Source organism: Panthera leo, chromosome B1 (assembly GCF_018350215.1).
Source record: "Panthera leo isolate Ple1 chromosome B1, P.leo_Ple1_pat1.1, whole genome shotgun sequence".
NCBI classification, from domain to species: domain Eukaryota; kingdom Metazoa; phylum Chordata; class Mammalia; order Carnivora; family Felidae; genus Panthera; species Panthera leo.
The window spans coordinates 121,491,009-121,779,366 of record NC_056682.1 but is presented as its reverse complement, the minus strand read 5'-3'; the positions used below and the strand labels follow the sequence as shown (position 1 = coordinate 121,779,366).

Genomic DNA, 288,358 nt, shown 5'->3' with positions numbered 1-288,358 from the left:
ACGATTTTCCATAAGGTTACCAAAACAGTCTCACATCTGTAACATGATTCTTTTCAGGGCCATTGTCTTTGGAATTCATAAAAAACAAAACAAAACAAAACAAAACAAAACAAAACAAAAAACTACTGAGGAAAGAGCCAATGTCAATATCCTTGCTACTCTGAGAGCTACAATGAATATAAAGAGGGCTAGAGCAATTTTAGGACCTTCTGAGTTCTATCTTTTTTTCTCTATATATTTCGTCAAGAAGGGTGAGGATCGAAAAGAATCAAATCAATCTTTGCTTTACATGCTTATTTCTGTGACCATGAAATTTCCTCAGGGGTGTTTGCTTAGTATTATAGATAGATAGATAGATAGATATAGATATAGATATAGATATAGATATAGATATAGATATATGAGTGACACCTGAAAGGGGCTTAGCATTTTAGGATTTGAGCATGATTCATCTTAATGTTTTAAGGCCTCATTCAACAAATACATACAATTTACTATTTGCCAGGCACAGTGCTAGATGCTGGGATTGTAGCAATCACTGCTGGTTCCTACCCCAATCCAATTCCTGCCCACCCCCACCCCCACCCCCAAATTCCTTATTAATTTTGATCAAGATGAGAATATACCTGGCTAAAAATCTCAGGCTCCCCAGACTGTCAGAATTGGGTGTGGCAAAGCAACACCGTTGCAGATAAGAAGACATAAACCAAGGGCTTCCAGGAAATCATTCTTATAAATTTAAACCATTCTGGGGCTCTCTGTTACTTGCTGCTGAGTAAATTTTTCGCAATGCAGCAAGGCAAACCCAAGGACTGTTGTGGTGTGGCACTTATCTGCCAGAGGAATGATAGGGCTTAAATGTTGACGTCTCATATCCTGAGGCTTTTATTTCTAGACCAATCTGAAATTGTCTCAGTGGGTGGATGAATGAGAAGAATTGAGGAAACACACCTTCCCCTGTTTTAGGGAAGGAAGTGGATTACAGGCCCATATTATTACCACTAGGCCTAAGATACAGTGTGGGTGTTTGTTGTAAGGCAGCATCATGCTAATGAATCCAGCTGGAGTTTGTATTCTGTGGATGGGTGAAGCAATAAAGCTGTAAGCGAAGGATCCGTTCCCACAGTGCTATGCAACACCTCTGGGCAACAATCTGGCCCTTCCAAGGGAGGCAACATGATCATTATAGGAAGACTCGGAGGCATTCTCTATTCTTCTAAATCCAGATTTCCCTACCGACACTGCCGCTTAATGTCCTTGAAGAGAAGGCAGTCCAGGACAAGAGTTTCCTTATTAGCAAACAAATTATGACTAGAAGCCAAAAACAACCAGCAGAGGAGTATCTGGTTTGGGGAGAGGAGGCGATGCTAAATGAATTTAAATAGAGATATATTATTGCATTTCCTGCCTCTCTTTTGAGGTCACCTCAGTCCTTAGATCATCTTTTGTAATAATCATTCACCTCTGACTGGAAAAGCAAAGTCACTCCCACTGGTCATGGGTAAATATAGTAAGACACTTGCAAAGCAATGCCTTTGAGGAGCCAGCATCCTCTATAGGGAGCAACCTCATCTCAATAACAAAGAGATAGTGAGGGACCTCCAGCTGGCCTGCTGGGTGTTCTTGGACTCAAACAGCTGCTTCCGGATGTGTCATTCCCACCTTTCACTGCCTTTCGGCGGAAATATTTACTGGCTCACGCATGGAATAGAAAATCTTTCCAATTAAGCAAGTTGGTATAAAGGCCCAAGGTGAGAGTTGGCGAAGTTTCCTGGAGGGATCCACTTCATGTGGCAACCTGAGTCCCAGCAGAAAGCCAAGGGGGTTCCGGGCATGTCAGATGCCTTGGTCACAGATCTGGGACCGGGTGCCGAGGATGACGTCCTTCTCATGTTTTTCCTTTATTATCTCATTGCTGCTGTTGAAGCTTTTAGTTTTTCCAAGGCATAATCACAAATGCCCTGCTCCCCTGACAGCTGTGTGTGTGTGTGTGTGTGTGCACGCGTGTGTGCAAAAATGCCCATATGTTTGTAGAGAAGGAAAAATGGGTGGGAAGAAAGAGCCTCCTGCCCCCTGGAGACTGAGGTATTTGCAATTACTCGAGACATTTGTAAATAACTATACTTATAGTACTGTCTGAATAGCTAAAATATAACAAACACGGAAAAGAAGGGAGTGGACTAAAATAAAGAGGTGAGTCTTAGGAAGGGGCCTTGCTGCGTGGTTTAAAGAGCAAGGTTTTTTTTTTTTCGCCCTCTATCACCTGCCTACCAGGTCCCGGCCAGCTTGTCTTGCCAAGGCCAGTGACTCAGCAGAGCATGCCTCCACAGCTACTGAATGACACCCTCGGAACAGTTACTGTGGGTCTCTATACTCAGGAGCAGCATAGAGACTGATGAGGCATTGTATCCTTGTTCGTGCCGTTTTCATCTCACAATGCATGCCCACCACTGTGTACATTTTCTGCACGTCTCTACATTGCCTCAGTGCTGTAAGTAATGCAGTAAGGGGCCACGAGAGAGGCCTCCTGCAGTCTCTCCAGGCTCCAGCTTGCGATTTTCTTATCTGACTCCGCATTTAGAACAGCTGGATGGCTCCAGCCCTTGCCAAATGTTGCTTGGAGCTGTGCACCGGGGGTATCTTGCTTTGTGACATGATTAAGTGAAAGCATACGCTTTCTCTTTCGTTGACTTTCTCTGTGCCCGGAGCTGAAATCAATCCAATCAGTAAAATCCTGATGCAGCAAATGGTAAACCTCAAGGCTTACTACTGTTACTGAAAAAGGGTCAAACACAGCTCCCTTGACACAGCTGGGGGGGGGGGGGGTTGCCTTTACCTGGAGACCATGAATTTCCCTCTGTTGAAGAGCATGAAATTGCCATTAGATGGAGCTCAATGAAAGAAAAAATAGAGGATGGGCTTTTTCTGGGTTAGAAAGAGGTTTTTCCTGTGAAATCTGGAACTGTTAAAGGAACAAGTTTCATTCTGGTATGTGATTTTACAGACGAAAACTCCATATAAACTCAGCAGATGTCTCTCTGACATTAATGTTACCAGTGCAAACCCATATGCCTAACCATCAGAGAGGAAACTGGCAAGTGGGAAATATGGGGACCCAGGAAATGACACCAAAATAAAAAAGAATAGGGGTGCCTTGGAGGCTCAGCCAGTTAAGTGTCTGACTTCCACTCAGGTCGTGATCTCTCAGTTCGTAGGTTCGAGCCCCACATAGGGCTCTCTGCTGTCAGCATGGAGCCCACTTCAGATCCTCTGTCTCCCTCTCTCCCGTGTGCACTCTCTCTCTCTCTCTCTCTCCCTCTCTCTCTCTCTCTCTCAAAAATAAATGAACATTTTAAAACAATTTTAAAGAATAATCTAGTTTATATCATGTGAGAGGTAAATTATACCAGCAAACTCAGATTTCCTTATAATTTGTAAAATGAGCTCTTTTCTAGCTTGTTTCCATCTCTCTGCTCCTCAGTCATCCAGGCCACCAAGAGACTTTCTGGCATTCATACATGGAACAAGCTAGATTCAAAGAGATGGATGGGCTGGGAAGAGAAAGGCAACTCAGAGTGTATGGTGAGAAGGAAGTTTCCAGTCTGGCTTTGTGTGAGGGTTTGCAGGATGGAGTCAACTACTACGGCCAGTCACAATTGTTCTTTGCTTTATGGGGAGGGTCAACTCAGAATGTGTGCGATCCTGTGTAATAGGGAAAATGCATGTGTCATGGGAAAAACATAACCCTTCTGAGTATCACAGAAGAAAAAAAGTGTAGTTTTTTTAACACCCAGATAGTAATATTACTTAACTGTATCATCATTATGGATATTCCATTGAGTGACATTGGAAATTTGCAAAGGATGTTTCATTTCAGAGCTTCCGCACGCTGAGGTTTCAAACTACCATAGAGTTCACACGTCAAGAGAAAGAAAATAAAAATTAATCATTTCACTGAGTTTCTTCATACCCACATGAAACCACAGTACGAGATTTTTATGCTATAAGCAGTGAAGAAATTATGGATTTAAAAGGTGAATTTGATTCTATGAACTGATCTGTACCAATAGATTTTTAAAAGGAGTCATTTTCCTTCTGTTTTCTTTTTTTATATATAAATTCTTTTTAACGTTTGTTTATATTTGAGAGAGAGACAGTGCAAGAGGGGGAGGGGAAGAGAGAGAGGGAGACCCAGAATCTGAAGCAGGCTCCAGGCTCTGAGCTGTCAGCACAGAGCCTGACATAGGGCTGGAACCCAGGGACCAGACTGCGAGATCATGACCTGAACCAAAGTTGGACACTCAACAGACTGAGCCACCCAGGCATCCCTCCTTCTGTTTTCTAATTGTACCTATGCAATTCTTCCATCAATGTACAGATTGTCCATTTGTCCTTTCCTTTCCACCCTGTACACATCACTTGACATGTCAGAAGAGATGTGCCTTTAAAGTATTTGTTTGAAAATCAAAATATATTTTAAGCTTTTTTTAAACTGGTGGTTGCCAGAGGGGAGAGGGGATGGGTGAAATAGATAAAGGGGATTAAGAGGTACAAACTTCCAGTTATAAAATTAATAAGACACAAAGATGAAAAGTAGAGCATATGGAATATAGCCAATACGATTATAATAACGTTGTGTGGTGACAGATGGTGACTATACTTATCACGGTGAGCACTGAGTAATGTATAGAATTGTTGAATCGCTATGTTGTACACCTGAAATTAATATAACATTGAATGTAATTACACTTCAATTGAAAATATGTTTTAATCTCACTGAAAGAGTCTTTATTACATTATTAGGGATAATTTCAGACAAAACATCTTTTTAGAGAATGAATAATTAAACTGTTGTAAATCATTCTACATAGATAGGAGTTCACATACTAAGTATGCATAGTACAGAATACTCCATACAAAGTAGTACATTGTGGAATCCTTTGTGTAGGTGGCAGGTGCTCTCAGTTGGGTCAGCTAGTTAATGCTTTCTGAAAAGACATCCCCGAGGTCCTTAAAGATGTCAAAGATCTGAGCTCCTTCACTAGAACTCAAATGATGCTCTCCCACGCCTCCACTTACATCCTGATTTTCACCCTCAACACAACTATCCACCTGGTCTTGAGTCTGTTCACACCCGAAAACAAAGGTGGCAACGTATAGGAAACAGTAGACTTGTTACCGAGTCTCCAGGAAGATATTTTCTCCCAAAGAATAAGGGAAGAAATCTCCAGGGGCAGGAAGGCAAGACGGAAGAAGAGGAAGAGGAGAACATCGCTTAATTAAACAGTGCCAAGCCATTAGTCTATGCTTCAAAGCTAATTTCATCAATGAGTGCCTGTGTGGAATGTTAATTTGGATTTCTATTCTTGCATTTACCCCCTTTAACAAGAAAAAAAAATGTAGATTCCCCAGGACTCAGTGACTGATTGGGGAATGAGAAAAAGAAAGGATCAAGGAGGGTGTGGCGTTCGTGATTGGCAACATCAGTAGATGATGGTGTTGTTCACTGAGATCAGGGTGGGCACTTCTACAAGTTTAGTGCTAGGTTGATAAATGTAGAACATGTCTATCTGTATTCAGTAAAAGACAGTGTTGTAAAGAATGAAGGTACTATTGCATTATATTTATATAATATTTTATAGTTCTCAAAGTTTTTTCAAAAACACTATCTCTTTTGATATAACAGCCCAATAAAATATGTAGGTTAGTTATCAATAGCCTTGTTTCAGAGATAAGAAATCTGAGGCCCCAAATGCTTAAATGACTGTCCAAAGATCACTGAGGAAAGAAGTAGCAAGGTGGGGCTTGAACTTTGGTCTTCTGTTTCTGAATCCTTAGACCACTGAGTTTAGGGGCTCCTGGGAGACTCAATCGGTTGAGCCTCTGACTCTTGATTTCTGCTCAGGTCATGATCCCAGGGTCATGGCTTCGAGCCCCTCAACGAGCCCCATGTAGGGCTCCATACTGAGCATGGAGCCTGCTTAAGATTCTCTCTCTCTCTCTCTCTCTCTCTCTCTCTGCTCCTGTGCTCACTCTAGAATAATAAATAAATAAATAAATAAATAAATAAAAATAAAAAATAGACCCCTGAGTTTAGTATTTAACTATTCTTTGTAACTTCAAAATTTGTAAGTTAAGTCGTTGTTCGGAAATTAGAGCATGTAGTCTCTGAAAAAGAGAATAAGGGTGTATGTTTAGTCCCTGATTTTCTCTATCTTAGCATTCTTGACCTTTTGGGCCAGGAGTTGCCTGTGCATTGGAGGGTTTCTAGTAGCAAACCTGGCCTCTACCTGTTAAATGCCAGTACCACTTTCCAAGTTGGGACAAGTAAATATGCTTTCAGTCATTGCCAGATATTCCCTGAAGGGCAAATCACCCTTGATTGAAAGTCACTGATTTAGCATGTTATAATCCTGGGCACATAGACGTCCAGTAAATTCCTGGTGATTGAAAGCTAATATGCATTCTGATATGTTTTTAATAGAAACTGATCAAACAACGAAGTTAAATTGGAGTGTAAAGTCAAGGAGTTGGCCTTTTTAGCATTTGGCACGGTGCCTGGTAAACTGGGAACGATTGTGACGGTGACTCTCCTGTGCTGATTAGCAGAATCAGCACAATTCTGTAGGGATTAATGCAGGAAGAGAAGAGGGACACAGTTTCTTTCAAAAGCAGGGATGTGCCGTCTCACTCTGCCTCCACACTGCAGCGGGTCTGGAGGAGAGGACACAGTCATCTGCATTTCCCTTGTTTAGAAATCCCAGGCACAGGGGAGGAGCTCATTAAAGGGCGGTGAGTACGAGGAGCCGGGGACTCGAGCACCTTGGGAGTGGAGTCTATTTCTATCTCTGCTACTAACCGAGTAGTAAGACCTTTGGCAGGTCACTGCACTTCTCTGGACTCCGTGTCCTCATTCATAAAATGAGGAGGTTGGAATATATTATCTCCTAGGTACCTTCCAGCTTGAACATTTATTTATGATTCCATGATACAGGTCCCCAGTGCCCTGTTTGAAAACCTGCAGATTGCATGTATTACTGAATTCAAGCTTTCACATTCTTTCAAAGGTACTAAAGCGCATACACTATTTTTTAAATAACATTTCCAATGCGGGCTGAGGCAACATCCCCAAATCAAATACGTGAATATTTCTGCAGTAAAATGTATGCCTGTTCTTAATGAAATAAATAAAGATAATTAACAGCAATGCATCAGTTCGGGTTAGATTTTTTCGGCCACAAAAGCAAGCAAACAGGGGGCGCCTGGGTGGCTTGGTCGGTTAAGCGTCCGACTTCGGCTCAGGTCATGATCTCACCGTCCGTGAGTTCGAGCCCCGCATCGGGCTCTGTGCTGACAGCTCAGAGCCTGCAGCCTGTTTCAGATTCTGTGTCTCCCTCTCTCTCTGCCCCTCCCCTGTTCATGCTCTCTCTCTCTCTCAAAAATAAATAAACGTTAAAAAAAAATTAAAAAAAATAAAAAAAAGCAAGCCAACAGAAACCCTTCTTGATTTTCAGACCACTTTAAACTTCAGAATTGGGGATATGCCATCCTCCATGTGTCCTTAATTTTGATTATTGATAATTCATTAATAAACCTTGTTATAAATAAGTAAAGTCTGCTAAATTAGCCTAGGGTAAAGTTTTTAAAAAGATTTTGGGATATAAGAGTTTTATTTAAAAAAAATAAAAGGCTACAGGGCACCTGGGTGGCTCAGGCAGTTAAGCATCCGACTTCGGCTCAGGTCATGATCTTGCTGTTTGTGAGTTTGAGCCCCATGTCGGGCCCTGTGCTGACAGCCTGCTTCTGATTCTGTGTCTCCCTCTCTCTGCCCCTCCCCTGCTTGTGCTCTGTCTCTCAAACATAAATAAACATTAAACATTTTTTTAAATAAATAAAAGGCTTTTTCTCAATATGTATTATCTTGGTTTCCAGTTTCAAAGCTAACTCAATAGGCAGTCTCTAAGGCCTTGATTTTTATTCCACTATTTTGTTATCATGCAAAAATAATGATTATCTCAGGTAATACATGTGATGGGAAAAATATGAATGAAAATGAAAACTAGGGGTGCCTGGGTGGGTCAGTCAGTTAAGCATTCAACTCTTGGTTTCAGCTCAGGTCGTGATCTCATGGTTTCATGAGTTCAAGCCCTGCATCGGGCTCTGAGATGACAGTGTGGAGCCTGCTTGAGATTCTCTCTCTCTCTCTCTCTCTCTCTCTCTCTGTCTCCCTCTCCCTCTTTCTCTGCCCATCCCCTCCTCATGCTGTCTCTCTATCTCTCAAAATAAATAAATAAATAAATAAACTTTAAAAAGTTAAAAAAAAGAAAATGAAAACTAAACAAATTCCTTCTATGTCTTAATGTAAAAGCATATCATAAATTTCGTGAAAATGGCGATGAAATAGAAACTTATCAAAAGATACGTATCGCAAAAAATTTTAACAAATAAAATACTATTGTTTGTTCTATGTTATATTAATTAGGGTCACGTTGACTTGCAGTTTGATAAAATGAAAAAGGAAGAAACTTCAGTAAATGCTGTTTACGGGGCGACGTTACCAGAAAGCTCTGATAGTTCCTGGCCGGTCCAGACTTCAAGTTCCACCGTGGGACGTGAGTCTGACTCCAGCATGTCTCCGTTTTCCAGATTGCTATTAATAGTGCTGTCATGGATGGCACTTTCCTTCACTCACTCAACACTTTCTGTCACACACTGGTAATACTCCTCAACAGACAAACACCACTGAGCTAAATATGTCCCAAAATCTTCACCAAGCAGAAAACGCATGCTCCCTATACTGAGAGAGAAACTCAGGTGGGTAGGGAGCCAACAGTGAAAGTCATACAATCTTTCAGTCAGCAGCTAAAAGCAGAATATCATTGCTTTGCGCTTTCTGGGAGCAGCAAAGTAGAAAGCTGAGAAATCAAGGTGGGAGAGTGGTTGGGGGAAGGACAAAGGGAGGAGGAAAGAGGAGGAGGGAAGAGTTTGTGAAACGGTGCTGGTGATGGAAAGTTGCCATGAAATATCCAGCTGTCCAGTTGTCTCTTTTGCCTCTCACCCAGCATTCTGAAAAGGAGGATGTTGATGACGAATGGCAATCACAGTGCTGGGTGCTGGTAGTACAATGGCCAGCAAGACACGTGACACTTAGGGCTTAGGGGTATGAACATACAATAAACAGGTAAGGAAAAAAACCCTTATTTTCAGGTGATGATAAATGCCATGAAGGAGAGCAATCGCATACTCAGGTAACACGTAAGCCGTATGGAATGCTTCAAAGGGGTTGTCGGGAAAAGCCTTTCTGGGACGTGGGAGTTAGACTCAAAACCTGAAGGAGGGCAGTAAGCCAGCCACCGGACACGCTCCTGCTGCCAAAGCCTGAGGTCGGAATGGGCTGGGGCAAGTGCAGAAGAGAAAGGAGGCAGGGGGTGAAGTGGGAGAAGCAGCGGGATCTGGGGCTGCTGAGTCGAAGTCAGGGTAAGGAGGCTGTACTTTCTGGCGAGGACAGCGAGAAGGCCCTGAAGGGCATAGCAAAGGAGAAATGATTGTTTTATGTTTTAAAATGAGCGTGCCAGCTACCTTGTGGAGAATGGATTGGGAAGGGCATGAGGGAAGGTGAAAGCACCCGTTAGAAGGCTGGTTTGAATAAGGCTATTGCAAGAATTTAAGAATGCTCCGATACACTAAGACTAGGGGCTTGTTAAGGGGAGGATGGGCTATTGCCTGTACATGCCAGCTTCCCTGTAGCCTGTGATTTTTATAAGCTCTACATGTATCTGTTTATATATTCAACCTACAACTTCTGTACAAAAAACGTTTATTTTCTGTGTGGGTACTTTTTTTTTTTTTTTTTAATAATCCAAATATAGACAAGACATCCACAAAGGCCATATTGTTGAAGACCTATGCATTCACCCTGACCTCAGATGAACAATTCCTCTTTAACTTGTCCATATCTTGTAGGATATTAAAGACTGAAATTAAATTTCCTTTCAAACTTTAACTTCCTAGGCTGAAAAATGTCTGTCTCAAAAAAGCTGCCCCCTTATTAGTATATCTATTTTAGAACCTTCTACCACTCTTTTTTCTAAGTTGACCAGTGGATTTTCTTGAGATGTAGAATTAGCACACCCAAAAAACCCAAACATGGACACTATGTTTTATTTAGTTTCCTTTGGAGCAAAATTTTACCTTGTTTTTTTTTTTTTGTTTGTTTGTTTTTTTGTTTTTTTTTTTCATCTGTATGATGCTTAAATGGTCAGCAGTTTCTTTCAGCTAGGAACCATGGGAAGTGAGGGAGACACTTGCTTTGTGTGTGTGTGCATGCATGCTGGCTTTGATTACCATGTTTTTACACTTTTAGTCAGGTTTTTATATGTCTTTTCAACTCTTGTTATCCTGTTAAGGATGATTTCATGGTTGGCTGAGTGGTCTCACTGGTGAAATAAGGTTAAATAAGGGATTTAAGTGGTTACATACTGCTGTGTAACAAATTTCCAAACCTAGAAAATTATAACAAGAAGTGTTCATTATCTCACAGCATCTATAGATTAGGAATACAGGAGCATCTTAGCTATTTGGTTCTGCCTCAAGGTCTCTTACAAAGTTGCCATCAAGATGTCTGCCGGGGCTGCAGGCATCTGAATGCTTGAATGCAGCAAAGATTTGCTTACAAGATGGCTCACTCACATGTCAAAATTGAAGCTGGCTCTTGGCGGGCAGCCTCAGTTCCTTCACAGGGATGTGTGAGTGTCCTCATGACATGGCAGCTGGCTTCTCCCAGAGCTAAGAAGCCAAGAGCGAATGAGGCAGAAACCACGTATCTGACCTAGCCCCAGAAGTCATATTCCATCACTTATGCAACATTCTATTGGTCACACAGGTCAGCTCTATTCAGTGCACACATAGGCATGAACACCAGGAGGTGAGAATCATCAGGAGCCACCTTGGAGGCTGCCTACTGCAGGATGTAAACTGGAATGGGGAGGAGCAGATCAGGAAGAAGCAGGCCATGGAACCAGACGCCATAGCAAGATCAACCATTTTCCTTTGGGAAAGTCCCACTGGCCAAGTCAGTATCTGGAAAGCATAGCAACAAATACCACTGTTGGAATGTAGGGGACCAACCACCGTGTTACAAAGGTGTGGATCAGGCATCAGAACATGGCATTGATATCAGAGAAAGGTATTCTGATTCAGTTAGGCACTTAGAAAGACATTTATGATTCACCTGTTTTGTAAATATTTACTAACAACTGTGCACTGAGCACTAAGAATACAGTGGGTAGGTGGACCACCCCCCACCCCCCGCCCCCGTCATCATGAAGCATAGAATCTATGAGGGACAATGTCACCATAATGTGATGAGCTCTGTGATAGGAGAAGTATGGGATGGTGGAGATTTCACAGGAGGAACATTTGAGCAAGAATTGAGATGTGTGGAGGGCTCGGTGGCTCAGTCAGCTGAGCTTCTGACTTTGGCTCAGGTCATAATCTTGCAGTTTGTGAGTTTAAGTCCCAAGTCAGGCTCTCTGCTGTCAACACAGAGCCTGCTTCAGATCTTCTGTCCCCCTCTCTCTCTGCCCTTTCCCTGCTTGTGTGATCTCTCTCAAAAAGAAGTAAAACACTAAAAAAAAAAAAAAAAAAAAAAAAAAAACAATTGAGGGGTGCCTGGGTGGCTCAGTCAGTTAAGGGTCTGACTCTTGATTTCGGCTCAGGCCATGATATCACAGTTTGTGAGTTTGAGCCTCACATTGGGCTTCATGATGAGTGTGGAACCTGCTTGGGATTCTCTCTCTCTGCCTCTCTCTCTCTCTCAAAATAAATAAATAAATAATTTTTAAATGAATAAAAAAAAAGAATTGGGATGTTGATGGGGGATAAAGGAAGAAGTAATATTGGAATCAAAATTTAAAAAGGAGCTTGCAGCTGAAATACAGGGAGACAGAATATTCTAGACCAAGAGAATAGCACATGGAAAGAGAATAGCCCTGTAGTAAGAAAGAACAAGTCCTTCTATAGTAATTAAAAGTGTGGCTGGAGTTAAGCATGCAACACTTAGGAGAGCAAGATGTGAGAATAAAGTTGTAATCCAGTGGCAGGATTTTAGGTTGGGTTAGGGTACAAGACCACAACCCTGGAAGGGAGCAGAAGCCCTGAGGGAGGAAAGCAAAACCCAGCCCCTGAGACACAGGGTTTCTTGGGAGTTCCCCAGAAAGGAACTGTGAGATGGGACAGACATCTGGTGGGAGGTTTTGCCAACTCAAGCGATATCTAAGATGGGAGTTCTCTTGTGATTATTCATTTCGGAAGTGGTCACCCTCACTCCAGTGCTGGGACAGACAGGTCTGGGCATATACCAGGGAGGGGGCCTGAGGTGCAGGATGGCAGGCAAACTAAAAGGGTGAGCCAGCAGATGCACACAGGAGTCCTCAGATAAGAGTGTCAAGAAAATACTGTGCAAGTGGAGGTAAGGGGTGAACAAGGGTTAGGAGCTGAACCCTCAGACTCTAGACACTGTATGTACTGACAGCATCATGGAGTCTGCTTGGGATTCTCTCTCTCCCCTTCTGTCTTTGCCCTTCCCTCACTCACATGCATGTAGGTACTCTCTCTCTCTCTCTCTCTCTCTCTCTCTCTCTGATCTCAATAAATAAATAAACTTTAAAAAAATAAAATAGGGCGCCTGGGTGGCTCAGTCGGTTGAGCGTCCAACTTCGACTCAGGTCACCATCTCATGGTTCATGAGTTCGAGCCCCGCATCAGGCTCTGGGTTGACAGCTCAGAACCTGGAGCCTGCTTCAGATTCTGTGTCTCCCTTTCTCTCTGCCCCTCCCCTGCTCACACTCTGTCTCTCTCTCCTTCAAAAGTAAATAAACATTAACTTTTTTTAAACAAATAAATAAATAAATAAGCTTATTCTAAAGCGATAAAATAAAATGGAAATGTGAGAATTCTTTTTAAAAAAAGAAAGAAATTAATGTCTCCAGAACAAAGAAGATATGTAGATAGCCCTGGAACCTGAAGATAGAGCTGACCTAGGCAGTCAGACTGGATGCTGTTGCCTCAGTTAAGCCAGAGATCTTCAGGATTGGATTTGGAGAGTATGTAGGCTGAGATTTCAAAAATGGCTCCTCAACGGTCCTGATAGTAGGAAAAAATAGGCAGGACCCAGAATCCAACAGCACCTGACCCATGGGAAATCCAAGGCAGTTTTGTATGGTGGTTCCTAAACTTTAGTCTGCATTAGAATAATGCAAACAAAATCCTTGTGCAAATGCAGATTTCTAGGGCCCGCGTCCTGGCACTCCGATTCAGTACGTCAGGAGTGGAAACTCGGCGATCCATATTTTAAGAAGACTTGCTGGTGACTCTGAGGCTAAAAAGTTGGCAGAGCACATGCTGCAAGCAGCTATTTGGAACTTAAAATTGAAGATAGTGGTGAAAGTGTGGGCCTTGCCGCCAGGCTGCACAGATATCAATGCCAAGCTCGGTCACTTCCCACCATCTCCATGGAGGTAAGTCTGTGCCTGTGAAAAAGAGTCATAGTACCCACCTGACTGAGGTGTTATGGAATTAGACAAGTTAACATACGTAAAGTCCAGAGCCTGGTACAGTCTGAATACTCAACTAATGTAAACGATTATGGACTGCAAAAGCATACCAATATTGCCTGAAAAACAAGCTTAGCAAAATTTACATGTGAAATTCCAAGCCTTGTGGATTTTTGCAGTGCTGCAGATTTATGGTACAACCAAAAACAAGATTTACATCAACGTCGATTTCTGCCTCAACTGATCTTCAAAATACTTCAACATTACTTTCTGCCTATCCTGGAACTTTCAAACGTAGTATAATTACTTGAAAACATTAAAATAGGAAGAAGTTAGAAACAGTATTGGCAACATTGGTTGGGTGGTAGTGAAGATGATGATTGACATTTTGTTACAAGTTTTTTGCCTTTGAGCTGTTACAGGGAAGACAAGGATGATGGCTAATTCCACCTCTGTAATCCTAGGCCATTTCCTCTGTAGGGGTATAAAGCAGATCATACCGCCCCCCCATTTTTATTACAGAGGAAGCTGGAGGCACAAAGTTTTCATGACTAATAAAAAAGAAAATCAGGATTCAAACACAGCCCTTCAGATGTAATCTAGTTTTTGTTTTGTGTCTTGTGTTGTTTAAACCCACTATACGGTCCTTCTATGCAATAAAAGGAGAGTCTGTTAAAAATAACATTCTAGCTTGACACTGAAGTAGAACTCAGAGAGAAAGAGGGGAAGAAAGCAACACATTAATTTTACGCACATAAGGAATAGTTAGCTAGTGACATCCAAGTATAAATGCTTAGGTAACCACATTTGGGGGATATTTGAGTGGCACAAGAAATGTACATAAAAACCTACACGTATAAAATGTTTTGGAGCCATAAAGATATATAGAAGTAAACTTCATGGCAGTTGTTGAAGCTAACAAAGTAATGTCATATAATGGGGTTATCTGATGGTTGTAAGGAGACAGTGACAAAGGATATTTTCATATCTACTTTTGAAAACATGGAGGATAACTATACTCAGCACTATTTATTGAGCACCACCCTTTGGTAGGAATTTTAGAGAAGCTATCTCATACGGCTCTAAAAACAACCAGGAGAGGTAGGCATTGACCTGAACATTAACAGAAGAGAAATGGAGAATCAGAGTAGTTTGCCCAGGGGCACGGGACTTATAAGTGATGGGGAGAGTTGCTATTTGAACCCAGATCTGTCTAACTCCAGCCCATATGTTCTTGCCCCTACACCAGCTGCTTCAAGTCAACGGAACCAAAAGAATTCTCCGTTCTTTCTCTCTTAATTCTTTAATGCCGAGTTTGCTAAAACCTATTCTTGTTAACTGACGTCTCTCCCAAATCTGCCTCTCCTCATGTGCTTTCTCTCTGTGACTCCCTTGGCAATCATCCCAATCAGCCGGGCTTGACGCCTTTCTTCCATTCATCCTACCCATCCAATCTGTTTGCAAGTCCTGGCAATTCTAATTCCATCTTCATTTTCACACCATTCCCCTATCTAAAGCCTGACAGGAACCACCTACTGCAATGCCTCACTACTTCTAGCTTACTAGGTTGAAATAACCTCTAAAATGGCCCCCGGTGAATCCCACCTATTTATTTACACCCTTGTGTAAGGACTGGGCTTGGTAACTTGCTTTGAATGAGCAGAATAAGCACAGTGAATAGAATATGGCACATGTGATGGGATATCACTCCTGAGATTAGGTTACAAAGAGACTCTGGTTTCCATCTTGCTTGCCCTTTCTTTTTCTCCCTTCCTTTCCCTTGCCTTCCCTTCCCTTTCCTTCCCTGCTTTCTGGTTTAAAACAAAGAAATTTATGGCCTCACTGTTCTGGAGGTCAGAAGTCAAAAATCAAGGTATCAGCAGGGCCATGGTCTCTCTGAGGCACTAGGGAAGGATCTGTTGTGCATTCTTCTTTTCCAGCTGTAGATAGATGCATGACTACAATCCTGAGTTTATCTTCACATAACCTTCTTCACATGCTGTCTACTTGCCCTTTCTTGCTTTCTCACTTGCTGGCTCTGATGGAAGCTGGCTGCCATGTAATGAGCTACCCTATGGAAAGCTTCACTTGACAAGGAAGTGAGGGAGGCCTGTGGCCAAAGACCTTGGAGGAACTGAGGTTCCCAGTCTAATAGCCTGTGAATAGCTGAATGCTACAATAACTACGCCCAAATTTCTCACCTACAGAAACTGAGATAATAAATGCTTGTTGTTTTAAGCTGTTACATTTTGGGATAATTTATTATGCAGCAATAGGTAATGAATATACCTTTAATGGGTATTCCCAAACTTGGGAATAGTATTGTTAATTTGGGGACTGCCAAATCAAACGTTTAGCAATATAATTCTGATTATGTCATTCCATGTTGGAAAACCTTCAATGACCCCTCATTTAGGCCTTAAGAAAATATCTAAGCTTTTCAGCTTAGCAATGAGATGCTTTATCATTAAGTCCCAGCCTACCAGTTAATAATTAATTAAAGGCTTATTTCATAGTTGAAGGCAATAGTGTGTTATTCAGGTATCCACTGAATCCACTCTGTCCTTTAAAGCCTAAATAAGATAGGCTCCAACCATCACTACACAGTCGGTGGAAAAACCACCACCCTCCCCAAGATTTCTATCAATTCCTGGTGGGTTTATGATCTCACAATCACCTCTGGCTTCATTTTTCTCCTGCTGAATTAATTCAGTGTATGGATTTTCTCTCTGTCCCACACATTACTGTTCCACATCATGTCAACCCAGATGTAGAAATGTAGAAATTGGTCCTGTTCCTTCACACACACACACACACACACACACAACCACATCTATAAACAAGACTGTTGTATGGAGTAGACTTTGCTAAATTTTGAAAATTTGCTTCACATCTCAAATAATTTAGATTGAATTTTAGACATCACTATTAAAATATTTTGGGAAGTTAGAAAATAAAAACATAAATTAATTTTGGTCTGTATTTGCATAAACACTGGAAAGATACCCTAAAAACTAAAACAGAAATTACCTGGGGGTGGGGGACGGTGGAATGGAGTAGATGGGGGCAAAAGTTGGACTAAGGCATTTCACTGAACATATTGTTCTGATTTATGAACCATATAAATGTTTTTTCCCAGAAGATTAAAGTAAAAAAATAATAATTTAATTTAAAAAATCATTTAAACCCTGTTGGGAATTTCTCAGTGGCCACATCATCCTGCTGGATTCTGAATCCCCCCTCTTATTTCTCCTCCTTAAGCATTCCTTCAAGGACTGAATCAGTTCCTGCTCCAATTTGGATTTTTCTCACTCCCAATTCAATTCAATTATCTTTTGTCCCACTCTCAGATTCATCTCTAGGGCTACTTTTGTGCATTAAAAACTCACAAACGGGGGCACTTGGGTGGCTCAGTCGGTTAAGCATCCAACTTCTGTCCAGGTCGTGATCTCACAGTTCCTGAGTTTGAGCCCTGCGTCAGGCTCTGTGCTGACAGCTCAGAGCCTGGAGCCTGCTTTGCATTCTGTGTCTCTCTCTCTTGCTGCCATTCCCCTGCTCACGTTCTGTCTCTCTCTCAAAAATAAATAAACATTAAAAAAAAAAACAACATCACAAATGTACTGATATACACAAAGTACAAAAGAAGACCTAAGAGCAGTACTTTCCAATGCAATTCCAATGCACCTTCCCATCCAGGATACAGAATAAGATGAGGGTGATGGAGAGGAGTTGTCAATAGGGCCGTGTTACCACAGACATGTTGGAAGGTGGGAACCCAATGGGTGAGGTGAAAGGAGAGCAAAGGCAAATGGTGCTTATCACACAACTTTGCTTGGGACCAAGCAGACCACACCTCCTGGCTTCTCACGCTGTCTTTGCTGGGCATGTGTGTGCTGGGTAAGCTAACAAAACAACTGCCACTAATGACATACGTTGTTCAAGTGACTTCCAATTCAGTAGTGTGACTTTAAAACATCATAAGTTTTGTTTTTTTTTTTTTTTTTTTTAATTAAGCAGGAATTTGAACTGGCATTTCACACAAAAGAATGTACAAATGGCTAATAAACATATGAAAAGGTGCTCAATTGCACCTGGGTAAATGCAAATCAAATACATAATGAGATATACGAAGTGCTCATCAGAAAAGCTAAAATGTAGCAGACAATCCGGAGTGTTGGCAAGGTTGTAGAGGCCCGCTGGTGGAGGTGTAATTTGGTGCAACCACCTTGGAAAACTAGCAGCGTCTACTAAAGCTGAGCTTCTGCACCATATGAATATTCTGACTCAGCTAGTTCACTCTTAGGTATATTCCAAGCACATATGTGTACATATTCATGGTGATACTCTAACATTGTACCTTATGTTAAATTCAACTACATTTTTAAATATGATAGGAGATATTTAAAACCCACGGTCTTACTGCTTATTTTATTCTGCTCCTCAGTCATCTGTGTGACCTGCCCACTTCACCTCTTTGGGCCTCATTTTCCTCAGATATTGAATGAGGAAGCTGTAAATCACCAATCCCAGACCGAAGGTCTTCCAGCCCCAGATGACCGGAAGGACGGGTGAATACTTCTGGAAGTAGTGTGGCACAGCCCTGCTCAAGCTACGAGGCAGTAGGCAAGCCTAATCGTGTCCAGAACAAAGCCAGTACCAGGAGTGGAGCGTTTTGTGGTGTGCACAGGTAGGGGGATTAATTTGTAGCCAAGGGTAAAAGTAGTTCCTGACTTCTACCAACTGGAGAAACTGGGAAATTGAGAGTAGCCCAGAGTGTCCCTTCCTCCTCTTGCCTGTGCCAGGAAACTGAGACATAGCTCCACCCATTGTGGACAGCGTCTTCTGGCTCTATCCAATCAGAAGGGTTGGAGACATCTCCTGGAAGCAGTGTAACCCAGCAGCACTGGAACTGAGGTGAATAGGCAAAACTGGCAGATTGCAGAGCAAAGCCAGTGAGCCTCTTCAGGTGGGAAACTTGGAATGTGGGTTGGCTTGAGTTAAGGCAGCAAATAATGAACTTTACCAGCTTTAGAGTTACTTCTGCTGCACCCAGATAGAAAATCTAATTCATATCCCTGTTCATCATTGAATACAGCCTTCAGCCTGCTCAATCAGGGAAACTAACCATAGCACACAAAACTGTATAGCCCATTCAACAGCACTATGTACAGTGGCACTTGAACAGAGAGCACAGCCCATGGCTTTCCTATGTGCAGAGCAAAACTAGTGACCTCATCCGACCAGGGAGTTCAGTGCACACTAGGGCCTGATTTAAGCTCCCAAACAATGAGCTGTACAGGTCCTGAACTCTGTGGTCCCACGGCATGAAAGCTAATGGATAACCCCCATCTATAACTGAATATAGTACCCAGTCCCAACCATCTAGTAAGCCTGACCAGAGAATCCAGGCAACTGCAGAGCCCATCCTACAACTCACTTGGGCAGGAATCAAGCCAGCAGTCCTATCCTGTTCTCAGCCTGTGGCTCCCCCCACCCCTATCCACAGAGCTCAAATAGTTGCCTTACCCCAAAATAGCCCATAATAGCAGCTCCCACCTGTCCAAGGACATTACCAGCAAATACACCCAGAAACCCAAACTGAGCTGACTGTGAGAGAACTTTCTATGCCAAAGTGAACCTGTAAAGTTTGGGAGAGGAACCCAGTTACCCAAATGCACAGATACCAACACAAAGAATCAAGGATCACAGGGCGCCTGGGTGGCTCAGCTGGTTAAGCATCCAACTTCGGCTCAGGTCATGATCTCCTGGTTTGTGGGCCTGAGCCCCATATGGGGCTCTGTGCTGACAGCTCAGAACCTGGAGCCTACTTCGGATTCTGTGTCTCCCTCTCTCTCTGTGCCCCTCCCCCACTCACACTCTGTCTCTCCCTCTCTCAAAACCAAATAAACATTAAAAAATTTTTTTTAATTAAAAAAAAAAGAATCAGGATCACAAAAATTCAGGTAAATATGACACCACGAAGGGAAAATTATAAAGCTCAAATAACTCACCTTAAAAAAAAAGAAAATAGAGATCTACAAACTGTCAGACAAAAAATTCAGAATAACCCTCAGAGTTTGGGAATTTTCCTCAGAAAACTCCTAAAGAGGAGTTCGAAAACTCTTCTGGAGTTCCTCAGAGTTCAGAAATTTTAGTGAACTACAAGAAAACACAGATAACTAAACAAAATTAGGAAAAAAACTAAATAAAATTAGGAAAACAATGCACGAACAAAATGAGAATTTTGACAAGGAAATAGCAACCATCAAAAACAAACAAAACCACAGACATCTTAGAGTTGAATAATTCAATAACTGAAGAATTCAGTAGAGAATTGCAAAAGTAGATCAGTGATCTGGAATATAAAGTATTAGAAATTATCCAGAGGAGCAAAAAGGAAAATAATTTTTTTAAAAGTAAATAAAGCCTATGGGAATTTTAGGACACAATGAAAAGAAAAAATATTTGCATTATGGGAATTTCACAAGGAGAAAAGAAAGAAAAGGGAACAGAAAGTATATTTAAAGCAGTAATGGTTGAAAACTTCCTGAACTTGGGGAGAGAAATGAACATCCAGATCCATTATACACATTGTAATTAAATTGTCAAAAGGCAAAGACAAAGAATTTTAAGAGCAGCAAGAGAAAAGAAAGAAGTTACATACAAAGGAACCCCCATAAGACTAGTTGTAATTTTCTTAACAGAAACTTTTCAGGGCAGGAGAGAAAGGGATGACATATTTAAAATATTGAAACTGTCAACCAAGAAGTCTCTACTTGTCAAAGTTGTCCTTCAGAAATGATAAAAATTTTCCCAAACAAAAAAGCTGAGAGAGTTCATTGCCATCAGCGCTGCCTTACAAGAAATACTAAAGGAAGTTCTTTGAGCGGAAGTAAAAGAATGCTAATTAACACCGTTAAAGCATAAAGAGGTAGTGTAAATATCACTGGTAATAGTAAATATATAGTCATAGATTCAACAACATAGTAATTCATAATTACTTACATAATTCACTTACAACTCTAGTTTAAAAGTTAAAAAAAATGTAGTAAAAATAACCAAAACTATAATAGTATGTTATTAGTAACACAGTATAAAAACATGTGAATTATAACAGCAATCATTTAAAATGTGAAAGGAACGGGGTGCCTGGGTAGCTCAGTCGGTTGAGCGTATGACTCTTGATTTCGGCTCAGGTCATGATCCCAGAGTCATGGGACAGAGCCCCACATCAGGCTCCTTGCTGAGTGAGGAGCCTGATTAAGATTCTCCCTCTGCCCTTCTCCCCTGCTCACACACTCTCTCTCTCTCAAATAAGAAAGAAAGAAAGAAAATATATGAAGGAAAGAAGTAGCAATGTGAAGTTTACTAATTTTATTGAAGTTAATTGCAATCAGTTTTTAAAAAGGTGTTATATATTTAAGATTTTATGTAAGCCTCATGGTGGCTACAAAGGAAAATCCTATAGTAATTACACAAAAGAACAAGATAAAGAAATAAAAACACACTCATACTAAAAGACATCCAAAAAAACCCAAAACACAAAAAACAAGAAAAGATAGCAGGATAAGAAATGAGAAACAATGGATCTACAAAACAACCAGAAAACAATTAACAAAATGGCAATAGTAAGTTCTTACCTATAGATAATTATTTTAAACATAAAAGGATTACATTCTCCAATTAAAAGACATAGAATGGCTGAGTGGATTAAAAAAAGGAAGATACAATAATATGCTGCTTATAAGAGACTCATTTTAGCCTCAAAGACACATATACACTGAGAGTGAAGGGATGGAAAAGACATTTTGAGCAAATAGTAATCCCCATAAAGCTGTACTTATTTCAGACAAAATAGACTTTAAATTGAAAAGGATAAAAGGAGACAAAGAAAATAATTATGTAATGATAAAGGGGCAATACATCAAGAAGAGACAACAATCATAAATATTTATGCACCCAATATGAAAGCACCTACATATATAAAGCAAAAACTAACAGAACTAAAAGGACAAATAAATTACAATACAATAATAGTTAAGGACTTTACTGCTTCACCCTCACAAATGGAGAGATCATCTAGACAGAGAATCAATATGGAAACAGCGAATTTAAACAGCACTATAGACCAAATGGATCTTACAGATCTATACAGAATATTCTATCCAACAACAGCAGAATACACATTCTTCCCAAATGCACATGAAACATTTTCTAGGATAGACCATATGTTAGGCCACAAAACAAGTCTCAGCAAACTCAGGAAGATTGAAATCATACCAAGTATCTTCTCTGACCACCATGGCATAAAACCAGAAATCAACAAGAGGAAAACTGGAATATTCATGAACACATGGAAATTAAATGACAGTCTTCTGAACAACCAATGGAGCAAAGAAGAAACTCAAGAGGAAATAAAAATGTTTCTTTTTTAAAAAAAAATTTAAAAATGTTTTTATTTATTTTTGAAGGAGAGAGAGACAGAGCATGAGCCAGGGAGGAGCAGAGAGAGAGGGAGACATAGAATTTGAAGCAGGCTCCAGGCTCTGAGCTGCCAGCACAGAGCCTGATGTGGGGCTCGAACTCACAAACCGTGAGATCATGACCTGAGCCGAAGTCAGACGCTCAACCAACTGAGCCACCCAGGCGCCCCAAATGTTTCTTGAAATAAGTGAAAATGGAAACAAAACATACCGGAACTTGTGGCATGCAACAAAAACAATTCTAAGAGGGAAGTTCATAGCAATAAACACCTACATTAAGAAGCAAGAAGAATCCCGAATAAACAACCTAACTCTATATCTTAAGACACTAGAGAAAGAAAAACAAACTAAGCCCAAAGTTAGCAGAAAAAAAACAATAAAAATTAAAGCAGAAATAAATGAAATACAGAATAGAAAAAAATAGAAAAGATTAACCAAACTAAGAGTTGTTTCTTTGAAAGTATTTTTTTAATTGACAAACCCTGAGCTAGACTAACCAAGGGAAAAAGAGAAAGTTCCCAAGTCAACAAAACAAATTAAAAAGGAAACATTACAACTAATTACACAGAAATTCAACGGATCATAAGAGGCTACTATTAACAACTATATGCAACAAACTGAACAACCTTGAAAAATTCGTAGAAGTATACAACTTTCCAAGACTGAATCAGGAAGAAATAGAAAATCTGAATAACCCAATTATTAGCTGGAAGATCAAAGCAGTAATTAAAAATCACCCAATGAAGAAAAGCCCAAGACCAGACAGTTTTACTGGTGAATTTTAGCAAACATTTAAAGAAGAATTAACACCAATCTTTCTCAAATGCTTACAATAAATTAAGGAGGGAACACTCCCAAACTTATTTTACAAAGCCAGTATTATCCTGATACCAAAGTTAGAAAGGGATATTACTACAAAACAAAACTTCAGGACAATATCCTTGATGAATATGGTTGTAAAAATTCTCAATAAAATACTCCACACTGAATTGAACAGTACTTTAAAAGCATTATATACCACGATCAAGTGGGATTTATCCCTGGGATGCAAGAATGGTTCAACATATGCAAATCAATTACTATAATACATCATATTAATAGATTGGGTAAGATTGGGTGCCCACTCTCATCACTCCTATTCAACATAGTACTAGAAGTCCTAGCTAAAGCAATCAGGCAAGATAGGGAAATAAAAGGCATCAGAATTGGAAAATTGTCTCTATTTGAAGATGACATGATTTTATATATAGAAAATCTTAAAGACTCCACAAGAAAACTGCTAGATCTAATCAATAAATTTAGTGTAGTTGCAGGATACAAAATTAATATAAAAATCGGTAGTGTTTCTCTACACTAACAACAAATCTTCTGAAAAAGAAATAAAGAAATTAATTGCATTTACAATATCATCAGCACCAATAAAATGCCTAGGAATATATTTAACTAAAGAAGTGAAAGATCTCTACTCTGAAAACTATAAGATATTGATTAAATAAATTGAAGAAATAGAAAAGTACCCTATATTCATGGGTTGAAAGAATCAATACTATTAAAACATCAACACTACCAAAGCCATCTATAGATCCAGTGCAATTTATATTAAGATTTTAATGGCATTTTTTACACAAGTAGACAAACAATCCTGAAATGCATATGGAACCACAAAAAGACCTTGAAGAGCCAAAGCAATCCTGAGAAAGAAGACCAAAGCAGGAGGCATCATTCTTCCTGATTTCAAGCTATACTATAAAAGCCACAGTCATCAAAACAGTATAGTACTAGCATAAAAACAGACAAATAGCCCACTGGAGCAGAACTGAGAGCCAGGAAGAAACCCAAGCATTTTTGGTCAACTAATATTTGGCAAAGGAGCCAAGAATAATCAATGGAGAAAAGACAGTCTATTCAATAAATGGTGCTGGAATGATTGCATATTGTCATGTAAATGAATGAAACTGGACCCAGGTCTTACACCACTTACAAGAATTAACTGAAAATGGATTAAAGACTTAAATTTAAAACGTAAACTCCTAGGGGAAAAAAAATAGGAATAAAGCTCCTTGACATAGGTCTTGGTAATAATTTTTTGGATATAACACCTAAAGTACAAGCAACAAAATTAAAAGTAAACACTTAGGACCACATTAAAAAACTTCTACATGGGAAAAGAAGCCATCAACAAAATGTAAAAACAACCTACAGAGTAGGAAAAAATATTTGCAAATTATATATCTGATAAGGGGTTAATTTCCAAAATATATAAAGAACTCATACAACCCAATAGCAAAAAAAAAGCCAAGTAACCCAATTTAAAAATGGGCAAAGGATCTGAAGAGACATTTCTCTAAGGAAGATATACAATAGCCCAACAAGGATATTCAAAGATGCTCATCACTAGTCGTTAGGGAATGCAAATTAAAACCATAAAGAGGTATCACCTCACGCCTATTAGAATAGCTATCATGAAAAAAAATAAATAAATGCTGGCAGGATGTGGAGAAAAGAGAACACTTGTACACCATTGGTGGGAAGGTAAATTGGTGCAGCCACTATGGAAACAAGATGAAGTATCCTAAAAAAATTAAAGATAGAACTATCATATGATCCAGCAATTCCACTTCTGGGAATATATCCAAAGAAAATGAAACTTGAAAAGCTATCTGCAACGCCATGTTTGTAGCAGTGTTATTTACAGTAGCCAGGACATAGGAACAACTTAATTGTCCATCAGTGGATGAATAGATAAATTATGCAATGGAATATTACTCAGCCATTAAAAAAAAACAAGGAAATCCTACCACTTGTAATAACCTTGAAGGCATTGTGCTAAGGAAAATATATCAGAGAAAATAAATACCATGTGATCTCACTAACATACGGAATCTAAAACAAAACAAAACAAAAACAAAACAAAGTCAAAAACAAAAAATCAAACTCATAAAAAAGAGATTAGACTTGTGGTTGCTTGCCAGAGGGCAGGGAGTGGGGAGTGAAGAAGGTAGTCAAAAGGTAGAAACTTCTGGTTTTAAGATAAATAAGTGCTAGGGATGCAATGTACCACATGATGACTGTAGCTAACACTGCTGCATGATGTATAGGAAAGTTATTAAGAGAGTAAATCCTATGAGTTCTCATCACAAAAAGAATTTTTTCCTTTTTTCTTTTTTTCTTTCTTTTCTTTCTGTTGTATCTATATGAAAAGATGAATATGTAAGCTGAATGTATAGTGGTGATAATTTCATACTACCTGTAAATCAAACTATCAGGCTGGACACCTTAAACTTATACAGTGATATATGTCAATTATTTCTCAAAAACAAACAAACAAACCTGGAAAGGAAAAGAACTTGTTGAACTAATTAACTCATTTAAGAATGTTAATACTATCAAGTCACACCTAATACTGCAAAAGAAATCTAGTATTGAAATTTCTTTAAAACATCTCAATCAAATGACCGAGAGACCATCGTTATTTGATAGCTCAATATGTTAGCGCATTAGGGTTTGTGATAAGACAACTAAAGCGATTGAATCTGGTAATTACTGTACCATGGAGCTCTCATCTAGAGAGAATGACCATGAACATCTGAGAAAGTGTGTGTTAGTTTCTGAGGCTGAACTGAACTCCTTTCCTAAGTAGGGCAGTAGGAATGAGGCAGAAGAGCTGACTTATTTGTCTCATGTTGGTCTTCTTTCCCTCTCTGGCCTCCTGGGTGTAACAGATGCAAAAGAAAGGCTTTGCACAGTTATAGCTAAGCCAGGAGAACCGTCCCCAGGGAGGGTTCAGTTAACCTTCATTAGTTGCTAACTATCTTTTGCAGGTTGTTTCTAAATTAAGTTCTGTAGATTAGTGGCTTTCAGTCTTTCCATGCACGAAGCAGACTGTTCTTGCTCCTGTGAGTAATCCCTAAGGAAGTCATAGCCACAATGATCCATGCGGGGGTGAAAGCTAAACTCAAGACCGGAGGGGTTTTTAGGGTAATAAGATTTTATTTTATGTCATTTTCAGTTAGGAATGTAACATAATGATGTAGAATGCTAGCCAATTAAAATGCAGTTACTGTTCAAACAAGAGCCTTTACAGAATGACTTACAAAGAAAAGACAGTGTGTCTGTTTCATCTGACATTTGGCTATCAGCCACAAAGACCATGGGGGTAAATGGAGAACCTCCTTCCCTGGTTGTCTCAGATTTCACTCTATCTGGAAACATAAATGTCAGACCTCTTGTTCCAGGTGGAGTTTCTTTGATTCACAGCAGAATTTTATCTTGCCATGAATTGTAGTTGCATTGCCAAGGATGAAAAAGGATGTGAAATTGGACATGTTTTTGCTGAATTTGTTACAAGGCACCATAATTTTGAGGTCAGCCTTACTGGAAAGCAATCTGGAAATATGTATTCAAAGTTTCAAAATTGGCCTGTCCTTTAACCAAGAAACTGAACTTCTGGAAAATTAATCTAAAGAAACAGATAAAGATTTGTTTTAAATATGTACCTCCAAGAATATTTGTATGAGAACAATTTGTAGCAATGAAAAGTCAGAAATAACCTAAATGCTCAACAATAGAGGGTCGGTTAAGTCAACTTTGGTCCAGCCATATCCTTGAGTACTATTCAACTCTTCAGAGTGATGTCATACAAAAATTATGTATTGAAATAAAAAGATATTCTCTATATATTTTTTTAAAATTGTATCTTATGCCCATTTTTGTAAGAAAAACAAATGGCTAAAATGTGTTGAATATTTACTTTGCACTAACATTCATATGCATCTTCATATTTAATCCTAATGCAGTTCTATGAAGTAGATATTAACATTGCTACTACCTTCACTTTACAAATGATGAATGTTCTCAAGGTCACATGAGTAGTAAATGTCAGAGAGAGACAGAGAGAGAGAGAGAGAGAGAGAGAGAGGAGGAGGGGGAGAGTAAGGACAGAGAGAGATTGGGAGGTATAGATTAGTATATTACATTGTAAAGGATCTGCTCCAAGATGTCAAAAGCTGTTATCTATGATTATATGGGATTATGAATATTGTTGTTTCCTTCTTTTTGTGCATGTATTCTGGGGTTTTTTTTTTTCCTATAATGAGACTGATTTGGTTTCATAATTAGAATTGCTTAGTCTATCAAACATCTTTTCTTTTCCTTGATCCTTTTCAAGATAGCCTCATATGTATGGGAGAGAGCACTGGCTCCTGTGACTTCTTGGTTACAGGGCTGGTGGGGAGGACAAGAATTCATGAAGAATCCTCTAGATCTTGCCAAGCTCTGTTGCAGAGTGGCTGGTCCCAGCTGCTCCTTGGACTGGTGAATAGAGAGATAAAATGAGTCCAATTTGACTTGTGGATAAATCAGATAAGTGGATAAATATCCACTACTAATGACTACATGGTCTTTGGTCATTGGGTTGTCCATTCTCAGAGGCCTCCTTTTCCCAACACCAGACTTTGCTCACCAATGATGCTCTAAGAAACACTGTGCTCCTCTAAGTCAGCACCTGGGCACATTTGCACCCCATGAAAATTCTGTGTAAACTGAGGCTTTACCTCTTTTTTTTTTTTTAATTTTTTTTTTAACGTTTATTTATTTTTGAGACAGAGAGAGACAAAGCATGAATGGGGGAGGGTCAGAGAGAGGGAGATACAGAATCTGAAACAGGCTCCAGGCTCTGAGCTGTCAGTACAGAGCCCGATGCGGGGCTCGAACTCATGGACCATGAGATCATGACCTGAGCCGAAGTCGGCTGCTCAACCGACTGAGCCACCCAGGCGCCCCTTTACCTCTTTTTTTAATTGTGTTAAGAACAGATAACCTGGGGTGCGTGGCTGGCTCATTCAGTAGAGCATTTTGATCTCGGGGTTGTAAGTTTGAGCCCCATGTTGGGTGTAGGGATTACTTAAAAAAAATCTTAAATATATATATATATATATATATATATATATATATGTTTAATAACAGAGAACATGAGATCTATCCTTTTAGCAAATTTTTAAGTGTACAATACGGTATTGTTAACTGTAAACTCAGTGGCATACAGCAGATCTCTAGAACTTACTCATCTTGCATAACTGAAATTTTATACTTTATATAAAGTTTTATATGGACAGTAACTCTCCATCCCCCGCCCAAGCCCTTCTACTTTCTGCTCCTATGAGTTTGACTATTTTACCTTATTATTTTTTTAATTTTTTAACATTTATCCATTTTTTCCAATATATGAAATTTATTGTCAAATTGGTTTCCATACAACACCCAGTGCTCATCCCAAAAGGTGCCCTCCTCAATACCCATCACCCACCCTCCCCTCCCTCCCACCCCCCATCAGCCCTCAGTTTGTTCTCAGTTTTTAAGAGTCTCTTATGCTTTGGCTCTCTCCCACTCTAACCTCTTTTTTTTTTCCTTCCCCTCCCCCATGGGTTTCTGTTAAGTTTCTAAGGATCCACATAAGAGTGAAAACATATGGTATCTGTCTTTCTCTGCATGGTTTATTTCACTTTTGAGAGACAGAGTGTGAGTGAGGGAGGCACAGAAAGAGAGGGAGACACAGAATCTGAAGAGGCTCTAGACTGTGAGCTGTCTGAACAGAGCCTGATGTGGGGCTCGAACTCACAAACCATGAGATCATGACCTGAGCTGAAGTGGGACGTTTAACTGACTGAGCCACCCAGGCGCCCCTAAAGGTATAATCTCTCAAGCTCACTCCTGCTGGTACCTCTCCACTATCTCTCTGAATCTTCCTGGAAGATATCACAAATCTGGCTTCTCTTAGCACCTTGTACCCTTTCTCCAGCATGCTCAGGCGAGTAGGATTCCTCCAGGTGGTTCCTTCCCTGTCACCATCTGCATCTCCCTTCTTCTCTTACAGCCCATCCCCAGATGAACGAAATCTTTCCTTTATTCTTTTTTTCTGTCAGATCAGCACTTTCCTTTCATAAATCTTTATGAAGAGGTGCACCAGGCCTGATTCACGATATGCTAAAGGTGAAGACGTTGGAATGTTACAATTTTCTCTTTCTAAAATGACTACCTTCCAGAATTGTTATTGCAAAATTATGTTTAGGCGCCAGAAGAGGAATATTAACTCTTTATCTCTCTTGATATTCCTTCTGCAACAATTTGAAAACCTCCCTAATGAATCAGTCAGAGGTATCAAATGAATTTCTTCAGAAGATATAGTTCAAGAAAATTCAAAGACCTAATATTTATATTTCCCTAGTACATTGTTACAGAAAAGATTGAAATCTGGCATAACGATTATATAATTAGGGAACAGGACAAGTTATGTGGGCTTCCGGAGTTACAGAAAACATCTCAGTTAGTGAGGGTTTGAGAAAAATGATCAGATGCTTTGTCTTTCTATAAACATCTGGAAAAAATATTCTGAGAACACTCTCTGAGAATGCTAGGTAGTGGTGTTCAATGAAGGAGAGTTGGAACAGAAAGGCAAATTTGAAAATAGTCGTAAAAAAGTACTAAATGAAACACGTAGGATACTTTGAAAGAAAAGTCAAGAAGCCAACTCAGAAGTTAAGGAACTGAAAGAGATGATAGTAGAGAACCATATGCAACTACTTGCAACAAAAGTTGTCAAGTACAAGGAGCTTGATCTTTGAGGTCAAACAGAACACGAATTAAATGCAGCTTTGCTAGTTACTGACTATGTGACAACCAGAAGTGATCAATCCTGTCTCTTGCCAACCATTTATTCATCTAAAAGATGGGGCCCCTGGGTGGCTCAGTTGGTTAAGTGCCCAACTCCTGATTTCAGCTCATGTCATGTTCTCATAGTTGTGAGATTGAGCCCTGCATCAGACTCCATGATGATCATGCAGCCTGTGTAAGATTCTCTCCCTCTCTTCCTCTGCACTTCCCATGCTTACGCTCTCTCTCTCTCTCTCTCTCTCTCTCTCTCAAAATACAAGACTTCCTAAAGAAAAGAAAAGAAAAAATAAAAGATAGAGATGATAATATCTAACTCATTGAATTATACAGAGAATAAAAATCAGATAATGAGTAAATGACATATGTAAGTTCTTCAAAGTAATGTGGGGCATATAATACCTGTTCAGTAAGACTGGCTAAACACATATCATCATCATCATCATCATCATCATCATCATCATCGTCATCATCACTACCACTATCATTAGAAAAGGCACAGAATATCTGAAAAACAACTAGAAAAAAAGGTTATGGTCCAGGCTTAGGAGAAGCCATGTGAGATCATCGCAAGAATGATGAGTGAGAGCCACAAAAGAAGATAGGAGATAAGCCAGACACTTAAGAAACTCCAAGAGAAAGCACAAGGAAAATGGGGATATATATGATTTCCTTATGGATATGGAACCAGATGTGGCAGTAAATCCAGAGTCTATACAACTGAGTTTAAAAAGGTCATCTTGCTTCCTCTGCTGAGTCACACAACTCTGAAACAAGAGAGGAAGAAGAGGAAGAAGAGGGGAAAAACAGCACCCACTATAGTTGGATTTTACACTGATCACAATAAGAGCCATGAAATCCTAAATGCATCCTCCGCACATGTGGCTTCAATATCCAGAACATGAAGCCCTCTCTGAACACAGGATATGTTGCAACCTGGATGTTCTCCTGGAGCTTCGACACAGGGCCTCTTTCTCCCATCCTGGTCTTCATTTCTTTGTCTGCCTGTGCAAGAGAGTTTTAACTATTGCAAAACCTTTACGAATTGCTACGCCTGGTGCTGTGCTAGGGACATGGCTTCTGACACTCACGGGAGCAAGATGGCCTAATGTTTGGGACTGGCATGCCAAGAAAGGGGAAGGGTGCCACAGTGAGGCTTAATCTGTGAGAGCCCCCCTTCAGGCACAGTACCTAGGAGAGGTGTTCAATATTTGCCCTTTGTTTAAATCTGCTATTTTTTGATGTTTCACTGCACTTCTTCAAATTTGTGGAGCCTTGTTTCTAGCCTACAGTGTGGCAGGTCCAGGACCCCACAATGAATATGCTGACGAATTACTGCCTTCTTCCTTGGGCTCTCTTGTCTCGGAGCCTGGCATAACTATGTGACCAATTAGCAGGTGCGTCTGCTGTCTGGTTTGTTGTCTACTTCTCCACCAGGCAGGAAAGCTTTATTTGGGAACATTCTATCCTTGCATGAATAATTTTGCTTACCTCTGCCAACAGCCCAATATATATGTCTGTTCCCACACTGCATATAGGTCCACAGCTGAGCTGCTATAATTATGATTGGGAATTATTTTTGATCTAAACTAATATTACTATTTGCCTACAATGTATTTTTAGGAGAGGGGAGCTGAAATGTCTCGTCTTCATTAATGCAAACCTGTATGTAAAGAGGAGATACAGAAAAAAGCAATTTGCACATTCAGAGAACTTGGAAATGAAAGTTTGCATTATTTATACTATAAGAATGCTTTTCTCCCACAATAGAACTCCAGAAATCCTTTATTCAAATCACTTACTGTGATATAAATATTGCGGATAAAAGTACTAGCCTTTGGCTTTTTCTATCCTCCAATTCTCAAAGCTATGTGTTCATTTAATTAATGCTTCATGCCTCAAATCACATTTATTAGCATATGAAAACACAAGTCAGGTTCAAATCCCCAAACACTTCTGAAACTCAAACACAATCATGAAATCCGACGTCAGTTCAATTTATTAGTGATCAGTATTTGTTAAGAAATTGCTAGTCTCGTTCCATTCCATTCAGTTCAACAAATAGAATGTATCATGCCAGGCAGAGGGGAAACAAAGGTGTCCTCAAAGACTTGAAGGTCTCCTGGGGAGACTGGAGCATGAACGGATCATTTCAACCCGAAGGTTAAGTGCTCTCATTGGCCTTTGCACAAGTTGCTATGGAAACATGGAGAGGGAACATTTTACCAGTCGGCCATTTGGAGAAGATCTGGACAAAATGTCCACCAGAACTAAGATGTGAAAGTTGTATATGAATTGATCAGGCCAGTGGGGACGATGGGCATGTGCATTCCAGCAAAGGAATTTACCCTTATATGTGAAGTGTGAGTGAGGAAATGACAGTAGGTCAGGTCAGAGTTTTAGGTGAACCATAACACATTCCTAGAGTCAACCATTTTGACCTACAGAAATGGCAATTTCGTATGGTTCCTCCTATCAGTAAGGGTCAGTTACAGACAACTTTGTATTAATTCCAGGTTGAACAACATGTACTTTATCTTGCATGGGGTAGAAACTAATGAATTTTAATGAGGTGAGTTTCTGTCTAAAGTACAGATCTGTGTCACAGATGAGGTGACTTGTCTGTGGGTGGCCCAAGCCAGGTTACTCCTCAAGTCGTTTCTTCCTCTCATTTTTTCTCATCAGGTAATAGCCCAGATGAGAGCTAGTGGAGGCCTGAACTAAGACCGAGGTACTAATGCATAGAACAATTGGAAAAGGTAATCACAAGATAAAATCTGTCAGGTTTTCAGTGGAGTAGAAGAGAGAGAAGAAAGGCTCAGGTTTCTGGTTTGTGTCACCAGAGGGAATGTGGAGCCATTAACTCAAATGAAGAAAGAAAAGGAGCCGGACTGGGGTGAACATAATGAGTTACATTTTGGATGCATAGATTAGGAGGTGCCTGTGGAACATTCCAACAGAGATAGTTATCTGGAAGGAAAGTGAATATAGGAGGCTAATCCAGGAGGACTCTGAACTGGAACAAGAAATCTGGGGACCATCAGATCATCAGCAGGGTGGGAACGGGAGGGCCAAAGCATAAGAGCAGCTGACACTACTTAGAGGCACACAATTGTCAAGGGAACTTTAGAGAGCTGATGTTTTCTTTACATGCTTTTCAGCTGAAGAAGCTTTAGAAATAATCTTATTTGTGGGGTGCCTGGGTGGCTCAGTCGGGTGAGCATCCAACTTTCAGCTCAGGTCACGGTCTCACAGTTCGCAAGTTCGAGCCCATGTTGGGCTCTGTGCTGACAGCTCAGAGCCTGGAACCTGCTTTGGATTCTGCGTCTCCCTCTCTCTTTGCCCCTCCCCTGCTTGTGTTCTGTCTCTTTCTGTCTCAAAAGTAAACATTAAAAAAAATCTTATTTGTAAATATGAAAGAATTGCCCCAGTTGAAATGGGGGCAAGAGTCACAGAGCCCCGCTTGCTCAGACTCCCTCCTCCTCCTCCTTCTCTTAAGACAGCCCCCCAGAGATCTCTGAGGAACACTTGGGAAGTGATTGATCTGGATCAGGGGTCAGAAAACCAAGTCTCACGGGCCACATGCCTACTTTTGTAAATCAAGCTATATTGGAACACAGCTACACACATCCTATTTCTTATTGTCTGACTGCATTCATGCTTTGGTAGCAGAGTTGAGTTGTGGCAGGGACTGTGTCAACCACCAGAGCCTAAAATATTTACTATCTGGCCCTTTACAGAAAAAAGTTTACTGACCCCTGATCTAGACTAAACCCTTTAGTTCACAAATGAGAAAGCGGAAGTCCAGAGAATTTAAAAACATCTGACAAGCTGTTCAGGCTAGAACCCATCTTGGGATCAAAGCTCCCACTGTCCTAATTAAAAAAAAAAAAAAAAGGCAGAATTAGCAATTAACATGCCAAACAATGAACTGGATGCATTGCCCACCCACAATAATTCTCGTAAGAACAGCAAACGAATAGCTCTTTTACTGAACTTCCTTTCACCATCCAGCAAAATACAGTTTTTAGTATTTCTTTGTTGCTATTATCTTAGAAATGAACTCCCTTTGTCTGCATTACTGATTATTCTACTACTACTTTTTCTTGCCTAATTCGATGAACTTAATTCTTCCCTAATTTAACATTTTATGTTAAAACGTGAAGTAGGGTATCCTCTTTCCTCCAGTAAGGAGCACGGATTGAGATGTTAGTTCTCCAAGGTGGAGCCAGTATGGTGGTTCACAGAGGTGTAACACCTGCTGTTCCAGGTCACACTGCACACAACCTCATTACACCGCCCCCTGCCACGTGTAGCTCCTTCCCCTTCGTTACATCTCACTCCTTTTACACATCACTCCCATCAGCAGATGCCATGTAAGTGGGACCAGAAACGAGCTGGCGCAGAAAGGTGCCCGGAGCTGCAGAAGTGGACAGGTGGACGTGAGGTGGGAGGGGCAGGGAGGGAAGCACAGGGACCAGTCGTTCCAGCAGGTGCACGCGCCATAGTCCTGCCTCTGGGTCCTCCCCCTCGCTGGAGTCCAGCTCCCACACTTGGGCAGAGAGGAGAAACACAAGGCAGGAGGCACACATTGCAGAGTTCTAAATGTAGTTCAGACAGCACCAACTGGGAAGGGAAATTTTTCCCACGGCTCTCCAGAAGGATTTTCATGTAGTCAGAGGTCTGGCGGTGAAGAGACTTGATCTCGGTTCATCTGCTGATGACAAAGCAGTATTGAAGAGCCTCCATTTTCTCCAATCCATATCCTGTTTTTCTAGAGTGATAAAATGAATATAGAGGCATGAATAATAAACACTTATTTGTCATGTTTCTTTTAAGAACGACAAGGGAGAAGTGATCAGCCACTAATGAAAAGGAAGAGGTTATTTTTATAGATAAAAAGAACTACAGTGTTTAAGAATATCAGAATAAAGTTCCCGCTGTGTTTAGTTAAGACTTTGTCTGGACACATGAGGTGGGGAAGAGAAGTGTGAAGGAGGAGCATCGAATAAAGGAGGCCTTTGTAAGAAAATGAGACAGTTAACTCTTTTATTTACAAGCTTACCAACCCTCTTAACATACTCCACTGGTTTTGTAACTCATCAGTTCCATTTCTTATCGTTAGCCATGTTGATTTCTAATAAAATGAAGAAAAGCATATGGGGATAAATTCTTATCTTGAGGGTGGATATTTTAGTATCATGCATTTATTTTTCAAATATTTATATAGTTGCTCACTATTTTACTAGTTTCATAAATATTAACTCTTTCTTGAATAGTTATGGAGTACATCAGGGAAAGAACTGAGCACTAAGTTATAAAAGTTGGTAGAGGGAAAAAAAAAGGAAAATATTATTAGAAGCAAGATTCAGGGGAAACAATGCAAACAGTATGTTGACAACTGGTATTTTATCTTACTCTACCTTGCTTCTACAGAACATGTCCTCTCCTGAACATTTTGTTGCTTCACTTAGAGTGTTTCTGTGAGAAAAAGAATCCCATACCTAAAGGCTCAGCTGCAAGGGTGCTTTTATCTCCCCAAGGGGACACTCACATTAGTGACTGATTTTCATCACTGCTGGGATTTAAAAGAAAAAAAATTGCCTGAATTTATATAATGCTTTTGAAGTTATACTATGCACATCGTTTTACAGATTTATATGAAAAAATGTATTTAAATATGTAAATTGGAATACCAAAAATTATTTAACTACAGTATTTGTATACTTCCAGTTACCAAGAATTTTTTATGAGTATATGACAGCCATTTTCTATAACTGCAATCTCCTCATGTTTTCATTATTTTCCTTTCAACTGTTAGAATCTTCTTTTTTAAGAACGTGTCCCGTCTGTCTAATTGGCTCTTCTTCTGGATCTTTACATGTCTCTGACGTACACATTTCCACTGGATCAATATGCAAGTTTGTGAGCTTCCTTTCCTCCTTCAATTAGCCCATACCTAACCAATTTTTATTCAGAGAATTCAAAGACCCAGCATTATTATTGTCTTTCCTCCAGCCTCCTCCATCTTTGGTCAGAAGGTCGCTATTGGCCCTGACTGCTTCATTGTCTATAGCCAGCAGGGGGCTCTGTGAATTTTCCATGCGTTACTCCCATGTGTTACTGCTGTCTGAGCCCATTGATTCCCTGAGCTCATGCTTCATCCTCAGTCCACTCCTTTCTAAAGATCTTCTTTATTTCTTTATATTATATGAAACAGCTGTGTCAATTTCATTTCGTCCTTTCATCTCACATCTCACATCTCACTTGTGTGTTGAACTTCTAGTTCACACATCTCACTTGTGTGTTGAACTTCTAGTATGTGCTAGGCACAGGTGCATCATCTCTACACATCCAATGATGAACAAAACAGACATCATCCCAGTTCTCATGGAGCAATAATAAAGTAAACAAATTTGCTTCAATTGTTGGAAGTGACAGGAAGGAAATAAACAAAGATCACTGAGGAGAATAAAAGAACTAGGACTTAGGACGCCTGGTGGTTCAGTCTGTTGAGAGGCTTCGGCTGAGACTTCAGCTCAGGTCATGATCTTGAGGTTTTTGAGTTCGAGCCCCTCATCAGTCTTGCTGCTGTCGGTGCAGAGCCTGCTTCGGATCCTCTGTCCCCCTCTCTCTACCCCTTCCCTGCTTGTGCTCTCTCAAAAATAAATAAACATTAAAAAAAAAAAAAAGAGCTAGGACCACTTACAATGGTCAAGAAAGGCTTCTCTAGTGAAGTGTCACCATAGTATCCTTTTACAGAGGGGCTTTTCTCTGTTAGAAAAACTAGATTAACACACACTTCCTACAACTTTTTTGAGAACTGGGAAAACTTGTTTTTTTTTTTTCTTTTGTTGTCACCTCTTGTCTTAGAAATAAAAGAGCTCTATCTTTTGGTGGCCTGTGCATGGGAACATACACCATACTGTTTTCTACCTCAGAGTCAAAATAAGATCCCCTCCATAGATTGCCGTCCTGGTGGCCCAGCCAAACTTGGCCAACGGGAAAGAGGCTTGGCATCAGGGACCACGTGACTAATTTTATCCTGTTTTCTGAAGACTTTTTGATCCGGTCCCTTCCCTCCCCAAGATATTTTTTCCACATTTTAACTTTTATTCTGTTTATCTCCTGTTGTCCTCATCCCCTCTGAATGACAAATCAAGACTCTCTAAACCATCCTTCACTCTTACATCTCTAACAGATTGAAGCGCCTTTATTTTCTGAACTCCTAGTTTTGGGGAGGCAGTCCAGCACAGCACATAAATACCCAGCAATGCAAGAGACCCCCAATACTTGAACACCAACCTTACCACTTTCTAGTAGTGAGATCTGGTGCATGTGATGAACTTCTAGATTTCATTTTCCTTACAGGTAGGGTGAAGGACAATACATCTATATTAACTTCCTAGTTCCATGTACTGAATTACCATAAACTTTGTAGCTTGAAACAACACACACTATTGTCCGTAGCTTCTATGGGTCAGGAGTCCAAGTACAGCTTAGCCAGGTCCTCAGTCCAGGGGGTCACCAGGCCACAGTCAAGCCATCAGCTAAGCTGTATTTTCATCTGGAGGCTCAGCTGGGGAAGAATCTGCTTCTAAACATCCTTAGTTTGTTGAAAGAATTAATTTTCTTGCAGGATCAGGACTGAGGACCCCAGCTTCTTCTTGGCTGTTGGCTGGGGGCTGCCCTCGGGTACAAGAGGTCATGTGAAGTTCCTTGACACATAGCTTCTCCAGTGTGGCCACTTATTTCTTTAAGCTTGAAAGTAGAGTTTCTAGTTCCAGTGTGCCAAATGGGAGTCTTAAATAATGCAACATAATCACCTGGCCTTTGCCACATATCGTAACCTAATCAGGGGATTGGTTGGTGACATACCATCACTTCTGCCATATTCTATTGTTAGAACTCTGTCTACCCCAGTGTCAATCATAGGGCTGCTTAAATAAGTACATTAAATAAAATTACACATGCGTTCAGTGTTTTACAGGTCCTAAGTGTAAGCAGGTCCTAAATCCTCAACAATTAGCTATTGCTGCACTGCTTCTTTGTTGTACTTTTTAAAATCTACTGCCGGAGGGATGTCAGTTTTTTAAGTTATAACTGAGCACTGGTCACATCTTCTAATCACCATTTAACCTTCACAAGCTTGTCTTTTAAATAATTTTTCTGAGACCCTCATTTCTTCTCTTTTTGCTGGTCATTGGATTGGCATTCCCACCTGCTGAGGACAAGGATGAATGAAGATCATATTATCAACATCTTCTCTAGCACATTATGCCATGGATGATCTTAAGGAGAGAATTACATTCGCCTGATCAGCTTTTTTCTATAGTCCTGAACATAATAAATATTTTCCCACACTCCTCCTTTGGCACATTTGTTATTTCTCTGCTGCTTTTTTGTACCTCTGCACCATCAGTGCTGTGCCCTGTGCAATCTTTGGCAGCTTTGCAGAACGTTTACTTCAAAACCTCTTAGAACAGTGTGTAAAATGTTAGCAGCTTCCAGTGTCTAATTTCACTTTGCTTAAATGAAATTGACTGCCCCTGTCCTTATATGATTGAGCTGGGTCATGTCTGTACCCAAGGCTCTTGGCATCCCATGGGATCCTAGGCCTTGTGTGAAAGGGGACCTAAAAGTTCACTGTCCAAGAGGCAAATAAAATCTAGGGTTGAAAGAGATGCTGTAGTTACTGTTTGAATTTGTCAGAATCTGGCTTTAAAAGTGGTGCAGTACCGGAAAGGAAGGTCTAACCTTAAGGAGAGATTAAAAAGAGAGACAGACAGACAGACAGAGAGAGAAGAAGGAGGAGGAGCAGGAGGAGGAGGACAAGGAGGAGGAGAAGCACCCTAAGAAGGGACCATGATATCTACATAGTAACCAGACTGAGATTAGAGACGGAATCTTACTGTCTAGTGCTCCTGCTAAAATCAAGTGGACTGAGAGACCCAAAAGGGAATTGAAGCAAAAAGAAGAAGAACTCCTCTGTGCTTTGGCATTGATGCACATAGACCCGGGGGTAGAAACGGTGGCTGGTCAGGCAGGTGGGCCAGGAGGATAGTGAACTGGAGGGCAAAAGTATCATACCATATAAGATGATTCTTGCATCTTTAGCCTCAGGCATATCCAGTCACTTGTAGAGTGACTGTTTTTGCAAGCTGGCACATTGGCATGACCCATCCAATTTATTAGCCACTGGTTCAGCAAATGTGATTCTGAAGACTGGGGTTATCCTGGTGGCCCTGTTGCCTGGCCTGTGAGTACCATTTACAGCATTTTCCTGTGTTGACCATGGCTGACTCAGGCCATCTTCAGGTGTCAACTATTATGACACTAGCTGCTTTCATTCTTGACCGTTGATTAAAATCCAACCTGTGTTATTTCCCTTCTCTCTTTTCCTGCTTCCAAAGCAGTCCCTTGAAAAGGAAACTCCACTTTCAAAATTTTAGCTATGTAAAAAATATACATACACACAAAAATATGACTTAACATGTTAACACATGTAGTAGTTTTCTTTGGCTGTTGTAACAAGTTACCACACACAGTGACTTGAAAATACACATTCATCATCTTACAGTTCCATAGTTCAGAAGTCCAAAATGAGTCTCACTGGGCTAAAACCAAGATGTCAGAAGCTGTGTTCTTTTCTGGAGGCTTCAGAGTAGAATGCATTTCCTAGCCCTTCCCAGCTTCTAGAGACCACCAGTGGCCCTTGGCTTATAGACCCTTCCTCCGTCTTCAAAGACAGCACAAGAGGCCAGGGTCTTCTCCTACTGCCAGCCATCTCTCTGGTTTTGTCTTTAGACTTTCTCTTCTACTTTAAGGAACTTTATGATTACATTGGGCCTATAAGAATAAATGATAAGACTCTTCCTACGTCCAAGCCAGTTGATTAGCAAACTTAATTCCATCTGCACCTTTAATTCCCCTTTGCCATGTAATCTGACATAGTCACAGGTTCCAGGACTGGGATGCAGACATCTGTGGGGGCCATTAGTGTGCCTACCATACTAGGATTAGGGGTGATTTTGTTGTTGCTATTTTTATTTCACCTTATGTGTATTTTTAAATTTCTATATAATAGACATGGATTACTTACATACATTTTTAAAAATCACTTCACAAAATGACACAACTTTCTTATCCAAAATTTCCCCGTCAGTGTCCCTCCCCTAATGCCACCATGACCACTACCACTTAAGGACAAAATAAATCACTGAAATTTTCCATAGGAGACTACTCTTTCTTGACTATTTGCCTTTTTTTTTTTCTTAACAGCTCTATTATATTTCCACAGTTATCTTTGACTTGCTGTTTAGTTTTAGTTTTTTTTTTACTTCTGTGGTTGGGAGTGGAGAAAATATTTGTTTTTAGAACTTTCTCTATCAGAGTCACCATTGCCTCTTTTACTTGAGAGAATTTTGACATATTTATAACATATACCGCCAGTCTCTGATATTTAGAAAATTCAATCAGCATTTTCTCCATGGATCTTGCCTCATATAATAATAAAAGCTTACATTTATGTAGTACTTATGATGTTCCAGGCACTGTTCTAAGCACTTTACATATATTAAGCTAACTCACTTACTGTACACAACCATTTACTGAGATAGCTACTATCCTTATAACTATTTTATTTTTTTAATGTTTATTTATTGACTTATTTATTTGGAGAGCACAAGTAGGGGAGGGGCAGAGAGAGAAGGAGAGTAAGAATGCCAAGCAGGCTCTATGCTGTCAGCATAGAGCCCAATGTGGGACTCAATCTCATAACCATGAGATCGTGACCTAAAGTGAAATCAAGAGTAGGATGCTTAACCAGCTGAGCCACCCAGGCGCCCCCTTATTACCATTGTAAAGGTGGAAATAAGGTACAGAAGAAGGAAGAAACTGAAACACAGTGGAGTTAAGTCACTTGCATAAGGCCACACAGCTAATTAAGTGATGAAGCTGGTATTCCAACTCCAGAATGCAGAATCCATCCTCTGATATTTTGTTATATTGCCATTCATATTTTTGTATCTTCTTTTCCCAACATTTTTTTCTTAATTTACAATATTTTTTCATCTCTTATTCCTTTTGCCCAAATTACCATTTTTTTTTTTGAGAATATAATTTTTCCTATTAGCATACCAGGATCAGGAAAGGAAGTACAGCATCTCTCATAATCTCTAATCTTCTAAGGCAGTTAAATGCCACAAATTCTACTGGTGATTACTCTTTTTGGAAGAATATTCCTGACTGTTTACTGCTGTGCTTTTCAGTCCTGTATCCATGCAAGTTGATTCTAAGTATTTGGTGTCCTTTCACTTGTTTATTATTCCTGATCATGTTTGAATGCTTTCTGCAACATAGTTAAATCCTGTTATATCATAATCAAGACAAATATTATACCCTAAAATCAAATTCTTTTTTACATTTGTTTTAGAAGGAAAACTAATGTATATTGATTGGCTCTTGAGCCAGGAAAGAGGAGATGCTTTTTCAAATGTTTGTCTAACCTTCACAAGACAGCTGTGAGGCATGTGATGCCGTCCTTACTTTACAACTGAGAAATGAGATACTAGAGAATAATTCTATCTACAATTTACTGAAGGCTTGCCTTGGTCCACCATCTTTTTTCATGCATTATCTTAGAAACTTGGAAGGTGGTATTGTTTATCTCCATCTACAGAGGAGGAAACTGAGGCCTAAGGAGGTTAATTAATTTTCCAAAAGCTTATGGTAATGATGGTTTCTCTGACTTTAAGGACTATTGCCTTTTCTCATTACCACACAGAGATCTGGGTTCCAGCTTCTGCTGGAAAATCTGTTGTTCTTATGTTCTTCACTCTTACTCTTCAAGAGTTTTTATAAATTGAGGTAAATTCAGATGCCTGCAGGCCCCAAACAGGTAACAAAATGGAGCAAGACAAACCATGTGTCACAATGGTGTAAGCTAAATGGAAGTCACAACTGATCCTGGACCTTAATATCTCCAAAGGCACATGGATAGAGCTGATGGTGAGGCTGCGTCCATGCACAAAATAGAGGGTGGAAGCCCCACATCCAAGAGTGATTGAGACCAGCTGGCTGAGGGCTCAGGGGCTTAGAGTCCTAGTGTAACATTTTCATGGGGGAATGCCATCACATGTTCCAGATCATCAGATTTTTTAAGACACTACAGAAAGTTATATTTTTAAATTATAGTTTCTAATGTTTCAATGATGGCAATCAATATGGCCCTTTGTTCTTGGGCCTCCAGTTTGGGACCTCTCTTCTAAGGCTGTCTTGTGCCTTCTTACCCATTTTATCTTTACTTTCCTCCTCCTTTTGCAAATGTCATAGAATTTATTTTCCTTATTTCTTATACCATTTTTAAAGAAATATTTCACTTCTAACTTTTTTATTGAGATCTAGTTAACATACAATTTTATATTAGTTTCAGTTGTACACCAATATGATTTGACATTTATATACATTATGCAATGATCACCATAAGCCTAGTTACCATTGTCACTGCACAAAATTATTACAGTATTAGTGACTATATTCCCTATGCCATACTTATATCCCCATGACTTCTTTATTTTATAGGAAGTTTATACCTCCTAAACCCCCTTCACCTATTTTACCCATCCCTCCACCCCCTTCCTCTGGCAACTACCTATTGTTATTTTGTTTTGCTTGTTCATTTGGTTTTCTTTTTAGGTTTCACATATCAGTGAAATGATACTGTGTCTGTCTTTTTCTTTCTTACTTACTTCACTTAGCAATAGCCTCTAGATCAATTCATATTGTAGCAAATGGCAAGATTTTTTTGGTTGAATAATATTTCATGGTGGGTATGTATGCATATATATTACATCTTCTTTATTCATTCATCTATCCATGAAAATTAGGTTGTTTCCATATCTTGACTACTGTAAACAGTGCAATAAACATAGGGGTGCATGTATCTCCTCGAATTAATGTTTTTATTCTCTTCAGATAAGTACTCAGAAGTGGAATTATGGGTCAAAAGGTGTTTCTATTTTTATTTTTTTATTTTTTTTATTTTTTTTTCAATATATGAAATTTATTGTCAAATTGGTTTCCATACAACACCCAGTGCTCATCCCAAAAGGTGCCCTCCTCAAGGGTGTTTCTATTTTTAATTTTTTGAGGAAACTCCATACTGTTTTTCACAGTGGCTGTACCAGTTTACAGCCCCACCTACAGTACACAAGAGTTTCCTTTTCTCCACATCCTCACCAACACTTTTTATTTTTTGTCTTTTCGGTACTAGCCATTCTGACTGGGGTGAGGTGATATCTCATTGTGGGTTTGACTTGCATTTCCCTGATGTGCCAATGTCGATCATCTTCCCATGCATCTATTGGCCATGTTATGCCTTCCTTGGAAACATGTCTATTCAGGTCCTCTCCCCATTTTGTAATTGGATGTTTGCTTTTTGGTATTGAGTTGTATGCATTCTTTATATATTTTGGATATTAATTCCTTACCAGATGTATCGTTTGAAAATTTCTTCCATTCAGTAGGTTATCTTTTAGTTTTATTGATGTTCCTTTACTGTGCAAAAGCTTCTTAATTTGATGCAGTCCCAATTGTTTATTTTTACTTTTGTTGCTCTTGCCTGAGGAGACAGATCCAAAAACATTTCTAAGGTGTCCAAGAGTTCACTGCCTGTTTCCTTTGAGGAGTTTTATGCTTTTAGGTCTTACATGTCAGTCTTTAATCCATTTTGAGTTGGTTTTGTGTATGGTGTAAGAAAATGGTCTAATTTCATTCTTTTGCATGTAGCTGTCCAGTTTTCCCAGCACCGTTGCTGACTCTCTTTTCCCCATTGTATATTCTTGCCCTTTTTGTTATAGATTAATTGACCATATAAGCATGGGTTTATTTCTGGGCTCTCTGTCCTGTTTCATTGATCTATGTGTCTGTTTTTGTGCCAGTACATACTGTTTTGTACTAGATTTTGAAATCTGTGAGTATGATACATCCAGCTTTGTTCTTTCTCAAGATTGCTTTGGCTGTTCAGGGTCTTTTATGGTTCTATAAAAATTTTAGGACTATTTATTCTAGTTTTATTTTTTAAAATGCCATTGGAGGGGTGCCTGGGCGGTTCAGTTGGTTAAGTGTCTGACTTCAGCTGAGGTCATGATCTCACACTCCATGAGTCTGTGCTGACAGCTCAGAGCCTGAAGCCTGCTTCGGATTCTGTGTCTCTATCTCTCTCTGCCCCTCCCCCACTCACACACTGTCTGTCTCAAAAATAAATAAACAGTAAAAAAATAAAATTAAAAATGCCATTGGGTTGCACTGAATTTGTAGATTGCTTTGTTTGTAGATTGTAGATTGGACAATTTATAGATTATAGTGTGGACATCTTAACAATATTAATCCTTCCAATCCATGAACATGGCATATCTTTCCATTTATGTGTGTCTTCTTCAATTTCTTTCATCAGTGTCTCATAATTTTCAGAGTACAGGTCTTTCATCTAATTGGTTAGATTTATTCCTAGGTATTGTATTCTTTTTGATGCAATAGTAAATGAGATTATCTTTTTAATTTCTTTTTCTGATAGTTTGTTTTAGTGTATAGAAACCAAACAGATTTCTGTATATTAATTTTGTATCCTACAACTTTACTGAATTTATTTATTAGTTCTAATCATTTTCGGTGGACTTAAAAATTTTCTTTTTCTATATAACGTCATGCCATCTGCAAATAGTGACAGTTTTAATTCTTTCTTACCAATTTGGATGCCTTTTATTTCTTCTTCTTGTCTGGCTGGTGTGGCTGGAACTTCCAGTACTGTGGTAAATAAAAGTGGTGAGAATAGACATACTTGTCTTGTTCCTATCTTAGTGGAAAAGCTTTCAGCTTTTCAGCATTGAGTATAATGTTAGCTGTGTGTTTGTCTTATATGGCCTTTATTATGTTGAGGTGTGTTCCTTCTATACCCACTTTGTTTAGAGACTTTTTTTTTTAATCATAAATGGCTGTTGAATTTTGTCAAGTGCTTTTTCTTCATCTATTGATATGATCATATAACAATTTGTATTTTTTAATACTACCTTTAATACGAAGTAATATAACCTTTATTATACAGGGAGAAGACAACCATCTACAAAACAAAAGAGGCTTCCAACAAATTCTTTCCTCATGGCCCTCTGAAGAAACCAAACCTGCTGTCATTCTTAGTTTCAGACTTCTGGTTTCCAGAACTGAGAGAAAATACATTTCTGTTGTGTGGGCCAACCAGTGTGTGGTATTTTGTTATGGCAGCACAAGCAGACTGTTACATCCTCCTTCAGTCTATGTTCAACATAGCAGCCAGAATGAACTTAAATCAAATCATGCCTCTTCTCTGTGAAAACTCCCCAAAACCAAAGTTCTTCTACTGCCCTGAACTGATCTGTTCTCCCTGCTGCCTGCCCTACACCCTCTCCTGCGATGTTCCCCTCACTCTTGCTCTGGCCATGGCAGCCTGTTGGCTTGATGTGCCTCAGGCACTAGATTCTGGCTCTGCCCCAGGGTCTTTTCACTGCTGGCCTTCTGCCAAATGTTCTTCCCAGGATAACCACCTGGCTCTCACTCCTCACTTCCTTCAGGCCTTTCCTCAGGTACAATATTTTCAGTGAGGCCTTTCCTAGCCATTTAATGTAAAAGTGCAACCCTCCCACACCCTACTATCCCCTTGCCTGAATTCTTATTCTCCTTAGTCCCTATTACTATCTAACACAGGATATATTTTACTTATCTTTTAATATTGTCTGCCACCCTACTCAAATGTAAATTCCAATGGGGGCAAGGATTGACTGTTGTGTTCATTCCTTTAGCTATTGTGCCTGACACATCATTGATGCTCAATAAAGAGCTCTTGAATGAATAAAGGAATTAATGAATGAAGAAATTCTTTATATCAGTTAGAAGTCTTCCTTCTTCCTAAACAAAAAGCCTTGGTAATATTGTTATCAACTTACCATGCCACATTTAACCATGGTACAATACTGCTTAAAAATCCTAAACAGTCTTGAAAGAGAATGAGAGGCCTTTTTTTCTCCATAACTGCCAATGACTCTTTTTATTATACTTTTTCCCTGATAAAGTAAATCTAATAAATCTAATTTCTTTGCTGTTCCAAAGTTCCTCCCACACCCATTTACAATGGTTCCTCTCTATTACTCCTTACATCTATTCTTACTGCATAGCATTTGAATTATTCCAATAATATCCCTTCAGTTTATCTCTATGGAATTAATAACCAAATGTTCAGTGCCTTGTTACAGCAAATGTACAATGTCTGCTTTCCTAGGAAAGCTATGGATTCCTGCTTTCTACTTGAGGAAGAAATCCCGAGCAATATTAAAACCACTGTAACTTTAACAGGATGCTAAAGATAAAGAGTAATAGATTTCTTTTCTTTTTTTAATGTTTATTTATTTTTGAGAGAGAGAGAGAGAGAGAGAGAGAGAGCAGGGGAGGGAGAGGGAGAGGGAGACACAGAAATCCAAATCAGGCTCCAGGCTCTGAGCTTTCAGCACAGAATCCGAGGCTGGGGTTGAACTCATGAACCACAGGATCATGACCTGAGCCAAAGTTGGACACTCAACTGACTGAGCCACCCAGACGCCCATAGATTGCTTAATTTTCAAAAATAGAACCATAATCTAAACCTGACAAAACAGAGTTATAAACCCTGTGTTTTTCAAAATATGGCCTAGAAAAGTTTCAGAGTGATTTTAAACATCCAATGGAGCAAATTGTAGCTTCTAACCACTTCTGTCCCCAGTAAGCCCCTGAGCTAATCCTGGCCTTCTTTTGAACAGGACTGCTGTTTTCCTGCCCACCATGTGACTCACAAGATTAGAAACCAGGCCTTCCTTAAAGTCCCTTCCATCAAGATTCTGTGAATTTTGTTCATGCTGGGTAAGGCACTGACCACAAAGGACTTAAGCTGTCATTGGTGTAAGATTCCTTGTTGGAATATTTTTGGAGTTTAAGGAGATATGTTTTTAAGCAGCAATCCAGTCTGCTTTTTAGTTTCTAAAAGATTTCTAGGAATCAGGGTTATCAAGAGACTGCCCTAACCATTGAAGCTTCAATTACATCTTATTCTTCAACTTGATTTCAATGGCTTCCAAGAAGTATTCGCCAAGTGAGGCCATTTGGGAGGCAAAAGAGATGCATAGTGTCAGCCCTAAAAATGCTTGCCTTCTGGTAGAGAAAATCAAATTAACATCTTTAAAACAGTGAGAGGCCAAAAAATGCAAATTGGGTAGTGTTGATCAGGAGGGCAGGAATGGTTCAGAGAAAGGAGAGTAGTGTGGTCCGAAGAAATCAAGAAAAGCCTCAGGAAAGAAGCAGTATGTCAGACTGAAATTTAGAGGACAATAAGATTAGGGTTAGGAAGGGGGGTCACCGTAGTCAAGAGTAGGAAGGGGGGGCGCCACAGTCAAGAGAAATAACATAAGCAAAAGCATGGACATCGTTTCTGAGGAATTCTAAGTGGAGGATAAAAATCTTCATCCTCCAGCCTTTTCTTCTCTTCCTCCAAAATGCATGATTGCCTGGCCCCCACGGGGCTCTGAAAGCACCCCGAGACTGAAGTCCATGTGTACCAGGTGAGAAAGCATGTGGAAGTCTCTTCCCAGAATAATAAGTGAGTAGTCCCTTGGTTTCTCCACTACATTTTGAAGAATATAAATGAGCAAATGTCAGATTCAAATAGATCCCTCAAGAAGGATAATTTTAGTTGACTGTTTGGGACTGGAAGCCTGTCTGGGCACGTACAAGCACACAGATATCAGTTACCTTTGGTTACTGAGGAGGAGCAGGTGTCTAAACAAAGCCGCTGCTAGCCAAACTGATTTAAAATGACACTGTGCTCCTCCACAGCCCCAGGGATTAGTGAGCATGCAGCAGGCCCAAGATCACCTTCTTTACAGATGGCTTTTGAGGACACCTGTACTTAATTAACTGTCACAGTCAATGGCTACATCTGAGCCTGACATTTTGTCCTGAAAGGATCATGAAGTTATACGAGCATAACACTGCTGAGCTTAGAACCTGGAGAAAGTGACTCCAGGCTGTTTGTTCCAGGCTCAGTGGCTTCTAAAACCTCCCAAGTCTCTCTGAGCTCCCATTTAACTTTAAGTACATTAGGCAAAGGTGCAACTTATTCGTTCTTATTTCTGTGCTATTGCCTTTTCTATTTGCCTAAACATGTTTACTGAGTGCTTACTCTGTGAAAGGCTCTCTGCCAGATGTTTGAGTGAAGAAGGGAAACACAGAGATGAATGAGGCAATTTATGTCCTCAAACAGTGTGAACTCTCCTCCAGTAGTAGCTCAGTGGGGTAGAGTAAGTCTGAAGCCATCAGGGATACAGAATATGCCAAGGGGAGGCAGGGCAAGGAGCAATTAATTTTGAGGGAAAGTTTCTGAAAAGACTCCTCAGAGGTATTTTTTGACTTGTGTTTTCAAGAACAGACATATTCTAATTGGGAAAAGAAATATTCAATAACAGAGGAGTGTAAACAAAGGAAAAAAATATGAAAATGTATGATATATTTGGAAAATGATCAGGAACCCAGGGTAGTTGGAGGGATATAATGAAAAATATGTTTTAAAAGGTAGGTTGAAGCCAGATGATGGAGAAGTTCAATGGCAGGCTAGGGAGATAGGATTTTTTCTCTGTGTATGAATAATAAAGAGTTACTCAAAGTTTTGAGCAAGAGGATATAGCATGACCACATGTAATTATTAGTATGTGAAGGGTGGCAAGATATGCCACCTAAAATATATTCTTTTGGCATAAGGATTATTTTGAGTGGAAGGCAATGGAGAAGAAATTGATAGAATAGCTCCTTAGCACCACCACCGTGCCATTTGCCTAAAAGCAGGGCATAAATTTGTAAAGGTGTCCCCTTCCCTTCTGTACTAGAAAGGACAGAAGTTAACACTGGAGACAACTCTAGACCTTTATTGGCCTAGAGAAATCTACACAAAAGGAATCTATAAAACAAACCTTTTTAAAACTAGTCCTTAGGTATCATTTGTTCCCCCATATATTTGCCTTCCCACAATTTGCCACCTCTAGAGACTCAAAGTCTTTTTCCTTTGTCTTGTCACTTCTCTGAAAAAAACTGTTGTCTTTGTTAGGCTTTATAAGCCCAAGTTCTAACCACCCCTTTGAGTTACTCACCACTGGAAGCTCCCATGTGTGTGCACAATGCACTTGTTAATAAACTTGTTTGTTTTTCTCTTGTTAGTCTGTCTTTTGTCAGTCCAGTTTATAGGCCCCAGCCAATACACCTACGATGGGTGGAAAGAAAATAATTTTTCCCTCCTCTACTTGTACTATCAGGAATGTGATGGATGGACTGAAGATAAAAAAAGGCCAGTGAGGACCAGCAGTCGCCATATTTCTAGAATGAGATGACAGAGGCCTGACCTGGTCCAGAGATAGAATGACCAAACGGGGCAGATTCAGTAAGCTGGCTGAGGTACAAGGAAGAATAGAGGTTGGCTCCAACTTTAGCTGGAGTTGGTGTTCACATGTCATCTTCTACCATACTTTCTATGAACATCCCATCTCATGGAATAGGACTTGAACTTATTTCTGTTCACAAAGAAACTTAAACTTACAGACCTTTTAGATCTTCCCAGAACACAATCAGTTTGAGTAGATTAAGACTGACAAAGGATCTGACTTCAAATCCAGTAGCTGCAAGAATAGAGATACTTTCCAATGAGAAAGGAAACAGGAACCAGTTCATGATGAAAGAGACTGGGGACACATTTGATGTTCAGCTGCCTGGTGGTCATTAATGTAGAGATCGCCTCACTGTAATTAGGAATGCTCACTTGGTGTTCTCTCATAGCAGTTGACAGAGGTGATGACTGCTGTTTCAGATATTTGTGAACATTTAGGGTAATCTTTTGTTTGTTTTTTTTCATTTGTTTCTTTGTCAGTTAACTATTGGAGAAACATAAGTTTCAGTTCTATTGAGTCTTCCACGTTGAAGACAAGATAGAAAATTCTCTCAGAGATTGAATCTCTTCTAGAAAACTTCATCAGCATTGAAATAAACATTAGGGGAAATCTTGTAACAGAGCTATGAAGGCCAGAACCTTTCTTTTAAATTTTTCTTTTTTTTAATGTTTATTTATTTTTGAGAGACAGAGAGAGACATAGTATGAGTGGGGGAGGGGCAGAGACAGAGGGAGACACAGAATCTGAAGCAGGCTCCAGGCTCTGAGCTGTCAGCGCAGAGCCTGGCGCAGGGCTCGAACTCACGAGCTGTGAGATCATGACCTGAGCTGAAGTCGGATGCTCAGCCAACTGAGCCACTCAGGTGCCCCAAGAACCTTGTCTTTTGAGGGGGAGACCAGGCCTTTCGTCTGATGGTACAGAATGAGGATGATTTATTTTAATTTTATCTATTAAGTCCCTTATTTACACAAGCAATTGCTTTTGGTCTATCACAATGGCTTATGCCTTCCTGAATCCAATCCTAGAGCATCATCTTTCCCAAAGACTCTGAGGAGAAAGGACTTCATTTGTGATCTCGGGAGCTACAAAGAGGCGGCACCTCAAGAGCACACCTCTGTACTGGGCAGCCTGCCTTGCCTCAGGAACAGAGGAGGCAGCCAGGCCTTTGTCCAAAAAGCTTTTTCGTGACTAACCGACAGTGAAACTGTTAGGTGGAAAATGTGCTGCAGAGTTTCCAATTACTCTGAAAGTAAAACTAATGTCCTCATGTACTTCCAGAATAATTATTAACGTCTTTCGTGATTGAAAACTTTAAAAAGATTCAGATCATTGGAATTAATATGTTCAAGTGATCTTGCCTAGCATCTAGATCATCTTGAGTAATTTAGATCAAAACGTTTGCTTTTATGCTCTAAAGCACTTGTGAGACATAATTTTCAAAAATACATTCATGAATGGCAAAAAATATATATAAAGCAAATGTTGTGGCCCAGGGAACTTTGATATGTTCATTCATAGTTATACTTCAACAGTGTGTTGACCCAACTGACAGTTTTTGAGGATTGTTACCTGCCAAAGAGTATTCATAGCCTAGGGTTCATGAGCAATTGTGAGTTTGTGGATACACACACACACACACACACACGTGTGTGTGTGTGTGTGCGTGTGTTTGAGGTTTGCCTCTAACAGAAGAAAACTTGCATAAATTTGCCACTTAAAAGACAATCTTCATCCAAAAATAGATCTTGATTCTTGTACTATATCATCACCTTACAGTTTGAGGAAGGGGAAAGCATCATCTGGAAGGAAAAATATGCTTAGGAAATTCACTGTGACTCTCTGATTTTTAGGTGGTTTCCACAAAGCTGACATGGTTTTGTGTGTGTATGTGTGACTGTTTCTCTCACAAAAGAAATGAGCAAATATATAACAAAGAAGATGTTTTAGCAAGACCGAGTTTCACCTCTGTTTTTGGTCCTAAAACCAAATGTTTTCAAGGTAAAAACTTTCCAAGCAAGGGGAAAACAAACAATAGCGTTCTTTGTAAAAATGCCTTCTTGCCGCTAATTTGAATGATTTTAGGTAATTACAGTTGGCCACGATGCAAATTCTCATGATGCAGAGTCAGTATGGCAGTAGGAATAGAAAGTACAGACTCTTTCTCAGAGCCTTGGGCGCCATCTCAAGTTAGGTTCTCTCTGCCCCAGGCCTCCCGCTGGCTCATTCCCAACCCACGGCCTCTCACGCTAAACCTTGTCTAAATCTGACCGCTCCACCGGGTCCTACGCTCGGTGGAAAAATACCATGTGCACATGCTATTTCCCATCCTCTATGGCTGGAAGACACTGATGACATGTAGTGCTCCAGACTTCCAGAGTCATTTCCAGTAACGAGATATTTTTCATGGCAGGTGTCCACGAATCACTCCGTCCTATAGATGGTCGGGCTGAGTCTCAAGGATTGAATGACTTGCACTCTGAAAATCCCTACAGAGCAATGACAGAGCCAGTTTCATAAGGTAAGGCCTCCAAAGAAATGGGTCATCCCACATGCAAAGTCAGGAAATGAAAATGTGGCCTCGGGCTCAGTTGCAGGGGAGAAATTTTAGGAGGGCTAAATATAGTCACCCAAACTGGAAGACAGCCAGCGCTCAGGGTGCCCGCTTTAGGGGCTTACACAAGACCACTCTGGCATCCTTAATTGCCACAGGTGTGTTACGTAGTTCTTTTAATCTCTTTTAATCTCTCCTAAAAATAAATCCTTAATGAGTCTAGCTCCAAATGTTGACTGTATTATCATTTTTAAGCTAAGGATGAAAAGAAGCTGTGGTGAGGACTAGAAAGAAGAGGTGTTCCTTCTTGGGAAATCAGAGGTGTAGCCCATGAGTTGCTAAGGGATGATCCTGAAAGTTGATCTTTCTTCTTTTCAAGACAAAATTTCTTACAGAACCCTGTTTAATTTGTTCTGTACCATATTATTTTTTGTCTTGTGAAAGCCTGAGAAATGTGTCTGTCCAAGTGTGGTTCCTCGCTGCCCGGGTCTGAGGATAAGGCCACTGCTTTGTCTGCCTCACCTTCAGAGTTGTCTGTGCGCCGCCCAGAGGTGCTAGTCCCGTGGTGGGAGTAGTGAGACCATCATATGGGCCAGCAAGGTCCCTTCACTCTCCAGGGAACCCCACCTTCCCGGGTGCAGTAGGGGTGGTAGAAGAGACTGGGTGTTAGCAAGGGTTTTGGAACAACGTACGTATGGCAGTTGAATTGAGGTTTCATTTCTTACTGTCGCGTCCATGCACAAACCTCAGGTTATTTGTTTCTACCTCAGAAATAATAACACCAGGCCTTCCAACAAAGGCTGTGAGAACAGATGAGGGAATGGTGCAGGATAGTCATCAAAGGACCCGACACAGGATATCCTCAGTACACACTTAGAGGATCTTGCTTAGCATTGAAGTGATCATCCGGAACAATCAGGCAACCATAGTTGCTTTTATTGCATCCAAAACACTTCTGGAAGAGCTCCTAGCTGGCTCAATCGGTAGAGCATGCGACTCTTGATCCTAGGGTTGTGAGTTCGAGCCCCACGTTGGGTGTAGAAATTACTTAAAAATTAAATCTTTAAAAATAAATAAGTAAAATACTTTTGTAAAACATGATTTGGCATTTGATAAAGAGTATTGGGGACAGGGTTGGTTTTGCAAATGGCATTGTTTCCATGGGATAACTCACATAGATTAGCGTATGTTATCACTACCAGAAACAGAGAGGGAAGATTCTTCTTAACTGGCATTTCAGATGTCTCCAATTTTTTTTCTTTGACTCTCAATTTAAAGTCATATCAATTTGCTTCCTTGTTAGAAGGTTTGTACATGAAGGCGGCATTCCACTATGGTAGCCCAGCTATTCCAAACTGGCTGCTTATTAAGGCATTCACCAGTAGTGGTCTTCCATATTTTCCTATGTGTTTTCCCCTTCCTCAAAAACAGGGACCATATGGGCACCTCTCTCATTCCCTGCGCCCCCCGCCCCCAGTCTTGAAACTAGCTAGAGTTCAATGAACTCTTAGTGATTAACTGTTAGATGCGTGTAGAACGATTTACTGCTGAGGGATTTCTCCAAAGACACAACCTACAAGCTGAGTTTCCCGTCTCATGAAAGCCACTCTCTCCACCCAAATTTCTGTATTTAACTATAATCTTCAATGGATAAACAGGTGTTTTGGGGTTTTCATTTTGTTTTGTTTTGTTTTTTTGGGCCACTGGTTAGCTCCTTCTCTGTTTAACTGGTTTTGTCTCCATCCAAGACTACTCCTTTGTTTTTTCTTCCTACAAACTCTTTTTTAAAAAGAGGTTTCTCTCTGCAACTTTTAGTTTCCCTGAGGCTGGGCGGATAGACTTATGAGGCTTGAATTTTGTTTATGTGCTTTGAAAATTCTAATTATAACTCTTTGGGGAGTTGCTGTGCAAAGCGTTGTATAAAAGGAGAACTGGATGGGGGACTGACAGGCTGGTGGGGATTAAACGTGCATGTCACTGTGGTGCTGGGTGCAGCTGCCGCAGCAGCTAATGCTACAACAAATAACCCTGAGACAAAGGTTTGCTGCAATACATTGTTGTATCTTACTGGGCTCTTAGAGGGGGGCCTGGTTAAAGGAGGGCAACATAGCACTCTTAAATATGATGAAGTTGGCTGCCTTTCCAAGCTGACTTAGAGGAACCAAGGAGTCCCCCCAAAATGGTGCAAGCCTTTCATTCTATAGCTGAAAGGTCAAGTGTGGAATCTAAAAACTCCCTGCTAAAGCCATGGTGTGCCACTACATAAGACAGAGTCACTGACTGGTCAGGGAGTGGCAATGAGGAGAGAACTTGAGGTCAAGGCCCTTAGAAGGAGAGGCTTTGCTGGGGCGCCTGAGTGGCTCAGTCGGTTGAGCGTCGGACTTCGGCTTAGGTCATGATCTCCTGGTCTGTGAGTCGAGCCCCACATCGGCCTCTGTGCTGACAGCTCAGAGCCTGGAGCCTGCTTCAGATTCTGTGTCTCCCTCTCTCTCTGCCCCTCCCTTGCTCATTCTCTGTCTCTCTCTCTCTGTCAAAAATAAATAAACATTTAAAAAAATTTAAAAAAAAAGAAGGAGAGGCTTTGGAGTAGGGTATTTATATGTTTTGTTCCTAGGCTGGTCCAATGAGGATAAAGTAAATGTTCTTGTTAAGGATATCCATTGAGGAGTCTCAGGATAGCTACTTTACCCCCCTCCCACCCGCTTTACCACACAGTCTACAATCCACCATGCACGTCTAGCCTTGTGGGCTAAGAATTGTCTCTTCCCCTCCAAGTGTCTGTTTTTTGTCATTATTTGCAAAAGCGAGGGCAAGGAGAAAGTTAGTGGAAACATCAAGTTGTTTATACCTTTGCTTCTCAAAGTGCGGCCAATGGACCAGCAGCATCAACATCACCTACTGACATCCTACTTGTTATAAATGAAGACTCCAGCCCCTACCCTAGACCTACCGAATCAGAATCTGCATTTTAACAAGGTCCCCAGATGATGTACGTGCACATTAAAGTTTAAGAAGCACTGACTCAGATCTTAATGTAGATTTATTTAATTTTGGTTTGCACATTAGAAAGACAATGGATCATTTCTGGATGTTGAAAGAGGATACGAGGACGCAAGAAGCTGTACCCCGTTCTATTCCTTGATAGATTCACCGGAATGTCTCCGGGGCCCATCATTCTGTCAGTCCTAGGCCAAGTCACTTCACTAGTTTATTCCTGCTCCCGCTGGATCAATACACTCCACCTGTCAGTGACTAGGTCTCAGTCATCCCCCTTCTTGTGTCCGTCTAGACATTCCCAGAAGAGGAAGGGAGTAGCTCACATATGCTCACCCTGCTACAGACATCGTGTCCAACCATGCTCAGAAGAAGAGGACATCTTTCAGACCTCCACGGCCCACAGCAGCTGCACTCTGGTCTGCTGTTACCTGGAGTTCTTTGCCATCTGCTTACTAGGTTCTAATATTTATCTCTATCTCAGGTGAGAACATTTCCCTTAGAATGGCCACCTCTTTTCTGAAGAGGGGGGCAGGAACGGAAAGGATGGGAAAAGAGGGGGTCCCATGCAAGACGGTTGGAGGTAGTGGCCAGAGAGCAAAGTGGATCCCCAGGTAATGCTCTGTAGAGATATGGGAGAAGAAATTCAGCACACAGTCTGCTGTTTCGTGTGAAGTTTCTTTCTGAGCTGTGCTCTAACGCCAGCCTCCCTCCATTTCTCCAAGCAAGACTTTAGCAAAATCTGCTGTCTCTGACTTCTTGGCAAGAGAGCTGAGCTTCAGAGACCGTGTCTAGCTTGTGGTCAGGTGATGTGGTGAGTTGAGATATTACCTCACCTTTGAAGGCACACCACACCAGCTGGCTAAGTGACCTAGATTTCAGGGGAAACAAGAAGTTGAGAACAGTAACTATGGACGTGTAAGTCCCCAAAATTCTAGAAACCTTGGGGACATCATTGATTTCCCACAGAATATGGGATGAGGGAGGTTCGAACAATTACTTTTTACATTAAACACATGAGTGCTCCCAGTAGGGACTCGGAAACAATTCTGCCAGTGAGTGTAACTGTGTCCTTTCCTGCCAGGACAGAAAGGTTCTGGAAGGTTAGGGAGATTAGTTTGAGTTGAAGTCAGGAAAAGCCACTGCTGCCTGCCTGCACTATGCCCTGAGGACCCCTTTGCCGCTCTCTGAAATCCAGCTTCCATCCCTTCGCCCTCTGCCCCTTGTCTGTCAGACACGTATGTGTCTGAACCCTTTTTTTAAATTTTTTTTAACGTTTATTCATTTTTGAGAGACAGAGAGAGACAGAGCATGAGCGGGGAAGGGGCAGAGAGAGGGAGACACAGAATCTGAAACAGGCTCCAGGCTCTGAGCTGTCAGCACAGAGCCCGACACGGGGCTAGAACTCACAAACTGCAAGATCCTGACCAGAGCCGAAGTCGGACACTCAACCGACTGAGCCAACCAGGCACCCCTGAGCCCTAAGTTCTAATTCCCTCCCAGAGTCACCAGTGATATTGAGGAACCTATAACCCCCAAGAAGATTTTGTCTGTGGAGCACACTTAAAGGGTCTACACTGGGAGCCACCAAGTCCTGACATCTGCAAAGCTGAGCCTCTGCTGAGCTGTAGCTGAGAGACACAAGGACAAGAGAACTTGAGTTTACTTAGCTGCTACCATACGAGCATGAAAAGTCACCTTTCCCGTTTCTGGAAGTTCTCCTCGTTCTACCTACCCAGCCCAGTGCCTGCCAATGTACACAGATGCTTCAAAGGAATGACTGAGCCTTCTTTTATGCAGGGGTGTTGACTGGTACAAACATGTATATCTAGTTAGGTCACTAAATGCTTGGTTTTCTTCATTCAGGCTTAAAGCACTTATTCATTTAGAAGCCTGAAAATCTATCACCACACCACTCGTGGTCTGCTGGCTCTGCCACCATCTCCAATAGTCCTCAACCTTTGGAGGCCATGAGAATCACTTGGGGTGACAGTCAAAGATGCAGATTCCTTGGCCCTGAGCTCAGTTGAGACTTTGTCCTGGTGCACCATGGGCAACACTGGAGAATCCCTGCTCCAGGGTGCTAACTCCAAGTTCCCTATCCTATCCTCCAGAGTCATTAATTTCTGCCCCTCCATAGCCTTTGGATTCTTTTTTTTTTTAATGTTTACATTTATTTTATTTTTGAGGCAGAGAGAGACAAAGCATGAGCAGGGGAGGGGCAAAGAGAGAGGGAGACACAGAATCCGAAGCAGGCTCCAGGTTCCAAGCTATCAGCACAGAGCCCGATGCAGGGCTGGGACCCACGAACCATGAGATCATGACCTGAGCTGAAGTCAGATGCCTAACTGACTGAGCCACCCAGATGCCCCCATAGCCTTTGGATTCTTAAATTCCCTTCAGAGGTAGGTTCATCCTTTTTGCTTCAGGCATATTGTGGCTTTAAGAGTCGCCTATTTATTTACCAGCGTAGTCAGATTCCTCTTTTTTAGTTTCTCTGACTCCATTTTTTCCCCCTAAAACTCTCTCCTCATTCCTCATAATTCTGCCCTTCCTCCTGCTTCATCTTTCTACTTAACCTTCTGGAAAAAATTAACCTTGGTAATAGTCCCTTTTATACAGACCGCAAAACACAACAAAACACACTTACATTTTAAGGGAAACTTCTCTTTACTATCATTAAAATGTTTGAAATACCAAAGACTCCATCTTTATATGATTAACAGAAGAACCTCAGACCTGTGCGCATGGAAGGAGCAGTGACAAACTTAACCTACCTCAAAATTGTTGCTGTGGCCAAATCATGTTCCCCGTAAACAGGGAGCCACTCTCAAGCTGCTTTCACTGTGAGACAGAGGACCTAAAGCTGTCTCACTGTTCCTAGTCACCATTACAATGAAAAGATGCTACTTTAATAAGAGACTCTTAAAAAATGAGAACAAACTGAGGGCTGATGGGGGGTGGGAGGGAGGGGAGGATGGGTGATGGGTATTGAAGAGGGCACCTTTTGGGATGAGCATTGGGTGTTGTATGGAAACCAATTTGACAATAAGTTTCATATATTTAAAAAAAAAGAAAAGATGCTACTTTAGCATTTTAATAGTACCTACATTCCTTATTTTAAATGAAAAAATAAAATCCTTTGAAGATTTATATTTACTAAATGGGTGGGAAAAATAAGTGCTTCAAATATTGCAGGAACAAAAGAATCATTTTTTTTTTTAGGCATAAAATTGGAAGTTTTAGATTCAAATTACATTTTACTCATTCAAATCCTTTTGGTGAGGTCTCAAATCTTTAAAGGAAAGGACAGCTAGCTGAATTAAGAATTGAACTGCTTAAAACTTGATGAGACAGATAACGAATTATATCTAAATCATTTAATGGTTTTGTGTTTAATGTATCTTCTGTAAATGTGGTGTTGGGTAATATTGCTTAAATTCTGCTTTTTTAATAAAGAGCTAAACTTTTATAGAAAGGAGGAAGAAAAGCAATGGATTTAATCTCTACTCCAGAGAAGTCAGAGCCCCCAAACCAATGCGGTATGACTGCCACCTAGTGGCAGTATATCCTCATCACAGAAGCCGTGCCTCCTGGAAGTAGGGGAGAGGGCTATATAGCAGGTGCCCTGACTGCAGAGCTAATTTACAAACTAAATTTTGTAAATTTAGTTTAGTCACCAGGTGACTGCAGTAGAGTTTTATTTTCCACCATGTCAACTTTCATCGCTTCTAAAGCTATTTGAAGAAATATATACTTGTTAACATAGTTTCAAAGACAGTTATACAAGGACATGTAAATCATGGTTTTCACTCTCCGGGAGTTTATCCTTATTTCACTCAGGCTCCAAATGGACAAATAATATATATTTGAGGTTAAAGTTTCCTATCAATTTAATTCTATCTTAGAAAACACTTTGTGATTAAAAAAAAGCACTGAGTTTTGCTGATTTTTGTATCTTTGGCCTCAGTAAGGGAAAGAACAGTGGGGCTAAATCGGATTCACTCAGCTCCAACACTGACCAGCTGTGGTACCTTAGGCAAATATTTTATTATTTTCCAACTCATTTGTTCAACCTGTTAAACAGAAGAGTTGGAATAGATTGTCTCTAAGATGATCTCCACGAAAAGTTCCAAGACTTCGCCTGTTTCTTAATTTCTACCACACTGTGGACCAAAACATTTTTAAACTTTAGCTGAGTGGCTCCATTCACCCTGTTCCAGCCCTCCCACCCTACATGATTGTGGGCGATTTCAAGACTGACCCAATTTTCATAACCTGATTCTATCCTGGAGCCTTCTGGGAAACTGGAGTGTCTCCGAAATAGCTCAACTGAGTTGGTCAAGCAATTTTTGCTGCTTGCCATTTGCGCCTGTGGGTTAGTAAAGCAGTCTTTTCAAATGAAGTTGGCAAAGAAGGCATAAAGGATTTGAATAAAGCCCACAAGGTTCAAAAGTGTGTAACCCGACATAGTTTCATTTTGTTGAGTTAGCAGCTATTTTTGCAAACTTAAAAACAAAAGCTGGTGTGTTCGAGGTTTCATTTCAGTCCATGCTTTCATTATTCAGAAATCAGTGCCAAGACGATTAAGCATGACCTTTCCATACAGATGGTGCCTCCTTTTGCTGGCACAAACAGCACCTGTCACACTTAACCTCAAATGCAGATGTTTGCATATTTTTAAGATACAGTGTCTTAAAATGGTAAAATGAGTGCTGACGTAAAGGCTTTGCGGAAGGGCACATAATATCACTTAATCTGTTTGAATTACTTGATAAGAAAGCCATACTGCAGTTCTAGGAAATTAGGAGACATGTAAAACAAAGCACTATTCTTGAACCACATATCCATGTGCTTTCTTAAAATTATTTGAAATAATGTACAAACACTGTTGATTCACTGTGATAAGAGGTGTTTTGTTAAACGTACATGATCCCCCAACTTCAACACAAAGTATAACGTGTACTCCGCATGTGCAGAAAAGCTTCAGCAATCCTGCATCGTTGTTTCCAAAAAAGTCACAGTATCTCCAAGTTAAAAGGAAGCTTACAAGTCATTTCCTCCCCATATAAGAATCCCTTCACTAGTAGCTACAGAGGCAAGGGAGAGAAAGGGCTGGGAGCAATCTAACCCCAAGAATAGCCAATAAAATTGAAAAAAAAAAAAAAAGAATCAACTTGAGGAGAAGTCAGTCTGTTTTTATTATCACCAGCGACCAGCGGTTCCAAACAATGGCAATGATAAAATACTCATCCAGGCAGGAGCAGACCGCCTTCACTTCTCCACCCTGCCCCACCCCACCAACTCCCATGCTTTCTACAGGATCTAGCCTCTGATGTAATATTACATGACTTACAGCATACTCTTTTTTTCTAATAAATCTTCTTTATATCTCCTAACTATCAAAGTGATATTTTATAACTTAAAAGGTATAAAAACAATATAAACAAGCATTTCAAAATTTGTCCATAATTTCATTATTCAGAGCTGCTTCCAGCCTACCAAAGCGTGTCCCTCTCTTATCAATTTTTTCTTTACATGATTCAGATCATTTGTATATCCATACTAAAGACTGTCAATCACATTTTTAAAGGCTGCATAATAATTCACCATAGAGGGCTGTGCCAAACATTTTTTAACTATTCTGTTAGTGTTACGCATTTAAGCTGTTTCCTGCCTGTCACTCTTATAAGATAATGTCATGGTAAAGATTACCATAATATTATTGCATTTGTCTAAGTATAGTGGTTAATATTCCTGGAAATGGAATTACTGGATCAAAGATTAAGCACTTCTTACGAAAATCTTAGAAATTATACTGCTAAATGGCTAGTTTGCATACCAACAGCAGTGCATGAAAACGCTGATCACACTAGATCTCACTGACAGCCAGCATTATCAGGTGGTTGGGTTAGAGAGAGAGGGGGCTGTTTGTTTATTTTCATTTTTTTTGCGAATTTGATAAGCAAAAATGTATCCCATTGCTAATACAACTTATACTCCTTTGATTACAAGTAGGATTTTGCATTTGCATTTTCTCATTTCTGAATTCCTCTTCAAGCCCTTTGCTTGTACAGATAGCCAGGCTTTGGAACTTATTTTTTACTAAAAAATGCACAAAGAAGCACAATTTTTTATAAGTTTGCCTGCCTGGGCAAGTCTCATACTGAAAAGTTTTTCTGCTGCCATGTAACCTTGACCCCACCGACCAAGTGCTGCCTTTTGGAGGCACACGCACACTAAAAAGGCATCCTTTCCTTTCTACGGCCCTCTATATCCTTACAGATAACCATCACAGTCTCCTCTGTGTTTTTCTTCCCAGACTGACCAACTGTTTCATCATCCTATTTGGTCACATTTTAGTTTATTGGAGTCCACTGGAGTGGTGGACAGAAAAGAATACAGGAATCAAGCTGTGGTTTCACCAGGAGGATGGGGCAGGACTTTGACCTCCACTGACTATGGTGCTGTCTCTGTTAGTGTTGCTTAAAGCATCCTTAATTCTTTATCATCTGTCTATCATCTACCTATCTATCTATCTATCTATCTACTTTCCTGCACGATTTCATGGATGTTTCACAACAAGTAAGAAAGCTACCTAAACTCCCAATCTTTTTTTAAATGACTTTTCTCAAGCCAGGTCTCTTTATTCTGTGCTCAAAGGATTGATCTGAAGACCCTAAAAGCAGATCTTTACATTCATGAGCGTTGTGGCAGATACACTAGCAAAGCAAAAAGCAAAAACAAAAAAACAAAAAAACAACAAAAAAAAGCACTCTCCTCTATTTGGCACACAGCTAGATTTCAATTCCAGGCTCTGCTGCAGCTGGGTAGAGCCACAGGATAAGTCACCTTCAGTGGAACAGGAGAGGTTATATGTATCTGTTATTGGTCCAACCCCTAAAAACCTCCCTCAACTGCTCCTCCATGTTGACCGGATTTGGGAAACTGAGAACAACTTTGAAATCCATGTGTTAAAGACAGCACAACGACTGATGTCCTGGTATGTAAATGACTATGAGGTGGGGGAGGGGGGTTGCCCCCGCTGACTTGAATACCCTCACTGGACAGTTACGTGAATAAGAACTGAACTTCCTATGCGCCGAAGTATTAAATGTTGAGTCCACTGGAAGTAGTAATTTAGCATACCCTAACTAACACAGGAGAAAGCAAGCTACAGAGGAAAGAACACAGAACGAGAATAGCATGCGTCTCTCCCATTCCTGACCTCTGCTCCCCTTTTATCACAGGAGCTGGGAGCCCACAAACTGCATCTCATTGATTCCCTTGCCAGCTGTCTTTTAGAAAGAATCTGTCTCTTGGGAGACTAGAGAAAGGAAGAAATCTTTTTTTTTGTTTTTTAGCTTTCTGCTTTAGGCAGTACAGCCAGCAGCGGTGGTGGCATTTGCGAGCCTCAGAAGCAATAAAGCCAGTTTTCAGCTGCATCAACAGAGGTGTGTCCCCCAGGGTCCTGGAGACCAGCAGTGGCAGTCTCCCTCCCATGCTCAGCAATGCAGACTTGTGTGCCCGGATCAAAGGAAGTCACAGCTTCATGATCTCCTCTTATTCTTCCAACCTCTTTGTAGCCAGTTCCCTGCATTATATCCCTTCCTGGATGAAATATCCAGAATGTTGTCTTTTTTTCTCACCTGGACATGGACTGACAATACACACAAATTCTGTTTCTGGAGCTGTGTCCTAGAATCCATGTTCCTGGAGCATGCCCTTTGTTGTTTCTGAGCCCCAACTTTCTCATATATTAAAAAAAATAGCAAGAATGATGAAAACTGCTCTGCCTAATTAACATAACATTCATGATATCTAAAAGAAAGTGATTATGGAAACTCATTGTAATTTATACATACATAATTTTTTTTCAGTTGTCACACTTCTAATTAATTTAGGGCAAAGCTGTACAACGTAGTGAAGCCCCATTTATTACATTTTATCTCTTACAAACTTAAAAAATTTTAAGTAATAATTCCGGGCCCCAAGGTAGACCATGAACCTACTACCCATTTAAAAAAAAAATTCCACCTTCCTAAAAGAAGTGTGATGTTTTGGGCTGACAGATCAACATCTTAGATAAAATCTGTTGCCGTGAAACATAAATTCTGACCTGGTAACCTGACAGAGCGCCAAGATTCTAACACTACAGAATTCAAGGCATTCTTTTGAATTCTGTCCTTTAGTAGTTTTCAAAGGAAAATCAGGAAAAGACTTCCAGCTCAGTGAAGACCTTGATCAAAGCATGGTACAAGAGAGCAGGTGTGAAGACCTTGGGAAACGCGTGCCAAATTCAGCGGGCCATGGGAGTGCGTTTCTATGACGAGGCTCTCACCACTCACTGCTTCGGGGTCAGTTTTCCATAGACTGCTCTCCCAGCGCCCCAGTCCTGCCATTACTCATCTGGTACCTGGCCCCCAGAACAACCAGAGCCATACTGCCTGCCCTCCTTAAAGCCTGCATCCCAGTCTTTGGGAATGATCCGCTCGTCCTGATGAGTTCCGTTCATATACCTCATGGCATTTCTGCCTCTGCTCTTGAATAGTATTCCACAAAGCAGAACCCACATGCTGTCTTCTTCAGCTTATCCAGGCCCATAGTGGTTTTCTTCATGTCACTTTTGCTGAAAAGTTCACAGATTTGTTCTTCAGTTGAGTAAAAGGAAAGACTGCCAACATACAACCTACGGCTCTTCTTCGGTAATTTTTCCTGTTCTTCATTGTCACCTCGGAAGTTTTCCTGTTCTTCAACGTCACCGGTACTGGCGGGTCCCGGTACTGGCTCAGCTCCACGTAGGAGTTGCTGTGTAGCGCCTTCAGAAGGCCATGGACGCAGTGCAGAGAGGAAGACAAAGACGCCGCCACTCTGGGAACAATGAAGCCCGGCGACCCATTATTAGTATTATTATTTTAATGCAACCTGGTTAAGCTTCCTCTTGTTGGTCGCATCTTTCTCTTTCTAGAATTTTAGGAGCCTCTCGAGTATTTCTAAATCTTGATCCAGTTATAATATATTAGTTATTTCATCCTCTGAAAAAGACTAATATAACCTACTGCCATCAGGAAGAAAGCTGATCTTCTATAACCACTGAGGTGATTGTATTTCTTATTCCAGGGCAAAGCTTCAGTTGTTTCAACATTGCCTGTTGGCAAATGTCACCAATGAACCCGTGAGCCTGGCTTCCTGTATATATGCAGAACTGATTAAATGCCAGAAATGGGCTTGGGCACAGAATACATGGTAGACACAGAGGAAGGGTACCTCAGTATCCCAGGTGAATGTTCCTTGACTTCCACTCACTTTGCTTAGGCTCCTCTTAGAAGAAGCAGGACCTCAGCCCTTTATCACTCACAGCTTCCTGTTATTTCTGGGAGTTCCCAGAAACCACCTCATGTGTGCTGAAGACCAAGTCCCTCCTGTTCTCTTGCTCTATCTCTTGCTCTATCTATCGCAAAGACCATTTAGCCATGTCCTCCATGAAGCTGCCCTATGCAGTGTACATGGCTCCCCCATGCTCCCCTGGCTCTGTGGAGGCAGTTCAGTAAAGTGCACAGAAGCAGGAAAGGGCTGGCTTTTGATCCCACTACTGCCCTCCTCAGTAGGGGACTTTATATAGCTGCCTTTAATGGATTTATGACATCATCGTTTTTATGATGTTCTTGGAGTGAGAAAAAATTGTGCTTGAGGTAGACCAGGGAGAGTGACAGGATCACATTACAGGAGATCGTGTTGGGTAAGAGATACTTTCTTGCACCATGCACAAAAATAAATTCAAAGTGGATGAACGACCTAATGTGAAACAGGAAACCATCAAAATCCTAGAGGAGAACACAGGCAGCAACCTCAGTGACCTTAGCCATAGCTTCTTACTAGACCCATCACCAGAAACAAAGGAAACAAAAACAAAAATGAACTATTGGGACCTCATCAAGATTAAAAGTGTCTGCACCATGAAGGAAACAATCAACAGAACTAAAAGGCAGCCCATGAAATGGGAGAAGACATTTGCAAATGACATATCTGGTAAAGGGTTAGTAGCCAAAATCTATAAAAAACTTATCAAACTAAGCACCCAAAAACAACCCAATTAAGGAATGGGCAGAAGACACGAATAGATATTTTCCAAAGAAAACATTCAGATGCCTAACAGACACATGAAAAGATGCTCGTTCATCATCAGGGAAATGCAATCAAAACCACAATGAGATACGACCTCATACCTCTCAGAATGGCTAAAATTAACAACACAAGAAACAACAGATGTTGACAAGGAAGTGGAGAAAGGGGAACCCTCTTGCATTGTCAGTGGGAATGCAAACTGGTGCAGCTACTCTGAAAACAATATAGAGGGTCCTCAAAAAGTTAAAAATAGAACTACCCTACGACCCAGCAATTGCACTACTAGATACTTACCCAAAGGATACAAAAATAAAGATTCAAAGAGGTATGTGCACCCCTATGTTTATAAAGCATTGTCAACAATAGCCAAACTATGGGAAGAGCCCAAATATCCATTGACAGATGAATGGATAAAGAAGATGTGGTATATATATATATATATATATATATATATATATATATATATATACACACACACACACACACACACACACGCGCGCGCGCGCGTGCACACACACACACACACACAATGGAGTATTACTCGGCCATCAAAAAGAATGAAATCTTGCCATTTGCAACAACATGGATGGAGCTAGAGTGTATTACACTAAATGAAGTAAGTCGGTCAGAGAAAGACAAATACCGTATGATTTTACTCCTATGTGGAATTTAAGAAACAAAACAGATGAATATAAAGGGGGGGGAGAGAAAAAAGAGAGGGAAACCAACCATCGGAGACTCTTAATGAATAGAGAACAAACTGAGGGTTGATGGAGGGAGGTGGGTGGGGATGGGCTAGATGGATGACAGATATTAAGGAAGTCACTTGTGATGAGCACTGGGTGTTGTATGTAAGTGATGAATCACTGAATTCTACTCCTGAAACCAATATTTCCCTGTAAGTTAACTAACTAGAATTTAAATAAAAATTTGAAAAAGAGAAAAAAAATGTTGGGTAAGAGATAGAAATATATATAACATATAACTTTATAGATCATATAATTGATTTGTCACAGAAGTAAGCAAAAATTCTATGTAATCAATCAGGTAGAGCTAAACAGAAGTGGTATCCAAAATATATAGATTGCAAATGAATACAAGGAATCTTTTGGGGTGTTGAAAACATGCCAAAATTGAATTGTGATGACAGCCACGCAATTCTTTAAATTTACTAAAAATTGCTAAATTGTATTGCTAAATTGTGCTAGAACAGAGTCCCAGGGGTGCCCTTCATTTGTTGGGTGGTGGGAAGGTCTCAGGCATCTGGGAACAGGGGTGGCCAAGAGGACTGGAGGACAATCAGGGGTTCAGGGCAGTGGCTACTTATAAACTCGGATGGAAGTACTTCAGTATATTAACAACCAACATTAAGTGTTTTGACAAACAATATGGCAGAGTATGGAAATTGGAAGGACAGGCCAGGGGCAGGAGGAGAAGCATTTGAATATGGCGGCTAAGGAAGCTCCTTCTGAGAAAGTGACCTTTGAACAAAACACCTGAGTGAAGTGCAGGAGGAAACCACATGAGATCTAGAGGGAGAGAAAATCAGGAAAAGGGAAAAACTTGTATAAGGCCCTGAGGCAAAAATGAGCAGCTTCAAGGAGAAGCAAGAAGGATCGGAAAGCTAGGTTGAAGAGAGTGAGTAAAGTGCCAAATGTGTATGGTGTATAATCTGGGGGATACCCTGTCCCTGCTCTAATAACAAAGCAGCTGAAAATATGGGTAGGAATGGAGATAAAGTCCACAGCACTCATCAACTTGATACTTGGCATGCTCTTCCTATGGCCTTGATGGAGCCTGTGACTTTTGCTGTACTGTGGATTACAGTGGGTGAGGGGCACATACTGCCCTTGAGAAGTTCTGAAAGAATGGAGCTTATCCTGAATGACATATGGCAGTGTGAGACAAGGATTTCCCACCACTGCAGGGGACTCTTGATTCTCCACCTTCCCTGAGATGGGTTTTGTCAACTGCACTGCTATACTACTTCTATAGAATTTTCAAACACTGGAAGATGATATGAAGGAATTAAACCACATCACTGGCTTGGTGAAAGGAACAAATATTTCACATTAGATAAAGAAGGTTGGGAATGGAGTTCAAGATTAACTACTGAAAATGAAAAGTGAGAAAATGATAGAGAAGAGGGTAAATAAGAAAGAGGAACAGGGAAAGTTTGGGAAGGTTGAAGTAAATTTTACACCCTGAAGTTGGTGAGTTATACCCATATCCAGACAGCCTCCTTATTCAACAAAGAAGCTAGGACTGCTTATGGAGATGAGACAAAAATGAAATAAAGTCTCAATTCAAGACAACCCAGTTACCTTAGCCTTTGATACTGGATTAAGTGATCATATAATTGTGGCAGAAAACACAGAGGTGGTGGCTTCAAGCCAAACTAAACTGGCATTTTTTTAGTGTATTTATGTATTTTGAGAGAGAAAGAGAGTGCATGATTGGGGGAGGGATGGAGAGAGAGAGAGAGAGAGAGAGAGAATCCAAGCAGGCTCTACACTGTCAGCACAGAGCCCAATGTGGGGCTCAAACCCACGACCCTTAGTTCATGACCTGAGCCAAAAGTAGAGTTGGATGCTTAACCAACTGAGCCACCCAGGCGCCCCTAAATTGGCATATTTTTAAAAGCAATATGGCAGCTCGGAGCCCACCACAGAATTAAGAGGAGAGATGGAAGCCTTTCCTTTGGAGCTTTCCTTTGGAGAGCTGGCCTGCAGCTAAAAAACATGGTCAGTTCTTTCTTTCTCTGCTGTTTCTGTGCCCTAATTTACTATGAAATCATGATTCTTTTTCTTTTTCATGGGTTGGGAGAGCAGACAGTGGAAAACAAAGTTAGGCTTCCTCTACCCCAAGTTATGGTAACCTCAGTACGTGATAATCCCAAGCCATGGTTTACCTTTCCAGAATGTATCCTTTATTTCCCACCAACATAAACGATGGAGAGGAGGAGATCATGCTTATTTAATAACACACAGTTAACCAAGGAAGCTGAAAGATGGTTCTTTCTGTGAAGAGAATAAATAGAATTGCCATTTCCAGGTAACCAGGTGAAAAGCAGATATTGTGATAGTTAAGCTTCAGAAATACATTAGGAAAAGATCAAAAAGGATTTTTTAGAAGAGTCTCAAATGTTAGAAGCCCATTCTCCTAATAAGGAAATTCAACTCTGGACACAATAGCTCTCAATGATTTGGATATGGTAGTCATTCCAATAAAGGCCCAAGATTTCTTTTTTTTTTTAAGTGTTTACTTATTTTTGAGAGAAAGAGAGTGTGAGCGGGAAGGGGGAGAGAAAGGGGGACAGAGGATTTGAAGCAGGATCTGCACTGACAGCACTGAGCCAGATGTGGGGCTCGAACTCACATACTGTGAGATCATTACCTGAGCCAAAGTCAGACAGGCGCTCAACTGACTGAGGCACCAAGGTGCCCCAAAGGCTCAAAATGTCTTGATAAATAAAATTTTTTCCAACAAAGCATAAGATGTTCTAGAATTGTTAAAACAACTTGATAGTTTGTATCCATTTCTGTGTTCAAAACCTGTATGGAAAGAATTCAGTGCCTTGAACCAGCACCATTGAAATAAGTAAAAAGTCATTTGCAACTATGTGGATGGACCTCAAGGGTATTATGCTAAGCAAAATGAGTCAGTCAGAGAAAGACAAATATCATATGACTTCACTCATGTGAGAAATTTAAGATACAAAACAGATGAACATAAGGGAAGGGAAGCAAAAATAATATAAAAACAAGGAGGGGGACAAAACAGAAGAGACTCATAAATATGGAGAACAGACAGAGGGTTACGGGAGGGGTTGTGGGAGGGGGGGTGGGCTAAGTGGGTAAGGGGCACTAAGGAATCTACTCCCGAAGTCATTGTTGCACTATATGCTAACTAACTTGGATGTAAATTTAAGAAAATAAATAAATAAATAAATAAATAAATAAATAAATAAATAAAAAATAAGTAAAAAGTAAATTATGTGATATGAGGCAAGAACTGCAGTTTCTTTAATTTAAAAATGAATATATAATACCTAAAAAATCGAACTTAAAATATATTATGAAATATTTGTTATGAATACCCAGAATTTTGTTGAAACCATCTGGTAATGCTCTAGCAACTGGTGCCACTGTAATCCTGAATGTGTGGAGAGTGGAGCAGGGGGCCAGTGGGGAAGGGTGGGAGCCTGGGGAAAATGGAATAAGTGACAGAAACAACGACTTCAAAGGACAGGGTCACAGGAGCCCCTGGGTGGCTCTGTCGGTTAAGTGTGGACTCTTGATTTTTGCTCAGGGCATGATCTCATGGTGCGTGAGACTGAACCCCACATTGGGCTCCTCGCTGAGCATGGAGACCGTTTGAGATTATCTCTCTCCTTTTACTCTGCCCCTCCCCCGCTCGTGCTCGCGCTCACTTTCTCTCTCAAAATAAATAAGTAAATATTAAAGAAATATTTTTTAAAAAACGAGAGGATCACAGGGGCGCCTGGGTGGCTCGACATTGGCTCAGGTCTCGCGGTCCGTGAGTTCGAGCCCCACGTCCAGCTCTGTGCTGGCAGCTCGGAGCCTGGAGCCTGCTTCAGATTCTGTGTCTCCTCTCTCTGACCCTCCCCCGTTCACGCTCTTTCTCTGTCTCAAATATAAATAAACGTTAAAAAAAAAAAAAAGGAGAGGGTCACAGATGGGATAGCAGAATGAGAAAAGGAGAAGGGCAGGAAGATTGAAAGGGAAGAGGGTGATCTTAGTAAATTTTTGCTACTTTCCTGAAAAAAAAAGGGGGGGGGAGGTTAAGTAAAAAACAAAGCAAAACAAAATTTGCTGAAATGGGAACAAAATAGCTGCTGAAACACTGAACAAAAAGCTGTAGAAAGAGAACAGGAAATCTCTGCCCAGCTGCCCCTTATCTCTGCCGTGTGTACGTGCGTCACCTCCCAGGCCAGGACTGGCATCTGCTGCAAGTGGACCCAGTGCTCCCCTCTGGGCAAGCTGTAGCGAAAAGAATTTTAAATGTTCACGTGCAATCAGTATGCTGTGCGTTAGCAGAGCTTCGTCTCCCCCAGGCTGTCTTTAGACAGGCAGGAATTTCTCCCACGCACTCAGAGTAAGCCCGGGCCTTGCAAATCACTGACAGACGGAGGTAGTAGGGAAGAACTTTAAGGAGAGATGAAATGATGCCACGGGCAGATCCTTCCCTTTAGGAACAGCTCTGCTGTCTTGGTATCCTATACGGCAGTCTCCTCAAACTTCCAGGGGCACGGGAGTCACCTTGGGGATCTTATTTAAATGCACATGCTGGTTCAGAAGGATGGAATGGAAATTCTGCACGGCAACAAGCCCCTGGTGACGTGAGTGTTGCTGGTCTTCAGACCACATTGGGAGAAACAAGTAATAAAGCACCCCGGTGACTCCTGAGTGAGTCAGGTGTGTGTGTGTGTGTGTGTGTGTGTGTGTGTGAGAGAGAGAGAGAGAGAGAGAGAGAAGGGAGAGAATCCAGAAGAACATTCTCTCCTGCAGGTACATAGAGAGAGAAGGCAGGAAACAATACATGTTCTTGGTCCATTTATTACTGCACTTTGTCCGATTCCCAAGGATTCAGAGTTATAGTAGTTTCCCTTTGGCACTTTCAGGCACACGGGATTCTCTCATGAACTGGGACACAAAGCAATACCAGCTGAGAGGAAGCCCAGTGAAGGAAGCGGGAGTTCCCACCATGCCCGTTAGTTGGGCACCAGGCTGGCCTCTACAACTTTTCCTATCTTCTCATCCAACCCTTCCTTCTCAGAGAAAACAGTCATGGGCGCGTTGGAAAGCTTGGGTGATTGAGGCAGAAATATTGAGAAGATGCTAAAAACCGGACTTCAGGATCAAATCTAGTGGTTTGACTCTGATGTCTTTACCCGCTGTGAGGGGTTCCCGAGATAGAAGCTTCCCTGGAGTCCCTTGTGTTTGTGTGGGTGTGTGTGAGACAGAAGGTGGGGGTGCTTGCACCCTCTTGTACAAGGTTAATAGCACCAAGAAGAAACTATGCTTGACCTCACGAAAAAAGTTAGGATCGATAGGCCAATCCCAGCTGGCATGACTTTATCTTTATTCCCTTTGACAGAAACTGCATGTGTGGGTGTCCTCAGAGGTAGCTACCTAAGTTTGCATACTTCCTGGCTGACAGAACACTCCTGCCCGTGCCTCAGGGCCAGGGTGGTGAGTGTCAGTGGGAGGGGTAACCAAGTTTCACTTCCTTGCTGGTTGGAGGCTCAACCACAGCAGGCTTCTCCCTCAGAGGAGGAGACAGTGAGAAGCAGTTGGAACTCATCTCTCTCTGCCTTCCCATAGCACCTGGCAGGGGCTCAGGAGACGTGAGGAGCGCGAATGGGCAGAGCAGAATCTCTAGAAGGGAAGATGAGCGCCCAGGATCCTTCAGATCTGTGGAGCCGATCAGACGGAGAAGCAGAGCTGCTCCAGGACTTGGGGTAAGAAAGCAGGTCTTCCTCTCAAAGTACTTCTTGGGCGAGCGTGGGCTCCCAACTCCCACCCAAATGCTCACTTCGATTGATGATCTTTAGCATGCTGCCATCTACATCTTCTGTCCCTTCCACTTCACTCATTTGTGTCTGTTAGGAATCTTTCTGCTTGGGGCCAAAAGCATACAGTCTTTTCCCAGATCTGAAAACAGGTAGGTGAAGAGAATGAGACACAAATCAAATGTCGGACATTCTTTGAGACTCGGGACAGGATTGAGATGCAGAAGTTGGTGTTGCTTGATTTCCTTGATATGGGTCTGCTTTATGAATGAAAGTGCTGTTCCAGAGTTTTGAGCTCGAAGCTGTATTGCTAGGAAAGTAAACAGAAAGCCCAGCCTACTGCATGGGAGAAGAGGGACTTTTTCAAAAGACAAAGAATGAGGAAGTGTCTGCAATGTCCCATCTGTGTTTCTCTCTCCTGACACTGCGTCTGTGAGTTCTTGTATGTATTCATGTCTGCAGGCACAGCGCTGAGGCTTTTAAATACAAACAAGTCAGGAAGAGGATAGCATTTGTGCCTCTAACAGGTTGTAAGTTTAGGGAGATGGAGACATCACAGTCCTGTCAGAAGGGACCAGATGAGACAACTCATGGGGATATTTAATAAAAGGAGCAAGTATTATGCAAGAGGTGTAGGGGGTTTCCTAGAAAAACTGGGCCTTTACCCTAAAGCATCAGAAATGTCCTCAAGAGGCTGATTTTGACACCTGGGCTTCACGAGAGGCGAGCCCAGCACCTGTCTTAATAAACAGCCCTATCTCCACAGCAACCCACTGACCTAGAAACTGTTACCACCTCCATCACACAAAGGAAGAAAAATGGTACCAGAGGGCTTGAAAACATTGCCTGCATACACGTCAACACTTGGCAAAGTTGGGATTTCAACCTGCAGAAGCCTACATTCTTAACCAGAGAAAGACTGAGACAGGGATGAAATCTCTCTGCATTAAGGCTGCAGAGATCGTATCTGTTTGTGTGGTGTTACTGTAAAAGTTCTCAAGAAGTCCTGTCTTTAGATTTTAAAATGGAGGTCTCCTCATTGAACTCTCCCTTCACAAGATAAATCAGACAGAACAGCTAGAATTTTCTAGAAAGTAAACTCCCTCTATTGGGAATTCAGCGTTTCAGGATGTCACTGTTCTTCTAGGTTGAATCTCCAAAGAGAAAGGGTAAAATGCCCCTGAGCATCCAAATGGGTGTCACAAAGTCCAGGCACTAAAGCCAGACCCTTGGGATCTCACTCCTGGCCTTATTAAATTATTAAAGTGTACTTCTTTACATGCTTCATTATCAATATTCCCAGCCCACAATGGGTAGGAAGTTCCAGAAGAGAAGAGAGACAAAGGAGATACTCAATTCAATTAAATGATCTGAGCCCACATTCTGTGCTTGAATGACATTGTCACCTCCCTGGATGACAGCGATGAGCTAGCCAATGTCTCTTCTCTTCACCATATGCCCATAGCAGGAAGTGACTGCGGGTAAAACCCACAAGGAAAACAGAATTGTGCCTTCCCTCCTTGTTCAAAGAATGGACACATTCTCAACACAACCCAGAAACACCCAAAACAGATACAGTTATGTCCAGACTTCTGTATTTCAGAAGGCCTGGAAATTACAACATCTGAGGATGATTTCTGTAACAACAGATAAGCTACAATTACCTAGGAAAATTGCTCTACAGTTGTGGTTCTTCAACCTTAATTGTACACTAGAGTCACACAAAGAGTTTTTAAAAGTTCCTGTACAGGCCACAGGCCAGACAAATGCCATTAGTATCTTGGGAGTGAGTAGGTTTTTTTTTGACACTCCCTAAGTGGTTCCAGAGAGAGGCCAAGGTTGGGAGTCACTGCATAGAATATAAATCCATCAGAAGTGCTGAAAAAAGTGTGGCCTTATTTCTCATTTGTTGGGTAAGCACCTGAATCTTAAATCCATTCATAAATGTTGACTTCTTGTTTGTTGGTTTGGAGGCATTTTGCTTAACAATTTTATTGAGGTGTATTTTACAAAAGAGTGGCACAAATATCACCATAAATTAATTTTAGAACATCTTCTTCCGCCCTAAGAAGAACTTTCAGGAGCATGGTTTATTTAAATATACTTTAAATATTTAAATATACTGCTGATATACCACTTGGATGAGGGGTGATTTCTAGAGTCTTCCTATTTCCCTGATGTAAATCCTTCTACCATGGGCAATTTCCAATTGCCAAGGGTTTAACAACCTGCTTGGAAAATTCCTGAACCTTTCATAATGGACTTGAGAAAGTCCATACTTATCCTTCCAGGGCATCGCTGATACACCTTTTATAGGTGATGATATCTGAGAAAGCTTGAAAATGACCTGTTGTCCTTGGCAGAATTCTGAATATAAACGAAACTTTTTCTTTGAAACTTGAAGTCACTGGTTAGGTATGATCTGTACTAAAACTTCTGGTTAGTTCAGTTTTTCTAAAAGCTCCATAAAAAACAAAATGATACAATGTAATTGATAGATAATAGGTGGCCGGTTTTAATGACTTCATTTTAAAATTATTTTAAATGTATTATTTGAGTAGTTAGGTAGATTCTTATGTTGGTATTTTGGGTGGTTAGCGAGATCTCATACATCCTTATTCTTTGGTCCCTATTTTTATTCAGGCTCTGCAATATCTAAGTTCTGAAAATTAAACCCTGAACTGCAGCAAATCCATCACTTGCCTTTTTCTGGGACACACATGGCTCACTCAGAGCACAGGTTATTCTTTTCTAAAGTACCTAAGTCAAGCAACTCAGATGCATTTCTGTGTCTCATTTATAGAGCGTCAATCTAAAACATTTATTTTCTTTAATCCTCAATGTGTTCATGTGTCCAAAACAAAGGGGAAATAAAACCATCTGTGATTGTTGCTCAGATTCACTTACGCTTTGGGGGTGTGGGATTGGGGGAGGAGGCGGCAGGTGGGCAGGAAGGGAGGGGCCGAGGGTATGGAGAATGGTCAGCAATAAGGAAGAGGGGCTGGGAACAGAGTCAGGCTGTTTGTGCTTTCTAAATGAAGCAGTGGGGGAATGAAACAAGCAACGAATACAAGCGAGATCACCGAAATCACAAACTAGTATAAAATTGCTGGTTAGTTAATAATTTGAAGTTCCAGACGTTCTTTGATCACAACAAAGGTCCCTGGAGAACAATGTAGGAATAGTATATACTTTGTGAATGGGTAAGCCTTCATCAACTGTGTAACTACATACACAAAAAGGATACTATAAAACAAAAATATATTAGGACTTTTTAAATTAAATATTCAAATTATCTCTCAGACGTATTCCTTCAAGTGAGAAATATGATAAATGTTCTCTTTGTATATACTTTCCCAAATCTCAAATTTTAAGAGAAAGCCGCAGCGTGTAGCTGTATTGGCTAGAGTCAAAAAGCTAGATTCTAAGTTCTGGCTGTTGAAAAAAATAAGGAAGTTTCTCATTTCTCTACCTCCGTACATGTAAGAGAAGGTTAGAAGAGATCAGGGGTCAGCAAACTTTGTTTGTGAAGAGCCAGATCACAAATTATTCAGGCTTTGCAGGTTTTATGATTTCTGCCACAGCTATTCACATCTGCCACTGTCATGCAAAAACAGCCGTAGATAACACGCAGACAAGTGACCGTGACAGTACAGTGTTCAACAAATATTATTTATGGACACTGAAATTTGAATTTCATATTATTTTCATGAGTCACAAAATATTTCTCTATTTTTCCCTCCAACCATTTAAAAATGCAAAACCACTCTTGTCTCTTAGCCTACACAAAAACACGTACCCTGGCAGGAAATACAGAAACATGTACCCTGGCAGGATTTGGCCCTCAGGTGGTGGTTTGCTGACTCAGGGAACAGACGATAATAAGCAAAATAAGTCCTCTTAATGAGGCAGACATTTTGCATACACTAGCTCTGGTCTTCAGACGGTCTTGGCGTTCTAATTTGCTATCCAAGGAGACTCACAAGCAGAAAACTCAGACTGCCTGAGGTCCCAGAGAATCTGTTGGGATACGCGTTATTTTCTGACCACGTGCTGCGTGCCAGCACCATATACCTCTTATGTGCACTATGTCATTTAGCTTTCCCAGTAACACTTTCGATGTGGTATGATTATACTCATTTTATAGAGAGGGAGAGTGAGTTCAGACAAGGTAGGTGAACTATTCAGGTCACAGACCTCATAGCGGTACAGCTGCGGGACATGCCCACGAGCTTACCCCAAAGCTGATGCTCTTTCCACTGATCAAAACAGCCATGTGTTCTAATCACGACAATTAGTAGTTATTGGATGCTCACCGTGTGCTGGGCAGTGTGTTAAACCGTTTGCGTGTGTGATTTATAAAATTGACACGTCACTGGGAAGTGGGTACTATTAACTAATATCACCTCCATTTACAAATGAGGAGCGTGAGGGACAGCTTTTATCACCATGCACAAGCTTACATGCTCATAAACCTTTACATCCAGGAGTTTCCCTGTCCAGTGACGCAACTTCCTGATTTCTATCGAACTTTTCTCTTCTTACTACATTAGCACTATTTGTTAGTGCCAGATGAACTCGGAGACAAAAAGAAAGTTCCGTCATTATTATAACCAGCAAATGTGATCACTAAAAGACGTTTTTCTAGGGCGACTGGGTAGCTCAGTCAGATGAGTGTCCGCTCTTGATTTCAGCTCAGGTCATGATCCCAGGGTCATGGGATTGAGCCCCATGTCGGACTCTGTACTGACAGCAAGGAGCCTGATTGGGATTCTGTGTGTGTGTGTGTGTGTGTGTGTGTGTGTGTGTGTGTCCCTCTCCCCCTCCCCTGCTCATGTGTTCTCTCTCTCTAAAATTAAAAAAAATAATAATTTAATTTAAAAAATAGACATTATTCTTTCACATTCTTCACATAATAAGCCAGGCCAACACCCTAATTAATCAAAAATTTATTGAATTTTGTGTAGGTTCCATTTTTCAGAGCTAGACAAATAGAGTAGGCTAAGAAAAGTGTAGTAAAGTCAAAGTTTTAAAGGAATCTGTTTACAAGGCGCCTGGGTGGCTCACTCAGTTAAGCATCAGACTTAGGTCAGGTAATGATCTCTCGGTTCACAGTTCGAGCCCCATGTCGGGCTCTGTGCTGACAGCTCGGAGCCTGGAGCCTGCTTCGGATTCTGTGTCTCCCTCTCTCTCTGCCCCTTCCCTGCTCACACTCTGTTTTTCTCTCTCTCTCTCTCTCTCAAAACTAAACATTAAAAAATTTAAATAAAATAAAATAAAGGAATCTGTTTACAGAGCTGTGATACCAAGTAGAGCAATAAACCTTGCGCCTCTTCTGTGCGCAACTCTGTAATCTTGGATTCTAAAAATGGAAGGTGATTCTCTCATGGCTGTATGAGAGTATGTAACTACGGTATAGTTCAGTCTCTCCTTGACTCAAATGAATTTCCTCTTCAGTTGTTGTGTTTTCTGTTCCTCCCTGGGTGATGGTGACTTCCTTCTACTTACGTGTGGAAATCTGTCCACAAACCTTCTCTGCACTGAGTGGAGTCACTTTGTTTCATTCATTCGCTCCTCCATCCGTTCATAGATCCATCTACTGAATGACGACATTATGCCTTGCGTAATGTGGGGACACTGAGCTTAAGAAGACACGGCTGTCACACCGGGGAGTTTACAGCACAAAGGACAGAGAATGCACCTACATGGACAGTTGGAACACAGGCAGGGGGGCGCTGAGGGCCATGACTGTGTCTAGATGAAGCACACAGCATATGGCAGGCAGGAAGGAGATCACTGGTTGTGAAGAAGATGGCTTTGGAACTGATAGGCATTTGTCAGTTGAAGTCAGAACAGATGAGTGAAGGGGTAAAAGTGGCAAAACACATGGGTGTTCAGGAAATAAAAGAAGCCCACATGACTCAGAGCCTCTCGTCCCTGGGACCCAGCAGTTAATGAGTGCTCATTCACTAGGTTCTGGGATCTGCCTCTCAGAGTCCCCACCGTCTGTCTGCCTCATTCTCAGAGAAGGCACCCACCTGCCTTTCCTCTTCTGGTTTCTAGTGTCATAACCATAGCCTTAGCCGTTTAAAAAAAAAAAACAAACCTGCATTAATGTCTCACTCCTACCACTTCCCTTTGTAAATTCCACTTCTGGCTCCTACTCCCTGATACAGACCTGTCTGAAACCAGCACAATCCACGTAGTCAAGACTTAATCATGTTCCTTGCTTCCTCTCTAGAGTCTCTGTGGCCACATGTTCTCCTTGAGCACCCACCTGCCAGTGCCTGCCCCCATTATCTGTTTTCAGACATTTTTGTTTACAAATATTTATAACTTTAAAGAGCATAAGAGCAGGGTGCCTGGGTGGCTCAGTCAGTTAAGCAACCAACTCCAGCTCAGGTCATGATCTCACAGTGTGTGGGTTCGAGCCCCGCGTCAGGCTCTGTGCTGACAGTGTGGAGCCTGCTTGGGATTCTCTCTCTCTCTCCCTTTCTCTCTGCCCCTCCCTCGTTCATGTGCTCTGTCTCCCTCTCTCAAAATAAATAAATAAACTTTAAAATAATAATAAGTAATTAAAATTTTTAAAGCTTTCAAAAACTAAATAAAAAATAAAAAGCATAAGAGCAATAAGCTAATTTGTTTTTATAAAAGTATGGTTAGGGGTGCCTGGGTGGCTCTGTCAGTGAGGCATCTGACTTCAGCTCAGGTCATGATTTCACGGTTCTTGAGTTCGAGCCCCGAGTCGGGCTCTGTGCTGACAGCTCAGAGCCTGGAGCTTGCTTCAGATTCTGTGTCTCCCTCTCTCTGCCCCTCCTCCTCCGTGCTCTCTCTCTCTCTCTCTCTCTCAAAGATAAACATAGAAAAATTTTAAAAATAAATTTATTTAAAAAATAATAATAAAAATAAAAGTATAGTTAGATAAGAAAATATTACTTTTTAGAGACACATGCTGAATGAACTACCTGGGATTAAAGTGTCATGATGTCTGTAATTAACTTTAAAAATGTTCATCCAGGGAGGGGTGGGGGAGGGGGAAAATGGGCATTGAGGAGGGCACTTGTCGGGATGAGCATTGGGTGTTGTATGTAAGCTAATTTGACAATAAATTGTATTCATAAAAAAGTGTTCATCCAAAAGCAATGGGTGTTGTATGTAAGTGATGAATCACTAAATTCTACTCCTGAAACCAATATTACACTATATGTGTAATATGTGTAAACCTAAATAAAAATTTGGAAGAAAAAATAAAAAATAAAAATGTTCATCCAAAAATACATAAAGAATATATGGCAAAAGTTTGAAATTTATTCTACCTAAAATATGGGTACTATTTAAATATGTGTATTACTTTCTTCACTACTTTATGCTATTTTTCTCTTTTATTTTTTTTAACAAAGCTTATTTATTTATTTTGAGAAAGAGAGACACACACACAACATGTGCAGGGGAGAGGCAGAAAGAGAGGGAGAGAGAGAATACCCCAAGCAGGCTCTGCACTGTCAGCACGGAGCCCATGCGGGGCTCGAACTCCCGAATCATGAAATCCTGACCTGAGCTCAAAACAAGAGTCAGATCTTTAACTTACTGAGCCACCCAGGCACCCCTATTTTTCTACTTTCTGAAGTTATTCATATAAACAGTTAAAAAAAATAATTATCTGTATTAATTGTTGAAAATTTGAGAAATGAAAGCACCCAAATTCAGCCATGTACAACCACTCAGAATAACATATTGTTCAACTTATCTCCAGTCTTTTAAAAATATTTTTCTGTAAACACACACACACACACACACACACACACACACACATTGAACTGTGGCCATACCACATATATAATTTTTCTCTTGTTTTCTGGTAGGATATTTTTCCATTATCTACTTCTTAGTCTGTGTCAAAGCATGTTCTTGGTTTTTCCCCAGCCCAGCCTGTTTCCCTCTATTAAAGCTTGGATATTTAGGTTGGTCCGAATTCCAGAAGACTTTACATAGATTAAGAGTTTGGACTTCAGTCAAATTCCGCTTGGCAGTATAGAGTTATTGAATGCTTATTGGAACATGGAATTATATGGTCATCATGTTTTGTTTTTAGCTTAATCTGGAAGTTGAGCGTGGTAGGTAGCAATGGGTCCAGAGCCAAGAAAACAAATTAGTGAGGGAGTTTACAGGTTGGTGAATGAGGAACCAGAGTGATCACCTGGGAATGGCAAGAAAGGAACAGAGGTGAAAGCCAGTAATTCCACGGAACTAAGCACAGTGAGTGATTCACATCCGAAGAAGAATGACTTCTGCTTTTGCATCATTTTTTGAAGTAACATCAAAGGAATTTTGAAAACCTTAATGTCACAAGTGTCTTTTAATTCATTCTTTGTTTACTTTACCACCATACATTTCTAACGTTGTCTAGGATTCATGTTATTGCTTTTATGGTTCTGACTCACCACCAATAGAGTCTATGTCTTGGGTTGATTCTCCAGATAATAGAAGCGTTTCACAAATGTCAGTCCTAAGGCAGTAAGAGGTTTGTTGCACTTCTCTCAGCTGAGCACAGTAAACTCTTTGATGGTGAGCTCCTCAGGAGCAGGGGGGCCCTTTGCCTGCTCCGGCCCAGCCCACCACTTGGCGAAGAGTGGGCGTCCGAATGTTTGAATTGCTTCAAGTTGAGTCAAGGTCCATAGACCATATGGACCATATGGACCGTATTGACCAAGACCATAATTCAAGGTCCCTGACTTCAGCACTCTACCGCACCACCCTGATGACATATTTGCATTTATTACTCTCAGACTCCATCTGTCCCCTTATACCCAAAAGTTTTTACCAGTGGGACAAATTGACATTGGTGGCAGGCATCGTCTGAACCATGGAATACGGAAGATATAACTAATGAAACAAGTATCTGTCTATATTTTTTCATCCCCCAAAAAAGTCTGGGGCTCTTTCCTGTAGCTGTGACTTGCTAAAAGTGGCCCTCGCTATCTCCTGGACCAGCCCGCAATGGCAGGTTGCCAGCAGCAATTGTCCAATGACAACTACCTGCATTTTATGCGGTACAGGCTTCAAGAGTAATGAGCATAAGTGCAAAGTCAAGTTTGACTCCACTCAGAGATGAGCCCTCCTGAGAAATCTCTGGTATGGATCCCCACCCAGCTATTCCAAGCTTCTTGAAGTTCTTATCCACGAAGTGTTTGTACTGGTCAGTCTCTGAGCTTTGGATCCCTGTCCAAGTCAAACAATCACTAAGATGTGACCCCTAGGGAAACAATGACACCCTTTTTGTCTTGCAACCATTCCTCCACCTGTGTTGGCTGACCTGGGGATTGCACCGAAGGACCCGTGCTGGAATGATATGCCCCCCCACCCCAGTCCACGGCACTGCCCCTCTGGTCTCTGCTGATCCTTAACCTCCCTGATGAGTCATTTCACCTACAAGTCAGGCTCCACGGGTCTCTCTTGAAGTGTCTGTGTCCTTCTCTCTTTGGTCTCCCGGCCTCTGTCTCCTGAATACTCTGCTCCCATCTGTTTTGTGTTCCCTAAGCCGCTGCCCTCTGTGCTTCTGCTATCTGGGTGAGCCCCTGTGCCTTTCTCTGGCTCTGAGTTTTGCCTATTTTCTCTCTCTCTCTCTGTCCACATCTCTTGCTTGTGTCCCTGACTCTTTGCACCAGTCTGTGTCTCCAAATATCTGAGTCTCTGTCTCTGTCTCTGTGTTTCCATCTCTCAGAACTGCCTACCTCACTCCTCAGACTCCTTCAAGAACAGGTTTGCCCTGATCTCCAACTCCCACAGAATTCTCTGCTTCCTTTCAGCCCTGTTTTCCTTTAGCTGAGCCTTGACTCCTACCAGAAAGAAAAACATCCTTGGGTCCCACCTTCAATTCCTTGTTTGACCAGAGAGCCAGAGCCCTGCCTCTGCGATCACTCAGGTATGCCTCTTAATGCCCGGGGCAGCTGGCCTCACCTTTTTGCTCTGCCATTAGCATATGTAAATGTGGGCATGTAGAATGGCAATATGAAAAGCCACAGACAAACTGTTCCATGACAGAAACCTCTTCAGTGGAAGGACTGTGGTGAGTTTATTTTCGGCCTAACCTATGCATCACACTCATGCCTCTCTTAGGCCTCATTAGAGCATTCAAAAACTTTGCAGGGCCTGTTCAGTTCCCTCCACTTGGACAAAGTCTGTTGCCACGATCAATGGAAAAATCAGCTCGCATTTGTGAATATGGAACTTAATATAATTATATGGACAACACTGTCTTGTCCCCGATATTGTCACAGCCTGATTCTCATATAAATTGCAGCACTGAGAGCTCTTGAGCTAACAAGGCATTTCCCTAGCCTAAACCCATGATTTCTGATGGCACATGGGGCCAAGAGCTTTATTTTTCACAAAGTCACAGTATTTAGCACCAACCATATGCCCAACTGAACATGAAGGAAATCAACAGCCAAGCGATCCTGTAGAATGACTCAGGTGCTAAGGACAGATGAACCCAAGTGAAGATTGCTTAGAGTAAGATTGCCCAACAGTGTCATCTTATATTCTATCCCTGTTGCATTCAGAAGGATTCCGAGGCCCAGTATAGCCTTAGCAAGGAAGAAAACATATCAAGTAGCTATATTATCTATGGCCTTTAAAAAGGGGAGTAGCATCATAAACTGCACATTTGCTGTCTTCTGTCTAGAGGGTGCAAAGGGTGTCCATGTCATTGAAAAGTGAGAATCATTTCGAAAATGAAGAAAAAAGTGAAAATTCTCTAAAGAGTGTTTTTATCGGCCGTTCGACTCCAAGGACTATTAGCTGCTGTGACACAAACAGGAGTCTCTGTTCTTGCTTTAGATGGAAATACATGTTTTCTTTGTAACTCTGATGGGACAGGTCTAGGTTCTGTGTCACTTCCCTTTGCCAGGAAGGAGAAGAATAAGTCATTAAATATATGAAAAATCTGTAGATGTGGGTTATTAAGAAATGTTCTCACCAAGAACCATATAATCTAAATGGTTGTGTGGCTCACGTTGTAACATGCAAGATCACTTTCTGTGTCCACGTGTCCTTCCAGTGTTATTTTGCATTACTCCTCAACATAAAACCTCTGTTCCAACTAGGCATTCTGTTTCCTATATACGCCATGCAAGTGTCAACCATAGTGCCTTTGCTTATGTCATTTCTCCAATTGAAATGACCTTTTTTCTCACTATTTAGTGAAACCTAAATTTATTCCTGAAGCTCCAATTCATGATCTTCCTCCTCCATGAAGCTTTCCTTGAGATGCCAGCCCCTCGTGAGCTCCCCCCTCCTATACCATTTATTGGCCATATCTCTAAGATTGCAACTATTTGGGAATTTTCTGACCAGGAGAGCAGCAAATCCTTCTCTTTTCCTCCCCATTGGTATTTTAAAGCCACTTAGGACTTTCTTTGCCCTCTCTGTACTCCTCTTTAGATGAGACACACTGTGAACTCAAACCATCGAAGTTACTGAAACAAAGATTTTGGGACCAAGAATCCTGAACCTTGTGCTTCTCAAACTCTAAACTGCATATCAACCATATGGAGCTCTTGATAAATACAGATTATAACTCAACAGTTGTAGGGGGCCTGACAATGTACACTTCTAGCAAGACTGCAGGGCACTGAGTAGCAAGGCTTCGCATTGTTTTTCAAACACCAGGCCCTACCCATTAGTGTTCATAAAGTCAATTTAGTGGCTCACGATCAATGTTTGTTTTAAAAATAAATGGAGAAGGGGCACCTGGATGGCTCAGTTGGTTAAGCATCGGACTCTTGATTCCGGCTCAGGTCATCTCACAGTTCATGAGATAGACCCCCACGTCAGGTTCTGCACTGATCACGAGGGGCCTGCTTGGGATTGTCTCTCTGTTCCTCCCCTCTTGTGTGCATGCTCTCTGTCTCTCTCTCTCTCTCTCCAAAAATAAATAAATAAATAAACATTTAAAATATTGTTTTAGAACTAGAGGAAAGAAAATAGTAAATAGTAAGTATCCTACAGAAGAATAGTGTTGTTTCTTATAATACTTTGTTTTTTGTGTGTGTATGCTATAATGTGTGTGTGTGCATGCATGTGTCTGTTTAGAGAGAGAAAGAGAGAGATAAAAATGTATTTTATACTGTGGGCTGATTCAAAAAGTTTGAAAGCTTCTCCTCTAAAGGATAGAGCAAAGTGAAATACCAACTCATATCAGCAAATTAAATTAAGGCAATAAAACCCAAAGGGATAAAAACTATGAAGTCTCCAATAATACTGAGGCAATTTCCCAGAAGGTTCTAGCACAAAGGGGCACTGCACTGGAATGGGAGAAGAAGCTGACTTGAGGAGCAGCCTTTTGGATCTAGCTCATCTGCCCTTCTCTGTGGTTCAATTTACTTCCTGTAGTTCACTGAGAAGCAGCTATGAAAATTCTTTAGAGGGTGTGTGTTTCCTAATTTGCTACTATATCATGGAGGGATAATACCACTGTTTCCTTCAAAGTCAACTGTTGGTTTTGGTAACCTCATAAACCCAGTGCAAATATTCTTTTGAAGCTTGGTGAGTCTCTGGTCTGTTCCCTCCATTAGCCTGAGATATAATTACAGCAATGTGTGGGCCTCGGGGGAAAAGGAGACTATAACATTACTTGAATGTATGTTATAAATAGTAGTTTCTTGCTCTTTTTCACTTCTTCAGAAAAAAATGAGACTAAAAGAATTTTTTTTTGAATTTTTTGTTTCAGGAAGATGAACCTTATTCCCAACTATGCCCACACTGAGCACAACACCTAGCATATTTATAACATGTTGTATAATTAGCAAATCTTGCGCCTTTCTCTCTCCTGCAAAAGTTACAGAATCATAAAAAAAAAAAAAAAAAAAAAAAACTTTGTAAAAGAAGGCCATGTTCCAACATATGAAAATAGGGTTTCCGTTCTGTGGCATTGTTATTAGTCACCTTGCCTGCTGGGAAAATTAAAGTTGCTGCTTGTGTGGGGTCACATAGCTAACAAGCTGGAAGCTGCAGCAGACAGACAAGCTAAGGAAATGACTGGAGACAAAGGCATGGTCTCCCCTCAACAAAATTCTCACTGATACTATCTAGACGTTTGTCATCCAAGTTAGCTGCTTATTAGCATTTCTTTTCAGTTGGCATTTCCCAGTAGTAGAACGGTGTCTTACTGCACTTCATTCTAAAGCCATCACCTCTTAAGGCAGCAGGAGAGGAGGTGACAGAACACCAGAGGAAAATGACTTACTTGGGAGTTGTAATCAGCAATAGGTTCAGCATGAATCAGCAGCATGATGCAATTGTCAAGAAACTAATGCAATCCCAGGTTGCCTTACTGTGTACCCAGCAGCTAGAATAAGGGAGATCCTTTGGGATCCTTTGGGTCCACATGTTTTACACCTCAGATCTTAACTTGAAGATAGATTTTTATTTTTTTTTTTAATGTTTATTTTAAAGAGAGAGAGAGAGAGAACTCACAGGCTGGGGAGAGGAGGAGAGAGAGAGGGAAACACAGAATCCAAAGCAGGCTCCAGACTCTGAGCTGTCAGCACAGAGCCCGACGCGAGGCTTGAACACACGAAGTGTGAAATAATGACCTGAGCCAAAGTCGGATGCTTAACCGACTAAGTCACCCAGATGCCACACCTTGAGGATACATTTTTAAAATTTGGAAGGTATTCAAAGAAGTTAAGGTCCTTGAATGATAAAGGGCCTGAAAGCCTGTCATAAAAAGAGAAGTTGAAGATCATGGAAAGAGAAAACAAGACAATCTAAATGCTTTTATCTGTTTATGTAAGTACCATGTATATAACTCCAAGAAGTAGCCCTGGGACCATCTGTGGAAAGCTAGACTGCAGGAAACAGCGATTCAACGTACGCAAGTTTTCTGGCCATCAACCATGGCAGTGCAGAAAGAGCTTGCCTATAGAGTAGGGAGTTCCCTGTCATTAACAACATGCAACATAGGTTGGGTAAGAGTCTTGTTAGGCTTTAGAACTTTATTTATACGGCGCACAAAAGAGTTTTAAAAGAAAGAATTACAAACCAACCTGATGGTTGTAGTGGCGGATTATACGTGGCTTTTATTTACTAAGCTAAACATTTCTAATTGCTTAATGTTTTAGAGATTAAAAGCATAAGTGACTTTTATAATCACTAGAAATAAGTTTACTATGAAGCCAATGAGGCTTCAGCTTCAGGGCCCCTCCCTGGCAGTGATATAGTTAATAAATGTCATCAACTCAAAGAATATTTAAGATTAGTTCCCGTACATGAAAACGTAAAATGCCCTGGAATCTTAGAGCTCATATTCGAAAGAAATTTGATAGAGGTCCCGGAATTGGCCAACAATTACAAAAACTTTATTACCAATAAACCTGAAAATAATTTTTCAATGTTATCAATAGTTTTTAAGAATATTCTAGATGAAAGACTGAATTATTGTTTTATTCTATCTCTAGAAGATTATATTATCAAAAAATTATCATATGAAGAAATAATCAAAGACAATATGACCAAAAATATAGGGGATAAAAGTACAAAGCTGTGTGATACAATTAAGGACAATAGGCTATTTTTCTTGGTTTTGTGATGTTTGTGATATTTGTCAGCTTTTTGAGTTTCTACTTTTTTTGTGATTTCTCATTCTAAATAATTACTTTTCTTTTTTTTAAATTAAACAACATACTTTTTTTAATGTTTATTTCTGAGAGAGAGAGAGAAAGCACACATGTGTGCATGTGCAAGTGAGAGAGCACACGTGTGTGCGTGTGCAAGTGCCCCACTTGCAGACAGAGAGAGGGAGGCAGAGGATCCAAAGCAGGCTCTGCACTGTCAGCACAGAGCCCAATGTGGGGCTTGCACTCACGAAACTGTGAGATCACAACCTGAGCTGAAGTCGAGTGCTTACCCGACTGAGCCACCCGGGTGCCCCTGAATAATTACCTTTCTTATTTTTTTGTAATTTGGTATGAATTTTCTTAAACAGAATTCCGTATTTTACAAGCTTCAAGCTCCTTATGATCTGACTCTTCCCTCTAAGAATCAGAATAACAACAAAAAGAATTTTAAGCACAGTTCCAATTATAGGAACTTGGTTGGAACACAGTTCCATGCAGTTGGGATTCTATGTAATGAGCTGTCAGATGTGCCTATTAAGCCATAAGAATCTCTGTAGCTGTCAGCCAAGGACCTGTCAATATCCAGCGCGCTGCGTCACGCAGCCAACCTCCTGTCTTCATCTCACCACACCTGACTGCCTCTTGCTGGCACGCAACCTGAGTCCTTCACTCCACCAAGTGGTGCTCTGATGCTAGATACACCTGCCGTTCTCTTGTTTCTAGGTCTGCACTGCTGTTCTTATTCCTTTCCCATGCAACAGCTCCCTGAACGATTGACACTCCAAATCTCACCAGCCTTTAAATGGAGAAAAAGTTGCCTTCCCTCTGTCTCTCTCCCCACCCAAGTGCTAGGTCAGTTCCAGTGTTCAACTGAATAAATGAAAGAATAAAACAAATTATTAGCAGGGCTATCTCTGGAGGTTGCGTGAAGGAAGAAGTGAACTGTTTCTCACTGTTTCAAATGTTCATTTCCCAGTTGATACCTGAATCTATTTTGTTATTTTTTTCATCAGAACAAGCCACATTAGGAAAATTTGATTGAGCTAAAGTCTCCCTTAACAGCACTCCTGGTTCCTTCCAGGATTTGAGTTTGGGGTGTAGTTTCTTCAGACTTTTATTTTGTGCTTTTACATATCTTTCCACATGAACATATATGTGCTGTGTTGTTTGGGTGGAGGGGAGAGATTTTTTTTCTAAATACGTGGTATCATACTGTGCTTTTAACCACCACTAGTGCTTTTAACTTAATGACATGTTTTGGGATCTATCAGTCTTCATGCGTGTATGTCCACAAAATCCTCGGTGAGTCTTAGTGAGGGTGCCCCTGGCTTCTGAGCAGGACAGTTTTCAGTTGTTTCAGGACTGCAGTATTCTTTTTTGGGAGTTAAGTATTCCTGGCACCCCCTTCACCCTCTTGACAAAGTACTAAAGCACCTGATCGCTTGCCCTCATCATTTGGCAATGAAATGCTCTCCACACCTTTTCTCTTCCGGTTAACTTTTTACGTCTTGTATTCTACGAGCCCTCTCAACTTTGTCATTTCGCTATTGGTAGATATTTAGCATGGTTCCAAATTTTTACTCTCACAAACAAGTCTGCAGTAAACACCTTTGTTCATACTTCCTTCTGCTTCTGTGTATTTCACGAGGCAGACGCTGGAATGGCCATCACTGGCCACAAGTCCATGTTTGGTTCACATGTGCTAGATTGCCCTCCACCGTATACCCTTACCAACAGTAGGCGATAATATCCATTGCCCTGGATTCTTCAAGACTTAATACTCTCTAATTCTTCAATTTTAACCAATCTGGCGAATAAAGAAAATATCACATTCTTGTCTTAGTTTGCATTTCTCTGACTAGTATTGAGACTATTTGAAATACCCACTTCCTCTTTTGTGAAAGACTTTCATTTTCTCTTCTGTATGTGTACATATTTTAATTTTTATTACATGTGCTTTATAATCAGAAAAAATAACACACACGTTAAAAAGTAACTTACACGTCATTTAGGGTCTACTCAGATATTGGCTCCTTCAAACAACGGCCTTGATCTTTCTTCCTGCAACCATTCTCTTGAACGTAGTTTGCACAGTACTTGTCTTATCCTCTTGAATAATTAACGGAGACTAGACTGGGGCTCTCCCATTTGTGGTCCCTCTGACCTGCCTCGTGCAATGCTTTGTGCAATGCTCTCTGCAGATTTGAAGCTTAATAAAGATCTGAACGATAGAAGGTAGAGAAGGTTGACTATGAGAAAACTACCAACTCTACTCTATTTTCAACCTTTAGCTCTTCATGGACATGGTCTTGAACAAGCCTTACCAAAAGTGGACATATTCCTATAAAGGACATGTAACGTTATTTGGCTCTTGAGTCACTTCCCTGGAAGATATGCTCATCGAAATTTCTCGGAAAGGAATACTTAGCTCAACTAAAAGAGGAAGGTCAGATATTTGTGGAAGAGCTCTTGGGGGAATGAGGATCCCATTGCCCCATGGACATCGTGAAGTGATAGGAGGCTGCCTGGCAGTCCCTGTCTTGGATTAGCCCAGGCCCAGGACTCCTAAAACCCACCACATGGCAATATTGACTCAACCAAGCTGGCCACCCACAAATTAACACGTGCTGAGATGTGTCAGATTAGAGCATGGTGTGATCCTCCTTGCTTTATACTCAAGTATTCTTATGTGTTTATGATACATAGTAGTATTTTAAAAGATTACCATTAAAAAGTTCTTAGTAAAAACTGCCTCCCAGCTGTAATTATCAGAAGAATTCTGTAAATGTTTTAAACACAGACTTCAGATCTCACTGAAAATAACCTGAAGGAATGTCCGAATCTTTTATATTTTAGACTTTTGTTAATCCAGTTTTGTTACATCAGATCCAAATAAGTGATCTATTGGTTCAAGCTGAATTCTACACTAAAATGTTCATCCAGAAATTAATTATTGGCATAAGGCATTTAAGAACATGTGACCTTGGGGCACCTGGGTGGCTCAGTCAGTTAAGCATCCGACTTTGGCTAAGGTCATGGGTGGCTCAGTCAGTTAAGCATCTGACTTTGGCTCAGGTAATGATCTCATGGTCCGTGAGTTCTAGCACAGCATCGGGCTCTGTGCTGACAGCTCGGAGCCTGGAGTCTGCTTCGGATTCTGTGTCTCCCTCTCTCTCTCTGCTCCTCCCCTGCTCGTGCTCTGTCTATCTCTCAAAAATAAACATTAAAGAAACAAAAACAAGAACATTAAAAGAATTAGAATTTTGGCTGTAGCCAAACCTGAAGTTTTTTATAGCTTCATTTTTAATTCCTCCAATTACTCTGTTTTTCATTGAGGTATAACTGGCATACAATATTGTATTAATTTCAGGTTCCAATTGTCCTTTGAAAGGATTTTGTAATGAGAAGATTTGAACTTGTCAGCAAATTAGCTCAATGAACAGGACTGCTTTACCCATAATTGACTTAGTGGGTTTGCTTATAAAAAGTTTGTCCTAGGGCACCTGGGTGGCTCAGTCAGTTGAGAGTCCGACTTGCGCGCAGGTCATGAACTTGCGGTTCGTGAGTTGGAGCCCCGTCTGGCTCTGTGCTGACAGCTCAGGGCCTGGAGCCTGCTTCTGACTGTGTGTCTCCCTCTCTCTCTGTTCCTCCCCTGATCGCACTCTGTCTCTCTCTCTCTCTCAAAAATAAAGAATAAAAAAGATTTTTTTTTAATGTTTCTCCTTGCAATTGCTTTGAGCTAGTAGATACACTTCTAACATAAGACAGAGGCCTCTGTGCTCCCACAGAGGAAATATGCTAAAGAAACATACATTAGGAAATGCAGATTTAGAAAACAGATAGCTTGGAGACCTATATAGAAGCTTCCTTCTTGGTCTTACGTGTGCTTTTTATTATCAGGCTGAAGTGACATGCGGTAGGGATGTCACAGTAGATGCCAGTGTGGTTCATGACAGCAGGCTCCCTCACCCTCAGAATAGGGCTCTCCCTTGAGGCTCCTGTCCATTATACACACCTCTTCAATAGCTCTCGGTTCACTGACGTAATCGGCATCGTCTGTATAGTCGCCCGTGTCCCCTTCCTCTCCACTGCCCAGAGGTGTGGGTCCCTGGCGGCAGCCGCTTCCCCCAGTACCTAGCTCTCTGTTAGCCAAAATAAATTCAAAGTAATGAAAAATTATATTTGAGCAACAAGAAAATCGCACCGCAGAGGATGTATCGCAATCCATGGCTTTGTGAGTCTCCACGGTTTCGTGTAACAACTAATGTGTGCTGAGTTCTGCTGTTTGCCAGGCCTGTTCTGACCATTTCCTGTGTGTTAATGGGAGCAGCACTTATAATTGGCCCATGAGATATGGCTGTTATTAATCCTGTTTCAGAGGTGAGGAAACTGAGGCTCAGACTGGTTATGTAACTTGCCCAAGGTTCACAGCTGGTAGGGGTTAACACCTGGGTAGGACTCAGGCAAACTGACTCTGGAGACCACAATCCTAATTCACCACACTGGACTGCCTCTACCAAGTCATTAAGAAAATGACTTGTCATTTGACAAGTCTTGTCATAATGACAGAAAGAGCTGTCATTAGGAGAAAGGAGAAAGGTGCAGAACTGTGTGCCTAGCAAGCTCTTATTGTCATAGAATTAGGAGGTGGCGGAACATACTGGATGCCTTTAGATGCAAAGGATGGCTCTGAGGAGGAAACACAGGAAAATGGTTGACATTGGTGTCCTCTGTGGGAGCGAACAGGGAGACTGGGGACTAAGGGTGAGAACAAGGCTTTATTTTTACTAACTCTTCTTTGGAACGGTTTAGAATTTTTTTTTTTTCTTCTACCGTGGATATATGCTACCTTTTCTAAAACAAAATTTTTTTTCATCTCCTTGGGACTTCTCTAGCTCTTCAGATATTTGTCAGTTTGAAACAACATCTGATGCGGCTCATGCGTCATGTGTAAAACATCTGAAGTCCTTGCTTTCAACTTCATTTCAGTCATTCCAGTGGACTCCAGTGTAATAATAGCCAGTGGTTTTCCACACTGCAGAAGGTAGTACCATACTTGCAAAAGAGTATGTGAGAGAGGGATCAAAGAAAGACAGAAATTTGCCCAAATCTTCTTTTTTTTTTTTTTTTAATGTTTATTTTTGAGAGAGAGCACACGAGGAGGGGAGGGACAGAGAGAGAGGGAGACACAGAATCTGAAGCAGGCTCCAGGCTCCGAGCTGTCAGCACAGAGCCCCACGCGGGTATCAGACCCACCAATCACCGAGAGATATGGACCTGAGCTGAAGTCAGACCCTTAACAGACTGAGCCACCTACAGGCCCATGGCCAAATCTTATTCTTAGGGTTATTTTTGACTTGGACTTTGAAAAGGATTTGTTTACGCAGTGACAGTGTGTTTGTTTGCTAGGACCACCATGACAAAGTGCCACAAAATGAGCAGTTTAAACAACAGTAAAGTTCTGCAGGATAGAAGCCAGAAATCCAGGAGTCCATAGTATGGGTTCCTTCCAAGGGTTGTAAGGCAGGGACCTGTTCTGGCCTTTTCTTCTTGCCTTGTAGGTGGCCACATTCACATGGCACTGTCCCTGTGTGCAAGTCTGTCTCCAAATATGCCCCTTTTATAAGAGGACACCGGTCATATTAGATTAGGGCCCACCCTACATGACCTCATTATATGCTTGCTAAAGACGAGATGCTAGCTCCAAATAAGGTCACATTCTGAAGCCCCGGGAATTAGGACTTCAACATATGAATCTTCAGGACACCATTCGACCCATAACACTGCCATGATCCACTTCTCTCTACTCTCCCCTCAGCCTGGCCCAAAGAATTCCTCGTCCTGACGTTTGGGCTGAGACTTTGGTCTTTGGGCTACCTATGGTGGAGAATATTGTTGACGTCATCCTTGACGGGAAAACCCAATGAAGGAAAAGTCACCTGTGGTTTGTCCTGAGTGCAAGTGTGGTTCTCTCCTTCCTAGGTGGTACCATGGTAACCTCACACGCCATGCAGCCGAGGCCCTTCTCCTCTCCAATGGATGCGACGGAAGCTACCTTCTGAGGGACAGCAACGAAAGGACCGGGCTGTACTCTCTCTCTGTGAGGTAGGATGTCTAAGAACTATGAATTCAATCTCGCCCCATCTCTTCCTTACATGGGCATTGCTTTATCATCACACTCAAATTGCCAGATAGTAAAATTCTCATGTCACCAGATAAAATTCTCTCAATTTCTGTTAGACCTGCAGGTCTAAGGATTCCAAGCTCTGAATGGTAGACTGTAAAAAAAACATTCTTCCTCCTTCCCTTGGCAGGGAAGAAGAAAATGTTAGAGCCGAAGGATACTTTACGAATCGTTTAATGTCTTGCTTGACTGATGGAAAAACTGAAACCTGAAATGGTAAAGTGTCTTTTCACCCAATAAATCAGCAATAGAAACAGCACCGGAATCCAAATCCCTAAAACCTGGCCCAGCGCCCTGTTAATATTCATTGCTTCCTCTGGAAAATCAGAATGATTTGTGGCTGTGCAACTTTCATCACAAACTCAAGCAGGCAGTGAGGCAAATTTTAAGTTTTTTCTGTAAATGGACTGACCTTTCTCAAGGCTCCACTTCCCCTGAATGTTAGTAAAACTAATCTAGTCCTTACCAACACAAATCGGTGATGGCCCAGTCCTTCTCTGGTCTTTCTCCTCCCCTGCTTCTTCCTTGTTGGCCTCCGTATCAGGGAAGATGGCCTCACCAGGTGATAATCAGGACAGCGTCTGTTCCCTTGGCGTCTGAGGGCCTGTAGCAAGTCATTCTGGGTTTGCAGGGAGTTGGCCTCGGCTTAGACTGGGAATGTGAAGAGTCCATGAAGTCGCTCTCAGCCACCCACTCATTAACCTCAAACTGTGACTGTTTTATTACTGTTCTGATGGCGCCTCCATATACCCCTGAAAATAGTCCCCTCTTCGTTCGTCTTTCGCGCTGATCTGGCATAAGGGGGTTTTCTCTATTCTTTTCTGCTCCACGTGGTCTAGGCCTCCTTGTCACTAACTCAGGAGCAACACTTACACTCTTTTCTCTCTGAATCCTCTTTTTCATCTAGTTTAGCAGTAGTTTCTTTTGTTTTGTTTTGTTTAATTTTTTTTAATGTTTATTTATTTTGAGAGAGAGAGAGCACATGAGCGGGAGAGGGGCAGAGAGAGAGGGAGACACAGAATCCAAAGCAGGCTCCAGGCTCTGAGCTGTCAGCACAGAGCCCAACGCAGGGCTCGAACTCACAAACCATGAGATCATGACCTGAACTGAAGTCAGAGGCTTAACTGACTAAGACAGCCAAGTGCCCCTGTTTTGTTTTTTAAAGTCTCCTCTACTTCTGAGAGGGGGGAGAAACTGGCTATGAAAGTATTTCCCTAAATAATTGATGGCAGGCTTCTATGAGCTCAAAAGAGAAGAATCACCATATTTTTTTATCTTCTCTTTGGGCCTCTGGACCTACATATTTTCTACGCCACACAACAAATTACCTAAAATGTAGTGGCGTTAAACAACGTAAACTGATTATCTCACAGTTTCTGTATGTCAGAAGTCCCAGTGAGTTCTCTGGATTCTCTGCTTGGCTCCGACCATGCCAAAATTAAAGTGCTGGCTGAGGCTGTGGTTCATCTGGGCCTTCACATGCTCTTCCTTCAGTCTCTTCTTTCTTCTTCAGCCCTTTTCACTCATGTCCTTGTTGCTATAGGACTGAGCTCCCCACTTTCCATCTAGCTATTGGCCAGGGATCGCTGTCGGCTTCTGGAATCCACCACCATTTCCTGCCAAGGGGCCCCCACAGGCAGTTCATAGCATGAATGTTTGCTTTCTTCTAGACCATCTAGAGCGAATCCCCCTCTCCTGTGACCAGCCAAGGAAACCCTTTTGCTTTTACCAAGACTTTTATGTGATTAGGTCAGGCCCACCCAGAGAATGTCCCTATTTTAAGGTCAGCTAATTTGGAGCCTCTATTACCTGCAAAATCCCTTCATAGTAGCATCTATATTAGCATTTATTGAATAAATGGTGGAAAGTGTATGTAGTCCAGGGGCTGAGAATCTTGGGGTCCTGTTGGAACACTTGGGGTCCTGTTGGAACACTTCCATCCAGGGCACGTCTATAAGCCTATTTTAAGGGGAGTGGAAGAAATAGGTGGGAGGGTGAGGAGGTAAGTAAGAGGGTCACAGATTTTTAAAAACCACCTTCATTAACAGTTTTCATGTTACTCTGCTCTATTTTGCTTTAAATTTTTTCTAAATAACATTTTGGAAAAATTATTACTCAGACATGAATTTGTGCATGGGTGGAAGCAGGAATGTTGCTTTCTCTGATCGACAGCAAAGGTGAAAAACTCATCAAGTTGTCAGGCTGCAAATCCTTTAATGCAAAGATCTTCCCCCGATCTCAAACAAACATGTGGAATTATTAGATCAAAGAATGTTAACTTGTCATCAATATATTTCTCATCGGAAAGGTTAGATCAGAAACTTCTTCCAATTAGGTGGCACATATATATCACATTTATACAAAAATGTAAAAAAAAATAACCACGGGGGGCACCTGGGTGACTCAGTGGAGTGTTGGACTCTTGGTCTCCGCTCAGGTCATGATCTCACAGTTCATGAGCTCAAGCCCCATGTCAGGCTCTGTGCAGACAGCACAGAACCTGCTTGGGATTCTCTCTCCCCCTCTCTCTCTGCCCCTCCTTGCTCTCTCCCTCTGTGTCTCAAAATAAATAAATAATCTTTTTAAAAAATCACCAACAGAGGTGACAGGAACCACAAACCAGCTCAAAAGAATGCCTTTTTTTACTCATTCATTTGTTCACTCCGTCAATAATAAATATCTAAGAGTATCCACTCTATGCCAAGCTCTTTGATAAGTGTTGTGGAAGATTCAGGCTTTGCCCTCAGGAAGTGCAGCTCACAGGACAGTAGGACACTATACAAGTAGCTCACGACAAGGAAGAGTGCAGTGAATGACGGGAAAGGAGCCAGATGAGTGTGTGGACTGTCGAGGGGAGAAAAGCAAGTAACTCATGTTGTGAGTATCATGGCGTACTTGACCCAGCAGGTGTCTTTGGGCCGACACTTGTTCAGAAACAAAGGGGGTGATGTTGCTGGTGAAGGGGACTGCAAGAGCTCAGGGACCATAGCGGGAACTCTGAGGAGAATTGTAGGTCCAGTTGGATCAGAGAAGCAGTCCTCAGGGTGTGGTCCCCAGACTGGCAGCATCCCCAGAGAACATTAGGGATGCAAATTCTTGGGCCCCACACCCTTACCTGCCAAATCAGGAATTCAGGGGGCAAGGCCCAGAAATCTGGGTTTTAACGAGCCCTCCAGGTGATTCCAATTTCTGATGCGTGTTAACGTTGGAGCAGGACTTACACAGAGAGGAGAGGAATAGCGGGAGTCAAATACTACTTATCTATTTAGGGGCACCTGGATAGCTCAAAGCACCCGACTCTTGATTTCTGCTCAGGTCAATCTCACAGTTTCTTGAGTTCGAGCTCTGCGTCTGGCTCTGCACTGACAGTGTGGAGTCTGCTTGAGCTTCTCTCTCTCTACACCTCCCCTGGTCATGCGATCTTTGTCTCTCTGTCTCTCTCTAAGAGTAAATAAATACACTTAAAAAATTCTTTTAATACCAGTGCTTTCAATAAGTGTGTTGTAATTCTCAGTTTTTAGAAGGGTTTAATGATGATGCTCATGCCTAATGTTATATTTCCCTTCAAAACAAGATAATTCATTTCTTAAATAACCTAAAGCATTTCTTTTTCCCTTTCAGAGCCAAAGACTCTGTCAAACACTTTCATGTTGAATATACTGGATATTCATTTAAATTTGGCTTTAATGAATTCTCATGTCTGAAGGATTTTGTCAAGCATTTTGCAAATCAGCCTTTGATTGGAAGTGAGACAGGTAAGCCACGAACAGATAGATACTTGACCTATGAGACATTGTTTCAGGATGGAGGAAGGAAAAGGAGGATTTCATTAAATAGTTGTCACTTCTGTTGGGTTATGTACATACGATATGCGATTAGATGTGGTTAGAAACAATTTTTTCCAATTGCTGTGCCATATGCTACATTAATAAATTTAATCTATATCTGTATCTATATATCTGTATTACCTTTATGAGAAAACAATGTGCTTTGAACAAAGTAGACAGTTTTTTTAGAATGTGATATAATAATGGATTGATTTAAAGTACACAACTTTAAAAAATAGTCTATTCATTTTACAATAATATATATAGTAAACAAAGAAAAAAGAAAAGCTAGAACAACTTTCTGATTCCTCATAATTTTAGACATGGACAGTTTACATATTGGGACCACCCATAAAAGATAATGTTGAGCATTTTTTAAAACAGAATTCATACTTAAATGTTCACAAATATCACGGACTGTTAAAAATATTGACTGGAAATTGCTCTTTTGAACAATGCCTTTATTACATCATAAAATTCTGTTTCTCTTGGTTTTTGTAAGTCTTTACACTGGACTTAAATATGGATGGAAAATTTTGAATTTCCCTGTTTGAATGGTTAAAGTCCAACTAGAATATTCAAGTTAAAAAACAAAAGACACACTACCCGGGTATCTGAATTATCTAACTTGTTTTGCTGTACCAATTAAAGTAAGCAAAAGATCACCCCTATATCTGTGATACAGAATCACAATTTTATGTGGCCTAAATGATGGTAATTCTTGGGTAATCAAAAGTTGGGTGATTCCAGAATGTGTAGCAGAAGAGGAACTCAAGATTTAACAGTACAGCTATCTTACCATGAATGTGTTTATACTTGCTTTCTTGGTAAACATGGCCAGTGGACCTTTTGCTAACTTCAGTGTGGTTGTAGAGATGCCTCGCCAGTCTTTCCTCCTCTGCTGTTTCTGTGGCCTGGATAGACCCTGATATGAATCACACAGTATCAAGTGTAGATGAGAAGCACAGTGGAAACCACAGAGTAGTTGCCTTACTTTATACTGACCGCATAAGACCTATACTAGAATATTCCAAACTGCAAAACTGAAGCTATAATCTTTTTTTTCTGGTGGAAATTCTTCCAATCGGCCCTGAAAACTACTTTACCAGCAGTAGTTCACATAAACAAATGACAAGTGGGCATGCATTATTTATTTCCATTGCTACTTTGGCTATGGCAAGCATTTTAGTTTCTCAAATCCCTTCACTTCAAACTTACCTCCTACTTGTTTCCCACTCTATGCTCGACTTTATTCACTTCTTGATCACGAGAAATTGAGATTTTGAAACTAAAAACTTTGTTTTGTCTACCCCTATTTGTGTCCTTCTCTATGTCCCCCAGGTCCTGATACAGTGCATGACACTTTGGGTGATGGATGGATGGGTGGATGGATGATGATTATGAGTGGGAACTCTTTGTCACTTCAAAGCCATGATAAGTGTTATCTTCCAGCCTTTTTTCTTCCTCCAAGCAACGTCAGCTTCCTTCTTTTGAACTCTCCTCCTAGACTCTATATTTAACCCATTTGATCATTCTCTGTGCTCCTTCCTGGACTTTCTCCAAGTTACGGAACAGGTATACACTCTGTCTACCAAAAGGTTTCAAAAACCTTTAAGGTCAAAGTGAATGCAGTGGTTTCTGGGTGAACCTTTCTGGCACAGGTCCAATCTCCAGGCAAGAGGATCACCTAAGACTTCTTCAAAGTAAAGGCTCCTTGACGTTGAATTTAAGACAATGTTAAATTTCCATGCAAATACAGTAATCTAACTAAAGAAGTTTTACTATTAATCCTTTGGGAGAGTGAAGATTTGTAATCCTGATTCCTAAGGTAGTTTTATCCAAAGCTAAAGTTTGTTGTATCGTTATCATTTCTATAATCATTTTTTACAATAAAACTCAGGAAACTAAGATTTTTATCCTCTCTGCTGCATCTTCTCTGTGCCATTCATTATCCAACAGGAAATTTGCTATTATTTGAATCCCTTGCTACAGGCTCTTGATGCTTATGGATATATACTTGGCTTCCTAGCTTCCAGGCCTTGAGTTAGATATCACCAACTCTGAAATATTCCTCTTATCTGTCCCAGCCAGATGAAGCAAAGCCACTGAGGCTGGGAACAAGGGGAAAAACCCATGACAAACAAGTGTTCCAATGCTGCCCCTCTGGGAGTAATAGGCCTCAGGAAACAAGATAACGTGCTGAAGTCATGATGACTCTTAAACCCAGCAGATTTTCAGAAGCCACAATCAGCACTATGACCTGTGAACAACAGTGAATGGAAACCAGGATGCCACCTTCTAAAAATAGGTCCCTTCTTGTTCATTTGAGTATTGGCTCCTGGGGTTGAGCAGCAGTGATCAGGAGGCCTCCAGTCTGATGATTTCTTGGTCTGCATCAGAGAAGTGCAAACTCTTCAAGTTTTCATGTAATTAAAGATTACCAGGGGAAGCATTTGTCTGCACAATGGATGAGGCCAGCCAGGGTTCTTCCCTCCAGATCCTAGAATGGAAAGGACTAGAACTGGGGATTTCAGGCCACTCCTTTTAGCCCAGACCCCCATCAGGCCAGCAGCACCTTGCAGTGCCTAGAGAGTGAGTTTATTTAAAAGAGACTTTCCCACACTTACCCACTGACAGGGACGGCACTACATCTGAGGGCAATGGGCAGGACCTCCAAATAACCAATAGCTTTACCTGACTTCGCCTTGCAGTTAAATATAGTGTAGAGGGAAACCCAGAACACTCGGTTCTGGGTCATAAGAAAATATTTGTATTTGGGATAAGTAAAAGTGTTAACCTAAAGGGAAGAATACTATTTTAAGATCTCTTCTTTCCTATTCTATTCCTTTTCTCTACTCCTCAAATTCTCAGGATTTCTGTTTCCTTAATCTGAAGAATGAAGATTTCCTAAGCAAGAGCTAAAAGCCTCCTGACAAACTGAATATTCTATTGTTATAATTTCCTTATCCCTTGCTGTAATCTGCATTTAACCTTTCAATCTCCATGAAAGTTTCTGTCACTCTAATTTCTCCTTATTAACAGCCATCAGCATAATATCGTTAGATATTTCTGATTGCCAAATCCCAATCATTTCCCAAGTAAATATCATAGTGACATTCAACATGCTCTCTTCCTTTACTTTCCTCAGTGGCTCTTTTATGTTCTAACATTTTGTTTAATTCACTTTTTAAAAAATTTTTGTTTAATGTTTATTTATTTTTGAGAGGGAGAGAGAGACAGAGTGCGAGTGGGGGAGGGGCAGAGAGAGAAGGAGACCCAGACTCCCAAGCAGGCTCCAGACTCTGAGCTGGTGGCACAGAGCCTGATGTAGGGCTCTAACTCGTGAACCTCAGGATCATGACCTGAGCCTGACCTAAGTCAGAGGCTTAACCGACTCAGCCACCCAGGATCCCTGTATAATTCACTTTTTTAAAAAATCTTTGCAAAAAATTTAAAAAAAAAAACTCTTTGCATTAGCATGTAAACCCTTTAAGAAGAGGGATATTTGTCATTTTTGTACCCTGGTCATATGTCCCAGTAAGTACAAGAATGAATGGTAATAATTTTCACAACATTTCATAATTTCATGTTGGTTTCCCATTATCTCATTACCAAAGCCTGCATTGCAGCTTGAATGACAACACATCAACCAGTGAACTTCTGACAATTAGTTTTTACTTCCAAAGTTTTGTTTTAATGTTTATTTATTTATTTTTGAGGGATAGCATGAATGCATGCATGAGCCAGGGAGGGACAGAGAGAATCCCTAGCAGGCTCCAAAAGGGCTGTCAGTCCAGAGCTCGATCAGGGGCTTTATGTGGGACTCTATCTCAGGAACCATAAATCATGACCTGAGCCATCCAGGCACTTCTCACTTCCAAAGTTTATGCAAAGCATCATTTAAAATGATGCTTTGTGTTGTATGTATGCTCAGTAATGCTTAAATTCAGAATTTGCCTTTTTTTTTTGTACATTTATTTATTTTTGAGAGACAGAGAGAGACAGAACGCAAGTGGGAGAGGGGCATAGAGAGACTGAAACACAGAATCCAAAGTGGGCTCCAGGCTCCGAGCTGTCAGCACAGAGCCAAACACAGGGCTCATACTCACAAACCATGAGATCATGACCTGAGCCGAAGTCGGACGCTTAACCAACTGAGCCACTCAGGTGCCCCAGAATTTGACTTTCATTCGTTATAATAAGCTGCAATATAAAACTTTTCTTCCTACTTGTACATGGCTTCTAAATTCAACTCAAATAGACTTGGAAATTTGAGACTTTTTTATTAACATGGATACATTTGGGCCATTATTAATTTTTACTGTACCCTCTTATAATTAGCTAGGTTTCATACACATATATTCTTTGAACATAGAGAGCATTTATCTTTATCCTTAAATGCCTTAATATTATTAGAACAAAAATTACCTTTCCTATTACTTTGTGTTTCTATTAGAATACTTCTGTATATGAAATTGCCATATACAATTTGTTATAGGAATTACTGTGTTGTGACTTTAAGCACCCACCCAGCATGAAAAAGGATGACATGAATCAAGTGTTATGTTTGTACTTACCCTTTATAATAATCCGTTCTCGGTTTTGAAGATCCCATCTGGTTCTTTCTTAAATGTCAGATTTCCACTTCTCTTTTTGTTTTGATGTGGGGATTCCCAACCTCTTGATAACTGCTGTCATTATTATTAATTTATTTTGTAACACCAGCCTTTTTACCCAGGTGGCATTTTAAAATAATTACGTTAAAATTCAGTGTAGTTTGGGAATTGTGTGCCATTTCTGAAAATAATCGATGACAACTCAGAATTCTGCCAAACCACAGCCAAGCATCACTCCTTTAGTTTCTGCTTGCCAAAAAAGCAAGTTTTCTCAGTTTGTCATAAGGTGTGTTTGCAAAAGGAAAAGGCAGGCAGGGAAGGGAATAGGGAAGCAACACGTATGGAGTACTCACTGAGTTCTGAGCGTGCCGTTGGATGTTTTCGCAGATATCAAGTTATTGAATCTCCTGAGCCATCCATGGTAATGTGAAAGTGGTCCCATTTTTAGATGAGGAATTGAAAACTTGGACATGTGAAGTTATTTGGCCAGCGTGGCACAGCCAGAAAACATCAGAGCTGAGAGTGAAATCCAAGCCAACCTGGTTCTAAACCATAGGGGCTTTCCATTCACCTCACTGTCTCCTGACGCTGGTCTACCAGTGACACAGCAGCACGACATTGCCACAGCACAGTGTGACCTTGAGTGGGTTTGGACAAGAAGACCTTTGCCACAGTGACACAGTAGGATGTTTGTAGGACAGGGCAGAGCTATCCCCCAGTCTCTTCTTTAAGGTCTGTAACAATATTTTTGGTATGTGATGTAAAGGCATTGTTCTAAAGAATGTGAATCAATCTGAACTTCTGTCTTCGTATTTACCGCTGTTCCTATGCTATTTACATGAATTGCCACTTGGGAAATTATCTTGGAGGACATCTTAAAACATAAAAGGCTGACTAAAAAACATACATAGGCCCATCGCATTTATGTCTCTCCGGAAGAGATATAAGACAGCCTATGTAAATATGATACAGTAAAAGAAAATGTAAAGTTTGGGGTGCCTGGGTGGCTCGGTTGGTTGAGCATCCAACTTCGGCTCAGGTCACGACCTCACAGTTTGTGAGTTCAAGCCCCGCATCCGGCTCTCTGCTGTCAGAGTGGAGCCCGCTCGGATCCTGTCTCCCCCCACTCTCTGCCCCTTCTCCCTTGTGCTCTCTCCCCAAAATAATCAACATCAAAGAAAAAGTGACATTATAAAAAAAAGTAAATAAAACGTAAAGGTTAAATGAGAATGTGGAAGAAAAGGAAAATGAGACACAAAGACGCAATGATGTCAGAAGTAAAGTACTTTAGGGGAGCCTGGGTGGCTCAGTCGGTTAAGCGGCCGACTTCGGCTCAGGTCATGATCTTGTGGTCCGTGAGTTCAAGCCCCGCGTCGGGCTCTGTGCTGACAGCTCAGGGCCTGGAGCCTGTTTCGGATTCTGTGTCTCCCTCTCTCTGCCCCTCCCCCGTTCATGCTCTGTCTCTCTCTGTCTCAAAAATAAAAAAAATTAAAAAAAAAAAAAAAAAGAAGAAGTAAAGTACTTTAAACGGGCAGTGTGCTTGGCAAGAAACAGGACACACCCTTGGTTACTAAGTGTCCTAGTATCTCTTGCCCCTGCATTAGGCTTGTGTGTGTAACTAGATTTACAGGATATTAGAATGGGAAGGGATCCCACAGACCTTTTAATTTTTCCTTTACAAATGGAGAAACCAAGGCCTGATTAGAAATGTTGAGGCAAAAACTCTCATCTCCTTTCCTCAGGCTACCTCCTCAAGGATCTGCTTGTTCGAATTTTGATTTCCATGTACACCCTTGTGCCGACAATAAAGTACACTTCACAGGCCGTAGAGAGTTTCCATTACTCCATAATGAGTAAACACGTGAACTCCTAGTTCAACTCCAGCCTCTGCCATTCATTCACCAGCTGTATGTCCTTGGGAAAATGGTGTAACCTCCCTGAGATTCAGTTTCATCATCTTACAAATCAGAGCTGGTGACCTAACAGTTCATACCTTAATAGTTCCTGACTTGCTCTTGAGGATTGAGTGAGATTGGGTATGAAAGGCTATAAAAATCATTTTTAGCTTGGCATAAATAATCACTATTATTGTTTTTTAACAAAGCACCGTTATGGTAATCCCATCATATTGTCTGCAAGAGCTGCATATTCTTTGGTATACCATGAAGAGTTAGTTGGGGGCAATTAATTACATTTGTATTTATCAAGTGTTTATGTCATCTTCAAATTTTAAGCCAGCTCCGCAGAGGATTCAGATAAAGGATCAGATAAAGTGACGGCTCCGCAAAGAGCGACCTGACTTGACTTGGACATTTTAACAGGGTCTTCTGACCTGGCCAGCTGATCTACTTCTCCTCCCTCTGTGTAGTTCTCCCTGTGAGACTGGAAAGGGGCTATCAAAGCTCCTGTGTATGTAAGCGAATGTAGTTTGACCCGCATCATCTTAATGATGGGTTAAAGTTCATTTGCAGGGTAGGTTGCAAAGAAGAAAGGAGAAAGAGCTTGAATATTCCTGTCACTCCCTCTAGAAAGCCGCTTCCCACCGGCAAGAGATGACAGAGAAATCCGCCGTGCACACACCAGTTGCCTAGCTTGTTTTCTGAACCTGAGGGCAACAACGAAGCATGAGCGGATGTAGTCTTATTTGAATTTAATTCAACAAATATGTATTGGGCGCCAGCCACGAGCTGAGGACTACTAGCTACTGATGATGCGGTGATGAATCAGTATCAACCTCATCCTCCAACATCTTACAATCTAGTTGGAAACCTGATGGGCAAGCACAAGCTTTAGTGCCTAAAAGAAATATTCTAAATAAAAGTTTCCCTGTTCAGAGCTAGATGTGCTCTTGTGCTACACTCCACTTCAGATATCGAAGCAATGCCTGAGGCTTGAAAACTGTTCTGTGTTTCTGAAGCGCTGCGGGATACAAGATAAGGAGTCCTCCGATGCAGTCTCACTGTATCACAAACAGAGTGGGTGTCCTGTAAGTTACAGTTCATCCAATGCAAACTGAAATGCTTGCCTTGGCCCTGCTCTGATCACCTCAAAAATGTACCTCCACCGAGTGTTTCTGAAACCAGGTTTCATATCAAAGGCAGGAAACAACAATCTCCTTCATGTAGTTCAGAAACTGAAGTGAAACTTGCAGCCAGGTTTCCAAGAGCTGGGCTGTACAGCTTCCTCTCTCCTCCCTCCACCAGCCCCTGCCTCCTGTTGCTTTTTATCTGAATCTTCCCACCAAATCCTGGAATTAATTTGCCCTGAATATCACTAAACCCAAGTTTCTCTCTTATGGGGCCAAGGCACTACCTTGGACCTTAGGTGGAAATACAATCAGTCTGTGGTGGCTACATATTCAAGTTTCTTTTGATTGCAGCCAACCTTGGCTAGCTGAATTTAAAAAAAAAAAAAAAAAAATGGAGGGAGGGGAATACAGGGAAATAAATGGATTTTCCTTGGGGGTGGTGGTGGTAAGGATTGGTATTCTCTCCCAGAATTTAAAAGCAGACTGAACACCAAGAGACAATAACGAATCAGCCCCATGATCACGGCACCGCTGAAGCTTTCAGCAAACTGACATGACTGCCTTGGTCCTGCTGATCACCTCAAAAGTGGGCCTCCACCGAGTGTTTCTGAGATCAGGTTTTATGCCAAAGGCAGGAAAGAACAGTCTCCTTCATGTAGTTCAGAAACTGAAGCTAGTGGGCCTTCTCTCCAGAGAAATCACTAAGCAGATCCCCGGAAGTAAGTCCCGTGAGTGCAGCCTGAGTGAGGTGTTTGTGGGGGAGGCCCAGGGTCTGTGGGGATCTACACTGGCGTACAAGGATGGGGCAGTGTCTACGGAAGGGGAAATCACTCTTAGCCCAGCAGCCGTGCCAGGAAGCTCTATATATTATTATTTTCTCTTGGGCAGACTGGTCAGCTAAGACCTTTCAGGGGGCTGGATGTTTATCAGTGGAAGTTGTCATTTTATAAGTGCTTTGCCATTTTCTTCATTCCACCATTCAATCCAGCCCCTTCATGGTCTTACTAGTTAAAGTCAATGTGTAGTCAATTGTACTCTCCTGTTGACTCAATATCATTTCCCTCAGTTTAGCTTTTGTTGGTGAAACTTTAGAAGAGGTTTTCGAAATAGAATTTGGTTCCCCCTAGTGGAGATTTGTACAGCTGTACTTGGCCTTGTGGCCAAAGCCGGCCTTGCCCGAAGCCGGGGTAATCATAGACCTGGGAGGCTGGTTCCTCCCAGGCTCTTCTCTGAATTAACCCTGAATTACTGTGGCATCCATTTATCTACTCACTCATCAAGCTTTCATTATGTCAGCATCTCTACCAGGAAGTGGGATTGCAAAGGTAAATTTGGCACTGCTCTAAAGAGACTCACAGGGTGGGGAAATGCACCTGTTGAAAAGGCAATGGCTTCATAATACCAAGTGGTTATAGCATTGTGACTCAGGCAACATTCCTTGCACACAGATCTTACACTATAGCACAACTGGCCCCCCAGGCTATGCTTATCTCCTGGGCACTGTACTATGGTAGGCAAGCTAATGGCCCACCCAAAGATGCCCATGTCTCTCCCTGGACCTGTGAATATGTTATGTTATGTGGCATGAGAGAATTAAGATTGCAGATGGAATTAAGAGTACAAGTCAGCTGACTGGATGGGGAGGTGTGCGATTACAATGGTGTGTCCATTGTAATCATAAGGATCCTTATAAGTGAAAGACGGAGGCACAAGAGGGAGACCCAGAGACATGGCAGCGTGAGCAGGCCTTAATGCACTGTTACTGGCTTTGAAGATGGAGGAATGTGGCCACCAGGCAAGGAATGCAGGCAGTTTCTAGAAGCTAGAAAAAACAGGGAATGGATTCTCCCCCAGAGCGTTTCCGGAAGGAAAGCAGTCCTGCCAATACCTTGATTTAAGATTATGAGATGCATTTCAGACTTCTGACCTCTAAAACTGTAAGGTAAGAAATTTGAGTTGTGTTAAATAACTACGTGGTGATTTGTTACAGAAGCAATAGGAAACCACTACAGGTAGTATACTTGGGTACGTGCCAGAAAAAAATTGGCTAGATACATCTTTCTAAAGCATCATTTAAAAAATTATTTTCATATTGGGGGACGTAGGTGGCTCAATTGGTTAAGCGTCTGACTTCAGGTCATGATCTCGTGGTTTGTGGGTTTGAGCCCCCTGATGGGCTCTGTGGTGACAACTCAGAGCCTGGAGCCTACTTCGGATTCTGTGTCTCCCTCTCTTTCTCTCGCTGTCTGTTTCTCTCTCTCTCAAAAATAAACATTAAATTTTTTTTAAGTTGGGTTATAGACGTAGTTTGAATCCTTATAAAACATTATTTTCATATTAAACATGGAAAAGTAGGGGCGCCTGGGTGGCTCAGGTGGTTAAGTATCCGACTCTGATTTCGGCTCAGATCATGATCTCACGGTTTGGGCTCGGTGCTGACGGTGTAGAGCCTTGGGATTCTCCCTCTCTCCCTCTGCCTCTATCCCGCTCTTTCTCAAAATAAATAAATAAGCTTAGAAAAATGCATGGAAAGGGGAGAAAGCATAAGATTTCACGTTTTTTCTAACTTGAGAGCTGCTTTGAACACTGGGGTCCAGTCCCCTCTCCTCCACGATCAGACGGAAGGGTTTAGGAGGCACCAATACATCTTGGAGCTGCCATCAGTGGCTACTAGACTCTGCCATTTTTACTCTCAGCAGAATGTCACACATGGGTCTTTGTAAACTCAACATTTAAAAATTCATGCTCCCAAAGATGCAATCATTAGATTTTCACTTAAGAGTTTACAACTACTCTATATCAAAGCATAATAATATCTAACATTTTCTTTTTCACTATCCTTTTCACAAACAGTTCTTTATTTGGTGCTTCAGAGAGCCTTGTGAAGACAGGGTAATTCTTCCCATGTGTCCCGGGAGAAAACAGAAGCTAGAATGACCGTCCAAGGGTCAACAGGCACTGAGTGGCAGGGGTGGCTCTTTCCATGATGCCACGGTGACTGCCTGGCGCATCACTGGGGGTGGTTCTCTGGGGGGGGTCACCATGGAGCCAACCGCACATTCTGCAAGCATCTGGCACGTTGTGATTGTGTCACACGGCCCCTGAGCCTGCACAACGGCTGCTCTTGATTCACGCGTCTCTGCTTTCCTTATGACTGTCAAACCGTAACCGGCCTCTTGTCCTGATATGACTGGATCTGTTCTCATGAAAGGGTCATGTTGACAGGAGAGCACTGACGATGTGCAAGAGTGGGACCGGGGCCTCAGATACCTGTGAAGGCCAGTTTTCGCTGTGATCCCAACGCTATGGGTGTGAACTGGATGCTCAAGAAGGAGGAGGCCAGAGTCTCATTCTTTTCTGGGGCCAAGGTCAAGGACCCTCTCCTGGCTTCTCTCAGTGTTCCTTTTCAAGTGATAGCAGGGCGCCACGTGGGCGTAGTATCAGAGGCCACGGTTGTGTGTTTGCAGTCAGTTCGTTGGGCATGCTCAAGCCCCGTGGAATGGTTGAGCTTTGTTTGTAGGTCTGTTATTGTTATCAAGTGCTTTTTAACTGCAGAGGTGGTCTTTCTTCTCTTTCCTCGTCTCTCTCTCTCTCTCTCTCTCACTCTACTTCAAGGCCCATACTTTCTATAATCTGTTGAAGTACCTTTTCAAAGAGGCCTTTCTGACCACCCTTTAAAATATCACCTTCTCCCGATGCCACCCTCATCCCCCACTACGCCTGTACCTTGCTCTATTAGGGTTTCCATAACACTTCTCTCACCTGACATACTTCTTTTCCTTTTTTCTTCTCCTCCCCTAGCAGAGGATCAAGTGCTCTATCTTCTTTGTTTGCTGCTGTATTCCCGCTGCCTGGACAAGTGTCTTGCCCATAGTAGAGCTCAAGAAATACTTGTTGAATGAATTACTGTATTCTTTACATCTCTGCCCATGTCGGGTACAATCTCCGTCCTGCCTTTATAAGACCCAGTGAAATAAAAAGCAAGAAGCCATAGCAAAGGGGGAAAGAAAACCTTAACTTACTCATTTTGTAAAGTATCTAGTTCCTGCTCGCTGGTTGACTGGGGCAGGGAAGGGTGTAGAGGGGGGATGGTCAGAAACATGGTGTCAGGTGGGCTCTCAGCTTCAATGTGCCATGCCCAAGGCCCCAAAGACTGGCCCCTTTTGGAGCCCTTGTGCTGCCCAATCCCCTCCTCCAGATGGAAGTGAAGGCAATCACACATAAGCCAGTTCAGGTCATGTTCACTGGAGGAAAGCGAAAGCTTCACATAGTTTATTTTGTTAACTGGGTGGCAGGAGACAGTAGGGAAGATGCAACGAGTCCAGTTTTTTGAGATCCACTGATTTGTTAAAAGGCTTATTCTGAAACGAGTGAGGAATAAGGTCTATGGACTGAATCCTCCCATGCCTCCGTGCATTTGTTGGGTTTTACTCTCGTGGTTTTTATAAAGCCTGCCTGGAAAACTTCCAGTTGTAGCCTCAGGTTTGGATCCATGTTGTCTCCTCTACGAAAGCTTTTCCAAAGTGTTCCAAAGGAGGGGTCTTCGGGGGCCCCGGGCACCACCGGTATGCTTTGCCCACACCTCTGACGCTGGCCTCGTCACCCTGTTCATGCACGTGACTACCCGTTAAGTGACTTCCCATGCTAGTTCTATCTGAACACTACGAGGACAGAAACCATCGCATCATGCTTTATATCTTCAGCGTCCAGCTTAAGTGCCTGGCATATAGTTGGTACTTGATAAACATTGAGAAATGAATGAGTGAATAGGTAAAAAACAAGAGACTGAAATCTAGACATGTTATCTGGTCATTTAGCATTTGGACCTTCTTTCTGGGGCTCCTCTTTGATGAGGTTCTTTTATCTTCATCCAGGCACTCTGATTGTTCTGAAACATCCCTATCCAAGGAAAGTGGAGGAACCATCCATTTATGAATCTGTCCGGGTTCACACAGCAATGCAGACGGGAAGAACGGAAAGTGACCTCGTGCCCACTGCACCCTCTGTAAGTGGCCCTCCATCTGACCACAGCGCTTTCACTGTCTAAACGTGGTAATATGCAGTAAGAGTTCAAAGGTTTTCTATATTTTTTAAATGTTTATTTTTGCGAGAGAGAGAGTATAAGCCGGGGAGGGGCAGAGAGAGAGGGAGAGAATCCCAAGCAGGCTCCACACTGTAAGCACAGAGCCCGATGTGGGGCTCAAACTCATGTACGGTGAGATCATGACCTGAGCCTAAGTCGAAGGCTTAACTGACTGAGCCACCCAGGTGCACTGAGTTAGATAGTTTTAAAAGGATGTTTGTTCACATAAAAATTCTAACTTGTGATATAAAACCTGGAAAGAAACATAAGGTTTGAAGCCCATGACTCAGTTCATCTGGTCCATCTGGCAAATCATCAAAAAATACATTGCCATAGTGATAGTATTCTAAGTACCTTGAAAATGACACTTAGGGGTGCCTGGGTGGCTCAGTCAGTTAAGTGTCCAACTTCAGCGCAAGTCATGATCTTACAGTTTGTGGGTTTGGGTCCCCTATAGGGCTCAGTGTTGACAGCTCAGAGCCTAGAGCTTGCTTTAGATTCTGTGTCTCGCTCTCTCTCTGCCCCTCTCCCCTTGTTGTCTCTCTCCTTCTCTCTCTAAAATAAAATAAAAAATAAAAATATTTTTTTTAAATAAAAATTAAAAAAGAAGAAAATGGCACTTAAATTCTTCCCTTTACTTAGCTAAACAAGTTCTTGGTAGAATGGGCGAGAGATGTAGATGTTCACATAGTTGGCTAAACTGTTATTCTGCCACAAGTTTCTTATATTAAGAAAATTTGGGGGGCGGGGGCACCTGGGTGTCTTAGTCAGTTAAGTGTCAGACTTCAGCTCAGGTCATGATCTGTGGTGCATGAGTTCAAGCCTCGCACTAGGCTGTCTGCAGTCAGCACAGAGCCTGCTTCAGATCCTCTGTCCCCCTCTGTCTCTGCACCTCCTCTCTCTCTCTCTCTCTCTCTCTCTCTCTCAAAAAACAAACAAATAAGTAAATAAAAACATTAAAAAAAGGAAGAAAAAAATTTTTTTACATCTCAGTGGTCTGCAGAGGAACAATATTCCCCACTTTGACTATAAAACCTCAGGATGTTATTTTTTTCCTATTCTTTTTTTTCCCTCCTGAATGAAGGGTATGGACAGACGGACAGACAGAAAATATTTGCACTTCTTTTTTTAATTTCTTTTAATGTTTATTTATTTTTGAGGGAGAGACAGAATGTGAGTGGGGGAGGGGCAGAGAGCGAGAGGGAGACACAGAATCGGGAGCAGGCTCCAGGCTCTGAGCTGTCAGCACAGAGCCTGACGCGGGGCTCGAACTCACAAACCGTGAGATCATGACCTGAGCCAAAATCGGGCGCTTAACCAACTGAGCCACCGGGCGCCCCAACATTCGCGCTCCTTTGCAATGTGGGCCTTTGTTCAATTTCAGTGCAACAGCAGCACTCACTGTTCCTCAAGTCCATTTCTGTTTGCTCTATGAGCTGTGAGCCTGCAAGGAATCCTCCCAGAACTGCTTCCCTGCCCTGTGCTCAGGGCTCTCACACTCTCCCTCTCTGCCTTGCTTGCCAAATACTCCCGGTATAAGACATCAGGATTTGTGTGGATAATAAAGAAGACAAAAAATGAAATACGGAGAACCAACTCTAGACAGCAACTATGACACTTGAAAAAAATCATCCCTTGAAGGTATTAGGCTACTGATGACAAACGTGTGGCCTCTTTGTCTCTGCAGAACTTTTCCTACCCTGCCACCAAAGAGATCTTTCTTAAAAAGCAGATCGGTCACTTGACCTCCCTCCTTAACCTTGGGTGGTGGCCGCTGTCTTCCCCTCCCACCTGGCCCTGTTCATCCTTCTGGCCTCACCTCTGCTCCTCTCACACTCACGGTCATGTGCATCCCTCTGGCTCTGCTCCTTCTCTTCTCCCTGCCTCAGGTACACTGTGAACACCACTACTGTGCCCTCACCTTTCAAGGCTCATCAGAGATTGGTGCCTCTCAGGAAGCCTTCCTGGGCACCTCCTAGCTTTGGTGAAAATGCCCCCTTTTGTGCTCTGAGCACCCACTGTTCACTTTGATCCTGCCATCATCACGCTGGAGGCTAATAACCACTTGTGCATGTGTCTGCCGTCCCCGTGGTCTGACACTTCTCAGGACGAGAATCCGAGCTTGTCGTTGGAGCTCTGTAGCCTAGCCTGGTTCCCAGGTGCACATTACATTTTTTGCTACTCTGCTACGTCTCCTTGAAAGTGAGCATTGTGGGAATTGGGTGAAAGGGGTATTTTAGCTTTGTTAGAGTTGGAAGAGGAAGTATCAAACCTCAGAACCAGCAACATTTAGGAAAGCAAGACAATGAATAGTCCCAAGTCCGAACAGACCAAAGACCAAATAAAGACTCACTCTTGGAGTGCCTGGGTGGCTCAGCCGGTTGAGCATCTGACTTTGGCTCAGATCATGATCTCATGGTTCGCGAGTTCGAGCCCCACGTCGGGCTCTGGTGCTGACAGCTCAGAGCCTAGAGCCTGCTTCAGATTCTCTGTTCCCCTTTTTCTCCGCCCCTCCCCTGCTTGTGCTCTGTCTCTATCTTTCAAAAATGAATAAACATTAAAAAAACAGAAAAAGACTCAACTCCTAATCGTTTTCCAGCCAACCCACCCCTCCCTGACTTCGTCTTTATGCATCCTTACCGCCTTACCAATCACCTCACATCTCTTTCATTTGTCCAGTCCATGTAACTTCACATTCTCCTCAGCTACACCCCCCCCCCCGAGATCCCTGCTGCTACACCCGCCCTCCCCCCACCCCTCACCGAGATCCCTGCTCAGGGTCAGCTGCACCATACTCTACTACATGTGTTCTTTATCAACAGTAAATTGCAGGACCTGATCTGTAGAGCTGGCGCGAGCATGGGACGTAGCTCCCTTAGGTAGAAATAGACCTCTTTGAACCAAATTCTGAAAGCCTCATTGCTTACCTTCTTTGCTCACTCCAAGCATGGGATGGATTCCCCTGCCCAAGCATCTCAGTATGACTATACACAGAACGTTCTGTACAATGGGGTTTTTAAAACAGTGGTGACTGATTGGTGGAGTGTGGCTTCACCCACACTGCGGAATGACAAATCCATGAAGCTTATTGTGCATCAATACAGGCAGAAAATTACCAACGTTTTCCGGTGTCGCAGGCAGAGAGAACAGTACAAAAGCCCTGAGGTGGGGACTAAACGGAGGTGCTTTGCAGACTGGCAAGATCAGAATGGCATGAAGTGAGCGAGAGGGCAAGTGGTGGAAGATGAGATTATTGAGGGAAGGAGGGGTTGATCGCCTACAGCAGTGGGGTTCTTAAGGGGCCTGCTGCCCAGCTGAGTGTTTGGAAATTCGTGGTGCTTTGGGGCCCTCCTGGCATCAGTGGGAGTCAAGAACTGAGAAGAGCCTTAGACTTCACCCTGCTTGCAGACTAACAAAGCTCCACAGCCTCATGCCAGACTTCTGTGTGTCTGCCTTTCCTCTGGAGGGAAACACTATTTCTATCTTCCAAACTCATTTGCTCAGGAGCGCCTGGGTGGCTCAGTTACATGTCCGACTTCGGCTCAGGTCCTGATCTCGCAGTTGGTGAGTTCGAGCCTCATTGGGCTCTGGGCCGACACTGCAGAGCCTGCTTGGGGTTCTCTCCTTCCTCCTCCCTCCTCTCTCTGCCCCTCCCCAACTTGCACTAAGGTTGTTTGTTCTACAAGCATGCCTTAAAAATAGCTCTGGGACAAAGGGCTGGTGCCTTGCTCATAAGACATACAGAAACATGAGAACCCCTGAAGACTTGTTTCCCAGCAAAGGCAGGGGCCATGGAGGCTAAATGTGCCACCACACATAGGGGAGAATTATCACGTCCAAAATGTCAGCTGTATTAACAATAAGAAAGGCCTTGTAGATAAAATAAATACTTTATTTTTGTTCTAAGTGTCGAGGAGAAATGATACGGGTTTTGAGCAACGTAATTTAAGTTTTAAAATTTTAAGACGCTCATTCTCACCACTAAGTGCAAAGTGGAATGTGTTGCAAAGTTGGGGCGAGGTGCCCAGTTAGGGGGGCTGTTGGAGCAGTCCAGGGAGAGACGGTGGCAGTGGAAACTGAGAGTGGGGATAAGAACTGGTGAACCTCAGGGTGTGTTTTGAAGGTAGAAGAGACAAGACTTACAACAGGTTGAATGTGGTATGTAAAGGAGTCACAGAGTAGGCCTCCTGCACTTTACTCATACGGCCAAGTTGGCAGGAGGGGCGGGTTTGGCAGATGGGAAGAAGCAGTTCTGTTTTGGCTCTGGGAAATGTGAAATACCAATTGGTTCTGCTGATGGAGATTAAGTGAGATAATATATTTCAAGAGCCTGACATAGAATAGGTCCTATCTAAAATGTTAGCTCTCTGGGGCTCTTGGGTGGCACAGTTGGTTAAGCGTACGACTTCAGCTCAGGTCATGATCTCATGGGTCGTGGGTTCAAGCCCCGCGTCGGGCTCTGTGCTGACAGCTCAGATCCTGGAGCCTGCTTCTGATTCTGTGTCTCCCTCGCTCTCTGCCCCTACCCCACTCACACTCTGTCTCTGTCTCTGTCTCTCTCTCAAAACTAAGGACACATTAAAAAAATTTTTAATACAATACACTATAATACAATAAAATGTTAGCTTCCTGGGGTGCCTGGGTGGCTCAGTCAGTTAAGCATCGGAATCTTGATTTCAGCTCAGGTCATGATCTCACAATTCATGGGTTCGAGCCCCACATCTGCCAGTGTGGAGCCTTCTTGGGATTCTCTCTCTCCCTCTCTCTCTGCCCCTCCCCTGCTCGCTCTCTGTCTCTCAAAATAAATAAATAAACTTAAAAAGTATAATAATAAAATGTCAGCTTCCTTAGCTTCCCTGTTATGGGATTCATCCTTTTTTTAATGACTCCTTCCTTCTAAAATTTCTGTTCCCTTTGCTTCTGCAACATTTTTCTCTCTTTATTCTGTTATCTTACTAATATAAGATACATTGTGACATCATAATAGAACAAAATGTCCTATAAGGAATTTGGTTTCTTCAGAAATTTATGAAGTTACAAAGTCTTCACCTTAGGGTCCTTGTTTTAGGCATATTTCTATTTGCACTGTTCCCCACCATTCCTTACATTTTATAGGTGCTAGCTATGTGTGTGATAGTTACCCTTGAATTAATGCTACATGAGTGAAGAAATGATTCATTGTCACTTCAAGTGTCAATAAATCTGCATTCCTGAAATTTTTTTCCACTGAACAGAGGCCTCGAGAGATCGTCTGTGAAAAAGGGATGCTAGGATAGTAGAGGATCACGTGATAAAATAAATATGGAAATGCTATCTCTACTGTTCCCTCTCAAAATTCACAAGGCATATTAGCATCATACAGACTTGGGGAAGTAAAGAAATGTCTCTACTTAGTCCAGCGTTTCCCAAATGTATTGACCCAACATCAACCCACGGGTGTGTGCCTGGGTGCGTAATACCGGTGCAACAATCAAAGCAATGGGTTTCACATGACACACTTTACCAATCCCGACTTTTACAAGTGATGTGATGTGGCTTATTATTTGCAAATGGCTAACTCAAGTTAGAAGAGAGTCTCTCACTTGTTGTCTGTTGCTATAGGACTCCCCCAGAAGATCCAGTCTGCAAACAGTTTCTCCCCACACAGGGAGGATGTTCAAGAAGGCGATTACTCAAAGATCAATGGCAAACTTGTGTTCCTTTTTAAAATAGGGCAGAAATAGACAAAAATCACGTTGTGATAGATCTGAGCTTTACTTGGTGCTTCTCTCTTTTTCAGCTGGGCACCAAAGAGGGTTATCTCACCAAACAGGGGGGCCTGGTCAAGGTAAGGAAATGGGTTTCTGCCTGGAGCCAGCCACAGAGAAAGAGAGCATGTCGGTAGACTCAATTCCCACGTTGACATTCTTTTAAAACATGCTTGCCCACTCATTTTGACCCAGTTAAAATATTTCTGTTTCAAGAGTTGATCTTTATGACTAATATTGGTCAAAATTCTGGAAACTCACTTGACTGTCTTTGGCAAAGTCAAATGTGTAAGAGTAGGCCTACAGTTAATACTCCCCAAAACTTACAGTCCTTTTAATGGAACAATAGAGGATGAAGGATGAAAGTAGCAAGTTAACTCTAGAACATTCTTCTTTTTCATTTTTTTTTTAACACAGAAGTGAAAACTGTATAAAATGTTTACCCAAAAGTAGGCCAAAAATATCACTGGCCTTAACGTAACTATGTTATAAAATCCCAAAGGAAACACAGTTTGGAACTTTACTAGTGTGGGGTATCCAACTGTCCCTCCATTTATGTCATTGTACCAAGATGGCCTTCATGGAATAGGTCTACTCTTCCCTATTTTAAGAGTCGGGGCACTTAACCTCTCTCATGGGTACTGGCCTGCTTGAGTTCAACCTAAATATTTATTTATTTGTGTCTCTACTAGACTGGATGCTTTCTAAGGATAGGAAGTATTTATATTCACGGCATATCTGTTTTTAAGTTCTCTGTTACCTCTTTTAACTGGACACATTGCCACCCAAGATGAGGGTTCTGTCAGTACGTAAGAAGGAGGAGGTGGGAAACACCAGTTCCTGCCACCAATACCATGGAATTCTTAGGCAAGTCTTAGAAAATTATGTGGTTTGAGGTTCCTAAACTTCAATTTGTGTATTTGTTAAACAAGAATATTGGCATCATATAAGGATTGGCTATAATATATATGAACCTCCAAGGATAGTATGTCGCCCATAGTAGGTGCTCACAAAATGGTATATATTCTTATTATGGAGTTAATAAGACAGACATTTAGTAGTTTGTTATAAATAACCTTGGATATTTATGATAGACCATTTCTTCTTATTTGTTTAAGTATGTCAATATCTCTATCTTCATTATGAACTTAAAGCATGAGATCACTTTAGTTTTTGTAGGTATTTTGAAACTTTTCTTCAGAAATGACTTACCACAACAATATTTTATTGGATCTAATCTTTTAGATACTATTGAAATGAAAGGAAATGATCCAGTTCAAAGATTGCATTCCTATATTCAAAACCTGCATGTTTTAATTATTCTTTTCTCAGACCTGGAAAACAAGATGGTTCACATTGCACAGGAATGAGCTGAAATACTTCAAAGACCAGATGGTGAGAAACATAATACATTTGCCCTTTAAAAATCAGCTCTCTAGATGCAAAGAACATCTGCCTTTGAAATCCCTGAAATTTTCTTTATGAGTACCTGAAGTGCCAATAAGTGATTGGAAATGTGTGTTCTTGATTCCTGATATGAGAGTTGTTTTCTTTTTAAGTAATCTTTACCCCCAACATGAACCCTCGGGGTTCAAACTCACAACCCCGAGATCAAGAGCTACATGCTCCACTGACAGAGCCAGCCTTGTGCCTTAGGCAGAGTTCTTCCGCAAGGATGAGATGTGTGTCCCAGAAACGGATCTTTTGAACTGCTAAACCAGCTTCCCAAGGCACATCATTCCCTTGTTTAGGGCAAAGGGTTTGTTGTCTTGCTGGGGTGTATTAGCTTTGTCTGCAGCAGTTTCTCCCTTTAGTAAAATATGTCCATTTCCCATGCCCATTTCATGAAGCCAGTTTGAAATTATTTCATTTCTTCTCACTTTCCCTACACCAAATTTCTGAGAAAGTAGAAGTTTAAAAACATGAAAGAAAAATATGACTCCCTTCTATGTTTAAAATCCACCTCCAATAAGACAAATATATGACTTCACTCATATGAGGACTTTAAGAGACAAAACAGATGAACACAAGGGAAGGGAAGCAAAAATAATATAAAAACAGGGAGGGGGACAAAACATAAGAGACTCTTAAATATGGAGAACAAACAGAGGGTTACTGGAGGGGTTGTGGGAGGAGGGATAGGCTAAATGGGGAAGGGACATTAAGGAATCTACTCCTGAAATCATTGTGGCACCATATGCTAACTAACTTGGATGTAAATTAAAAATAAATAAATTATTAATAAAATAAAATAAAATAATTTTTAAAAATCCATCTCCACTAAATTTAAATCGATAAAGGAGCACCTGGGTGGCTCAGTGGGTTGAGCATCTGACTTCGGCTCAGGTCATGATCTCACGGTTGATGAGTTCGAGCCCCCCGTGGGGCTCTGTGCTGACAGCCTCAGAGCCCTGGAGCCTACTTTGGATTCTGTGTCTCCCTCTCTCTGCCCCTCCCCCACTCATTTTCTGTCTCAAAAATAAATAAACATTAAAAAAAAATTTTAAATAAATAAATAAATAAAATAAATTGATAAAGACAATCTCTTCCTAACGTCCAGTTTCATGAATAGCAAATCCCCAAACCAGGGGTTATGACTTCCCTTTAGGAAGGTTCTCTATGATCAGTCCCCTTAATGAAAGTAAAATCGACAAGGGCATATAATGGAAGATTTTTAGGGGAAGAAATGATGGACAAATTTGTGTGTTTTATTGTGATGACATATAAGTTGCTTTTTTTTTTTTCTTTTTTGAAGTCACCAGAACCAATTCGGATCCTAGACTTAACAGAATGTTCAGCTGTACAATTTGATTATTCACAGGAAAGAGTAAACTGCTTTTGGTAAGTTGTCTTGTAAGGAAATGATTTTAAACGTCTTCTTGGCAGACAATTACTTTAGCTGAGAAATTAAAAAAACCTGTATGTACAAATGTCTTGATCTGAGGGGCACGGATGTAACTAACACACGGCGTATGTATGTTAGGAATGCTACAGCTGAGCGTGACATAATACCTCATTTAAAGTGACTTAAACCAATAGGCAGGTCCGGCAGCATAACTGTTTACGTTGTACACTGCATAAGTATATACGTAACAGAATGCCACCAACATCTCAGCTTTATTCCTTTGGAGTTTTTTACTCATTTTAAATTTTAACTTTGTTGACTGCAACAATGGGTGATTTGTATTATTATGACTATTTCTGGCAGATAACACAAAAGTGTTTCGTTCTAACCTAATCAGTGCATCATGACAATTCTCTGACTAGGAGACGTGTCTTGAAAAAGGAGTGCTTTATTTTCCATCAACTTTAATGTTTTTCAAACATACCCACATACCTTTCAGTTAGATGCATCATAAGTATTTTGCCATTACCTGCTATATCTCTATCCATTCACTTTTGTTCCTGAACAAATTGAAAGTAAGTTGGAGACATCATGGCACTTTATATATACCTGGGCATGTACTCCCTAAGAATAATAATGTCACCATTACACATCCAAGAAAATTAACGTTAATTCTGTAACATCTACCAGTAATGGATATCTTTTAAAAATTCACTTAAAGGGGGGTGCCTGGGTGGCTCAGTCGGTTGAGCAACCGACTTCAGCTCAGGTCATGATCTCACGGCTTGTGAGTTCGAGCCCCACATCAGGCTCTGTGCTGACAGCTCAGAGCCCAGAGCCTGTTTCGGATTCTGTGTCTCCCTTTCTCTCTGCCCCTCCCCGACTCATGCTCTGTGTCTGTCAAAAATAAATAAACATTAAAAAAAATTTTTTTTAAGAAAAAAAATAAAAATTCACTTAAAGGTACCATATGAGCCAGCAGCGGAAGGGGCGGGGGGCGTTATTGGTTATATAACAAAATATCAGGAGGCAGGCAGCTAACATGACAAGATGGGAGCCAGTGTCTCTACATTTCTCTTGACCTTGAGCAATTCATTTGCTACTTTAGTGTCCAAGATAACTACTCCAGCTTTAGGCCTCACATTTTCATGTCAGTCATGAAGAAGGATGTAGGGATGGGATCACCCATACTTGTCCCTTTTTATCAGGAAAGCAGGCATTTTCTCAGAAATCTATCAGATTTCCCCTCCTATCTCATTGGCCAAGGCTGGGTCCCATGGCCATCAGCAGCAGCAGGGAAAGCAAGAAAACTAGTATGATCATAATTGGCTCCAACTAATTATAATTTATTGCCTGGGGTTCTGTTAGCAAGAAGAAAGGAAAAATTATCTGCATTAATAGGCAATTAATAATGTCTCTCACAGAGAGTACCAAACAATGACAATTCCAGAAACCAGTTCTATATAGTACCACCACTATCCCCTCACCACCCAACTGGGCCTCACATCAAGGTTTACCTTCTATACACAGGGACTTACTTCTTGTGTATTCAACATTAATCACTGATAACAAACAAGATATGCTGCTTTGGCTTTAGGATATAGAAACCCTCCTGACTTAGAGCGGAAGGCTTTTTAAAAATTTTTCTCACGAGAGAGGAAAAAAGGATTCTTAGTGTTTCGCATCTCAAGTCTAAGGACAGGAAGTATGGGCAAGATGTAAGTTAGGGCTGATCTTTTTAGTCAAAAGATTTGACTAGATAGCCAAAGAGAGACAGTCAATGAAGAGCTACCATATTCTTAGAATAAGTTTTCATGCCAGTAGGAAAGTTTGTCTTCTTCTAAGCAGAGATGAACTCATGACACAGTGGGCAAAATGAATAGTTGAGATTTATTGTCTTTTTTTTCCTGTCCTAATTAGTTAAAAGTACCTACATCCAACAAAGCAGCTTATTTCTCACTGAATCAGGCCAACACAAATGGGTTTCTTCAGCAAACTCTTACCCGTCTTGCTGATTCTTTGAATCCTAGCACGCGTTCGGAGTCATTTAACACATCAGCTGAATAAACACACAAGTGCTGTATTCAGTCTAAGACATAAGCCTACAAAAGGATATGGGGGTGTCCTGGACATGTTTTTTTTTTTTTCTGTTTTGACTTCTCATTAGAAAATATAAACTGGGGGCGCCTGGGTGGCTCAGTCGGTTAGGCGTCCGACTTCGGCCCAGGTCATGATCTCACGGTCCGTGAGTTCGAGCCCCACGTCGGGCTCTGGGCTGATGGCTCAGAGCCTGGAGCCTGCTTCTGATTCTGTGTCTCCCTCTCTCTCTGCCCCTCCCCCGTTCATGCTCTGTCTCTCTCTGTCTCAAAAATAAGTAAACGTTAAAAAAATAAAAAGAAAAAAAAAAAAAAAGAAAATATAAACTGACCAGTAATAATACTATGAATCCACAACTTCCTCCACATTTCTGCCCTTTGCTGGCAGGAATCACTCTGAATTTATCAGTTCTTCAAGTTGCTCTTTGTTGATGATTTTTTCCTGTTGAATATTCTAATTACTGTTCAACGAATACATTCAACCAACCACCTGGAGTATCTTATGTTTTTCTTTCGTCTTCTCAGCTTAGTGTTTCCATTCAGGACATTTTATCTCTGTGCAAAGACAGGAGTAGAAGCTGACGAGTGGATCAAGATATTACGCTGGAAACTGGTGAGTTATACAAGTCCTCTTGATGTCTAGTACTCAGAAATAACATGTTGACAACTTCAAACATATTTCTATTGAAAGTGTCAGACTATCTCCAAGAACGAATGGGATGTCCACTGGCAGACTTCTTGTGAGTCACAGAAGGCATGGAGATGGGGGTAAAAGAGAAAGGACAGGGCTACACTGGGGTCTCAGCCCTGGAGCCTTAGCCTCTCGCCCTCAAGATTAGTCTTCCTTTGAGTGGGTGGCCTGGTCCAATTTTGCCTGGAGGACATGTGGGACTGGAAGGTCAGACAGAGGAAAGCCGCCATATTTCTATACTAGAAATTCCTTTTAAATAGAGAAGGAAGATTGATTGCTAGAGGAACTTCCCTTAGCTTCCAGTCTTTGTGAAGATCAAGCATGAAATGTGGTTTATTTTATCTGCTTTCTTATAAGGTGCTTATAAAAATTCACCAGTCTCATACATTTTTTGTATATGTGTTTGCAACTTAGTGAGTTGTTAGTCAAGAACGTGTCCTTACAGCTTTCTAAAATTTTCAATAAATACCATCTTGAAACCCTTGATGTTTTCAAACATCAACAATTTTTCTTAATTTTTTTTTTTTTTTATGAAGAAACTTGTTGAATATTCTTTTGTAGATGCTGGGACTTTTGCTTTTGGTTGTATTTTCAGTTTGAAATCCAAATAAGTATACCACTCATTTTTATTTTTTATTATTTAAAAACATTTTTTAAATGTTCATTTATTTTGAGAGACAGAGAAATAGAGAACAAGCAGGGGAGGGACAGAGAGAAGGAGATAATCCCAAACAGGCTGAGTGCTGTCAGTACGGAGCCTGATGCAGGGTTCGAACACACAAACCGAGAAATCATGACCTGAGCCAAAATCAAGAGTCAGACACTTAACTGATTGAGTCACCCAGTCTCGCCCCCCCACCCCATTCATTTTTAGATAGTTCCAATGTATTTGATACTCAGTGGGGAACTACTTTTCCACATGAAACATTTGCTCAGATAATCAATTTTTTATTCTTTGTATTCTGTAATTATGCAAGTGACACATCATTATTATAGAAAAATTAAGGTAAAAGTACATCAAACTCACACACTTTCAGACTTCTCCCTGTGCAAATAAATATTTAAAAATCAAAATTTAATCACTCTTTACATACATACTCCACTGGCAATGTGTCATAAACATTTTTCCCTATTTATAAATTTAGATCTAAGTATTCATTTTGATTCATTGAATAGTATTTCATTTTATGAATTACCGTATTAGGCCAGTTCCCAATTTGTACATGTTTTAGCAACTACTTTTCAATATTTATCCTGCAAAAAGTACGGAAAGCCATACTGAAATTCGGTGGGGGATAGGGGTGTCACGTGTTCATTAACTTATAGATGCAATGTGTCCTTACTAACCAGCATGTCTTATTTAATATTTGCTAAGTTTGTTATCATAAAATTGCTCACCAGTAAATATGTATGTGTGTATGCTCTATTACAGTCTCAAATAAGAAAGCAGCTCGACCAAGGGGAAGGCACAATCCGATCTCGGTCGTTCATCTTTAAATAGGCCTTCCCTGCCCAAGCGCGCAGGGCGGAATGGTCCCTGATGTTGTGATCCACAGCAGGCTTCAGACGAAAGCTGACTAAGGCTTTTTCTTTCAAAACAAACCAAAAGCACATGCAGATTTGGACCTTTCGGAACCCACCACATTTGCTGACTTGTGGGTAACTGCTTGCCCTTCAGGATGTTGTCGCCTCCGTGAGAATACCAAAGCTGTCATCGTTCTAATGGAAGCCGATGAAACCACCAACCCAGGCGTGCTCACTTTTAGGAAATGTAGAAGACAAAGGGGTTTTGTGTTCTCTCACTGCGGTCCCCAAGCCGCATGGCATCCCATTCTGCATCACAGTCAGCTCCTCCGACATCCAGGTTGTGCTATCAACCAGGAAGGGAACAGCTATGTGCTTTGACTGCTTCTACAGAAAGTGTCTAGAAATAGCAAACACCGAAGATTGAGGGTGGGGGCAGCGCTGGTTCTGTTTTTTGTTTTTGTTCTTTCTTTATACAGAAAACCAAACAAAACCAAAATGGGAAATTTCTTTTCTCTTCGTAACAGGCTCAGGCATCTAGTGGGTCCTTCCTCCCCTTCTAATGATAAGCCTGTGAGAAGTACATGTCCTACCGGCTATTAGGTAGGATGAGAAAGATAAAGGAAGGCAATCATTTGGGGGAAAATGTTTTAAAGAGTAGGAAAGCCTAACTTGAGGAAAGGTAATAAAAGAGCCGGTAACTTGTAGTTTAATAACAATCCGTGTTATTAGTATTATAACTAGAACAATAATAGAGTATTTGTAAGCGCTGGGTTCTCTTCATGCAACATCTCTGCGAACAGACTGAAAGACTTGTGAAGCCGAGTGTGTTGGGACAGTCCCTTCCTCAGGGCGAGCTGCCGGTGTCGGCCTGGGGCAAGTCAGAATTCCCTTGCACTGAGATGGCTGAGCACTCTCGCCTTATTCAAGAGCAACTTCTGTGGCCACATGAAGGGGCAACACTAAGTCCGCATGACACGAACAATGACGTGTTACACCGCATTTTCAAACTAGAAAAAGAGGATTGAAATAGGGTAACAAGATACTGGCATCGAGAGCTCAAATAGATTCTAACCCCTTCTCTTATCTTTATGAATACTGCTTTTTTTCTTTTTTTTTAGATAGAAGTTTAAAGGGAAAGAAAAGTGGAGGGAGACCCCAAATACAAGAGATTATGGTATATGGTGCGAAGCGATGTCGTAACACTGCTTTTGCAGTTCCGAATGCGTACCTTGACGAAAAAGTTGCTTCTGTTACTCAAAACATCTAGGACTCAGAGATTACATTACATTTTTGTGTATTTCAACAAGGTTTTTCATGTATTTTGTTATGTTTGTATCATATGAGATAAAGCAAATGGCAACTTAAAAATGTATTATGTCAAGTTCACAAAGTAAGCAGTTGCAAATGAATCTTCACTGAGATGTGCGGTTCATGTTTTATTTTCTTAGAACCAAGTTTTTCTTTGTGTAGGTAATATTGTTCCTACTTTTTGTAAAATATGTCCTGTTTATTTATATTCTTTGGTTAAGTTTATTAAAAAGAGCATTTTGCTGTGCCTGTAATATTTTGCTATTAAAATATATTTTATCTGTAATTTAAAAGGAAATACAACTGATTAATGTCATAAATGGCAATGAAGAATCCACTTCTGTTAGACTGTGTGCTATGAAGAATTTGGAGTTGAAGAAATACTCTCGGTCTTGAAGGAGTTCTTAGTTAATATGGAAAAGATAATAAATACATACAGGGGCACCTGAGTGGCTCAGTTGGTCAAGCATCTGACTCTGGATTTCAGCTTAAGTCATGATCTCATAGTTCATGGGTTTGAGCCCTGCATCAGGCTCTGTGCTGACAGCTCAGAGCCTGGAGCCTGCTACAGATTCTGTGTCTCCCTCTCTCTCTGCCCCTCCCCTGCTCGTGCTCTCTCTCTGAAAATAAATAAAATTAAAAAAAAAGGGGGGGGGCGCCTGGGTGGCTCAGTCGGTTGGGTGTCCGACTTCGGCTCAGGTCATGATCTCACAGTTTGTGGGTTCAAGCCCTCTGTCGGGCTCTGTGCTGATGGCTCAAAGTCTGGAGCCTGCTTCAGATTCTGTGTCTCCCTTTTTCTCTGCCCCTCCCTGACTCATGCTTTGTCTGTCTCTCTCTCTCTCTCTCAAAAATAAAGAGGAACATTTTTTAAAAATTTTAAAAATTAAAAAATAAAAATATGGTGCACTTGGGTGGCTCAGTTGGTTAAGTGTCCGACCGTTGGTTTTGGCTCAGGTCTTGATCTCACAGTTTGTGGATCCAAGCCCCACATCAGCCTCTGTGCTGACAGCTCCAAGCCTGCCTGGGATTGTCTCTCTCTCCCTTTCTGCTTCTCCCCTGCTCGTGCTCACCTACTCTCTCTCTCTCTCAAAATAAATTTAAAAACTTAAAAAGTACACACACACACACACACGCACACACACACACATACATCCATGATCACGTATAGAACTAAGTAACACAAATTCTGCACATGAGGCACACAAAGCTACATGATGAAGAGTATACTTCAGCAGGGATACAGTCGTTTTTTGGAGGGTTTGGACATGAAGAGGTCAAGCTCACCTATAACATAACATACTATGCATTTGTACTCCACTAGATGCTTTACCTGCTCTCAGCAGCCCTGAAAAGTGGTCACGATTTTGCCCCCTGCCAGGAGCCTACTATTTCTCCAAATCCAAGATAAGGGAGGATGGTTTATGCCAACAGCAGATGGGAGTGGGGCCGTCTGGGAGAACAGCCAGTGGGGTGTCTGCATCAGGTCCCTTCCACTACCAGGTATGTGTTTATCCTAAAGGAAGTGCCACTTAAGACACAGCCAAAGTATTAGCAGGTATTCTCAGAACGCCGCCTAGGAAAATCTTGCCCCACAGCAACACTGTTCCCTCTGGACTAGCGGAGTCACCCCCAGGGTAGGGATGGCTATTTATGCCTCTGAGGGCAACCTGTCCGCTATGACAGAGCCACTAGGAATCAGAACACTCAGTGGGCCACAGCCCTTCTCTTCCCACCCACATGATGTGCCAGAGTGGGTGCTTCCATCTTTGCCCCTCCCATTCGCCACGCACAGGTCAGAGAGTCAGGCTGTGTCCCTATTTCAGGCAAAGAGCAAGAGAACAGTATGGCGTTAACATCGATCCTACTTCCCTTCCCCTCCACTACTTCAGGTTGGTTGCAACAAACCCGTATTTTTGCCAGACTCCTCCGAGCCAAGTATGCTTCATAGCAGATTCCAGGCTAGAGCCTACACTCAATCACTTTGGACTCAGGCCGTCTGGGCATGATGCCCCGCAGTTTCCTCAGTCATGTGCCATGAAGGACCAGGCTTTCTTTTTCTTTTTTTAAATTTCTGATCTATCACCAAGTGAGATTTTGTAAAATCCGATAAAAATAAGTCGTTAGAGACACGAACTCAAACCACAAATAGCACAACCTCAAGTTCTTATTATCAAAAACAACAGACATGAAGTTGGTTCTGCCTAATTGCTGTTGTTTAAACACTGACTCTCAACACTTACTCTCTTACTTCTGTACTTGTCACGTGCCGCTCACAGGCATTAACAGCCCAGTTTGTGGACCACATTTCTAGTGGCTCTGGTCTAGTGAACTGGCAGATAAAAGGAGCCAAGAGCCTTCTCGAGAAAGAATGCACCCGAGGAAGAGAAGGTTGTGGTGCAAATGTCTTATTGATGGATTATGGACACTCGCCATAGGGGAGGGGTGATTCTGAGCACATTCTTGTCTGTTACGCCCACAGCAAGCCACAAAGGAGCGTTCTCACTAGGGTCTTAAGGGGAAGACATTGGGATAGTGTGTTGTGTCACATTTATAGCTGTGAAGACCGGGCCCTTAAGTCTTCCACAGTGTCTAGGCACTCAGCACAGCGGCAGGGGCCAGGGGTTGAGCTCATCCCAGAGAATGAAATTGGCAGATGCCTGCAAAAACTGGTTTCAGGAGCGTATGGAAAGTGCTCTATGGGGAATCCCAGAGACACTTGGAAGACATCTGAGAGGAACTGGATTTTCCACAGAAGCCACGAGGATGAAACCAGAGAAGCGTGGCCAGTGAGTTCCTGAGCCTGTGGTTATTTCTCCACTTCTAGAATGCTTAATTGGTGTAGACTTACTCAGTAACTGGCAAGATACACAGCCTGGTTTTCTGAGCTGCGCTGTGAGGGCTACTATAGTCGGAAAGGACAAATGTAAGTCACTGGAACCGTCTCTACTCTGGAAGATTGTAAACCAGAAGCAATATTTGGGGAGGGGTTTCAGAGATTAGTGCCACCATCATGCACTTGAAGGATGCAGGGGTGGTGATTTCCACCACATCCCCATGCAGCCCACCCGGGGGACATGTGCAGAAAATAGATGGATCCTAGAGAATGACAGTGGATTATCACAAAATTAATCAGGTGGTGACTACGATCACAGCTACTGTTCCAGATGTGATTCCATTTCTTGAGGAAATTAACAAATCCCCTGGTCCCTGATGCGCAGCTATTGATCTGGCAAATGTATTTTTCTTGATAGCTATTAGTAAAGACTGCCAGAAGCAGCCTGCTTTATCCGGCACGGCCACCAATACACCTTTCACTACCCTACCTCAGAGGTTTACCAGTTCAGCCCCATGTCACAATTTAGTCCACACCAACCCTGATCACACTGCTCCTAAGACATCACATGGGTCCACTGCGCTGATGGCATTAGGCTGATTGGACCTAAGGAGCAAGAAGTAGTAACGACTCTAGACTTTTTGGTAAGACACTTGTTTGAGGGTGGGAAATAAATTCAGGGGCTTTCCACATCACTGAAACTCTAGGGGTCCAGTGGTGTGGACAGGTCAGATATCTTTTCTTTTTTAAAAAAAAAATTTTTTTTTGGATGTTTATTTATTTTTGAGGCAGAGACAGAATGTGAGTGGGTTGGGGCAGAGAGAGAGAGAGGCACAGAATCTGAAGCAGGCTGCAGGCTCCGAGCTGTCAGTACAAAGCCTGACATGACGTTCGAACTCACGAGCTGTGAGATCATGACCTTAGCCGAAGTCGGATGCTCAATCGAGTGAGCCACCCCGGCCCCCCTCAAATATCTTTCCTAAGGTAAAGGATACCTTGTTGCATCTGGCCCCTTTTGCAGCCAACCAAAGGCACAATACCTAATGGGCCTCTTTGGATTCCGGAGGCAATATACTGCTCATCTTGCTGATGGAACTTGTTGCCTTTACCATGTTCCCCATCATCCTAAAGTACCAGGCCTGACAGAGTGGCAGAATGGCCTTTGAAGACTCGGTTACAGCCCAGCTGGGGCAATGTCCCCATGTTCTTGCGCTGTGCTAGTTTAGAGGCATTTGTTCCAAAGGGAGGAATGCTTCCACCGGGCGACACAATGATTCTAACACGCTGGACATTAAGACTGCTACCAGCTACTTTGGGCTCCTATCTTTGATTCAACACATGAAGGGAATTACCGTACCGGCTGGGATGACTGATCCTGATTCCCCGGGGGAAACGGGGCTGCTACTGCACAATGGAGGTAATAGTATGTTCCAAATACAGGGGATCCTCTAAGGGATCTCAGTACCACCAAGTCCTGTGACTAAAGTCAATGGAAAACTACAATTCAATTCAGGGAGGACAGCCAAAGGCCTGGACTCCTCAGGAATAAATGTTTGGGCCACCCTACCAGGCACAGCCACGACCAGCTTGCTGAGGGAGAGGGAGTATGGAATGGGTAATAAAAGGCAGTTCTAAATACCAGCTACAACTACACACCCAGTGGGAAAAACAAGGACTCTGATTATTACCTTTCTTCCTTGTTTTGTTATGTTTGTGTGTACATAAACAAATATGTACGTATTATAAATACACACATAGTAAGCACATCTTTTTTCTTCCCTCTGGTATCCTCTTATTACCTACCATAAGATATATTAAAAATGGTTAACCTTACATCACAGCATTTAAGCTATAGTATATGAAGGCGAGAAGTGAGCATCACCCAAGAACATCGCATCCTCTTCCGGGGAGAGTTAACATGTTTTCTGTATGTGGGTTAGTTGTTTGATGTTAGAAGTAGTTTATGTGGAGATTAAGGATGCTTTAGGAAGATGTACACGATGCCAAGCTGACAAGGGTAGACTGTGAATGTTATTCTGTGTGTCAGCTTAGCGAGGCTGGAGGACCCAGTTATTCAATAGACCATGAACCTACATGTTATGTATTGTGTAGCTGTGCTTCACACCCATCTATAATCCACTGAATTTAAATAAGAGTTATCCTCGATAATACGAGGGGACTTCATCAATCAGTTAAAGGTTAGCCTTGGGGTTCCTGGGTGGCTCAGTTACTTAAGCGTCCGACTTCGGCTCAGGTCATGATCTCACGGTTCGTGACTTCGAGCCCTGCACCCGGCTGTGTGCTGACAGCTCAGAGCCTGGAGCCGTCTTCAGATTCTGTGTCTCCCTCTCTATCTGTCCCTCCCCCACTCACTCTCTCTCTCTCAAAAAAAAACATTAAAAAAAAAAAAAAAAAAAAAGAAGCCTTAAGAGCAAAACTGAGGTTTCCAAGAGGAAATTCCGCCTTAAGACTGCAGCTTCAGATGTGAGGGTGATCTGGCTGCGACATCTGTCACCCCACTGATCGCCAGGGTTGATTCAGCTGATCTGGCTGGCGAGGCGGGTGTCCCCTTCCTTCCTCACCACTCCATGTGCGTCCCTCCCAAAGCTGAGTGCTCCATCGAGGTGGACGACCTTCCCCGATAGAGGAGGACCGTTCTTTGGTCAAGGGTATACGAGTAGCTGCACTCCCCTGCTAGAACCTCCAAACAAGTTCTCAAGGTTCACCTGGAGGAGAACGTAGGGTAGCCAAGCTTCTAAGACTCCAGACACATCCAAATGAGGCGTTGCATGTGGCAATTTGCCTTAGTTTAAAAAAAAAAAAAAAAAAAAAAAAAAAAGACTGCAGGCTCAGCTCCTGCCACAGCTTTCCCAGCCTTCTGACCTGCCCTACAGATTCTGGACCAGCCAGTTCCCACAATCACATAAACCCACTCCTTGAAATCAATTTAATACATATATAGCTTACTGCTTCTGTTTCTCTGGCAATCCCTGACACAATTTTCTTCCCCAAATGCCCCATCACCATATTATTATAAATTGTGTTTGCTGGAATACTTAAATTTTATTGTGTTTGAATTTAAAAGTTCAGAAACCACCAATGAAGTTTACAGTAAAAAGGCTCAATCGTGGGCTCCCTGTCCCCCAGGTGCCTAGTCCACTAGTGCCACCAGGTTCTTCTGTGTATCTTCAGAGACAAGTCTACCACATGCAATCAAACAGGAACACATGCATGTATTTTTCTTCTTACATATAAACTGCAGCATACCATGCAATCTCACACCATGCTTTTGTCACTGAACGTCATGTCGTGGATTTCTATGTCAGTAACTAAAGAACTGCTCCACTCTTTTTTTCATTGGGCAAATGTAGTCATTAATGTAACCAATCCTCCACAATTAGGGTGACCAAATAATTTCTTACCTAAAACCAGCAGGTATAACTGGTATGTTAAGCCCAGAACATAGGATCACCCTGTCTATGAGGAGTCATTCAGGTTGTTTCCAATCCTTTGTCATTACCAAGGTGCAATGAATACACTTATAAATATATAATCTTGCACATGCCCCTTTTGTATCAGTAGAAATTTCTAGAAATGGAATTGCTGGGTGGGAGGACAATTTCTTTTAATCAACTTGACTGGTCACAGGGTGCTCAAATTAAACATTTCGTGTCTTCGAGGATGTTTCCGTACCATTCCATCTGTGGACTAAGGAATTTGCCCCTTTGTTTGCCTCACCCATGAGTTGGGACATCTTATCTTCTGCCCTCAGTGGATTTACACCAGTGGCCCCCCTGGTTCTCTAGCTTGCAGATCATGGTACTTCTCGGCTTCTAGAATTATGAGAGGCAATTCCTCATAATAAGTCTTTTATATTTGTTTAAAAGTCATAATACATACTTATAATAAAAGGTATATATCCTACTGGTTCTGTTTCTCTGGAGAATCCTAATGAACTAGGCCAAAGGTTATGTGCATTTGGAAGTTTGACAGATTACCAAAAAGTCCTATAACCTAGTGGGTTGAGTGTTGGAATCTTGATTTCGCCTCAGGTCATGATCTCACAGTTCTGAGATCACCAAGCCCTGTGTCAGGCTCTGTGCTGAGCTTGGCACCTGCTTGGGATTCTTTCTCTCTCCCTCTTTGCCCCTCCCCTGGCTCATGCACTCTCAAATATTTTTTTTTAAATTGCCTGTCCTCCTTACTGAGTAATCCTTTTCCCACTTATGTCAAATTCATAACGTTTTAAGTTCTCGTATGTACGTACTGAAGTCTGTTTCTGGGTTAGTTTGTTCCACTGATCTGTCTCAAGTACACCTAATTGAGTTTATACTACCTTTTAAAAAGTTTATTTAGTTTCACATTACCTTTTCAAACATTTCTTAGTGATTTTCACCTCACTTTTCTAGAACAATTTATCTACCTTCTTCAAACAAATTTTAATAGTAGTAGCAGTCATCGTGCAAAGCTTAGAAATAGCTCCATTTATTATTATAGTTTCCTTTCCTGGAATTTTTAGGTATATAATTATTATTACCTGAAATTAAAAGTTCTGGCTACCTCATTTATAATCGACCGTCTTCTTGTTTAAGCATCATTGCATTAGCAACAATCTCCTGGACACTATTAAACAATAGTCCAGATGATGGGAATTCTAGATTTTAATGGGTGCATCCAATGCTTTACTAGGTTTCCTTAACTATTTATAGCTTCCTGCAGGTAAAACTTACCCTCCTGCTTACTTCCACATAAATGCTGTTGCTCAAGTCCCATTTAAATGCCCCCGTTCTGGGTTTCTACAGCCTCCCGTATAGCTTCATGACAGCTCTTCTTGTACGTACCTGTTTGTATTTACTGAGCTTTTAAGTTCTTTAAAGGAAGGTACCACAATTTAGTTTCATACTTGTACAGAAAGAGGAACGGAGGGAGGGAGGGAGGAAGAAATAGGAGGGAAGGAGGGGGACAGGAAGAAGGAGCAAGCAGCCACGGTGTCTGGCTGACCATTCACTGCACAACCTGAGGGAGAGTATTCACACACTCCACGTGCAAGGCACCCCTGGAGCACAGAAATATGAATCGTATTCCTTAGAATGCTGCAGCGTGGCAGCTCTGGGAAACGGTGCACAATAACTGGTGCTCAATGCGTGTGAACTGAACTCTGTCAAAGAACCTACCTAGGAAGAAACTACCAACTCTGAATGATGGACTGCGTTCCTGAATATAAATGGCTTATTCCAGATCCAAGACACTTCTTTTGTAGAGATTACATTAGGCTCATGAATACAGTGTACTTTCCAATTGACATCATATGGTGCAGAAAACAGTCTCCAAACCGATGTCTATAAGAAACACTACTTATTCATGTAGTTGAAAGAGTGAATTCGGTGAACTATATTCTTAAAGAAACCTATTTAGTGCTCAAACTATATACTTTAAAAAATACTATTTTATTTATACTCATGTATGAAAAAAAGTGGCTGCACTACCATGTTTACATACACACCAATACTGGAAACAATTCAATAATCAATCACTTTTAAATTTTATAAAGAACACACAAACATTAAAACACTGACTGGTTATAGAAAGCAGAGTGGAGAAAAAAAAATTAGCTATCATTTTCATTAAAGAGCAGCACCCTCTGAGAAGAATCAAATCAGTTAGTAATATTCATCTATATTGCAAAATAATATATACATAGAAAAGTTAGTGATTGTACGGATTTTATTACTTTTACTAAGCCATTTTATCTTCCTCACACTCAATGCAAAGAAATAAAACAATATAAAGAAAAATATGTCCTCATTATTATTCACAATAAAAAGGGTCTGCTTCATTCTGCAGGCCTGGGCATATTATACAATAGGGAGCACTTAATGGCTCCAGTGGATCAAAGTACCATTTTGATTCTGACCCAATGAATAGAATCTCATGCATATCTGGTGACTGGACTAACTCCATGGGAGCTGTGATGTATTGAACCATTTCTGTGCTATTCCCAGATCTCACTAAATTAAGACCCTACACAAGAAAAGATAACAATCAATCTGTCCATAAATTGTATCTCTAGGCTCTTTCTTTAGTGGAAGAAGGTGGGAAAGGGGCCCTTTCTTAAGTATATGGATATAAGTATTGTTGTGTCTAAAGATTGCTGCATTGATACTGTGTCTGTTATAATGAAAATCAGGTGAACATCAAAACCACTGCCAGATTAAGAAACTTCCACAACTTGTCTCAATTCTTCGAATAATGGAGCAAGTTCCTTTTCTAGGCTGACAATGAGTCCTAAAACAGAGATTAAAAAAATTAGAACATCAGAAAAATATTCCTGAAAGTCTTTGACTTAAATTTCCTGTCAAAATTTAGTTACTAAAAAGCACACAAGATCTAGTTTAATCCCCATAACTAAAGCAAGATATTGTAATTCTAAATGATCAAAACCCCGTATTAAGAAGTTTATTTTCATCATTAAAGTAAATAAACAAAAAATATTTTTATGTATAAGAAGATATAAAATGAATTATATATACTGTAACTTCGTTACAGTTTTGAAAGGAAAACTTTAATTTATACTTTACAATTTCAAAACCTGTACAGATTCAGAAATGATACAAGATTTTTACTTAAAAAGCTACACTTTTTTCCTGAACAAATTTTAATGGACTTTATCAAAATATATGTAACAGGCTGCTTCAACCGTAAGCAAAAAAATAATTAGAAATTTATTTTATAAATTCAGCAAATCTAAAGCATAAATGGGTAAGTCAAGTGAAAGAATGAATTTTAAAGATGAATGGTATAAGGAGAAAACATACACTTCCATGTTTAAAATTTAGTGATGAATCTGGGAGACAAAGTAGTCTAGAAATTAGCGTATCTAGCTTCTCCTTAGTTTACCAGAGTGAAAAGCTATGTATCTTACACTGCTTGTTTTATGCTCAAAAATCTTCCTCTATTTTGCAGAATATTAAAAACATCTGAGATTCTAGGCTCAGTCAATTGAGCATCAGACTCTTGGTTTTGGCTCAGGTCGTGATCCCAAAGTTGTGGGACAGAGCCCTGCACTGGCAGAGCCTGCTTGAGATTCTCTCCTCCTCTCTCTGTGCCCCTACCCCACGCTCTCTCTCTCTAAAATAATATTGACAAGAAAAAAAATAAAAATAAAAGCATCTGTGGGGTGCCTGGGTGGCTCAGTTGGTTGAGCATCCAACTTCAGCTCGGGTCATGATCTTGCAGTTCGTGCATTCGAGTCCCACGTCAGGCTCTGTATTGACAGCTCAGAACCTGGAGGCTGTTTCACATTGTCTCCCTCTCTCTCTGCTCGTCCCCTGCTCATGTACTCTCTCTCTCTCTCAAAAATAAGCAAACATTAAAAAATTAAAAAATAAAATAAAAGCATCTGGGATTCTCAAAAAATGTTCTAGGAACTAAAATATATTTCTGTACATTATCAAAATTTATAACTGATGACTTAGTACATGATGGTGATTTATCACAACTGAGGTTTAATATATTTAAAATATCGACACCACTACCATCCTATATAATTTACAAAGTGTTTTCACATATAGCATTTTACACCTTCAAAACATTTAGAAATGGAAGAGACATTGTAGATCATCCAATCTTAACCCCTCACTTTAAGATGAGGAATGTAAAGACAGGTTTCAGTGACACAGCTGGAAATAGAACTTGCTCAAACAACTTGGAAATATAACAAATATTTATATTTGCTCAAATAACAGTTCTAAAAAGCAGTCAAATCTAAAGGAGACAATACTAAAAAAAAAAATCCCACTTTACCCAAAAATGAGTTAATAAATTACAGAATACAATCATTATTTTATACATAAATGCCCAGTGAAGGCTACTGGATATAATGGGATCTTATGATCTACTATAAAATGTACAGCCTCCTAGTATTTGTTCTCTAATTCTACAACCCTCACAAAGAACACATATATGTTCATCCTAGTCACGCTCTTTAAATTCTCAATCATAATTAAATATGCTATGATTCCACTCATATGTGGAATTTAAGAAACAAAACAGATGAACATAGAGGAAAGGAAGGAAAAAAAAGTAAGATAAAAACAGAGAGGGAGGCAAACCATGAGAGACTCTTAAATAATGAGAACAAACTGAGGGTGGCTGGAGGGGTAAAGGGGGAGGGGATGGGCTAAATGGGTGACGGGCATGAAGGAGGGCACTTGTGGGGATGAGTACTGGGTGCTATATATAAGTGACGAATCACTAAATTCTACATCTGAAATCATTATTACACTATATGTTAACTAACTTGTATTTAAATAAAATTAAAAAACATCTATGAATAATATTGGAATAGAAATAAAGAAAGCATATACTTACAAAAAAAAATTCTCAATCACATTAATCTTGCCCACTATTGTTCAAGATTTTACAAACTCTAATAGATTGGTCTACATGGAATTGAACTCATCTCTGACCATTTTATTATGTATTTTGTTTGGTTATCTTCACCATTCATTCTCTTTTTGTTTTAGGCTGTTTTAATGTGAACAAGATGTTGCATTCAAGAGGTAAAGATAACGTTTAATTTTCCTTTCTATCTTATAGAATTAGTTACCCATACAATTTCTCATCTGAACTAGAAAATAACCCCGTAAGACAGTTAAAGCAGATATCAGCTCCATTATACAGCTAGAGTAAACAGAATCTAGAAAGGTTACTTTTCTGGAGATCAAGGAACAGACAGTGGAGCTGGGCCACGAATTCACGTTTTCTGATTCTAAATCTACTATTCTTATCATGTTAGACTGCTCAGATAAGGTGTTTTAAGAAATTAAAAGCTACATGGGGCGCCTGGGTGGCTTAGTCAGCTGAGCGTCCGACTTCGGCTCAGGTCATGATCTTGTGGTCCGTGAGTTCGAGCCCTGCATTGGGCTCTGTGCTGACAGTTCAGAGCCTGGAACTTGCTTCAGATTCTGTGCCTCCCTGTCTGCCCCTCCCCCACTCATGCTCTGTCTCTCTGTCAAAAATAAACATTAAAAAAGATTAAAAAAAAAAAAGAAATTAAAAGCTATATTATTAATTTAATTTAATACACACCTGTATTGGCATTGCTGCTGGCTATGAAACTCACCACCAAAGGTAAACGATTGAATTGAACCACCTAAAAAGAAAGTAAGCTCTAAATTAAGATGTTATTCAAGGGGCAGCTGGGGCTCAGTCAGTTAAGCGTCGGACTCATGGTTCGTGAGTTCAAGCCCTGCGTCAGGCTCTCTGCTGTCAGCACAGAACCTGGAGCCTGCTTTGGATTCTGTGTCTCCCTCTCTCCCTCTGCCCCCCTCCCACTTGTGCTCTCTCGCTCTCAAAAATAATTAAATAAACTTAAAAAAAAAAAAAAAGATGCTACTCAAACGAGACATTTTAATCTTTCAAAAATTTTTATTTATTTATTAACATTTATCCATTTTTAAGAGACAGAGAGAGACAGAGTGTAAGCAGGGGAGGGACAGAGACAGAGAGGGAGACACAGAATCCGAAGCAGGCTCCAGGCTCCGAGCCGTCAGCACAGAGCCCGATGCAGGGCTCAAACTCACGGACCGCGAGACCATGACCTGAGCTGAAGTCAATGGCTTAACTGACTGAGCCACCCAGTCACCCAGGAGTCCCTGATCTTTGTGATGGATTCAACTGAGGCATTTATTTAATGACAGTATAAATAAATATACAGTTCATGACAGTATATATGCATATTTTATATGATTATTTTGTTTAACCTCATTTTTTAAATTACCTGACCAATTACTATTTCTTTTTATTTAATTTTTTAAATGTTTTTTTTATTTTTGAGACAGAGAGAGACAGAGCATGAGCAGGGGAGGGGCAGAGAGAGAGGAGACACAGAATCCGAAACAGGCCCCAGGCTCTGAGCTGTCAGCACAGAGCCTGACGCGGGGCTTGAAGTCATGAACTGTGAGATCATGACCTGAGCCGAAGTCGACCGCTTAACCGACTGAGCCACCCAGGTGACCATCTTTCAAAAATTTTTAAATGACCAACGTGTAAGATACTATGTAACATCATGTAATATGAAAGAGCTGAAAACAAGTATTTCCGTAAAAGACTTCCGATTATCTCTGAGAGATATTAACATTACTTAGCCTAAGTTTTTCAAGTGGGACTGTGTCATCCTCATCTGTCTTTAAACACCCAGCAGCATGTCAATTATTACATGGCAGGGGCTCCACAAATATCTGATAATTAAATGGCTAAATAAAGTCAGTATTTCTCATTTAAGTAGTTATACTATCAAGATTTTTCTGCTTCATGTGTACCACTATTAATTTAAATTAATTTTTTTTTACACTTATTTATTTTTGAGAAACAGAGTGAGACAAAGTGTGAGCAGGGGAGGGGCAGAGAGAGAAGGAGACACAGAATCTGAAGCAGAGTCCAGGCTCTGAGCTGTCAGCCAGACGCGGGGCTCCAACCCACAAACTGTAAGATCATGACCTGAGCCGAAGTCGGACGTTCAACTGACTGAGCCCCCCAGGTGTCCCTAATTTAAACTAATTTAAATTAAGTTTAAATCGACTATTATTTAAAAAAAAACTTAGTTTCTGGGTGCCTGGGGTGCTCAGTCAGTTGGTTAAACATCTGACTTCAGCTCAGGCCCTGATCTCTTGGTTCGTGAGCTCAAGCCACGCTTTAGGAGCCCCGCTTCTCTCTCTCTCAGTGCCCCTCGTGAGATTCTCTCTGCCCCTCACTCACTTGAGCATGCGCGTGCGTGTGCTCTGTCTCTCTCTCTCAAGACAAAACAAAACAAAACACCAAAACCCCCCCTAAAATTAGCTTTAACCTAATCCTTATCGGTGAAATTAAAGGTCAAAAGGGTTGGTCGTCTTTTGCCTATTACACATTAAAATATGTTAACTTCTAAAATAAAAAATATCACTTGTGTAACATCAAGCAGCACATGAATCATACCCTGGGAAACTCTGCTCTAAAGGAGAAGCTACTAATTTACTCGAAAGAAGAAAACGCAGCCAGACATCAAGAGGTATATAGCAACTAAATTCTTTCCTAATAACCTCACATATTATATATATATATTCCAAATCAAATGAAGGAATTAGCAGCAGTTAACAAATAACTTATCATGTGACCAAAAAAGGAAAACTTTTTATCTGTCACAATAACAAAAAAAGTATGTCATTTGAGAAATCATATTTGTTAAGCTAAGGGCACCATCTACTGGAGGTAACAGTGGCCTGACTTCCTTTTTTAGGATAATGTACTTTATTAATAAAACTTTTAATTACTTTTCCATATTAATTCCTGATGTAAAATGTAAAGAAAACTACTACAATTCAACATAACCAATTTGAAGGCTAATGGCATCCATTTCAAAACTAAAATTTAGAGTAACATAAGCTATTTTATATAAAAGACATAATAATAGTTGAAAGCAGCAAGCCATTCAATAATTATGAACCTACCTGGTAGGTGTTATAGTAACAGATGATACTTTTATTTTTTGAAAGTCCAAGTTTGCTCCCTTGATCTGTTGCCAGGGCAAAAGTAGATAAGAAACCAGGTCTCAAAGCATGTTCTGGAGCATTATCATTGGCCACTGGAAATACAAATGATTTACATAAAAATTACGCAGTGGACAGGATACAGAGAAGTTCACTGCACTTTGTTTTTTTAAACATAAATCAGTAAAAATATCAAGCACAAGGGCTTTTATGCTTCACAATATTGAAAATTCTACCACTAATCGGGTCTTACAATTTAGGCGAGATAAATTTCTCAGTCAGAAATTGAGTGATCAATAGCTAAAGGCAGAAATGCTGATTCTCGCAAGTTTTTTTAAAGAATACCAAACGTCTATATTTTCTTAATTTCTACTCTAAAACACAGATCAGTGTGTTTATTAATAAACTGAATATTCTGGCTAACCAAGAGCCAAGCTAGAACAGTCCAAAAAATTTCAAAAAAATCTTTGCTTTCATAAAACCCATAGCAGTATCACTTATAGATATTGACAATTTTGCAGCTGGTCATCGGTTTCAAGTTTCTTTCATTCATTTAAAAGCCTGAATGAAGTTGTACCAGTAAGTTCAGAGCTTAAGGCTTTAACACAGAGATCCTAAGAAAGAACACGAGAGCTGGAAAATCCGAGATTATTTTGATTTCGTTTAAAGCTCTTGCTACAGAACTGAGTAAAGAAAAAGGCAGGTGCCTTATTTGCCCATGACCCCTATGTTTTATGGTGGGTTAGAAAGCACACTGACCCACACATCAGAAGATAATGGGTTCTATTATTATCTTCTCACTGACTCATGTGCAACTTTGCCCTTGACCATCTTTGTTTACAAAACAAAAGAACTAAAATTAGGTGATTTTTAAAATTTCTTTCTAAAGTCTAAAATTATCTGACATATATAATAACCTTGGGTGGAAAATAAATTGCAAACAATATACAGAACGTTATTTAATCTTTCTTTGGTAAGGCTATTATAGCATCCCTATGAACTATGACCATCCATCTGATAAAAAAGAAGTAGTAAAAATGGTCTTAATACATACTGACTCAGTGACATCATATATACTTTTTTAAAAAGCTGAAAAATAGGCAAAACATTTGCTGTTTTTTTTTTGTTGTTGTTAACAAGCTCTTCCTTAGGTGAACAAGTCTTGTTAAAGTCTGGTTAAATAACATAATTGTGAAGGTAAAAGTTTAAACAATATTTTATTTCTAGTAAAAAGGCAAAAAATCCACAAAGAGTAAACAAAACAATCAATGTATGTTGATTCAAATGTATGAAGTTTATCCCCAAACCACTAGCAACACTGATTAAAAAGTGTTGGGGGTAGTGTGTACGTATAATATATCCCACTGCATATGTGCACAGTCTCAGCACTTACATTTACCAATGATTTACATTATACTACAAATGTCTTCAAGAAAAAACTGGGCTTGTGATAAACCCATGCTTAAACTCTGGATGGTAACACAATATATTCAGCATGTAGTTAAGTCCTAAGCTCCAACCCAGCCTTCAACATTCAAAAGCAAACATTTCCGCCCCCCAACCAAGACCATCTCCTGAAAGTACTGCAATAGCTTTTCTATGCTTGCCTTCTGCACTACTGAGACATAAATACGTTTTTACTCGAAAGCAAATGTGACACTGGTGGGGTGCACAGTTTTACCTTTAATAACAGGCACTCCATCTCTATCTGACACAACGATAGCATGGAGCCCTTCAACACTAGAAACAAAAAAAAAGAAGTTAAAAGATTATGAAACATTTCATCTTCTCAAAACATGTACCTCAAAGTCATTATGGGGATTTTCATGTATATTTCTGAAAAACTATGTAAACTCCGTTATTGATCTCATAAGCACCTATGCATCTGAATAAGAGTACTGAATAAATTGAATGAAAGTATTACTGACATGCTTATAATCTTAAAACTTTATGTAATTTACTGATAAAGATCTAAAACAATGTAACTCTCCGTTAAAATTGCTAATTATCCTTTCACTATTTATGAAGTATGACGGCGTTTATCAGGAGTAGTGGCTACAGCGACAAAAAGACAGATTTTTCTCTTTCTCTCCCTCCATATCAAGTGCCTAGTATTTGGGGCACTTGATATTTATGATACCATGATACAGAAATAGTCACTGCTTTCACAAAGCTTACAATCTAGGAGGGAGACTATCAATCAAATAATCTCATGCTAACAAACGTTAAACGACAATGGTATCAAGTGCCATTAAGATATCTGTGAGGTATGAGAGTCTATAAAAGGTGGGTTGATTAGGCAAGTGGGTCAGGGAAGGCTTCCCTGAGACAGGTGATTAAGCTGAGATGTTAAGGCACTAGTCGAGAGATGAGGGGCAGAAAGCTCATCATTCAGGCTGAAGGAACAGGATGGAAACAATGAAGATCACATAGAAATCTTTTCAGCTATGCCTACGTAAGAAACAGTGGAGAAATGGTCCAGACTATAACCATACAGTCCAGTCTAGGCTCTTCTACATTTACTATTCGTGCTACTCGGGGACAGCTATGAAACCTCTGTGAGCCTCCATTAACAATATGAAAATGGGAATAACTGTACTTATTTGGCTATCATAAAATTTAATAAAACCATGCATGTAAAGTAGAAGCTAGTACATAGTTAACATGCAAAAATATTATTATTAATTAACATCAGAGTGTCATTTGTGCACACTGACCATTTATTACTGTAGTTTAAGTAACAAATCATTAGAGAATTCCTAGAGCACAAAACTAAAGTGTTAAAAATTAAAATGGGAAAACATTCTCCAACTTTTAGCCCTATACCTATCTTATAGTATCCGAAGACTGCTACTCAGAAATGTTCAGTGCTCCTACTATAATCCACATTATCCATTCCTTATTGTGTTAACCTTAATGTTTTAACTTAGAAATGAGAAATATTTGTATTAAGATACTGAAATTAAATTTTTTAATGTTTATTTTCGACAGAGAGTGAGAAAGAGAGAGCATAAGTGGGGGAGGGCAGACAGAGAGGGACACAGAATCTGAAGCAAGCTCCCGGCTCTGAGCTGTTCAAGCGGAGCCTGACATAGGGCTTGAATTCACACACCGTGAGATCATGACCTGAGCTGAAGTTGGATGCTTAACCAACTAAGCCACCCAGGCGCCCCTGAAATTAAATTTTAAAGATCCCACTGGCAAAAACTTTTAAGTCAGAGAAGTGTTATTAAAATTTGAGAAAATGTTATAAATACCACCATTTATGAACCTCATGTTAAAAACAGGAATGATGGAAAAACTGTGTATAAACATTCACTGGTATTATTTTTTTATTATCATTCAATCCTGAAATTACCTACGGATTAAAATGTGCTCTATGAAGTTAACGTATAAAACAAATTCTTCTTAGTTAAAAACTAAGTTACATAAAAATATATACCACAGATATTTGCACACACAGACACTAGTCTGTACATTTTTCAATAGCAACATCAGTTGAAATAGGAAAAGGTTGGAAACCTAACTGTCGTCAAGAAGGACAAGTTAAATAAATTATGACACACATACAATGGAATACTCTGCAGCCATTCAGAACAAAGAAACAGCTCTTTAAATGTACCGGGAAGGACTGAACTCAAAGGTACATCGTTAAATGAAAAAAGTTTTAAACAGTGTATACAGGAAGCAACAAATTATGTAATGACACGTGTATGTATATGTTTGCAATACACTGAACGTTTGTGTCACCCCCAAAATTCACATGTTGAAACTCTATTCCCAGTGTGATGGTATTTGGAGATGGGGCTTTTGGGAGGTAGTCAGGCCATGGAGCTGGAACTCTCATAAATGGGAAGACTGCTCTTATTGAAGGCTAGAGAGCTAGCTTGTCCTTCTACCACATGAAGATATGGGAAGTCTGCAATCTGCAACTCAGGAAAGGGCGTTCACCAGAATCCAACCATGCTGGCACCTTAATCTTGGACTTCCAGGCTCCAGAACCGTGAGAAATAAATTTTGGTTATTTACAGGAAATCCAATCTATGTGGTATTTTGTTATAACAGCCTCAACTAAGACCTCTGTGTATGTGTAAATATGTATGTGCTTATATGTATGTTTGTTTGCAGGTGCATGAAGTATCTTTGAAGGTGATGGGTGGCTCTGAGAGGGCTAACTGTGTAGCTGGGGGGCAGGTATAGGAAACTTCTCACTATGTCCTCCAGTTAACTTTCGAATCTTGAACTTTATGAATATATTGTCTACTCAAAAAATAAGCAAATTAAAAGCATGTAAAGAGAACTACAAAAAATGTTTAGAAGTATCTGTGTCATCATAGGTAGTTTCTTTTTTTTTCTTAAATACTTATTTATTTTTGAGAGAGAGAGTGCAAGCGTGCATGAGTGGGGGAGAGCCAGAGGATCTACAGCAGAATTCTGCCCTGACAGCAGAGAGCCCTATGTGGAGCTGTGAGGTCATGACCTGAGCTAAAGTCCAAGGCTTAACTGACTGAGCCACCCAGGCACCCCCACCACAGGTGGTTTCTTTTCTCCTATTTTCAAGGTAATTAACTTACATGCCAACTAACGCAACAAAAGAGGAAGCAGAAATAAAACGACTTTCTTTTTAATGGATTTTAAATTCACAGAGATAATGCCCAACAGAGTAGAAAAATTTCTCACACACTTAAAATACTCAAAGAAATCAGGTTACAAATACAGAAGGTGTTTCCAATTGTACACATAGTGAACAAAGAATAACATGAATAGACTTTAGCAATAGTTGAAAATAAGTATGATGCATTAATAGGCACACTACACTTCTAAAAAAAATTTTTTTAACGTTTATTTATTATTGAGAGACAGAGAGAGTCAGAGCACAAGCAGGGGAGGGGCGGAGAGAGAGGGAGACACAGAATCCGAAGCAGGATCCAGGCTCTGAGCTGTCAGCACAGAGCCTGACACTGGGCTTGAAGTCACAAACCAGGAGATCATGACCTGAGCCAAAGTCGGATGCCTAACCGACTGAGCCACCCAGGTGGCCCAGGCACACTACACTTCTCGAAGGACTTGATTACGAAATATTCCGCACACATCTAAACCTTAAACTTAATCAAACATTTTTACTCCAAAAAAGGAAATGTTGCATTAGTAACCAAACATCATACTTTGTTTTATTCATACAATAATGAAACATTTGGTTATTTTAAAACACAAAAAAGTTGTGATTATCATAAAGCCTGAGCCTGCTTTGGGTCACAATTAGACTTTTTTTTTTTTTTTTTTTTTTTAATTTTTTTTTTTTTTCCAACGTTTTTTATTTATTTTTGGGACAGAGAGAGACAGAGCATGAACGGGGGAGGGGCAGAGAGAGAGGGAGACACAGAATCGGAAACAGGCTCCAGGCTCCGAGCCATCAGCCCCAGAGCCTGACGCGGGGCTCGAACTCACGGACCGCGAGATCGTGACCTGGCTGAAGTCGGAAGCTTAACCGACTGTGCCACCCAGGCGCCCCTAGACTTTTAAAATATAAATTCAAGAACTATATTTAGGAGGGAATTTTAAAATGAATAAAAACATATTCCATTAAGTGCCTTGGTAAACTGGCTCTGGTCATTATGGGGGACAAAACAAAACACACGGTCCCAATCCTTTTTCTTTCACTATAGAAAGATTTTCATTAGACTTTTACAAATGCCCTTTATACAAATACCTACTATGCTTCTGCTCCTATATTGTGTTGCCAGCGTGATACTTCCCCCGGCCCCACAGGTCAACTTTAGCATGCTTTCAATATGCTGAACTTCCAACAAAGTAGATACAGATAAGAACAAAAGGCCATTATTTTGTACAGTTTCAGTATGGACACATTTTAGTTACCACAGGTGAATTAACTAACACTATCCCCCTGGTCTATTATAGGGAGTATAATAGGGAGTATGGTCTATTAATTGAATAACTGCATAAAGTACAAACTTCACTAACTCTTCACACAAATCACTATGTGAATAACTTTGTAAATAACAGATGCACATTATGTCAGTAACCAGTCACATCACTTCTTTCAGAGTGTGCTGGTGATTGGTCACTGAACATCTGTTACTCAGTGTATGCAGAGACAGTAGAGCATGGAGTTTTGTGATCTCCCTGTGTCTTCTAAAAATAAAGCATGTGACATTAAAAAGAAAGGAAAAAAAAAAAGGGAGTGCCTGGGAGGCTCAACTGGTTAAGTGTCCAACTCTTGGTTTCGGCTCAAGTCATGATCTCACGGTTCGTGGGTTTGAGCCCCACATGGGGCTCTGTGCTGTGCTGACAGCCTGGAGCCTGCTTCAGATTCTGTGCCTCCCTCTCCTTCTGCCCCTGCCCTGCTCTATGCTGTCAGTATAGAGCCTGCTTGGGATTCTCTCCCTCTCTCTCTGCCCCTCCCCCGCTCCTTCTCTCCCTCAAAATAAACTAACTTAAAAAAAAAAAAGAACTGAAATAGGGAACTGGCTAATAAAGATGAAATACAGCAAAGGGAGGAGAAGTGACAATGCTGGCGGTGAAATTCAAATAGAAAGTACACAGTTCTAGAAGTAACTGGCTGGAAGAATGCTGCCACTTTCATTCTTGTGCGCAAGATGTACAGCCAGAGGAACTTTGTGAAAGTGCACTTACTGACATAAATGAGGAAAGTGGTTGTGATGAAACCGATGAAACTATCCCGGAGGAAGTGACACTGGCAAAAAAACTTTGCATAGCATCGATAGTAAAGGACAAAACTGTTGGCAGCTGATCCAAACTTAGAAAGGAGTGTGCCAATTTGGCAAGGTACAGAAAAGATGCCTGTTCCTTATCTTAAGGTTATACCTTTCATATATTTTAATGTTTATGCAAAGAAGTAAGCACTATTCAGTGGGGTGGAAGGCAGGGGAGCCTGTGTGGCGAAGTCAGTTAAGCTTGGCTTCAGCTCAGGTCATCATGGTCAGCTCAAGCCCCGCACCAGGCTCTCTACTGACTGCGTGGACCTGCTTGGGATTCTCTCTCTCCCTCTCACTCTCTGCCCCTCCCTCACTTGTACTGTCTCTGTCTCTTTCAAAATAAATTAAAAAAAAACAGGACAAAACAAAACAAAAACACAACGCTGTCTCAGCTTTTATGGTCATTTTTATGGCCCTGCACTACCGTGCAAGGCTAGGACCGCCTGCTAATCATTATTTTGAGAACAGAAGCAGCACCTGTCTTTCTAGTTTGCAAGTACTGCAAGGAAGAGAGTAAAAATGAACTTAAGTACTGCATTAACATGAAAATCAAAGGTAACAATTACGTAACACTTCAATAGTATTGTCTTCCTGAATATAGAAAAATATACATAAATCAAACCCACGAGATAATATCATTAATTTCTACTAATCTGTAATCACAGTAAAGGCACAATAGACAAATCACAACAAACAATTCAGCCAAAACTCCAAACAAGAGATTTTTTCCTTTTGTTTATCTACTGACAGAAATAATAAACTGGCATCTAAAACTTTTTAAATTCAAACATTTGGAGAATAAAAAAAGAAGTAACATAAGGATCTCACCACGTATTCTGCTACATTACACCTCAAAGGTTATTTAATTATTCTGGAATGTGAAAATGAGTGTCTTGAGTTATATTCCTCTCTCTTAGGTCCTTATGTATTATTTTACACCGAACTAAATGTGAACTTTAATTCAATTAAAGGGACAAAGTCCTTTGAATCACAGAAATATCTAAAAGGAAGTTTGCCGGTCTCAACAGAGAGCCTAATTGATAGTGGTACATCAAACGGACTGGGTGCAGGGAAAGGAAAGCCTTGTGACTTTTCCAAGTATGAAGTGCTGCCTACGTCTAGCATTTTCGAGCTACGCCGACTCAGCAAGTAGCTCTTAAAAGTAATACTACAGGAAACCCAAGCTCTCAGGGTTTTTTGCTCCTTAAAATTGCTCTAACTACTTCAAAGCACGATCCATGAAACAGCCCTCTGGCATTCACTAGCTAGTTAACCTCTGAAAGTCACATTAACTTCTCTAGGCCTCATGGTATTTATCTGCAAATTCAAAGGACAGTTCTTGTGCTACCTAGCATTATTTGAAATGGTAAATAATAGCATAATAGGACCATACTATTAGTCTAAAAGAAACAAAACGCTACATAATCAATCATATATTATGCAAAATTTATTTAATATCAAATGAGTAATTTTTTACCTTGGTAACTTTTTATACAGGAATCGCTTCAGGTCCTGAAAGAGAATATAAAATTATCTTATAATAATGTGCCTTGTACCGTTTCTCTAGATACTAAGCTATCCACATTTCAGGTACTTTAAGTCATCATTCATAATCCTTCTTGCTTGTGGGTTTTTTTTTTCTTTCTGATTTTGACACTAGTTCTATGACTTGGAACAAGTTATCTAACCTTTTTGTCTAAGCCCCAGTTTCATTATTTGTTGAGGAGGGGTAATAATCATGAACCTATGTTGTAAGGCTGTTAAAATTTATTGAGAAGATACGTGTAAACTTATAAGCATATCTAGAAAAATACACATATAGTAAATACACATTAGCTGTTAAATTAGATCATACTTTTCATACAATTTTACATCCTGTTGCTATTGTCATGTTCACTTGGAAATATATTATGAACATCTTTCCATGTCCACAGATAAACTTTCTAACATCGCTTTAACAATCCTGGGTAAATTAAGCTGGTAAGAACAGATACTACACTTGATCTTAGCCAAAAGGTCAAGAAGCAGTAACAATCCTGGGTAAATTAACTTCTCTGGAACTCAGTTCCTTTTCATGAGTAAATATAAATAACAACATGTGTCAAGTGTTAAGCACGAAACATAACCAGGACTAAAGAAATAAAAGATGGGGTGCCTGAGTGACTCAGTCGGTTGAGTGTCCGACTTCCGCTCAGGTCATGATCTCACGGTTCACGGTTCAAGCCCCGGGTCGGGCTCTGTGCTGACAGCTCAGAGCCTGGAGCCTGCTTGAAATTCTGTGTCTCCCTCTCTCTCTGTCCCTCCCCCGCTCATGCTCTATCTCTCAAAAATAAAATAAACATTTAAAAAAAATAAAAAGAAATAAAAGACTGTTTTATTTCCTCTCATTATACCCTCTCACCTGGGGAATTTCACTGACAATCCAGGTATCAGTTATGAGGTCCTCATAAGTAAATCAGGTACCTGTTGTTTTGAAACTCTAATCCCTACTATTCTCTAAACCTGAATGTTCATTTCATGTTATCACCACCATCTTACCTCTGCTCTTATCTTAAACACGCACACTAAAACTCCACTCAATGTTTCATGTGAAATCCAGATTTCCTCAATCTCATTTCCACTAACGGTACTACCAAACCCATTATTGAGATTGAAACACAGAGTAATATTTAACCCTAACCTCACCTTTGTCACTTCTAAATGATTTGTGAAGTCAAATGTTTTTAAAATGATCTCGGAGCGCCTGGGTGGCTCAGTTGGTTAAGCGTCTGACTCCTGATTTCGGCTCAGGTCACGATCTTTCGGTTCATGGATTCAAGTCCCGCTTCAGGCTCTGTGCTGACAGAGAGGAGCCTGCTTGGGATTCTCTCTCTCTCCTTCTCTCTGCCCCTCCCCTGCTCACTCTCTGTCTCTCAAATAAATAATAAACTTAAAAAAAAAATTTTTTTTAATGATCTCTTCCTCTCCTTTTCAACTGACATTACACTCTAGGTTTATTTTATTATTTATGACTTGCCTCCCAACTGGTATGCTGGTCTCCCATTTCTATCCCACACAGTTCTACACAATGCCAATAACCATATTATTCTCCTTCTCTACTTAGGTTAGAGATACTTCCCAGATGATTCCCTGTGCAGCCAAGGTTGAGAACCAACGTCTGAATGGCTCTCCACTGTTTAACAAATTCTGTACAAATTCCTTTAACATTTGAGCCTCTCTACAATACAGTCCACACCTAATTTTACAGTCCTGCTTCCTACCACTCCCTTGTACATATCCTCAGTCCCAAAGTGGACTACTCACAGCTCCTCCACAAACATCTTTCTCTTTCCTATCTCTGAAACTTTGCTTACACTATTCACTCTAATGGTATTCTCTATCAATCTTACTTAAAAACAAAAACAAAAACAAAAAAACCCTGCTTCTCATCATTTAGAGCTAATCTCTACCAAATACTTCAAATAAGCTTTCCTGATAAACACAAACGAGATGTAATCCCACTCTCCTTTGAAGTTTCACATAACAATGTATATACATTTATGATCACTTGCCTACTCTACTTTTTAAATTTTAAAAACCCTTAAGGAATTATACCTTAGTCATCTTCATTTCACCCACAGCCTTTTTCACAACCTTTGCAAGGCAACGCTCAACAGATATACAGTGATTTGAGTATGCCTGAAGAATAGGTCTCAAAAACACAATGGGAGACACCCAAAAATGGAGTGATAAAGGCACACAAAGTTCCTAAATACTGAAACACATAATCTTGCAACCTAAAAAGAAAAACCACATTCATAATAATGTTGAATGATCATTCAGTGTTATGTTTAAGAGCATAAACTCTGGAGTCAGACCGCCTGGGTTGGTATCTTGGCCCTACAACTTACCAGCTGTGTAACCTGGGGCAAGTTACTTTATCTTTCTATGTCTCAGCATCCTAATCTAGAACCCAAGGACAATAGTGCCTACTGCACAAAAGTTGTTGCAAGAATTAAATGAGTATATTATATTCAATGTTTAGAAGAATGTCCAGCATGTAAGTAAAATAACAGGATGTAAATTACAGACATAAACATTAGTAGTATTAATTCCCTGTTGTTTCTAATAACTAGTACAATTAAGTTTCCTAAACTTAGAACTTGGGTTCTATTGCTGTGCCAAAGGGGTATCAGAAATCATCTCAAATTGCTCCAATGAATCTAGAAACATCATGACCACTTACTGGGGGGCGGGGGAGGGGGCGGAGATTCAAGGCAGCAAAACATCATTTACAAATTCAAACGGTATTCAGAGCCTCTCAGGCCCGCAGGCCTAGGGAGTGGGAAGAATACAATTTCCTAAACTTCAGACACCTTAGTGTCTTCGATCCCCATGTGGACAGAAACTCAGGACACCCCCCCCACCCCCCGCAAATCTATTTATAGTAGTTACTCGTTCCAGAGTCTACAGAAAATACTTGGGCGGGGTGGGCTGTAAAAGGAAACATTTCTACTTGGGAAGCTTTACCTCTCCCCACCCAGTAGGCCTCCACCAAACTCCCCACCCTCCCCTTCCTCTTGTGTGGGAACTCACATCCGCCATGATGAACCCCTTTCTCCCGCAGGTTCAATCTCCACTCCTGGAAGAGAAACTCCTGGTGATTCTCCCCTCAAGACTGCTTCCCACCTCCGACCTGATAAGCGGGGTCAGCTCCCATCAAAGCCAGGCAAGAACCCCCGGCTCCAGGACCCGCACCAGGCAAGCTGAGCTAAGTCGGGAGTTCCCAAATACCCAGGCGGCAGCCGGGATGCCCTGCCTGTCAGCCCACTCCACCCTCTACCCGCCAAGATCTAGGCCCAAAGGAATGGGGGAGAGGAGTCCTCTCCTTCCCTGGCGTCACACCGCCCGCGCCAGCTGCGGGCCCTAGCTGAATAACGAGCAGAGCGGCTCGAGTTACCTGGTTTGCTGGGTTGCGGTGTTCTCTCAGCTGCAAATTCAGGGACAGCTTCAAAAACAGTCTTCTCCAAAAGCCGTCGTCACATGATTTGTGACCTCTTCCGTGCTCCAGGAAGCACTTCCTACGCCTCCGAGGCCCGATGACACGAGATTTCCGGGGAAGCGCAGTGGCTCCGGAGCGCGCCTGGGGCTTCGGCGTCCGACCCACTCGGCCCCTCCCCGCGCCTCCCCGCCCCGCCCTGCGGGCTGCTCCCTGCGCCTGCGCAGAGCTGGGGGCGTCGGGACCCAAAGTGGTGGAAAAAGCGTTGGTACTAGACCTTTCGGCACTAAAAGCCCCCCCGAAAAATGCGTGCAAGGGGACATTGTTGTGTGGAGAGGGTGCGTAAGTTTCGTTAGTTGTTCCAGGTCCACCTTTTCTTGTAGGTGAAAAAATTTGAAGGGGGTGGTGTTTGCACACTGAATGGCAGGCCCGATGACTGTGATTAGAAGTCCCAGGTTAATAGGTTTCTGACCCCAGTGCCCTAATCTGCCTTGGCTTTTCCTGGTTGCCACCCACGTGCTCTTACAAAAGGTCTTGTCTAGATTGAATACAGGAGCTGTGGGCTTTCTGGAGTCCTTCAACAATGCAGACATTGGACAGCCTTCTGCGCCTTTTAAGGATGCCCGTATTATTTTTTGTTTGGTGTCTTGCTTGTTTGCACATTTAACAAAAACCTACGGTAGGTGGTAAGAAAATGAAGACTGTCAGAACTGGTGGACAACTCATCTTCAACTCCAGTCCCTAAAAGTGGAGTGCAAAAGGAATTAACTCTAGCCCAAGACGTGGTGAAGAGTCGGATGCTTGTTTCCTAGTTATTCTTGAGGAAGAAATGGCAAACTGCAGAGTTCCCAGATGTTACGGATGACCTCTCCTCATCATTACAGGTGAACTTGACAGTTACACAGCAACTCACATGGTTGAAGATCACTTCCTTTTTCTTAAACCCTTGGATCTCTTAGCTTCTGGGATTCTGCATCACTTATTTTAGATCCTCACCCACTCTAGTTTCCTCTCTAGATGATGACATGTAAAGCTTGTCTTTGTTTTTTTTCTTTCCAGGAGAGAATGTGAGTCCTAAGTCTGCACCTTTCGTCAAGAGTTCTAGGTTCACATTTTCAGCTGTTTGTGGGTTGTTGGATATTTCTACATGCATGTCTTATTGTCAGTTCTGACTCAGAAGCTCCAAAAACTTCTCCAATAAACCTTTTTTTCCTAATGTGTGTGTATTGTTTCCATTTTGTTCCTTATGTCAGCTTGTCTTTCCCAACAGTGAGTTTTGCATCTACATTTTTTCCAGTTCTTCATTCAAACCCTTATTTTCTTTAGCAAGACTATATTAATAGCCACCTAATAATAGCCAGATAAACCTTCCAAAAACAATGTATATTACTGCTGCTCAAAAAACCTGTATTGATGTACCACTGCAGACAATGATAAAGTTGACAGTCTTTAATCTGACACAAACATACTCTCTTTTACTTCTGAATGCATTCTAATGTGAGTCCTATACTCCAGCAAAATTAATTACCCCATCCTTCCATCACTGGTTATTATTTCTCCACACTGGTTTTGAGGGTCCTTTAATCTCAAATGCTTGTTTCTCTTGTAGGGGAGGAAAAACTTACCTTCCACCTCTTAGGTGCTATGGCTGGGTGCAAAACTGACAGATTAACAGATGAAAAACAGAACACATTTAATTAATAGCTTTACGTTTATATGGGAGTATTCAAAAGGAAATGAAGATCCAAAGAAGCCATTAGGCCCAAATTTTATATACCTTTTTATGTAAAGAGCAATAAATTGTAGGGATGTGACCAAGAAAGGGGGGCTTGGGTAAGGGATGGTAAATTGTGGGACAGTGACCACAATGTATATGAGTGAAACTAATGGAAGATAAGGATTATTTTAGTAGACTTGTTTGTACAGGTCCATTTTGGCGTCAGTCTCACCTCTGGTGATAAGAATGTTCTCTTCCTGGTAGAAGAAGGTCCCCTTTCTCACAGGAAATTTTATGACCTGCTTTTTGGTAAAAAGGGAGAAGTCAAAGAACCCCTGGTGCATCTGTTTTCTTAGGGATTTCAGCTCAAAATAATCAATATACCTAAAGTATATTTGGGGGTGAAATGTTCTGAACCCCTTCACTTTCTACTTTAGCTATTTAAATATTGTTTTCCAATAATATCTTCTCACGGATCACATTCTCTTGAATACTATTATATGTTACCAAGAATAATTGATATTTGTGAATAATTATGTGTCATAGTTTTGGTTTATTTCCCCAATTGAGACTATAATGTTTAAAAAGCTGGGTCATTAGTTTCTAACAATGCCTAAATGTCTTGCACTCTGTAGGCACTCATTCAGTATTTGTTGAATAACAATGATTAAAAGAAACTATTGGAGTGCCTGGGTGGCTCCATCAGTTAAGCATCTGACTTTTGATTTCGGCTCAGGTCTTTATCTCATGTTTCCTGAGATCCAGCCCCGTGTCGGACTCTGCACTGACAGCATGGTGCCCATTTAGGATTCTCTCTTACCCTCTCTCCACCCCACCTGCTCACACACGTGCTCTCTCTCAAAATAGATTAAACTTTTTCAAAAAAAGAAGTATTAATCCTGTTCCTGACTAAAACTTATCCACTCCTGACCCTCACCATTTGCCCCGAAGTTTATTTTTTTTGTGTTTATTTTTGAGAGAGTGCAAGCAGGGGAGGGGCAGAAAGAAAGGGAGACAGAATCTGAAGCAGGCTCCAGGCTCTGAGCTGTCAGCACAGAGCCTGACTCAGGGCTCGAACCCACGAATCTCAAGATCCTGACCTCAGTCAAAATCAGAGTCTGATGCATAACCGACTGAGCCACTCAGGTGCCCCTGCCCCCAAGTTTAGAAGCTAATAAAAATATGAACCCTCAGGGCACCTGGGTGACTCAGTCGGTTACAAGTCTGGCTCTTGATTTCAGCTAAGGTCTTGATCTCCTGCCTCGTCAGTTCGAGCCTTGGGTCCAGCTCATGCTGACAATGCAGAGCCTGCTTGGAGTTCTTTCTCTCTCTGCCCCTCTTCCATTGACTCTCACTTCTCTCAAATAAATAAACATTAAAAAAAAAATGAACTGTAGCAGGTTCTTTTGAATTCTGCAAGTACTACTTTTCATGTTGACATTTTCCATCCTAACGACCTCAATAAATGATAGCTGACCTGGGAAACACTGCTGTTTTTCTTTTCGGGTGACAAAAAGGGAGAACACAGCTTTCTAAGCTCTCCAAATACCACCACGTCCTCAAATTGAAAGAACTAACAAGATTTCTAATTTCCAAGTGTGGTGATTTCCAAATTACGGCAGTCAAAGGGAGAGTTCCTTACATACTCAGATCGGTGTGTTTGAATTTACTCACTGCTGCTGATACAGGACTAGGGGAAATATATACTGGCCTAAAAGATTATCAGCACTATGTACTAGATCTCCAAAGTGGGGTGTACCAGATGATCCCTGAGGTTTAGGGAGAAACTAGTAGAAACTGTATATATGAATGCCCAAAATTTTTATGTTAACTGAATTTTCTAGTACACAGCATACTGGAGAGGGTCCTAGCATATATTATTAAATAGCTAAACATGCACATGTTGTTGAAGTTCTAACTTTATTGGTTGTATCAAAAGCCTTTGTTTCTGCTTATTTTTAGCTTAAGTTTCTCTTAGTTTTTGTATATGGCAGAGAGATCTTGATTTTTTTTTTACATTTTTTATTATTTATTTTTGAGAAAGACAGAGAGTGCGAGCAGGGGAGGGGCAGAGAGAGAGAGGGAGACTCTCAAGCAGGTCCTGTGCTGTCAGCACAGAGCCCAATGTAGGGTTCAAACTCACAAAACTGAGATCATGACCTGAGCCTAAATCAAGAGTTAGATGCTTAACTGACTGAGCCATCCAGGCAACCCCTCAATTTTTTTAATCCCTCTTTCCTATGAAAAATTACTAATCATTTTGGTTTAGGTTGGTTCCAGTATTTATGTGAAAATTCTAGTTGGCATTCAAACTCATGAGGAGGGTCTTGCCGATTCTCCAACATACAAAAAGGAAAATGTTATCACTTAGATTGGCCAAGTTGGAAAATGTCTTGCTAATATTGATTCTGGCTATGGTTTGGGATTTGGCCCATTGAGAACACAATTGCAAGATCATGTGCAATAACTTTCTCTTTTCTACTACCACTCATTGTCATCACACCCTGGATTTCAGCAGTCACTTAAGTAATCACTAATTCCACTCATCTCTGGCTTGCATACAATAGGCAATCACTGAACCCCTCACTTGTCAACATCTTAAACTCTCCTACCTTCTTTCCTGCCTGCCAGAACCCCAAATTTGGATGAGTTTAACGAATTGTATTCTCCAGGCCTATGCCTAGGCTGCTGGGTTAGACTGGAGAAAATACACATGACTTAATGGACTATAGATTCTGTCACCAACCCAGCATTTGTAAAAATCCTACTTTTTCACTAGTGAGCTGACAATTCCTTCACACTGTCTTCTTCCTAAGCCTCTGTTTATTTTTCTTTTCCCCTCCCCCACTTTATACAGAGAAACTGCCTATTCATCAAGCCAATGCAAGCAAGCCATGACATCTTACTACCAACACTACAAACCTACCTGCCTTTGCACCCATCCTTTGTGCATTCCTTTCTGAAAGAATGCTGGTGGTCTCTCAGCTAAGGTAATTTTTCCATCTGGCCAGTGGACTAATATCTTCTGGACGAATCGGGCACTTACTGCTAACTATCCCCTTTTCTCTATCTTTACTCTTTCACTTTCTACCTGCCCCTTTACAGAAGAATGAAAAACAACAGAATAAAACAGATCTCTCATGTAATAAATAAGATCACATATAATTAATAATTGAAAACACAGAAGCCTTCTTTAGAAACCACATCCTCAGGGCACCTGGGTGGCTCAGTGGGTTAAGCATCCGACTTCGGCTCAGGTCATGATCTCACAGCTTTTGAGTTCGAGCCCTGCGCCAGGCTCTGTGCTGACAGCTCAGAGCCTGGAGCCGGCTTCAGATTCTGTGTCTCCCTCTCTGCCCCTTCCCCACTCACACTCTGTCACTCAAAAATGAATAAATGTTAAAAAAGAAAAGAAACCACATCCTCTTTCAGCTAACATCCTTCTCTACTCCCTTTCACAGCCAAATTTTTGGAAAGTTTTTAATTGCTGCCTCTATTTATCCTAAATCCAATCAAACAAATAATTCCCTTGATTCTATCTCCTGAATCTCTCTCAAAATCATTCATTTATCTGTATTCCTACTCTGGTGCAAGTCATGATTATCTCTCCTTTGCCAATCCTACATTCACTTTTGCCCTCCAGTCTTCCTGGCACAAAACTAAAATGATACTTTAAAAACTCAAATCTCATTATGTAACTCCCTCCTTAAAAATCTCAAAGGTTTTCTAATAAAGTCCAATTATCATCATCATAATCTACATATGGTCTTATGGAACCTAGTCCCTATCCTATTTTAATTCCCTACCTTACCCTGCCTTTCCTATGCCATAATCATACAAGTTTGTTCTCATGCAAGCTTGTTTTCACGCCGGTATAAAGTTTCTATGCTTTATCAACTTAGCACACTCCACTGGAACCGTATCTCTAGCATTCACCTCACTCCTACTACTTATCTCATCTTTTGGGCTTCAGCTCAAGCTCACTTTCTTAGAGAAACTTCCCCTAATCATCCCTCCCAGAGTAGGTTATATCTTCTAGACATATGCTCTCGTTGTACCTTAGACTTTTCTTTGTACTATTCATCATAATTATAATTAGTTATTTACTTGACATTTATTTTCCTGGCTAGATATAAACTCCATAAGGATGTTTGTCTTGTTCGGTGATTAATTCCCAGCAATCAGCTCACTGCCTGGGATACAGCAGGCATTCAGACATTTGTTGAATGGTTGAACGAATGAAAGAAAGTGCATATTAAGAGTATCAAACATGAGAAAAACAAATCCTTTACAGTGAGAACAGACCTTCTTTTTATTCATATATTGAGATAAACTGCAGAGACTGAAAGACAAAAATTCATCACAAATCATTCAGCAGAACATTCATTAAAAATCAAGTGCATTTTCTTTAACAGAGTTCTCACACAGAAAATTTTATTTTATAAGTCTGATATAACAGTAAGTATTTTACAAATCAGACATTTCATTTTTAAATCTAATTGTATAATCTTGAATGCACTATAGACAAATAAAGTTAGCTCTCCTTTACCAGTATCACTTCATTTAACTTATACAAGGCTTCCATTAAAATTCCATCACACCTTGAAAACTATCTGCAGCTTTAAAGAACACATGATTTAAACTTTAAGTGGAAAAGTCTTATGTAGCTATCCAAAAAACAAAACCAAAACCAAAATAGGTAAGAAGCATTTCTTAATATAAATAAATTATAAAATACCATTTATGTGTGAGTTTCTTTCTTCTCATTGGTATGGTCAGCCAACTCAAAAAACAATTCATTTTGAAATCGATGCTTAAAATACTACAGTGTCACTCGAAAACCTCTATTATTTTAGTGGCACTCTCAAATGGCATAGTAGAATCAGATTGGAATGGCCTGACTCCTGGGCCAAAGTGAGTAAGACTTGCTCAAATTCATGCCGGGTGTCATCACTGTGCAGTCACTAGACAGCCCGGTGACCAGTAGTCCCAAATGTTAATAAAAACTTACTAAACTAGACACTTCAAGAAACACTTCTTACCCTGACATATTTCCACTGCTAGATACAGAAACATACAGTTATATTTGAAGTATGAGCCTTATAACAGGAATCTCTGTTTAAAATTTGAAACGGATCGATAGAAAGAATTCACACCAATGAAATTCTGTGGAATGATTTTCAAAGTTAGAAATAAGAATATCCATGGCTACTGGAAGCCCTGCTCTGTGCAAACATAGTGTGGTATATATTAAACAATCACACATTTGAGGTATTAGCTGGAAAAATATATATATATATACACCTATACATGGACACGTCCACAGAATATTCACAAGTCCATTGGCCCCAAAACCAGCAGATAATAAAATTAAATGAGAACGAATCACATACCAACAGGAAAAAGTTACACACAGGGAACTTACAAAACACGCAGTTATATAATCCTTAATATAAGGAGTATGTTTTGAGTTAATGTTTTGAGGGAAAATGTTTCCATTTACATGAAAGTGTCTATTTAATAGTAATGGAAACCAAAAAGGAAGCCTGAATTCTAGGACTGTGTTGCCTGTCAGATTATTAAAGGGATGTATAAGAATTCCTTGAAGATCCTCATTCTACTCACTTTTTCTTTGTACTTTAAAATAAAAAAATGGTTTATAAGTTATTGTTATACTATTCTCTCCTTTTTCATTGGTTTATAGAGGATGTTATGGATTTTAACTAGGCAACTGTCCAACGTGGCCAACAGACATGGTTTTTCGGCGACTTAGCAAAGATTAAAATTCAGATCTATTGTTCATTTTCAGGACTTTTTCTGTTCAGACAGAAAAAAAAAAAAAAAAAAAAAAAAGATTATGATGCCCTTTCAGTTTGCTACACTCAGTATGAAGACAGATAGTAACATGGGTAGTCCTGAACCTTCATTTGGGGAAACTAAATAAATGCACAAATTCTCCTTTTGAACTATATGGTCCTTTGCCGTAACACTTACTTAACTGGAAAGATGGCTCATTTGGTTCTCAAGTCAACATCAAAAAATGTTTCACTGTCTTAACACAAGCGGGAGATTTAATTTTTAACGAAATATGTGTGCATACGTTATTAAGAATATGTCACAGTTTTTAAAAAACAGATGCATTTAAAACTATTACAACAGAGCAACAAAGAGAAATGAAGAGGGTGATCATTTCTCTCACTATACACTATTTTACATACTAGTGTAGCTGAAGATTTAACAGGAAGAAAACTTAAGCATAAAAGTGCAATTACAGTGAAGGGCTGAAACTCCACATTCCTATTCTTGTGAACACCTGAGCTGACACAAAAGCAGAGTGGCTTAATGCATTGGCATATATACGCCTTAAGGATTTATTCTACCAAATCTGTGTATATTATAAATAAAAATGCAATGATTATGAAACAAATACTTATTTAAGCATTCAAATGCAATCCGTCCCCAAAATATATTATTTTTACATACTGGATGGATTAAAACTTGAATTTTCTCACTGAGAATGACATTCTCAGATTTGATCAAAATAAATTCTGAAGCTTATAAATGACTAGCACCAGTCTATTTGGGAACTAAGGAATCAAAAAAGGAGGAGAAAAGATACTATTTACTTTCCCCCAAATCCTTACAAGGACAATGATGTTTATATGTATGTATGTAAAAAGGGATAAAAACGTAAAGCATTAATAAATATAGTTGCGGCCAAACTTCTCAAATACTAGTTAGAACAGCTAGTAAAGCAATACTCAGAGATTGAGAGCTTTGAGGCAATGATTAAAATGAATAGTATAAGTTATCAAATGAAATTGCAAAGCTCATGTAGCTAAAAATAAGATGGTAAAAGTTGAGATTTTTATCAGAAGAGTAGAAAATATGAACATCCTCTATCTCAAGATAGTTAAAATCCTCTTACTTTGTAGAATTAACCCCAAATTCTAAGACACTTGGTTGGGTCTTCACACCAAAATATAGACGACATTAAGGACTTAATCTTTCCTTGCATACTTTATACGTGGCTTAAATTATCAGGCACTCAATCAGGTATTTCGCACAGTTGTCTGAAAATTTTATTTTCTCAAACACACTCCCCCAAACATTTTATGAAATGTGATGGAATGCAGCAATGCAACTGAAATATAATACTGTTCAAAAGCCACACATGACTCCATAACATATAACTTCACTTCATTTGATAACTACATGAATCCCCTTAAAAAGCCGAGATTAAGGGAAAAAGAACCACTCAACAAGAGTTCAGTTCACATTAGCATCAATCACAATAGTGTAAATTTCCCACTAAAGCTGGAAAAATAAAAGGATGAGATTTTTTCTCTTAAATTTTTGTAAGTTTTCTGATGTACATGAACTTTCAAAGTTAATTAGAATGCTATGACCTTATTTTTAAAAAATTCACTCTACAGGCTCAAGAACATATTTAAATTTGTATTTTCTTTTAGCACTGCTATTATTTTATTTCTTTAAATATTTCTAAAAGAAAACTGGTTTAGCTGTCCAGTTTTCCTGGAACAGTATGTTGTTTAGTTTAACCCACTAATTCATTCAGGTATTTCTACTGATTCACCTGGAAAAGGGGATATAAGAGAATATTTTTAAAAAGAATGATCATTTTAGCAGTTTTATTCAACAGGTGCTATAAAATTAACTACATTCAGAAAAAAAAATCTTTAAATAAAAGAACACTGCCACTCTAACTGGCATCCCCTCACATACCAAAAAAAAAACTACCAAAGATGCATTTGTGTTCCATTAACTGAGTATGAAGCAAAATCATTAAAATATTACAGCTGTTAGACTAGAAATCAAATAGGTTCATACTCAATATACAGGCACCAAAAACTTCAATTTCCAGCTTATTTTTCTAATTTATATTATGGATTGAATTACAGAGAGCTTATTCCTATTAGACTAATTGAATTACTCAATGGTGAATAGATTTTAGCTCAGAATTTTGTAAGGATAACTTGCTATAAATCACTATTCTACCTGCTGCTATATTTCTGCTCACTGTTGCATATGGCCAAACAGATCATGCTCTGATCAAAGAAGTGTGCTGTAATCTACTTATATGTTTAAGAGTTGGCAATCAGGTTAAAAGGCACAAAGCTTCATTTTAGTAGTATTTTCTTTTATTACTCATTTGTAGAAGAACCCATTTACTTGAGATCCTGCTTAAATGATAACTAAGAAAAAAACTAAAATTTCCATGGGGGACAAAACAGGTGGGTCTTCTTCTTCATAAATCTTAGCAGCCTTCAATGACAGATATATAAACATTTGAGGGGCTTATAATTATTGGAATTGCAAATGACATAAGTGCAATTTACTGTTGAAGACCCTTTCTGTTTAATATCTACATAGCCATTTCCTCATATTTTCTTTAAAATCTATCAGTATAGCATTTCATTTCTATGCATGGCTTAGCAATTCATAAAACTAAATAGCAAACTGATACTCTACACCAGTTCATTTATCTCAATATATATTCTGGAATATAATGGCGATATTAAAAATATCAATTCCCTCTAAGCTGATAATGCTACAAGATTTACACAAAGTTAAACAGCTTTTGTTTTTTCTTTTCTTTTTGAAAAAGTTTCATTGCTTAAACTCCACCAACATTCGACATCTGACAAGGAAAACGTGATTTTCTCATAGGACATTTATTCTATCAGTTTAAACTAAAGTGTCTCATGGAGCTAAATGCTGAAAGAATTTAAATAAAAATGTAGTAACCCGTATGTACACAAAATGATCATTCCAGAAATATTTACATGACAAAAGGAAACATGGAGAACTACTAAAACTGGAAACTGCCACAGGTGTGATAATCCTTTCTCACAACATTTTATTTAGGAATAATGTAAGCTTTTAAAGTGAAAATAACTGCAGAAGCATAACTAAAATGTTACTTTTAGTTTTCAGTTCCTTACTATTTAAAGGAGCCAGTAGGTCACAAACAGTCCGAGATTTCAGGGACCAACCATTCAGTTTAGTTGTTAACATCCAATCTTTTTCCTTAGCTCTCATGATGAAACTAAACTTACTTACGGAAGAAATTAAGAGTACACTAGAAGGTATAAACACAATCCCAGTTCATCCTCCTTTATAAATACTGGTCAGCCGCTCCAATTCTTTACAGTTGTCCATGCTCAAGGCATCTGCCTTCCTTCGGAGACGATCATCACGGTACACTTTTGCGGCATACTGCATATCTGTTTCTGTTAACAAACAAAAACATTTTGCTAAGTAGATACTTAATTTAGGTCACCTAGCTATTTAAACCGAAATGATGGTTAATAGAAGCCCTTCAATACATTTCTATTAACTGACTTTTTTTTTTTTTTTTTTTTTTTAAAGAAAGAAATCCAAGTATTCCTCCTAAAAGCCTTTGGAAGCCTAGCATGTAAAACCAACACAGAGCTGTTCTGGGAAGAAAATGAAAACAAAATCCTATCAACCTTTCCCTCACTCCTGTCTCCAGTGGTTTAAAAACTACTGCTCTAAAGCATCGTCTTGACCTTTCATCCTGAAGATATCATATGCTATTCAATCCTGCTAGTGGTTGTTTTTGCTGTGACCTCTTGTTAAGGGTTCAGATTAATTCATTATGCCAGGACTTGAGTGGAAAAAATTGAAATCTTGTGCTGAGTTCACTTGAATTAAAAAAAAAAAAATCTTGGGGCACCTGGGTGGCTCAGTAGGTTAAGCGTCTGACTCTTGATTTTGGCTCAGGTCATGATCTCACAGTTCATGAGTTTGAGACCCCCATCAGGCTCTGCGCTGACAGTGCAGAGCCTGCTTGGAATTCTGTTGCCCTTTCTGTGCCCCTCCCCTGCTTGCTCTCTGTCTCTCAAAATAAATAAAAATAAACGTTAAAAAATATATAATAAAAAAATAAAAATTAAATTAAAAAATCTTACTGAAGGAACACATAACAGAAAATAGCTTGCTACAGAATCATAGTAGTGGTATTTAGCAAATAAGTACTAAGATGTTCTTCAGTATGTGGATAGCATTACTAAAAAAAACAAATGGGAATCTTCCGAGAGATCTTCCGGGAACTATTCCTTGCTATCTTCCCGTTACTCTCAGTCATTTCACTGTTTATTAACACTTCCAAAGGGTGGGGGCACTTAGGAAAAAAATGTAACAAGACCCAGAAAAAAGTCACTTACTTTCTGGAAAACAATGGCCAAAGTAAAAGACATCAGTCAGGACCACATTCAAAATAATACTCACAGTAAGAGTGTATTCTACTGGCAAAGATCTTCAGAACAGATCTTTATTCCGTCAATCCAGCTAGGATTTAACAACTCAGTCAAAATCGCTCCATCCCTTTTATTTACAAATGAAGCATTTGTGAAATCCTTTCGCAGATGTTTCTTCCCAGATGAGGTAGATAAAACAAAGTTCACAGGGCTAGTCAACAGCAGGGTCTAGATTCCAAGCCAAACCTCCAAACCGCTACCCTTTTATTCTTTCCATTACTTCAAATTATTGCTTGTGTTTTATAAAACACCTATTTTACCAATCTAGACATTACACAGTGTTAAAAGTGACTACAGAACAGGAAAACTCTGGTAAAAAGAAATCTACTGGCCAACAACCTTTTTGATGACATCAATTTATAAAACAAGATGAGCTCATCCCAACCAACAAGTAAAACTTTCAATCAATGGATTAATTAGTGTCATACCGAGCTCCTCCCACTTCCATCGTCACTTAAATTTGTTAAATCTCATTTTGAAAATTTCAAACCCACGTTAAAGCGTACTGAAACGAACGCTCTAAAACCCTTTACACCTTGATTGACCAATTCTTCACCTTTTGTCAAATCTGCTTCAGCTCTCTCAATAATAAAGGCTGTTACTGTTGTGGTGGTGATTATTACTTTACAAAACCTTTTGAGAATAAGGTGCAGACGTCATGACTTTTCATTCCTAATTACTTCAGCATGTTTCTCCTAACAAGAGCATTCTCTTACATAACCGCAATACAATTTTCAAATTCAGAAATTCAACAACACTAGGCACTAGGATCCTCTTATCTAATGTATAGTCCATGCTCAAATTTCACCAGTCGTCCCAAGGATGTCCACTACAGCCATTTCCTCCCCTCCCCGCCCAGGAGCCAATCCAGGATCATACATTGTATTTAGTTGTCATTTCTTTTCAGTTTTTAAGTCTTTAGTCTTTTTGTCTTGTTCCACTGATACTCTTGAATGCAACCAAGTGGTTTTGTAAATAATGACTTATTAAAATCAGATTTTAGTTAAAATTTCCTTCCGATAGTAACTTTAAAAGACACACGTTAACTGTGTACAATATAGCTGCAGACAACTTGGTAAACAGAACAGATTCAAAGTCTGTGAACATTAATACCAATCCTGCCAGATTACTAAAAGATTAAACTAAAGTATGCCAAGCAAAAACACTTGGTTCATAGTATGGATAGAATAAAAAATGATTATAAATACCATAAGTAATACTATTGAACACTTACAGATGCAAGATATTATGTTAAGTGTAACATATATTATCTGTTATGGTCCACATTTTAATGATGAGATAATTACGATTTAGAGAGGTTAAGTAACTTGGTCTAGGTCACATATTGGTGGAGCCAGGATCTTATCTTGCAAGGCAGTCTCTGAGCCTTCACTCTTAACATAACATTACACTATCTTCCACAAACATGAATATCTTTTCCTTCCTTCTTTCTATTTATTCAGCCAATTTCCCAATTATTTAAGGTAACAGAATTTAAGTATGCATAATCCCCAAATCACCCATATGTGGTTGAAGACTAGAATCCGTATTTGAAAGGTGACAGATCTAACGTGCTAGTCGTTCTTTTAACACAAAATACGCAGGTCTTTCGTACATTCATTCTTATGAATTCATTAATCTTTCATCCAATTATTCATATATCCATCAAAAGTTTACGATATGCCAAGATATGCCAAGGATTGTGCAAGGCACTAGAGACCAAAAAGTGAAATAAAATGAAATAAATAATATTTGGTGTGCTCTGTCCTTAAGACCTTCCGCTAATGGAGTTTCTCAGCCTCAGTGATATCAATATTTTGGGCCAGAGAACTTTGTTGTGGGGGCTGTCCCCTGCACTGCAGGATGTTTAGCAGACCACGGCCTCAGTCTGTTGGATGCCAGCAGCAATCTCTCCCACCCCCACCCCATAGTGACACACACAAAGTTTCCAGACATTACCAAACATATTGTGAAGCAGGGGCAAATCATTTCCAGTTGAAAACCAATAGTCTAGTATAACCTTCTCCACATTGAGACCAGATGGATTTCACAGACTCAGACTTGGAAACCAAGAAGGTTTCTAACTTCCACTTTCTCTTCTAACTGCCACTATATAGATGAGGACTCCAAAGTCAGAGACAAGAACTTTCTTGGAAGTATACAAAGGTTATGTTTTATCGACTCTTCCCTACTGGATGGGAGACGATGATAACTGCTACCATTTTTCTGGGCATTTACTCCATGTGAAACACTTTATTGTCTGATTTAATTTTTATGACAAACCCATAAAGTTGGGCATTATTGAGAAGATTACGGAGCACAGTGCCTGGACTGACTGGTTTGAATCACAGACTACCTCTATGACCTTGGGCAAGTTACTAAATCTCTCTGTGTCTCAGCTTCGTCATATATAAAATGGGTATAATAACTTCACAGTGGTGTTGTGGAAATTAAATAAGTTAATATATATAAAGTGCTTGGGACAGTGACTGAAACTAAGTATTATATAAATGACACTTAGTTCCTCTTCCCACTAGTCAGCATCACCCATTTCACACCTGAGGGAGGAAATTCATGAAGGTTAGAATATTTGGTCCTAATCACTCAGCTAAAAGCTACAGAGCTGGGATTCAACTTTAGTCTGTTTAACCCCAAAGTCTACTTTATATGGTCTACATTATTATACGGAACAGTCAGAAAAACAATAACCATAACAATACTAGATTCACATGCACCATCTCTGCAAATTCTTACGGTCAAGCTTTTTATGGGTGGAACTGCTTCTTAAATTAAGGAAGCTGAGGCTGGAAAAGGCTAAACAAACTGATTAAGTGTTCCCAAGGACTTCACGTACAGAATAAAACAAAATGTCAACAAAACTCATACATTAAGTGTTAAATGCTTAAGCTAAATTAATGAAGTTTCAAACTTCACTCTGAAATAGGATGCATATTAAAATCGATGACATAACAAATGTGCCAGAATTTTTTTCTTTTATAGTGATACATAAAATAATGATGCATGTTACAATTGACAACATCTTAAATACAATGAAATTTGGAATTATTCACTTATTCAACCAAATATTTACTGATAACAATACATACCATTTATTAAGTGCTTTCTATGTAAACTATGTGTTTACACTATCATAAGGCCACATGTACATTAAAATGTATTGTCGTATTCAAGTACTGAGCTCCAATTACGTGCCAGGCAATTCTAGAACATTTCTGGAGTAGGGAAATCTACAATAATCAATTCCAAAGACTCTGAATAAGTTTTTAAATGTTAAACATTTCATAAACTTACTTTGTTGTCTTTCTTTCCAGCAATTATTTCGAATATTAGTCACATAATCTTCTTCCACACTCTTTTCTACTTTTTGTAATAACATTCCTTTATATTCATTTTTAAAGTCCTTGTTGACATAATAAACGACACCCAAGTTTTCTGTCTGCATTTTAATAGTTTGCCCTGATCCACTGCAAAAGAAATGCTTGATCATTATTTTTTTAATTAAAATTGTACATTCTGATCCTGCTACTACAAACCAAGTTAACAAAACAACTAAAAATAATTAACAAGTTAATATTAGTAATCATTTGTTTACATTATTTCAAATTGCCTAAAACCACCATTCATGTAATAAAAAAGTAATCCTACTTTAATATACGTTCTTATAAGTTCTTTCAATTTTTAGTTAATTAAAATCTTATTTAGAAGAAAGAAAAAGTTATTTCTTATTTTTACACCAATCTGTTTTTAATACTGTAAAATCACTGGCAATATGATTTTATCAAGTTTCTTGTATGTTCACTGTATTACACTAAAGTTTTCTAGAATGGATGCTGCATTACATTTCCTTTATGTCCTGATCTTATATAAAGTATATTGTGGAAAAATACCTCCTATACCAAAAAAGTAATATTTGCTTTTATTTAATTAACATTTCACAAACAAAAGAGTGAAGTGGTTTACCCCTCAATGATACAAATCTATGTAACATCAATTATAATTCTACTTTTGTCTTTCAAACTATTTTTTGTCTTTGATCTCAACATATTACCTATTACATAAATTGCTATTAAGCTCAAATACAGTACTTCTGTCTTTAGCCACAATAGAACAGAAATGTAAACTAACAAGATAATACAAATTTATCACTTGAACAATGATTTTTTTAAATTAGAAATTGTAAAATCTGGTACACTTGTAGTAATAGAAAATTACTTAAAAGCTGAAGAGAGCACAAGGCCCTTTAAAGGAAGCTAGATAAGAAACAACATTTTTTGTGTGTGTGTAAAACTTCACTTAGCTACTTACGATCTGGGATATAAGGAATAAGGAGGATTAGAGACCATCAATTGGCTTAATAATGACACGAGGATCAATACAATAATGGGCATCAGCTGGATAAACACAGAAAAACCTCCCTATAAAAAAATCATCAAAAAACAACAAATTGTAATATAACTGTAGTTGTCAATAATCCAACAGTTGTCATATATTTTTAGAGGCAGAAAGGACATTTGACATCATCTGGCTCAGTGCTTTCAAATCTGCCTGATCATACCAGCTTCCTGGAGTGATTCTTAAAAACACCACTTTCCAGGTGGAGATATGCAGATATGTAGATCTGTAGATATCCTGATTTGGAAAACACTGATATAAACTGACCTCATGTAACAGATGAAGAAGTTCTCTCTCTTACAAAACTATTTTCCCCTTGAATTTCAGAGTGGTACATGAAGCAGACGAGTGTCAGAGCTGGGGCCCATGCCTTTTGATTTCTAGTCCAGCGTTCTTTCTATTTACCTTTCTACTTCATGTAATTTAAGTGCTATATGCAATTGGGTATAACTGTATTAGAACAAGGAAAGTAACTTCTAACTTAAGTTTTTCAGTATTAATTCTAAATTCTTTAGGACCAACAACGAGAAGCTTTCTTCAAAGCATGCACTCTGCAGGGGTATCTTCATCAGAATCATAGAACACCAAACTCCAAGGTATCATTTTGCCCACCGCCCTCTTACCTTGACTTCTACCCCTGCTCCCGCAATATTCCTAAAGGACTGTCTAGTCTCTATTGAATACCTCTGGTAAGGGAAAACTCATTACTTCCTTTTAAAACAACTTGCCCTATTTTCAGACAACCCTAATTGCTTTTCCTGAACTGAAATGTGCCATTTTGAAGATTTCTAATCATATCATAAACATACATCTCCTCTTTCTTCTTCTCTTTCATGTCCACTATGTCGATGCTGATGTTGATGGCTATAACCAGCTCGTCCATTTGAAAATGAATGTACGCTACCTAAAAAATTAAAAGCAAGGTAAAACTAAGGAGAGAAACTGTGATCAGAAAAATGATATATTTTTTACATTTTTATTTAATTTTTAAAAGTTACTAAAATAATACATGTTTGAGTAGTGAATGCTTATTGCCCTTTCCTCCTGTGAGTAAAGGGTGGATAGAAACAGCAATGATTCTTCCCAGACTTTGCTTCCTTGGAGATGGAAGTTCTTTATGAACACCTAAATAAGAGTCCTCCCTAATATTGCATCCATAGAGGACTTTGTTGTGGCTGGTTGTTTTTACAAATCTTGGGTCTTACTTTCAAACTCTGCTTTCTGCATTTATCAATGAATCACAAATACCTCTAGAAATCAAGACAGTGCTATAACTTATTAAAAACAAAAAAACCAAACAGCTGTATAATAGAATATGGTAGAGGTGAACCACAATTTATTCAAGTATTCTCCTGCTGATAGACAATCAGGTTGTTTTCAAATAAGGTGACCAATCAGAAAGAGCTACCTCTGACAAAGTAAATTATGTCATAACAAGCAAAAGAACTGTAACTCAACTATCTGAAACTTGACTATTAACCCAAAAGATTCTTGATTGTTCCTACATATTTACCATCAAAATTACTAGTCTGGATAACTTCTCTGTGAGAAGTAATTATATGTCATAATATGTCAAAATACATGTTGTATTTTCATTCATTAATTTGCATTTACACATTCTCTTTCCTTCAAGGATGCTTTACAAAATGCCCTGTCAATGACCACAATCTTTCTCAATAATATTCAGGCAGGGCCATCAGGCCAAATTATACTGCTACATTCATGAAGATTCTCCTAATTTTGAATCGAATGTTTAACTTAGTACCTTAAATAAATGATGTCAACATTACTGGAGCTATAATTTTAACTACCTTACAGGAGCTATACACTCAGAGAACATTAATTCTCACACAACTCATAGTAAATAAAGTAGCATTCAATACAACTTATGCTGGTACTATAAAATCTATTCATTTAGTAGTACTTCTACAATATTTTACTTTGATAGCCTAATTCAACCAATTATTTCTATCTTAAATAATTTTAAAAACCCACTTACTTTATATATAACCTATGAATCAAACATTTTAATATTTCAATGAAAAGTACCTCTACATATGTCCAAATTAGCAATTTATAATGCGATGAATGAAATATCTACAAAGATCTTCAGAGAACCAATGTCAAATTGTCATCTAGGGTATATGATACCTCCTGTAATTGTAATAGCACTTAATTAAGACACTGCCAATGGATCTCCTACTTATACATCCTTTCTTCAGCTTTATATAAAATAGAGAATATCTGTACTCATTTCTTTTTTAAAAAAATTAAAACATGTTCTAGAAAAAAGTCAGACTTACATTGAAGGCAGTAAGTCTAACATTTTTTTCTACCTTCATGAAAAATCATCGGAGGATCATAATACTGTAAGAAATGTAGTGGAGAAAGTAGATAAATCTCTACATAGCCTAATTGGAGGTGAGAATCTCTAGCTTCATTAAATATAATATTTATAACTAACATTAAAATACCTGAAGGAAATCCACCACCAAAGAATATATTAAACAAGTCTTCTGGAGTTATATCAGCTTCACAACCTCTATGGAAATTAAATCTACCATTGTTCTGGTGATTACATGCTTGTTCTTCATTGCCCGTGAGGTCATATTGTTTTCGTTTTTCTGGATTGCTTAAAACAGCATAAGCATTTCCAATCTCTGAAAAGGTAATGAGTAAAAGTTGGTAAGCAAAGTTTTTACACTATAAAAGACTTCTCCATATAAAAGCTACTGCCATGTTAACCAAACAAAAAAAAAAAAAAAACAAAAAAAAACAAAAAAAACACATATACACACAAGAAACAAAAAAAAACAACAACAACAAATCCTACTTAAGGCTAATCAAGAAATAGTAAAACAGTTAATAATTTATTTTCGTATACATTTTTTAAAAAGACTTATACATTGCCTGCCATTACACATATTATTACCTCCCAATCAAATTTTTATGAGATGGTAAGTCTCCTTACTATCTTGCATATAAAGGAATGTACATCCTGCTTTCTTACTACTGTGGTCCATCCCCTAACATCCTACTTCTTCCTTTTGAATATCCTAATTTAGTCATTCATTAAAGCTACTCAAACCAATAATAGTAACAGTGACCAACTGCCACGCTTTGAACACAGTATCTTATTACATAATTCATTATTATCCCTAAATTACAGATGAGCCTCCTGAGCCTCAAAAAGGTTAAGAAACTTGTTCAAGGTCAAAATGTTTGTTGGCGCAGTAAGTATACTCTATGCAACCTACACCGTTGCACATGCCAGCCCACAATGTGCTATTTTTCATTCTATTCATGAACAATTTATTCCTCTTAAAACTGGAAACTCCATGAGGGTATGGACAACGTCTATGTTTTCACTGCAGTATCCCCATGGTGCACTTGTAAAATCTGAATTTGCTTCTGAATGGATCCAGATGGTCTCTAGTGTTCCTATCTCACTTCACTAAGTTTGTGGTATTTATTTATAAAGAATTCTATTTCCCTTCTCATACTCCCATGTCCAAAAGAGGCAATGGTATGTTGGTTACAAAAATGTCTTTTTGAGGTAATTTACAAAAGCTGTAATGCTTTGATCCAAGGAGGAATTACCCTATTCTCATTCTGACACTTCTAATAATCATTTCATAAATACAGCTTGCTTCTTAAAGTTGATTGTAAGCCTTTCACAATATGGGGTATTTTAAAAACACTTTTTGGATCCCATGTGGCAGCTGCCATAGGTACTGTGCAAGCAAATAGATGCTCATTAGATAGTTATTTTTGCATGATTAGATATCACACTGAAATTAATTATACACATATACTCTGGAACTTTTCTTCTTATAGAGATTCTAAAACTAAAACCTGGGATTCAGAGATAGCTTGCAGGTGCTCTGTGAATCCCAGTATATGAAAAATTAGTTTGATGGTCCATTTATCTAAGGAGATAGTCCAAACCTTTCTTTAGATTCTCAAATAGATCTATGACTCAGAAATATAGCCACGATTTATAATGTTGCTCGAACGGGAAAGCATGATCAGAGATCCAAACAATGTACTTACAAACAACACCAAGGTATTAAACCATACCTAAAAGAGAAGCATATCTATCAATATCTGCCAAAGTTGTACTTCCAGTAATATCAGTTGTACTTCCAATAATATCAGTCTATATACAAATAGACTATTCCAAGTAATTTCATAATGCTGTTACTTTTTACATCATTGATATATTGGCATCTCAATCCTATTTTAAAACAGGTTTTGTTTTTTAAAAAAGTAATTTCCAAACAGCAAGCTATTTTAGAAAATCTATGTGAAATACTGTTATAACCCATAATTGTATATGTAAGACAATTTATCTATTCTAATTTTCTATTCATTTACTTTGTTCTATACCCATAATACAAATTTTTTTTTCAGTTCCTTATTACCTAAAAAATTAAGCCCCAAATTTATTTTGGCATTCAAAAGCTGTACAAAATACATTTCTACCCCAGTCTCACTTACTTCACCAAAGGTACCTTCCACCATATTCTCTTCTCTTTAATTTAACTTTTATTCTTTTATGTTTTTCTTAGAGAGAGAAAGAGGGCTCAAGTGAGTGAGGGGCAGAGAGAGAGGGAGAGACAGAAAGAGAATCCCATAAGGGGCAGAGAGAGAAAGAGAATCCCATGAGAGGCAGAGAGAGAGAGAGAGAGAGAGAGAGGCAGTGGAGGGGGAGAGGGAGGGAGAGAGACAGAGAGAGAGAGAGAGAGAATATCCCATGAGGGCCAGAGAGAGAGAGAGAGAGAGAGAGAGAGAGAGAAGTGGGGCTAACCCAAAGTAGGGCTCCTGCTCACCCAAAGTGGGACAAGAGCTCACCCGAAGTGGGGCTTGAACTCATGAACCGTGAGATTATGACTTGAGCCGAAGTCAGATGTTTAACTGACTGAGCCACCCAGGCGCCCCTTATCAAACTTTCATTCTGAGGTAACTTTAAACTTACATGAAGTTGTAAGAAATAATACAGAGAGATCCTCTGTACCTGCTACTGAATTTCTCCAATAGCAGTATCTTGTAAAATTAAAATTATCACAAATAGGATATTGATACTGATATAATCAGGATATCGGACATTTCCACTACTATCCTCTCGTTGCCCTTGTAAAACCACACCCATTTCCTTCCCTTCCATCCCCTTTAATCCCTAACGACCAGACCACTAATCTAGTCTCTAGTTCTGTATTTTTGGCATTTCAGGAATATTATATAAGAAAAATAATACAGCATGTAAATGGAATGAAACCATTTGGGATTGGCTTTTCTCAATTAGCATAATTCTTTGGCGATCAATCCAGGTTGTTAGGTAAGCCAAAACCATAGTCTCTCCTTTACCTCCAATCCATGGTTTCAGTTACCCTTAATCAACCATGGTGTGGAAGCAGATGATCCTCCTTCTGACTTATCATCAGATGTCAATAGTAGCCTGGATGCTGCATCACTATGCCTACCTCACTCATCTCACTTCATCTTATCATGTAGGCATTTCATCATCTCACATCATCACAACAAGGGTTAATGCAGTACAATAAGATATTTAGAGAGAGAGAGAGACACCATATTTACGTAACTTTCATTATAGTATGTTGTTAAAATTGTATTTTATTGTTATTGTTGTTAATATCTTACTGTGCCTAATTTATAAAATTACACTTTATCACAGGTATGTATGTATAGAAAAAAAAAAACACAGTGTATATAGGGTTCAGTACTATCTGTGGTTTCAAAAGTCCACTGGGGGTCTTGGAACATAACCCCTGCAGGTAAGAAGGGACTACTACAGTTCATTCTGTCTCATTGATGAGTAGTACTTCATGGTGTGGATGTACCACTGTTTGTTTCGTCATTCACCCACTGAATGGGTTGTTTCTAGTTTTTGGTATTATGAATAAAACTGCTATTTACATCCATGTACAGGTTTACGTGTGAACATAAACTTTCATTTCTCTAGGATAAATGTCCAGGAATGCAACTGCTGGGTTGTATGGGAGCTGAGTATTTAGTTTTTTGAGAACCTGCCAAACTAACCATTTTACAGAATGACTGTGTCATGTTACATCCCATCCACCATGTATGAGTGATCCAGTTTCTCCACATCCACATCTAACACCAAAGATGTTGTCACTTTTTTTTTAAATTTCTTTAACGTTTTATTTATTTTTGAGAGAGAGAGAGAGAGAGAGACAGAGCGAATGGGGGAAGCGCAGAGAGAGAGGGAGACACAGAATCTGAAGTAGCCTCCAGGCTCAGAGCTGTCATCACAGACGCGGGGCTTGAACTCATGAACTCATGAGATCATGACCTGAGTCGAAGTTGGCGGCTTAACCAACTGAGCCACTGAGGCGCCCCGTCACTATTTTTTATTTTAGTCATCAGTGATATCTCATTTGGTTTTACTTTACACTATCTCTAAAGGCTAATGAATGATGTTAAATATCTTTTCATTGCTTATTTTCCATTTGTATCTTTCCATTTGTCATCTTCAGTGAAATGTCTTTTACTCATTTTCTTTACTGAATTGTCTGTTTTTAAATTTTTGAGTCTGAGGAGTTCTTTATATATTTTAGATAGTAGTCTTTTCCAGATATGTGTTTGGCAAATATTTTCTCCCATCCTGGTATTTGTCCTTTCTTCCTTCATAAGGTCTCTACAGAGCAAACTTTAAAAAAAAAAAAATTATGAAATCCAAATTATCAACTTTTCCTTTTATAAGCTGTGCTTTTGGTGTTAAGTATAAGAAATTATTGTCTAGCCTAAGATCCTAAAGATTTGCTCCCATGATTTTTGCTAAGAGTTAAAAAGCGTTTTATAGTTTATGATTTATTTCAAGTTCATTCTTGTAAAAAGTATAAGATTTAGGTCAAAGTTAACTCTTTTCAACTATGAATATCTAATTGCTCCAAAACCATTTGCTAAAAAGTCTATCCTTCCTCTGTTAAATTGTTTTTGCACCTTTGTCAAAAGCCAGTTAGGTATATTTGTATGGGTCAATATCGGGGCTTCCTATGCTGTTCCACTAATCTATTTGTCTATCCCTCTGTCAATACCACACTCTTTTGATCACTGTAGCTATAAAGTTAGCCCTGAAATTAGATAAACTGATGACTCCACTCCATTCTTTTAGTAAATTGTTCTTATTTATTCAGGTTCTTTATCTTTCCATATGAGTTCTAGAGCAAACTTACTTTAATCTACAAAAAAAAAAAAAAAAAAAGGCTTCCTAGGATTTTGACAGGAATTGTGTTAAATGTGCATATCAATTTGATGACACCTGACATCTTTACTATGCTGTCTTCCAATCCATGAACATGATATATTGTTCCATTTATTTACATCTTCTCTGATTTCTTTCACTAGTATTAAATAGCATTCAGCATAAAAATCCTGTAAAAGGTTTGTTAAATTTACACCTAAGTATTTCTTGTGTGTATGTATTTGATCACATTTGATTCTATTTTCAGGAAGAGACCGTAGAATTAGTTTAAATTTTTCTTTAAAAGTTCTGTAGGATTCTCCAGGAAAGGCATCTGATTTCTTTTTGGGAGTTTCTGATTACTAATTTAATGAGTTTTTAATTTGTATCTATATATTCACTGCTAGTATACTGAAATGTACCAAATATTTCTAAAGAGAAAAATTGCTTTTTGTATCCTAAAATCTTGCAGGATATATATATTGATTCTACAAATTTGGGGGTGAGGTACATTCTTGAGATTTTTTATAATTAGATCATTTGTAAACAGGGACAGTTTTATCTCTTTCCAATATTTCTCTCTTTTATTTTCTCACCTTAATGCACTGACTAGAATTTCCAACACTACACTGAATAAGTGTGGTGAAAGGAAACATTCTAGCTTTGTTCTCAATCTTGGGGGGGGAGCATTCAGTCTTTTACCATTAAGTATAGTGTTTTCTGCAGTTGCTCTTGTATCAATTGGACGCAATGCCTTTCTATTCCTGTTTATTCTGTCAGGGCTTTTTTTCTGTTAATTGTTATCACAAATGAGTGGTGAAATGTTTCAAATGCTTTTCCCACACTGGTTGATGCAATCATGAGATTTTTCTTCTTTAGCCTATTAATATAGTGGGTCACACTGACTGATTTTGCAAATATCAGCCTTGCATTCTTGGAATAAACTCTACTTGGTCAGGGTGTATAACTATATATACAGTATAGGTATTGTTCAAATGGGTCTCTGAAATACTTGGGAGTCTTTGAAGATAGAGTAGACGGGGTATATTTTGAAGACATCCACATCAGACAGAAGGAAAGGGATCCATTTCATTCAAATATTTTTTTCAAGTATGTTCATATATACTGTGCAATTTACTCTCTAGATGTAAACAAAATATTCCCCGCTTTGAGAAACTTCAGTTACAATCCTAACTGTAAAGAACTTAAGAGTTCGTTTAGTCTATCCTCCTTGATAGCAACCTATCTTTTATTTTTAAAGCTTTACAAAACACACAAATGAAGGGGTACCTGGCTGGCTCACCCAGTAAAGTGTGTGACTCTTGATCGTGAGTTCAAGCCCTACATTGGGCATTGAGCTTATTTAAAAAACAAAACAAAACAAAAGACCCACACAAATGAAAATATCTCTTCTCTCTAATTTAATTCCCTAAACTGATTACCTCCTCTTTTTTATTCTTGAAGGAAATAAAAAGCAAATGGTGTCCACCTTCTGTAAAATGTCTTTCGGCAGTTACAGCGTGATCAATCTATACTTACCTTTCATACAAAAGAAAAAACTATAATATTTGCTTAAAACAAACAACTTAGTATTCCAAAAACAGAAGTTAGGATCAATTGGTTAAAAATAAAATAAAATCAGGGGCGCCTGTGTGGCTCAGTCTGTTAAGTGACCGACTCTTGGTTTTGGCTCAGGCCATGAGATCGAGCCTTTCGTTGGGCTCCGTGTTGACAGTGCAGAGACTGCTTGAGATTCTCTCTCTCCCTCTCTCTCCCTGCCCCTCCCCTGCTCTCTCTCTCAAAATAAATAAATAAACTTAAAATAAAATAAAGTAAGAGGATTCAGAAGATAATGAAAAGATCCTGGGTGCTGAATAAATGATTTCTGTATGATGACACTAGCCGTAATGTCTTCTAATTAACTACCTCTGCACACCAAGCATCTGTGAATTACAACCTAGTTTTCCACCCACTCAATGAAAAACGCGCTCATCAACCAATTCCCTATTCTGATCCTCTTTGGGATTAATAAATTGGCATTCTGATTTACATATAACCTCCTGTGTACTGAATAATGTGAGCCTCTCCTCTAGAGAGGAACCACCTCCCAGCATGTTGATAAATATTAAGTTTCTAGTTTGCAAAGCAGAGCTTTAGACTCTGAAATGTACCACATCAAAGTATAATCACCTTTGTCAAGTTCCTTCCGAATGTCTAGCTGGAGTGACGTTTATGCTGCTCACCTCTTCGAAATGTAACATAACGTAAAAATATTGGTAGATCCACTCACTGTTATTTCAAGACTAATAATGCTAACACGACTTCAATATGAAGTGAGAGGAAAGAGCAGTTGAACATTTTTAATATTAATGAAGAATTAAAACTGGAATCACTTAGCAGATCACAAACATGCAAATAACTCACTGCCAAGATATTTTTCACTACTTAAAAGCACCAACAATTTGGGGTGCTTGGCTGGCTCAGTTGGAAGACCGTGCGACTCTTGATCTCAGGGTCATGAGTTTGAGCCCCATGTTGGGTGTAGAGATTACTTAAATAAAACTGAAAACAACAACAACAACAACAATTTTAAATTAAATGATTTTAATTCATAATGTGGAAAAAATTATCTTTTTTCCACATTATGTGCTAAAGTTAGTGCTTTGGAGTAAAGAAACATTTTCTCTATTTTCAAGATGCCACTTTTAACTGAAGAAAACAGAGAAGGTGCTCACTGTCACAGGGATATTTTACTTCTACCGGCACCACTTTGGCAGCTGCTTTTATTGGAATATATTAATAATTGCCAAAATACATTGGACTTGGCAACTTCCTTCAAGAAATAAAACTGTTTTGTAAATAATATCAACAGTATTTTGTGAAAGACCAATGGAATCATCTATGTTTTAGGAGCATTTTAAAAATTAGTGTCTCCATCCTGTCATTGCAAGACCCCAGCATTTCACTGCAAACATGATATGCTCACTGTAAAAATGTCAAATTCTCAAGAAGAACAATCACAAATTTTTAAAAAAAATTTTTTATGTTTGTTTATTTTTGAGAGAGAGAGAGAGAGAGGCAGAGCACAAGCAAGGGAAGGGCAGAGAGAGAGGGAGATACAGAATCCAAAGCAGGCTCCAGGCTCTGAGCTGTCATCACAGAGCCCGACGTGGGGCTCAAACCCACAAACCGCAAAGTCATGACCTGAGCTGAAGTCAGACACTTAACCGACCAAGCCACCAGGCTCCTGGGAGCAATGACAAATTTAAGCATTTTCCTATGAATTAGAAGTTAACTACTATGAACAAATTGCATGTAACAAAATACGAAATTATAAAATGAGGTGACATTCATTCATGAAACTGGCAACAACGACAACAAAAAACCTTGAAATAATATTAAGAAAATGAGGAAGAATGAGTAGCAAAAGGAAAAAGACTTTTTTTTTTTAAAGTAAGCTCTATGCCCAACGTGGGGCTCAGATTCATGACCCCAAGATCAAGAGTTGCATACTCCACCAACTGAGCCAGCCAGGTGCCCCAAGAAACTAATTCTTAAAAAGAAAAAAAAAAAAATCACCATAGTTAGAACCACATACAAAAAAATGCAAAAATTGGCCAGTTAACAGAAATATAACAACACTGGGCAAACAGAAATTCCAAGCAATTTTCCAATTTTAGACAGTCTCTATTATCCTAAAAACTCGCAAAAGCTATGTTTGTTTCAGTGCCCTTGGAAGCAGATGGTAATACACTAGAAGCTTATGTATACCACACCCTAGTGTAGTAAACTAGAAAGCATGCATGATTATCTAGAAAAGTTACTTAGGACTTTGCCCAAACTGGCATTTTGCTCTTGTGAACCACACTGTATTTGTTTGGCTCTTGGTATAACAAATTAACAATAAAGTTTTAAAGGATTTTGAGGACACTTGCTTAAGCTGGCTTCTAAATGAACCAGTCTAAAGGCAGAATTTAACATTCTACAACACTGTAAAGTGGATTCTACAAAGAGCTTAGTAAAACTGCTTTAAAAGGTTTACTTTACTTTTAAAAGCATCTGTTGCTCCAGGTGCATGGTTTTTGTCTGGATGAAACTTCAAAGCAAGCTTTCTATAAGCTTTTTTCAAATCTTCATCACCAGCATCTTTGGTAACTCCAAGTACTTCATAGTAATTTTTACATTTGTTTATGCTGTGAACAAGAGAGTGTGTTATAATGTAAATTTCAAGGAAGAACTTCAGGAAATATCTCTAATTTTTTACTTATTAGAATACTAAGAAGAACTGTCTGTGGACTATTTCCTCAGTATCAAAGGATAGCTTATCCCGTTAAAGGTTATTGCTTCATTCTCTTTTTTGACCACAGACCAGTCCCTTAACCTCTTTCCAGCCTACGGAGAGTTGGCCATGAGAATGTCCTTGGTGCTTTTTATCCCAACTACAGAGAAGTAGCAAAGCCCGTAACAATCATGGATGAAGGACAGAGCACACACTGAAGCTAGAATGAGAGAGTGAGAATAATTTTATAGTACTCGTAAGTGCACCAAGAAATTCCAAAACTCTTCCCAAGTATGTCGTAGCTAAGGTTAATTTAATACACACTGCATTCCAAGAGTTCTATTGTCACATAATGCAGATCTCACCAAATATCACAGCAACAATTTAGTGCATGTAAAACAATTACAAGTACTCTATGGTTTCAACGTCAATGCAAATTAACTCAGTTTGGCTATCCTAAAGAGAACTCATCTGTGTCACTCTAAGAAAGATAAAACCTCATAATAATATACATCATAGGCCTCAAAAATGTTTGTTACACCCAATTTTCATTCTGATGAGCATACTTTTAAAGATTACTGACATAGCTAACTAAAGGTGTTAACAGATTTAAGCCCGGAGTCTTTAAAGAGTATGAAGAAATAAAATACTCTGACTGGAGCAGAGAACACTAATACTTTTAAATGTTAACATTCTCCCCCAAACTTACTAATTTTCCTTCACTAGAATACAGTAACATTTTAAACATCTTCTGTGGAGTACTTTATGACTTTTCACTAGAATACAGTAACATTTTAAACATCTTCTGCGGAGTACTTTATGACTTTAGATGTGTTCCATGTATGAGTCGCCTGAAGTAGCAACAGGATAAAGAGCTAAGGCATAATTGTTCACTGGCAGCTAAAGAACTGCAGAGTGACTTAAAGTTCTGAGACATGATTGATCTTATTTTACTACTGAACTTATAAGCCATCATAGTGCTTGATACAGGATAGGTTCTCAGTAAATATTTCTGGAATAAATGAGCCTTAGCCCTCCTTTTATAATGACAGCATTCAGGGGCACCCGGGTGGCTCAGTTGATTAAGCACCTGACTCTTGATTTCAACTCAGGTCATGATCTCATGGCTCATGAGATCGAGCCCCACTTTGGGCTCTGTGCTGACAGCACGGATCCTGCTTGGGATTCTCTCTCTCTCCCTCTCTCGCTGCCCCTCCCTCACACATGCTCCTCTCTCTCTCTCAAAATAAATAAACTTAAAAAAAATAATGACAGTATTCACCACTTGTTAAATGAACGAAGTAAAAAAAAAAAAGAGAGAAGACATTGTATAAAATTATAGAAATCTATTTATAATCACACATCAACAAAAATCTGTTTTGCGGTCTTCTTTATGATAAAAATAATTAAAATTGGATGTTTCTACTTTGATAATAATTATTAACATTTTATTCCATAAACATGATATTTCCTTTGTTTAACCAGCAATATTTATTGAGCACCAATTATGTCACAGTGTTCTGGGCACTTGAGATATATTTGTGAATAAAACAGAGAATGCTTCCTGCCTTTGTAGAACCCATTCTCCCAGATATGTTTAGAAACTATGTGACAGAAAAAAAATGAAAGGGGACATTTATAGAACACCTACTGTGTGTCAGGCACAGGTCCACAATCACATATCCATGTTCCAAAATCCATAAAGCTCTGAAAAACGAAAGTTATTCTATAACCAATTTGATGCAGAAACCTGACTGAACTCTTTCAGAGGCAAAATTTGACCTGATTGGATGTGAAGCTGCTATAGGGTTTTCATTTATCCCATTTAGGTGTGAATATGTTGCTGCAGAAATGTTACTATTAGGTTCTGGGCTGCTCACTAGATGTTAAGTGTTGCTATGTAATGTATAATATATGCTCCTTACTATCTTCCTAAAATATGAACAATTCTGAATTCCAAACTACATTTAGTCCACAAAGATTTCACACAGAGAATTGGAGAATCATATTATACTGGCTATTTTACATAAATTGTTTCATTTCCTCCTCATTAGATGTTATTCCTATTTAACCAATGAGAAAATCAAGGCTTTGAATGGTTAAGTTGCCAAAAGTCATATAACAAAGTAATAGAGGGGAACTGAGTTTATTTGTTCAACAAAAATTTACTGATCAACTACTTTCTGCGGACACTATTTCAGATGCTATAGTGGTGAATAAAATAGTCAAAAGAATCACGATTCACATTAAATTTACAATTGGGAGAGGGATGAACAATGAACAAATAAACAAGTAAAATATAAAGTACATCGTATGGTGATAAATAGAGAAAAATAAAGTGGCAAAGGGGACTAGAGAATGGACAAGAAGGCAGCTATTTTAAATAGGATGATGAGGAAAGGCCTCACAAGTAAGGACTCAAACCTTAGTCTGTCTGACTTGAAAATTCTGCCCTCAGAACCATGGTAAGGAAAAGGAACCCTTCATACACCAGAGTAACCCACCTCTTCCTTTCTATCCGCTTTTCCTATCAGTGTTTAAACAGACTTTTCTCTCCCAGGTATTTTCAAATGTTGGTTTTGGTGCCCAGAACGTGCCTTCTCTGCTTCTTGCTTAGTTAGTTTCCACAACTGCTTCAGACCTCAGCTTGGCTTTTCATTTTCTCAAGAACTCCAATTCCTCAAGACTCAGTTTGGTGCTCCTGCTGTATCTTCCCCAAAACCCTCTGGACTTGAGCCCTACCGCGGCAATTACCACAGTGTACTGCACCTACCTGGTCCGAGCCCTCTTCTAGACTACAGACCTCCTGAAGGCAAAGATTATGTCTTGTTCACCATATGTGGTGAATGGATGTATAATAGATGGACGGATGGATGAATGGCCCAATTTGAAGGCAGAAACGTTTAGGATCTAACGGTCAAAGGTGGTAAGTGCTATAATGTAGTTGGCATCAAAAGTTAATTTGGGGGGCGCCTGGGTGGCTCAGTTGGTGAAGCGTCCGACTTCAGCTCAGGTCACGATCTCGTGGTTCACGAGTTCGAGCCCTGCGTCAGGCTCTGGGCTGACAGCTCAGAGCCTGGAGCCTGCTTCTGATTCTGTGTCTCCCTCTCTCTCTGCCCCTCCCCCACTCATGCTCTGTCTCTCTCTGTCAATAATAAATAAAACATTAAAAAAAAAAGTTAATTTGGAATAAAGGAGAACAGACCGTGGGACAAGGAATAGAGCCAAGAATATGATAGACACTATGTGAATGCAGAAAACAAAAGGCAGTGATAAAACACTAAACAATCTTAAAGTCATTATTACTTGGTTTGCATGCACAAGATGATAGATTATATGCCAGACTAACCCTCCAAAATTGTTTTGTTGAGATTTCCTGAGCATAAAAGGCTAGGCAATAGAAAAAGGCAGCCCAAGAGAGGACTGCTGGATAGGGTAGGGAAATTAGGCTGGAATTCACAATCTTCTGCAGATGTGTCTAAAGCTAAGAATTGTCACAAAAAGAGGTAGAAAAACAATTATTTCACTAATTCTTTTTTTTTAATGTTTATTTATTTTTGAGAGAGAGAGACACAGAGCACAAGCGGGGGAGGAGCAGAGACAGAGGGAGACACAGAATCCAAAGCAGGGCTCCAGGCTCTGAGCTGTCAGTACAGAACCCGACGTGGGACTTGAACTCACAAACCATGAGAGCATGACCTGAGCTGAAGTCAGACGCTTAACTGACTGAGCCACCCAGGTACCCCTTATTTCACTAATTCTTAAGTGTAGCTAGTTCTACTGTATCCTCCTTGCACTGAGTTTTTCATCACATGTTTACAAGAGAAATTTTCTGAGAAGCCAGCAGAGAGGTATAAAGTTGACATCACCAGTAGACAGGCTGCAGACTACTCCATTATTTCAAGTAAGGCTCCAAATACACTCATTTACTTAATATTTCACACATGAATGAATTACCATTCATATATTTATTTCAATTTATATTTTTGATCATTGTGCCTTCACCAACTCAATGCATTTGTCATACTTCATATATATATATATATATATATATATATATATATATATATATATATATATATATATAGTTCACTCCTTGCTTAAAGTTTCAAGCCTTCTTCTCTATCTTCACCAAAGAATTTTTTTAAAAAGAAAGAAATAAACAAGAAAATAAATTACGAAGAGGTAATCTATTACCTCCTCTGGAAGGAGATATGAACAACCAGTCCAGAAAGATCTGACTGCAAGCTCAACAACTGAGAAGTCAGTCTGGTGCAGCCTTTACATCTTCCTTTACGTGCATGAAAGCGTAGTGCGTAGGGCAGGACGGTCCTCTTTCAATTATTTTTTTCACGTTATAGCTGATCATTTGAATAGACTCCAAATTTAACTGGTGTTTGGGGAAATAGCTGTTCGTCCCTGAGACAAAGGACTATTTATTTTATAAGTTTAGCAAAATGATTTCTTTTCATCTACAGAGCTAGAGCTTAAATCAAATCCTAATCAAATCCCCACAATTCAAATGACTTAATAATTGTAACACAAGCGTTCCTAATTGATAAATAGAAAGATGACCCAGTTAGTTAATGCTTTCACACTGATCTGGTAAAGTTTTAAAATAAAAGATGGGCTTTTCTTCAGTGAGAAATTCAAAACCTCTTCGCATTAGATCTATGACACTTCTTCTCAATAATTTTTCAATAGATTTCAACTCAAAGACAACAAACAGGGTTTAGCGACACAGAATATTAGCTTTACAAAGTGATATACTTTTTATTCAGTCTTACTGTAAGCTAGCTCGTACTTATGCAATGGCTGCAGTATTATTGCATGGCTTCTCCCATTGAGCCAAACTGTCACTGAGCAACTTGTTTGCATAATCGTGCTACCACAAGATAACATGGCTTTCTTCAGAAAAAATCCCCTGTGTATAGGTAAAACAAAAAACAAAAACATACAGCACGTAAGTGTTTGCTGGTGATTTGTTACCTTACTAAAGCAACACTTACAAGGGCTACTGTAATGAATAAGTGTTACATAATTCAGCTAAGCAACTCATGTAAGGTACCAACTGAAGTATTCTGAATAACTTAGGGATTCTACTAAAGAATGTTCCAATCATATTTAGTCCTCAAAGGAAAAAAAAAACTGCATTTAATAAAAAAAGGGATAATAAAATTATTGACCAGACAAACAATCCCTAATACAGCTATACTACTAAGCTAATACTTATACCCAATAAGAATTCATGGTCTCAAACTTGGCTGGGCCTCAACGCTAACCAGAGACCCTTCTGTTCCCTTTGCCTTTCTTCTCTGTAAATTTTCCATCCTTGTACCACTCTCCTCAAGCTTTCAATCTCCTCTCTTTTCTTCTAACTCCCAGAGGAGAACCTCATCTCCAATTTCACAGAGAATATAGAAGCCAACAGACAGAAACTTCCTCAACATTGTGTTTGCATCTTTCCAATGCTGGCCCAAAGCAATGTGAATCTGTACCCACTATCATCTTTCATTCCTCCATTCTCAAAATGTCCCCATGCCTAAATACTCAAAGAGACAGCAAAACAAAGCACTGTTCTTCCTTCCTTATTTCTACTATGACTTGAACTACTCCTCTTTGCCTTTCCAACTGACAGCAGAGGTAATGAAGAAAAAAGATTCTTAAAAAATAGTGCTAGATTAGGGGATTCCTATGCTCCCAAACTTTCAACTCTCTTTTGGTGATATTTCAAAATGTGTAAGTGGTTCTATAGTCTTTTAAAAGAAATCACAAAAATGATTCTAAATAGAAATCACATATAATACAATTAACTTCATTTAGGTCTTTCATTAAGAACATACCCTCCCAATAAAAAGTAAATTCTACAAGAAAATACAATTGGTTTTCAAACAGATATGGTTTCCCGGAATGCATTCCAGCACACTGTTTAAAGGTTCTTCTTGAAGAAATTCAAAAGGAAGTCTCTCATTTATTCATCCACTTAATCTCACTTATGCAGCCACCTCTGACACAATACTAGTTATAAAAGTAGTTAGCAACATTACTTATACCCCAAAAGTGCTTCACTACCATTCATGTTCATAATGGCTTTACCATGATTAGGGAGTCTTTTTTCTTTTCTTTTTTTTTCCCACCAAACACCAACATCTGTGGTCACACTCAGATAAAATGTTACAATCAAGCTTTAGCATCTAAATATAGAGGGGAAAAAAGAAAAATATAAATACATTGATATTTTATTTTAAAGACTTCAATTCTAAATTACGGTAAGAAAAAAAAGAATGAAACAAAAAGCAATGGAGAAAAAAAAGGTGAGAAAAACAGGAAATAAGATTAGAAGAAAAACAGATTAAAAACAGGTAAAGAGAAAGACAATCTAAGTTGTTTTACCTACTCCTCACTTAGCTAGTTCACTGTACTATAATTCGTTCTCTATGTGAATTATCTGATTAATCACGATTTAGAGTCCTTCATTCTTACACTTTACTTTCCCTAGAGAGTGAGATCAGTACAATATTAATATGGCATCCCTAAGCTGTAGCAGAAAACAAAACATTATTTTCTCTAGTGTTTCACACTGAAAGGTTCATTTTATTCCCAGAAAATCTTTTCCTAATTATAAAATCAGTTAAGCCAGAGCCCCAAAACCCAGTTCACAATTTTCCAACTCTGATTCTTCTCTGTAAATAGAAGAGTATCAGGAGGTAAAACTAAAAATACTGAGGCAGAATAATTAGAGTAAGAAAAATATTAAAAGGAGAGGACATGGGAATGCAAGCTGGTGCAGCCCCTCTGGAAAATAGTATGGAGGTTCCTCAAAAAACTAAAAATAGAACTATCCTGCGACCCAGAAGTTGCACTACTAGGCATTTATCCAAGGGATACAGGTGTGCTGTTTTGAAGGGGCACATGCACCCCAATGTTTACAAGCAGCACTGTCAACAATAGCCAAAGTATGGAAAGAGCCCAAATGTCAATCGATGAATGAATGGATAAAGAAGATGTGGTATATATATACAATGGAGTATTACTCAGCAATCAAAAAGAATGAAATCTTGCCATTTGCAACTATCGTGGATGGAACTAGACGGTATTATGCTAAGTGAAATTAGTCAGAGAAAGACAAATATTATATGACTTCGCTCATATCAGGACTAAGAGACGAAACAGATGAGCATAAGGGAAGGAAGACAAATATAATATAAAAACAGAGAGGGGGACAAAACATAAGAGACTCTTAAATATGGAGAACAAACAGAGGGTTACTGGAGGGGGTGTGGGAGGGGGGATGGACTAAATGGGTAAGGGGCATTAAGGAATCTACTCCTGAAATCATTGCTGCACTATATGCTAATTTGGATGTAAATTAAAAAAAATTAAATCAAATTAAAGAAAATTTTAAAAATTTTTAAAAAAGGAGAGGACATTATGATGTTTGCCTATGTATAAAGATGCCCTTAAAGAAAGAATATAAATAGAAAAAAAAAACTATTCTACATTAATATAAGTAGGAAACTGAAAATGCTGTTGCTATTGTCCTCAATTTTCCTCTCATGAAATTCCCTGCTTTCATGCATACATAAGACAAAACAATTCTTCATCCTCTTTCAATACAGTTATCTAAATACTATGCTGTGTCAAAAAATAAAAATAATATTCCTCAAGAGAAAAATACCTGGAAGCAACTTTGTGTCTTATAGTTACTTTAAAAGATGGAACCTTCCATAGAGTCGGTACTTTACAGACTGATGTGACAAAATAACATAAAATATAAGACACCCAGAGTTCAATTCCTCCATGTTTGTTCCTCCACTGAATACTAGTTCACACACTTTTTTAGGTGTTACAACATTTAAAAGTTACATTAGTATCAATTATAGTTGAGATATAATTCATGTTTATCCCTACCTGAGAACTCCATCTACTTGATCTTTGGTGTAGCCTTTTCCACTTTCACCACTACCAGATATGCTGTCCTTCGTGCAATTAGGCTTGTTTTGGTCACCACAACCTGATGGTTTTCGGCAGTGAGGGCTATTTCCAGCCGTGCTTCCATTTTTCATAATTATTTCCAATAGTGCTGTGGAAAGATAAAGCACACTATGCCATGTAACATCATGTACATACATATGATCTTGAGAAGAAAGTTATAAACCTGACAAATTAAGAATCATGTACTCCGAAAGAATTTACCGTAAGGCTCTTTTTTTAATTCCTTTATGTACTTGTTTACATACCACTAATCATCACTTAGAAGCAGAATATTACTAAATTAAACCTAAAAACTCAAAATTACTATCACTTAATTCCTTATGACATACTTTCATTTGTCACATCATGGTGAAACTACAGAATACCAAAGAAAAAGAGATAGTCTTTAAAGCAGCCAGTGAAATTATCTACAAAGAAACAGAAATTAGACTTCCTCTTTATTTCTCAACAACAATAATGGCCGCTGAAAGACATGGGAATAGTATCTTCAAAATGTTCTGGGTGAATAACTGTCAAACTTGAATTCTGCACTTACTTTCTAGAAAATGTGCAAGATTACAACCATTTTCAAAGAAACAAAAACTAATAAAACTTACCACTAAGATTTCACTAGAGGATACTGTAATGTATACGTTTTGGGAAGAAGGAAAATGCTTCAAGATAGGTGAAAATGTGAAAGGGAATGGCATGCAAATACTGTGGTAAATGTATGAAAAAAATCTAAACATTGAGTCTATAAAACAATAAAAAGTTATGTCTAGGATTTGCTTTAAAGTACTGGAGGAACATAAGAGGGCAGAGAAAACACACTGGCCATATAAAAGATGAGAGGGCAATAGGAATTGATTATACTATTCTCTTTCCTTTTGTGTATGCTTGAAACTTTCGATAAGTTAAAACTAAATAAACATGGGAAAAAAATAAAAGAAAGAAACAGAAATCCACCCTGATGATAAAAGATTTTAGTATATTTCTGTTTAACACAATTTAACACAATTCAATGTCAGTTATTAACTGACATAGGGTAGATGAAAAAAATCACCAAGGATACAAATGATATAAACATCTACTTTGTCAAGCTTGAGCTAGGAGACATAACATTATCTCCAACAATTGGTGAATATTCATTCTATACAGGCACACAAAGAATAAAAATTGACTACATTATATACTTAGACCATGTTACTGTCTTTGAATTTTTTTAATATGAAATTTACTGTCAAATTGGTTTCCATACAACACCCAGTGCTCATCCCAACAGGTGCCCTCCTCAATGCCCATCACCCACTTTCCCCTCCCCCCATCAACCCTCAGTTTATTCTCAGTTTTTAAGAGTCTCTTATGGTTTGCTTCCTTCCCTCCTTTTTTTCCCCTTCCCCTCCCCCATGGTCTTCTGTTAAGTTTCTCAGGATCCACATAAGAATGAAAACATACGGTATCTGTCTTTCTCTGTATGACTTCTCTTTGAATTTTTAAGAATTAGTCATATGTTCCACAATCGAATGAGCACAATGCATTTAAGTAAGAAATCAATTTAAAAATTTAAGTAGCAAAATCACAAATGGGTTAGAAAAAAAATTGAGACAACTCATGTATCAAAGAATCATAATAGAAATGAAAAAATAGAATTGAACAAAAATGAACGTACTACTTATCAGAACATGTGGGTTAACAAATGGAGTTGGGACAACTGAATGTCCACATGCAAAAAAATGAATTTGGATCCCTTTGTCACACCATATACAAAAATTAGCTTAAAATAGATCACATACCTAAATGTAAGGGCTAAAACTATAGAACTGTCAGAAGAAAATATAGGAGTATGTCTTTATGACCTTGATTCAGGCAAAACATTTTGAGATAAAAGTACATGGGACAAAAGGAAAACAAGAGAAAATAGACTTCATCAAAATTAAGAACTCTATCCCTTCAAATAATATTATCAATAAAGTAAAAAGATAATACACAGAAAGGGAGAACCTATTTATGAAATCATGCAAAATCATACATTATACAAAAGACGTATACCCAAGAGAAATAAAAACACACATCTACACAAAAACTAGCTCACAAATGTTCATAACAGCATTGTTCATAATAGAAAAATATTGGAAATAATCCAAATGTTCATTAATTGATGAATGGATAAATAAAATGCGATACATCCATATGATGGAATATTATTCAGCAATAAAAAGAAATGAAGTACTGATATATGCTACAACATAGACGAAAGTGAAAGAAGCCAGTCACAAATATTGTATGATTTTATTTATATGAAATGTATAGAATAGGCAAATGTATAGAGATAGAAAGTAGATTAGTCATTGCCAAGGGCTAGTGGGGAGAAAAGGGTGGAATCAGGGAGAAATGAGGACTGACTGGGGTGCCTGGGTGGCTCAGTTGGTTAAGTGTACAACTTCAGCTCAGGTGATGATCTCATAGTCTGTGAGTTCAAGTCCCACGTCAGGCTCCGTGCTGACAGCTCAGAGCCTGGAGCCTGCTTCAGATTCTGTGTCTCCCTCCCTCTCTGCCCCTCTCCCACTCATGCTCTGTCTCTCTCACTCTCAAAAATGAATAAATGTTAAAAAAAAAATTAAAAAAAAAAAGAAATGAGGACTGACTACTAATGAGCACAGGGTTTCTTTTCATGGTGAAAAAAAATGTTCTAAAATTGTTTGCTGTAATGGCTGCATAATTATGAATGTACTAAAACCCACTGAATGGTACACCTTATTTTTTTTAATAACACGTTTTTAAAATTTATTTCTTTTGAGAGGAGAGAAAGAGAAAGAGAGCATGGGAGAGACAGAGACAGAGGGAGAGAGAGAATTCCAAGCAGGCTCCGCACTGTCAGAGCAGACCCTGACACAGGGCTCGAACCCATGAACCATGAGATCATGACCTGAGCTGAAACCAAGAGTCAGACACTTAACTGAGTCACCCAGGAGCCCTGGAATGGTATACTTTAAATGAATGAATTGTATCTCAATAAAGCGGTTTTATATATATATATATATATATATATATATATATATATATATACATACACACACATATATATATATATTTTTTTTAAAGATTCCATCAGTGTTGGCAGGTTGCAAACATATAGTTGTTTTATTTTATTCATACACACACACACACACACACACACACACACACACACATATCTATCTAGATAGATAGATAGATAGATAGATAGATAGATAGATAGATAGATTTATTTTTTTAAGAAGGAATAGAGTGAGTGGGGTGATGGGCAGAGAGAGAGGAGACACAGAATCCGAAACGGGCTCCAGGCTCTGAGCTACGAGCACAGAGACCAACATGGGGCTCGAACTCACAAACTGGGAGATCATGACCTGAGCTGAAGTCAGACACTTAACCAACTAAGCCACCCAGGCACCCCATTCATATTTTGTATATATGAGTACTTCTTTCAATGTATCTTTTCCCTAGCTAATGCATTCAAGAGTAAATACATAAGAAATTCAGTTTTTATAATATCTAGCTTTAGACAATACAAAAAATTTCTTAGACACCAACCTATTAGTTACTAACAAGATAAGTGTAACACATGTTATGTAGTTAATTGTTAACTATAGTTTAGTTTGTATTTAATGCATCATAATGTTAACACTGAGTGCAAAAGCCAGCATGGTCTGGAGATTAGGGGTTCACAACTTTTAAATGGGAAAAATTTTGTGAGAGTTCTGGGAAGAAGGATGTAACAGCAGCTAAAACTTTTAAATCTCTGCCAATTCCCTCATAAAGTCTGAGCAATTAGATAGCAAAATCAAAACCTCATACACAAAATCCCCAAATACCAGAAGGGAGGGACGAACCACCAACAGCTACAAGATCTGTGTGGGTTTTGCCATTGGTGTTAACGGGACATTTGCTAGTCCACAGAACAAAAGAACTCCAAAATAACCTACAGGGACTTTCTATATTACAACACATAAGACAAAACTGAGGAAAGTGTGTAAAAAAGAATGAGTTTTGCTCACTACAGTAGCATATGAGTGACAGGATCAACACTAAACTCCTACAGGCATATGGGGTGCCTTTCATTTATGGTTTTAAATTTTTTTATCAGAAATGTTTTCTCTAATTATTGTTTTATTGGTTTTATTCCCTTGCTTTATTTTTCTTTTTTTCAGGACTCCTATTATATGTTTGTTGGATGTCCTTTAACTGTTTTCAGTATTTGCCATTTTTTCTAATTTTTTTAATTTAAAATTTTTCCTCCTTTTAATACTCTCTTTTGCTTACACAACATTAACTGTAGTTTATTAATTTTTCTTCTAGTCTTCTTTTTTGAATTGATTTTTTTTCTTTTCATTCTTATTCTTTCCTGAGTTTTATCATCTAAGCTCTGAATGAATAATTTTGGCGGTTCTAATTCTAATTTATGGTGTACTTTCATATTGTTTGTAACTTTTTAGTCTTTTCAGCTTGTTTTGAAGTACTGGTGTATAGCGTTTACCTGTTTTGTTGGCAAGTCTTTGTGGTGTATTTTGTCTTTAGAGATTTATTTTATTCCTATTTGCTTTTTTTTTCTCACAATAACTTTGTATCAAGTTTCAGTTCTATCATTTTTTTATACTCATTTTTTAAAGTCATTTTTATGTTAGGGTAGTTAGCTTTTCTAAATACACAGAGATCCTTCTCCAGTTTTTGGGTAATGTTTGAAAATATGGCTCCTTGCTATATAAGATCTCTTCACTCCTTTCTCTTTCCCCTCTTTACCTGGAATTACTCATTTCTTCTATTGCCCCTGCTCTCTTCAGTTGGGTCCTGTTCCCATCAGGTTCTCAGTATGGCTTTGTTCTGGACGAGATTTTTCACTGACTAGTTTTGAGAGTTTGCAGTGACTGGAGTTTCTATGCCTGTAAGAGCTTATCTTACTTTATTTTTTAATGTTTATTTATTTATTTTGAGAGACAGAGAGCAAGCGTAAGCGGGGGAGAGAGAGGGGAGGAGAGAGGATCCTAAGCAGGCTCTGTGCTGTCAGCAGCAGAGCCCAACGCAGGGCTCAGTCCCATGAACTGTGATATTATGACCTGAGCCAGCATCCAGAGTTGGATGCTTAACTGACTGAAAGGGCAAATCACATATTCAAGAATATGTGACCCAAAATAACCAACACCCAAATATATTCTAGTAAAATCAACTGAACAGCTTTCTTACTTGAAAAAACAAATTATTGGTCTTCTCTTCCCTTCCCTTCTCTACCATTTGGCAGCTGAAGCCGGGACAAAGGAAGTTTATTGGAATCAAGAAGCAGGTATAGCCAAAAACATGGCTGAGATTGATAGGGCCTGCCCCAAAGGGGTTAAGGAGGCAACTCATTAAATATAGGGGAAAATGAACAAATAAGTATACTGAAGATAACAGGAGTCACATTTCTCACTGTCAGAGAATGGAATTACAAATATAGAAATGGAGAAGGCTAAAATGAACTCTGGTGGACTGCAAAGGCAGGCTTGGGAGTCTTAAACAAATATCAAAATTAATAAAGATTAAATTACTATAAATGTGCATATGCCCACATACAAACACATATAACACAGAGATTTACATACACGTACATATATTCATACAAACATGTATTTCCTACCTCTGTCTACTGAGAGGATCTAAAAGCAATGACACCTTTGTAGCAAGGAGCCTATCTAGTGTGTATATCTTAGTTTCCAAGTACCATTGTCCACTAAAAATAATTAGAGCTCCTTGGAGAAATAGCTGATTCCCAGGGCAATAAAATAAAAAGTGAGCCTGAAAATTTTTTTGTGCCAGAAAGTAAGGAAGCTCAAAGAATGACGAAGACATGTCAAAAAGACACAGGAGTCAGCTTGAAGGGGTTCCTTCTGCCGAAATTAAAAATGATAGTAATGGATTAAATAAGAAACCATGAATCCAAACTAATAAGTAAAATTGATGTCAACTAATAAATTACAGAAAGAATGACAGAATTAGAAAACTACCATTTGCCAACCATAAGACACTAAGGAAACACTCATCAATGGATGCTAAAAGGAGTTGGTGAGAGTTTGCTGGGGGACAGGACATTTACACAGTTTCAAAGTATTTTCCTATAAAATATTTATTAATTACAAAGGGGAAAAGAAAGAGAAGTTTAAATAGAGAGACCTGACAATCACCAACTCAAACAAGCGATCAAAATTAGCATTAACCAGGGGCATTTGGGTAGCTCAGTCATTAATTTGATGGTTATTCAGTGGCTATATTCAGTGGTAAGAGTGTCCTTGCCTTAGAAAATATACATTGAATTACTGAGGAGTAACAGGACATCATGTCCACAACTTACTTTTAATTGGTTCAGGAAAAAATATAGTCAGAACAAATTGTGCCTATATGCGTGGGGAGGGGGGAGATAGCTGGGAAGAACAAAGGAAGGGCAAGATAAAGCAAACGTAGTAAGTTTTATCAAATAGGAAGCCTGAGTGAAATACACAAGGGAAGTCTATAATACTCTTGTGACTTTTCTAGAAATTTTTAATTATTTCAAAATTAAAAAAAAAACAACTTAAAATGGGGAGAGTATATGCAAAACAATTTACTTGTCTTCAATAATTGTATTAGTGGAGTAGTGTTGGTAATGCTATTCTGAAACTATTATATATATGATGTAGCCGAAAGCAAAAAAATAATCATGACACATTCTATCATTTGCCATGGCGTTGAAAACAAGTATTACCATTGTGGAAGAAAAGAGATAGAAATACAAGGAAGGAAGGAAGGAAGGAAGGAAGGAAGGAAGGAAGGAAGGAAGAAGGGGGAAGGAGGGAGGAAGAAAGAGAAACAAAGAGAAAGAAAGAGAAAGAAAGAAAGAAAGAAAGAAAGAAAGAAAGAAAGAGATAAAGAAAGAAATACAATCTAGAGAAGTTTAACATGCCAAAGTGCTTAATTTGAATGACAAGTAACAGCATAAACTCATAAGCTGTTTTAATTTAAAAAAAAAGTTATGATCTCGCGGTCTGTGAGTTCGAGCCCCGCGTCGGGCTCTGTGCTGACCGCTCAGAGCCTGGAGCCTGTTTCAGATTCTGTGTCTCCCTCTCTCTATGCCCCTCCCCCGTTCATGCTCTGTCTCTCTCTGTCTCAAAAATAAATAAACGTTAAAAAAAATTTTTTTTAAAAATTAAAAAATAAAAAAAAAGTTATTTCCTAGTCTGTACACTGAAATGGCCCAGAAACACTGAACAATCTAGTAGCTACAGCATCCTTAGTGCCAGATTGTAATGTTGAAACACCATTTTCCACTAAAAGAAACAAGGGCTTTTGGAGATATAATTGATTCCAGATCTATTACAGAAAAAGTATAAGAACAGACTGAAACATTGTTATACCAAACGGCAAAAAAACTATTAAAGACTATTGGGAATCTATACTCAGGAGCTAATCTAAAGGGGCTCCCTACTGGCCAAAGACCTAAGAAATACAGCTGACCCTTGAACAACCCAGCAGTTAGGGGCACCAATCCACATGCAGTTAAAAATACCTGCACAGGGGTGCCTGAGCGGCTCAGTCATTTAAGCATCTGACTCTTGATTTCAGCACAGGCCATGATCTCACGATTTTTAGGTTGGGTTTGTGAGTTTGAACCCCAAGTCGGGCCCTGCACTGACAGCGTGGAGCCTGCTTGGGATTCTCTCTCTCTGCCCCTCTCCCACTTGCACTCATGCTCTCTCTCTCTTTCTCAAAATAAATAAATAAACTTAAAAAAAAAAAAAACAAAACCCTGTGTAACTTTGACTCTCTGAAAACCTAACTACTAATGCCCTACTATTGGTTGGAAGGAAGCCTCACTGATAACATAAATAATTAAGTAATATATATGTTGTATGTTGTATGTACTATATACTTTATTCTTACAAAAAAAAAAAAATCCAGAGAAAAAACATTACTAAGAAAATTAAGGAAGAGAAAATACATTTACAGTACTATCCTATATTTATCGAAAAAAAATTTGATTAATGGGTCCACACAGTTCAAACCCATGTTGTTCCAGGGTCAACTGTGCCAATTAGCTGCTTTTGGAGAAAACAAAGGGAACCAACTCCTTTTCTTGAAAACTAATAAAAGCAATCAAGCACTTATCTGGTCTTTCCTGTATGAACTACACTACTCTGTAACCCTAAGAGAAGTAAGGGGAAATATCTCTTTATAGAAATAGTTGAGCTAATAAATGAAGAAATTATTTTTTAAAACTTGTGGAGCCAGATATGAAAATGGTTTTATGTGTTTAGTATTTACAGGTGGACACAAAGTCCCTATGCATGCAAGTTAGACGTTATCTGCACATTCCCTTTCCTTCTTAGCACAAAAATACTCTTCCAGTGTGTTTCTGGACACCTTCCATGTTAATAGATGCTGAGTATTGCTAAAGCAGGATCACACCACTGTTTTTTATTTTCAACAGTTTTAGGATACTGAAAATTTTTCTACGATGTCATGCATAGGGGCTCTGCTTAACAATGGCTACATGTGTAAATGCACTCACACCCAACAATCTTTGACTCCAAAGAGTCAAAATTTGGACAAGTTCCATTACCTCTGGGTCTCAATATCCACTTTTGGCATCTTAAAAATGGAATCAGTAAGGTTTTCTGTATTAATAATCTCTGAAACCAATGCCAGAGAAGGTAATATGATTCAGTTCAAATACTGTCAGAATTTAGAACATATCTGATTTTTCTTAGCTATCACATGAGATTTCATCTGCAATAATGTGCAATTAGTTGGGCAGATACAGTACTTATACACCAGACTACATTCACTTTTGTTTTCAAAACTATACAACATCATTTTATGCCTTCACTTTCCACACCTATTGCTTTGCTTTTGGGGTTTTGATGGAATCTGCATGTTTTAAAAGTTTTTTTAATGTTTATTTTTGAGAGAGAGACAGAGTTTGAGTGGAGGAGGGACAGACAGAGGGAGACACAGAATCCGAAGGAGGCTCCAGGCTCCAAGCTATCAGCACAGAGCCTGACACAGGGCTTGAACTCATGAACTGGGAGATCATGACCTGAGCTGAAGTCGGATGCTTAATCAACTGAGTCACCCAGGCACCCCTGATGGAATCTGCATTTAATTTAAGTATACTTCATATTAAAGACAAGTAAAAAAGTAAATAAACATTATTAAAAATGTTTACATAAATAAGCCAAAATTGAAGAACCAAGGTATGTTTGTGTTTCATAAGTTTCTACTGCACACCTGTTATGTAGAGTGTCCATAATTAGCTAAATCTAAAAATAAAAATACATAATTTGAAAAACAAATGGATGTTTTCCCTCCTCTTCACAAACTAGAAACAGCTTTTATTTGTGATTATAAAAGTAATGTTTCTCAGCTCATCAAAAAAGACATAACAAAGTAAAAATCACTTATAAATCCCACACACAAAAAAATCACTCAACCATTCTGATATATTTAATTCTAATTACTCTAGTTAACTGTCGAGTTTTTATACCTATTTAAACAAAATTAGAATAATCTACGTTTATAGCTTACCTTTATTTAATTTATAATACATCATGTTTTTCATTTTATTTTTTGCTGCATATTTTTGAGACAGAGCGCGAGCGAACGCAGGGGAGGGGAGGGGCAAAGAGAGGGAGACACAGAATCTGAAGCAGGCCGCAGGCTCTGAGCTATCAGCACAGGGCCGGAGGCAGGGCTTGAACTCACAAACTGTGAGATCATGACCTGAGCCCAAGTTGGACGCTTAACAGACTGACAGGCATCCCTGTGTTTCATTTTATAGCAATAAATATTGGTTCACTTTTTTTTTTTTTTTTTTTTTAAGGTCTTATGCAGGACTATTGCAATAGGAGAGTGATCAGGCTTAACTCCAAACTCAGCAAAGACTGCTGGGGATTTATGGCCAATAAGCAGGGTGAAGGGATCAGTGGGTGGAAAATTACTGAGGCATATTATCATTTTTAGTAGTTGCATAGTATATGAGAGCAATGTGATTTAATCAATTTCCACTGATGAACATTTATACTCTTTCCAAATTTTGCTAGTGACAATTTTTATATATACATTTTTGCACACTTACCCAATTATTGAAAAGCTTCATTTGTGAATACATTATCATGATAAGCCTTACAGCTATAAGATTTTTATTTAATTACTTATTCAGCAAATCATCTTTATTGAAGGAAATAAAGTTAAATAAACAGGTTATCACTCCAGAAAATACTGGCTTATATATGCCAAAACAAACACTATCAGGTACTGAGGAGGTAAAAAACTGAATAAATAAAGATTAAAATGGTTCCTGATGGCAAAGGACTTTTTAATCTAGGAAAAGGACAGCTATATACACAGCACAAGGAAAGAATGCAGCAACACAGGGAGAACCACATGTTAACTAAGCATGGAATGAATAATTGAATCTAAATGGAGAATAATCTTGGGGCGCCTGGGTGGCTCAGTCGGTTGAGTGTCTGACTTCGGCTCAGGTCACGATCTCGCGGTACGTGAGTTAGAGCCCCTCGTCCGGCTCTGTGCTGACAGCTCAGAGCCTGGAGCCTGCTTCAGATTCTGTGTCTCCCTCTCTCTCTGACTCTCCCCCGTTCATGCTCTGTCTCTCTCTGTCTCAAAAATAAAAAATAAAACATTAAAAAAAATTTTTTTTAAATAAAAATAAATTGAGAGTAATCTTAACTTAAAGCAATTATTTTGTACTCGAGGTCACTAAAAATGACAGAAAAGAGATAAATAATATACTGTTGACTCCGAGGCAGTATCCAAATACTTTTGCCATAGTAATAATACATGACATTCTTACAGCACTTAATAACATACTATCCTTATAATAATCCTGTGAAAATTACAGATGACATAACTAAGTTTCCACAAAGAAAAGGCAAATGACAGGAATTGAGCTGCTATTAGTACAGCAGATACTTTATATTTCATTCCTCTAGAATGGAAGCTCTAAGAGGACAAGAGCTTTTTGTCTTATTTTTCATGGTCTCCCCAGCTACAAAGAAGTGTGGACTCCGTAAGGATAAATGTATCCCCAATTTATAGCTGATAAAGATAAGCAATTTGAATCAGTCTGCTAAAGGATACTACTGTAAGATCCTTTTTGTTAGGATAAATGTATCCCCATTTTATAGATGAAGAAATTCAGGCTCTAAAAGATAGTCACATATGCAAGGTCACACAACTATTAAATTAAGGTTCAAAACCAAACCTAGTATTCTTTCCTTAACTATACTGTCTGAAACAGTTGGCTATTAGCTGAAATTTGGAAATCATTTTATAACACTTAATTCAATGTTACTGAAATAATTGTTCTGAATGTATAATCTGTACTTGTCACTAAATTTTAATTAAGTCAGAAATAGAAAGAAAATGGAATTGCCTTAAAAGGAATAGGTTGGCTAATACTCCAGATGTGTAATGACAGTTTAAAAAGCTTTATTTTACTATTTTAAGTAACAAAAGAGGAACAGAACTTTGAATTTTTTATTAGATTTAAATTTTAAAATAACGTAGCAAAAGAAAGGAAAAATCTACACACATATCTCTCACATGAGGGAAAAACAGAGGACTATTTTAATTGTTATAGTGCCGAGAGATGTTGCAAATCACACATGAGTATCCACTCATTAAAGCAGACACAGGATGGCCTTTTTTGAAGTTGCAGGCCACCATTTGGTTCAAATTACTAAGAAATTCTTAAAAACAATCAAAATACTTTTCTCCGAATAAAACCCTCCTCAAACAAATCTATACTAAAAATTGCCCCCCGATTAGTATGAAACATTAAAGTTAATGCTAAGTAAACAGCAATGTAAAGCGTTAAAACAGTGAGATTGTATCCCTCTGTGCAAGTCCAAATATATCAATAATTCAACAAATATACAGCTTAAGAAACTAAAACGTAATTTACTTTTCTGCCTGCTGAAATTATTTTTCCAGAATATGTACATTTCCTATGTAGTAGTCATTACATATCAATCCTTTTGAACATAAATTAAATTCACAGTATGAAAATATTTGGATATTTATAAAACTCAATTCACTTAGAAGTCCACTGCAATAAATGATCCATAAAATAATATCCTCAATGAAAAACATAGAAAGCAATAATGCCCTAGATCCATTTGAAGATCAAGTTTTTCCTCAAGGAAAATTCTTGCCAATTTTTTAAAGTGTTTTATCAATCAGACTGCTCACCTGGCAAAAATAAAATGTAAAGAGAATAAAAATTCTGGAATTTACTTAGAATTTAGTCTCACATTTTCCCATTCACTGTATAAGAATAACAGAAGTCAAAATGCAATGTTTTCCTTTATCTATCTTAGTATGAAAACACATCCAGAGAAACCTGTAGTCAAAACTCTGAGTTATAAGAGTTTCACGGTAGTTGAGCAAAGGGAAATTCAGGGATAACACTTTAAAATTTCATTTTAACTGACAGCTTCAATTTCTTTCTACATTAAATATTTTCTCAGGACTTACACAAATGTTCTAGACCTTTCCCTCCCCTAAATTCTTAAATGATTCCAATAAACCTCTTCTGAGAACATTTTATGTAACATACACTTTGCTAAGTATTTGTGCATAACTTTATTTCAGCTAATGCTCACATTGACCCTGTGATGAAATCTTCATTTCACATATAACTAAACAAGGCTTACAGATGCTAAGTAACTTGTCCCAGGTTACAAAACTGTCAGAGGCAAAGTCTGCATCTGAACTAAGGTTTTCAGACTACACCACAACCGTAACCTATCACTTTACTTGGTAATCACATACTGTCTCTACAAGGCATTGTACTACTAATTTTCACTGTTATTTTTCTTAATTTTTTCTATATTCATGTTTTTAAGAGCAAAAATTGTGTTGTGCTTTGAGATCTTACAGTATCCTTTAGCAGACTGATTCAAATTGCTTATCTGATAGGGGCTCCTGGCTGGCTCAGTTGGTAGATTATGCAACTCTTGATCTCAGGCTTGTGAGCTCAAGTCCCAAGTTGGGCAGAGAGCTTACTTAAAACAACAATGACAACAAACAGTCAAAGAATAAAGTTTCTCAATGAAGCATTCAACAAATAACAAAACCTCAAATTGGTTATATAAAAATGACAGGCTAAAAGTTTAAAGCTTCTCAGAGCCTCACATTTGTTAAATAGAAATGATACTGAACCACCTGAGAGGTTACTGTCAAATGCTTTCCATGTGCGTTAACTCTTTTAATCCTCACAACAGCCCTAAGAAATTGGTACATTATTGTCCCATTTTGCAGATGAAAATGCCAAAGGCTAGCGAGGTTATCCTACTTGCCCAAGATTAACGTTACAAACTAGTAGGTGGAGGAGATGAGCTTTCAAATGCCAAGGTATTGTCTTAAGGGTTACTTGCTTAATGTCAAAACTGTCCCTCTAGGACTAGATAATGACTAAAATGAAATCATGTATCCATACGGTATGCAAAAATTTTAACTCTGGAAAATGATTTCTTGGATACGACACCAAAAGCACAGGCGATAAAAGCAAAAATAGACAAACGAGACTACATCAAACTTAACTTCTGTACATCAAAGGACACAATAAGATTTCCTACAGAATGGGAGAAAACAGTGTGTGAATCATACCTCTGATAAGAGGTTAACATCCAGAATATATAAGGAACTCCTACAACTCAACAACAAAACAACTAACCCAATTAAAAAACGGGCAAAGGACTTAAATAGACATTTCTCCAAGATGATATAAACAAGCCAACAAACATAAAAACATGCTCAACATCACTAATCATTAAAGAAATGCAAATCAAAACCACAATGAGATATCACCTCACACTTTTTAAGATGGCTAACATCAAAAACAAACAGAAAATAAATTTTGGTGATGATGCAGAAAAACTGGAACTCTTGCTCACTGCTGGTGGGAATGTAAAATGGTGCAACTGCTATGGAAAACAGTATAGTAATTCTTCAAAAACTTAAAAACAGAATTACCAATATGATCAAGCAATCCCATTTCTGGGTATATATCGGAAAGAAATAAAAACAAGAAAAACTTGAAGAGAGATACTTCCCCACATATGTTCACAACAGCATTATTCACAACACCAAGATATAAAAACACCCTAAATGTCTATTGGCGGATGAATGGATAATGAAAATGTGTGTGTGTGTGTGTGTGTGTGTGTGTGTGTGTGTGTGTGTGAATGAAATATTATACAGCCTTAAAAAAGGAAATCACATCACATGCTACAACATGTATTCAAAGGACATTATGCTAAGGGAAATAAGGCAGTCAAAAAAGACAAATACTGTATGATTTCACTTATATAAGGTATCTAAAGTAGTCAAGTTTTAAAAATAAAGAACGGTGTTGTGACGGGCTAGCAGGCAGAGAAAATGGGGAGTTGTTTTCATTGGCACAGAATTTTAGTTCTGTAAGATGAAAAACTTCTGGAGATCTGTTACACAGCAGTATGAAAATGGTTAATACTACTGAACTGTACATTCAAAAATGGTTAAGTACTTACTTTTATTATATATTTTTACCACACTTAAAAAAATATTAATTCCTTTTTCTTTCACTTCCTTTTCCTGTCCTCCCCGGTACAGTATTCAACAGGAATGTAAAGAAAATGAGGAAAGCAAAGAATACAAAGGCTTCAACAATGTAAAAAAATTGAGAAAACAATAAAACAGCCTCGAGTTCTAACTTATCAATAATTTTTTAACCTGGAAATACCTTGGGCCTCGAGTGAAACAGTATCCTATTGGCAAGAAAATAGAGCAGAGTATTTAAAGGATTTTTGCAGCTGGAAAGCTCAAGTACTATTATGACTTTGCTACTAATTACTCTGTGACCTTGGGTAAAATACTTTCATTCATTCATTCATTCATTCATTCATTCATCAAAAAGTCTGTTTACACATGGGTAAACCTGGTCAAATGAATTTCACCTCTACATAGGATTGAGAAGTAAATGAAACAATTCATATAAAACACTAGGCACAAGTCCTGGCACTTTTTAAGTGCTCAATAAATGCTGGCTATTGTTACTACTTTAAAGCCTGCAGAGCAGGACATGAACAGAGCGAATTCAACTAAAGTCAGTCCAGTACGCTATTCCTTAGTGATTTGCCTCATTTATCGAGAATGATGGTGTTACCAAATCAGATACTATTTAGGAAAACATTGCTGACTATCATTCTTGCCAAATTTGTGCTCCTCTCTTCTAAAGAAACTCTCGACTAGGGAAAAGCAGTGTCATCTCAGGTATTCGAAATGTTTGCTTTGGAAAACAGTGTTCTACCCCAGAGGTGGTGGAACCGAGACCTGTACGTTAGCCACTAGAGTTCCCCATTCCTCACCTCATTAGGGGCCTAGGCCTTATCTGGGGGTGAGGATGCAGTGGCAGGGGGGCCACACAACCAAACATCCATATATAACGCCCGACTCAGGTAAGACGGACAAATCTCCTAGGAGAATGAAGCTAGTCTTTACAGAACGGACCGGGGTACCGGCAACACTCGCCAGTCAGCTGAGAGCCGGCATCTCGAAGGCAAGCTGGTGCAGAGGGAATCTCCGGGAGCCCATCCCAGGCCCGGCCCGGCCCAGCCCGGGACAGTCGGGGCAGGGGCGGGGGTGTGTCGGGATGCTCCCCCCGGGGGCCTTGCGGCGGGATCTGGGAGGCCGGGGCCCCCCCGCCGGTTCCCGGAGGGGCGATGGTGGGGGCGGGGGCGGGCTACACGGCGGCCTGGGGACCCGGCAGGTAGGGAAGGGACACCGAGGGCCTCACCGCGGGCCGAGGGCAGTGGGTAGAGCTTCTCCGCCTTCTGCAGGAAGCGCTGGGCCTTCTCGCGGTTGCCGGCGTTCAGGGCCTCCCGGGCGATCTCGACACATTTCTCCGCCTCATCCCGGTTCCCCTCCATGGCTTGCGCTTTCTTCCGTTTCCTCCAGCGGCGCAGCTACGGAGGACGGAAGCCGCGGCCGCGATGGAGGCGAGCCGGCCCGGGGTGGGGGCGTGCGGTGGCGAGCGGGGAGGAGAGCAGAGGACCGTGGCGGCGGCCCCGGCGGACTGGCGGGCTCTCGGCTCCGCCTCCTCACGGCGGCCTCCCCGCCCCCCGCGGGCCGCTACAACGCGAGTCGCATCCCTCCGGGCCCCCGGACCGAGCTCCCGGGCCTGGACGTCGGTGCGGACTCCCCTGTCCGTGCGCTGCGCCGGCAGGCTCGGAGCCGACCAACTTCGGGGTTGGGAGGGGAGGCGGGCGATACCAGCCCCGCTGCCCGCCGGGGGACTGCGCCGAGGTAGGGGACCCGGCCACCCGCCTCGGCAGCGCCGTGCCCCCTGATCTCCCAGGGCGGCCAGCGCAGGCAGGAACCGCCTTCCAGGCGGCCGGGGCGACGGAGGGGTCTGGGGACGCTCCCTACAGGAAAATTCCCAGGGATCGAAGGGCTCGCCTCTGGGCCCCCTTAAGCCTTGGGAGGTTTCGGTCAGGTGAGTACTGGCGCTGTCAGTCCCTATGCAGCGCTTCCGGCACAGGTGTTTAGAAGCGCATCAGAGCCTCGTTTGGTCCTAACCATGGGTTATTTTATTTCAGCTACACCCCATTTTTCTGACCCATATTCCATTAAATTGTCTCTCAGTACATCCACAAGGTGTGGACACTTTGTACTTTTCGCAAATTTTTCTCGTGAAAAGCCCAAATCCTCATCCTTTATGACCCAAACAAGGCGGGAGCCACCTTTTTAATGTGTCACCATCAGAGAAATAAACTACTTGTTGGGTTTTCTCCCCTCTCCCATTTTCAGGACATTCCCTGGTGAAATGCTGAACCATGTCACATTGGTCTCTTTGAAGGGGGGAAAGGGACCACTTACTTATTGCTTGGTAATGTCCTCCATATAAGAAAAAAAAAAAAAAATTAGGGACTGCTCACAAAGCAAGTATCAAAATGAGCCATTCAACTCAACCAAAATAATACTCAAGCTATTGTTTGCATGCAAATAAACACCTAACTCAGGACTTACAAAGAAATACTTCTTAAGAATGGGAATATAGCATGGCCTCCCAAAGGGTTAACTACTGAAAATTTAATTCAAGTAGACTTCAAAACACTGTAGCCTAAGAAAACACGTTTCAAAGACCAAACTGAAAGTTCGCTCTGTGGAAGTAGCTGTAACGCAGGACTTCCTCCTTTACCTGCCCTCTCCTTCCCCATATCCACCACAGCAAGTGCCCACCAGGGAAATGACATCACATAAAGCAGGCACAGCCAATCTGAACTGGGACGGTCAAGCTTAGCCTAAGCAGCAGCAACTTGGCCCATTCCAGCTTCTGGCTTTTTAAAAAATTTTAATAGCTCATTACATAACATTAAAAAAAAAAAATTATACTTGGGTCTTCTGACTTGGTTGATCTACAAGTTCAATTTCAAGAAAAGAAATATGCTTAGGTTACTGTTGTAGGAGATACCTACTCAAAAAAAAAAAGAAAAAAAAAAGGAATTCCTATTGCAATCAAGCAAATTTAAAACACAACTAGTTTGGGATATGACCTTTATTGAGCTTATCCACTGGAGTGGAAATAATGTCTGTACAAAACCAAATGTTTGTTACTATAACTTCTGCATCACAATTAAAATCCAAACAGTTTTTTAAAAACAGTCAACTCAATCAAAACCCACTACTTCAGAATCAATAGCTTCTTTGAAGCCACAGTAACACTTAAATATGGTTAAGACTCGAATGCAGAAATTTGGTTGGTTGGAAAGCTAATTAAACTTCCAACTTGCTCAAATAGAATTACAAAAAGGCAAAATTGTGTTTTTCACAGAGATACAGTCCACTGGAATCACCAACACTGGACAGCTGTTAAGAGTATTTAGAGTCCTGAGATAATAAGGAATCCAGGCATCCTTTAAACAGTCTTCTGTTGTCCTTTCTTCCCAATCAGAGATTTGTGGATGTGTGGAATGACACCTAGGAAAGGGACAGGGATTAATTCCACTTTTTAATATACACATTTTAAAAACCACACCATACTTAAAAACAAGAGTTTGACATTTAACCTGGAAGGTGTCTTTACATGTACAGCTCAAGTATGTAAAAACTCATTCAGTTATATACATAAACCAAATTTCATGATGCAACCACAATGAAGATCAGTGAAAATAGTACTTCTGGACTAGAAATTACTACTAAGAACTGAAGAATGTTTTCTCCAAAGGAGTAAAATTTAGTATTTACATACCACCACCAGCAATTGTAGCCTTGATGAGAGAATCCAATTCCTCATCTCCACGAATAGCAAGTTGCAAGTGACGAGGAGTAATACGCTTTACCTTCAAGTCTTTTGATGCATTTCCTGCCAATTCAAGTACCTACAAGGGAGATTCTAATCAATCTCCTTCCAACTTTCCTTAAAGACCAATGCCCAAGGGGTAGAATCCAATCTTCACGGAGATACATCTACCAAATGTCGCCTTCCTCCACTACCTACCTGAATGGCAACACTTGAAAAGGGGGCACGCAATTTTATTTCCAAGAGCAGCAAACTCAACCAAGCTCAGTAGGATCTCGTAATGAACACCAGCCCCCTCTAGCGTTCTCAGAAGCTTCTTGCCGCGTTTAGCGCCTGGGAGTTTTTCTTGCATCACTTTCCTCCTTCCCTCTCGTCGCCACCCCCAACCCCCCCAAACCTTTTCCAGATTATAAAGCGTACACCCATTTACCTCTGCGGTGAGGTACTCCAGGATGGCTGCGCTGTACACAGCGGCAGTCGCGCCCACACGTCCATGACTGGTCGTCCTAGATTTCAGGTGTCGATGAATACGGCCCACCGGGAACTTAATTTTAAGCACACAAACATAAATGCACAAAGATGTTAGCGTCCAAGATGGTAATATTACACGCGCGCCAAAGCAAGGGGTATGGACGCTGGTGCAGCAACGCGCCCCAGCATCGACACACGTGATCGCCCCCCCCTTCGATATTTATCGTATCGGCAAACCAAGTCGCGACACCGCATCACCCACGCAAAGACGAAACGCCCGTCTAGACCGAAGATAAACAAGAAAAGAGGAGTAAAGAAAAACACCACGGCTCCCGGACTGCACGAACCACCACTGACCTGCAAGCCGGCTCTCTGCGAGCGGGAAACCGCCTTTGTCTTGGCCTTTCCGGAGTCCTTCCCAGCCTTACCGCCAGCCTGCGGCGCGCACACGCCCGCGAGCGAAGAAGGAACGGGGAATATAGGATTACCAGGGCGGCGTGCCCCTCCCCCACCGCAGCGCGGCCCAGGCGCGAGCGCGGCCCCGTGCCCAGCCGGGGTCTCCGGCCAGCCGCGCGCTGCAAGGGCGACCCCGCCCGCCCGCCCCCCGCTGCGCGCCCGCCGCGGCCGCGCGCCTCCGTCCGCCCGCCGGCCCCCAGCGGCGCTGCGCGCGCCACCCAACCGTCGCCGCCCGCCGCGAGATCGGAGGCTGCTCCGCTCGCCGCCGACAAAACACCTCCCCCCCGCTCTTCCAAATCCTGTCTCCGCGCGTTCCCAACCGTCGCCACTTCACCCCCATCTCCCGTGTGTAACGGGTTTTTCTCCCATCGGCAAAAACCCGCGGAGTCTGCGAGCGCTTCCGCGAAGTTTACCATTCCGAATTCTGCTGAAGCTCAAACAAGCAAGGCAGAGAAAAGACTAGTCAGATAGCCAGCGAGATCCCACCGCCTACTCCTTCGTCGCACCGCGATTCAAACTGCGCTGTCTCCCGCCTTCCCCGCTCCCTTTATACTGCAGAATGTTCCCTCATCCGGGAACTCGGATTGCTCATCCCACCAATGGCTGCCACCCGCCCTCGGGACGCGTCCTTGAGGCCTCAGCCAATGAACAAACGAAGAATAGGGCGGAGGGGCGGGCACTTCGCAGCTCGAGTCGCTATTGGGGCATGGGGAAGGAGGTGGGGGGAGGGCGGAGGGATGGGAACCGAGGAGAAGAAGGGCAAGGCGGCGGGAGGGAAGAAACAGAGCGAGCTACCCAGCGGGAGCGAGGAGACCCGCCGGCTGTGGTCACGTGTCTGGGAGGAGGAGCTGAGAGGCTCAGGGGAGGGGCGCGGGGTAGCGCCCCCAGTCTCCCAACCTGATCTCGCAGGTTACGTGTTGTGGCCTCCGGGTCTAGCTCGCCCTCTTTTCCCCCTCCCTAACCGCCCTACCATCCGGATTGGAGCGCTCCGAAGGACGAGACCCGCCGGCCGCCTCTTTCCGGGGCCCGGGGCACCCTCTTCCCCACCCCCCTCTCCATCCCCAGCGTCTCCTCTGGTCTGACAGGTGGCGCGTACGCGTCGAGCTAGAGTAGCCCCCACTCCTCCGTGCACCAGAAGCTCAACAGACCTTTCGCGTTTCTTCCCCCTGGGCAAATACCCTGCCTCCGACCGATCACGACCCGCTACTCCCACGTCATTTTTAGCTGTATCTCCCACGTTTTCTTTCCTCACCACTTTTGAAGCTCCCCCCCCCCCCCCCCCCCCACGAGATAGTTCCAGGGGAACAAACGGAGGAGCAAAGTCACCTCGGTGTCAACAAAAGACCTTTTGGTCTACGCACAGAGGGCTTGGAGTGAGGCCGTATTCTTTAATCGAATCATAAGCCATATTTTTCTGGATAATACACATCAATGGGTTGTACCTATAGCCTGGAATCTGAAGTTGATTTAGTGAAACCTGAAAGCCATTATGTGTCAACTTTTCTATACAAAACATTTTCCTACATGACAAATGTTCGATAAATGTCAGTGGGGTAACTTCTAACATGATTCACAGACAGTTACAGATGGTCCATGTAATCAATTGCAAATGGTGGGCTTAAAAAATAGTCCTGTACACAGAGTACTATCGTAATGCCAGCTACTTAGTCTTCCAACTAATAGATTAATAACACCTGTGTACATCTCCAGATGCTTGTAGTGATCTAAATCTTTCATATTTACAGTTATTACACTTTAACAGTATTTCCGACGTGAAGAAATTGTGAACTCTGTATTCTTACGTACTTTAGATTGGCTTTCAGTTTGAAAGATTTTATCAAATTAGAGGACTTGTCTAATTTCTGAGAGATACATTCTAGAGAAGAGGTTCTCAAGTTTGATACTAAGGTATTCCTCCCCCTTGGAACTGAGGAATTGTTAATGATGTCATCAATAGCAAGAGTTAATTAGTTCCCCAACTGCACTGATATAATGATAATAAAAAGCTATGAAACCTGATGTGATGGTTAACCTAGCCTCCATTGAGCCTTTCTGATACATAACTCACAAACCAACATTAGTACATTTTCTAGTGTAGAGAATGTGTTCTCTTTGTTATGAGGCTCAACTAAAGGAATTCACTGTTGCCTCACCATATAGAGTTTAATAGAATGAGCTCAGGAATAGGCAGAAATGAATTCTACTCTTCTTTCTCACTGTGTCATCTTAGTTGCTCTTTGGAACTTCTGGTTCTTCTATGGGAAGGGTATAGTATTGGGACGCCTGGGTGGCTCAGCCAGTTAAGCATCTGACTTTGGCTCAGGTCATGATCCCACAGTTTGTGAGTTTGAGCCCTATATTGGGCTCTCTGCTGTCAGCCCAGAGCTGGCTTCAGATCCCCTGTCCCCCTTTCTCTCTGCCCCTCCCTGCTCATTTCTCTCTCTCTCTCTCTCTCTCTCTCTCTCTCTCTCTCTCAAAAATAAACATTTGAAAAAAAAAACGGTTTAAAGAAATCTTTCACATAGTTGTTGAAAGATTAGAGACGGTATGCAATGTACCTTCTAATGTGTGTTTGTCACATAGTAAGCACTCAATCATAACTGTGAGTTTATCTTACATGTAGGAGATGAATCACTGGATTCTACTCCTGAAAACATTATTGCACTATATGTTAACTAACTCGGATGTACATTTTTAAAAACTAATAAATTTTAAAAAATAACTGTGAGATTATCTTCTACACTGGAAGCTGGGGAGGGCTGAAATAAAGTATCTTTGATTCCTAAATATTTTTTCCTGTCTAGTACATTGTCTTCCTTTGAAATGAAAGTAGCGAGCCTGAGGCCTGCCCAAGTAGACACAACCAAGTCATCCAACCTCCAAACTAAAATCCAAAATTAGTTTAATACATTCCATAGTTTTCCTCTTCCTCTGGGTAACAATATAATATCACTTTCCTCAGTTTCACAGCAGTTTTGTGATTGCCTACTCTTTTTGCTTCCCTGGAAAATGTGTGGTGCAAATATGTTAATATTCTTGGATTATCTCTCCTATACTTGTGTTTATACCAATACTCGTATATAATATACATACTAGAGCAATATAATTCTTTTGTTCAATGCCATATCTAATTAGCTATTTAAGTCCTCTTTTGTCATAAAAATCTAAATTAACATGAAGTAGATGGTCCCAATATTATTGACTCTCTCCTTAATGGCCCTATCCTAACTCTGCCAAACTTTCTATAACCTGTTACTATCTCGTGTCAAACACTAGCATGTATGTTAACTACTGTTGTTGTTTTTCTTCTTATGGTGAAAATTTGAGAATCTCACATTTGGGAATCTTAAATTTCTCAAATACATTTTGCTTTAAACAACCCATTTTTGTTCTTTTTTTTAATGTTTATTTTTTTTTTTGAGGGAGAGAGAAAGAGAGAGAGAGCAAGTGGGGAGGTGCAGAATCCAAAGCAGGTTCCAGGCTCTGAACTGTCAGCACAGAGCTCGACGTGGGGCTCAAACTCACAGACTGCGAGATCATGACCTGAACCAAACTTGGACGTCCAACAGACTGAGCCACCCAGGCGCCCCAGACACCTATTTTTGTTTTTAAGTTTATTTATTTTGAGAGAGAGAATGAATGTGGGCAGGGAAGGCACAGAGAGGGAGAGAGAGAATCCCAAGCAGGCTCCTCCCTGTCAGCACTGAGCCTGACACCCGCTCAGTCTCACCAACCATGAGATCATGACCTAAGCCAAAACCAAGAGTCAGACACTTAACCACTTAATTGACTGAGCCACCCAGGCACCCTGTAAACACTTATTTTTAAGCAAATACAAACAGACTTGCAAGTTATTTCAAAAGATATTAGTCTAGATAGATAATGGCAGAATTCTTCTCTTGAGGAAATCCACATGAGAATCCCGGGTCTCTACCAAGGGCATCCAGAAAAGAATGTGCCTTCAATGACTCTGAGTTCCAATGTCATATAATACAGCATAATGACCTAGAGTTAAGAAACGAGAACGAAAACAAAAACAGATTGAGTCTGGATAGCCACTCACTTGTTATACAGCCTGAAGTAAGTTAAACTCTAAGCCACAGTTTCTTCACTTATTAAATAAAGAGTCATAGCATCAGATAAACTAACCTCAAAGAACTATGAAAGGATTTCATGAAGTATAAAGAATATAAGAAGGAATGTATTAGCTGTGGAACAAAGGCTGTAATCCTCCCGAAATTCATCGTATAAGTATGATTACATTAAGAGAAACTTATGTGTTACAGCAATGATGAAACCAAGGCCATAGATTTAAATTCTCAGTTGTCCAGTTATGCACTTCCCATGACCACAGATTTCATACTCTTAATTCATAAATACAGGGCATAGGTTACAAAGAATATCATCTGAATCTACTCTACCCCAATCCACTGCCATTTCAGAAAAAACAATTCAAAGGTCATGGGGCCCAATACATCTTTTAACACAGCCCTAAATTTGTTTTCCATGCCTAACAGTTCTCAGAATGTTTGAAAATTTGTTTTTTTTTTTATTTTTTAAAATAAAATATTGAAGATCTTTTTTTTTTTCTCATATCCTTTCATTATCTATTGTTGGTTTTTAAGATTTATTGGGTAGAGGAAGGGACTCTATGTGTTGATCTTGTTTTCCCAAATAAGATTTTGCCTATATTAGTATCTTACAACACCTATCCTTTCAGCTAAATTGTAAATACTGCACATCATAACACAGGATGCAAAATCCCTCCCTAATAAAGGAATAGAAGCGATATATTCTAGTTTGGTGCTGCCAGCCTGTTAGGTAAACTAGAACACAGTCATTAAGTTGTATTACGTGCCAGGCAACATGCCAAGTGATAGCAGTTGGGAGACAGGATATGTAGGGCTTAGGTTCTTCCCTCGATCTAGCTGAAAGGATCAGACAAGGTAGAAAATTTAAACAATGCTCTAATCATTAGGACCGTGTTAATAAGGCTGTTACAAAATAAGTTCCTGATTGGCTGCCAAATCAACAGTTTCTCTAGTTTAAAGGACAGAGACAACTGCGGGCTGGAGTGTTTTTGAAGAGTTTGTTTCAATGGACATGGGGAGAGTTTAACTAGACTGGCAGGCTCGTGTAAGGAAGCAGCAGTTAGTTAGAAGGTAGATGTGGAGGAGCTTCCTGGTCATATCCCTGTATCTATTTTCCCATCTTCTTGAGGAATAGAACTTCCAGTTTTTAGTGGGACATTTGCTCATCAGAGTATAAGTATATTTGGCCATAAAAAGAGTTTTCACTAAAGAGTATAAGCAGCAGTAGGAACAACATCCAGGAAGTTTCCTTTAAAAAGACAAGCCTTTTTCTTCTTCTTGCTGACTGGAATGAAAACTGTTGGGAAAGCCATTTTGGACCATGAATATAGGTCACACATGGAGGAATAATGAGATAGAAAAACCAAGTGACACTATGGAGTATCAAACCTGCCCTGGATCTCTCTGAACTTTTGCATCTACTTTGTTTGAACCGCTTTGGATTGCCTATCACTTGCAGCTGAACCTGATCTTAACCATGATAATCCAACATCGTAAATCTTGGAGAAAGCTAGCAGACTTTACCCTGCAGAACTGAGAGACCAGTTAATACTTCTGAGAAGGGAAGAGCCTGGGTGGCTCAGTTAGTTAAATGTCCTCCTGATTCTGGTTCAAGTCACAGTCGCACGGTTCATGAGGTGGAGCCCCTCATCAGGCTCTGCAGTGACAGTGTGGAACCTACTTGAGATCCCTTCTCTCCCCTCTCTGACCCTCTGCTGCTCATGCTCGTGTTCTCTCTCTCTCTCAAAATAAGTAAACTAAAAAATAAAAATGAATACTTCTGAAAAGGGGAAATACAGCGTTCACCGATTTTATGATACTAATCTGGCATGAGGTATAAAGCAAATCATAAAAGGGAAAATTTTGTTAGACGCCTGGCAAAGATTACATATGTCACTTAAGTATAAAGCCTAAAACCAGCATCATACTGTAACCAAGAGAAGGATGTAAAACATCTTGAAGAAAATATCAATAAAATTTAGTAACTGATACGACATTTAGGAAGGTGGGAGGTGGACATGAATAAATGAAAGGACTTAAAAGAAGATACCTAGGTTTTTAGATTGATGGTCTGGGATATAAAGTAGCATCTAAAGAAATGGGGAGGGATGCCTGGCTGGGTCAGTCAGTGGAGACTGTGACTTTTGCTCTTGGACTCTTGGATTCGAGCCCTGTGATGGGTATGCAGCCTACCTAAAATAAAAATTAAAAAATTAAAAATAAAATAAATGGGGAGGCCAAGAAGGTGGATGTGAATAGACAGAGGGGAGAAGAGATAAGTCAGGAAAGTCATGAAATATTTAAGTTTACATTAAGAAAATTCAAGAGGAATTTTCAAGTAGGTATGTTGGAAATAAGGGCAGGAGCCTGTGAAAGGAAAAAGTTTCAAAGGTATATCCCAAGGAGTATGCCTAACACAAAAGTTTGGTAGTGATGTCAGAACTGTTAAAAGATAAACTGAGGCACATTAAAAAGTTTGAGAGTTCATTGGAGCAAAGATTGATTGGAATCGAGCAACCCCAAACTAGAAAATAGTCAGGGGTCCTCCACTGACAGGAGCTGGGGAAAAAGACTTAGATACAGGGTGGAAGCAAAGAAAGGAAATTACTTGATTAGCTATAGTTTAAAGCTCAGTTGTCTCATTGGTTGTCTTAAGTCTCTATTTCATAACCTTGAGGCATTTACAGGCTTAAGATTTTAGGCTGCCTTGACTATAGAGCCACCTCAGTCTAATGGCCTCCTTGTTTAATTAATTTAACACCACAGATAACCACACCAAGGAAAAAGTGAATACAATTGAGAGCTAATGAGCAACCTAAGGAAAAGACCCAAAGAATTTAAGTGTGTGTGATGTCTCACCAGGCAGGATTCCTTACTAAACTAGAAAATTCCCTATAGTAACAATGTCTAAGAAGATGATGTCCAAAACATTTCCACGTGTGTCTCACTAGCTCTAGGAAATGACCATTAATCTGTTTTGGATCTTTACTCTTCTGTTTACCAAAAATGATGATGTTGCTAGAGATTCTGAGACTAAATCTGGTTTTATCTACACTCCTGGTTGCTATGTAAATTTCTTATGCCCAATGTCACAAGGCAATGATAACTAAGAAAAGCCCATTGGCTAAATTCTCTAAGTTTGAAATTCCGCATAGCTATCTTAGTATGAAAGGGAATCCAGATGCCTTCTTCATCCTGAGGAGGAAAGGGAAACAGTGCAAAAAAAGAGGAGTCTAAAACCATGAAATTTATACTTCATACCCCTCCACAGACTCAGCCCCAGGGCAAAAACCATATGAAAGGGGTGCTGTGACATCCATTGTTAAAACTTTGTAGAGATAAGTGTGACCCCACAGTCCTCTCAATTGGACGGAAATGGCTCAGAGAAACAGCTGAAGCTTTTTCCACACCCTTAGGTTTTCCCAGCTTTGGTTTGTGTGGTATTTGGGGAAGAGCGGGAGCGGTTTGAAACTGTTCATGAGCACAGTGCAACCTAGGGAAAGCTAACTCATACAGCTATCTGAGAATCATCTTGTTAGCTATTGTAGTTGCCTTAAGGAGATTCTGAATGAAAAACTTCTCAGGAGAGAACTTAATTAGTGCCTTTGACCATACATACCTTGAATCTCTCTGTCTTAAACGAACTATGTAGACTCGGTAACTAAACAACTTTTAAGACATCAGTGTTATTCTTTCTAATTGAACACTGTTTTCACTGTCTTGTAGTGTCCTGATGTTTCATGAAATAGTCATTAATTTCTTCAGTAAGCTCTCTCTATTGCTCAAAATCTCAGCAGGAAACAGTCTGAGACGATCTCTTCCTCCATTAATAGATTAATCCAACAACTCTAGGCAAGAACTGTCCAGGTCATTTATCATATTTCACCACAGGATATGGAAATTTACATGCTGGCTCTTTGTTTAGATTTTTTATTTCCTGTTTTAAAATTAAAACCGTGTACTCATCTTAATTCTCAAAAATGAAACGAGTCACTTTTTCTCCAAAATAAGCTGACAATTCAGGAATTTTACAAAATACATGAGAGGGAAAAGTCTGGCAAGTCAAAGTTTTTATATATTATTATAATGTAGAAGTCCCTGTTTCACATCACTGATTTTGTAATGTAGTAAAACTTTTAATCTACAAAAAGGGTTTGTTCAAATTAATGAATATTATGAATTATAGAGCACTTGAAGATAAACACAGTATCTTGAAGATAAATACATATATGATACATATAAGTATAAATATATAACACATTTATAATACTTTCACATATGAATATATATATATATAACACTCCAAGTAGCTGCTAAACATATTGCCAAGGAAAAATACCAGTAGATTTGCTTTAAAAAAAGATTTCTATGATAACTTTATTTGTAAATGTATCAAAGCTCAAGACCTTTTTTTTTTTTTAATGTTTATTTATTTTTGAGAGAGACAGAGACAGGGCATGAGTGGGGGAGGGGCAGAGAGAGAGGGAGACACAGAATCTGAAACAGGCTCCAGGCTTTGAGCTGTTAGCACAGAGCCCCACACAACCCACTGAGCCACCCAAGGGCCCCTCAAAGCTCAAGAACTTTTAAAATATGTATTTGAAAATGTTGACATCTTATGTTCTCTATTAAGTTGTTTCATGACCATTCTTTATGGACAAGTCAAACTATAGTTCAATTTCCGATGACATATTGAAAATTTCAGATGAACAGGATCTGAGATATTGAGGATCTACTCTTCGTTGCTTGCCCGTGGCAATCTGATTGGTCTCAAAGACTGGGGGGCATGATTTAAAACTGCTTCTACAAAGCAGTTTCTACATTTTTATTCAAGCTGCATATTTTGGAGGTGGCCAAAATCTCCTAAAGACACCCTTGGGTACTGAGATTTTGCCTTGAATGATAGCTCATGTAAAAGTATAGACATTTGTAAGACTGCACCTGTCACAAATTCCCTCGCTCCATTTGCTTCACACACTTCAAAAGGCTATCTTGAAAGGAAACAGTGCCTTTTCACTGACATAATCTGCATATGGGTTTTAGATTTGGATACATTTGAGTAAATCCACTGAAGTATATGAAGTAGGTAATCAGGGCCCAGAATGGTGGAGACTGGATCATCCTTCACCAAACCCACTTCTTACTGAGCATTCCTCAAGAACTCTGGCTGTCTTGCCAGGAGGGGTGGCCATGTGATGGATACTTGTCAAGGTGTGTGAAAGTGGGATGTGTCATTTCTACATCATGTCTTTTAAAAAGTGAGTGCGCCTTCTCTGCTCTCTTTTTCTGTATTTGAGCACTGTGCACAAAGCAAGAGACTCCAAAGAAAGAGAGGATTTTAGATTCTCAAGATTGATCACACAAAAAATCACCTGCCAAGTAGAAGCATCAGACCAACACTTTTATTGTGTTGTCACTACCACAATGTTGTTTGTTTATTACAGCAGTTAGCCTTCATTAAGTAATGCACCTTGTTTATGGCCACAGAACAATCCATGTAAACAACATGCCTTTGAGAGACCTCTATCTGTGTGATCCATCATTATTAGAATGCTAGTCTCATTTGCTGATACTATACAATAGAAGGAATTTTGGCAAGCATTCCTTACTAAAGAATTCTTGTTTTTATTATTCCTTACTTTTAAAAAAGAAGGTGCTTTGCAAAAATACAAAATAACGTATGCAAAGGTTATTTGTTGTGGCAGTGTTTGTAATAGCGAAAGATTGGAAATAACCCAGATTATTGTTAGTAGAGAATGTATTAATAAACTGGTATATCAACATAATGAAGCAAGATGGGGCTATAAAAAGGAACATGGAAAATACACACTGAAATATAGTGATCTTTTAAATATATAATTAAGAGGGATGAGCACTGGGTGTTGTATGGAAACCAATTTGACAATAAATTTCATATTAAAAAATTAAAAATAAATTAAAAATAAATTTAAAAATACTAGGGAAAAATAAGTGCAGAATACGGTATCTAGTATGTTATGTTTTGTGTAAAAGTTTGCATATTTGCAAAAAGAATCAATGGTGAATGGATAGACCAAAAATTAATAAAAATTATTATAGTAAGGGGGAGGAAAGAAAAGAGGAGACTGGAAGCAAAACTTCTTGTTTCACAATTTTTACTGTGGGGTGTTATAAATGTTTTTATGTAATTTAAAAAACTCTAGGGGTACCTGGCTGGCTCAGTCGGTTGAGCATCTGACTTCAGCTCAGGTCATGATCTTGCAGTTTGTGAGTTCGAGCCCCACATCAGGCTCTGTGCTGACAGCTCAGAGCCTGGAGCCTGCTTTGGAGTCTGTGTCTCCCTCTCACTCTGCCTCTCTCCCACTCGTGCTGTCTCTCTCTCTCTCTCTCTCTCTCAAATAAATAAACATTAAAAAAATTAAAAATAAAAAAACCCTCTAATTAGCAATCTATAAATATTGAAAGAAAACTTAATTAAATAAACCTAACTGGATATTAAGTTGATGCCATATTCTAATAGAAAAGAATTAGTCCAAGTAAACTTAGAAATAATATTACTTTTAATCTTTAGTGAGATATACTGTAAAGACAAAAAGAACTACCAAGAAGTCTTACACTTAATTCAATAGTTAATGTCGGAAATTATATCAATACTGTTATTTTAAAAATTATTATATGTATATTACAGGATAAAGCAAATTATTAAATATGTCAATTTTTCTTAAATACTAATAATTTAGCATAAGAAAAAAAAGCATAAAATCAATAAAATTAAGATCCTGTGATCTTATATTTGAATGGGAATATCAGTGAGAACCTAGGATTTTCCCGTCCTCTTAAAAAAGATAGCTCTGTCCAAGGAAAAGCCTTAGAAGCAATGACAAGCCAATAGCAGTAAATATCCTTAGTGGCAAGATCTTGGTTTCTAAATACCATTTGCCACTTAAAGGAATCTCTGGAGAAATAGTTGATTCCAGAGCTACAGCAGAAAATATACATGATGAACTTGTGAGATTATATAGTCCCAGAAAGTAAGGACACTATCAAAGACTGTGGATCCTTGCAAAAAGAACACTGGAAAAAGTTAGAAAAACCTCCCGCTGGCCAAAATGGGGTAATTTGAACATCAAAAGAATAATGACCACAAGTTTGAGTCAAACACATTAAATTTAGAAAAAGAAATAAGTTCAAATTTAAGATAAAAAAAGAGAGAGGAGAGGACAGAGAGAGGAGAGGGGGAAGGAGAAAGAAAGGGCAGGATGAGGGAAGGAGAGAGAAACAGGAGAGAAAACTCACTGGATGCCACTGGAAGTGTGGATAGCACCAACTTATCACTCTGAAGATTTGATAATTAAAGGTGAGGAAGTGAACATTTATCTTATTGTTCTACTGTGAAGTACATTTCCATTTATATTGAACTAACTGATGAGGAAAAACTTCTAAAGAATTCCAGCTGATAAACACAGAAGAAATAATAGAAAAAAATTCTATTTTGTAATCTTCACATCAGTGTATGATAAAACCATCTTGTCTTTATAGTATATTCCACTGAAGATTGAAAGTAACACTCTAAGCTTACCTGGAATATTCTTTTGAAAGAATATTTTATAGACAGGGCCGTGTACCTGACTTCATATATATTCAAGTGTTTAGGCCACTGGAAATCAAAGGACAACAGACAGGCAATGCAGGGAATCATCAGCCACATGGAGGATGTGGGAAATTGACCTGGTTTCCTCGATGAGAAAATAGCATTGATCAGAGACGAAGGAGAAAGGAGAGAGGTTGAGAGAGGGAGAAGAAAGCTGTTTTAGATTAAGAGATTTTTTTCAAACAATTAAGATTCAGAATAAACCAATAAAATGTGTTGAACTTTGTTTGAAAGCTGATGTCTTTTAATTTTTTTTTAAGTTTTTAGATAATGGGGGACATTTGAATATGAACTTAGCATTAAATAATAATCAGGAATTATTGTTAATGTTATTGTGGGACCCAAGGAATTTAACAAAAATCCCCTAGCCCTGGACAAGCAGAGCAAGACTAACTCCATTTTGTGCTACACCGACCATCTCATGTATAACCCCTACATGACCTACTTATTGCTTAAAACACTCCCCCACCCTAGTCAAGCCACTGAGCACACCCTTACTGGAAACCGGCTCATATAAGAATGCGGAACCCCTAACCGCCAAAGAATGTAAACCCCACCTTTTGCCCGCCAACCTTGTGCGCCAATTCTGAACAGAGTGATAGGCTAGTTCAAACAGTTACTATAGGGTAAATTGTAATTCAATTGGCCACCTGCGTGTGGACTGACATGACTATGCAACTTTCTGTATGTGCTACAATCTCATTGGCCACTGGCCCCTATAAAACTGCTACGCCTCTTAACCTAGGGGTCCAAGTCCCTGCTCCGCTGTGTCGGGTATACTTGGGCCCAAGCTCGAGCTTGCAAATAAACCCTTGTGCGTTTGCATCGGTATCGGCTCCTTGGTGGTCTCTTGGATTCGAAATCGGGGGCATTACAGTTACCAGATAAAATAATGGCATTTGGGGCATCTGGTTGGCTCAGTCAGTACAGTGTGCAACTCTGGATCTTGGGGTTGTGAGTTGATTACTCAAAAATAAAATCTTAAGGAAAAAAATAATGGCATTTGGTTATGTAAGAAAATGCCCCCTACAGTATCACTTTAAAGGATGCACACAAATACCTAGAGGGAAGAGGAAATGATTTTTGGAATTTACTTTACAATGTTCCAACAAAAGGCTCCTGCCTGGGTGGCTCAGTTGGTTAAGCATCTGACTCTTGATTTCAGCTCAGGTCATGATATCATGGTTCATGGATTTGAGCCCCACATCTGACTCCATGCTGGCAGCATGGAACCTGCTTTGGATTCTCTCTCTCCACCTCTCTCTCTCTGTGCCCCTCCCCCACTTGTACTCTTTCTCTGTAAATAAATAAAAACAAACAAACAAACAAACAAATAAATAAATGGCAATGAAGGTGCTACAAATGACATCTTTGTGTAGAAAAGGGAAACATGATCAACTTTGCGGTCATGCAGTTTGCTCCTTGTTTGGGGCCCAAACGATGTTTTGCATCATAGTTTTGCCCTTTAAACATTTTTGTAATAAAGGGCAACCCCTATATCTGATTTGAACAAACCAGGCTGGCTTCTCAGCCACTCTGGTTTTACCGTGTAAAGGATATGTTCTTGAAGTTGAGCTTAGCTGTATTTAACAGATAAGTTTATCTGTATGAATGTTTTTGTTGTTAATTTTGTTTTGCTCTGGCTCTACTAAAATAACATGCAGGGGAATTTGTGCAAGAGTTCACAGGATAGCAATGTGGGCCACAAAAAAGAAGGAGCAATGAGGCAGAGTAGGGGAAAAGGAGGGAAATTGAATTCAGACAACAGGGATCTGACACTGATACTTTCTAGCTAAGAGATGTTTTGTCAAATCTCGCTCTGGGTGTTGCATTTTTCTAGGGCTATCTAAAAAGATTGCATGAGAAGGGTGCCTGGGTAGCTCAGTTGGTTAAGCATCCAACTCTTGATTTCAGCTCAGGTCATGATCTCACAGTTCATGGGTTTGAGCCCTGCATCAGGCTCTGTGCTGACAGCATGGAGCCTGCTTGGGATTCTCCCTCTCCCTCTCACTCTCTCTACCCCTCCTCACTCCTGTTGTCTCTCTCTCCTGCAAAATAAATAAACCTAAAAAAAAAAAAGACTGCATTAACTACATGAGGTATTTTTTTCAACTCCAGAGCATCATAACAAGATAAAACATCATTAGCATGAAATCCTGGGGACACCTGGGCGGCTCAGTCGGTTAAGCATCCGACTTTGGCTCAGGTCATGATCTCGCAGCCCATGAACTCGGGCCCCGCGTCGGGCTCTGTGCTGACAGCTTGGAGCCTGGAGGCTGCTTCAGATTCTGTGTCTCCCTCTCTCTCTCTGACCCTCCCCTGTTCATGCTCTGTCTCTCTCTCTCTCAAAAATAAATAAACATTAAAAAAAGAAAGAATCCTGGCAATATCTCACATGACCATTTTCACTTTACAAAAGTGAAACATGTATACTGATTTTTAAAGAAATCAAATAAACAAACTGAAAATTTCCATTAAAAGATACCAGAGTAAAGAAGTAATAATTTTACAATGAAGATCATTGCCTCAGTTTTCCTGTTTTAGGCCTTATCTTTAATATATCAAGGTGTGTGTGTGTGTGTGTGTGTGTGTGTGTGTGTGTGTATGTGTGTATGTGTGTTTTATTTCAGCACCTAATACAGTTGTAACTCTTAAAAAACATGCAGGTAAATTTAGTACCATACAGAGGAGCAACAGACAACATTAACTGTGACTTAGATTGTCTTCAGTAATTTATTTTTTTATTATTATTTTTTTAAAGTTTATTTATTTTGAGAGAGACAGAAGCAATGTGAGCGGGGGAGGGACAGAGAGAGAGAGAGAGAGAGAGAGAGAGAGAGAGAGAATCTGAAGCAGGCTCCACACTATCAGTGCAGAGCCGGATGCAGGGCTCAAACTCACAGACTGTGAGATCATGACCTGAGCCAAAACCGAGGGTCAGATGCTTAACCAACTGAGCCACCCAGGTGTCCCTGTTTTCAGTAATTTATAATTTCAATTTTCAGTCAATATTCAGTGTTGCTGTGCCCCAGAACACAGCTTTTCCTAAACTGTTTAAGGCACTTAAATGTCCTGCATTAATATGAAAAGTTGTCCTTATGATATAATTTGAGTCATGAAAAGGAACTGAAGAAAACGTGCTTTTCCCCTATCCTCTGTTCAGAAAAAAGGGGCCACATGAAAGAACATGAAATCTCTTTAAATAAATAAAGGCTTAAGGATCACAAAGAACTTCAAGAAGAAAGAGCAAAAATGGTTTTTTCCCACCAATAAACAGCATTAAGAAACACATTTCATCAGATTCTAACGTTCCTATCAGTAGAGGGATTAGATCAGCCCAACAAACAGTTCCCACATTGTCTCTTACTTGGTGCCTACTAAGCCCCACTTCATGACAATAATGTTAGACCTTGTTTAGTTAAGCTGTAAATATTCCATCTTTTCAGGTGAGATGAGAGAAAAAACATATGTTCTATGAATACTGTCAGCATTTCCAGTACGTTTATCAGCAGGTTCTTCATTGTCTCCTCACCCTCACTTTTCACTAGTCTTAATTGTCTTCCAATCCCAACTGATCTTTTTCCCATGAACAATTTTATCTATCTATCTATCTATCTATCTATCTATTTATCTATCTATCTATTTTTGAGAAGGTTAAACTTTTACATGTTTCAACATTTAAATGTTAAAAAAATAAGTTATGTAGTGAAAATTCTCACTCCCATGCCTGTCCCTCAATTACCCAGAAATATGTGTTTTCCCCAAATTTCTTTGATCACCTGCTTTTATTCATATGGCTTCCCCTATCTGAAATGTCCTTCAAACACCTTTCAATTTTTGTTCTTCACCTCTTCAAAATGTAGTTTAATAAGCTTTCCCTGAGCCATCACCTCTAAAATAGATCCCTTATTTTCCTTATTCTGTACAATTGAATACAATTTGTACCCTGATTTTCTTAAATGTTTATTTATTTATTTTGAGAGAACAAGAGAGCATGAGTGGGGGAGGGGCAGAGAGAGAGGGAGAAAGAGAATCCCAAGCAGGCGCTGAGCTGAGAGCTCGACCTCACAGACTGTGAGATCATGACCTGAGCTGAAATCAAGAGTTAGACCCTTAACCGACTGTCACCCAGGTGCCCCTGTACCCTAATTTTTAAAAATATGCTTAAAATTGCTAATATTCCTTAATCATTTTCATATTTCCTGAACAGATTTGAGGTTTCTGGACAGCTTACAGATTTGTAGTTTCCTTGAAAGCAAGAACTGATTCCTATTTCTTTTGTTTTCCATACAACAGGCAGTCTGGACTCATGCAAATAGTTGATGCCTAATACCTTCTCTATCTTCAAAAACCTTACCTGGTAATTCTTAAAATTTGCTGCTATAAGAATTACCTGGGGAGGTTTGGAAACTCATAATGTCCTGGCTTCACCCTATACCAATTAAGTCAGAATCTCTGGGGGTGGGATCTAAGCATAAGCACTATTTAAAACTCACCAGATGACTCCAACTTGCAGCTAAATTTAAGAATCAGTAACGTAGCCCACCTCCATGCCCTCGATCTCAGACTATGACCCCATTTCATAAAAACATGCTCTTTCTACCAATATCAAACGTGACCCCTTCATGCAACCGTACCCATTTCTGCTTTGCTACGATGTGGGTAAGAGAGAGTTCCTCTTCCTCCCACAGGCCTCCTTCAAGCTGCCATATTTTCTTTTCTTCTCCTTCACAGAAAACTTTCTCATAAGTCTTTACTATGCAGATAGTTGTCTTTTTTTTTTTTTTTTTTTTAACCTCCAAGTCACTTTTCAACTCACTTATATCTGGCTTTCATTCCCATCAGGCATGCAAAAATGGTCTCGTTGGTGTTACTTGTCATGTTGCCAATACCAACAATCAGTTTTCTGCCTTCTTCTCTCTTCTTAACAGCAGGCTCACTTTGTTGGAAATAGTCTTTTCTTGATTTCCAGGACACCACAAGGTTGCTCTTCTCCTCTCCTTCTATTGCCTCTTATCTACCTGACTTCAGGATGGCATTTTCCCAGAGCTTGGTCTTAAGCCCTCTGTCATCTCCACACACTTCAACATATCATTTGTGCCTAGAGACGATTTAAGATAGTAAATGGTTGAAATGTATTTTACCTTAATAGATAAGTGTTTCTCTTGAGTGCTGTTAGAAAAAACTATAACCTACAAATCAAACTCACTTTAACACTGTAAACTGAAGGAGGATGGATTAAGTAGCAAACCATATGGCAAACTTCATAAAACATTCTTTACACGTCTCTTTTCCTTTTTCCCTGAGTGCAAGGAAGCCATGGAAAATTTGCTTGATATGGAAGAGATACTTTGGGGAAGAAAGAAATTATTAAATAAAGTCTGTCTCACATATGTTTTTACTATCTAGGAGTCAAGAATAATTCACATTTAGGAGTGTTGGTCTAGTTTAGGAATAGGGGAGTCTCAAAAGTACCTGTGTCAGGATCAAAGCTGTCATCTTTATCACCGGTTAATTTATTTAATGGGACTAAGCATGGTCAATATATAACTTTAATTATTAAATTTACATCCCTAAGATTTTTTTATTATTATTATTTATTTATTTATTTATTTATTAAAAAAAAAAAATTTTTTTTAACGTTTATTTATTTTTGAGACAGAGAGAGACACAGCATGAACGAGGGAGGGGCAGAGAGAGAGGGAGACACAGAATCGGAAGCAGGCTCCAGGCTCTGAGCCATCAGCTCAGAGCCCGACGCGGGGCTCGAACTCATGGACCGCGAGATTGTGACCTGAGCTGAAGTCGGACGCTTTAACCGACTGAGCCACCCAGGCGCCCCTACATCCCTAAGATTTTAATTGAATTTTGCTAATATAATAAACCTACTATTTTATAATAGTTCTGTTAAAATCTTTTAAATTCATAATAGAAGTCTGACATGATATATTTAATAATTCTACTGGTATCTATATATGTTATATTTATCAGATTATAATAAAGCCCCAATAAAGATACTGTTTCTTTATTCATTTATGTCATGAGTTTTTTTTTTTTTTTCTTTCTTTTTTTTTTTTTTTTAGAAAGAGAAAGAGCACAAGCTGGGGAAAGGGGCAGAGGGAGAGAGAGAATCCCGAGCAGGCTTCACATTCAGTGCAGAGCCCCAGGGCTCGATCCCATGATCCTGGTATCATGACCTGTGTGCAAATCAAGAGTCAGATGCTCAACTGACTGAGCCATCCAGGCGCCCAACATAATGACTTCTAATGCATCAACTCTAGCATTTGTGGAGGCTCATATTCTACATCCCTGAATATTTACATGCCAAAAATTAAGCCAGCATTGTCAAATAAAATATGCTTTATCCTCCTACATGACAAAATTGCATGTATAATGAAAAAAATTTTAAATGTGAAGAACTATGTTATTTTTATGTAACTCTAAGTTAGAAAATGTAAAGGATGACTGACTTTAATCATGGTTGTCATGTCTGGCCTTCTGTTAGTGGACCAGGGGTGTTTGGATCATATAAAGGTAAATGGAATTAATAAACTATATTTATTCCGTAAGGATTGTTTTTCTTCCTTTCATTTAGAAAAATCACTGTTATGATCAAGATTTTCATTTGATACTTGTTGACATTATGCTAAATTAGACAACATTTCTTGATTCATTAAAACTTTTCAATAGTTTTTAGAATTAGTTTTTTTTTAATATATTTATTTTATTTTGAAAAAGAGACAGAGAGAGAGCAAGCCATGGAGGGGCAGAGAGAAAGGGAGAGAGAAATCCCAAGCAGACTCCATGCTGTCAGCACAGAGCCTGAAGTGGGGCTTGAACTCATGAATGCTGAGATCATGACCTGAGCTGAAGCCAAGAGTCAGACATTTAACTGACTGGGCCACCTATGCACCCCCAGAATTAGTTTAAATTGGGCAAAGCTTCACTCAACTGAGGCAAAAATATCTGGATTTTTAATACAATTCTCTTTTTTTTTTTCTTTTTGAGACAGAGAGGGCACAAGTGAGTGAGGGGTAGAAAGAGAAGGAGAGCGAGAGAGAGGGAATCCCATGAGGAAGAGAGAGAGAGAGAGAGAGAGAGAGAGAGAGAAGCAGGGCTCGTGTTTACCTGAAGCAGGGCTCCTGCTCATCTGAACTGGGGCACCAGCTTATCCAATATGGGACTCGAACTCACGAACAGCGAAATCATGATCTGAGCCTAAGTCAGATGCTTAACTGACTGAGCCACCCAGGTGCCCTTTAATACAGTTTTTAAAGCAATACTTAGATTTAATAATGAATTGTGAATTTTAAATATTATCTTCAGCATTATAATGGGTTCATATGTGGTAAGTTATTGTTACTCTGTAAGATTTAACAAAACATTTAAAACTTCATTGCCATTACCTATATTGCCATTCATACTGTCTCTTAAAGCAATATCTAAATCTGTATAGTAACATAAAGAATTTCTAGCACACTTGACTGATGCTATATTTAGACTGACATATTCAATTGTAATATGAATTATATAATATTGTAAAAAGTTCTTCAGCTACTATGAGCAATTATGATTTTCTGCTAGTTTATGAATATTTCTGAAACCACAAAGGGACACACACAAAAAAGCAAAAAAAAAAAAAAAAGTGGACACTAAGCATTCCTGTGAAACAATATTGTGTTATTCAAGAAACTATTGCATTGCCGTTTTCAGATGTGCTTTGTAGATATGCAATGCTGTATACAAGTAGCCTTATTTCTGAACAAAGAAGTATATTTCTAGGGCATAAGAAACAAAGCCAAATCTCTAGTTTAAGTTGTATGGTAGGGGAGAAATGCTGATGCTTCACAATGTTACAGATTTTTCAGACTGTGAATTAAAAGTACACAACTATTCACCAATAAGGTTTCAAGTTGCCTTAAATTACTGATGTTAATTTGTAATTAAGTGACATTTTTTGGAACAACTTTACTCAAGATAGGCTTAAATATGTATGGTGGTGCCACATTCCTATGACTCAATAATATACTTAACAGCCATTCTCAATACAAGTGAAATTCATAAATATTAGGCAAAATATTGATGTAATGAAGAGTGGTCCATGGAACAGTAAGAAATAATTAATATTCAGGAATTCATATATATGGACAACTATGTTGCAAAATATTCAGGAATTAATATATAAAGACAACTATATGCAAAATCTGAATATAAGCAAGATGTATATTTTTAGCATTTAAATTTTTATTTTGTTGTTGTAAAAATTCAACTTGAGATCTACCCTCTTAACTGATTTTAAGGGTACAATACAATAAGCACAATGTTGTGCACCAGATCTCTAGACCTTAATTCACCTTGCTTATCTGAAACTTTATACCTATTGATTAGCAACTCTTCATTTTCCCTTGCCCTCTGCCCCTGGCCATCATTGCTCTTCTCTCTGCTTCTATGAGTTTAACTGTTTTAGATACTTCATCTAAGTGGAACTGAATAGTACTTATCCTTCTGTCACTGGCTTATTTTCCTTATCAAAACGACCTCCAGGTTCATCACTGTTACTGCAAATGACAGGATCACCTTTTTAAAGGCTGAGTAATATTTCCATTGGATGTATATACCACATTTTCTTTATGCATTTTTTCATCCATGTGCAAGAAGAATGATTTTAAATGAACCACATATTAATGCGTGAGATGTAGCAATGTATCTTATTACCCACTTGTGAGATCTATTTTATTGCTTTATTGATATGTACTCATGTTCACTTTTTTTTTTTTTTAATTAGAAGTTGGGATGAGGCAATTAATTGAATTCTAAGAATTCTTAACCCCTTACCTTATTTAACATACTTGGACCTAAACTTAATGTAACAAAATGCCTTTGGGGGTTTTGATGATCAAAGAGCCATCAATTTATAGAGTGAAAATAGAACCTGTCCTTGAATAACCAACTATATTCAGTAACTTAATAAGTATCCATTGAGTACCCAACATAACAGCCACTAGATACTGATTTGCAAGAGTGAATAAAAACAGAGTCCTGCTTCAAGGAACTCACATTCTAGTAATGGGATGGAGTATGGGGACACAGAGAACAAATGAATAGACTATATCAATATTTGAGGATACGTACAGTGAAGAAAAATCGGAGTAGGGGAATAAGGTGTGCTGGTCGGAAGTTGCGGTTTTAAAAGGGTTGTCATGGAGGACCTCACTGAGAAGATGACCTTTGGATCATTAAAGAAGCATTAAAATACAAACACATTTATTTATTTTAAAAGTTGTATTTATTTAAGTGATCTCTATACACCACACGGTGCTCAAACTCACAACCCCTAGATCAAGAGTCATGCAAACACATACTTAAAAAAAAAAAATCTCGGGGCGCCTGGGTGGCTCAGTCGGTTGGGCGTCCAACTTCGGCTCAGGTCATGATCTCACGCTTCATGGGTTCAAGCCCCTAATGGGGCTCTGTGCTGACAGCTCAGAGCCTGGAGCCTGCTTCGGATTCTGTGTCTCCCTCTCTCTCTGCCCCTCCCCCGTTCGTGCTCTGTCTCAAAATAAAACAAAAAAAACATTAAAAAAAAGTTTTTTTTAAAAATCTCAAACTTACACAAAGTTAAAGATTCAATACAAACAACTCTTTTTTCCTCCCTAAACCATTGGACAGTAAGTACCTGACCTGATATCCATATCTTCTAAACACTTTGGGGTATATTCTTTATGAACACAGACATTCTCCTACATAAACACAATATAACCATTAAAATCAATAAATTGCCATTCTCACATTGCTACCATCAAGTCCACATCAGGTGCATAGACCCCATTCAAGCTTCTCCATTTGTCCCAATTATGCCCTTTATTGCAGCCAGATCCAGTTCAGAATCGTGGATTGCATTTAGTTGCCTTGTCTTTTTCATCCTCAGTCTGAAATAATCCATCAGCCTTTTTTTTGACTTTCATGACCCTGAAATTCTTATTTTGTAAAATGCCTCTCAGTTTGAGTTTGTCTGTTCTTCCCTCATGAGCACATTCGGATTTTGCACCTTTGGTAAGAATATCATAGAAATAATGCTCTTTTCTTCTCATTGCATTCTATCTAATGGCTCATGATTTTAATTTTTCCCATTATTGATCCTATTAACTTGAATAACGTGATTAAGGTATAATCTGCCAGGTTTCTCCTCCGAGAGTTATTTCTTTTCTTTTTTTGTGATTAATATGTGTTTTGTGGAGAGGTACTTCGAAACTGTTTCTCATTCTATTTCTCATTAAATTTTCTATTTATTCATTTACTTGTCTATTTATCTATCTATCTAATCATTGACCCATGACTTCCCATTTAATCAGTGCATTATAATTTTAACCACTATTCCTATCATTCTCAATGGTCCCAGATTTGGCTGGTAGGAGCCCTTTCAAGCTGATGCTGGTGTGTTTTTGACATGTCCCTATCATTCTGGAACATTCCCTTGTTTGGGGGCACAAGATTCCCAGGCTTTTTTTTTTTTTTTTAATTTTTAAACTTGAGTATAGTTAACGTACAATGTTACATTGGTTTCAGGGGTACAATATAGTGATTAAACTTCTCAATACATTATGCTATGCCCACCACAAATGTAGCTACCATCTGTCACCACACAACACTATTGCATTATTATTGACTATATTACTTATCCTGTGCTCTTCATTCCCGTGACTTACTCGTTCCATAGCTGGAATTCCATGTGCATCCTGTGATTTGTCCATCCTCTCCCTGAAATCAGTCATCTCTTCAAGGAGTCTTTGTTCCTTTTAGTGGGGACTGATGCATACGCCATGATCTGGGTGTCTGACGGGCTCATTGACATTGGGAGCAGGGATGAAGATGGGGATAGTGACTGCTTCAAGGCCTTATCAGTGGTAAGAGGTAAGGATATATGTATACATGTGTGTGTATGCACACGTGTGCACGCATTTACAACTGCATTAATTTCCACATCCATCTCTAAGTATTGAAAGCTATGAGTTTCCATTCTAGTTTTCTCTCTTCTTTTTTTCAATGAGTTAAGCATACATTTATTTCCATATGCTTCTAAATTTTTTTTAATGTTTATTTTTGAGAGAGACAGCACGAGTGGGGGAGGGGCAGAGAGCGAGGGGGAGACACAGAATCCAAAACAGGCTCCAGGCTCCGAATTGTCAGCAGAGAGCCTGCAGCGGGGCTCGAACCCATGAACCACAAGATCACAACCCCAGCCGAAGTCGGACGTTCAACTGACTGAGCCACCCAAGCGCCCCTTGGTACCCTTCTACACAGAAGTTCACAAACTTTAATAAATGAAGATGTTACTTGAAAGATGCATTATACGCAGGGTAGATTCAGTCAGTTAATAGTTTTCTCCCTTTTTATGTTTATTTGGTCAATCTGCTGCAGCCCTTCCCCGTGTAGAAGCTCCTCCATTCCACCCTGGAGCCTAGGCTTTGACTCCCTTCACTGGGTACCTTCCTCTCCAATGTGTGTGCACCTTCCTCACTCGGGCTCTTTTTTTTTTTTTTTTTTTTTTAAATTTTTTAATTATTTATTTATTTTTTGAGAGAGAGACACAGAGCAACCTGGGGAGGGGCAGAGAGAGAGGGAGACACAGAATCCGAAGCAGGCTCCAGGCTCTGAGCTGTCAGCACAGAGCCCGATGCGGGGCTTGAACTCAAGGACCCTGAGATCATGACCTGAGTGGAAGTCGGGCACTCAATCCACTGAGTCACCCAGGCGCCCCTGCTCACTCAGGCTCTTATGCGCCACCGCAGGTCACTCTGCTCGTGTGCATGATCGCATGATCTCCTCACCACCCCCCCCCCCCTTCCCTTAGGCTCTAACACCCTGCATTGGGCCTTTCCTTGCATGAATGGCCTCTTTGTTCTGCTTGACACTGCAAGTTGGGCTTTCTCCCATGTGGACTCCCTTCTCAATCCACTCCATCTCTGAATCCCCATTCCAAGTTGTCCCCAAGGAAGGACATCCTTCTCAGGCTCTGATTCCCTGCACAGGCTGCCCCCCCCAGGTCAATGTCGTCCTCATTCTGCTCAGGCTCTGATACTCCATCCCACACATTTCCCTTGTATAACACCTCCTTACCCTGCTCAGGCTCTACTCCTCCCTCCATCCCACTCCATTTGAAAGCCCTCCTTATCCAGCTCTGGCTTTGACACCTGATGCCAGTTTGCTCTCACTCAAGCATGCCATCCTTACTCCTTTGGGCTCCAAGTCTCCATACCCAAGTTCCATTCCTGTATGGAGGCTTTCTCTCTCCACTTGGGAGCTGACATCTCCCTCAAGGCCCTTTTCCCTGAATGGGTGCCCTCCTGACCCTTCTCACACCCTGACCCCACGAACTGGACCGTGTTCCCAGTGTGGGTCCCCTTCTCGTTCCTTGTGGGCTCTGACTCCTCATGCAGTTCAGCCCCTTCAGGTGGATTTCTGCCTCGTTCTCTTCACCTAATGTCTTTTCGACCGAATTGTTCAGAAAGAGGAAGGGAAATGGAAGGGAAAGTTCAAGTGAAGGAAAGAGGACGGAGAAAAGAAATTTGAGTAATTGTTTTTTTTTATAAACAAAAAATAATACATGCATGTTATGGTACCATGCTGTCTTAGTTCATTTGCTATCAAACAACAACAACAACAACAAACAAAACAAAACACAGCCTAGGTGGCTCAAAACAACAAACATTATTTCTCCTGGTTCTGGGGGCTGGAAGTCTACGGTCAGGGCACCCACATGATCAGGTTTTGGTGAAGACTGTCTTTTGGGCTATGAACACTGATTTCTCACAGTGTCCTCCTCATATAGTAGAAAGGAATCAATGATCTTTCTGGAGCCTCTTTTACAAGGAGAGTGATTCCCGCTCACCAGGGCCTGCCTTCACGACCTAATCATCTCCCAAAGTCTCCACTTTCTAATAGTATTTATCTTAGGGATTAGGATTTCATGAATTTGGGAGGGAAATAAACATTCAGAACATAGCTCCCGCCAATCTGGAATTAGCCTTCAATTTGAACCAGACTTCAACTTTTCTTTTGAAGTGCCTGAGAAAAATAGTTGCCATGAACCCCAATCTTCTTCTCTAAAAAGGAGGACTAAAGTTGCCCTAAGGCCACAGGAAAAACATTTTCAGGTAAAATCAGGTTTATGATTTAGGAAGCTTTAGATCATGCATCTGAAAAAATAGGGGTGTGAGGGAGGATGAGGAAAAACTGAATCACCGAAAAGTAATGTTTACAAACAAGTAAAGAATAAGAGGGGCGCCTGGGTGGCTTGTCGGTTAAGCGTCCGACTTCAGCTCAGGTCATGATCTCACGGTCCGTGAGTTCTAGCCCCGCGTCGGGCTCTGTGCTGACAGCTCAGAGCCTGGAGCCTGTTTCAGATTCTGTGTCTCCCTCTCTCTCTGACCCTCCCCTGTTCATGCTCTGTCTCTCTCTCTGTCTCAAAAATAAATAAAAACGTTAAAAAAAATAAAAAAAATATTAAAAAAAAAAGAATAAGAGACAACAGCGTGGAGGCAATCCACTGGCATATATTCATGGAGTTTCTACTAAGACATAGATAATCACTGGGCACCTGGGTGGCTCAGTCGGTTAAATGTTCAACTCTTGGTTTCGGCTCATGTCGTGGACTCGCAGTTTGTGAGTTCGAGTCACGTGTCGGGATCTGTGCTGACAGTGCAGAGCTGGCTTGGAGTTCTCTCTCTCCCTTTCTCTCTGCCCCTCCCCTGCTCACTCTCTCTCTCTCAAAATAAGTAAACATACTTAAAAAAAAATTTAAGACATAGATAATCACTATTGATCAACCTTTTTGTATTTCAGTAGTCTCATGATTTCCTTATATAGTAACGCAGCAATTAATGTTCATAAAGCTGAATGAGTCATCCATAAAAAGCAAAGTGAAGGTCAATTTACTTTGTTTTTAAAGGCAGAAAAGTACATTAGGAGATTTCAAATTAGGACACATCAGGACACTTAAAAAAATGGCTGACAATTATTTAGTGCTTAAATTTTAGTTACCTGGAAAGTATATATGTGGGAAAACTCCATTTCATTTATATAGTATCATTGTAAAGTAAAGTGCTATTGTTTGTACTAGAGCTAATCCAAACTCAAGGTTCTACACAGTCATTGCCTCCAGCCAGCTTCTAGACTTTGGGATAGTCATTGTATCTCTTAGGACCTTCTGTTTAGTCGTCTATGAAATAAGACAGTTGGTCTAAATTAACTCAAAGATGATTGCCAACTCTAACATTCTGTATCTTAAAGAAGATTTTTTTAAGTTTATTTAATTATTTTGAGAGAGAGAGAGAGCTCATGAGAAGGGGAAGGACAGAGAGAGAGAGAGAGAGGGAGAGAGAGAATCCCAAGCAAATCCTGTACTGTCAGCATGGAGTCCAGTGCAGTGGGGCTCGAACTCACGAACCATGAGATCATGACCTGAGCTGAAATCAAGAGGCTAACACTTAACCAAATGAACCACCCAGGCGCTCTGAGAGGGGATTTTTATCTCCTAAAAAGAGCTTTAGGTTTATATAAGTCATTAAAGGATAAAGTATTTTGCATTGGGAATTGCCCAATGGAGCAAAAATGGCTGATTAGAAATGAAATATTCACTTACAAAACACCCACATAAGTCTAAGAATAAGGTGTGGTTTTCTCTCCACTGGTCAAAAATTTGAATAATGAAGTATGAAGTCCATAAGTAACTAATTTACCATTTGAGATTTACATTAAAAAAATCGGTCGTTGGAATTTCCCAGGAGGTAATTCCCCACTACAGCGTGTCTTTCTCAATGTGTGGAACATTAGAAGGCACCCTAGACTATGAATCACAACAATAACAAAATATTTCATATTTTAGTACTTCCACTATAAGTACAGGTATTCCCCGCTTTTTGGAAGTTTGCTTTACCCCCGCTGTGTTTTGTTGTTGTTGTTGTTTTGTTTTTTATTTTTATTTTGCTTTTTGTTTTTACAGAAGACCTCTATTAGTCCCTGTTTTCACTAACCAAAAGAAATTTGAAGAGGATTTTAGTTTTTAAGAAAAACGGCAAAACATGAACATAGCATTCAGTGCTCATCTCACAGCAGCCGTCACAGAGGCAATATGCAGCCTGAGCAGTGAGGGTGGTCCCGCCAGGTCCTTCTGGGGGGAAGTACACTCAAGCACCTCATTATGAAGCCACCACAACCCTGAACTGTGTCTGTGAGCGTCTGTGTTTTATCTCAATTTATCTTGTGCATCTGTTGGCAACACGTGTCCTAAGGTATCATAAAAGCCTAAGAGAGGTTGTTTTTTATGGTCTGGGAGCACTGAAAAAGTTTTCCATATAAATTAATGGTAATGGCGTCTCCATCGCAGCCTATGAAAGGTTTTAGGAATGCTCTGCCTTCAGAAAGTGGGGGAAACCTGTACCTCTAGCCACAATTCCCCCCTGTTTTCTTTTCATTTTATTTTCTTAATTTATTATTTAAATAAATTGATGTATTTATTTTTGGTTTGAGAGAGAGAGGGAGAGAGAGAGAGAGAGAGAGAGAGAGAGAGAGTGCTCTAGCTCCAGAAGGGGGCAGAGGGAGAGAGGGAGAGAATCCCAAGCAGGGTGTACACTCAGTAAGGAGCCCTCTGTGGGGATTGACCCACGACCCTGGGTTCATGATCTGAGTCAAAATCGAGTCCAAGGCTCAAGTGACTGAGCCACCCAGGCGCCCCTTCCCCTTGTTTTTTTGTTTTTGTTTTTTTTTTTGGAGTTCGTTTTGTCAGTCTGACTGCTCAGCTTTAAGGTCTTTTTGGCACATTTTCCCCCTGAGACCAATTGTATTTCCTCACTTGGGATGTTGAACTGAAGAATATCAAAGCTGATTTAGATATAAGTGGAAATTGAAAAAGAAGGACTACACCAGGAGATCCTAAGAGGTACCACTAGAAAGTGATAGACCACATTCCTGTCAGATTATTGGGGTACAAATAAGTTGAGGGGGGCCTGGCTGGCTCAGTAGGTAGAGCATGCAACTCTTGATCTCAGAATCATGAGGTCAAGCCCCATGTTGGGCATGAAGCCTACTTAAAAAAAATAAAAAATAAAGAAGTTGAAAAGGTGAAGAGAGGAGAAAGAGAAAGCCTAGAAGAGCTAAGACGTACATCATCTTAATTTACTTTCACAGCTACTGTGGTAGTGTCATATCATTATTACCAACTGCAATTCATAAATTAAAAGAATAATACTCAGGGGTGCCTGGGTGGCTCAGCTGATTGAACTCCAACTTGATGTCAGCTCAGATCATGATCTCACGGTTGTGAGATCGAGCCCCACCTTGGGGCTTTTCCCTGAGCATGGAGCCTGCTTGGGGTTTTTCTCTCTCCCTCTCTCTCTGCCCCTACCCGCCCCCACCCCCCACCTCAAAAAAAAAAAAAAAGAAAAAAAAAGCATACTCAGAAGGATAAGTGACTCATTTTCCAAAGATCACATGGCTAATTACAACAACAGTTATTTTTAAACCTCACTAATGACCTGACTCTTGACTCTTGACTTCTAACCTTCATGTAAATACCACCCAACTTTGCTGCTACCCCGTACTGCCAGTACGGTCTCTGCATTGGTCTTGTGACCTTGGAAAACTCAATCATTCTGAGTCTCAGCTTCCAGGTCAGTCCAGTGGAGTTACCGCACAGCCTTACCTTAGTTGATAGGGTTGTGTTAATACTATATAACTAAATATCTTTCTTATTATGCTGGATAGTTTATAAAAGGGACATTGATACATGATTTTATACAGTTAATTCTCCCACAGGGCTGTGAAAATCAAATGAAAATGCGTGTGAAAGTCTTTGTACTGCGATTATCACATGCTTCTGCTTCCAGCTACTACTCCCCATCACTGACGCTATTGAAATTCTTGAGATTTTACTTATGATTTGCAGGTTGTCCAGTGACACATTTCAAATAGGTGCCATAGCCTTTGATAATGCTTAAAATGAAATAAAGGCATAAATAATAATTTCATAACCTATAATGTCCACATTCTTCAAATAGCCATTCAGGGCCATTAATAATCTGTTCACCATGACTTACAACATTCATGTAAACACCTTCCAACTTTGCTATCCCCAGGCCTAAATGAATTCTTTCACTGTGCCTACCTGTTCTACTAATGGTCAATTCTATGCCTGTGTCTTGCCTCACATTCGGTTTCCCCTCCCTAGAATACACTATTTATTGTCTATCCTTCCATATATAGTCTAAATACATGAGTTTTATTCTCCAATTGCTATTGGTTCGTATTGTCTATAGCAGGGTCTGCAAACTATGACCACAATCTGTTTTTGTAAATAAAGTTGTCTTGGAACTCAGCATATGATTGGCCATAAAGGCAAAGCTGAGTAGTTATAACAGAGACCATATGGCACCTAAAGCCTTTAATATTTACTTTCTATCTATACTACCTATTTATTATCTATCTAGTACTAAAGGATACTATCTGGCCCTTTATAGAAAGTGTTTGCCAATCCTTAGCCTATAGCAAATTTCACTTACCCATGGAAAAACCTGGATCTGGCATGATGGGAACAACTCATTTTTTTCCCTGAAATTATTTATTATTTAATAGTAATTTTTAATGGCATAAGAATTACAATAGTATATTGAATGCATGTTTTATTTTTATATGAGTAAAACACAACTTAGAAATTCAATTATAAGATGAAAATAATAAATGTATTTTAGTGTCATGGCAATGACAGAGCACTAAAGCCAAATAATATTAAACACATACTATGAAATATAATAACAACAGGTAGCTAAGGTAACAGAGGAAAGGTAGATAGCAAAAGATAATCCTTAGCAGGAAGCTTAGGCTGGGAGGGACCCCATCAAAGATACCTTCTGGACAAAGAAAGCTAAGGATCATGGCAACAACCTAGTGTTCACTGTTACTCCAAAGCAAGTCACAAAGTCATGGGTGGATAATAGATGGCTGGCTGGCAGAATCTGCAGAAAATGCACATGTCATTTGTGGCGAACAGGAACGTTAAAGAGGAGCAGTTGCTGATGAATTGTTACCAAAGCACTGCCTTACGTGGAGAACACCTGTTTATGGCTTTGAGTGGCACCAGCTGGGAAGCACTGGTTTCTGTACTGCTTGTTCTATTTAATTTTCCTCTGTTGGCCATATTTGTCCAAATATACCAATTTATTTATTTATTTTCTTAAGAAAGAGAGCATGCATGAGCTGGGGAAAGAGGCAGGGGAAGAGAGAGAGAGAGTTTGAGACAGAGAGAGAGAGAGAGAGAGAGGGAGAGGGAAAGAATCTTCAGCAGTCTCCACGCTCAGCTTGGAGGCCTTCCTGGGACTTGATCCCATGACCCTGGGATCATGATCTGAGCCAAAATCAAGAGTCGGATCTCAACTGACTAAGCCACTCAGGTGCCCCTATGCCAATCTATTTAAGGCTATGAACTATGTCACATACGTCTACCATCCACCTTGTTATTTTTTTTAAATTTTTTAAAATGTTTATTTCTGAGAGAGAAGGAGATAGTGTGAGTGGGGGAGGGGCAGAGAGAGAGGGAGAAGCAGGCTCCAGGCTCCCAGCTGCCAGCACAGAGCCCAACTTGGGACTCGGGCCCATGAACTGGCAGATCATGACCTGAGCTGAAGTCAGACACTTAACTGACTAAGCCACCCAGGTGCCTCTAATCTTTCTACTTCTTTAATTTTTTTTTAAATGTTTATCCATTCCTGAGGGGGGGGGGAGGGGCAGAGACACACACACACACACACACACACACACACACACACACACAGAATCCGAAGCAGCCTCCAGGCTCCAAGCTGTCAGCACAGAGCCCAATGCGGGGCTCGAACCCACAAACTGTGAGATCATGACCTGAGCCGAAGTCGGATGCCCAACCCACTGAGCCACCCAGGCACCCCTAATCTTTCTATTTCTTATCTAGTAATAAGTTATTTCAAATGCAACTGATTTTTTTAGTATACTTAATTTTTTAAAGAGAATTTTAGGTTCACGGCAAAATTGAGAGGAAGGCACAGAGATTTCCCATATACCCCTTCTGCCCTTACACATGCATAGCTTTCCCCATTATCAATATCCCATAGCATAATGTCACGTTTGTTACAACTGACAAACCTACGTTGATGCATCATTATTGCTCAAAGAGCATAGTTTACATCGGGGTTCATTCTCGATATTATGTATGTTATGGGTTTAGAAACATGCATAATGTACCCACAAGTACAGTATCATACAGAGTAGTTCCACTGCTGTAAAAATCCTCTGTGCTCCACCTACTTATCCCTCCCTCCCTTCTAATCATACTGCACGGAGCCTGAAAAGATGGGCTTTTTTCATTTAGTAATGTACAGCTGAGTTTCCTCCATGTCTTTTCATGCCTTGATAGCTCATTTCTTTTTAGTGCTGAATAATACACTCTTGTTGAATGTACCACACTTTATTTATCCATTCACCTACTGAAGGACATCGTAGCTGCTTCCAAGTTTGGGCAATTATGAATAAACCTGCTGTAAACATGTGTGTGCAGAGTTTTGTGTGGATGTAAGGTTTCATTCAGCCTTATATATTGGGTAAATACCAAAAAGTGCAATTGCTGAATCATAGAGTGAGTTTGTTTAGTTTTGTAAGAAACAGACAACTGTGTTTCAAAATGGCTGCCCTACTTTGCATTCCTACCAGGGGTGAATGAGAGTGCCCGGTGCTCGAAAGCATTTAGATATTGTCAGAATTCTGGATTTTGGCCATTCTAATACACGGGGAATGGTATCTCATTGTTGTTGTTGTTGTTGTTGTTTAAAATACTGTTTATTTAGTTATTATCCCCATCTGATGATTCCAACATCTTTGCCATATCTTTGATTCTGATGTTGGCTCTATTTCTTCAACTTGCATTTTTGTTAGCATGCCTTGTAATTTTTTTGTTTGTTTTTAATCACTGAGCATAATGTACTGGGTAAAAGAAAATGCTTAAAATAGGCCTTAAAATAGGCCTATTGGCAGCAGGGCGCCTGGGTGGCTCCATTGGTCAAGCACCTGACTCTTGATTTCAGCTCAGGTCATGATCTCACAGTTTGTGAGTTCGAGCCCCACATTGGGCTCTGCACTGACTGCGTGGATCATTTGATATTCTCTTTCTCCCTCTCTCTCTCTGACCTTCCCCTGCATGTGCACACACACGTTCTCTCTCTCAAAATAAATAAACTTGAAAAAATTAAAAAAGTAGAATATGGCAGCAAGGTGTTGGGATAAGGGAAGTGTTCTATTGTCCTATGATTGAGTCTTATGCTTTTAGTGAGCCTGTGTCTGTACTGTCAACTTTACAAGTGTTTTTCAGGGTTTTTTTCCCTCCCATTTTAGGTAGGAGAGGATGGATAGAGTTAGAGGCAGGTACCTCCTTTCCTTCAGTGTGTTTAAGCTCTGATAAAACCCCAACAGGTAAGACTCTGGTTAAATAGTTTCTCCTCAAGGCAGATTATGTTAAGAAGAAAAAGTGCTATGTTGTATTTCAAAATGGTTTCTTTCCTCCTCCTCCTCCTCTTCCTCCTCCTTGAAGCTTGAGGGAATTTTTCTCTGGTTGTCACTGTGAGAACAAGATCAAGTTCCTGGAGGGAATACTTACAAAAATGTATAGCAGGCGGGGGTGGGGGGGGGAAGGGTTGAGGGGGAAGGGGGCTTCCCTATGACTTCATCCCCCTGGAGTCTTTAACACTTAAAATTGTCCATACTGAGCCTCCAGCAATTAGTCAAATATGGTTCAGGTTTTCCTACCCCAGCACTGGTTCCCACAAAGGTTTCTGCTCTGGTAAGTTGGGATTCTCTGTATTTGCCTGCTGTCTCTCCAGTTCTGAGGACAGAGGTTTGCCCTGGGATCTCATTTGCTTTTTACTACATCCAAGAAAAGTCGTTGATTTTTTTGTTTGTTCAGCTTTGTACCTTTTGTTAGGACAGAGGGATGACCTCTAAGTTTCTTACATGCTCAACTGGAAACCTAAAGTCCAAATGGTTTTTTAAAGAAAATATTATTTAGAAATCTAAGTTACATTAAATCTTAAAGACATCAGTGTAGAATAGTAGGATAACTTCTAATTACATAATACTAAAGTAAATAATTGATGTTTTTTAACTTTAAAAATTGTGGTAGAGTGTATATAACATAAAACTTACCATTTTAACCATTTTTTTAATTTTTAAAAACATTTTTTAATGTTTATTTATTTTTGAGAGAGAGAGAGAGAGAGAGAGAGAGAGAGCAAGTGGGGGAGGGGCAGAGAGAGAGAGGGAGACAGAATCTGAAGCAGGCTCCAGGCTCTGAGCTGTCAGCACAAAGCCCCCCACAGGGCTTGAACCCATGGACTGTGAGATCATGACCTGAGCCAAAGTCAATGCTTAACTGACTGAACCACCCAGGTGCTCACCATTTCAACCATTTTTAAGTATATAGTTACGTGGCATTAAGTATACTCACATTTCTGTGCAACCATCACTGCCATCAATCCTCTGGAATTTTCTTTATCTTCCCAAAGTGAAATGCTGTTCTTGTTAAACAATTGCTTTCTATTCCTCTGTCCCATCGGCTTTTCTACTATTCTACTTTCTCTCTCTATGAATTCGCCTACCCTAGGACCTCATACAAGTAGAATTATAGAAAACTTATTCTTTGGTGTTTGGCTTGTTTCACTTAGCATGGTGTCTTCAAGGTTCATTCATGTTGTAATGTGTCAGAATTCCATTCTTTTTTAAGGTTGAATAATATTTCATTATATGGATATTCCAGTTTATCCATTCATCTGTTGATGGACATTGGGTTGTTTGTCCCTTTTGGCTGTTTTGAATAACACTGTTATGAATATTGGTGTACAGACCCTGTTCAAGTCTGATTTTTTTTTTTTTTCTTAGAAAAAGTCCTTTTACAAACAAGACAATCTCTTCAACAAATGGTGCTGGGGAAACTGGACAGCGACATGCAGAAGAATGAACGTGGACCACTTTCTTACACCATACACAAAAATAAATTCAAAATGGATGAAAGACCTAAATGTGAGATAGGAAAGCATCAAAATCCTAGAAGAGAACAGAGGCAGTAACCTCTTAGACCTCAGCCATGGCAACTTCTTACTCCGCAGATTGCCAGAGTCAAGGGAAACAAAAAAAAGCATGAACTATTGGGACTTCATCAAGATAAAAAGCTTCTGCACAGTGAAGGAAGTAATCAGCAGAGCTAAAAGCTAACTGATGGGATGGGAGAAGATATTTGCAAATGACATTTTAGATAAAGGGTTAGTATCCAAAATCTATAAAGAACTTATCAAGCCCAACACCCCAAAAATAAATAACCCAGTTAAGAAATGGGCAAAAGACATGAATAGACATTTTCCCAAAGAAGACATGGCTGTAAGACACATGAAAAGATGCTCAACATCACTCATCATCAGGAAAATACAAATCAAAGCGATGATGAGATACCACCTCATACCTGTCAGAATGGCTAAAATTAACAACACAAGAAACAAATGTTGGTGTGGATCCAGAGAAAGGGGAACCCTCTTGCACTGTTGATGGGGGTGCAAACTGGTGTAGCCACTCTGGAAAACAGCATGAAGATTCTTCCAGAAACTAAAAATAGAACTACCTTACAATCCAACAATTGAACTGTTAGGTATTTACCCAAAGGATAAAAAAATACAGATTCAAAGGGGTACATGCACCCAATGTTTATAGCAGCATTACCAACAATAGGCAAATTATGGAAAGAGCCCAAATGTGTGAATGGATAAAGAAGATGTGGCATGTGTACACACACACACACACACACACACACACACACACACACGATGGAATATTACTCAGCCATCAAAAAGAATGAAATCTTGCCATTTGCAACAATATAAATGGAGCTAGAATGTATTATGCTAAACAAAATAAGTTAATCAAAGAAAGACAACTACCACATGATTTCACTCATATGTAGAATTTAAGAAACAAAACAGATGAACATTTGGGAAGGGTGGGGAAAGAGGAGAAAGAGAAACAGACCACAAGAGACTTAATGATAGAGAACAAATTGAAGGCTGATGCAGAGGGGTGGGTGGGGGATGGGCTAGATGGGTGATGGGTATTAAGGAGGGCACTTGTGATCAGCACTGGGTGTTGTATGTAAGTGATGAATCACTGAATTCTACTGAAACCAATATCACACTGTATGTTAACTAACTAAAATTTAAACAAGAAAAGAAAAAGTCCTTTTACTAAATGAATAATTATAAAGTGACTAATACTTGCTAGGAATTATGCTAGGTGCTAGGTACACCCTAGTGATCTTTGAGCTCATCATGATGCCTCTTTATTTCTTGGATGTATAGGCCCCATATTCTTGCAGCTCAGGGTAGTAAAAAACTAATCAACAGTTGGTGATGTCATTGCTATCAGCAGTCCAAATGCATAATGCCAATATTCACATATTTGGGGACTAACGGTAGAGTATACAGGAAACATTTTCTCATAAAATATTGGAAAGAATCACAATATTAAAGAAATTTTGTTTAATGTGTTAAGTGAGTATGCTACTTTTTAAAAAGCAGAGCCTTCTTTTAGTTGCATAAAGTATGTTTCATTTATTTCAATAAATGCAATGTCATTTGAAAATTCTCTGGGGAATAGAAAGACTAGGCATATCTAGCTTGAAATGGAGTGGTTTGTTCTTTTTTAGCATTCTACTAAGCAGTGAATAAAAAAAAAAAAAATCTCCAGGGAACCATCTTGATCATTAGAGTTTGCACTGAATGGAAAAACTAAGTATTGCCTGAGCATCATCCTCATTTGCTAGGATCTTTGGCAAATGATTTTGCCTCTCTGCATTAGTTTCCTGAGGATAGTAATATTTATTTTGTAGAGATGTTTCAAGAATGAAATGAAAGGATTCATGTAAAAGCGTTTTGTGTGTTCAAGCACTATACCAATGCAGAGTTTAAAAAGTTGCTATTTTGTAAATATGTCCATCCATATATTAACATTTTAATGGTTACAAAGATGTGCTAACATGTCCCAACATTCTGCTGTTTGTTAAAAAATGTAACCTCAGTTGTAAAACCTTTTCCCCAATGGAATTCAAGAAAGCTCCTTTGAATTGAAGAAAAAAAAAATGTTTTCCGCAAATATTTTCTTTGCCTGAATTGGGCCATGTGCTAAAAGGACTCAGCCAAGCATGTGGTATCCATGCCAGTCAGCTTGCTCTGGACTCTTCCCTCTCATTGAATGCCGGCCCCACAGATCATTCCATTGCCACACCTCTCACTAGCCCGTCCTAGTTTCCCGCAGCCACACACAATATCCCCACGTAAATGCTCCTCAAACATTTATCTGTATCTATTAATATTTTAATTATTTTTCATTGTAATTCCATATAGCTGACATAAATTGTTATATTAATTTCAGGTGTACAATATAGTGGTAACCTATTTATTATTTTTTAAAATGTTTATTCATTGACTTTGAGAGAGAGAGAGAGAGCAGGGAAGGGGCAGAGAGAGAGAGAGGAAGAGGGACAATCCCAAGCAGTCAGCACAGAGCCTGACGTGGGGCTTGATCTCCTGACCGTGAATCAAGAGTTGGACGCTTAACCAACTGAGCCACCAACGTGCCCCCAATTTTATTTATTTTTATTTTGAAGACTTTTAATCCCAGTATAGTTAACATACTGTGTTATATTAGTTTCAGGCAATGTTTCAAGCATTTAAAAAGAGCATCCCATTCCTTTTGATGCCGTCTTTCCTCTAGACTGGGTTTTCAGAATTTTTGCCAGTCTGACTACTGATATTGTTTGTTTCTGTATTTCTCTCACGGTGCCTAGAATGGAGCACAATATTCCAGATACTGTATGAATAATACAAAAAAATTACTTTTTGTATCCTAGGCCCTGTGCTTCTGTTAATATGTTCTAAGTTCACATTAGAGTGTTTTGTTTTTGTTTCTTGTTTTTACAATAGCGGATGCTTAAGCCATATTTTACTCATTCCGTTTTCCTATAATGGCTTAAAAAATTTTTTTTTAACGTTTATTTATTTTTGAGACAGAGAGAGACAGAGCATGAACGGGGGAGGGTCAGAGAGAGAGGGAGACACAGACTGTGAAGCAGGCTGCAGGCTCTGAGCTGTCAGCACAGAGCCCGACGCGGGGCTCAAACTCACGGACCGCGAGATGGTGACCTGAGTTGAAGTCGGACGCTTAACCGACTGAGCCACCCAGGCGCCCCTCCTATAATGGCTTTTAAAAATAAAGCTGCAGAACTGAGTCTGTTCTTTGTAGATTTTTGTCCTGTCAGATGCAAAAGCGAGAGTGTAGAAAACATTTTTGCTTCCAAACTTTCTATTTCATATGAAACCCATCCTAACTTCTTTCCTGTCCTTGGACTATGTAAACTCCAAGAACAGTGCTCCCGTACCCCCAGGATTGGCTCTTCTTGTACCCAAACTAATTCAAATGGGTTTCTGATCTTTACATTCAAAAAACGGCCTTGACTACAACACAGCATTAACCCAGCTGGGGCTCACTTTGCTCCTCCTTGGAGGCCAGCCTACGAAGTCGTCCCAAACTGAAAGACCAAGAATTGTAGCAGCCTTGACTCTACAATTGCCAGAACAAGAAGAATATAGTCCTCCATACCGTATCTCTCTTGTACTGAAAACGGAAAAAGTGGCTGTATAAAAGGCTCACTTATGGGGAGGGAGGCAACGAATGCCTATATGTAGAAAATGCACTGGCCTTGGAGTTAGGAGACACTGATTACGATCCTAATTCTGCTATGTTCAGGTCGTGGGAGTTTTGGCTGGTCACAACTTTTCTAGGGTTAAGTTTCTTCATATGTAAAAATTAAAGGGTTAGATGGAGTCCATATAAAATCTCAGGCCCTTTCAGCTTGAAATGTCAGCTTCAGTGTCCCTCTGGCTTTGCACGCACAGCACCACTTTGTCATCTCCTGGGGACAATCCTCTTTAGTCTTGCTTTGCTTTCTGTGTCTGAAAGTTATTTCTCCCTGATTCCTGGAGACAGCCAGGACTACCACAGGTGTGTAACCATGGGTTATGGATTCAAGAGCCTTCTTCCCCTCTCTAACCTGTATCCCTCTCTCCTTTCTTCCCTGGATACGCATAAGCCTTCTTCCTCTGTTCTTAGACTTTGGATGAGTCCATTTCTGGATTTTGTCAAATCCTCCTGGCCTATGGTGACATGTAGGGTTGATGTAATATACTGTTTCCTTCCAATTACCAATAACTTTGGCTCTGATTGCCGTAGCAGCATTTGAAGAGTTTCCCCGTTATTTTTAACAGCTTCATAGTATTTCCTCATTTGGATGTATCAGAATCTATCTGATTAGTTCTCTGCCGCAGTTGCAATTAATATCCTTTGCCTTTGTGGTTTTGCTTATGTCTGTATCCACCTGCAGGACCAAGTCCTAGAGATGGAATTACTGTGTTAAAAGGCAGATGTATGTGTGATCCTGATGGATACTTCTGATTCTCCCTTCCCAAAAGTGCCTGTCCCAACTTATATTCCCACAGGCAACATAAAAGGGCCTGTTCTCAACATTTATTCCAATACAACGTATGATCGGCTTTTTGGGTTTTCCAACTTGACAGGTAAAAGACAATATCTCACCATTGATTTAAATTGTATTCTTGTATTGTGAGTGAAGTTGAGTATCTTTTCACGTGTTTTAAGGCTATTTGTCTTTCCATTTTTGTAAGTTATCTGCTAATATCATTTGCCAATGATATTAATGCTGCTATTTACGTATCCTAAAGATAAGTTTGACACAGGTTTTTAAACTTAACTAAAATAAGGAACAAGTAATGGTCAAAAATCAGGACAGAAGGTTTTTAATCTGAAAATAAAAATAAAAATTTGGAGGAATTCTTTTTTTTTTAAGTTTATTTATTTTGAGAGACAGAGAGAGAGTGGGACAGGAGCAGAGAGAGAGGAAGAGAGAGTCCCAAGCAGGCTCTGCACTATCAGCACAGAGCCTGATGTGGGGCTCGAACTCACGAACTGTGAGATCATGACCTGAGCCCAAGTCAGACTTAACCGACTGATCCACCCAGGTGTCCCCCTCCCGCTGCCCTGGCAATTCTTAATCATCATGTTTCCTTTTGCATTTCATTTTCTGTCTTCCCTTTCCTATTTACCTCTACCTCTCCTCTCTTAAGTATTCGTAAAGAATTTAAATATGCATTTAGATATACACTCAGTATTTCTATTTACTGAGTTAAGTTTTGTGATCTGTTTCTCAACTGTGTAACAACAAAAAATAATTACAAAATTCTATATCTATTTGTTTTTAATTTTTAAAATGTTTATTTATTTTTGAGAGAGAGTGCAAGCAGGGGGGAGGCAGCGAGAGAGGGAGACAGAATCTGAAGCAGGCTCTAGGCGAGCTGTCAGCACAGAGCCTGATACAGGGCTCGAACTCATGAACCTCAAGATCATGACCTGAGCTAAAGTCGGAGGCTTAATTGACTGAGCCACCCAGGCGCCCCTAAAATATATATTTATTAAAAGATAGGGGTGCCTGGGTGGCTCAGTTGGTTAAGCATCTGACTTTCACTTAGGTCATGATCTTGCTGTTAGTTCTAGGGTCAGTCTCTGTGCTGACAGCTTGGAGACTGGAGCCTGTTTTAGATTCTGGTCTCCCCCTCTCTCTTTGCACACCCCCCCCCCCCCCACGCTTTTGCTCTGTCTCTCTCTCTCTCTCCCTTAAAGATAAATAAACAGTAAAAAAATATATATATATATAAATTTAAAATGCGCATGTTTTTATGCCTTTTACCTTCTTTATGTCTTTCTTAGTTAGAAGCAATGCAAACTATGGAGGTTTTAAAGACAAGTGGGGTAGCTCTAAAATCCCCAGCCGGCAGGTAACCAGGCTAGTCATCCATGAGTAGTGGTTAGAGTCATGTTACAGAGTCACGAGCCCATCACAGTTGTCGGGCGCTATTTCCCATGGCCTGATCCCTACTGCTAGTGGACTCCAGGGGCTGTTGCTAACACGGCTGCTCCTGTTACCTTAGAAACTGGATGTGACTGCTATTGGCTTCTCCCCCGTGGGTTCAGAGCAGCCCCTGCTTCTTTGAATCCATAGCATTTGATTTGATTAGTCTAGGCTATGTCTGGTCTGTGGCCGGGGTGAGGTGTTCACCCCCTACCTGCAGGAACACTTTGAGAGCCAGTATCAGGCATTTCCAGTGTCAGTAGTCAGAGGCAGGCTCTGCCTCGTTAGATAGGGAGGCTCCATCATTGGAAGGGCTTTTAGATTCTGGAGGGACAAAAAGATGGACAATTGTCATCAGCAGTTCCCAACTAATCTTCTCTAGGCAGTTATCTTTAGAAGACTGCCACTTGAGGGGCACCTGAGTGGCTCAGTCGGTTAAGTGTCCAACTTCAGCTCAGGTCATGATCTCGTGGCTCATGAGTTCGAGCCCCGCATCGGGCTCTGTGCTGACAGCTTGGAGCCTGAAGCCTGCTTCAGATTCTGTGTCTCCTCTCTCTGCCCCTCCCCTGCTTGCTCTCTGTCTGTCTCTCTGTCTCTCAAAAATAAGTAAACATTAAAATTTAAAAAAAAAATAATAAACAGAAGACTGCCACTCAAGAATCAAGACTAATAGTCTATTTATTCTCCTGGCCTACAATACCGAGGGTTAAGGAGAAAAAAAATAATTGGTCCTCTCTTCACATAGCCCGATCAGTGCTTGTCTGGGACAGGAAATAGGAGAATGCAGTTGGAGAAATAGCTGCCAAAGCCAAAATTTATGCCTGGAATTACCAATTTTTAATCCTGTATTCTGATTTTTAAATTATCTGAGCTTTTTCCATATGCTTACTTTTTCTCAAAAATGATTTCACACTAACACTTTCTGAATAAAAATAACAACTTACTGCTGTTGTATTTTCTAGAATTACAACAGTTAAGTCAGGCCTGGCCACAAAGATACACACGTAACTTAACTTCTTTTCTCCAGGCTAACTGTATTAGTTTGTTAGAGCTGCTGTAACAAAATGCCACAGACTGGGTGGCTTCAACAACAGCAATTTAATGTCCCACCATTGAGGAGACTATAAATCCAGGGTCAAGGTGCCAGTGGAGTTGTCTCCTTCTCAGGTCAGCGAGGCAGGGATGTTTCGGGCTTCCCTCCTTGGCTTGTAGATGGCCATCTTCTCCCCGTGTTTACGAACTGTCTTCTCTCTATACGTGTCTCTGTGTCCGCATTTATCATTTTTATAAGGGCACGGGTCATGTTGGATTAGGGCCCATCCAAATGATCTCATTTTAACTTGCTTACTTCTATTTCCAAATAAGGTCATGTTCTGAGGTACTACAGATTAGGATTTCAACATATGAATTTCTAGGGGGGTGCAATCATTAATCTTATTGCTAATCTTAATAAAATTTGTGTTTAGGAGAGGAGGAAAAAAGACTGTAAAAGACTCTATTGGCTGTACTGCTTTCTAGTTTGGGAAGAAAGTAGTGCTGGGGTCAGGAGTCTGAGATAATGGCATTTCCAAATGTGGGAAGGCTCGAGCAGACGTCTCGGTACACAATCTACGTTTGCAGTATTTTAAAATAATATTTTGCAGGCATGATCTAGGCGATTAAATGTAAGTAGAATTTGGTTCATATCTGTCCTATATACAACCCTAAAATCTTTTTTTTTTTTTTTTTTTTTGCAACTTAAAAAAGCACAACTTTGTGGCACCTGGCTGACTCAGTTGGTGGAGCATGTGACTCTTGATCTCAGGGTGGTGAGTTCAAGCCCCAGGTTGGGTGTAGAGCTTATTCTAAAAACAACAACAACAAAAAAACATGAAAAATTAAAAAGCACAACTTCTCAGGCACCTGGGTGGCTTAGTCGGTTGAGCATCCAACTTCAGTTCAGGTCATGATCTCACAGTCTCTGAGTTCGAGCCCTGCGATGGACTCTGTGCTGACAGCTCAGAGCCTGGAGCCTGCTCTAGATTCTGTGTCTCTCTCTCTCTGCTCCTCCCCAACTCGTGCTCTCTGTCTCTCTCTCAAAAATAAACATTAAAAAAAAAAGCACTTCTCAAATTCTAAGGTGCTAAGCTTCTTTCTCTTCTCTAATTCTAAGGTGTTACAATTTATCTTGGAAACGATTTAACAATATTGCAACAGAACTTAGTCCTACTAATTTCATTCCATTTTTCTTTTATTACAAGAAATCATATACAAAAATCTCAAAACTCATGGGTTTTCAGATGGATTCTTCCAATCAGTTGAAACCACATTTTTTTGAGTACCTATATATAAAACAGAATGTAGTAATAAATGTGCTAGATTCAGAAAATTGTGATGAATCTTCTCTTATCCATCTGCCTTCTCTACCTCACAGGACTTAAAACCAATAGCATAAACTTTATAAAGCTCTATAAGTCCAAGGGACTTTTGTAACAAAGTATGAACAGAGAACTTCACTTTGCTTTTAGGTTACTGAGACATATGGCAAATTCTCTATTGGTCTCAAGCACCTTAGAATTAAAATGGAGATGATTGATGAGATGTTGCAAGGAATTAAGAGCATAAGCAAATACTGCCAACTTTTATTAAATAGCCTTATTAAAATTACAGCCTTAAGATTTTAAAAATAGGCTGCTAAGACAGTTGACTCTCCCCTCTGGGTCTCCTTTGCACTTAGTTTAAGCTTATTTAGGTTCCTATACATTCTGTCTTGCATTTTGGCAAATGACACCTGTATTTCCTAACTTTGGCAGATCATACATGATTCCTACCATACTGTGCACGAAGCTTACAGTAAGAATGTACTCTACTCACTTTCATTTTCTTTGGGGCTTCCCCCTTTGCACCTTGCTGAAAGTAAGGGGTCACTATAAACACTGTAGTCTTTGTGAAATATTTGAATGTGAATGAGCAAAGCAACCACATGATGGCAGCATGTTAAAAGAATAAGGATTGTTCACTTGAAGCCATACTTTTAATCTTTAAAAATCTATATCAACAAAGAGGAAAACTTCAAATCTGCCAACTTAGCGAACCCCTCATTCTCATTGATTCTTCCAGAGGCAGGAGCTGAGTGTAAGAAATGGGTTCCCAGATCTCAAAAAACAATAAGGAGCAGGAGAACTGAGAGCTCTGAGTACTGAGATTTTAAACTAGGACCAGACAATCAGGATGTGACTCATGCTTCAAGCTGAATGGTTTTTGGTTACAAGGGAACTATTTGGCAGACTGTACAAAGAAGAATGATAATTTATGGACAGTGCCTAATTTTAATGTCTGGTAGTCATACAGATGTTTTTGGTTGCTCTGCAGATTAAATTTTAAAAAGTCACATGCATGTATGTGCTATGTATTTTTAAATGAATTACCAAAGCATTGCAGTGATGCATTTGAATAACCTCCTGGCCTTGTCATCTGTGACTAAAGATTTTTGTTTCATTAGCAAACAAGTTAGTCAACATTTGTTGAAAACCTCCAACTACATGACAATTGTCATGGTCAGACAGAGTCAGAGAGAGTGAAAGAACCGCTCTAGGGTGTGATTAATTCAGAGCCCTAAACAATGTCATCGTCTTTCTTAGTTAAACTCTTGCTGTTGTTTTCTTTTGCATAGGTATCGTTTTCAGCCAGCCTTTCTTTGGTGATGGCAAAGCAGACTCTAGATCATGTTTAGCTGGAGGTTTACTTACTTCAGAAAGAGAATTCTTTACCCAAAGGTTTCAGCAAAAGTTCCAGGGCTGCTTCCCATTGGCTGGGCTTGGGTTACTTACAAATTCCTAAGCCAATCAAAGTGACAAGGAAGAATGGAGTGTTCTGATTTGCTAGGCCGATCACAGGCAGATGGCTGAACCCACACAGAACCACTTGCCTCCCCACTAACAACATAAGAGAAACAGACATTAAATTCTTTGCTTAATTGCTGCTTATCATACTCAATATAGAACTTATATCAAAGTTGAAACTCATATGCCTATTTCCCAAATGTCAGCGGTTTTCCCCGTGTACAACAGTATGGAGTGCTTATAAGTATTTGCAAGTAACAAATATTTTTATATTATGTGATCTAATATGCAATAATCAAGCTATGTTCGGCCATAAGAAAAATCACCTAGCCAGAATTTCTCAAATTGTAGTCTGCCCATGTCATACTTTCCTGGGGTATTTGCTATAAATACAAATTCCAGAGCTTCATCCTTTAGACTTCCTGAATCAGAATCTCAAGAGATGGGGTCCTAGGAAGTCGTATTTTTAAACAAGAGGCTTAAATAATTCTTATGCATTGTGATTTTTAAAATATCTGGTTTAACATATTTAACTGTAGGTAGCCCTAGAGATTGCATATCTATAGAAAAGAAGAAATCAGAGATCCACAAGATTCCTTTCAGTACTTTCTTCAAGTTTTGGCTCTTACTCTGGTCATCTTTTTTGGTTCTTTTCTCTTTCTTCAAAGTTGAAATACTTGGGGCACCTAGTGGCTCAGTTGGTGAAGCATCCAACTCCTGATCTCAGCTCGGGTCTTGATCTCACTGTTGTGAGTTCAAGTCCTACACTGGGGTCCATGCTGGGTGTAAAACCTACTTTAAAAAGAAAGTTGAAATGTTCATAAATAAGAAAGGCTGAGATTTATATACCAATATTACATCTGATTTGTAGCATCCCAAATTAATCACTGATAAGGCTATTAGTTTTCATAGAAAATACCTTAAAATAAAAATTTAGAATTAGAAAGGACCTTAGCTGAACTAACTGCTCTTATACTCAGATAAGGAAACTGACTTCCAGAAAAGTAAAGTGACTTGCTTAGCTAGGCAATTAATATGGATGACCCTTTTGAAACCATTCATTTTAAATGACTATTTCATTTGGAGAAATGGTCATAAAAGTCAGTTAGCATTTAGAATTAAAACCCAGCTTTCGTTACATTTAATTGCGTGTGCACTAGAGCATAGAATTCAATTTCAGAACCCTGAACCATATTTTATAATATGTCTTTATTAATAGTTACGAGACATTTGCTATCCCTCTACATGTACTCCTCATTTAGTCCCTACAATGCTAAGAGTAAGTACTAGTGTGCCCATTTTATACATGAGGAAGCTGGGACGCGCATAGATCAGGTGACTCACCCTAGATCAGTGTTTCTCAAATTTCTATGTGCAAAAGAGTGACTTGGGAGTGTTAATGTGCAAATTCTGATTCAGGAGGTCTGAGACAGGACCTGAGATTCTGTATCTTTAACCAGCTCACAGGTGAAAGCCAACATTGTTGGCTTGCTGATCATATATTGAGTAGCAAGGTCTTAGATCATGAAAATAGGATCAGTAAGCAGTCAGTGTCTTAACCCTGGCTACCTGACACTGAAGCCTGTGTATTTAACCCCTATGGAGAATATGTGTTGACCTTTCTCTTCATTACATCCTACAGATAGAGGAGTGCGGCCAGTTCTTGCTGAATGCTCATTTGGGATGTAACTTTATCCTTGAGGAATATCCAAGAAAAAGCCTACCAGGACCATCCTCACTCCAGATGGTATCTCTTCTACATCTGCCTGTTTTGGGGTGGCTGCTACATGATCATGAGGGTAAATGGCCAATACATTTACAATTATTTGTATCTATGTAACCATTCTCTTTCTCACTTTCTGTATAGTATTCAATAAACTACATGAAATAGTCAACACCTTATTGCAAAATAGGCTTTGTGTTAGATGATTTTGCCCACTGTAGGCTAATGTAAGTGTTCTGAGCATGTTCAAGGTAGGCCAGGCTAAGCTATCATGTTCCATAGGTTAGATGTATTAAATGCATTTTTGACTTAACAATATTATCAACTTACATTGGGTTTATTGGGATGTCACCCCATTATAAGTTGAGGAAGATCTATGTTGTCAAATGACAAAACTAAAACACCTTAATAATGAGTTTGATGTCCTTTTTTCAAGGAATATACTCCATGGACTTGGGGAATATAATACCTCATAAGCAATAGAGTGCTGTTCCAGAGGGATTTGGGGAAAGAGCCAGTTTTATAGGGCTTTAGAAGCAGCAAGGTGGCTCAGAAAACCTCTGTTCATTGGCCAAGGACTCTTCAGAAACTTGCACAAACAGGGAAGTCGAGAAATGATATCACAGACTGCACTAAATGTTTACTCTGTTTTACAAACTGGCAGCTCCAGGTGAAGCATCAAGGATTATTTGATATTAAAAATTAAAATCTGTGTTCACGGGATATATCAAGGTCTGTACCATTAAGCATGATACAAGTGATTTTTTTTTTTTAATTATTATTCTGGAGCCTCAAACAAACATTATAACTTCTGTGATTATTATTACCTCCTTTAATTACTTCTAGAACACTCCACACCGATCTTTGGAAACTCACCTCTTATTTTAAAGAAACAGAAAAAGAAAAAGAGTTTGTTACTCTATTACATGTTACAAAAGAACTATATAGACTGTGGAATGCAGTTTAAAGATGATATATGCCAACAAATGCCTTGTATTATATGGCGTTGCTGTAATTCAAATTGGTTTTTATTTTGGAAATAAAAGTTCACTGTAACTTTTTTCATTCTCTTCGTTACATAATTGTTTTTAAAAATGAAAGGAAAATGTGCAACACAATTTAGTCTTCATTAATTGCTGACTCCGCGGCATCATGTTGTAATTAATTTTGGAAGTTTCTGTTAAAGGTTATGTCATATATTCCGTTAATTGCAATATTCTTTCCTATTTATAAATGTATTTTGATGGGCAATAAAACAAAATGTCTTAAAAGTCTTAAGTAGAGAAAATGTGCTTTACACAGTTGCCTATAAAAAGTGATCTATGTTATCCAAGCAATTCCTACTATAAGCTTCACTCTTATTGTTGTATGCAATTTTTACTGTCGTGCAAATAAGCTTAGGTAAGTAAAACTAATAGATCACCTTAGAAATTTATGCAATTAATGTAAAAATAATTGATGTTTGCAATGTGTCTTCCTCTGGTTTACAATCAATTTTAAAGCTACATCTGTATAAAAAAAAAGGAAAGAAACAAAGAGAGAAAGAAAGAAAGAAAAGAAAGACAGGAAGGAAGAAAATAAAGAAAAGAAAGAAAAAAGAAAAGAAAGGAAGGAAGGAAGAAAGAAAGAAAGAAAAGAAAGGAAGAAAAGAAAGAAAGGAAGGAAGAAAGAAAGAAAGAAAAGAAAGGAAGAAAAGGAAGGAAGGAAGGAAGGAAGGAAGGAAGGAAGAAAAAAGAAAGAAAGACAGAAAGACAGACAGAAAGACAGAAAGCAAGCAGGCAAGCAAGCAGCAAGGTAGAAACAGGGCTTGATTGGCTACGAGGTCAGGATTTCCTTGTAAGGCTAGCAGGTCCTGTCTCCTAGGGTAAGAAGAGCTAGGGTAAGATAAAGATAAATTGGAGAATTGTGATTGGTGTGTGTTAGATTTCCTTGACAGTGAGGTGTTTTCTGTAAGTGCAGGCTGGCTTAAGCTTAGATTTGTGCTGTAGGCCCCGCCACTGGGGTGGCCTTCATTTTGTGGGGCCTGATGTATGAATTAACTTGATCAACATAATCCATCTGTTTCATTTGCCTCATGATTTCTAGCTTACCTCGCTTTTCATTTTGAATTCACTTGATCAATATAATCGATCTATTTCATTTGCTTCATGATTTCTAGCTTACCTCGCTTTTCATTTTGCTTTTTTCATAGTTCATTTTCTTCCGATTCATCTTTTTGTCCTATACTGTCTTTTCACCCAAAAAAGACTTCCTTTTTATAAAACTGGAATTCTAACAGTTACTAAAAATAAAGAAGATTCAAATTCACCACCTTTATATTGTACTACTTTGGAAAAAAAAATAGCCTGGAGTCAAGGATTTCCTCTGTACAGCTATGTTTTTCTTCAGGTGAGGTAGTTTGACTGACTTGGTCTGTGCAAACAGAGGGACAAGGGGAAATAAATCTGGATGTTCAGCATGAAAAGAGCTAATGACAAAGCTATTTTTAGGGATGGGGCTTTTTGTCTTTTCCTATGTTATTTTTTATGGGCGCTTGATATCTCTGTTCTCCCGTTCTTATCTTTAAAAGACAGCTGCTTTACCTCGGGCATAAATCAGAAAAGCAAAAGCGGCTCCCGGTGAACAGCCTGGGCCTGGAGGGAAGATGAAAGGGGATAAAAGTTGAGAGAGGGGAGGGGAAGAATGAAGGACCCCTGGAGAGTCCGCGCTGGGCCAAACCCTGCACACGGAAGTCCTCTACCCTTCCGAGGAGCCCGGGCCAGCCGAGGAGCCCGGGCCAGCCGAGAAGCCAACCTGAGAAGAACGAGATGAAGCCCCGGATGCCTCAGAAGCAGGAAAGAAGACCCCGGGCAAGTGACACCTCTGCCTTGGAAGCCAATTCGCCCTGGAAGTACAAGGCGCTTCCTCTGCCTTCCCGGAGTAAATGGGAGGTAGGTGCTCAAATTCCGCGACCCAGGCAGGAGGCACCTGGGGAAATGGACAGGATGTTACCAGTTGTAAGTCCTAGTCACGTGCAATAGGAACCGCGCTGGAGTTCAGAGTTTACCGATGAAGGAGGTCAGTTTTCTTGGAAAACATATGGAAGAAAGATTTATTCAAGATTACACACGAGTCTGGGATTCCTGAATTAACCCGTTAATTTCTTTAAAATTCGCAAGAGAAAAAAAAAACCTCATTAAAATATGGCGAGAAAAATTATTTGACACCAGATTGCTAGCTTTACATTTTTCTTTCCTCTCCTCCCCTCTCTTCTTTCCTTCCTTCTTCCTCCCCCCACACCCCCTTTTCTCTCTTCTCTCCTCTCAGCCTGCCTCTAGGAATTGTATAAACACGGCTTAATTTATGCCAATTTAGCTGGAAAATTGGACGACTCACATCAATTTCAGTTAAGGTGTCCATCGTTTGAAAATTAGCTTTGTACTGAAGATTTAGAACTTTTTTTTTTTTTAAAGAAATTCTGTGGGGAAAGAATAAAAATCTGCTACCAGATCTGTTTGCTATCAGTATTTTCAGACCCCTCATATTTTAACATGCTCTTACCTTAAGTTATTAGAGAGTGGATTATATAAAACCCAAGTAAATAAAGGGGATGGGGGCTGCAGAGGTGGTGGATGGGGATATGTCAGCAATTTGGGGATGGCAAATCAGGAGAGGAAAAAGTACAAGTTCATTCTTATTTTAGATCTTGCAGCTAGAAACTTGGGGCCCTTTAAGGAGGCCAGTCTTGATTTATATTACTCCTTCCAGCTGCATCTATCTCTCTGCATTTTTCTCTTGCTTGCTGGCTAACAGACATAGCACTCCAAAGACAGGAAGCGAGAAGCACTTTCAGGGAGCAAGAAATTCAGCTTCCAGCTACACACACACACACACACACACACACACACACACAACCACCAGAAACCAAAGGAAGCTAGGAAGAAGTCATGATGTACTCCTAAGGAAAAGAAGCTAGGGGATTTATTAATGTAGAAGTCAGTTTTACAGAATATTCTTGAACAAAAACTATCGTAACCGCTGTGCTAACAAGCAACACTAATGCCCTAGGGAAGGAGAGTACAAGAAGATTACCAGGAATGGTCCTGATTCTGCTTTAGGAGTGAGATCTTTTCTCTAGGGACAAGATAAATAGCCACCCCCAGGATGCTGTCCTCCCTTAATGCACCCCGTTTCATTAGTTCATTGCCACCTAATTACAGCTGAGTCCAAATAAAAACGTAAAATGAATATTATTTACTTACATAGGTTGAATGATACGGGTGGCCTTGGACTGTGAAAGGAGACATGTCACTCTCGGGTTTTTTTGTTGTTATATCTAGGGTTTCCTATCTACTTTGGGTGAATTATCACCAGCCACATGAAAATACACTGACTAAAAAAAGACCGGGAGAAGGTGCACATCTTCCTCTTGTGCGGAGTGCTGATAAAGTTATATGGCTATGTTGTCTGTAGAAAATGCCGATTATTAATAATTCAACAATAGATCTTCAGGGTTGCAAGTGCTTTAAAGTCAATAATGTCTCCAAAATATTTATAATTTGAGACCACTGAAGACTTACCAGGATGGTACAGCAGAAAGTCCCCATCAAAATACCTAAAATACCCACTTTGGCTCTTACAATGCCAACGTTTTATTTTTCATATTTTGGCACGTATAGTAGAGTTAACTAAATGCTGGTGCTGTGTTAGTTCTTCGAGCTATAAATATGAGCTAAAACGGGAACAATTGTGACAAGGAATAATGACATCACTGTTTTTATTCCCTGTTCACACCTAAATTGGTCCATTTAGCAGCAGGAGAGGTGGAACACTGGGTGCAAATAGGACTCTGCAGGGGCACCTGGATGGTTCAGTCGGTTGAGCATGGGACTCTTGGTTTCGACTCTGGTCATGATCTCGCAGTTCTCGCAGTTCGAGAGTTTGAGCCCCACATCAGATTCTGTGCTGACCGTGCTTGGGATTCTCTCTCTCTCCCTGTCTGCCCCTCCTCTGCACTCTTTGTCTCTCAAAATAAATAAATAAACTTAAAAAAAAAAATAGGACTCTGCCTCTAGGAGCTCTGTTGAGTTTTGGCAGGACAGTTATCCACTGATGGGATTCAAGATGGGAATGCCACATCTTGGGAAGGATTCTAATAGTATCGCCGTCTATGAATTACTACACCCTCAGCAGAAAGTCACAAGGGTCTAAACCTGCTCAATATTTATTTTCTTAGGTCACCCATCTAATATTTGTCTTTATTTATAAATTAAATTTGGATGTCTGATGATAAAGCAGTCATATATTTTTTTCTACTTTCTAAACTAATCTTTTAAAGGTTATTTATATAAGCGGTCTTAAGCAACCAAGAGTCGGTCACTTAACCGACTGAGCCACCCGTGTGCTCCTCTAAACTAAATTTTAATCTTCAAAGCTATATGCAGACGTAGTTGAAAAAGCCCAGTATTTCATAAGGCTCGTAATTTAATACTAGCACTCTTCGCCTCCTTCCTTCTCCTGATTATTGCCCCTCAGAGAAAACCACTTTCAACTTTTAGGCTTTTTCCTGGTGTCCACCGCCATCTTTCTAAATAACATTCATTTCATGCTATTTTGTTCAATTTGTGTGCTATTGATCAATTCTCTATTTCTAACCCCTGCTCTCTTTCCCCTCAAACACAGAATTCTCCTCTCCCCTTTCTAGTATAGCCACAACTTCATTTTTGGCTAAATATTCCGTTTTCGTTATTATGACCATTTAAATAGTAATATAATGTAGGGGAGGAAAAAGTTTTCCTTGGCCCTCTTAGGATCCTTGGTCGAGTCTAAATAATCAAACTAACAAAAACAGGAGAAAAGCATACAAGTGTACTTAATATAAAAGTTTCACGTGACGTGGGGATCTTCATAAGGAAATGACAACCTGAAAAAATTACTGAATCTGAGTGTTTCTGTGCAGGGTTTGATGAAGCGTTGGACTTCATGGACAAACAGGACAAAAGCTATGAGCTAAGTGTAGCCACCTGGGACAAACTCAGCAAGCTTCTCCATTTGGATTCTGGGTCTCAGAGACAAGGATGACCCTTTCCTGTGGGTAGAGCGAGGGTAGCTGTCAGATGAGGGTCTTATGAACTGCTTCAAGGGAGAAGGACGGGAGAAGATCAGAGAAATCTTCCTGCTTCTGCGGTTTCCTCAAACTCTTTCAGCTTAAAATATTCAATAGACCAAGGTGCCATATTTTGGGTATCCTGTTTTGAACCTCATGATTATCATGCTTATAATTACTTTCTTCTATAACTTTGTTTTCTAGGTAGTTACAATTCTTTTTTTTTTTTTTTTTTTGGTTAGTTTTCTATGTGCTGATATCTAATTTATTCTGTGTTACTTCACAAAGCAACCTCCTAATATATTCTAGCACTTTGGGTAACCTCTCAGTTCCCCCCCCCCTTTTTTTTTTTAACATTTATTCATTTTTGAGAGACAGAGACAGAGTGGGAGCGGGGGAGGGGCAGAGACAGAGAGGGAGACACAGAACTGGAAGCAGGCCCCAGGCTGCAAGCCTTAGGCACAGAGCCCGAAGTGGGGCGCAAACTCACATGCCATGAGATCATGGTCTGAGCCAAAGTCAGACGCCCAAGCCCAACCGACTGAGGCACCCAGGCGCCCCAGTTTCCCCATTTTCTTGAAGACACACCCTCTACTCTGCTGCTCCAATTTGGGCTCTTTGTCCTCTCCACCTGCTTCCCCGCTGCCTTCCTGGGATTTCCCATCACATCATCCTGGAAATTCCCTTTGCCTTCCCCCTGTTCTAGATTCCTCATTCTTGGATCCCTGAACCCCCCTTCTTCTTAGTTCACTTTCCTATTCTTGTGGAGCACTCAAACCTGGAGACCTTTGCATATCTGCAAATGGAAACATTCTAATTCTATCATCAGATTTATTTTCGAGTTAGACTGGGTGTAGAATTCTAGATTTGAAATACTTTATTCTTCAGATTTGGAGCGATTGTTCTACTGTGTTCTAGGTAATACAGTTTTGATACTATACATTGGTATATTCTGATTCATGCTTCTTAGTATGTGAAATCTTTTTCCTTTTCTTTTCCTTTCCCCCATCCCCCCATGGAAGCTATTAAAATCTTATTTTCTAGGGGCGCCTGGGTGGCTTGGTCGGTTAAGCATCCGACTTCGGCTCAGGTCATGATCTCACGGTCCGTGAGTTCAAGCCCCGCGTCAGGCTCTGTGCTGACAGCTCGGAGCCTGGAGCCTGTTTCAGATTCTGTGTCTCCCTCTCTCTCTGCTCCTCCCCTGTTCATGCTCTGTCTCTCTCTGTCTCAAAAAAAAATAAAAAAAAAAAACGTTAAAAAAAAAAAAAAAAAAAAAAATTAAAATCTTATTTTCTATAGCCAATGTTGTGAAGTTTCTTAGTGATATGTGTTTATATGTTTTTACTTCCCTTATTGTATTATACACCTTTCATCATGTTGTGACCTTTTAGTCTGAAAACTGTTTTCAGTTTGAGAAGATTTTCTTGAATCATTTTTTGATCATTTTCTTCTTTTCATTTTTTCTGATTTCTTCATGGACCTCTTATTATTTGGAAGTCAGATTTCCTGGAAAGGTGCTCTAATTCTCTTTTATTTTTTTGTCTTCTTGTTCTCTGTATCTCTCTCTCTCTCTCTCTCTCATTGGTTTCCTGCCAATTTAGTGAAGTTTTAGGACATAATATATTTTAGGAGAGAACATAAATGTATTTTTATTGCACCATATATAACCACAGTCTGACAATCATGAAGAAGCTAAAGTTTTGCAGAGAACTAACTACTCCCTAAGAACTAGTGGCTAACCAGATTATAAAAGGCCAGTGACTAAATAGACAATTGGTACAGGATTATCTTCTTTTAATTCAAATATGAAATGATCTCACATGAAAATTTCTGTGAGGCTGACTGACAAAATACTTATTAAATAGTCTAGAAAGGCATTCACACAGTTTAGAATAGGGAAGTTATTTCAATTCTCAAGGGAGAGAAAGGAAAACAAAATCAATCACTTGTGTGGAATCTCTACCTTGTCCCTAAGATTAAACTGGTCTTAGAGCACCTGGGTGGCTCAGTTCGTTAAGCGTCTGACTCTTGGTTTGGGCTCAGGTCATGATCTCACGGTTTGTGGGTTTGAGCCCCACAAACATCATCTGTGTTGATGGCATGGAGCCTGCTCGGGATTCTGTCTCCCTCTCTCTCTACCCCTCCACTGCTCTCTCTTTCTCTCATAAATAAATAAATAAACATTAAAAAAATAAATAAAAAACTGCTCTTAAATATTAGTGGCACTCTTGTGGCCATAAAACATGCAACGAACAGAATACAGACATGTCCTTTTTACTACTGACCTGATTTAAAAAACGCTAGAGTCATTAGAATTTTCTTTTTAATTTATGGGGAAGAGAAGAAAAGTCTAATTTCATTCTAGTTTGGACTCAATTTTTGTAGCCTTCTGTCCATATAATTTTGATTTGAGGGACATTTAAGAATTAATGCTTGGGGTGCCTGAGTGGCTCAGTTGCTTTAGTGTCTGACTCTTGCTTTTGGCTCAGGTTGTGATCTCATGGTTGAGTTAGGTTCATGAGCGGAACCTGCTTGGGATTCTCTCTCTCCACTCTCTCTGCCCCTCGCTTGCTCGATCTCTTTCAAAATAAATAAATAAACAAAAAAAAATTAATATTCCCATAACTAATTATTGTAGCTCTTTCTTAGCTAACAGTAGTTTTCAACATACCCACCCACCCCCATGTTAATCAGGACCAGTATTTTTTTTCTGAAAGTTTTTAAATTTATTTTGAGAGAGAGCATGTGCAAGTGAGGGAAGGAGGGGCAGAGAGAAGGAGAGAATCCCAAGCAGGCTCCTCACTGTCACGTGGGACTTGAACTCATGAACCATGAGATCATGACCTGAGCCAAAACCAAGAGTTGGATGCTTAACCAACTGAGCCACCCAGGACCAATATTTTCTGACACACAGAAAATGTGCCTGATAACACAGGCACACCCATGGATTACAGGCACTGCTGGGGGCTTCCTCTTCCAACATGAAGACCAAGTCTGTCATTCAGGAAGTATTTGCAGAATTTCTCCCACTACTACTGGCTAAGCACTCTCAAGAAGAATAAATATGTAGGATAATGTAGGAGACACACATGTAATTGGAGAAGTCATAGGTCTTCTTTATCTTGCAATTTAACTCAAGATTATTTTTTCCGTCCCAAGTTACATGCCTGCTGATGAGTTATTTATTAGCACTGAGGACATGAAAAAATCATGGGCTGTGAGTAAAGGGTTAACACCAGGATGGGGCTGATGCAAGAGGAAGGACCGCCTCCTCTCTCTGGGTAAGATTGCCTTGGCCACTGCAGAGTTAAGATAAACTGTGGAATGTTGTGTCTCCTGTGCTTTATTTACCCTTCTCTGTGCAAACCGCATGTGGGCTAGGGGTTCTGTGAGTTGGTATGCAGGTCTCAGGATGATATGACTGGAAGAGTTTAAAAGATAGCAGGGGAGCGGAGGGTGGCTTCACTGTGGCCAGTGACCACACATGTGCTCTGTGGCTGCCCCACGAGCTGTGGATGGTGGGTGGCTTCTAGGCCTCCTGATGACATGTGGAGACTGCACTTACTGTATTTCCTGTCCCATTTCCCTCTACAAAGCTCAGCAAATATGGTGTTAGACTAAAGCCTATTGGTGGCTTGCGAGTCTGATTGTCAGTTTGGACTAGTAACGGCCATTGCAGCACCTCCAAGGTGAATTCAAAACTGTTATCTCAGGTTATTTTTGTGTTTTTGGTTTGGTTTGGTTTGGTTTTTTAGTAACTTAAGCTATTTCCATTTTATAAATTACCAATGTATGTCATGTTTTTATATTTCTCAATAACTACTTGAATATTCTAAACTGGTTTTTCTTAAGAATTGAAGCTAAGAACAAAGACAGATAACCAGTAAATTCTGTAAATTCAGTTCAAGGTATATTCCACTCAAACTCACTCATTCAAATATTACATGAACCATAGTATATGAGGCAGTTAGCCAGCAGTAGGAATACGAAAATAAATTTTTTAAAAAGTTTTTAAAATTTATTTATTTTGAGAGAGACAGAGACAGCATGAGTAGGGGAGGGGTAGAAAGAGAGGGAGACAGAGAATCTCAAGCAGGCTCTGCACTGCCAGTGCAGAGCCTGATGCGGGGCTCGAATCCACGAAACCATGGGATCATGACCTGAGCCGAAACTGAGAGTTGGACGCTTAACCGACTGAGCCACCCAGGTGCCCCGGAATACAAAAGTAAATGACAATACACAAAACACTGTTTCCTTTGTGGAATTTACAGAATGTGGGTGTGTGTTTTTTAATTGTTGTGTGGATATCATTCATTTATTGAAATTAACATTGTTATGAACACATCATAGAAAAATGCTCCTCACAATATGAAGGTGAATATTGACCATCAATAGGGCAAAGCTATCTTCAAAAGATAGACATGTGGGAAACTGTTTCACAGAGGGGAGTGGCTGCTTTCCAACTGCAAGGCGGTGCTATGGAGGAAAAGGAGGATCACCTAATCCACTGGCTGTCATCTACAGGTGGACAGGGGGGCCCAAGGCAGGGCCTGGAGATGAGCTAAAGACTTCTGAATAACTCTGGGTGAGATGGTGCTGGCTGAGTCAAGTCTGTGAGAGCGGGGAGGATAAAGGTCACATGAGAGACACCAGGGGTCTGATTAGGAGGGACTAGTAACTGACTGAATGCAGAGGAAATGAGAAGGGGGTCAGTTGTGAGGCAGAAAATAGGGAATTTAATTTTGGACGAGTTGAACAGTGTTTACTCTTCTCTGGGTCAAAAAATGTTGGTCCCATCAGTGGCAGAAGTTTTGGAAGAAATCCATGAGGCAGAATCAGATACCATCCTCTCATCCTTGGAATTTCGTACATTTTGCATCTTTATTAAGGAGCTTATCGTGCTGTTTTGCAATTTGCTTATATCTCTGCTCCACAACTTTGAAATGCTTGAGAGCAAGATCTGGGTCATACGTTTATCTTTGTGACCACAGAATGTAGCACAAATTACCTCCTCAAACTTACAGAATTGGCCATAGTCAGGGACTGAAATCTTGATTCCAGTCTTGTCATCACATAAGGACCCATTTAAAACTAGTTTCCTCCTTAATGAATTTTGTGTTTTAACAGATCTCTCTCAAACAAACTGCAATTTAAAAATAATCTCTGGCTCCTGATCACTGTTGATATAAACACTATACTGGCTAAAAAAAAAACATTCCAACCAAGAGTAAAGCAATTTGATGTTTTAGCTTTAGCAATACTATTGTAGTTGAATATTATCTTCACCGAAATAGCTTGAGGCTTCCTTTTATTCTCCTTAACATTTATTTTTGAGATTTGTCCCTGTTGATATATCCAACTTAAGCCCATTCTTGCCTAGAAACATTCATTAGAATGTTGCAACCTGGGGGTCTGGGTGGCTCAGTCGGTTAAGGGTCCGACTTCAGCTCAGGTCACGATCTCACAGTTCATGTGTTTGAGCCCGCATCAGGCTCTGTGTTGACAGCGTGGAACCTGGAGCCTGCCTTAGATTCTGTGTCTCCCTCTCTTTCTGCCTCTCCCTGGCTTGTGCTTTCTCTCTCTCTCAAAAATAAATAAAAGCATTAAAAAAAATTTAAAAAAAAAAAGAATGTTACAACCTTAACACAGCCTTGGTGGTTACCTCTAGGAAACGAGCAGGTAAGAGGTGAGAGTGGATGTGTCATTATTTCTACAATGTTGTATTTCTTTTATTAAAAAAAACAAAAACAAAAACAAAAACTCTGGAGCAAATATGGCAAAATATAAACCAACCATATATGGCTGGTGGGTGCATGAATAATCTAATCTATGTTCTGTATGTTTGAAAATTACATGCTTTAAAAGATGAAACAGCTGATTTCAAATAGCTCTTTTAAACAACTTCTATAAAAAGCTGTTGATGTATTTACTCATGGAAAAAAAAAATACTGTGAACTTCTCTTCTAAGAACCGAGATACGAAATATTTGCCCTTAACTTTAGAAAGCAAAACTTTAAAAACATTAGAATATATATAGAATTCTAATTATTGATGATAGAGGAAGAGAGATCATAAAAGATATGAAGCTTTCAAAAACTAAAATTTTGCTACTTAAAGTGACTATGTCATTAAGTCTGTATAGCTGAAATTATCACCTTTATTCAGGTGGCTCCAATGTTTAGTCTAGACATCTGTAAAATTCTCAACACCCGTATCCAACAGTCTGCTTTACAGCACGTCTTTGAGCCAGATACAATCCAAACAAAAATCATGAACCCCTGCACCCTCCTTCCTCGACACATCGGAACCTCGTCCTCTTATCCCAATGACTGGAGTCATGCAAGTCAGACACCCACGAAATTTCTTCGTCACAGACACTTACGACATTAGTATTTACTTCTTTCCATGGTTTTTGTTTTTTTTACAGGAATCTTTTTAAGATCACATCCACTTTATGAAGCTTATTTCAGTTAAACTAGCATTTTGTCCATAAATACACTTGACCTGATACACAAACTGAAACACAGCCAGTATGTGCAAGTCATGAACAGACCCCAGGGAATAGTCATGCTTCCTCACATTACCTCAAGCACCCTAAGTGACATATGATCACCAGACATATACACTGAGTGAATCCCTGGGCTCTCAGGAAAGTTTAAGTTTTTAATACAATATATGAAAACAAGTTGAAATATTTACCTCGCTCCCCAGTGAAACATCCTGTGTGCTTCGCTTTGGCAGCTGTAGCTCCATACTGCAGTCAGAGTGATATTGTTGAAACACAGAAGTGATTATGTTCCTCCCCAACTCATCGTCTCCCTGTACCACATACCTATTAACATTCCAGAGTTTTCTTGTTGCTCTTAAAATGAAGACAAAAATCCTTTACGTGGCCTTTGAGCAAAACTTTTCATAATTTGTCCTCTATCTCCCTCCCCAGCATCATCTTACCAAAATGAACTCGTAACTCTTGGATATAGAAAAATGAAGAAATGAAACTCCCTCTTCATTCTAGTACTAACCTCAGTTGTACTTTTCCTTGCATATTTTATTTGTTTAAAGTATCTATCTCCCAGGGCGTCTGGGTGGCTCAGTTGGTTAAGCGTCTGACGATTGGTTTTGGCTTAGGTCACGATTTCACAATTTGTGAGTTCTAGACCTCACAGAGGCCTGCATCGGGCTCTGAGCTGAGAGCTCTGAGTCTGCTTGGGATTTCTCTCTCACTCTCTCTTGGCCCCTTCCCAGCTTGTTCTCTCTCTTTCTCTCAAAAAATAAATGAATAAACATTAAAAATAATAACAATAAACTATTTCTCTCCCATGCCAAAAGTTATATATGTTTTCATTCTTGTTTTGTTTTGATCTGTTTTTGTTCATTCTGTAACATCTAGCATAGTGCCTGGCTCATTTTTTTTTAATTGAAAAAATGATCCAAAGAGAAAGAAGATAAAGCATCCTCTCAAAAGATTAATATTTACATAGGGCATTTGTCAATGAACCCAATAAAAGAAGGATGTGTAAAAACTCAAGGCTCAAACAATAAAGGGGGAATATAAGTAAGTAACATTTATGTGCTTATGAGAAGAAAATGGAGGCTTTTTAAGATTAGAAAAGACAAAAAAAATGGTAATACATTTATTTTGGAGATGATAGTGACAAAACATTGACCATTGGGTTTTTATTTCTTTATCAGTATTGCCATTTGGGTATGCAGATTGTGGGAAATGGCCTAATTATTCTCTTAGGTTAACCTATATATTTTTTTGGTCCAAATGAATTATATACCTAGAAACAGAAAAAGGTGACTGATGGGGGGCGCCTGGGTGGCTCAGTTCATTAAGCATCCGACATCAGCTCAGGTCATGTACTCATAGTTCATGAGTTTGAGCCCCACATTGGGCTCTGTGCTGACAGCTCGGAGGCTGGAGCCTGCTTCGGATTCTGTGTCTCCCTCTCTCTCTGCCTTCCCCTGCTCGCACTCTATGTCTCTCTCAAAAAAAAGAAAAAAAAACGTTAAAAAAAATTAAAAAACAAAAGGTTGCTGATGGGATTATTAACCATATATATATATGTATATATACGGTTAATAATCCCATATATATATATATATATATATATATATATATATATGTATATATATGATATTGCTTTTTATGTTAAAAACATTTTTTGAACTAGTTTCAAATGTACATTAATGTTACCAGAACAGACCAACAACTTTTACATCTTCATCATCTGTGTGGGTGGCCAATTAGCATTTCACTTCATTTGTTCTCTTTCCTTTCTCTCCCCACTCAGCATGATGCCTATCATCCCCTACATGCTCCAGTTATACCCCCAAATTGGAATATGTAACAACAGACACTATGATCAAGAAGAAAATCAACATTGGGGCACCTGGGTGGCTCAGTCGGTTAAGTGTCCAACTCTTGGCTTTGGCCCAGGTCATGATCTCTTGGTTTGTGAGTTTAAGTCCTGCATTAGGCTCCACTCTGACAGGAGGGGACTGCTTGGGATTCTCCCTCTCTCCCTCTCTCTCTGCCTTTCCCCTGTTTGTGCTCTCTCTCTCTCTCTCTCTCTCTCAAAAAAAAAAAAAAAAAAGAAAAGAAAAGAAAAGAAAAAAGTAAAAGTAAAAGAAAATTAACACTGATAGAACACTACCATGGAAATGTGACTTCATTCACATTTTGCCAACTGTCCCGACAATGTTTCCCACCCCCCCCCCCCATTTGTGTCTCCCAGCTTGTCAATGTAAGTTCCTCAGTTCTCCTTTAATTATCAATCAACATTTGGAGGCAGGGCTTCTAAGGTTTTACTCTCATGTCTTGTTCCTCATCAAGTTTTCTACATCAGCCTTAGTATTCATTGATAACTCCCATCTGAATCAACCATCATACTGAAGGCTGTCAAACGGTGATTCCTTATTTGCATCATTCATTTTACATTTAGTAATTTCCATTCCACTGTAAGGAAGAACTTTCCCTTCTCCCTCTTTTTGTTTGTTTGTTTCAGGACAGACTCATGGATTCCAGTTTTATTTAATGGTTTATAATCTGATAATCTCATTAGGTATTGTGATGCAGAAATTGTCACAGATTTAGCCTGTGGGAGCTCCTTCATGCTGGCTTCTGAATCCTTTTGACATGCCCCCATCATTCATTGAACATTACTTTCAGAGATAAGATGCTCCAGGCACATTTTGTTCATTCCATATTCTAGCCCTGGAAGAGCCATTTCTTGAAGGAACCTTGGTTTCTTTTGGCAGAGGGTAATATTTAGAAATAAAAGTCTGGGTTCTCAGTGTCATCATTGTTACTGAACTGTTATTGCATCTAGAACTTTTCAGTGAAGAAAGTTAGAAATCTATGTGTATTGTATGTGTGTGTGTGTGTGTGTGTGTGTGTGTATGCATGCATCGATGTATACACACATATTCAATTATAACTATCCGTGTGTGTGTTTTAAATTTGATTTCATGGTGAAATCATCCTATTTTCCTCCTATGCCTTGGGGTTCTTTCTTGAAGATTCTGTATATGTTGCAAATTCCTTCTCAGATAGAAATGTGGTTTTATTAACGTCAATATATCTCCTTATATGCTTAACAATTAACTCGTTTTCTCATTGTAGTAAATTTTCCAGTCACTCAGTAGCTTCCTCTGCATACCACACCGGTCTTACTTGGACCTGGGTTCACTGACATCTCCATGGTGGGCAAAAATGGAAGGACGGGAAAAAAAGATGGGAAGAAAAGAAAAGACGAGAAGTTGGAAAATCCCAACAAGATATATATTTTTAAAAGTTTATTTATTTTGAGAGAGAGAGAGAGAGAGAGAGAGCAGGGGAGGGGCAGAGAGAGAGCAAGAGAATCCCAAGCAGGCTCTCTGCACTCATAATACAGAGCCTGATGTGGGGCTCGAATTTATGAACCATAGGAGCATGACCTGAGCTGAAATCGAGAGTCAGATGCTTAACTGGCTGAGCCATCCAGGCGCTCCTCAACAGGATATTTGAGAATTCACACAGTTCTTGCCAGTTTTTGAATATAACATGATCTATCCTTACTGGATCTCAAACTACCTCGACTCATTGACAACTAACACTGTTGCTGAAGGTAAGAAAGCCTTAGCCACTCGCCCATAGCAACTCTAAGTGAATTTCTATTGTATTGATCTGATATTTCATGATCAGAGAGCCAGAAAGAGTGGTAACAGACATGGGCGTAAATGCTCAGGAAAAGGAGTGTGGTGATCCTTATGAGCCAGCAATGCTTCCAAACAAAATTACAAACAAACCTCATTGTCTTTTTAAATGGAATCAATAGCTGTGATATAGATATTTTAAAAAACATTTTTTTCATGTTTATTTATTATCGAGAGACAGAGAGACACAGAGCGTGAGCAGGGGAGGGGTAGAGAGAGGGGGAGACATAGAATCTGAAGTAGGCTCCAGGCTCCGAGCTGTTGGCACAGAGCCCAACACGGGGCTCGAACTCACAAACTGCGAGATCATGACCTGAGCTGAAGTCGGATGCTTAAGCAACCTAGCCACCCAGGCGCCCCAGCTATGATATAGATATTAATAGCGATGATGTAGATATGTTGTTTGTGAATTTTAGCAAAATATCTCATGATGTTTGGAAGACAAAACTAGAAAAATTTAAGCAGAGTGTTAGAACAATTAGGTGAGCGGCTGGTGCTGATTTAACTGTATGGAATTTTCAGTAAGTTCGGGGTATGATCAAGGCACAGAATGCAAAGAATGAAATCCCTTTTTCTGCCACAGTCTGCCCTGTCTCAGGAAAGAAGACTACTATTCACCCTATTGCTCAGGTCATGAGCCTTGAGGTTATCTTTGCTTCTTCTCTTTATCTAACTCTTCATATCTGATTCACCAAGTCCTGTCAGCCCTGTCACGAACGATGAAGAGTCTGAGATTTTACCTGCACAGAAGCTAACGAATCACCTGCCGCAGTTTCAGGGATGTTGGTGGGACATGTGAGACCGCTGGCTCAGAGACAAAGGATGGTTTATTACAGCAATAGCAGTAGCCAGAACTTCAGCATTTGTGACAGTTCTCTGAGCCCGATGCCCACAGGGTGATGCCAAGAGAGTCAAGTGATACCTGCACATGCAGTGGGTTGAATTATGGCACAGGGACTCTGATGTTTGGAAATTCAAATCTTTTATAATAGACAGCGAGCCTGTGTAGCGTTTGCTTTGAAGGGTATACTTGTTTTCCAGGGCTCTCATAGCACAGTACTGTAACTTTGTGAAGTACTATAACTGGGTGAAAAACAACAGAAGTTTATTCTCTCACAGTTTGGGGGGCCAGAAGTCCAAAATCCAGTTGTTGGCAGGTTTGGTTCTTTCTGGAAGCTCTGAGGGAGAATCTGTTCCACACCTTTCTCCTCGCTTCTGGTGGGTCTGGTAATCTGGGGTTCCCTGGTTTGCAGATGCATCACTCCAATCTCTGCTTCCATTGTCACATGGGATTCTTCCCTATATGTCTCTGAGTGTTCACGTGGCCTTTTTATAAGTCCAGCAGTCATTAGGTTTAGGGCGCCCCTAACCCAGTATAATGTCATCTTAACTCATTATATCTGCAAATACCCTGTTTCCAAATAAGAAGGTCATATTTTGAGGTCCTGGTAGAGAGAGAGGGAAGGACAAATGTCACAGTCTTTTTTTTTTTTTTTTTTTTTTTTGAGGGAGAGAGAGAGAGCATGAGCAGTGGAGAGGCAGAGAAAGAGCGGGACAGAGGATCTGAAGCAGGCTCTGAGCTGACAGCAGAGAGCCCGATGAGGGGCTGGAACTCACAAACCATTAGATCATGACCTTAGCTGAAGTCAGACGCTCAACTAGTTGAGCCACCCAGGTGCCCCATCACAGTCTTTTTATAATCTAGTCACAGAGGTGATATTTGGGGATGGCTTCATGGTTGTGTGACTTATGCATTTGCATAGAGCTCTGTGCTTTAAAAAAAAAAAAAAGCCCACACTTGGCTTAATTCTCTGGTTTCTGAATATTCCTAATAATTCTTGAACCAAGGGTTCTATGAGTTCATTTTGTAGTAGGCCCTACAAATGACATAGCTGGTGACATCCTATTACTCTTGTATTCTATTGGCTAGAAGTGAGTCTCTAGATTCAGCCAGTACTCAAGGGGAAGGGCTTATATGAGATGTCAACACCAGTAGGCAGTGAACATTGGAAGCCATTTTAGAATTTGTCTATCACATTCTGTTCATTGGCTCCAATGATTCATCTTCCGCTTCTGTGCAAAATGTATTCCTCACCCTCTCCCAAGGTGCCCCAAATTCTTATCTGAATATAGTATGACCTGAACACATAGAATCTCAGCATCTAAACTCTTTGAATATAGTTTTTTTTTTTTTCTATCTGTGACCTGAGAGACTAAAGAGACAAGTTATTTTACTCCATACACCCAACATACAATGGTGAGACAGGCTGAGGAAAACTGCCCTAGACGTATCAGTTCAATTAGGGGAAAATGGGAGTCACAAAGGAGTGTTCAATCCACAGCAGTTCTGAAATCCAGTCAGGCAAAGGTTCAAAGTTCTTTGATTGGGTCTCAAGTTCTGGGAATAATTCTTCTTGGCTTTTGGTTCCACCCTCTGAGCTGTTGTCTCCACTCTCTGTTCTATCCCTTCCTTTCTTCATAAAAGGTAGCATGTGTTTGCAGCTGAGTACTTTTCTTAGTCCACTTGCTGGAAGTAGAAATTTGGGGATCCAATGACCTCTTCTCATTTTGTACTATCTGTCCCTTTGAGTTAAGGCTGGAAGTGTTCTGCTGATATAATTCTCTCAAATCTTTCTGGGTTTCCTGTGAAACTCGTTGTTGTTGTTGTTGTTGTTGTTGTTGTTGTTGTTGTTTTTAAGTTTGAGAGAGACAGAGACAGTACAAGTGGGGGAGGGGCAGAGAGAGAAGGAGAGAGAGAATCCCAAGCAGGCTCCACAGTGCCAGTGCAGAGCCCAGTGGGGACTCGAACCCATGAAGCTGTGAGATTGTAAGCTGTGGGCTGATATGTATTTAAGTGCCCTCAGATGTTTAACCTACTGAGCCACCCTGAGCCAGGTGCTCTGAAATTCTTTGGGTTTTACTCCATTAGACAAAGCCACAACCACATGTCTTTTTGAGATAAGCCCTTCTTTACTTTTCTTTGTCCATCCTTTCTATTCATCCTTTTACATATATATATGTATATATATACATACAGGTATGTATGAGCACAAGCAGGGGAGAAGGTAGAGGGAGAGAGAGAAAAAGAGAGAGAATCTTAAGCAGGCTTCATGCTCAGCATGGAGTTCCACTCAGGGCCTGATCTCAAGACCCTGGGATCATGACCTGAGTGGAAATCAAGAGTCAGATGTTGGGCCGCCTGGGTGGCTCAGTCTGTTAGGCATCTGACTCTTGGTTTTGGCTCGGGTCCTGATCTCACATTTTCGTGGGTTCTAGTCTTGAATCAGGCTCTGTGCTGACAATGTGGAGCCTACTTGGGATTCTCTGTCTTCTTCTCTCTCTCTCTCTCTCTCTCTCTCTCTCTCTCTCTCTGCCCCTTCCTCACTTGTGCTGTCTTTGTCTCGAAATAAATAGATAAACTTAAAAAAAAGTAGAAATTAAAAAAAAAAAAGAGTCGGATGCTTAACCAACTGAGACACCCAGGTGCTCTGTCCTTTTATTTATTTTCAATTTTTTAACTTAACATTTTTTTAAGTAATCTCTACACACAGTGTGGGATTCAAACTCACAACCCTGAGATCAAAAGCCAGTGTTCCCATCCTTTTAAAATTTGTAAACCTTAGCTCAAATTATTCTCTACTCTCCTATTCTTTATGGCATTTATTACCATTCAATATATCATATGTTTTACTTATTTGTTTTATTTATTATCTGTTTCTTCATTTTTTGCCCAGTTATAATGTAAGCTACCACAGGGCAGTGAATTTTGCTTGTTTTGTTTATTAGTTTACCCACAGTGGTTAGAATAGTGTCAGACACCTTCAAGACAAATACTGAATAAATAAAGTAATTTCAAAAAGGATTTCAAGAGTTTTAAAACATTCATCTTTTGTGAAACATTATAACATATAGAAATATGTGAAAGGCCACCTGTTCATGAAGAAGAATCAATAGAGATGAGTTTGGATGTCCTGATAAGAGGATAAAAAATTAAAATAAAATACCTCCTTCACAACACCCAGAAAAGACAAAACGCATCTCCAACAACAAAGAACACCACTAATGTCACACACACACACACACACACACACACACACACACACACACATACACACACAGGTTGACATAGACTTTGTCATTCATTGTTGTGAATAACCAACAATTCCCTAATGAGAAGGGAGATACATCATCAAATTTGAAGTTATATTATGGAAATTATTTAGAGTAACACATAACTTATAAGCAACATATATTCATAATATAAATTTAAATAGTTATAATTATACCTTATAATTTTGCCCATATTGTATTATGGTAAGGTTATCATATTCTTCTCTCTCGTATCTTCAGTATGACCATTAAAAATGTTTAGTGATCCATGTTTTGCACTTATAATAATTCTGAATTAAAGTCTGCGAAACTCCTCTGTTATTCTCTGAGTTTTCAATTCCTGATTGATTTGTTTGGCAAAAGACTTGAGTTAAAATAGTCTGTGTTCAAGTTCAGTTCTTGGTATAGGAATCAGTAATTCATTTTTACCTTTCATTCCAGCCACTGAGAGTTGGGTTTTTAGGTTAGAAGCTGCATTCCTATCTTCTCGTAGAAGTAGGGTCGCACCCAAAAGGGAAGATGTCAATCCCATTGCATTTTCTTCAGAGTATGAACTCCTCCTTACAAGCTGGCTGAGGACAACCAGGGAATGGATCCAAGGCCCCTGGACTGTCTAGGGAGAAGTTTGTGGTCTTGCTGCACTTCCTTCCCCAGTTTCCTGTCAGCCACCGAACCTGCATGAATTGACATCTCAGACGGCATTTTGCTCTGTCTCTGGAAATAGCCATGGCTGTGCTGATTTGGTTACTGGACAATGTAAACTTGCTCTGGGCATGAATCCGTTGCTGAGGTACCAGCTTCTCATAATGGGAAAGGACCTCACTTAGAAGGACTTCTTGAAGAGAAGTGAGTAGCACGTTCAAGCTAGAGAAGGGTGATTCCAAAGTTCCTGCCAGTTCACTGGTTCTTTTAGGAAGGATCCTTATACTGTCAACTTAGGCTACTGGTATGGGCTGAATTGTGTCCCTCAACCTCAAATTCATATGTTAAAGTCCTAACCCCCAGTACCTCAGAATATGACTGTATTTGATACAGGATCTTCACAGAGGTAATTTAGTTAAAATAAGGTCATTAGGGTGGACCCTGATCCAACATGACCAATGTCCTTATAAGAGTAGGAAATTTGGCCACAGAAATGTACAGAGGAAAGATGATGTGAAGATACAGGAAGAAGACAGTCATCTAAAGAAAGCAACCCTGCTGACACCTTGATCTGGATTGTGAGGAGAGAAATTTCTGTTGTATAAGCCACCCATTCTGTTGTACTTTGGTAATGGCAGCCCTAACAAACTGTAATTCTCATCTTCCTTTGCCTTCTGGATGCTACTGACTTACCTGGATCTTTTCAGGGAGGAAGCTGAAAGTGTGGTCAGAAGGTCTCCTATTTCTGTAGAAGCAGCTGATGGTATGAGAAGAACAAAGCAAGGCTATGACTTCCCCAGACTGTGGTAGAGCAGGTCAGGAAACTCCCTCCCCATCTTACCTCCCTACCATATTTCTGCCCAAAGAACAAACACATTAATTCTTTTTTTTTCTCTCTTCCTCTTTTGTTTCTGCCTCCATTTTCCCCTTTTATAAATTGCCAAAATCCTATTGGTCAGCATCCAATCCCAGTTAATTACCCAATCTAGTTATCTTGCATCACCCAAGGAATGTACTGTCAGAATGACTAAAAACATGTTAAAACACTAGTGATAGTAAATATTTTTTCCCAACAGAGACCTATTAAGGGCACACCTTATCTTTAAATCATATACCTCTCATCCTGAAATACCTTTCTTATGGAATATACTCATTGCTTCCACATCTGAACCATACCTGAAGTAGATCCTCACATTATTCTTCCTGTTCCTCTTTTTTTTTTCTTTTTGCAGATCCTGGTCATAATGGGAACCATGATCTCTCTGTTTTATATGTGGCTGTATTCCCAGAGCTTCCATTTCCATGTGGCACATGTTTATGCACGCTTCGGGTATTCAAGTGCCCAGCTTATTGTTGGCCAGAGATACCTGAAAGGTAGCTTCTTTGTTCCTCTGGTGCTCATTTTACTGGGGACTGGGCGGGAGGCAACTTGCTCATTGGATTTCTGTATCTGTAGGTTTATAGAGGATTTTAGCACCAAGCAGTTAACAGACTCCCCCCTTTTTTTTCTGCTTTTTGGTTTTATACCCAGGAGCTGGTGTGGTGAAGGATGAAGAAATGGCAATGCATTGGTTTAGGTAAGAAAGATGATATCTACCAACAGCAAAACTGCAAGGTATTCAGGAAGTGCTGAAATATAAGACTTTATGATTTTTGGTGCTTTTTTCCCTAGAACATAAGTAAGATGGAGATATAAACTCTCTTAATGTCAAAGTCTTGGTACCTTCTCTACTTTTTCCACTTTGCAGTGAAGCATGATGATGGGGCTGATGCACTTAAAAATAGTCTTCACAATGTAAGCAAACACTAGGTTAACTTTATTATTTTTTTTATTTTATTATTATTTTTTTAATTAATTAATTATATTTCTTTTTAATTTACATCTAAATTAGTTAGCATATTGTGCAACAATGATTTCATGAGTAGATTCCTTAATGCCCCTTACCCATTTAGCCCATCACCCCCCCACAACCCCTCCAGCAACCCTCAGTTTGTTCTCCATATTTATGAGTCTCTTCTGTTTTGTCCCCCTCCCTGTTTTTACATTGTTTTTGCTCCCCCTCCCTTATGTTCATCTGTTTTGTATCTGAAAGTCCTTATATGAGTGAAGTCATATGAAATTTGTCTTTCTCTGACGGACTAATTTTGCTTAGTGTAATACCCTCCAGTTCCATCCACGTAGTTGCAAATGGCAAGATTTCATTCTTTTTGATTGCCGAGTAATACTCCATTGTATATATACACCACATCTTCTTTATCCATTCATCCATAGATGGACATTTGGGCTCTTTCCATACTTCAGCTATTGTTGATAGTGCTGCTGTAAACACTGGGATGTATGTGCCCCTTCGAAACAGCACCCCTGTATCCTGTGGATAAATGCCTGGTAGTACAATTGCTGGGTTATAGGGTAGTTCTATTTAGGTTAACTTTAAAAGAGCTAACTTGGAGCACATGTAACTTTCTAGGTCAAGATTCAGAACACCAGTAATTTTATTAACAGTGTTCTGTGTTAGCACTATCTTGCTTATTAAAATTTTGAGCTCTTGACTGTAAAAGACACATTAATTTGAAATTTAAAAGTAGAAATACATATTACTTATTGTTTAGTCCATTTTTTTGGTCTAAATTTTATTCAACTGTTTTATATTCAGTGTTCTAAATTTTTCACAGAAGCTTTCTTGATTTTGATTGCATAGTCTTGGCCTGATGAATCCTCAAAGAAAAATATCCCATGTTATTATATTTTCAGTTTGAGAAAACAAGAATAACTTTGGAAACATACACTTGAACACCCCACCTCACACTCTAGAGGTTGAAAAAATAAATAAATTGGCTCTGAGATGTTAGAAACTCTATTTTATATGGAGACTGTGGTAGAAAATAAGGACAAGTTAGGTACAAAGCAAGAGTCACTTAATATAGAGAACTGGCTTTGAATTCATACAGTCTCAATTTATCTGAAAGTAGAATTTTGTTATGGTACTCTTTAAGCTGTATTGTCCAATATGGCATCCACTAGCCACAAAGATCATTGAGCACAAAATGTGGCTAGTTTGAATGGAGATATAAAATACACAATGGATATTAATGTGAAGAAAGGAATATAAATTATCTCATTAATAATTCTTTATATTGATTATATGTTGAATGATAATGTGTGACAGGGTTAAATAAAATGTTTAAATTAACTTTACCTATTTCTTTGAGAACTTTTAATATGGTCACCAGGAAATTCAAAATTATGCACAGCTTGCATTATATTTCTATTAGATAATGCTGAAGTGCAGTCTCTCGTGATCCTGAGAAATGTTTGGTTATCTTAGAGAAAAGTGAACACATTTATGACTTTGCCATTACCCATGAACCGATGAGCTCATGCATCTCAGAGATTGCCTTTCTTCTCTCTAGAATAGTGGTTGACCAAGTTGGCTACTTATTAGAATCCATCCCCCGGGGAGCTTTGAAACATAGTGAGGCTTAGCTCCAGATTGACTTAAGTGAGCAGAAAAAGCCCTGAGTGACTGTAAATGTATGACCAGATCAAACCACTACTCTAGAAATCTACAGTGGTTATAAAGTAAACACGAACCAGCATGGGAAGTCATTTCAGTAACCCATTTCACCACAAAGTTTAAACTGGATGTTCTGATAAAGTTCACCTGCCAAATAACTTTGAGAATCAGGAAGGGAATGACATGGCTCTAGAGTAGCTAAATGTGGTTGGTGACTGACTGTAGGAGGCTGAAGCCCCTGGTACTGGGAGTGTAGGCCACACACCTGCAGCTTGGGCATCACCTGCTGGGCACTTGTTATAAATACAGCATCTGAAGCCCTAACCCAGCCCTACTAAAGCAGAAACTTCACTTTAACAAGTTTCTGGGGGTGACCAGTAAGTACATTAAAGTTGCCCTAAACAACATTTTGGAAGCTAGGTCCTTTCTTGCTTGGGACCATGCAATTAAAGGCCAGTTTGAAAAACCTTTCCATCTTTCAGTGATGGCTTCTCCTGTCAGGAACGGGGTGGGAAAAGCATTACAAAAGCAAGATTTCCACTCATATACTTTTAAAACGGAATTTATAGTTTATAACTTATAAAAATAAATGCATGCCTGATGTGAAAAACATTGGAAAAAAATCACCTATATCATATAGCATAGTAAAACTACTTTAAACATTTTGATGGGTATTCTTCTAGACTTTTTTCAATTAATATATTTATACTATTCCTTAATTTACTTGAAGATTTCACTATTTTATGTTTAGCCCTTTTCCTAGTTTCTTACTATCACAAACTGTCATTGGAAACAGCCATTCATATGTACCTTTTTGCACATCTGATTTCCTTACCAAAAAAAATAAAAACAAAAATTTAAAAAAAATCACTAAAAATAGAATTATCAGAATTATCATTCCTAAAGCTTTTATATGTATTGTAAAACTATTCTGAAAGATTGCCCAAGTCCACTCTAGTATATACTTATAGACTTATCAATATTGTTTTTGATCATTTGCTAATCTTTGCCAACTTGAATAGCACCGTAAGAGGTCTCATTTAAATTTTTTTTTATTTTTATCAATTGTGAAGTTGAACATTTTTTAAAAACATCTGTTGTAATTTTTATTTCTTTTTCTGCAAATTGGCTGTTCATGTTGTCTGCCCATTTTTCCTTTGGATTTATTTTCCTACTCATTTTCCAAAATTTTTATGCATTAAAAATAGCCAACTTTTGTACATTTCCTTGTATTGTATTTCTGACACCTTCCCCCTGCCCCCATCCTAATAATTTGAAAAAAAAAAAAACCCTGCAAGGTAAGAAGGTAATAATTATATAATCTGTATTGTCCAATATGGTGACTATCAGCCACATGTGGCCATTTTAATTTAAATGAATTAAAATTAAAAATTCAGTTCTTCAGTTGCACTATACATTTCAAGTATTTAATAGTCACGCATGACTAGTAGCTACTGTATTGGACAGAGTAGATATAGAACATTTCTATCTTTGGAGAAAGTTGTATTGGAAAGTACTGGCATATTGCATTTATATTATAGCAATTGGAAATAGTGCTTAAGGACCAGCTTACATTTTACTGAATTCCTAACATTCCCAGATGATGTTTTCCTGTATTTTGATTTCCTGTATATTTTGGAGATAAGAGTATAATTATTTTGATCTTTGAAAAAGCTGATGAATGGGTTTGGAGCAAATAAGTGACTTAAATATCCTTACTTTTTTTTTTTTTTTAAGTACTGTACATGTTTCAAATAAGAGACATTTTTGATGAAAGAGACTTACTAACATTTAGTCTAGATCTATAAGATGGAAGTGATGGTTTCCAGTAATGGTTACATATTTGTATTGGCACTGCCCAAGCAGATGCTTTTTCAAGGGACTGTTTTTCATTTTTCATTTTTTTATTGCATACTCACTCCCCATTACCTTTCCAGCCCATATCACCAGTCCCCTTTTCTCTTCCTTTCTTTTTTTAGACAAGCCTCCAAGCAAGGCCATCCCTGTGCTTCCTTTAACCTTGCAGTAGGAAAACTGAAAAACATGACTGGGTCCATGGAAGTAGGGTAATGAAATGAACTGTCTTTTCCCTTCTAGCTGAGATGTCATTCGTCCTAAACCTGCCCCCATATATTACCTGCAATTGACAGACAAAAGCTTTTTATATATAGTTCACTTCCTACTCTTGCCTTTTTATGTGCTTACATTGCTATGAGTTATGATAAAAGTCACAAAGCCAGGGAATCCAAGATTCAAATCTTTGCACAGATTCACTGATTATACTGTTAAGGCATTCTATGAGCTTGAGATGAAAGGCCAGATTATCTCATGGTCCTTACAATCTCCCATACCCTGGATGTACCGTGTTTATGGCCTTGTAGCATTTTCTTTTAAACAGAATGGAACATGCAAGAATATCAGGTAGATAGCTCTATCTGGGCACCAATTCTTCTGGTGTCTATTGTACCAATCCTCTTTTGGTTACTCACAGTCATCAAGAGAAGTACTGCTATTCTCTCTGGAGAAGTTCTTAATGTTTGTGAATAGTTCACAGACTGGGATGGTTATTATACAGCTATTTTGAGGCAGACCCCCAAAAGACCCTATTTTGATAGGGTACCAAAAATAAACCATTAAACTTTCAGCTTTTTTTTTTAATTAACATAACTGACATATATTCCGTTACCCAGAAATGTGTACAACCAACCCCCTCCTCCAAATTCCATTCCTTAATCGACCTCCGACTGATGGCTGGGCAAGGTCCAGAAAGAGGGCGTCTCAGTGAGGCACTGATGGGTAGGGTGAGCCTTGGGAATTGATAAAATACTCAGGGACATTGGTTGCATGTATTATTGGTAATGAAATTTTGAAATGACCCTTTTGAAGCAGCCAAGTCAAAATGGTATAGTCAGTATGTTCTTGTTATGACTGACGGTTGGTAGTTTCACAGCTGATGGGCAGGCATGTTAAAAGGGGCCCCTCTCCAGTTACCATTTCCAAACCAAAACACAGAATTTGCTGGCAAGAGAAGGGTCTCAGACATTACCTAAGAGTCTTGGCTAGAAAAACTCTTCTAAACAGGGCAAAAAAATCCAGCTGGACTCTAATGTTGTGACACGATTGCTGTGGGTGGCTTTGATTTGATTATGAAGACACTCAAGATAAAACCCAGATGAAATGGCACGTGTTTCCCTCAGTGCCTTAGAATGAGTCCCAACAGGTGTTAACCTGGCCCTTAGCCTAAACACTGGATGTGCAGGTGCTTTTGGTTTACTTTTTCTTAAAGTTAAAAGCTTTACTTTTTCTTTGTACTAAATAACTGCTTCTTTTAGGGATGTAGAGATACTCCTTAACGTTGCTGCAAGACAGGGGGTCCAAGAAGCCCAGGAACTTCTGGAGAATGTTATCTGGACCAGAAGCAAGCTCTTGCCGACTAAAAAAATGAGGGTCTTTTAGCCCGTGTGCTGCTTGCCCTTTAGTTACAGTTTTCTGTGCTGCTGTGTTATCAATTAGCCTAAATCCTTTCAGCAAGGCGTTGCTTGTATTCTCCTGGGATCCAAGTGTGACCTCTTCTGGATGGAGGAGTATTTTATTTGGATTTCATCGCTGCTCACCTCAGCTTAGTTTCAAGTCAGTGAGCAGTATATGAAGTGGTGGGAGGGAAAGAAGGAAGAAACCTGTCACCAGGGATCTGGCTTCATGGATGTGTTAGTTGGCACCCACAGATCACTGAAGGAGCTGAACCCGTCATTCACCTAATCTCTGACATGTGGTGTTCTGCTTAAAATAAACTTGTTTTCATGGCTCTACCTTTCAATTTGCTGTGGCATTAGGTTTCTATGGTGTTTTGTTGTATTTGCTTTTTGTACTACTTTTTATAAAAAGTCCTTTATGGGGGGGGGGATAAAAAGGCTGTGAATATCGCCAACAAAAGACAAAAGGATAAAGTATAAGAGCTCACATTTATTGAGCACCTGCCATGTTGCAAGGTTTCATCCTTATTGCTTTTAAGTATTTTGGCATTCACTAGTTATAAAAGCCTTATGAAGGTGGGTAGTATTGTTGCAGGATTTTTTACCTCAATACCTGGGAATGGTTGTCTTGCTGCTTTGAAGAATGTAGAGGTGGACACAGAATGAGCAGCAGGCAAAAGTTTAATAGAGTGTAAGATTAGAAAGTAAGAATAGTAGGAAACCTCTCTTTACAGAGAGGGGAAATTTGAAGGTGAATGCTGGAGAGGCAAGGGTCCTTCTTTTATCAGGTTCTGGTAGCCCCCCTTCCTTTCCCTTCCCTCTCATTCCTTCTCATGTCCTACCCCCCTTGGCTTGGTAGCTCTAGGTGCTGGGTTGTCCATTCCTGATTGGCTCATTTCCATTGTATGAGGGGTGATCTGTGGCCATATCCTACCTTGTGGGTTATACATTTTATGGTCTACTACTTATTTTTAGTCAGGTCTTTTGTTACATTCCTGAGGCATACCTGAGGGGGAATAAGTCTGCTACATTCCTTTTTTTTTTTTAAGTTTATTTATTTATTTTGAGGGAGACAGAGACAGCGTGAGTGGCCGAAGGGTAGAGAGAGAGGGGGGAGAGAGAGAGAATCCCAAGCAGGCTATGCACTCTCAGCACAGAGCCCGGCATGGGGCTCAAACTCACAAACCATGAGATCATGACCTGGGCCGAAATCAAGAGTCAGATGCTTGACTGAGTGACCCAGGCGCCCTGTTACATTCTTAAGAGAAGCCTTACACCTGAGGGTGTTTGCTGTAGTCACCAATCCTAGCATTGTTCTAAAATATGTCTTTCGCCACTCAGGGACCTCAGGTCCTAATCCTTTCCCTCTCTAATTTATCCCATTTTTTTTGCCTATTATCATTCCCATTTTACAGATGTGGAAATAAAGGTGTAGAGATTAAGTAATAGGTGCAGGGTCATGGAGTGAGTAGCAGGATAGGATTTCGAACTTCTTAACTAATTCTACAACATTACTGTCCCCAATCTTTTTCCTAACAATTTCAAAGATTCCTTAAGAGCAGGTACTTGGTTTATTACTAGTATATAGTGAGAACTTACATTAGCTTATCAATACTCAGCCACATTTTCTGTGTCTTTTTCTTTTTTCTTTCTTTTTTTGTTTTGAGCATGAGCCACATATTCCTAAACTTCCAAAATAGCACTTTTAACCGTATATAAAGTTACCTTTATTTATTGCATTTAGATTATAACGTAACTCTCTCCTGGGAATACAAAATCAGAAACATGTGAGGATGAAAAGAGTGTCAAACTAGAATTCAATAAAATGATTCAGCTGTGTCTTTCAAATACTTTTTTCATTTTTAAGTTTGAATGCCTTTATACTGTCCATATATATATGCAAGATGACTGAATCTCAGGCAGTCTTCTTATGAAACTGCTTCAAACCATAAAGTTGAACAAAAATCAAAATGGCTGCCCTAATGCTTCAGCAAAGCTTGTTTTTTTAAAGTAACTTTTCCCTGTTTTCCCCAATCCTCTTCTCCCCCCCACCACCTTCTTAGCCTTTTGTGTCAGCAACCTGGTACCCCCCTAAAGACAAGATGAAGGAGACTGGTAGCATGTATGATTCTGGTTAAAAACACGGTTAGGGCCTGTATTTCCCTCTAAGCTCCCCCCTCCGCAGTCCTTTCCTTCAAGGAGGGCTTGCAGGTTTTGAAGGACAGAGTCTGCTGCAGCCTCCTTTGCCTGGCAAAGCAAGAAAGCTATTGCTCCTTTTTATCTCAAACTCTTTACGTTGTTGTATTTTGACTTCAAAGCATGGAGGTTGGTTTTCAGTAACAGTTTTTGCCCACAAGTGCTCAAACTTAAGGATATAGATGAAATGGTCCAAGACTGTTTTGTTTTGATTTTTATTCTGCGTTCATATTTTATGGAGCGATTAAAAACTTTGCAACATAGAAAAACCAAAATCCATAAGCTCAATTATTCACTTGAAACTTTGGTAAGATTTTCATCATCCCCAGAACCACTTTAAAATTTCTTACATTTTCTCAGAGGACATAGTCTTCATTTCAGTCGATGCTGTTTGAGATAAAGCTTGGGAAAATGTATCCTGAGCCTTGAATAGCCATTTGCGTGATACTAGGGCAATCATTTTGATCATCATGTAAATACGCATTTTTTAAAAAAAAATATTTTTTATCGTTTATTCATTTTTGAGACCGAGAGAGACAGAGTATGAATGGGGGAAGGTCTGAGAGAGAGGGAGACACAGAATCTGAAACACGCTCCAGGCTCCGAGCTGTCAGCACAGAGCCCGATGCGGGCTCGAACCCACGGACTGCGAGATCATGACCTGAGCTGAAGTGGGATGCCCAACCGACTGAGCCACCCAGGCGCCCCTGCATTTTTTTTTTTTATCTTCACAATGATACCACTTTTCTATAGTGCATTTTAAAGTAGTGTTTCAAAGTCTTGTTTACTGTGATAACCAAAGCCTGCCATTGTGAATCTACCCTAGAATAACCACTAAATGATGTTCAATGTCTTTATTAAAAACAAAAAAAAATCCTTTAGGTGATGTCTGCAAATATCTCCAAAGAACTGACATTGATTTTAGGTGTTTTAGGATGTTAATGTTGCAGATTTTTTTTTTTTTTTTTTTTTTTTTTTTTTTTACCTCAGTACCCAGGATTCATTCTCTTGATGCTTCAAAGAATGAAGAGGTGGACACAAAATAATATGAGCAGCAGGCAAGAGCTTATTAGACTATAAGATAAGATTAGAAAGTAAGAATAGTATGAACGCTCTCTTTATACAGATGGGGCATTCGAAAATGAATGCCTGCGACAATTGGCAAGGGACTTTGTTTTATGAGGTTATGGTCTCTACCTTCCCTCTTCCTTCTCCCTTGTTCCTTCTCAGGTTCTGCCCTTCCTGGCTAGGTCACTCTAAATGCCTACTCATCCCTTTTTAATTGGCTCATTTCCAGCATATGAAGGGTGGCCTGTGGCCATATCATTCCTCGTGGGTCACACGTTCTATGGTCTGCTACTTATTTTTAGTCAGGTCTTGTGTCAGATTCCTGAGGGAAACCTGAGGGGGAGTAGGTGTGTCTGTTACGCTCTTAAGTGGAAATTTTTGCTGGAGGGAGTTTGCTATGGTCAGACACTCCCAGCATTGATTTACGATGTGTGTTTTTCCCCACCCAGGTCCTCAGGTGGAAGCAGGCTCCAGGCTCTGAGCTGTCAGCACAGAGCCCGATGCCGGGCTCAAACTCACAAACTGCGAGATCATGACCTGAGCTGAAGTCAGACGCTCAGCTGACTGAGCCACCCAGGAGCCCCTTAAAAAAATATTTTACATTCAGGTGTTGATTTATGGTACACAGATCTTAAGCCTGTAACTCAATGAATTTTGCACATATATCAATCACATAGCCACCACTCAGAGGATTTTGATTTCCAATATTCCTTCCTAGTCGATACCCCCAAGTAACCACTCTCCTGTCATCTATCACTATGGATTAGTTTTGCCTGCTTGTGAATGTTGTCATATGTGTGTGTGAATTTGGTTATAAAAACTATTCTATACATGGGGTGCCTGGGTGGCTCAGTGGATTAAGTGCCTGACTTCGGCTCAGGTCATGATCTCACGGTTTGTGGGTTCGAGCCCTGTGTCGGACTCTGTGCTGACAGCTCAGAGCCTGGAGCCTGTTTTGGATTCTGTGTCTCCCTCTCTCTCTGCCCGTCTCCTGCTCATGCTCTGTCTCTCTTTCTCTCTCTCTCTCTCTCTCAAAAATAAATAAAAACATTAAATTTTTTTTAAAAAAATAAAAGTTATCTTATACAGTCTGTTGTAGTTGTATTCTTTCACTCATGCTTGTTTGTGAGGTTTATCCTTGTTGCCTACAGTTGAAGTTAGTTCATTGTCTTTTCTGCATAGTATTCCAGAGTGTGGTTATACCACAATATACCCTTTCTACTTTTGGTGTGCATTTAGGTTGTTTGCAGTCTTTGGCGATTACAAAAGAATACCTGTGAACATTCTTGTACATGTCTTTTTATTTTTTAAGTTTACTTATTTCTTTTGAGAGAGAGAGAGAGTGCACACAGGACGGGCACAGAAAAAGGGAGAGAGATGGAATCTCAGCATGAATCCCAACCCTTTTGCATGAAGGGTTTGGCTTCAACCGGTTCAATGGATGGACAGGTCATGCCCTATTTAGCCCTCAAGGAGTAAGAAAGTCAAAATTGAAGGGGTTTTACAGTGGGTCCTTATATGGCGTTTCTAATTGCAGTTAGGCTGTTTCAATAACTTAAATTACCACTTTATTTCACTTTATTCCATGCTTTCAGCGCAGAGCCCGACGTGGGGCTCGAACTCTTGAACCGTGAGATCATGACCCGAGCTGAAATCAAGAGTCAGATGCTTAACCACTGAGCCACCCAGGTGCTCCATGTACATGTCTTTTGGCGGGGTATGCACTCATTTCTTTTGGATACATTCCCAGGCATAGAGTTGCTGGGCTATATATGGTACACGTACGTTCAGCTTTAGTTTGTTCTACCAAATATTTCTGCCATGTGGTTGTGCCATTTTACATTCCCACCGTCAGTTTTTGAGAGTTCCAGTTTTTTCCACATCCTTGCCAACATTTGGATACATCAGTCTTTAAATGTAAGCTCTTCTGGTCACTGCAGAGTGGGATCTTATTGTAGTTTCAATTTGCATTTCTCTGATGAGTAATCATGGGGAGCACATCCGTTTGAAAGTGTTTGTGATGGAGGGAGGTTGGGTCATAAACGCAGCACGTATTGCATTTAAGATCCCCCACGAAAGAGTCGTTCTATGGTTTCCTGGAGTTGAACTTTCTAGTGTGGCCACATTCTCAGAGGGATTTGGGATAGACTAATACTGCAAACCTAAATAATGAGTAAGTGGCTTTCAGTGGTCTGAGTAGAGTTAGGGTTTTGGTGGGAAGATGTCACTCTAGGATTTCCTGGGATAATGGATATAAGCTTAGTCAGGAAACCAAAGAGAATTATAACCGGTAGTTTAAGCAGAATAATTTTATTATAATCACGCTTTACTTATCCAGATTCTTCTAGGGTACAATCTATACAGATGGCTCTAGTAAGAAATATCAAATCAGGCCATATATATGTTATTTAGTAAGGTTCATTGGATCTTGATTCAAAAATGAAAATAAGGTATTTTAAAATTTACTGGAAAGTGTTATTTGGCATATGATAAAAACTGAGTTCAACTGTTGGTGAATGGTTTACACAAGTTACCCAAAGGCAGCACTAATATCTGAATGAACTATTTTTTTGAAAAAAATTTTAATGTTTACTTATTAATTATTGAGAGAGAGAGAGAGGCAGAGAGACAGAGAATCCCAAGCAGGCTCCCCACTGTCAACCTGGAGCTCAACGTGGGGTCTCCTGGGATGGGGGGCGCTGGCACTCACAAACCCTGAGATCTTGACCAGAGTTGAAATCAAGGGTCAGACGCTGAACCGACTGAGCCACCCTGGTGCCCCTGAGTGAACTGTTTGGATTCCCAGCCTAGGGTCCAACTTACTACTAGAAGGTGTTGACGCAGCACTTTAGCTTCTTGGCGAGACTTTGAGATCTCTCCATGTTTTTTGTTTGTTTTGCTGGTGCTAAAGAAAGCATAGTAAATCCTCTTGTTCTTCTGCCTTAAGCTCATGCTTTTCTCTCAAGAAAACAAGATCGCACACTTGCACGTGTACCAGCTTTGTGCTAGTTTTGCAACCTTGAGCAAAATGACTTCACCTTTCAGAGCCCAAGTTTCCTCAGCTCTGCAATAATAACTGGCCCCCAGTTTGTTGTGAGGGTGACAGGAGCTAATGCTTAATTTTTCTTTCTTTCTTTCTTTTTTTTTTTTTTTTGCCACGAGGTGTGTTTTAATTTCATGAATCATACAAATAATTTGCTATAATATCCCAGGGCAAACTGGAGAATTTGGCAGTCCGATTGGGGCCAGGAGGGTGGGCTCAGAGACCCGCAGGCTGGTGGCATCGGCACGGAGGGCCCAGGTTCACGGTGCAGCTTGTCGCTCGTGTCCATCTTGCAGGTGGCTCTTCTTCCTCCACGACTAGGGTGTCTCAGAGATGACAGGGGTGGGGAATCCTTTAGGTTCTTAGGAAATTTCGCTCTGCTTCTCCTGCTCAATGGTCCTTTTGGTCGGCAGGGTGTTCTTCTCCTGCGTCTCTGTTTTCTTCAGCTTGGCCTTATCCAAGCTGGCGATTTCCCCCATGTCTGGCTTGTCTGCCCATTTCTTAAAGTGATCTGTGGAGTTCTGCCTCGAGCTCGGCGACTGGTGCTCCCACTCCCGTTGCTGCAAGAGACCTAATTTTTTTTTTTTTTTTTTTAATGTTTACTTATTGTTGACAGAGAGAGAGAGACAGAGCATGAGCGGGGCAGGGGCAGAGAGAGAGGGAGACACAGAATCCGAAGCAGGCTCCAGGCTCTGAGGTGTCAGCACAGAGCCTCACTTGGGGCTTGAACTCACAGACCATGAGATCATTCGAGATCATGACCTGAGCCAAAGTCAGATGCTCGACTGACTGAGCCACCCAGGCGCCTCGTCATGAACTAATCTTTAAAACAGCACAAGAACAGGGGCACCTGGGTGGCTCAGTCGGTTAAGTGTCTGACTCTTGATTTCAGTTCAGGTCATGATCTCATGGTCATGGGATTGAGCCTTGCATCAGGCTCCGCACTCACAGTGTGGAGCCTGCTTGGGATTCTTTCTCTCCCTCCGTCTGTACCCCATCCCCTGCTCATGCTCTCACTCTCCCTCTCAAAATAAATAAAGAAACTTAAAAACAAAAAGGCACCTGGCACTCTTTGCACGAAGTGACAAACTGATGGAGAGTATATTAAAGTTGCCTGGCATGAGAAAATGAGAGAAGAGCCATTTTCTGTCAGAAGTGGACTTACAATGAAGCAAATGCTGTTTACGCTTCAGGGCCTCACTAGCAGGGAGTCAAAGGAAGATATTTTGTAATCACAATAAGATATTTTAACTGCAGTTGGCTAGGATCACTTTCTCCCATTTTGACTTGCTTTCTATCGCATGCCCTCCCATCAACTGGCATGGGGGCACTGGAGGCATTTTTGGGTTTCAGTGATGGGAAAGTTGAGTCTGGGAATCTGTTTTGTTTGGGTTTATGGGATACATTTGACCCGCACTTCTACACAAGTGAGTTACTGCTCGCTAGCTGTCTTGGTGTTGGAATGACTTCTAGAAAAAGCAGCTCCCACGGTGATTTGCTTAGGTGCGAGGTCAGAGGTGTGGTCAAGCTGCTGAATGTGTGCATTGTACCCAGCGTCAGAGGCATGTGGCTGGCAGAGGAGGAAATGGTTTGACATGTACGCAACTCGATGTAACTGGTAGAAAATTCCCCCAAGCCCTAGAACTCACATGTTGAAACACTTGATAAAAGCCTTCCCAGTACTGACCACAATCTTAAAAATTTATATGAAGTTATGAGTAAGGAGCCGTGACGTTGAAAGAAGCTTCTCTAAACTATCGATATATTTTGAACAAACTTGCTTCTGGAGATACTGAAGTCCATTCTCTCTATGGAAATTATAAAATAATTGTCATACAAAAAGTTGCTCAAAGGGCATGAAGTGCAAAGAACAATAAAAAAAAAAAAAGGCTAATAGAAGGTGTGTCAGGAAGTTAATAAAATTACGTTATTTTCCTGGATGTTGACAGCGTTTGTCAGTTTTCAATTTGTTATTTGTTGTGATTTCTTTTCTTATTCCTTGATACACTTGTACTTGTTTTGGGATTCACAAGTTTGCATTTGTTTCTAGAAAGAGCCTTCAAATTGCATAAGCTTCCAAGGCATGCTACCTGAATCTGTCCATTTGTGAGAATTTCCACCTAGGAACCAGTGACCCAGAAGAACCTTGTTAGACACACCTCAGCTTGAGGTTTTCCTTGGCTTTTAGTTCTGAAGCACCATGAAACTGAGAAACCTGAACCACATAATGGTTGCAGGGATGGGATTTTTAAAAACTTCATTCTATGTAACAGGTGAACATGGGGGGTGGGGGGAAAGAGGGAGGCACACCAAAAACCGGACTCTAAACTACAGAGAACAAACTGAAGGTTGCTGGAGGGTGTTGAGCTAGATGGGTAATGGGCATTAAGGAGGACACTTGTTATGAGCACTGGGTTTTGTAAGGAAGTGATGAATCACTAAATCTTATAGCTGAAACTGTATGTTAACTAACTGGAATTTAAGTAAAACTTGGAAGAAAAACAATAAAAATTTCCTTCTGCTCTCACATTGCTTTAGTTCCTTTTGGCAAGTTGAGTATTGACTTTGCGTTCCTGAAGAGAAAATGCGGGTTCGTAGTCCCCTTCCTTCCCAGTGTAAACACACAGAAGCCTTTGAATCTGGAGATTCCTGACCACGCATCATAAGATGGCAAAGTGTCCATTAGATAAAGGGATTATGCCGCAGAAGTAAGTTGTGAGAGAGTACAACAGTATAATCATAGTCACTTTATGGGTAAAGAAACTGAGGCAGGAGAAGGTCCACCTGATTTATCAAGGCTGCAGTGATTGGGATTAAATCCAACTAACTCCTGGATTAGTGAAACTCTATAATTTGCTGTTACCTTGCTACCGATTCACTTCAAAAACAGGAAGAAAGATTTGCCTCGAACGTGCTTAGATATTGATGTTTCCTTGGCAACAGGTTTGAAGTTAAAAGCAAACTAGCAATTGAACGGATGCAATTTTGTTATAAAATTGTAGGCTGTGAAACAGTCGTCTCAGAAGCTCTCTCCCATCCTTTGTTAATTGAAAAAGAGAGGTTCTTGATGTTGGATGTTGCCATGTAGCAGTTATTTTACCAAAATCTGTTTTCCAGGCCCGAAAATCTGAGGCCATTTCCCTTTTGAGCCTCCCTCTGCTTTGGCCCCTTTTACTTTCTTGAAGTAAACCAGAGCCATATGTGTAATTAGCACTTAACACCCACCTCCTTGAGATCTAGTCATCAGTACCTGTCTCTAGTTGCTGGGATTCATTACAGTTTTGTTGCAATTAAATACAGACTAGTATGACCATAAGGTATATTATTAATAGAATACCCATTTTTTTTTTCTCTAGATACTTTAAATTTCTTGGTTAGGCCAAACCATTCCAGTAGTACATTCCTTGCATAATTTTGCTTTTTTTTTTTTTAAAGTTTATGTATTTTGAGAGAGAGAGAGAGCACAAGCAGAGGAGGGGCAGAGAGAGAGAATTCCAAGTAGGCTCCATGCTGTTAGCACAGAGCCCAACATGTGGCTTGACCCCAAGAATTACGAGATCATGACCTGAGCTGACATCAAGGGTCAGACACTTAACCAACTGATTCACCAAGTCGCCCCTAATTTTGCTTTTTAAAAACGATGCTTTTCTTGAAATGCTTTGGTTATAGGCCATCCATTTCCTTTGAGAGATGCTGTAATATATAACCCCCCGGAATCTGTAGAAATATTATTTGCTACAGCTTTGCGAGTTGCAGTGTGGTCTGGACCAACGACATGAGTATCTCTGGAGAGCTGGTTAGAAACCTCAAGACCCACCCCAGATCTGTGGAATCAAAATCTGTAGCTTAAAATCCCCAGGTGGTTTATATGCTCACTGAAAAATGAGATGCACTGCATTTCACTGCTTGCTCTATTTTCTTGACGACTTAGGTGGAAAACTTATTTCAGATATGACCTAGCAGTTCAGTTCCTGGGTCTGGGGTAATAAAGAGTTTGCTTGACCCGAGACTGCCAGTCCCACGTATTGGTTAGGTGCTTTGGGGAAATTTATTTAATTTCCCTAAGGCATAGTTTCTTCTCTATAAAATGCAGACTACGATAGTACCTATTGCGTGAAGTTTCTATGATCACCAAGCAAGAAAATACATATAAAGTAATTAAGCCCCATATTCTAATCACAAATGATAAGCAATAAAGGTTAGCTAGTCTTATTCCTGCTATCAGAAATTAAATTCAATTTTATTTTTTTTAAAGTTTATTTATTTTGAGAAAGAGAGTGAGAGGGAGAGGGTGTGTGTGGGAGCTGGGGAGGAGCAGAGAGAGAAGGAGAGAAAATCCCAAACAGGCTTCACACAGAGCATGGAGCCTAACATGGGGTTTGATCTCACAAAAGCGAGATCATGAACTGAGCCAAGATGGTGACCTGAACTGATATCAAGAGTCGGATGCTTAACCTACTGAGCCATCCAGGTGCCCTTAAGTTTCATTTTTTTTTTTTTAATTTTT

General features: G+C 39.8%; 5 protein-coding genes and 2 pseudogenes across 12 annotated transcripts; 2 read left to right on the top strand and 5 right to left on the bottom strand.

Annotated features, from left to right (window-relative positions):
- Positions 1-63,080: 63,080 nt before the first annotated feature.
- On the bottom strand, positions 63,081-70,673 carry LOC122218455 (annotated as a pseudogene).
- DAPP1 (dual adaptor of phosphotyrosine and 3-phosphoinositides 1) lies at positions 70,013-123,415 on the top strand. Of its 3 annotated transcripts, XM_042935829.1 has the most exons (10): positions 70,013-70,223; positions 71,209-71,345; positions 91,997-92,119; positions 95,820-95,953; positions 108,544-108,674; positions 114,532-114,579; positions 115,832-115,894; positions 117,255-117,340; positions 119,966-120,053; positions 121,564-123,415. In XM_042935829.1, the coding sequence occupies exons 2-10, from the start codon at positions 71,245-71,247 to the stop codon at positions 121,630-121,632; spliced, it is 843 nt and encodes a 280-aa protein (XP_042791763.1). In that variant the 5' UTR covers positions 70,013-70,223; positions 71,209-71,244; the 3' UTR covers positions 121,633-123,415. The 3 variants fall into 3 exon arrangements, with proteins under 3 accessions (XP_042791763.1, XP_042791764.1, XP_042791762.1); XM_042935828.1 differs by lacking the exon at positions 70,013-70,223 and having other exon boundaries at positions 71,112-71,345; XM_042935830.1 differs by lacking the exons at positions 70,013-70,223; positions 114,532-114,579 and having other exon boundaries at positions 71,111-71,345.
- Positions 123,416-131,505: 8,090 nt separating this feature from the next.
- LAMTOR3 (late endosomal/lysosomal adaptor, MAPK and MTOR activator 3) lies at positions 131,506-149,093 on the bottom strand. The gene is made up of 7 exons (XM_042935827.1): positions 149,001-149,093; positions 148,637-148,682; positions 145,539-145,573; positions 139,006-139,064; positions 137,286-137,419; positions 134,890-134,953; positions 131,506-132,084 (listed from the first exon to the last, which is right to left on the bottom strand). The coding sequence occupies exons 2-7, from the start codon at positions 148,643-148,645 to the stop codon at positions 132,011-132,013; spliced, it is 375 nt and encodes a 124-aa protein (XP_042791761.1). The 5' UTR covers positions 148,646-148,682; positions 149,001-149,093; the 3' UTR covers positions 131,506-132,010.
- On the bottom strand, positions 145,914-146,090 carry LOC122218867 (annotated as a pseudogene).
- A 7,490-nt stretch (positions 149,094-156,583) lies between the features above and the next one.
- On the bottom strand, positions 156,584-201,218 carry DNAJB14 (DnaJ heat shock protein family (Hsp40) member B14). Of its 5 annotated transcripts, none has more exons than XM_042935825.1 (9): positions 184,889-184,977; positions 183,074-183,171; positions 178,629-178,684; positions 176,746-176,891; positions 167,948-168,133; positions 166,283-166,377; positions 165,387-165,496; positions 164,373-164,545; positions 156,584-160,010 (listed from the first exon to the last, which is right to left on the bottom strand). In XM_042935825.1, exons 2-9 carry the CDS (start codon positions 183,125-183,127, stop codon positions 159,886-159,888), a joined length of 945 nt encoding a protein of 314 aa, XP_042791759.1. In that variant the 5' UTR covers positions 183,128-183,171; positions 184,889-184,977; the 3' UTR covers positions 156,584-159,885. The 5 variants fall into 5 exon arrangements, 3 of the variants coding, with proteins under 3 accessions (XP_042791759.1, XP_042791758.1, XP_042791760.1); XR_006201801.1 differs by lacking the exons at positions 178,629-178,684; positions 183,074-183,171 and adding exons at positions 161,032-161,174; positions 200,790-201,212 and having other exon boundaries at positions 159,941-160,010; positions 184,889-185,060; XM_042935824.1 differs by lacking the exons at positions 178,629-178,684; positions 183,074-183,171 and adding an exon at positions 200,790-201,210 and having other exon boundaries at positions 184,889-185,060.
- Positions 201,219-202,535: 1,317 nt separating this feature from the next.
- On the bottom strand, positions 202,536-204,806 carry LOC122217060 (histone H2A.Z). Its single transcript, XM_042933959.1, has 5 exons — positions 204,635-204,806; positions 204,123-204,200; positions 203,725-203,838; positions 203,244-203,373; positions 202,536-202,972 (listed from the first exon to the last, which is right to left on the bottom strand). Exons 1-5 carry the CDS (start codon positions 204,635-204,637, stop codon positions 202,911-202,913), a joined length of 387 nt encoding a protein of 128 aa, XP_042789893.1. The 5' UTR covers positions 204,638-204,806; the 3' UTR covers positions 202,536-202,910.
- Positions 204,807-249,469: 44,663 nt separating this feature from the next.
- On the top strand, positions 249,470-277,621 carry LOC122217059 (secretory immunoglobulin A-binding protein EsiB-like). Of its 2 annotated transcripts, none has more exons than XM_042933956.1 (5): positions 249,470-249,595; positions 271,789-271,930; positions 272,088-272,133; positions 276,051-276,137; positions 277,404-277,621. In XM_042933956.1, exons 1-5 carry the CDS (start codon positions 249,584-249,586, stop codon positions 277,525-277,527), a joined length of 411 nt encoding a protein of 136 aa, XP_042789890.1. In that variant the 5' UTR covers positions 249,470-249,583; the 3' UTR covers positions 277,528-277,621. The 2 variants fall into 2 exon arrangements, with proteins under 2 accessions (XP_042789890.1, XP_042789891.1); XM_042933957.1 differs by lacking the exon at positions 249,470-249,595 and adding an exon at positions 271,304-271,371.
- Positions 277,622-288,358: the final 10,737 nt, after the last annotated feature.

What these genes read in the sequence shown, in the direction of transcription:
- DAPP1 (XM_042935829.1), top strand. Translation starts at nt 71,245, where the DNA reads ATGGGCAGAGCAGAATCTCTAGAAGGGAAGATGAGCGCCCAGGATCCT. An exon ending in CTGTACTCTCTCTCTGTGAG is followed by an intron (nt 92,120 to 95,819) that starts GTAGGATGTCTA and finishes TTTCCCTTTCAG; the next exon opens with AGCCAAAGACTCTGTCAAAC. An exon ending in TTTGATTGGAAGTGAGACAG is followed by an intron (nt 95,954 to 108,543) that starts GTAAGCCACGAA and finishes ATCTTCATCCAG; the next exon opens with GCACTCTGATTGTTCTGAAA.
- LAMTOR3 (XM_042935827.1), bottom strand. An exon ending in CTGTATAAAAAGTTACCAAG is followed by an intron (nt 139,065 to 145,538) that starts GTAAAAAATTAC and finishes TTTTGTTTCTAG; the next exon opens with TGTTGAAGGGCTCCATGCTA. An exon ending in TGGAGTGCCTGTTATTAAAG is followed by an intron (nt 137,420 to 139,005) that starts GTAAAACTGTGC and finishes TTGTATTTCCAG; the next exon opens with TGGCCAATGATAATGCTCCA.
- DNAJB14 (XM_042935824.1), bottom strand. Translation starts at nt 200,922, where the DNA reads ATGGAGGGGAACCGGGATGAGGCGGAGAAATGTGTCGAGATCGCCCGG. An exon ending in CCCACTGCCCTCGGCCCGCG is followed by an intron (nt 185,061 to 200,789) that starts GTGAGGCCCTCG and finishes ATCTTTCCACAG; the next exon opens with CACTATTGGAAATAATTATG. An exon ending in GAGAAGAAGAAAGAGGAGAT is followed by an intron (nt 165,497 to 166,282) that starts GTATGTTTATGA and finishes ATTTTTTTATAG; the next exon opens with GGAGGTTTTTCTGTGTTTAT.
- LOC122217060 (XM_042933959.1), bottom strand. An exon ending in TGGAGTACCTCACCGCAGAG is followed by an intron (nt 203,374 to 203,724) that starts GTAAATGGGTGT and finishes TCTCCCTTGTAG; the next exon opens with GTACTTGAATTGGCAGGAAA. An exon ending in GGCTACAATTGCTGGTGGTG is followed by an intron (nt 202,973 to 203,243) that starts GTATGTAAATAC and finishes TCCCTTTCCTAG; the next exon opens with GTGTCATTCCACACATCCAC.
- LOC122217059 (XM_042933956.1), top strand. An exon ending in TGGCCAGAGATACCTGAAAG is followed by an intron (nt 271,931 to 272,087) that starts GTAGCTTCTTTG and finishes TTTTATACCCAG; the next exon opens with GAGCTGGTGTGGTGAAGGAT. An exon ending in ATGGCAATGCATTGGTTTAG is followed by an intron (nt 272,134 to 276,050) that starts GTAAGAAAGATG and finishes TTCTTTTTTTAG; the next exon opens with ACAAGCCTCCAAGCAAGGCC.